At 45.3% G+C, this 206,714-nt stretch overlaps 7 protein-coding genes, 1 long non-coding RNA gene and 4 other non-coding genes across 21 annotated transcripts; 6 read left to right on the forward strand and 6 right to left on the reverse strand.

The window, feature by feature from the left end:
- The first annotated feature begins 3,655 nt into the window (after positions 1-3,655).
- Positions 3,656-3,729, forward strand: TRNAE-UUC (transfer RNA glutamic acid (anticodon UUC)). The gene has a single exon. It is a non-coding gene; the product is annotated as a tRNA-Glu (tRNA).
- Positions 3,730-14,848: 11,119 nt separating this feature from the next.
- Positions 14,849-52,691, reverse strand: LOC129653189 (protein DDI1 homolog 2). Of its 6 annotated transcripts, XM_055582619.1 has the most exons (10): positions 52,386-52,691; positions 43,972-44,101; positions 41,105-41,341; positions 39,209-39,335; positions 35,485-35,612; positions 31,844-31,972; positions 24,165-24,268; positions 21,680-21,869; positions 19,501-19,563; positions 16,913-17,050 (listed from the first exon to the last, which is right to left on the reverse strand). In XM_055582619.1, the coding sequence occupies exons 1-9, from the start codon at positions 52,521-52,523 to the stop codon at positions 19,547-19,549; spliced, it is 1,200 nt and encodes a 399-aa protein (XP_055438594.1). In that variant the 5' UTR covers positions 52,524-52,691; the 3' UTR covers positions 16,913-17,050; positions 19,501-19,546. The 6 variants fall into 6 exon arrangements, with proteins under 6 accessions (XP_055438588.1, XP_055438589.1, XP_055438590.1 ...); XM_055582613.1 differs by lacking the exon at positions 19,501-19,563 and having other exon boundaries at positions 14,849-17,050; XM_055582618.1 differs by lacking the exons at positions 16,913-17,050; positions 19,501-19,563 and adding an exon at positions 19,582-21,344.
- LOC129654347 (U6 spliceosomal RNA) lies at positions 22,696-22,799 on the forward strand. The gene has a single exon (XR_008715434.1). It is a non-coding gene; the product is annotated as a U6 spliceosomal RNA (small nuclear RNA).
- A 29,677-nt stretch (positions 52,692-82,368) lies between the features above and the next one.
- AGMAT (agmatinase) lies at positions 82,369-92,255 on the forward strand. The gene is made up of 7 exons (XM_055582622.1): positions 82,369-82,682; positions 84,230-84,432; positions 87,404-87,452; positions 88,520-88,715; positions 89,156-89,335; positions 90,437-90,521; positions 91,195-92,255. Exons 1-7 carry the CDS (start codon positions 82,384-82,386, stop codon positions 91,266-91,268), a joined length of 1,086 nt encoding a protein of 361 aa, XP_055438597.1. The 5' UTR covers positions 82,369-82,383; the 3' UTR covers positions 91,269-92,255.
- On the reverse strand, positions 92,046-131,293 carry DNAJC16 (DnaJ heat shock protein family (Hsp40) member C16). 2 transcript variants are annotated; one of them, XM_055582620.1, is made up of 15 exons: positions 130,389-131,293; positions 128,492-128,676; positions 123,997-124,063; positions 122,082-122,421; positions 112,067-112,251; positions 109,805-109,909; positions 108,481-108,639; positions 102,110-102,240; positions 99,957-100,140; positions 98,393-98,575; positions 98,181-98,257; positions 97,092-97,172; positions 96,899-96,997; positions 95,966-96,136; positions 92,046-95,446 (listed from the first exon to the last, which is right to left on the reverse strand). In XM_055582620.1, the coding sequence occupies exons 1-15, from the start codon at positions 130,404-130,406 to the stop codon at positions 95,047-95,049; spliced, it is 2,385 nt and encodes a 794-aa protein (XP_055438595.1). In that variant the 5' UTR covers positions 130,407-131,293; the 3' UTR covers positions 92,046-95,046. The 2 variants fall into 2 exon arrangements, with proteins under 2 accessions (XP_055438595.1, XP_055438596.1); XM_055582621.1 differs by having other exon boundaries at positions 130,820-131,291.
- TRNAG-UCC (transfer RNA glycine (anticodon UCC)) lies at positions 99,685-99,757 on the forward strand. Its single transcript has one exon. It is a non-coding gene; the product is annotated as a tRNA-Gly (tRNA).
- On the reverse strand, positions 116,952-117,023 carry TRNAE-UUC (transfer RNA glutamic acid (anticodon UUC)). Its single transcript has one exon. It is a non-coding gene; the product is annotated as a tRNA-Glu (tRNA).
- A 1,723-nt stretch (positions 131,294-133,016) lies between the features above and the next one.
- Positions 133,017-155,383, forward strand: CASP9 (caspase 9). Of its 3 annotated transcripts, none has more exons than XR_008714970.1 (9): positions 133,017-133,187; positions 138,253-138,649; positions 143,249-143,283; positions 144,172-144,348; positions 144,982-145,071; positions 146,230-146,377; positions 150,366-150,634; positions 151,173-151,282; positions 153,239-153,257. XR_008714970.1 is itself a non-coding variant. In XM_055582623.1 (9 exons), the coding sequence occupies exons 1-9, from the start codon at positions 133,056-133,058 to the stop codon at positions 153,329-153,331; spliced, it is 1,362 nt and encodes a 453-aa protein (XP_055438598.1). In that variant the 5' UTR covers positions 133,017-133,055; the 3' UTR covers positions 153,332-155,383. The 3 variants fall into 3 exon arrangements, 2 of the variants coding, with proteins under 2 accessions (XP_055438598.1, XP_055438599.1); XM_055582623.1 differs by having other exon boundaries at positions 150,366-150,545; positions 153,239-155,383; XM_055582624.1 differs by lacking the exon at positions 153,239-153,257 and adding an exon at positions 153,482-155,383 and having other exon boundaries at positions 150,366-150,545.
- Positions 154,386-170,677, reverse strand: LOC129653193 (chymotrypsin-like elastase family member 2A). The gene is made up of 8 exons (XM_055582626.1): positions 170,638-170,677; positions 170,298-170,386; positions 165,467-165,564; positions 163,568-163,696; positions 161,189-161,325; positions 159,584-159,729; positions 158,269-158,421; positions 154,386-154,484 (listed from the first exon to the last, which is right to left on the reverse strand). The coding sequence occupies exons 1-8, from the start codon at positions 170,675-170,677 to the stop codon at positions 154,467-154,469; spliced, it is 810 nt and encodes a 269-aa protein (XP_055438601.1). The 3' UTR covers positions 154,386-154,466.
- On the forward strand, positions 159,947-168,444 carry LOC129653194 (uncharacterized). Of its 2 annotated transcripts, none has more exons than XR_008714971.1 (3): positions 159,947-160,085; positions 163,463-163,680; positions 165,850-168,444. It is a non-coding gene; the product is annotated as an uncharacterized LOC129653194 (long non-coding RNA). The 2 variants fall into 2 exon arrangements; XR_008714972.1 differs by lacking the exon at positions 159,947-160,085 and adding an exon at positions 162,799-162,982.
- Positions 170,678-172,804: 2,127 nt separating the features above from the next.
- On the reverse strand, positions 172,805-183,775 carry CTRC (chymotrypsin C). Its single transcript, XM_055583801.1, has 9 exons — positions 183,736-183,775; positions 182,204-182,295; positions 182,006-182,103; positions 181,012-181,137; positions 180,017-180,153; positions 179,081-179,226; positions 178,068-178,220; positions 174,463-174,522; positions 172,805-172,834 (listed from the first exon to the last, which is right to left on the reverse strand). Exons 1-9 carry the CDS (start codon positions 183,773-183,775, stop codon positions 172,805-172,807), a joined length of 882 nt encoding a protein of 293 aa, XP_055439776.1.
- A 4,531-nt stretch (positions 183,776-188,306) lies between these two features.
- EFHD2 (EF-hand domain family member D2) lies at positions 188,307-206,420 on the reverse strand. Its single transcript, XM_055582627.1, has 4 exons — positions 206,048-206,420; positions 192,878-193,025; positions 191,249-191,383; positions 188,307-190,060 (listed from the first exon to the last, which is right to left on the reverse strand). Exons 1-4 carry the CDS (start codon positions 206,353-206,355, stop codon positions 189,929-189,931), a joined length of 723 nt encoding a protein of 240 aa, XP_055438602.1. The 5' UTR covers positions 206,356-206,420; the 3' UTR covers positions 188,307-189,928.
- Positions 206,421-206,714: the final 294 nt, after the last annotated feature.

Raw genomic sequence — 206,714 nt, forward strand, 5'->3', positions numbered from 1 at the left:
CCAGCGTTTCTCATGATGTACTCTGCATATATGTTAAATAAGCAGGGTGACAATATACAGCCTTGACGTACTCCTTTTCCTATTTGGAACCAGTCTGTTGTTCCATGTCCAGTTCTAACTATTTCTTCCTGATCTGCATACAGGTTTCTCAAGAGGCAGGTCAGGTGGTCTGGTATTCCCATCTCTTTCAGAAATTTCCACAGTTTATTGTGATCCACACAGTCGAGACCCCTCAAAGCTCAGACCCCGGCTCTCAGCCCAGAAACCCAGGCCCCTTGGCTTTGGTCAGTGTGGAGACCCCCTCCCGGACCTGCCCACAGACCCCTGCCAACTGGCCCTCACCAGCCCAGGGTTCCCCACCCTCACAGCCCAGTCTCCAACTTTTAGGCCACTCCGGGTCCTCAGTGCTCCTCCCCACCCCCAAAACACTCTCTCGTTTCAACTTCATCTTCAGTCCCGAAACCCTTGCCTGTTCTCACCCTTATCCCACTTCTTCAGCTGGTCCACATGTCCTGAGGACCTAACACACCCGCCTCCCCAAATTCGTATTTTGAAGCAAGCCACTTACACTTTAGAGTTCTCAGAGCCCTACCTGGCTCACTCATTCATTTGGTCGGCAAATAAGTATATTCCTGATACATTCATTTGTTCCTTTCTATTCTTTTTTTTTTTGGTCAATATATAGTCATTGTATTTTTTTTTCACTTTTTAAAAGTTGAGAAATATGTCATATATTAGTTTCAGGTATATGATGTGATTTGATGTAAGTATATATTGTAAGATGATTGGCACCCTTTTTACTCTCAAGATACCCCAATTCTCAGCTACAGGTGTCTGATTTTCACTCTTCTCTCCTCAGGCTGCCCCTCCCTCAGCCTCTCAGTCACTCCAACACTGATCAGAAACACTGACTGTACAGCCTATCCTAGCTGGACCCCGCCCAATACACATAAAAATGATACCTCTCCATCCCTCAGTTTCCCAGGAGAGACCCAAGATCGTAATAGTTATTTTTTTGGTTTTTATGAGACTGGATAAGGGGGTAAAAAGTATGTGCCAAGGAAAAGGAGGGAGAAACAGATTGCTGTGTTTTATTACCACCACAGGATCAGGATCAAGGACAAGAGTTCTTAATTCCACCAATGATGATGATGAAAAGTGATGAGTACTGACTGCATGCCATGAGCTGAGCTAAGTGCTTTCCATACATTTGTCTCACAAATCCTTGAATAACATTTCTGGTACAGGTGAAGAAATTGAGGGATGAGGGTAATTTGCCTAAAATCATAAAGCAAATGGTAGAGCCCAGAAACCATTTGTACCCTTTTCTGAGCCAAAGATCTCTTTATATTTCTTCCAGTAGTCATGTATGGATGTGAGAGTTGGACCATAAAGAAGGCTGAGCACTGAAGAATTCATGATTTCGAACTGTGGTGCTGGAGAAGACTCTTAAGAGTCCCTTGGACAGCAAGGAGATGAAGTCAGTCAATCCTAAAGGAAATCAACCCTGAATATTCATTGGAAGGACTGATGCTGAAGCTGAAAGTCCAATCCTTTGGCCACCTGATGTGAAGAGCTGACTCATTGGAAAAGACTCTGATGCTAGGAAAGATTGAGGGCAGGAGGAGAAGAGGGCGACAGAGGATGCGATAGATAGTATCACCAACTCAATGCACATGTGTTTGAGCAAGCTTTGGGAAATAGTGAAGAACAGGAAAGCCTGGCATGCTTCAGTCCATGGGCTTGCAGAGTCAGACACAACTGAGCGACTGAACAACAATTCTAGGAGGTAACCCTACAGGGACTTGGTCTAACTCTTTAGAGAAAGAAGCAAAATCCCTAAACCCAGGGTATTTTCTGAGTTCAGGAAAATAGGAAATAACAGCCTCTGTGGAGCATAGAAGAGGGCAGAATGACAGGTGGGGATTGAGGCTGCAGTCACTGGACAGGTGAAGAAAAACCTGGAGGCAGAGGAAGCATTACTTTGAATTTGGAATGGTATGTGGTAAGTAGGAGGAAAGCTGGCTCGAATGACCTGTTGGTCTAATAGCTTTGCTGCACTGCCTTCCCACTCCACCCAGACTGGGTGCCTACAGGCCCCAACTTGTCTGATGCAACTCCAGCTTCTGAGAATCTATTCAGCCCACAGCAAGGAATGAGCTAGCTTTGAGATTCCTCCCTCCTTTTAATAATAACAAGCCACCATCCAGGCAGCATCTTCTTCTGGGTGCCACCTTCCTATGAAGTTTACTCATGGCTTGGGCACATGACAGCTTCAAAAGGTGTTATTATCACTTGTTATTAAAAGGCCTGATGAAGGCGGTGGCATTTCTGGCTTGTTTCTATCTTCATGCATTGGGGAATGGTCAGATTCAATTTTTGACAACATTCAGGAGTAACTTACAGCCTTACTACCTAGCAAATTCCTTAGGCTTGTATAGCTATGTGAATGGATGGGAGAAGTGAGGTAGATTTTAGTCTCTTAAGACTTCTTGCAGGGAAAGGGAGGGAGTCCAGTGTGTGTGTGTCCACATGCAGATATTTGGCCTAGGCCCAGGTGGCCCAGTGGTAAAGAATCCGCATGCCAAAGCAGGAGATGCAGGTTCATCCCTGGGTCGGGAAGATCCCCGGAAGGAGAAAATGGCATCCCATTCCCCTGGAGGAGGGCATGGCAACCCACCCCAGTATTCTTGCCTGGAGAATCCTATGGACAGAGGAGCCTGGTGGGCTACAGTCCATAGAGTTGCAGAGTTGGTAGTGACTGAAGCGATTTAGCATGCACCAGTATTCTTGCTGGGAAAATCCCACGGACAGAGGAACCTGGTGGTTTACGGTCCATGGGGTGGCAAAGAGTTGGACACAACTGAGCAGGCATGCTTGCACTAGAGCTCAAATATGGAATCCATTTTTGCCTGTGAAAAGACAGAGAACAAAGAGAGGGTGCCTGTCCATCCTCTTATTGGGAGTCATTCAAGTTCAAACCTGAAACTTATTCATTTATTACACAAGACTTTACTGATCATGTGGAAAGGGCATGAGACTCTGAGGCATCCAGAGTCAAAAGCCTCAACTGAGTCACTCTAGGGCCCTGGGAAAATCTTAGTTTCCAAACCAGTGACACAGGAAAAATGATCTTTTCTTTTTTTAAATAATATTGTCTGCACCTAAATATACTGCCGAACACTGTCGGATGAGGAAGAAGTTGGGAAGGCAGGCAAGATCATAGAAGTACCACAGACCTGGACTACCAGGTCTCCTCTGCTCTTCTTTCCAGGTGTGTACTGCCTAAGAGAGGAAACAGAAAAAAATTCCAGCAACTATAACCTTAAAAGACAATTGGACAAGACTGTTAAAAAAAAGTGGAAGATGGTTTAAGGGACCAATTCCTCCCTTCCCCCCAACTCAAGGCAAATATATTTATATTCCTAGAGGAGGGAGTAAATATTTCCTTGGCCATTAGGCTTGTGAAGTTGCTCTCTATCTAAGAAGGGAACAGAAGGGACTAATTGTAAAAAACAGCGATGGTCCAGGTTCCCATACCTTAACTCTGGTACCTGCATGTGCAGACAATCTGCAACTCTAGGCCTGGGTAAACTAATACAAGGCAACTTTAAATATAGGGGGTTTTATTTTAAAATGTTGAACACCTGGGAAGTCCCTGGCGGTCCAGTGGTTAGGACTTGGCACTTTCACTACCGTGGACCCAGGTTCAATCCCTGGGGCAGGGAACTAAGGTTGTGCGAGCTGAAAAAAAAAGTTAAACTTTCTGTCCCTTCCTCCTTATTGTCCCGCCAGCAAGATGGGTTGGTGAAAACTGGGATGTCATTCAACCTCCCTGCTTCAGAGCCTCCAACAGCTTCTCATCAGAGCATTTGGAATAACATCCATTCTCTTCTCAGGCCTCCAAAGCCAGAGCTGATCTGATTCAGCCTGTCTTTCTGACTCATCTCCAATCTGTCCGCTGGTGTGTGCCCGCCCCCGCCAACCTTCTGCTTCTTACACAAGCTTGTGTGTTCACATCTCAGGGCCTTTGCTGGGAAAGCTCTTCCCCAGTGTGGCAGAGGCCTCGGGCTGTTCATCCAGAACTGCTTGCTCCACAGTGAGAGCACTGTAGCCAGGCAGAGCTGGTGTATTTCCCAGCCTTCCTCGCGGAAGGCATGACAATATTATCAAGTTCTCCCCCAGGGCATGTGAACAGAAACAAAGTGATCCACTTCCTCCTCCATGTTCTTCTTCCACCAAGTAGGATGAAGCCAAGGGGATGTCAGACTTATGAGAGAAGAGCCTTGTTCCCTGAGCACTGCCTGGATGAGATCTATCAACCAGGAACACCTGTTTGGACTATATAGCACAGGCAAGATTAAAACTTGGTTTGTAATAAATTACTAGAATTTCTGGCCTCTTTGTTCCCTCAGCCTAGCCTGATGCAATACACCCAAGATTCTCACCTGGGGACTTCTCTGGTGGTTCAGTGCTTAGGATTCATGATCCCAGTACAGGGACTGGGTTTGAACCCCTGGTTGGGGAACTAGACCCCATAAGATGCAGCTGAGACCTGGTGCAGCCAAATAAATATTTTAAAAGCCTCACAGGGCAGGAGCCTCCTTGTCAGCCAGGTCTCAGTTTAAATGTTAGCTTCTCAGAAGACTTTTCTCTCTGATGGCTTTACTCTACGTGAAGTAGCCTCTAGTCCCTTATAGCATGCCAACCTCCTAAATTTTCATTTTAGGATGTATTATTACCTGTGTTTACTTGTCCGTGGTCAGGCTTCAAAGACTCTGTTAGAACATAGGCTCTGCAGAATGTGCACTTTTGCTCAGTTCATGCAATGCTGTGTTCACAGCGTCGACTCAGTGTCCGGCACATGACATTCAGTGTTTAGTGACTTAGTATCTTCTGATTAAATTTTAATTCAATAGGGATGCAGAAAATTTTTCAGCTGACCATAGAAGTAAAAGCACATAAAGAGAACTTGCACCAAATAAAAGGCTGCTTCTCTTTACATGTGATCTGGGCCTTTTCTATTCTAGGAAGATAATGGATGAGGAATTATGGCCCAAGTCGGTACAACCATTATGGAGAGGTGCTGTTTGCCACAGTCCCAAATTAGTCTTAGACGTGGGTGTAATAAAAATACTACCTCACAGGGAAGCCTGCAAACTTACTAACCGCATAATGTCATCTTTCCTTCTTTTTTTGGCCACACTGGGAGGCTTGTGGGATCTTAGTTGCCCAATGAGGGACTAACCTGGGCCCACGGCAGTGAAAATGCTCTTAACCACTGCCAGGGAATCTGTCACCCATCTTTTAAAATCCACATTAAACTCAAGGTCTTCAGGTGGTGCTAGTGGCAAAGAACCTGCCTGCCAACGCAGGAGATGTAAGAGATGAGGGTTCGATCCCTGGGTTGGGAAGATCCCCTGGGGAAGGGAATGACAACCCAGTCCAGTATTCTTGCCTGGAGAATCCCATGGACAGAGGAGCCTGGCAGGCTAGTCTATAGCGTTGCAAAGAGTCAGACATGACTGAAGTGACTTAGCACACACAAACCCAAGGTCAACAGTCACCCCAGGCTAGAACCCCTAAACCTGCACACTAACTTCAATGACCTGGCTGGGTTTCAGGTCATTTTTGTCACTCCACTCATGGGGCTTTGAGGCAGCCTAATGGTCGGATTTATTACTTCAACACATATCTGAGGGCCTGCTATGCATAAGGCAAAGTTCTAGGCATTGGGAGACAATAGTGAAAAGGAGACAAACCCCTATTCTCACGAAGCTTACATTTTAATGGGGAAGAAAGATAAGAGATACAAAGGCAAAATGAAGAATGTGCTAGGATGTGTCGGTGTTGAGAAAAATGAAGGAAAGTGACAAAGATAAATTAGCTAAAGAAGGCCTTACTGAGGTGGCATTTGAGTAAACCTAAAGGGAGTGAGAGAAAAAGCCATGGAGGTGTTCAGGGAAAGGACATTCCAGATCAAGGAAAAGTCAGAGGCACATAGGGGCCTTGGACGCATTCTAAGGACTTAGGCTTTTACCCTGAGTGAGATTAGGGCCCACTGAGGGTTTAAGGAAAGGTATGAACTAACAGAATCATGCTGGCTGTTGTGCTAAGAACATTTTGTAGACAAGGGTAGAGGCAGGGAGACTTACTACAGTAACTGAGGTGAGAGGCGATGATGCCGTCTTGACCACGGTTAGAGAACTGATCAGATTTCAATTATACATATAATATGTATTTGGCTGCGCCGGGTCTTAGTTGCATGTGGGATCCAGTTCCTTGACCAGGGGTTGAACCCAGGCCTGCTGCATTGGGAGTACGGTGTTTTAGCCATTGACCCACTAGGAAGTCTTCAACTATCTTTTGAAATGGAGCCAATAGGAACCAGGATGGGTTGAATGTAGGTTGTGAAAGAATGGAGTCTAGGTCTGAGAGAACACCTGGAAGGATGAAGCTGCCACTGATTTCTCAGGGGAAGCCCAAGAGGAGCAGGTTGGGGTGGGTGGTGGAATATTTCTGATTCGGGGAATTCCTATTTCAGATACCTGAAGTTGAACAGGGAAAATGTTTGTTTTTAGTAACTTTCTAGGAGGAACCAAGCCACTCTAGCTCTTTTTAGACAAAAACTCACAAATAAGGACTGGTAAAGCTATGGTCTTCCAGCAGTCTTGTATGGATGTGAGAGTTGGACTATAAAGAAAGCTGAGCACCGAAGAATTGATGCTTTTGACCTGTGGTGTTGGAGAAGACTCTTTCGAGTCCCTTGGACTGCAAGCAGATCCAACCAGTTAATCCTAAAGGAAATCAGTCCTGAATATTCATTGGAAGGACTGATGCTGAAGCTGAAACTCCAATCCTTTGGCCACCTGATGCGAAGAACTGACTCACTGGAAAAGACCCTGATGCTGGGAAAGGTTGAAGGCGGGAGAAAGGGACGACAGAGGCTGAGGTGGTTGGATGGCATCACTGACTCGATGGACATGAGTTTGAATAAGCTCCAGTTGGTGATGGACAGCATGCCAGGTGTGCTGCAGTCCATGGGGTCGCAAGGAGTCAGACATGACTGTGCAACTGAACTGGATAGTTTGAACTGGGAAGCAGTATCTGCTGACAATTTAGCCCTATAAGATGGAAGTATGTTCTGCTTAATCTGCATTTTGAAATTTAGAACTATGTTCTTGAACTTTTCCCCCCATTCCTCTGTATTTCTATTTTTAAATGTATATCCTTTTATTCTATTTTCCTCCTGCAAGCTATAGATTCCTGCTGTAAATCCAATTCATTTCCGTGATGCTTGCAAATCTGCCCCCACCTTAAAATATAGACGCAGTTAATTTCCCTTTCTCTGTACCAAAGATCTAGAATTCTTTCCACCAATAACTAATGTATCACAATTTCCTCCACTCGTATCAAGTACTAGAAACCTCATTTCAAATGAGCTTATTATCAAAACATTGAGATCTGAACAATGGAAAAATAATTAGTACTTCTTCCTCCAACTAGAAGTAGCTTTGGCTCTCAGCATTCTGATAGTCAAGGAAAGGTAACAGAACAAGGGGGGTTGTGTCTAGACTACTCCCTGTGTATATCAGCAGATCCATGTACATTAGCTACTGCTTAGTCTTTCAGTCATGTCAAACTCTTTGTGACCCTTTGGACTGTAGCCTACCGGGCTCCTCTGTCCACGGGATTTTCCGGGCAAGAATACTGGAGCGGGTTGCCATTTCCTCCTCCAGGGGATCTTCCTGACCCAGGGGGATTGACCCAAGTCTCCTAAGTCATCCCACATCTTTTACCCGCTGAGCCATCAGGGAAGCCTATGTACACTGGAAATCCTCTCAGTAAGGGTCCCACAGCACACACTCATGCAAAAAGCGGTAACTCCACATTAGTTAACACCCAAGGGTGTTTCTAACTTACTCATGAACCCCTATGACAACCCCAATAGTCCCCATTTTATAGATGAGGAAACTAAGGCATAGAAAGGTTAGGGAAGTTACCCAGTCACACAGCTAGTAAGTGGCAAAGTTAGAATTCACACCTGAACATCCTAGCTCGAGACTAGTCTGAGCCACAAAAGCCTGTCACCGACGTTGTCTCTATTGCCGTGCATCACTGCCGGAGCAGTCACCATTTCACATCAGCCGATGGCCACCCACCTGCATTTATCTGGAAGTGGCCCACTTCTGGTGTTTAGGATCATGGCCACAAGTCACAGTGCCTAGGCATAAACTATTTAAATGGCTGGGAGACAGAGACAAGGACAAAAGTAACCAACCATATCAATTTAAAAGAAAACTAATCAAACAAAAGAGTCTTACGATAAAAACTTTATTGTCTTAAATATCAAATGTTTTACACATCACTTTTTCTTCAGAAAGTTCCTAATAAAAAAAGAAAAATAAAATAAAAGTGTTTTGATTACTTAGGGCTGACTTACATTTCAGTATGTGACAACAACTCAAACCCAAATGCATCTGGCTCACTCAGTGGCAGACAGGTCCTGTGTCCAGCCCCTAAGCCAATGGCACAATGCAACCAACTGTGGGATTCCTGAGTTTGGTTCCCTTAAATTCTCAGAGTTTTCCCAACTCTCAAAACCAAAGCCTTATGGGAGTGAAAGAGCTATTGGCAAGCCTATTTTGCCAATCAGCCTAGTTCTTGTAAGATGCAGTAGTCTCAAAGCTTAAAGAAAAATCAGGAAAGCAATAAAAGAACAATTCCAAGAACAAATAAGAGGGAAAAAAGGGGTTTCTACTTGCTAAAATTTGCCAAATATGGCTACAAAACTGGTAAACAAACCTTATTTGAGTGCAAAGGCCATTAGCCCAACTTAACATGGAAAGGAAATTTTGAATATAAATGAGCATTCAACGTTCATTGTAGGTGCACAGTTTAAAAAAAGCAAACAGTATGCTGAATTGATCTGAATATATAGGAAACTAGAGAGGTCTACCTTCCTTTAAGCCACTGATGCATCCTTCAAGGCTGAATGTGAAACAAACTCCTGGTAAACAAAATAATTTGTTATGTATCTTCCCAGGAAAAAAATCTACCAGCACACCTCTTTCCCAAGTTAGCTAATGAAGACCTCTCTATGGTACATATGAAGAGAAATATAATTCTGTAAAAATTATTCTAATTTCATATTCCACATCCCCACCCCAAGTCTCCTTATTTTAGAGAAACTTCCCATCTTCCACACCCTTGCACCAACTTTCTCTGTAGATTTCATTCCGTAAGACTGTGCTCTAAAACTGCTATACCCGCTCTCATTTTAGTCCCCAGAAGGTCTAGATTACCAGTATGTAGCTGACAAACCTGCGTGGATATTCTAATTGTAAGCTTCAGAAGTCACTGTAGTCAAGGTTCAGAAATTCTACCTGTATCCTCAGGATTACCACATACATGGTGATGGGCTCAAGAATGTCCTTTTGATGGAGCTGTCCTGCAGAAGAGGTTTGGCAGAGGCCTGAATTTTCTTGTAAATAAATTCTGCCCCTCATCTAGTCCCAGAACCATTGCTTGCTACATTCTCTGCTCTTGAGTTCTATTTTCATATTTTGCACTCAACTGCTTTAAAACAGCAAATCTTCCAGAATTCTCTGCTAAGTCTTGTTGGCCCAGATGGTTAGTATTTCGGAGCAGCTGGCTCCAAGACGGCAGAAAGGATGCCACAGCAGTCCATACTTCCACCCTGCATGGAAGGAGCTGTGATGGGAGGAAACGCTGACTGTCCCTGGTGCACGTTAGGTCATCTTCCACTTACTTGCACTTTTATCCTGCCTGTTCCCCCTCCACCAACAGTGTAAACTGAACTGTCCTTAATCTCTTCAAGTATTTCTACCAAATGCTAGAACATTTTTTGTTGGTTTCTCCAATCTCATTTTTTCAAAAACATTTTTAAGAGCAGTTTTAGGTTCTCAGATTCTAATTCCATTTTGAGCCTGCTTTTCCGTTTTCTCTGAATTTGAACCCAATCATCCTAGTACGACTTTTAAAATAAATGATGCTAATAGGCAAAAATAGATCTTGCACTTGAAGCTAAGATTTATTTCATGTCTCTTGACGAGACTGATAGCTTTACAGGGCAGTTTCGTTTGTTTCAGTACTGCTGTTATCCTCAACGCTCACCAGTCACTTAATGTTTCATGAGTGAATAACAAATTCTTATTCAAAGATTCAAACTGCAGTCTGAGACAGTTTAACAGTTCATTGTTCAAATAGATTTTCTTGAACTTCTTCTGCTTTCACCACTGTAATACTGATAGCACAACAAAGAACATAATAAACACATAGAAACCATTTTTGCTTTTTTTGTATGCCTGATGCAAAGAAGCCATGTCACAATACTTCTATGGAAATCTAATCCTTCTGGGGAAATCAAATGATTTGGTGCAGGATAAATCAATCAACAATAAAGGTGAGCCCTTAGGACACTCCATACATGCCTATCTCCAGGAGGGCCATTTTCAGACATTCTCCACCCTTCCCCACCCCAATGATACTTCGACTTTTAGCACCGACTCGAACTTGATGCCTCTGCTATTTGGAGAAACTAAGGCACAAGAGAAAATCAAGCACATCAAAGGTTCCTCCCTTAAGTTCTATGATTTATATGATTAACTCCCAAGTAACATCCATCGAGGGAACACTACTGGGGAACCTGAGCCATGATTTGACATTTCTGGTTCTCAAGGACATGCTTTGAGTTTACCTTGTTGTAAATCGGCATGTTTAAATCTTTCAGAAAGAAAGCAGATCTTTTAATTTATGTATCTCCTAATGTGAAAGGTAACCTTCATCTTCTCAGAAGGGGAACTCTTTGAGAACTGTGTTTGTTTCTAGTTCAGCCACAGACTACACTAAGTCACCAAATTCAAAGGAGAAATTTGAAGTCACTCGGTTGTGTTCAATTCTTTGCAATCCCATGGACTGTAGACTACCAGGTTCCTCCGTCCGTGGAATTTTCCAGGCAAGAGTACTGGAGTGGGTTGCCATTTCCTTCTCCAGGGGATCTTCCCAACCCAGGGATCGAACCCAGGTCTCCTGCATTGCAGGCAGATGCTTTACCATCTGAGCCACCAGGTAACAATAACCCTGAATACGAGACAGCAAAAGAGACACTGATGTATAGAACAGTCTTATGGACTCTGTGGGAGAGGGAGAGGGTGGGAAGATTTGGGAGAATGGCATTGAAACATGTAAAATATCATGTATGAAATGAGTTGCCAGTCCAGGTTCGATGCACGATACTGGATGCTTGGGGCTGGTGCACTGGGACGACCCAGAGGGATGGAATGGGGAGGGAGGAGGGAGGAGGGTTCAGGATGGGGAACACATGTAAACCTGTGGCGGATTCATTTTGATATTTGGCAAATCTAATACAGTTATGTAAAGTTTAAAAATAAAATAAAATTAAAAAAAAATAAATAAATAAAATAAAAAAAAAAAAAAAAGAAAAAAAAAAAAAAAAAAAAAGAGTTACATGAAATCAACTTGAAAAAAAAAAAAAAAAAAAAAAAAAAAAAAAAAAAAAAAAAAGGAGAAATTTGCCTTTTTGGTATTTGTGCTAAAGAATGCATAATCTAGTTAGCTTCTCTTATGATATGCTACCAGTGATAACAAGTTGGAAACATGTAGCAGTTCACGTGCCCTGCTTACGCTCTGCAGGTGACAGACCGAAAGGAAAAGGAAATCAGAATGTACTGCCACTCTTCTGGCCAGTGACTTGCGAGGCTGTTTTTTATAAACATGGTGGGATCAAAGTCTTCGCCATAACCGAAGACTGTTATCTGAAGATTAACAAACGTTTGCTTTTTAATCTTTGCAAAATTAACTGCAGGATATCTATCACACATGTATATATACACGAGTTAATGGTTTTAAACCAACCCAAAGTTTTATGGCTTTTGCTAGAGATAGAAAAGCTGTGCTAAGGGAAAAACAGGCAGATTCCACTTCAACTGGTTATCATAAAATCGGTAACACAAAGTCTCATATATCTTTTCATATAACTCTCTTATTGTAGAAACCCTTTGGGAAAAAATACATGGTGTGTGTCTCCCTTCAGTATGCATTGAGACAAGGAGCTCTGGAAAGTTTTGTAGGCTGCAAGGCAGAACAGTTTCCTCACACACTTACCATCTATCTAGTTCCCTTTGCTAAGCAACTGATAATCTTTATGATAATGGATAAAGCCCAAACAGTGGGATGAAGGCTTAGATGAAGGATTAGACGATGTCTGGATGCCTAAAGAGGTACAAGTGGAAATAATTCTTACCAGTGACAATGGCAAAATCTAGAGCCTATAGCTGTCTGGTTACCAAACACATTCTTACACACAGGAACCAACTTGGAAGGAAATCTTCTCCTCTCTTTGGTGAATAAACAGACACCACTCTTGGAGGTAAGCACTGTTCACAAGGCTGTCCGTTACTGATTATGACAAAAGAGCTATCCAACAAAGCAGCCCATACTGGTAATGGCTGGCCTCACCAGTTCTGCTGGCAATCAGAGGAGTTCACAATGATTTTACCTTATTCTCGGAGAAGTTAATCTCTAATTTCTGCACTTTGCATAAAAATCGACAATGAAGGTTCACTAATGTCATGTTCCTTAATTCCTTGTGTTTTAGAACTGCTAAATTTAAAAATTATTCAAAATTCTGACAATGTCAACAATTTTTACTTTCACACAAACAGTGGACAGAAGATTTAAAAAAAATCAAAAGCAACTATAAATTGAAAAATAAATGATGAAAAAGGACAGGGATATTTGGCAAATGGGTTAAGCTCATCCAAAGTATTCCTAATAAGAATACGGGTACAACTATAGGCCTACCTATTGAATTTTCTCCTAGAAATAAATATACATATACATACAATAAAAGCTATTGTAATGAAACCTTTTCTGGATTGATATTCTATAGCCCACCTGGGACTGACCCCCAAATCTCCACACTGTGAAAATTCAGTGGTTATGTCTCTGAGCACTGTTCAGAGGAACTGCTTGTACAGAAAACTAAGAGGCCATTCTTTATAAAGAAGGCCTTTTGGAGGAGTCTATTGTCATCAATAAGTCCTCCCACCCTACACTCACCCCACTTTGTAACCCTAAAGATTGATAAGCTCAGAATAAATTCCCAGTCATTCCCATAAAGCAAATCAGGGGCCCATCGCATGGCTACTAAATTTTGTTTCAATCCTAGCACCACTACTTAATTGCAGTCACAGCTCTAAGAGCTGGTTGACAGAAATCCTATTAGCAGGTTCCTAGTGCATCTTATATCTTTGGCGTAGGGCAGGCAAAAGGGTCTACAGCACAGGATTGTCTAAAAGAACGCTTTAAAGACAATCTGGCTAACTTGTCTAGAGCGCCACCCTGAACACAGTAAGCAACAGCTCTTTCTGTCAACCATTCCCTAACTTCAGAGAATCACGAGGAATCTATGGGACTTTCCATCATATCACTCACAGCTCCTAATACACATACAAACATCACAGCAGAAAGAAAGAAGATGGAATAGGGTAGAAGAAGGGCAATGTCTAAGTGCCCCCAAATTAAGATTTAAAAAACTCCTGAGATATGAGCCTCCATTTTGATTGTGCTCAATGACGTAAATTTTGACGGAAAGAATAACTCTCAAAGAGAGTAAGACTTTAGACAAAAATCACTTAACATTAAAAGTTCACAAATCACCCTTCTGAAGCTTCTGTTTCAGACACATTGCAAATCATCACCTGGAATCAGGAATTATCATTCTCAAAATTCTCTTCAATAAAAACAGGACTCCATATTCCTGCTAGGTATGCTAGGTATATAAGTTTATCTTTCAGGAAAAAAAAAAAAAATCTAAAATCTACCCAGTAGAATTATTGCACAGTGGGGCCCACAGGACAATGATTTCCAAGGGCTAGTCCTCATATAAAAAAAGGCCACAATAAATACATCTATATACTATGCCCCACTCTATCTTGACATGGTAAACACAAATATGACAAATCTTGCTTTAAAAAAGAAACTCCTGAGGAAAGAAAGGGATGGAAAACTCTACCAAGGCCACTTAAGTCAGAAACTCCAATTATTATTTCCACTGCCAATGAAGACACTCACCAAATAGACTGACCATTCCAAGCACCAAGATGAACCAGTGACAAGGTTATTACACTTGAATATTTCACTCAGAACACAGCTCAAACTGAGCTTTAGAAGAACTTCCCAGAAGATGAGCTTGGAAAGGAAATAAACTCCTGGCAACCAACCCATCAGCTGAACATAAGTTCACCATGAGTCATTAAGGGTTGAGATGTGATCGGTGAGATGCTACCAAACCCAATCACTAGTAAATTCCAGTGTTTAGAGCATTATTTCACTCACAACAGTTGTTGAAACATCATCAACATTGGCAAATTCGATTACAGTTTTTCCTTTCTTTTTTTAATCTGGGTAGCACCATGTTGCACTCTGATGTTAATTCCCTCACAAAATCCCACCCAAGGTATCTGGCAATCCATGCAGTAGCCTGTGATGTACGAAGCAGCCCAAGTTTTAAGTCCTCCCAACTCGTCGCATTAAAATGTCAAATCCTAACCACACCAATGAAAACATGCTACTCCAGGAAATATTCTTCAACTATTCTTCAATTTCCTGTTACAACCGATGAATCATAATGCATTCCAAACATCAAACCATGTGATCAAGTTTGTAAACCAAAAGATGAGTCAATAAGCCATACCTTGCCTACAGCACAGACACAGCCACATCACGCTTTCAGCTGCATGGGTGGTGGGATTTTCTCATGGCTTCTGCTTTTTAAAGCACTCACTCTCAATCTAAAAGGGTATGCTATACACAAAACCATCAATTTTATTCCAGAATACATCATCTTAATGATAATAAAAAGCTTCTGTGTGCACATACTGCCAAGACATTTAAAAAGGCCCAAATTTTAACAAATAGGATAGACAAATTCATCAGACAAGAGATCATAAATTACTTTGGCCGAAAAAAAATCTTAAAAAAAAAAAAAAAAAAAAAAATCTGGCTCAACATTCTGCTTGCAGGGTTCTACATATACTGTATATGTGGTGAGTGTGTGTATGTGTGTGTGTAGATATACAGCTTTTTTTTTTTAAAGGGAGTAGAGTATGGTCTAGCCCACTTTTCCATGGTTACGTAGGAACTACAATGTTCTTTGCTAGCAAGACAAGAAGTGCAAGGTCTGCATTTCCACCAACTCGATGCAAAGCCCCAAGAGCTTCCTGCAAAGTAAAGCCGGCACGGAGAATCCGGTCAATGTCTGCAGCAGGAAAAATTAATGGTGCAAGAAAGGAGGGACTTGGTGACGGATGGCTGGTAGATGGTTCAAATCCTAGAAGTGGCCCTGCAGCTTCAGGACAGACATGTTCCCTGGCCTCAGGCCTGTCTGTCACTGGATTCTGTGTGCCCTGACCCAAATCTTTAACCAGGATGCAAGTGGGTGATGAGGACTCAGTTTGCTCAGAAGTCTGATTGAGTGTATCCTCCTCATCTGCTAACAGTCTGGGTGAAATCTCTACACCTAAGGTGCAATGTAGTTGATTAGACGCTTCTGCTGAGGCTACAGTAACAGAGCTACTCTTGTTTACTGACTCCTTGGACTTGAGGACACCTTCCTTATCAGTTAACAGGCCATCACCTGGACCCCTCAAGTTAACAGTTTCTCCATCTTCCACTCCAGTGTCAGCTGAAGTGTCTGTTAATTCTTCTGTCTTCGCTGATATAGATATGGCCTGATGAAAGGAGACCTGTGAACACTGTTCACTCTGGGTTGCTGTAAGATGCTCATTTTGGGTCCATCTTTCAAAAAGGTCCTTAATACCTGTTTGGCCCTCAATTACTGTCTCTGATTGACAGATACCTTCTTCAGATGTGTTTTCTGAAGCTGGTTTACTACTAATGACCAAAAGTTCATGAAGTTCCTTCAAGGCTGCCGTTAAGGATGAGCAAGATTCCTCTGATGACTCTACAGAGGGCTGACAACTGCCACACAGACTTATTAAAGAGGAAGGGCGATCCCCGCATTCTTTACTCATTTCAGACATTTCAACATTACTTTCTAGAAGCTGTAAATCCTGAGTAGAAATGGAATTACTCGAAATTTCAGAGGAAGGGTTACATTTTGATGTTTCTACTTCCATCAAGGGATTATCTAAGATGAGATCAGATGCACCAATGTTCTTGACATTGGTATTCTGACCTCCTGAATTCGGCACAGCAACTAGGGACTGTTCAACAATATCTACTTCCATAAGTGTTTCTGAATTTGAGCAGCCAAGGCATCCTGAAGGTAGAATATCTTTCCCTGTACCCGGAAGGTCCACGTTCTGCTGCAGCCTGTCTCCTTTCATTGCAGCTTCCAAACCAGCACTGCTTTGTTGCCTTTCTCCAAGAAGTTCAAGGTCCCCTGCGTGACAAGGATGGTCTTGGTCATGTGAAGCACTCTGTTCATGCTCATTCCTTGGTTCTTCATGCTGCTGAAGGCCACTCACCTGACTTGGGTCCTGATATTCTGGGTGCCAAACTTTCTCCCCCGTAAGCCTCTGCGGTTCTTGCATCCCAGTAGCTGTGACAGATAAACTAGCTTCCTGTCTTGTGCAGAGATGAGATTTGAGGCCCTGGATGCTTCTTTCAGCAGATTTCTCTAGATGATCTGCAACAATGGCTTCTTCGAGTGAATTCTGCAAAGGCATATCTGGACTCTGGTTTGTTGGAGCACTGTCTGCTGAAGGAGCACAATCAGAAAGATCCTGTGGAGGAAGATGTTCTTTTTGCTCAGAGGTTATCTGGAATTCAGCTGAAGCCTTCAAAGCCTTCACAGCTTTAGGTTCAATGCTGTCTGGGTCACTGGGCTGGATAGGGCTGACTGAAGCAGAGACAGAGTGAGCAAGACTTGGAGGATTACCAATCTCAGGACTCAGTCCTGGAGGATGGGCTTGATGGTTAAATCCATCTGAAGTTGGTAATGATGACATTCCCAGTGAGGTAGTTTCTTTACCGCTTTTCTCTACAGAGAACGACAGTGAAAGGAAAAAAGATTAATCAGCAGGTTACAAAGGCCACTAAATTATCAGAAGATATAAATTTAAACAAGATAAAATCAGGTCCTTAAACTTGGATCTCTCTTATATTCAGACTTTATACATGAACCATTCTCATTGTGGCAAACAACATCAGAATAAGAGGTAAGCATGTTCTTGATAAACTGTGTGTATTGGAATTCAGTAATTTTTATTTAGGTACCACAGAATGGCTGAGTTAGTCCTCAAGACTGAAGGACATTTATGTAACTTTACTCTCAGTGGGTTTAGAACTCCAAAATACTTTCTCCAAGTGTGTTCTCTCTACCACTTGCCCTCAAACCACCTGGAAGCTTGTTAAGCATGCAGACTGTAGGACACTATCCTGAGGAATAAACCCAGGAGTCTCTTTATTCAGTTAAGTTACACAGGTGATTCTTAAAAGCACAATATAATCTTGAGGATTTTGGTACTAGGAAGATTCTCCTGCCAATTCACTTCAGTGTGTCAAATGTGAACCCTGAGCAGTCTAAAGCTAGGTATATCTGGGATTTATGTCTGAGAAATAATAATGTGATACTACTCAGGGACATCCAGAAGACAGAGAAGCAAACATTCTATTTCTATCCAAACATTTCAAAAACTGTGTGAGTTTGACTCAGAACAAAAATAAAGCTAAAGATCAAACAGACTAAATCTCAATTATTATCTTACCAAACAACACAACTTTAAAAAGGAGTATCAGTTTATTGCATTAACACAGTATAAGAACATTTATAAGAACATTTCCTACTTTAAGGGCAGGGAAATGGGAGGAGAGGAGGGCAGTGGAGGGATATAGTTCATAAATTTTCCAATAGGCAATAACAATTTAGATTCACTGCAACTTACTGACCATTCATAAAAGATGGAAGGATTAATTACCACACCTCTAAACAAACATCATGATGTCATTAAACATCAGTTCCAACTATCCTTCTGCTACTAATCCATCCAACTAAAAATTGACCTCCATGCAATAATTATACAATCTTTAATTAAAAGTCAAAGGCTGGTAACAAAAATGACATCACAATACAAATTGTTAGGACAGGTGTGACTCAAATGCTTCATGTTAACTGTGCCTTAGAAGTCATGAAGCAATGCAGTTATGATTCAAGTGGCTCTAAATCGTTCTAGTTCAACCTAGGTTAACAACATGAAAGGATAAAACACTCTGTGAGGAAGTTACTGACTCCTTGTGAAACAATCTTTCTTATAGTTTAGGGATAAAGAGAAGAAGAGCATATATCCCAGTGCAAACTATGTTCATTAGCGTCTGGAAACACTGTAAATAATTTTATTTATCGATCTGGACAGCTGACTCTGAAAGAGGTTCAATTTTCAGTTAATGGGAACAGAAAGATGCACTGTAGTGAAATGTCCATGTTAGCAGTGGGGAGGTGGGCGAAGGTAATAATAGCCTTTGGCAATGGTATGTCAGTTATAATAACTGGGTGAGCCAAAGGTGAACCAACCTCAATGAATTCCGTACTCACTATGAAGGCAGCATATAGTCCTCCTGTAGCTGAGATGGTAAGTTTCACTGGCCTAAGTTCTAAATGTAGGGGAGAACAAGGTCAGTACTACAGGATAGCAGAAGAGGATGAGGACAATGGACATTAATAATAATGCCTGTTTTAACCCATCCTTATGAGGAAAATGAAAGAAAGAAGCAATTAAATGCTATGTATCTAATTACAACCAGCCTATAAATTCCTAGGTTGACAGTCTAAAAAGACTGCCTTTCTTGTTTTAATAAATCAGTCAGTATACTCAGGCTGACATTTATTATATTTATGCTACAGGGAAATGGAAGCAGAGTGCCTCCTGTGGAAAAACCGTCAGGCTAGGGAGAGAAGGAAAAGTCAAGTTTCTTGTTAGAAGATTAAACTTTAGTCCTGTCTGTGTTACTGACTCTGTGACCCTGGCCAAGTCACCTGGTCTAAGTTTCCATTTCTTCTTCAACAGGATGAAAACTGCTGCCCCTATTTAATGCTGGGACTTGTGTGTAGTAATGTGAAAAATACACCTCCAGTTTTTCAAAAGAAAGGGACTTATGAAATTCCTAACAGTGTGGTTATCTTCAACAAGAATGTGCTATGATGCTGATATTCACAATGGTCATCTGTTTTCACTGGGATTTTTCCCCCTGTGGACTTTCTAATAACTGACAAAATTTTAAATAGTAAATTGTGCTTAGATACGTATGTATGCCAACATACAAATATATATATATATATATATATATACATATACACACAGGCTAGTTGTAACCAGATTAAACAAGGTGAACTGGTGAATGACAGAAGCTACATTTTAGATCTGCTGCGGATACAAAGACTTTCAGACCACAGACGATGACTGGGTGGAGGCTTAACGTGGTGTCTATAAATACCTGGTCTGGGGCCCACTCCAGCTGCAGCACACACACACTACATGCATCATGGCTTCTGACGCTCTGTTTGAATTAGGAAACAGACAAGCAAACTTGGGTTAACAATGCAAACCACACAGCATGCAGGGTTACAGTTTCCATTCCTCTGCCATTTTTAAGATCAGGAACTGCTGATGCAAGGTGGGGCAATGTTCTTGTAGCTTGAACCGCAAAAAGATTTGCTAGTTGCTCTAATTCTCTCACCATACATAAAGCAATATGTCAACTTCAACAGATTTTCAACAGAACTTGGGAAGAAATTAATTTTCCACACCTACACAGAGAATTCATGGGCAAACAAACGCGTGAAAGAGATGAAAAAAGTAGATCCATAGATGGAATTACATGATATGGAAATCTTATGGAGTAAAAGTGAGTGAATACATTTGACAGTAACTTTCAACATTTCTTTCTCAGTTGAGATTTCTTTTTAGAAGAAAAATAATCCAAACCTGATTACCTATCCTGGCTTAACTTCTTTATTTTTTCAAATACTCTGAATTAGTATTTTTAAATTATGTTTTAATCAATAGAAAAGATAAAGATATTCTGTATAGAGTATCCACACCAAAGAGACAGTTTTTAGGGGAAAATACATTTATCTACTATATTCACACTTAGGTGATTCTGATTAATAGTAGGATGCTGATGTTCTAAACAAATACAATATGATATTGAAGAATTATCTCACTATTTTAACATTACAAAAATTAGCACAAGCTATATCCTGTCAGTAACAAAAGGTCATCCACAGGGGAAGACAGCCATTTCCTTTTAATCTTTTAAAACTGGTATACACACCTCACAATGGCTGAAAACATCTGTGGTTTGTATTTTAATCTCCTAAACTTTTTATTAAAAGAAAATAATTACTCAAAGAGGGTAACGGTTATATTAAAGTTAGGGCTGCTCAGTCACAGACACAATGTTATCCTCCAAAGTAAATGGGCCTGAGGTTAGTGGGTTATAAGGCACTAAGCTACTGTCAGCTGGTGTTTCTCAAATGAAAGCACTGAAACTGTGGGGGGAAAGAATAGAGGTTTCACAAAATGATATACACGCTCATTTTATTAATAAATAGCATTATAACTAAGATGACAAGTTACAACACCTTCTAAGTAAGTATGTCAAACCCATTCAAGCTTGCCTTGTAGGTAAGGTTAAAACTATTATCTGTCAGATTGTTCAAAATTCTGCCCTGCATACAAAATACTAAATCACCACCCAAGTTGTATTTTATATGTAAACTGAGTCAAAAGGTGGTGGTGGAGAAGATTCTGAACAAAGCCAGCTTGGAAGGCTCCATTTGCAACTCACACTTACTCTAAAGAGTCTCAACGTTGAGATCACTGAATGTTCTCCAGTGACATGCACTGGCAAAATCTGGCTGCTTTTTGTTAAAACTCTTATCTTTTTTTTTTTTTGGTCTTTAGGAGAAAGCTATTCCCTTAACTTACAGTGCTAATATATTTTACTGTATCAGCAAATGCCACGTGTGATGTTAGTCACTAATGAACAATTACAGCTCAAGACATTAAAATAACTCAAACTTCTCTTCAGCTTCTAGAAAATATATCCCAGAGTCACTGATATGTAACAGAAAAAAACTTATCCACAGACATGAGATTTCAACGTAACTGCATCCCTCCACTTTTACCCCAGAAAACTTGGCTTGTTCTTTAAAGAAGCTACAACTGAGACTCGGGTGGCGGAGGAGGAAACCTTAAGTGGAAGCACTTTCAGTAGATATTAAAGTTGGGGCTGCTCAGTCACAGACACAATGTCATCCTCCAATATAAATGGGCCTAAGAAATGAAAAAGAAAATTTCCAGGAAATGTTCACTCAAAAGGAAATGTCTGCTTACTATTATGAGTCCCACCAAAATGTACCAAAGCAAAGAACTCCCCAATGTATCCTGCACACACCAATGGACAGCTGTTTCTGGAGCTACTGAAACACGGGAGCTTTTCTATATTGTATGTGGAGATGTGAGGAGGCGGTAAGAAGACAAGAACACACCCACAACAGGACGAAGAGATGGATTATGAATTGGTCCTTATTCCCCTTTGAAGCCTGAACTTCACTGGCTTACCCACCAATAACTACAGTATTACTCGCAAGCTCGGCCATTCCAAATACCTGCATCCTCTACAGATTTTTGAAGGGCTTCTGCCAGTTCTTGGTCTGCAATCTCCTCTGGCCGTACTTCATCTCGCCCGGCCCCATATGCCAACCGGGCACACTCTGGTAACTCCCCCTCAGGAAGGAAGGTGGTCTTCGAGCCTGTGGTGCCGATCACGAGTACGTTCTTCTTGAGGTCAATGGAACACTTAGAAAGAAGAAACCAAAGACAGATGATAGCAGGAAAAAACATGACACAGGAAAATTATGACCCTGAGCGTCATAACTCCATTTATAAAGAACAACATTGACAGAGATGACTCAAAACAAAATTGATTTTACCTAAATTTAATCCACGTGACACTGTTAATTTAGAATTTTTTAAAATACTTAAATTGTATAGCAGAATAATCTCTATGAGATATACTTTACACTTATTTGTCAAATACAGAAATGGTTCACATCTGAATTTAAATGTAACACCTGTAACACCTGTTCACTGCAAAAATTTGGAAAACTAACGGGCATAATCCGCAGCCACACCTTTTAGAAACATATAAATGACTTTTAAAAAATTATATACAACTATATAAATGGTATGTCTCAGTTTTATAGCTGCACATTTTTGCTTTTTGCTTAAGTGTAAAAAGTACAGCTTATATTTAAAGTCTATACCAACGGTCTCAAAAGTCATACATGGACAAGAAAAGCACTATAAAAAAATATTCTTAGTTTCTGCTAGCCTCCTTTTCAGTATATTTTTACAATTACTTAATATAGGACAATTACACACATATGTTAAAGCTGGAGACTGCTAGTCTATACCATGACTTAAAAATAGGGGAAGTTAAAAAAATAATAAAATAAAAATAAAGAAAAAGGGAAAGATTAGCAATGTTAATAAATTAGATTTAATTGGATTGTATTTATATTCACTCATTCCTTCAACTTAAAATTCTGCACCTTGATTAGAGTATTGATGCAATATATTTTAGTGGGAATTTAATATTAAACATTTAGAAAAGAAAATTAGTGTGCTGCTTTAGCAGCACATATGCTAACACTGGAATGATACAGAGAAAATGAGCATTGCCTGAGCAAGGATAACATGCAAATTTGTGAAGCATTCCATATTTTTATATTACTCAGTCATAAAAAAGAATGAAACAACGCCATTTGCAGCAACATGGATGGACCTAGGAACCATCATATTGAGTGAAGTAAATCAGACAAAGACAAATATATGATATTCTGTATACGTGGAATCTAAAAATATGGTACAAATGAATCTATTTATAAAATAGAAACTTAGTCACAGATATAGAAAACAAACTTATGGTTACCAAGGAAGAGGGGGAGGGATAAATTGGGAGACTGGAATTGACATATACACACTACAATATATACAACAAATAACTAATAAGAACCTACTGTACAGCACAGGGAACTATAGTCAATACTCTGTATTAACCTATATAGGAACCTATATAATAACCTATATTAAAAAAATGGATATATATATATAACTGACTCACTTTGCTGTATAGCAGAAACTAACAAAACAATGTAAATCAACTATACTGCAATAAAAAAATTTAAAAAAATATTAGTGACATAAAAATATTAACAAGATATGAAACCTTATGGGAATTTTTACTGTCCAAGAGCACATTAATTCCTTCTTCAATGAGTTTATTTCAACACATTATTAGGCTTCAGAGTAGAAATATAAAAACCACTACAAATGAACACATTTATAAATTATTCTTCCTGTACTAAACAAACATTTCCATTTCCAACATCTTATGTAACCTTTTCCCTTAATCTCGATACTCTTCTTCCCAAGTACTATTTGATCAACTACTAAGGATGTACTAAACTTATACTCGCAGTAAAATCATCATTGTGTATTATGTACATAGCCCTACAAATCCATCAAAAAAATATTTGAGTTCTACTCAGAAGCTTTTTGCCTTTTCATACTGTTCATGGGGTTCCTGTGGCAAGAAACTTGTGGTGGTTTGCCATTTCCTCCTCCAGTGATGCTGGGGAAGATTGAAGGCAAAAGGAGAAACGGGTGACTGAGGATGAGATGATTAGATAGCATTACTGACTCAACGGACATGAATTTGAGCAACCTCTGGGAGTAGTGGAGGACAGAGGAGCCTGGAGTGTTGAGTCCATGTGGTCGCAAAGAGCTGGACATGACTTAGCAACTTTGAACAACCCAGAAATTAAAAATTACACAAGAGAACCAAACTGTCCACTATAGTCTCAAAACAGATGGCAGGATTCAATAGATTCAGAAAGATTTCACAAAAAGATTCTATTTCTACTGATATGTAATTTCAAACTGTGTATGACAATATCATCAATTAAGGACCTTTCCAGGTTTGAAGTCATGCTTCTTAGTTTTTCAGTATACACAACCAAGGGAATGTGCAGTAATAACGACGTAAGTCACAAAAAGCCAATGTGAAAAGAAAATGAAACTCTTAATTACCTGATGCCGTTTCAGCATATCCAGTCCCAGAAGCATGTCCATGGGCTGTTCCTCAAGTATAGAGAAGGAACATGCCAGGAAATCACCTTCAATTTGAACCTGAGCTAAAGCACATGAAGACACGAAGAGGTTATCATTTTTTCAAGGGAAAGTTTAGAAATGTATCTATCATTCTGTGCAGTCAGTCAAAGCCAAGCCAAAACATTCAAGCAAGTGAGTAAAGTATGAAAATTCAGTAAGACAAATAATCCAGTTAAAAATCAATGACGGCATCAGCTCATAAAATGGACTGGGTACAAATAATACTCACAAGACCTGGCTTGATATGTGATACCTTTAGGATACATGCTCACCTGGTGAGGAAAGCTGGCATTAAGAATTTGAAAAAAGATGGATAAAGAAGATGTAGTACATATATAAAATGGAATATTACTCAGTCATTAAAAAGAATGAAATAATGCCATTTGCAGCAACATGGATGGACCTAGAGAGTCTACTGAGTGAAGTCAGACAGAGAAGCAGAAACATTGTATGACATTTCTTACATGTGGAATCTAAAAAGAAATGATACAAACAAACTTACAAACAGAAAGGGACTCACAGACTTAGAAAACAAACTCATGGATGCCAGAAAGGATAGTTAGGGAGTTTGGGAAGGTCATGTACACACTGCTATATTCAAAATGGATAACCAACAAGGATCTATTGTACAGCACATGGAACTCCACTCAAATGTTATGTGCCAACCTGGATGGGAGGCAGGTTTGGGGGAGAGTGGATACATGTATATGTATGGCTAAGTTTCTTCACTGTTCATCTGAAACTACTACAACATTGTTAACTGGCTATCAGTTCAGTTCAGTCGCTCAGTCGTGTCTGACTCTGCGACCCCATGAATCGCAGCACGTCAGGCCTCCCTGTCTATCACCAACTCCCGGAGTTCACTCAGACTCATGTCCATTGAGTCGGTGATGCCATCCAGCCATCTCATCCTCTGTCGTCCCCTTCTCCTCCTGCCCCCAATCCCTCCCAGCATCAGAGTCTTTTCCAATGAGTCAACTCTCAACTCTTCGCATAAGGTGGCCAAAGTATTGGAGTTTTAGCCTCAGCATCAGTCCTTCCAATGAACACCCAGGACTGGTCTCCTTAAGGATGGACTGGTTGGATCTCCTTGCAGTCCAAGGGACTTGCAAGAGTCTTCTCCAACACCACAGTTCAAAAGCATCAATTCTTCGGCGCTCAGCTTTCTTCACAGTCCAATTCTCACATCCATACATGACCACAGGAAAAACCACAGCCTTGACTAGACGGACCTTTGTTCGCAAAGTAATGTCTCTGCTTTTCAATAGGCTATCTAGGTTGGTCATAACTTTTCTTCCAAGGAGTAAGCGTCTTTTACTTTCATGGCTGCAGTCACCATCTGCAGTGATTTTGGAGCCCAGAAAAATAAAGTCTGACACTGTTTCCCCATCTCTTTCCCATGAAGTGATGGGACCAGATGCCATGATCTTCATTTTCTGAATGTTGAGCTTTAAGCCAACTTTTTCACTTTCCTCTTTCACTTTCATCAAGAGGCTTTTTAGTTCCTCTTCACTTTCTGCCATAAGGGTGGTGTCATCTGCATATCTGAGGTTATTGATATTTCTCCCGGCAATCTTGATTCCAGCTTGTGCTTCTTCCAGCCCAGTGTTTCTCATGATGTACGTTGCATATAATTTAAATAAGCAGGGTGACAATATACAGCCTTGACGTACTCCTTTTCCTATCTGGAACCAGTCTGTTGTTCCATGTCCAGTTCTAACTGGCTATATCTCAAAACAAAATAAGAAGTTTAAAGTTAGAAAAAAAATTTTTTTAAAGAAAGAAAGAGCTGTAACTACTGAAGCCTGCGTGCCTGGAGCCTGTGCTCCACAATAAGAGAAACCACTGCCATGAGAAGCCTGTGCATTACAGCTAGAGAGTAGCCCCCACTCACTGCAGCTAGAAAGTCTGCAAACAGCAATGAAGACCTAGAGCAGCCATAAATCAATCAATAAATCTATCTTTAAAAAGAAAAAAGATCAAGACAAATTCCTCCAATTTTACTACTGCTTGTTATAATCAAGTTTCTTTGCTTGACGTCTCCTGCATTGCCTCCCTTCCTCAATTACTCCTCATATTTTATATATAGGATCTTTTAAGAAAATTACTTTGCTATTAACTGTATCTTGGGAAACCCAGGTGGCTCAGTAGTAAAAAATCACCCTGTCAATGCAAGAGATGTGGGTTCCATCCCTGGGTGGGGAAGATCCCCTGGAGGAGGAAATGGCAACCCCCACCCCACTCCAGTACTCTTGCCTGGAAAATCCCATGGATGGAGGAGCCTGGTAGGCTGCAGTCCATAGGGTCACTAAGAGTCGGACACGACTAAGCGACTTCACTTTCACTTTCCAGTATTCTTGCCTAGAAAATTCCATAGACAGAAGAGCTTGAAGGGATACAGTCCAGGAAGTCACAGAGAGTTGAACACAACTGAGCAACTAAGATATGTGTACACATTTAAGACATGTGTACACATTTAAGATACGTGTACATATACCTTATGAACAGAAAAGTATGTGAGATACATATATATATAGTATAAAGCATAATAAAACAAATACCCATGCATCTATTTCCCAGGCTGAGAAACAGAAAACTAAGAAGTTCACAGCTAATTCTTTTCCTCCTCCAACCCTTCCACCTATCCTGGTTTTTATGCTAAACATTCCCTGCTTTTTTTTTTTTAATGGTTCTTACTATTTTGTATGATGCCTAAGCAACATTTTGGTTAGTTTTGTGGTTTTAAACTATGACTCGCGTCTTCTCAAAAGATATTTTGAGATATTTTATTCCTGTGGATGCATGTGACTATATTTCTTTCACTTACCCCACCTCGAAGAGTAAGTAAGAGTAAGTAAGAGTAAGCAAGAGTAAGCACTGTAATGTCTCAGACACCACCACTGATTTATCCATTTTGGTGCTATGGAACTTCCAGGCTGCTTCCAGTTTCTCCTGCTATAAGCAATGCTAACATTAAGTATTCTTGCGCTTGTCTCCTGGCATGCCATGAGTGTCTCAATGGTATACTTTAAAAACATACAGGGTTTTAGGGGATATATTAGGCTCAGCTCTACTTGATACTGAATTATTTTACAAAATGTTTCCAGTGGTTTTGGAAAGGTGCCACTGTTCCACCTTCTCCCAACACTCAATATTATTTGATCTAAAATATGGCAAGTAATTCTCTATTTCCCTGATTAATGAGATAAAGCAATTTTTACACACTTACTAACCATTTGAGTTTCCTCTTAAAGTGCTTATTCAAATGTTTCTGTAATTTTTTATATACCACTCTGAGTTGGAGGATATATAAACACACAGAATATGCATAATTCTAAATATGAATCTTTTATTAGTTATGTATGTTACTAAGTTCTTTCCTAGTTTATTTGTTCATTTTCTTTGATGAAAAGTTCTTAATCTTAATTGGCTATATTTATCAAATAACTTCCTTATCTTTTAAAGGAACCCTTCCCTACATAAAACATTCCCCTATATTTTCCTCTAAAAGCTTCAATGTAAAATAAATAAATAAATAAAAGCTTCAATGTTGCCTCACACATCCAGGCCTTTCGTCAACCTTGAGTTGACTTTTCTATGTTATGTGAGACAGGGTCCAATTGTCAATTGTCCCTTTTTCCACACAGATCCCTAATTCTCTGAGCACATTTCCTGACACCTCCCCACTGCTCCATAAGATTTCCTGTCATTTATCAAGGTTCACATAAGCATAGGTCTGTTCCTGTTCTAGTCTTTTGGTCTTGGTATCTAGCTGTTCAGTCACTCAGTCATGTCTGACTCTTTGCGACCCCATGACTGCAACATGCCAGGCTTCCCTGTCCTTTACTATCTCCTGGAGCTTACTCAAACTCACGTCTATCATGTTGGTGATGCCATCCAACCATCTCATCCTCTGTCATCCCCTTCTCCTCCTGCCTTCAATCTTTCCCAGCATGAGTCAGCTCTTCACATCAGGTGGCCAGAGTACTGGAGCTTCAGCTTCAGCATCAGTCCTTCCAATGAATATTCAGGACTGATTTCCTGTAGGGTTGACTGGTTGGATCTCCTTACAGTCCAAGGGACTCTTGAGAGTCTTCTCCAATACCACAATTCAAAAGCAACAATTCTTCAGTGCTCAGCCTTCTTTATGGTCCAACTCTCACATCCATACATGACTACTGGAAAAACCATAGCTTTGACTAGATGGACCTTTGTCGGCTAAGTAATTGGTCTGCTTTTTAATATGCTGTCTAGGTTAGTCACAGTTTTTCTTTCAAGGAGCAAGAGTCTTTTAATTTCATGGCTGCAGTCACCATCTGCAGTGATTTTGGAGCCCCAAAAAATAAAGTCTGTCATTGTCTCCCCACCTATTTGCCATGAAGTGATGGGATTGGATGCCATGATCTTCATTTTTTGAATGTTGAGTTTTAAGCCAGGCTTTTCACTCTTCTCTTTCACTTTCATCAAGAGGCTCTTTAGTTCCACTTCACTTTCTAACATTAGGGTCGTGTCATTTACATATGACTAAAGTTATTGGCATTTCTCCTGGGAATCTGGATTCCAGCTTGTGCTTCATCCAGCCAGCATATGATACACTCAACATATAAGTTAAATAATAATACCAGATATAATAATGATATCTAGCAGGAGAAGTTATTCCAGTGTATCCTGACTACTCCTGCCACAAAGGGCCTACATAAAATTTAAAATTAACGCATCAAGTCTCACATACACACACAATAACAATTTATTGGAGTTTTGAATGTATTACAATGTTTCTGTTGACAAATGTGGGAGAAGTACCACCTTCAACACATTGAACCTTCCTGTCCATGTTGTATCTTTCCTTTATTTAGACTTCTCTTATTGTTATAAGGTTTTCTTGACACCTATCATAGTCAAAGTTGCAAAACGGTACAAGTTCTCCAACCAAAAGGACATAAGGGACTGGTACTTATTTTGTCCCCTATTATCTTCTCACTAAAAACCTTAAAAACAATAAGAATTCAGACTCTGAAGCAACTGGTTTGTGGTATTCTTCCCCAATTTCAGTCCTACTGTGTGTAAGAAAGTATAGAAGAATAAGGTATTAAACTATCCTTATTCTACAGAAATCAATAATAGAAAACATGGAGACTAATAGACAAATGTATTAAAATAGGAAAAATCAAAGAGAAATATGAAAAGGAAAAAGGGCAGAAAAACTATCACTTGCAATGAAAGAAAAGTAACTTACAGTTAAAATAAAAAACCACTTGTTTATCTACAAAAACTAGTAACACTTGATTCTATAAGGATATTAAGATGAATATTCAATCAGTGCTGGAGAAATCAGATTGATAACAGTCAACAACATCAAGAGCCTTAAAAGGTATTCACAATCTTGAATTTAGTAGTTTCACTGAGGGGAAATCTTAACTAAGGGGGTGGGGGGATCAAAACTAAACAAAAATGCATGCCCATGCTATGATGACAAAATATTAGGGGGAAAACATACTCCAAAGATTGACCACTAAACCCATACAACAGAATGCTATGCATTTATTTAAATGATGCTTATGAAATTTATACTGGCATTTGGGAAATGCTACTTTTTCTAAAAAGGAAGTATAAAATTCAACGTATTACATGATCACCGTTTACAAGAAAAAGATGCCAGAAAGAGTTATGTCTGGATGCTCCTACTGAGTCTCACTTAAAAGAATTATTTTTCACTTCTTTTCACATCTATGCTTTGAAATTCTCTATGAGCATTTACATGGATAACGAAAAGAAATAAACAACAAAAAAAGAACAATTCTGATTAAAGACAAAGGACTGGACACAACTTACTTAACTCAATTTACTCCTAAAAAAAGCCACAATAAAAAGTCATTTTTTCTTTTTAAAGGCACAAATCACTTAAGCCAAACACAATGGGAGAGACAAATGAAACACAATTCTGGAACTAGAAAGCAGATTACAGTAAGAAACTAAGAAGCAGCCCTTTCTAACATCACAGAACTCTCAAGAAGCTGATGAGCTGGTTGAAATAAATACCTCTGCCAACAAGGGTGGAGTGAGCCCCAAGCAGGGGCACCGGCTGCAAGTCTATGGCAGTACAGATGGACCTTGGGGCTCCCCTCCCACACTCTGCTCAGCCAGGTGACTACTCACCTCCCCTCCATAGCGGACTAGAGGTTTATTTTCTTAAGAGGGTGAACCAGAGGCTCTTGTAATAGAGGTGGGCACAGAGGAAGACAGAGATACAACAAAAAGCACCAAACTGAAAACTGAGGTGGGTGGGGAGGGGGCGGGTTAAGTAGGAGCTTACTGAGACTAGCCTTTTTCTCCATCCCAATGTACAGATTACCCACAATCACCAGGGCTGCCCACCCAACTTATCTTCCCAACAGCCTTCTGGTGTCTCATTCTTCAACATGAGCAGATGCCAAGGATCACCAGAGATTTAAGAAAACCATCTAACATGAAAGAAAACCATACCAAACATAAAGGTTAGAAGGCAAAGTTGAAGAAATCTTGTTTTCTTTCCCCGAACACAATGAAAGAAAATAAAACTAGAGGCGAAGTCCATGATAGTAGATTATTCTACTTGAATATCAGACTTCCCAGAGGGGAGGAAATCATTATCAGAACCATTTGTCCAGACTGAAAGGTTATCTAGCACAGCAGATGAAAAGAGATCTACACCCAAGTACATCATTGTGAAATTTTAAAACACTGAGGTCAAAGAGAAGATCTATAAGCTTCAGAAATGGAAGAGAAATCTCACATGTAGATGATCAAGAGTTAGAATAGCAGCCAGCTTCTCCAAAGCAACACCGATAAAAATCATGAAGGAAAGTGATTTCCAACTTAGCCTGATAGAATGTAGAGAAAGATAATGCTCTGATATTTAAGGACCCACTTTATTCCTGTGACCTTTTTCTCAGGAAGTTATTGGAAGATGTACTTTAATAAACTGAGGTGTGCCACCAAAAAAAAAAAAAAAAGTATGGGATCCATATTTATTATCCAGGGTTAAGACTGAAGCAAAAGGCACCCTTCAGGACCCAGATTCCGAAACAGCAGCTATGAAACAGCCCTGAACCACCAGGCTAGGCTGAAAGAAACCTCTTCAACAGGGTGACATGTATAAAGGAGATTTACACACTAGTAAGTGTTTAGGGATGAGTAACATAAAAAAACCAATGACACACTTTCACAGGCAGGACAACTACTAATTCTGAGAAAATACACTAGACATGAAAGGAAAAACAATCTTTTTCAACTAAATGGCTTAGCTCTCAATGGTACTTACATAGTCATGTCAGTATAGCACTGAAATCATGTTATTTAGAAAAATGGAGGTAACCCCAAAAGAAATCAGCTAAAACAGTGGAAAGGGATTATCTCTGAAGAACAGGAAATAAAAGAAGTACATAGGGGACTAGTGGTTTCTTTTTCGTAACCAGCTGAATTGATGTTACATGTATAATTCCGATAACATACAGGATCTAAAATTTCTAAGGATTAGGCGTGCTGGATCAGATGCCCCTGTCCAAAAGGAATTTTTAGAGTCTTCTACACTACAAAGACCCCCAGCGCCCTTCACTCACCTAGATGTACCCTTCCAATGATCTTCTGAGTGCCCACTCCTTTGGCGATTCCTGCCCACCGACGGTCTACCAGCCTCATTATATTACACCTTTCTGCACAAGCTTGGCTCATAATAGTCATCTGGGCACCTGGAGGAGGGGGAAAACATCAGATAAGAAAGACCAAATCCTCATGTGTGGGAAGAGGGGAAAATGCAGCACTAAGAAGAGGGCAGAAAGCAGGTCTACTCCCAGGCTTCTGTCAGTATGAAATCCTTCCTATCTAGCAGGCTTCGTGCCACACTTAGCTCAACTTTCAGTTTCACACTGTCATCTGAACCATGGTGTGGAAACTTGCTGTTGAGGGAAATAGTATTGTTTAAATATAATAATTATATGACATTTTTAAACTTTAAAGATAGAAACCAAATATACTTGGAAAGGATTTCCAAAAAGTCAGACTATGTCTACAGATGGAAACACTCAAGCACTGGCTGCACTCTTGGATCAGTTTTCACTGAGTATCTCTAAACATCTTACCAAGTTATTTTTATTTCAAACTCTGGGACACTCTAATTGACCAGTTAAAAAATAAATCATGTAGTCTCTCATGAACTCTCCATTCTCTGCTCCAATAATTAGACCCTCTTTCCCATGAGGAAGAAGGCATTGAGGCCTTTTCTCTTCTCTCCTGGCTATACACTCATCCACACAGCTGGAGGCTGGAGTGAGCCTGAGCAGAACACGGACACTTCTCTCATCCTTCTCTAGGGTCCTAATCTCTCCCAGAGAACCTGGTTCTGCCTCCCTGTGTGGTGGACCTGGCTTTCACAAAACCACTAGGTATAATCCTCTTTCTCCCCAAATAATTCTCTCTCTGATTTCTCTCCTTGCCAATGGAATTCTTTTTCTTACAACCATAAAATGCAGGCACTGTTCACTTTCAACCCCTCTTCTTACAGTCTTCTCCCCACTCTAAAACTGAGCTCCAGCCCTGTTAATAAGTTCTGGGCAATTTCTGACCTTTCTTCTTCTAACCATAGCCATCACCCTAGCTCACACTCTAGCCCTCTAGCTAGTGGACAATTTCTCTGGTTTCCAAATCACTCTGTAAGGGTATAATTTAAAGCAAGGAAATAGTTCTGATCCTGAGGGGTATAGACTACTCCAGAACTGTCACTTCCTTCAATCTTCTTAAAATACTACCTCCTTCAGATCACATATTAATCTGCTCAAAGATCAAAGATCTTTAAAACATCAGCTTTAAACCACATCACCACAGCCTTAGATTCCACCTTACCCTGGTCCAATTATTTCAAGCTGCTACAGATTGAATGCCTTCTTCCAAAACTCATGTTAAAACCTAATTCCCAATGTGACCATATTAGCAAGTGGGGCTTTGGGAGGTGATTAGGTCATGAGTGTGGAGTCCTCATGAATGGGATTCAGTGCCTTTATAAAGGAGCCCCCAGAGAGCTCCCTCATCCCCTTCTCCACCATGTGAGGACACAGGGAGAAAACGGTCATCTATGAACTAGTAATCAGGCATGATATCTGCCAGCCAAACCTCTCAGCCTCCAGAACTGAGATATAAAACAGTGTTGTTTACAAGCCACCCTGTCTACAGTATCTGTTACAGCAGCCTGGACAGATTCAGACACCAGCCTTACAGCCTGACTCCTAAACCTTCCACGCTACCAGGAGGAATGTCTCCTCTGCCTTACTCACTCTGACCCTCCTGTGCAGTGCCCTCTCCTCTCACTTCCTCTGAATTCCACTGATGCTTTAAGGCCCAGCTCAAGACCCACCTGCCCAGCTGACTGTCCTGTCCCAGTGATCTCTCCTCTCACTCAATTCCAACACTTTCTGTTCATACTGTGTGAAGTCACTCAGTCATGTCCAACTCTTTGTGACCCCACAGACTGTAGCCTACCAGGCTCCTCAGTCCGTGGAATTTTCTGTTCATATTACTCAAGATAACTTACACTTTATGGGCACTTAAAAGTTCTTTGGCATTCGAGGAATGTTAGCATCAAGAAGGTCCAGAAATAATGAAGGAAAAGGGATTTTAGGAAGGCAATTCTTTTTTTTTCCTCCTTCCTCACTCCACAAAAGCTAGTTACTGATGTAAAGTCTGCAAACTCAAAATGACAAGGGTCCCTTTCACCGCTCTCCTGCCTTTTCTCAAGGCTCAGGTCAAAGCCCCAATCCTCTCTCTACCCATGGAAACAGCTCAGTTCAAAGGGTCTCTCTTTGGAGAAGCAACACCTGAGCACCTCAGTCAGGGTGCGAATGTGGTCTTTATGCTCATCCAAGATGCATTCAATATTTGCACAGTGGTTAAAGAGTTCTGGCTTCAGGTAGATCTGGGGCTTTACCCAAAGCCTATTACTCATGAACCGTGTACACCTGGAAGACTGGCTTCACCTGTCTATGTCTACAAGTTTCCTTATCTATAAAACAGGGGTAACAGAACACAGTTCATAGGCGTAATGAGGATTAAACACAATGGAAGATGATATATGTTAAGCACCCAGCATGGTGCTTGGCACATCATAGGGGCTCAATAAATGCCAAGTGTTATCTCAGGGCTCCTTAGTAATTTGTCTCTCACTCATAGGAGCCCTATGAAACTCCAGTCTTACCCCCAAGCACTTAGCACTTCATAAACATTTTAAAAACTGAATAATCAGCAGATTCAAAGGTATGCATCTGAAGCCTAGCACGTGTTCAGATATTTTGTGGATGAACAAGTGGAGGAAAACCTACTTGAGCAGGATTTTTACTATGCTAGGAACACAGCCTATCTCGCAGAATGAGGGCAGAAGACCACGTGACACACACGTGGTACTGCTCCATGTGGTCTGACTAAAAAGCAATGAGTTGTTGCTAAGAGAAAAGGTGCCCCTTAGTTCAGGCAGTACCTGAATCCTCAAGTGGGGAACTCTCTGCTCCTGACCTGGCTATCAAGACCTTTAAGGGAAAGAGCCATGCCCCATACACCCTCACATTCCTCACCACTCACAGTAAAGTGCTGGCACACAGACTAAGCTCAAATATCTGTGTGACCTCTGCACACCTCCTTATGCTGCTGCTAAGTCGCTTCAGTCGTGTCCGACTCTGTGCAACCCCAGAGACGGCAGCCCACCAGGCTCGGCTGTCCCTGGGATTCTCCAGGCAAGAACACTGGAGTGGGTTGCCATTTCCTTCTCCAATGCATGAAAGTGAAAAGTGAAAGTGAAGTCGCTCAGTCGTGCCCGACTCTTAGCGACCACATGGACCGCAGCCCACCAGGCTCCTCCGTCCATGGGATTTTCCTGGCAAGAGTACTGGAGTGGGGGTGCCATTGCCTTCTCTGATACCTCCTTATAGTTCCTTATTTTAAACCCAGTTACTCCCCAGTTTTTTACAGAGGCATCCTACAAATTAGGATGCCAAGTACGGGAAGGTAGGAAGATAAAGAAGACACTGCAAAATACAAAACTGGTTAAGAAATAATTAAAGAGAAACCTACTACAAAGGAAAAATTGGCAAGTGAAACAAAAGCCCTTGGGCTTGTTAGTTAGGTATCCAAAGGAATACAGACACCAGTCTCCCCTTCTCCCTGTGTTTAGTCAGAATGCTGGATGTAGAGACAAAGAAACAAAAGACAGAGATGGCACCTGAGTCAACAAAGGCTTTCACAGGATGTCCATTCACTTTGCAGTTAATATAAAGCATCACTACTTGGCCAAAACTTTCTGGAGCCTCTTCCATGGCTATTGTCATGTTTTCCTCAATGTTCTGTTGCCTGTAACAAATCAAAACCAGGTATACTAATTGCATTGTTTCCATAAAGACAAATCTGTTTCAAAGTCACAGTATTAAAAACATTTGTACATATCATATGCTCCAACTATAGAGGCTGAGTCATGGAAATGACAATTGGTGCTTTACCCTGAAATATGTGATCTAGTAGGAGGAAGTGAGATACATCATTGGCAGAAAATCTAAAGGCATACAAATTACCTTCAGGTAAAAACAATTTTGTTCCCTTTAAAAGTTTCAGAAACAGGAAAATAAACTGGAAAGCAAGGGTCACAACCTGCTTCATCCTGTAGGTTAGAATTTTACCAATGTTCCAATTTAAACTGAGGGTTTACTGGGTGTCTGCGTACGTTTCCTACATCCACTGCATTAAAACAGTTTACAAATATAATATACAGGTTTTTCAACTGCTTGAATCGCATCTGTTGCTTAATTTCCAAGTCCGGGTTTCTAATCTGTGAAATGAGGACAATGCTTTCTATTGTAGGACTGCTGAGAGCTATAAAGCATCTAGCATACAATGCTAAGAGCAGATGCTCAAAAATATTTACCTACTTGGGTACCTGTTAGAAAACTATACACACCTATATAAATCATATTTCACCTAGTCCATCAAAACATTTCTTCAAAAATGGAATGCATTCTAACATGAGAAAAGCACATAAGAAGGAGTTCCAGCTTACTCTAACATCTAAGGTGTTCATTCCCAGCTCTTTTTTTTTTTTTAAGTTTTTTGATGTGGATCATTTTTAAAGTTTTTTGTATTGAATTTGCTACAACACTGTCTCTGTTTTATGTTTCATTTTTTTGACCCTGAGGCATGTGGGATCTTAGCTTCCTAATCAGGGACTGAATCTGCACCCCCTGCATGGGAAGGTGAAGTCTTCACCACTGGACCACCAGGGAAGTCCCCAGCCTGCTGTCTTTGTGGGACCACAATCACACTATTTATTTACATACTGTCCTATTATACACAGCTCCTTTCATACTGCACTGGCAGAACTGCGTGCTCCTGACACAGACTGCATGGGCTGCAAAACCTAAAATACTTACTATCTGGCTCCTCATGGAAAAAGTCTGCTGACCTCTATTCTTGACTGTGCTTCCCAGGGGGCTCAGTGGTAAAGAAAACACCAGCCAGTGCATAAGCCACCGAAGACAGGGGTTCGATCCTTGGGTTGGAACATTCCCTGGAGGAGGAAACAGCAACTCACTCCAGTATTTTTGCCTGGGAAATGCTGGACAGAGGAACTTGGCCGGCTATAGTCCGTGTGGTCACACAAGTCAGACTTGACTAAGTGACTGAGCATGCATGAACATTCTAGACTGCAGTGCTTGTCCCTTTTGAAATAATACTCTAGCTTACTTGCATTGACGGTTTTACCAGACAGTCTGTAATAAAATATTAAACTTCTCAGAAAGTCAAAGTAAACTTGTTTAGTCAGGCAAATAGGAAAGCTACTCTATACCTCAATGGACACGTACCCTGTGTAACCACTGGTGTAGCACCAAATTAAACTGCCACAGGCATTTAATACAGTTACACAGCTTTTCTCCTAGGTCACATAACTAAATTTATTATCATATTAATACATATATGTGAAATTCAGAAAAATGGTACAGATGAACCTATTTGCAGGGCAAGTATAGAGACACAGATATAGAGAATGAACATGTGGACACAGCAGAGGAAGGGGAGGGTGGGAGGACCTGGGACACTGGGATTGACATCTGTGTACTACCATGTGTAAAACATACAGCTAGTGGGAACCTGCTGGAAACCTGCCGTATAGCGCAGGGAGCTCAGCTCAGTGCTCTGTGGTGACCTAGAGGGGAGGGAAGGGTAGGAGGGAGGGAGGTCCAAGAGGGAAGGGATATATGTATACATACAGCTGATTTGCCTCATTGTACACTGGAAACTAACACAACATTGTAAAGTAATTATACCCCGATTAAAAAAAAACAACCAAACAAATAACCCCCTAAAATTGGTTGGGCACTCCTAACTTTACATTGACTCTAACCAAGGTAAGTTTCAACACAAAAACTGCCTGAAATAATACTCGTTACTTTGGCGACCCTAGGGTGTGTGTCATTTCATGGACACAAGGTTTTCTCCTTTAAAAGAATACATGCTTGGTCCCAGTTCCTCTACCTCCCCCTGGGAAGAAACATGAGCCATGTGAATGTGCCTCATTTCACTTCTCTTCCAACAGTTCCATGTCATGGTTTGGCTATGATGCTCCTCGCTCTCTGCCCTCACCCCCACTTTCCCGGCTTGAATGCAACTTGTCCCCGAGAAGAGTTATGTCAGGTTCCCTCACAGCTGCAATGTGGTCTAGTTCAGAAAACACAACTATCTCGCCATTTCTCTGCACAGATTTAATTCGTGAAATAGTTGATAGTATCTGATACAATTAATGGGAAGGCTTATACAAACAAGAACAGAAGGGAATGGCTTAGGGCTGTTAACTGATTCTGGCATATTTACATTTCTTTGATTTCAAAGGTACTCAGAGAAATAAGAAAACCTTTATTTGACTTCCAAGCTGACAATGACCAAGTCAGGCTTCTTTTAAGTAACCAAAGATGATGATCAGGCCCCTAACAGTAGTCCTATTACAGTTACACTGTTCTTAGTCATACTATGGCCTTCAATTAGCAATAAAAACTGAATCTGGGATCGGAGAAAGAAGCTATTCTTTTATTCTAAGGGACTGACTGAACTGTATCTTGCCTGAGACCAGGAAGGGGACCAAGGTGGGCGATAGCATCCTTGGTCCTGTTTATGTCCCACACTTAAGACGCTGATTCATCAGATTGGGGAGTAAAGCCCAAGCACCTGCATTTTTAAGAACTTCTCTATGACTTTAATGTTGCCCCAGATTAGAACCACAGCATCAGAGAATCTGGAGCTGGAACGAGTCCTGCCATCATTTTACCTGCTGAGGCTGGCACAAGAGCTGTGGACAGAAAGAAGACTTAGGACAGTAAGGTTCCTCTTTGCACAGTTCCCTCTAATCCAATCACGTCCAAGTCCTGGATTTAATCAGAGCTTGAGAGTTATGTTTGAGGAGCGCCCAATGAGCTTGAGTAGCCAGCCCACTAGTTTCACCAAACTGGGGACTTCTGCTCAGCCCTGGGAGCATCAGCCTGGAGTTGCCTTAATAACATGCTGTGGGTTAGACGGGCAGTCTTTTTTATGCTTTCAGTGCTGCGTGCAGCATGCAAGATCTTAGTTCCTCGACCAGGGAGTAAACCTGTGCCTCCTGTGGTGGAAGTGCTGGGTCTTAACCACGGGACCGCTAGGAAAGTCTCCAAGTCAGGGAATCTTTATTAAAATTTTAGAAGAGAAAGTCATTAAGTTAGGTAGCTGTACCTCTGTAATACTGAATCAAAATGTGAGGAAAACGGAAGAGAGAATAAACCAGAAGACTGAACCTACTCTTTCAGTAGGTTTTACATAAATGCAAAATAAGGAATCCACCTCAAAGCAGATGCCCAAAGAATATAAGATCACCTGCAGTTTGGGAAATCTGGATTCTCTAAATCTTGCTCTTTGGGCGAAGGAGTTATTACCTTATATCTTCTTCTATCTTTGCCTGAGCTTCAAGATCAAAAGGGTCCGCAGAAAAGAGACGAATCCTTTCTTGCTCTCTCCGGGCTCGGTCCTGTTGCTGCTCCACCAGGACCCTAGAAAATCTCTCTGCAAGAATGGGGTGGGGGTGGTGGTGGTGATCTTAAGAATCATTATATTTTCTTTATTAGTACTTTTCCACATCAAACAATTTCTCAAGATACAACTGTAAAGGATGCAGAAAGGATGGCTAAAAATCATTTAAGATGAGCAATTAACGTTTACTTTCTATTCTTGGAGGCAAAGATTACTTATTTACCTAAATTTAGTGTAAGGAAATAAAGTATTTGCAAACACCATCTCAGAGATGATTACTTTTCAATTTAAATCAGTGGAGAATGACCCTCAGTGTGGCAGATAAATGACTCTCCCCTCCCCTCTCCCCACCTTTATTATCCTATTACCTAGAAATAAAATAGAGCATTACCATCCCTCTTTTCCTCTTCTAGATTTTTCTCCTTTACAATACTCTCTGCTTTAAAGCAGATAAATTATAAGCAAACTACTGTTAGTCTATCTGTATTACCTGATGGATTCTAAGCAGAAAAATCAGTAAAGAGAAAACACTGCTTGCGGTAAGATGTATGTTACAAGAACCACCTTTATTTGATATTTCTTAGATATGAGTATATTCAAATGCATAAATGTAAAAGTGCCATCATCATGGTCTTTGGCAATTATATATGCTGCAAAAGAAATTAAAGAAACCAAGATAATGGTCATATGAACTAATACACACAGCATGGATGAATCTAAAAAACACCAAGTTGAGTGAAAGAAACTTGACACAAGGAAGGACATAAGATATGATTCCATTTATATCAAAATAAAAATTAGGCAAAAACTGACCCATGATAAGTATCAGAATAGAGGGAGCTGATAAGGGGTGGAAACTGACTTAGAAGAAAACATAATGGAGCTTTCAGGAGTGACAGAAATGTTCTATATTTTGACTAGGGTGCTGGTTACATTAATTCGTCAAAACTCAATCAACTGAATGCTTAAAATCTAAGTATTTCTTTATAGGGAAATATTACCTAAACTTTATGGTTACTGAGGAATGAGTCATTAAGTGTCTGTTTGTTCTAAAATTTAATCAGTGGGGTTTCACAAACCTAGAAGTAAAACTGGAACAATCTACAGAGAAAACTGTCATAAAGATGACTAAAAATGAATGTTCTGTTAAATACAAGAATGGCTCAAATACAGCTCCAAATAAACTTTTGGACAGTTGGTGACAGCCCCACTATCATTAAATTTAGGGTGAATGGGAATAAAGGGGTTGCATTCTGCCATACAGGCTGATGCCACCGGACCTGGAACTAAAATCATTTCATCTGGCATCAGCTGGTTAACTGGACCTTCTTTAACTGAGGGTCTAATGAAACAGACTGAAATACCAGTACCTGGCTATAACAAATAGTATCTGCAAAAAAAAACACAAAAAACCCCACACAAAAACAAACTAAAATCTCTTGAATCACTATGCTGTACACCTGAAACTAAAGCAATATTGTAAATAACTTATTCTTCAATTAAAAAAGATCTGTACCTGGGTTATATGCTGCTGAAATAATTAGGGGGAAAAAAAAAGAGGAATGAAGGGGACTGGTTGAGTGGGGTTTCAGAATTCTTGATATCCCTAAAGTTCTGTCACTATTGCCAACTAACCAGTCTTTGACATCAGCACTAATTTACCTCTCACAGACCAACTGATATGTTCAAGAAGTCATGTGACTCAGTGGGCTGAACAGACCAGTTGCCTGAATTTCTCCCCATTTGCTGTGAAACTATTTGCCTCAGGTCAGCTTGACGGCCTTCCAATTTTATAAGCTTACCAAGATCTCCACTGAGCAGAGCGTCTGCCAAGGGTGGATTGCGTTCCTTCAGCAAGGACAGCTCATGGGGGTTGGCCAGCAACATGTCTCGGAGCAAGGCTGGATTGTCCAAGCCCTGAGGAGATGAAGCTATTTCTCCAGGGGCTGAGTGGGACTGCTGCACTCCTGGTGGCTGGCGCTGCCGGGTGTTTGACGTGCCAGGCACAGCTATGCTACGGAAGTCTATTCGGGGTAAGTCTGTTGGGGAGAATTGATTCAAAGTTTACTTCAAATGACTCCATAAGAACAAGTATTTGAAGGATGCAGCCAATTTGCACATACGTGGTATGTATTAGTAGTAGATGGTAACCATAGACATTCTGAATGCCCTTTCCCTGGTTCTTTCTCACGCTGACTTTGAATATAAAGACTGCAGTCCAAGAGTGAACAGGTAGGAAAGAACAGAAAGAGAAAAACAGGGGTTTGGGAGGTGGTAGGGATAAGGAGACAATGGTAATGATCTCAAATTTGGGGTTCATAAAATATCCCAGGATAGTAAGTTTTTAATTACTCATGTCTTAAAAAAAAAAGAAAAAAAAAAATCAAAGTCAGTCTCAAATATAACCACATAAATCTGAATGCAGGTCTTAAGAAAAATCCTAGTCTGCTTTGACATATGCTTCAAAAAGCCCTGACATCCTGGGTAAAGAATACTATATATATCAAATGAATGTTAGATGTTAACTTCTACAAGTATGTGCTACACATATTAGTGCTTTGAATTTATGCTTTTATCTGTGCATCACTGCTAACTCTTCTCACACCCTGGGGAGCCAGTGGGTATAATCATTTCACCGAAGAGAAAAAAAGAAGAAAAGGAACTGCAAAGCTTCTCAGTGCTGAGCACACCAAAAGATTTCACAGGTTCACAGCCCACATCCCAGGTTCCATACTCCAGGGTGAGCTGACCTTATTAAAATGAAAGAAAAATAAAAGGGAGCTTTACCCAAAGGACCCACATATAGTATGATTCCATTTGTGAAATGTCCAGAATAGGAAAATACGGAGACAGAAAGTAGATTGATGGTTGCTGAGGGCCAGGAGGTGTGAGGGTAGATGGGGAATGACTGCTAATGGGTACACAGTTTTTTGTAAAGATGATGAAAATGTGCTAAAACTGATCATAGTGATGGATGCACAATTCTCAATATACTAAAAATCATGAATTGCACCCTTTAAACGCGTGAACTGTGTGGTAGTGAATGATATCTCAATAAAGCTGCTATTGGAAAAAAAAAAAAGAGCCATATTAAATAGGGAAAAGAAAACAAACACAGAACCCAAGTATGTAGCCAGAATGATGGGCTAAGACTGAGTGAACCCACATTTCTTCAACCCTAAAATGTATTTGATGACTGTACCTGTTCCAAGTCTGGGGCTGTCCTGAAGACTTTAGGACTTCAACTAGAAAAAGGGAACGTTTACACCCATGCGTAAAGTTTCAGCCTCTTAGCATGGGTTCAACTAGGCACTTTTTGTCAAACAGACCTCAGTGGCAGTGTGTGTGTGTGTATGTATACATGCACATGAACTCTGAGCCAATGAAAAAAGTGAAGTGAATAAGATAATCTTTGTGCAGTAGCTAATCTAGGTCAACCAGCAAAACATATATGGTTGGGTGGGTCCTCCTTATGGGTTGAGAAATTTTCATTTCAACTGTTATCTTGAGAGTCCACTCACTTCAGAATAATTTTGAAAAAACCTGTCTACATTATAGACCAGACTGCCTCCCCTCCCTCATCTAGTGGCTTCTCTTGATCCTGTGGCACAGTCAGGGGTAAAAAAAAAAACAGTGAATCTCCGGAACTAACAATTTCACCAAATTGACCAGAATAAGATTTGGGTTTGACTGACGGGCGTATCTCAATCACTTCTCTTTCTAAAGTTTAACAGTAATCCCCAGGGAATAACATAATTCAGAAATGAAAGGAACAGGACTTGATGGTCTCCCATAGCTCCAGTTTCAGGCTGAATGGAAGCACTGTGTTCTAAACTGGAGTCTTTCATCACCCAGACACCTAAACTTCTTTGAGAATCTGAAGCAAGCTATGGACCATCTCCTCATCAAATGCACAGATACACACACAACTCTGCACACTATTTCAAGGACATGGAAACTTCCTAATTCTCAATGCACAGATTCTAGATGTAGTGTCTAAAACAAATAACAGTTTCTTTTTCATGATTAACAAAGCTGGTGGGAAAAAAACAGAACTTGGTGGTCCAACTGCTTAATGTTCATAAGGCTCAGAGTAATGGGGAAAACACCAAGTTTTAAATCCTGTGCTGTCACTTACTAGCTATGCAACTTTGGAAATGATTATTTAAAAATCAGCGCTTCATCTGCTAATGGTTAAGAAATGTCAAGAGGTATCTTTTCTCCTATTACAGTTATGGGATGAAACGCGGGCACAAGTGCCTGGCTGACTGTAAAACGCTCAGCAAAGGCCTATCACTGACGGCCCGACACAAAGCAGCAGAAGTCCGCCACGAAGCACAGGCACCCGTGGCCTGGCAAGTCCTTCCCGGGACAAAATGAGGGCTGCTAACAACAGAGCCTAACGTTTACTGAGAAGGCTTGCTCTGTGCTGAAGGTTCATATGCATTATTCTCCCATCAACTCTAGAAGTTGTGGTTTATTACAGCACCTGTCTTACAGGTGAGGAAATGGACTCAGAGAAGTTAACTTGTCCACAGTTACCCAGCAAGCAAGCAGCACAGTCAGGATTTGTATCCTTGTAGTCTGAATCCAAGGCGAATCCAAGACCCGGAACTATGCTATCTACTAACGCTTGCCAGGGCTGTGAAATCATTACAAGCTGCCTTACTTGGGAACTGCACCGAAGGTCGAGGGTCTGCATTCTCCTTCTGTCGTAAAATCACAACGTCGCCATCTTTTAAGCCGTAAGACGCCAGTGATCTGTGGTTGTCTGTGAGAGGCCTTTCAGCGTAGACAATCTACAACCAGAAAAGATTTGAACAGTATAAAGCGCTGAGAAGTAACACAGCACAGAACAGAAAGACCACAGTTTTCCTCTTCATTGGAGAATGCCACTCCCTGCTCAAACCCTCCAGCCATTTCCCATCACATCCAGAATAAAAGCCAAAATCCTTCCCGTAAAGGCCCAAACAAACAGTTTGGTCCCTGGCTCCCCACAACCTCATCTCATACCATGACTGTTGTTCCTCAAATAACACCAGCAAGTTCCCCCTCAAGGTTGTTTCACTTGTTGTTCTCTTTACCTGAGGAATGTTCTTTCCCAGGTTGGTTTTTTTTTTTTTAAGGTTTCTGATCAAACCTTACTCCTTCAGAGTCCTTCCCTAATGACCCTAGTTAAGACACGCCCTCACTTCCCATATTATATACTTATTTCTTTATGGTCTCTCTGCCCCATGAAAAAGTAAGATACTCTGAGGACAAGAACTTTGCTTTTTTCACCATATCCAAATTGCCTAGAACAGGGGCCTGGAAGAGGAATAATGCCCAAGTATTAGCTGAATTAAAGGACAAATGGATCTAAGGGAGGCAGACAATTTTATATTTAATATTCAGCAGAGAGGGAAATGGGAATGATTTGTTCTGGGGATGATAACTACAATACTATTAAATAATATGTTGACTCCCCATCCACAAGTTTTAGTGAGATATAATTGACATACAATACTGTATTAGTTCTGGTTGTACACCATGATAATTTGATATACGTATGTAATGTAAAATGATCACCATATATTTCGTTAACGTCTGTTACTTCACAGAGTTATAAAAATTTTCTTCTTGTGATGAGAACTTTTAAGATCTACCCTTAGCAACTTTCAAAAATATGATACAGTGTTAATTTCAGTCACCCTGCAAGACAAGACATCCCCATGTGTCCCTTTCTTTCTTTTTTATTTGGTTGTGCTGGGTCTTAGTTGCAGCACCAATGGGATCTAGTTCCCTGACCAAGGACTGAAGTCGGGCCTCCTGCTCTGGGAGTCTTAGCCACTGGCCCACCAGTGAAGTACCCCTCATGTGTCCACCTTTAAATCCTCTCCACTTTGGCAAGTCTGAGAGGTTGCAAATACTAAGTTCTTCCTTCTCTTCAACCATCCTCAAACTTTTCTCACTCTTCTGTTTATGAGCAGAAGAGAAAAGTGGAAGAAATTCAGAAAGCACAATTAAACACAGATGGAAAAAAGGATCAGGGATGTACAATAATAAAAATATTTGTATGATGTGCAATCAAACACTGAAGAAAGCCTGAGAGCACAAAAACAGATGAAACAACGGGCTGTGAAAAGAACAAGAGATACACGATGGACACACTGATTTTACCATGAAGGAATGTAAAAGCCTACCCTGCATTATGACCTACTCCGTAGAGAGGTATTCAGAATAAACAGAGGCTCTGAATGGTTTTCTCGCTAATGATTCACTTTCCAGGAGGCCACTGGTAAACTGAGGAACCTGCGTTCTGTCCTGACTCTGACGAGGCCCCCATCACTCAACTGGTCTGGGCTTCCCATTTTCCATTTGTCAAGCATGTAGCTGGGGCTAGATAATCACACCTACACACAGCTGTCCCTTCCCCATGTTTCTGCTATACTACCATTTTACAAGGTTTCCTCACATGTCCTCATAGCTCTCACAGCAAAACTGCCTGACACAGAACCTGAAAAACAGAGGATTTAAACTGGGGGAAAAAAAAATCTGCCATATCTGCTCTCAGAATCTGCACTTACATAAGAAATAGAAAAAGAAACTGAATTTAGTTGCTTCCAAAATCAAATACTTCCGGGGTTGAGCCCAAAAAAAGGATTTGCAGAGTTTGTAGCTTGAATTCTATTTTATAAGTTCTGTACAGGACTAGAAAAAGTATTGTTAGTTCTAACCCTCACCTGCAAAGTTAAAACATGTTACAACAGATCGCAACTGTTATTCTGTCAACCTATTCACACCCCCCTACTTAATCAGCACCTTGTGTACTGTGCTCAGTTGCTCAGTGGTGTCCACAGCCCCCAGGCTTCTCTATCCAGGCAAGAATACTGGAGTAGGATGCCATCTCCTACTCCAGGGGATCTTCTCGACCCAGGGATCGAACCCACGTCTTTCATCTCCTGCACTGGCAGGTGGATTCTTTACTACTGAGCCACCTGGGAAGCCCACTTAAGCATGTATCTCATAGTAAAAGTACACCAGAATCAACACAGATGGTTTGTAATACAATCTGAGAGTCATATTATGACTTCTGGGACTGCTTTAAAAACCACCACAAATCTGAAGTGACAAGTGTCCTGGGTTGAGGTGTGCAGCAAGAAGCGTACCAAGAGAAACGTTACGCAGCCAGCTCCAACAGAGGGGCTTCAACTTTGTGAAGCAACCATAATGGAGGTACTAGTGGCCTAAGGCCTATCGGGTAAGAAATTCAATTTTCCAGGGTCAGAAACTCAACTACCAGTATATTTAGAGACACGTGATCAGTCAACAGGTTCTAACTGTACTTTTTAGAAAAGAACATTTACTTATCTACTCAAAGAAATCAAACTCAGGAGAATCTGAATGCTCCATTCCACAAGATTACTGAATTTTCTTCAGGCTGTAAATACTCCATGGAAAGCCATATTAAAACAGCAGACAGCTAACACTGGGTGAGCTCCTACCAGAGCCAGCGTCTCACTAGGTTCTCACAGTTTCTCGCCTAACCCTCATATTCTCTTGTCTAAGTCTCACAACCATCTTATGAAATAGACATTAACTGTCCCATTTGATATACAGTTAAGTGACCTGAGGCTCCAAGGCTATTAAGAGAACTGGGACTGGGACCACATCTGCCTGACTTTACAGCCACACTCTCTCCTAGAACCACACACAACTTTCCCAAACAGAAGTCCAACATGGCCTGGTGAATTAGCTGGGTGACCTTTCCAAGGACTATTAAGCCCCCCATCACCACTAAAGGTGGCTCAGTGGTAAACAATCTGCCTGCCAACACAGAGATAAAGGAGATGTGGGTTTGATCCCTTGGTTGGGAAGATCCCCTGAAGGAGGAAATGGCAGCTACTCCAGAATTCTTGCCTGGGAAATCCCATGGACAGAGGAACATGGCGGGCTACAGTCCATGGGGTTGCAAAGAGTCGGACATGACTGAGCGCATACACACGCACCACTAAAGGCCTCTACTCACCAGGGGATCAAAACACATCCATTGTCCAATGCACCCCTTGCCCTGAACAGGAAGAAAGGAGCACTGGCAACTCCTCACTCTTTGGATTCCCATTTTACAGATGCCGTACATCAATCCATCCTGTTTAGTTAAACAGTCTTCCCTCAGTGGACAACATAATTTAAGAAGCAGGTGGCCTAATCTAACAATAAAAATGTAAGAACCAGGTAGTCACTACCCTCAAATGTGTACATGAAATATGGAAGACTGCTATCTGCTCCAATTTCCTATACTAGACTGGAAATGTGACTGGAGAATTTCACTAGACTGGAGAATGTGGGTAAGGAGCAAACATTCTCCATACTGACGAAGCAGCAGATGTATACCATTCTAGTCCAAGGGCACAGATGAGATAGCAGCTCAGTTGAAATTATAACTGCCACAAAGAACTTTTGTTGTTGTTATTGTTGTTGTTAAAACAGGCTTAAGAATCTAAGAAACAATTATTCTGCAACCAACGTCCCAGAATAAGTCTGAATGATTTTTCAACTTAATATGAGACCAGGAGATAAATGGTTTCAAATTTCTACCAGTCAAAACAAGTTTTGATAATGGCACTGGTGATGCTTTCTACCATTCATAATATGCAGCTCAAAGATTATAAGGCTCAAAATTCAAGTTTTGCCATTTATAAGAACATACAACAGGAAAATTTATACAACTACAAGCCTTAATCTCCAAAACTGGCACAACTCTTAGTACTTGCTCCAGCGTAGACACCCCAGAGATTGAATTCTCATCTTAGCCAACATTCAGTGATAGACTAATTAATATGACTCCAGAACCTCTCAGTAGGATGTCAACAGTTTCCAGGTCTCTGAGCAACTTCAATCAATCAACAGGTATCGTAACAATACATTTTTAGCATTAAGGATCATAAAACAACCACAAAACCCTTAGAATCAAATTTGAACAGCTTCATAATAGTATCTACCATTGACTGAAAATGCACTATATACCAAGTGATCTACACATACTATCCAATGTTAACAGTCAGTTTGACTTTTACAACAGTTCTGGAAGATAATTTGGCAACAGTTACTAAGAGCCTCTCAAAAATCTGGCAATTTCATATCTAAGAATTTATCCTAAGAAAACAATCCAAAATGGGGACAAAGCCTTAAATATAAAGGTATCCATGGAAATGTTATTCAAAACTAGTTCCAAATGCCCCCAATTAAAATGCCCAGCAATGCTGCTACTGCTGCTAAGTCACTTCAGTCGTGTCCGACTCTGTGTGACCCTATAGACGGCAGCCCACCAGGCTCCCCCGTCCCTGGGATTCTCCATGCAAGAACACTGGAGTGGGTTGCCATTTCCTTCTCCAATGCATGAAAGTGAAAAGTGAAAGTGAAGTCGCTCAGTCGTGTCCGACCCTCAGTGACCCCATGGACTGCAGCCCACCAGGCTCCTCCATCCATGGGATTTTCCAGGCAAGAGTACTGGAGTGGGGTGCCATTGCCTTCTCCGGCCCAGCAACAGGGAAACTATTAAATAAATTGTAATACATCTATATGATGATAAATTATGTGGCCATTAAAATGATAAATTGTGAAGATTTGAATGTTAATGGGAAGGACTTCCCTGGCATTCTAGTGGTTAAGACCCTGAGCTTCCACTGCAGGGGGCACAGATTCAATTCCTGGTTGTGGAACCAAGACTTCTACATGCTGTGCAGCGCAGTCAAAAAAAAATGAAAGAAAAAAAATTGAACTGTTACGGGAAAATGTTGACAATGTACTTTGACTAAACAAAGTAAGGGATGAAACTGTTTACTATAGTTCAGGCCACATGTTTAAAAGATATATTTTAACTATATTTAAGAAGAAAAAAGCTTAGGAAAAAAATTTACTAAGATGTAAACTGCAGCTATCTGAGTTAGGTAATAAATAATAGTGTTCTTCTTTCTCCTTTGGTGTATGTTACAAGTAATGAACATGTAGTATTTAACAGAAAAGAAATATATGAAAACTACCTGTGAAAACAAGCATGCCAAAATCAGCTACAAAAGCAATTTTCAGTTTCTATTGGTTTAAAATAGTGTTTTACAAACCACAGAACATTCTGTGTGCAGCTTCATTTCCAGGATCATACAGTTACTGCTATTATTTCGTATTTAAATATGCTTTTCATTTGAGAGTACTTACACACCTTGCACACTTTTTTTTTTTGTTAACCACATGCCACCTACAGGGGTAAATTATAACAATGTTTCAAAACTGCAAAGATATTAATTGTAAGTGAAGTTAAGTTCCTATAACTGTTTGCAATTTCTCCAGCCTAGTCTGCATCAAAGCATCAAACAGGGCCATGCCTGGCTTCCAAGCCCACACTTGTGTTAAGAGATGGAACATGCCCAGCTTTAATCACATGTACAAGTAGAGATTGTGTCTATTCTAAATTTGTTATCACTGCATTATAACTATTACAACAACTAGAGCTGTTAAAAGTTAACACCCTTTCCCATTGTAGCCTCATGCACAATCCATGCCAGTCTTGAAAAACTGAAATTAAACCAGTGATCTTTAATGTGGGTCAGACATTCAAGATAGTTCTTCAAGGATGCAGGAAGAAAATAGAAAATATTAGAATTTTCATTTCCATTTTAAGGAAGTTTATCCTTCCTTAAATTCTATCCTGGGCCTGTTTATACTGTATCTAAGGTATTACTTCATGTATATAACTGATGTTTACAGCTATTATATATCCATACATGTAATATACATGCATTTATATTATGCATACACCACTAGTTCATATATATTAATGATATGTATCACAAAAATGAATATTTCAAAACATTTTACTTAGAAGGATAAGTAAGCAAAAAAGTTTGCATACCAGTGGTCTGAAAACACAGTGACAGGAAGAAATAGTCAGGAACAAGAAAAAAAAAAATCCCTTTAGAAACGGCATCAGAAATGGAGGTGAAGGAATGAGAACAGAGAAGGAAAATAAGGACAGTAAAGGTAAAGAGACCAGGAGAACTCTGAGAGGGAGTGGGGGGAGGTGAGAAGCAGGGGAGAACCCTGGGAGGTAAAGCAGTGGAAGGGAATACGCCAAGGAAGTGAAAATGATATATATGTGTATAAAAACTACAATGATGTTTACTATTATGATTTGGTGAAAGGAAATGACTCAAATGTCTAGGGTGGATCCTGTTCCTGCCTGATGGGCAAGCAACTGAAAGACAACCGACCACCAGACATCCTAAAATAGACACTGTGTTAGGTTACAATGGAGCCAACAGAAGAAACTTGAAAAACAGGAGTTGTTTACTGGCTACTTAAGACAGGCTTAACACTAGTAGGAGCCCAGGTTTCCATATGCTAATTTGGCTTGGGAAGGAAGTAAATGCCAAAACACTGACGATGAATAAGAAAGAATCTGGAGTTAGCCTAAACGTTCAATTAGCAAGGTATTCCGAACCTGCCACGCTGGCAGGACAGTGCGTGCCTTGACCATACAATTAATCGTCTTTCACTCTAACACTCTCTTTATTTACATTTTTGGCTACAGCGATTTCAAAAAGTGCAGGAATACAGAAATCACAATCTTTGTCTTCTCTCAAGCCCAACAACAAAATCAATTTACAGTTTTTTAGTCCACTTACCAACTGGTGATTGTAAGCAGGGTAAAAAGAACAGCCAGAGGGAAGAGAACAACTGAAAAAGCCACCTTCAAAAATCTGAGTTGATTTTCCCTCCCCACTTAAACTGTTGTTTTGTAGCTCTGTACCTGAGGGATTCACAGACAGGAACTGGATCCTGAGTTTTTCTGGATGCCTTTATAGAAGTTCCAAGAAATCCCTTTTACCAATATCTTTGTATATTTTGCCAGAATGTCAATTTGAGTGACATCCTGTGACCCAAAATAAAGTCTTTCCTGATACTCAGCTTATGCCAACTTCTAAAGTTCAAAGTGTAAAGGAATCATACTTACTTTTGAACAAAATATTGACACATTTGTTTACCATAACACAGGGCAGAACAAGCTGTAATGAGGCAATAGTTTTTGGAACTATTTCATAACTGCAGTAGGAAATCAAGATTTACCTTCTGGGGCCTTGGACAACTTCTATAATTTTACTAATGTTTAGACTATGTCCTTCAAGGTCCACTTATCAAGTCAGGATTTAGATGTTTTAGTGTGATGGCCACGGAGTTATAGTCATCAATTCTGTTTGGTGGCAGACCCCACACATTTTCTGAGAAGAAATTACTTTGCTTACTTAAAATGTAGGAGCAGTCAAATTTCTTTCCAGCAGGGTAAGGGAAATGAAACAACCCAGTCACACTGAGGCCCATTTTAAAGCTAATAGCCTCAAAATGTACTGAGCTTTGAACTCACCCAGACTCTGAACTGGGATCTAAAAGAAAGGGATCTTGACGCACTACGGGGGAAGAGACCAGAGAAATAGTTCAGGTGAACTAATAATTAATTTAAAAATATTAATTTAACCAGAAACGCATGTGACAGGGAAAAAGAGCATTTCCAAAGGCTTCAAAACAAGACGGTGCAAGTCTCAAACTTTTCCTTTCACTTAGAGCGTAAATTTTTATATTTAAAGGTAAATTAAGTTTACTTAGGCAGGAGCCCTCTCCAAAAAAGCAGGTGAACATTTACCACAGAGACCTAAACTGGTATTTCTGGTTGGGGAAGCAGGATGTATAAACTCTCGCAAACCTACGGCTTCTTCTTAGGTCTGCGATGACACCTCGAACTCAGGAAATTAGAGAAGGGGCCAAAGAGCCAAAAGGTGATACGCGCCCCACAGTCCACGCGCCTCTCAGGCTGCAGTGGGTGCGTATGCGGTCAGGTTCTCCGCTCCCTCCCCCAGCACCCCACCCCAATCTCGGGGTGTGTGGGGGCAGCTCCCCATTCCAGCTCTCTCCCGGATGCGGGGGTGGGCTGGGAATGGCCATCCTGCTTCCCCTACACGCCCCCAATTCCTCACCAGCAGCAAAGGGAGGGCGTGAGGCCCCAAGGCGGGAGGGCTAGCTCCGCAGGGAGGCCCCGATCGCTGCCCAGCGTACCTGGCTCTCAGCCGCGGGAATGCCGGACTCGAGCTCACACAGAGCGCGGAAGTTGTGCAGCTCAAAGTCGGCGTCGACCTGGAGGGAAAAGGTCACCTCGGAGAGGTCCCTCCGCACACAGTACACGGTGAGCAGCATGGCCCGGGCCCGACCCAGCTCGGCTCGGCCCGGCCTCGGCGAGGAGGGACGGGGCGGCGGCGGGGCCTGGCTGGTGCAGCAGGCTGACGGCGCGGGTTGCTCGCTCGCCCGCCCGCTCGCTCGCTCCTTCCCTCCCTCACACACGCTCAGTGACTCACTCCCTCCCGCCCTCACCAGCAAGCACGGCCGCCACCACCCGCCTGCGACTCCGTCTGCCTGCCTGCCGGCCTGCCTCCCACCGCTGCCGCCAAGCGCGCCGGCCGCCCGGCGCCCCGCCCCGCCGCAACGCGGATGCCGTAAAGCCCTCCTGGCCCGCTCCGCCTTCGCGGCGCAGCGAAGGGGCGGGGCTGGGAAGGGGAGGCGGGAAGCAGGAAAAGGTTGGAGGGGGTCGTGGGAGGAGAGATGGAGAAGGATGAGGGCACGGAAAGGGATGAGAAAGGAAAAACTATTTATCGCTTGACCTAATAAGTAACGTCTGTGGAGGACTCCAAAAATTTCATTTATTTATCCAACAGGCCTTTATTGAGTGCCAGTTGGCAAATATCCACGTGGGTACAGAAATGAGTAAAAAGAAAAGCCTTTGCCCTTAAGGAACTCTGAAGCTGATAATGGAGACTGACAACCAAGCAGATAGTTCTAAAACATATTTTCCAACGTAGAAATTGAGGCTCAGGGAGCTTGCTTTTCTTCTTCTGATGATGATTAGGGTTAAAACCAAAATTATTACCCTATCTAGTGTATAGGACCCCAGCTCACTGGCCCCTGCCTTCCTCTGCAGCCCTGCCTCCTGAGCCCCTTCTGCACTTTCCCCTCCTGCCACACTGACTTTCAGTTCCTCCTAGGCTCCGTCTCCCTGCCTCGTGAATGGTTTTCCTTCTATTCACCAGGACTGTCTCTTTCGCTGACAAATCCCAGCACCACTGCAGTAACTTTGTTGGGCACAGCTTAGAATCCACCGGATAAAATATGTGCTACTTTAATGGCCTATTTAAGGCCACGTAACTGATGAGAAGTAGAAGCCCAAAACATGAGGATGAGTCAGAATACCGAAACAGAAAGAGGAAGACACAATGTATGTAAGATTGGCATCTCCCCATTTACCCCATCACTCCCCATGGAGTAGGAACACGCTCTTCTATTATAAAGAAAGGGAAGAGGGATCAAGATAGCTATGGATGCTGGTAAGTGTGGATAGATTGGGGGGTAAGAAAGTAAGCGAAAGACCAGCTATAGATGGTTCTCTGTAAAGGAGGAGGACGGTTATCTGTGGAAAATAAAAACAGAAGGTGGAAGAAGTGGGTGGGGTGAAGAAGAGTGGTCTGTATCAGCTACTGCTGTTTCCATCGTTTCCCCATCTATTTGCCATGAAGTGATGGAACCAGATACCATGATCTTAGTTTTCTGAATGTTGAGTTTTAAGCCAACTTTTTCAGCTTCATCAAGAGGCTCTTTAGTTCTTCTTCACTTTCTGCCATAAGGGTGGTGAAAGTGAAAATAAAGTCGCTCAGTCGTGTCTGACTCTTTGTGACCCCATGGACTATAACCTACCAGGCTCCTCCGTCCTTGGGATTCTTCAGGCAAGAATACTGGAGTGGGTTGCCATTTCCTTCTCCAGGGGATCTTCCCCACCCAGGGATTGAACCCTGGTCTCCCACCTTGCAGGCAGACGCTTTCACCTCTGAGCCATATCATCTGCATATTGTTATTTCTCCTGGCCATCTTGATTCCAGCTTGTGCTTCATCCAGCCCAGCATTTCTCATGATGTACTCTGCATATAAGTTAAATAAGCAGGGTGACAATATAAAGCCTTGACATATCCTTTCCCGTTTGGAACCAGTCTGTTGTTCCATGTCCAGTTCTACCTGTTGCTTCCTGACCTGCATACAGATTTCTCCAGAGACAGGTCAAGTGGTCTGGCATTCCCATCTCTTGAAGAATTTTCCACAGTTTGTTGTGATCCACACAGTCAAAGGCTTTGGCATAGTCAATAAAGCAGAAATAGATGTTTTTCTTGAACTCGCTTGCTTTTTTGATGATCCAACGGATGTTGGCAATTTAATCTCTGGTTCCTCTGCCTTTTCTAAACCCAGCTTGAACATCTGGAAGTTCATGGTTCATGAACTGTTGAAGCCTGGCTTGGAGAATTTTGAACATTACTTTGCTAGGGTGTGAGATGAATGCAATTGTGTGGTAGTTTGAGCATTCTTTAGCATTGCCTTCCTTTGGAATTGAAATGAAAACTGACCTTTTCCAGAAAGTCCTGTGGCCACTGCTGAGTTTTCCAAATTTGCTGGCATATTGAGTGCAGCACTTTCACAGCATCATCTTTTAGGATTTGAAATAGCTCCACTGGAATTCCATAACCTCCACTAGCTTTGTTCATAGTGATGCTTCCTAAGGCCCACTTGACTCCACATTCCAGGATGTCTGGCTCTAGGTGAGTGATCACACCATCGTGATTATCTGAGCCATGAAGATCTTTTTTGTATAATTCTTCTGTGTATTCTTACCACCTCTTCTTAATATCTTCTGATTCTGTTAGGTCTATACCATTTTTGTCCTTTATTGTGCCCATCTTTACATGAAATGTTCCCTTGATATCTCTAATTTTCTTGAAGAAATCTCTAGTCTTTCCCATTCTATTGTTTTCCTCTATTTCTTTGCATTGATCGCTGAGGAAGTCTTTCCTATCTCTCCTTGCTTTTCTTTGGAACTCTGCATTCAAATGGGTATATCTTTCCTTTTCTCCTCTGCCTTTTGCTTCTCTTCTTTTCACAGCTATTTGTAAGGCCTCCTCAGACAACCAATTTGCCTTTTTGCATTTCCTTTTCTTGGGGATGGTCTTGATCCCTGCCTCCTGTACAATGTCATGAACCTCTGTCCATAGTTCTTCAGGCACTCTATCAGATCTAATCCCTTGAATCTATTTTTCACTTCCACTGTTTAATCATAGGAGATTTATTCTGGTTATACCCGAATGGTCTAGTGGTTTTCCTTACTTTCTTCAATTTAAATCTGAATTTGGCAATAAGGAGTTCATGACCTGAGTCACAGTCAGCTCCCGGTCTTGTTTTTGCTGACTGTATAGAGCTTCTCCATCTTTGGCTGCAAAGAATATAATCAATCTGATTTCGGTGTTGACCATCTGGTGATGTCCATGTGTAGAGTCTTCTCTTGTGTTGTTGGAAGAGGGTGTTTGCTATGACCAGTGCGTTCCCTTGGCAGAACTCTATTAGCTTTTGCCCTGCTTCACTCTGTACTCCAAGGCCAAATTTGCCTGTCACTCCAGGTATTTCTTGACTTCCTACTTTTGCATTCCAGTCCCCTATAATGAAAAGGACATCTTTTTTGGGTGTTAATCCTAGAAGGTCTGGTAGGTCTTCATAGACCCGTTCAGCTTCAGCTTCTTCAGCATTACTGGTAGGGGCATAGATTTGGATTACTCTGATATTGAATGGTTTGCCTTGGAAACGAACAGAAATCATTCTGTCATTTTTGAGATTGCATCCAAGTACTGCATTTCAGACTCTTGTTGACTATGATGGCTACTCCATTTCTTCTAAGGGATTCTTGTCCATAGTAGTATATACAATGGTTTTCTGAGTTAAATTCACCCATTCCAGTCAATTTTAGTTTGCTGATTCCTAAAATGTCAATGTTCACTCTTGCCATCTCCTGTTTGACCACTTCCAATTTGCCTTGATTCATGGACCTAGGATTCCAGCTTTCTATGCAATATTGCTCTTTACAGCATTGGACTTGACTTCCATCACCAGTCACACCCATAACTGGCTCCATTCTTTTTGGAGTTATTTCTCCACTGATCTCCAGTAGCATATTGGGCACTTACCAACCTGGGGAGTACAAGGGCCAGTATTTCTGCAGATTTTTTGCCTTTCCCTGAGGGTCATGTTATGGCTCACTGCCTCCACTCCGTGCATTTTTTTCTTGTTCAAGCAAGGGCTTGTCCAGAAATACCCCCTGCAGGTTTTTGCTTACATCTGGTTGGAACTGTGTCACACAGATGCAGGAAAAGGCCAGGAAAATTGAGTGTCTCTAGCCAATCGCTCTGACTCAGGGTCCTTCCTTATGGTGCTCTCTCTGCTCAGCCAAGATAGATTCCAGCAAGGAGGATTTTGGGAGTTTGATAGGACATGTGGTGTCTCCTTTTGACCTTTCTCGAGTTCTTCCAGTTGGTGGTGCCTTGTTAGTTCTGTGTTCCTTACCTCATGGACTGTAGCTTGCCAAGCACCTCTGTTCATGGGGATTCTCCAGGTAGGAATACTAGAATGGGTTGCCATGCCCTCCTCCAGGGGATCTTCCCAACTCAGGGATCAAACCCAGGTCTCCCACACTGAAGGCAGTTTCTTTACCTTTTGAGCCACCAGGGAAGGCTCCTTACTAGGACCTTCTTTTATAAAACAACTCATGCAAATTATTACTATGGTGCCTGGCCGGGGTGGGCAGTTTCAGTCCAGTGTTCCCTGTAACATCTCTACCGGCTCCAAGTGTAACCAGTATCCTGATTTTTAACAACATAGTTTTAGTTTGCTTGTTGTTCTACCACAAGTAAGTGGACTCACACAGCATGTAGTCTTGGGTGTGCCTTTCACGCAGCATTAAGTGGGTTTTGTCCACATCATTGCATATAATTATAGCTTGTACATTCTCATTGCTGTATAACATTTTGTTTGGGGACTGTACCACAATTTATCCATTCTGTGACTGATGGGCATTTGAGTGGATACATTTATCCCTGAACCATTTTGTTCTTCAAAATTTGCAACCAAAAGAATCCTAACCAATATAAGCCCACAGCTTTTCACCAATTAGCTCCTTTCCCTCTTGGGCCTCACCCCTTTTGGACTCTGCTCAGTTGTCCCCTGGAATCTGACTCCTCCCACTTCTCTCACTCTGCTCTTTGAGATGGACTTTGCACCTCTGCTACTTGTGACTGAAAATAGCTTCATACATCTCTGGTTCTGAATTCTGAGGTAGGATGGAGTAGTGTGGACAAGGCCTAGACAAGCAGGGCTACCAAGAAGTCCCATGATCATTGCTGTGAGTCAGTTCAGTTCAATTCAGTCGCTCAGTCGTGTCCGACTCTTTGCGACCCCATGAATCGCAGCACGCCAGGTCTCCCTGTCCATCACCAGCTCCCGGAGTTCACCCAGACTCATGTCCATCGAGTCAGTGATGCCATCTAGCCATCTCATCCTCTGTCGTCCCCTTTTCCTCCTGCCCCCAATCCCTCCCAGCATCAGAGTCTTTTCCAATGAGTCAACTCTTCGCATGAGGTGGCCAAAGTACTGGAGTTTCAGCTTTAGCATCATTCCTTCCAAAGAAATCCCAGGGCTGATCTTCTTCAGAATGGACTGGTTGGATGTCCTTGCAGTCCAAGGGACTCTCAAGAGTCTTCTCCAACACATAGTTCAAAAGCATCAATTCTTCGGCGCTCAGCTTTCTTCACAGTCCAACTCTCACATCCATACATGACCACAGGAAAAACCATAGCCTTGACTAGATGAACCTTTAGACCCTTGCAAATGATTGACATTTACCAAATGCTTATTTTGTGCCAGACACTCGTCTAAGTGTGCTATGTGGGTTGAGTCATTTAATCCTCACAAAAATCCTTTGAGGTATTACCTCCATTTTACAAATGAAGAAACTGAGGCAGAGAGAGGACAGTCACTTGCCCAAGTACGCACATATAGTAAATGGCTGCTCCAAAGCCAGGCAATCTGATTTGGGTAATCAGTGTTTTTTTGAACTGAACTGATGGAGACCATTTTTAAGGTCTTTATTAAATTTGTTACAATATTGCTTCTGTTTTATGTTTTGGTTTTCTGGCTGTGAGGCATGTGGGATCTGAGCTCCCTCATCAGGGATCAAACCCATACTCTCTGCATTGGAAGGCCAAGTCTTAATCACTGGATCACCAGGGAAGGCTGCAGTCCACAGTCTTAACCATTATTTTTTACACTGCTGCTTGTGAGACCTCTTTTTATCATTCTAAAAGCCCTCAGAGAGGACTTCCCTGGTGGTCCAGTGATTCAGTTCAGTTCAGTCACTCAGTCGTGTCCAACTCTTGGGGACACCATGGACTGCAGCACGCCAGGCTTCCCTGTCCATCACGAACTCCCGGAGTTCACTCAAACTCATGTCCATTGAGTCGGTGATGCCATCCAACCATCTCAGCCTCTGTCATCCCCTTCTCCTCCTGTCTTCACTCTTTCCCAGCATCAGGGTCCAGTGATTAAGACTCCTCATTCCCAATGCAGGGGACCCAGGTTAGATCTCTGGTCAGGGAACTAGATCCCATATGCCACAACTAAGACCCTGCAGAGACAAAAAATAAATATTATTTTTTAAAAAAGCCCTCAGAGAAAGGAACAATTAGTGTTCATTCTCACTTCGTGGATAAGGAAGAAACAGGTATGGGAATTTTAAATAACTTACCCAAGTTCTCTCAGCTAGTGAGTGGCAGATTCTCCAAACTGGAAGAAACTTGAAGAATGAAAACAACTTGAATAGAACACAAACGCTGTACCTGTACTTTAAAGGTGGGGACACCTTGCTGTCCTCCAAAACCCTGACTTTCCTCACTGTTTTGTCACTGCCAGAAAGTTGCTGTTTATGACTATTGAATAGATTCTTGCCTAATTCTTCTCTCCTAGAAATAACAAATCAGTAAAGGTATCTACCTTAGTTGATTTTTGAAATTCCACACAATAGGGATTAAATCTCCCAAGTACTGTAAGTACTGGAGAAGGCGATGGCACCCCACTCCAATACTCTTGACTGGAAAATCCCATGGATGGAGGAGCCTGGTAGGCTACAGTCCACGGGGTCGCAAAGAGTCGGACACGACTAAGAGACTTCACTTTCACTTTTCACCTTCATGCATTGGAGAAGGAAATGGCAACCCACTCCAGTGTTCTTGCCTGGAGAATCCCAGGGACAGGGGAGCCTGGTGGGCTGCCGTCTATGGCATGCCGTCTATGGGGTCAGAGTCGGACACGACTGAAGCGACGTAGCAGCAGCAGCAACTGTAAGTACTTTTTCAATAGTTGTGGGTGCTTTTTTTTTTTTTTTTGGCTTAAACATTGGAAAAGACCCTGAAAAGACCCAATACTTTGGCTACTTGATGCGAAGAGCTGACTGATTGGAAAAGACCCTGATGCTGGGAAAGATTGAAGGCAAGAGGAGAAGCAGGGGACAGAGGATGAGATGGTTGGATGGTATCACTGACTTGATGGACATGAGTTTGAGCAATCTCTAGGAGTTGGTGATGGACAGGGAAGCCTGGCATGCTGCAGTCCATGGGGTTACAAAGAGTTGGACATGACTGTGCAACTGAACTGAACATTTAATTCTCATAGCTCTGGAGGTTGGGAAGACCAAGATCAAGGTGCTGACAAACTTGGTGTCTGGTGAGGGTGGTTGCATTTAAAAAAAATAAATAAAGCTCTTTAAAACTTACCCTCCTGGGACTTCCCTGATAGTCCAGTCACTAAGACTCTTGCTCCCAAAGAAGGGGGCCCAGGTTCAACTAGAGCTAAATCCCACATGCTGCATCTAAGACTCAGAGCAGCCAAATAGATAAATAATGAATTAATTTAAAAACAAACCCCAAAATAACCTTACTGTCCTTATCAGCTCCTGGCTGCTCAAAGAGGCCTGTCTTATCTTATTTTTCCTGGCATGTTAACTGATAGCAGATGGTGGTGCTCCATTTTACTCATTTTACCTTAGCACAAAACCTGTTTCGGTTTCCTGTTTCTTAGGCTGGGATCATGTGCATATGTATAATGCAATGCCTCCTTCCTTTCCCACTTATCTTTCCTAAAATCTGATAGCGTTTCCAGTCCCACTACATTCTAGGTCAACTCTTCCTCCTTTCTGATGCACCTTGTACTCACTGGGCTGTCAAAACATTTCAGGTAATTATGGCTGTAATTTCAAGCACCATAATTTGCCTACTCAGAGGTTTGGATCTAGAGATCGATATGTACTTTGATTACCAGATTCAGCCCTGGGCAAAGCCACAAAATAGGCCAAAGTTTGTCCTTGGCAAGCTCAGCTTTATACTCCTTCCTTGGCTCCTGAATGTTCTCCCCAATTGTTCCTCTTACTTCTCACGTGTTCCTGCTTTCTTCACTTGCCTTTTCAAAACTTGCTCTTAAGAAAGGATTTAGGATTTAGACCAATTCACACTAAGGTAGTAGTGACAGCAGAAACTCAAAATAATCTCTCTTAGGCTATTTGCATTTTAACCAGGGGTAAGTTGTTAGCTGCAGATTTCTTAGCTTCAGAAAACTTGTTGGGGAAGGTCAATTTTCCCAAGAGCCTTCTGGATTGATACAAATCTACTTTACATACTCTGTTGACAGATGAGCTGGGCCTTGCTCATCTATCCTTGATATATCTAGTTCAGTACTCACTTTGGCAGTTAAACTACTCTTTTCTATTTTTCCTTCCTCTTCAAGAAACTCTAGGTTTTACAGGAAAAACTTGAGTATCTTTCTTCTTAGGACACCACATTAAAATTGTGGAGGAATCCTAGGTGTCATGGCTAAGAGTGTAGAGCCAACTGTCAGATACGAAGTTGATACAAAGCATTCTGAGGGTGGGCACTGCCAATGTCAGAATAGTTGCAACACTGTGGATATGTTCCAAAGTCCTTTAGCCATCAAAGCAACCTTGGTCCACTCAGCATAATCAGTAGTAGAACCTTACTGGACATAAACTGTTTATTCATTTCTGCAGCAAAGGATTATTAACACTTACTGCATGCCAGACATTGTTCTAGGAACTAGTGGTGGTACAGCAGGGAACAAGATGAAGTGCATATTCACATGTAGCTTACATTCAGTAGAGGGTGGCAGACAACATATAGAATGTGTAAAGTGGTGATAAGTACTACAAACAACAAAAAAAGCTAGCAGTGAATAGGGAGAATTGGGGAGGGAATGGGGAATTGGGGCACACTTTGCTACGTTACACAGGCTTTCTGGTCACAGAAAGTCGGTCTTATAAGGTGACATCTGAGCAGATGAATTAAGTGAAAGCATACATCATGTGGACACCTGTGTCATTCAGCTAAGGTAATAGGAAGTGTAAAGACCTAAACACAGAGGCATACTTGCCCTGTTCAAGAAACAACATGAGGAATAGCACTTTTGGAGGTGCCTTCCCAAGAAGGGATCCAAGAAGTGGATAGGAGCACAAGGGACCAGATCATGTGATAGGTAATTGAAAGGACCTTGGCTTTTGTTTTTTAAATTTTTCATTTATTTTTATTTACTTGGCTGTTTTGCTGAAAGTTTTGCTTTAGTTTTAAGTTTGAAGGATTTATCATTACACACAATAAAAAATTTCAGTCTTTATAATAGAGGATTACTTGGCTTAATTTCAATATAGTCATTAAAAGAAGAGAAATAGGAACAATAGAAACAAGTAACAGCACATATATCACCAAATTGAGCTGACCAACATCCATACTTGAACAGCACTAGGAAGTCCCTCCTTAATGGCAATCTGGAGTCCCAGGCAGGACATGTTGTGACATATCCACTCCATGGGTGAGACCTCAAATTGCAGTTTGGAGGGGCTCCTTCTTATAATCCCAGGCCACAAAATGATATCATCATCAGTTTGTGCACAAAAATGCAACTCTGGTTTTACTTTAACTCTTTCACAATGCTGTTTGTTTCACCTTGTGAGTCACTAGATTTTCCAGACCCCTGGTGGCTGGCCAGTCCTCCAGGGGCTCAAGAAAATTCCAAGACCCATTCCTTTTTTAAAAATCTAAAGCCACCTTACTTGCTGTGCTTACAGGAAGACATGGAATCTGGTCAGTATCCAGGCAGGCCAAAGACCTGCTCTCCTGCTTCTGAAGCCTGAAAGACACTTCATTTTAATTTCCCTAACAGGGTCTTAGTTGCAGCATGTGGAATCTTTTGTTGCGGCATTTAAACGTTCCATTGAGGCATGTGGGATCTAGTTTCCTGACAGGGATTGAACTCAGGCCCCTGCATTGGGAGTTTGGAGTCTTCCTCACTAGACCACCAAGGAAAGCCCAAAAAGGACCTTGGCTTTTTACTGACTGAAACATGAAGCCACTGGAGCTTGTTTGGCAAAGAAGTGACATGTTGTGACATGCACGTTAAAAAAAATGACTGTGGCTGACGTGTGAAGGAATGCAAGAGTAGACAAGTTAGAAAGCTATTGCAATAACTCAAGAGAAACATCATAGGGGATCTGACCAGGGTGGTAGCTGTGAAGGTAGGGAAAAGTGGAGATAATCAGATTCTAAATTCATTTTGAAGGTAAAGCCAACAGGACTTGTTGATGCATTGGATAGGGGGTATGAAAGAAGACTCAAAAGACTCAAAAGACTACAGTACGTAAAGTATGTAAAGTACTTTAAAGCCCTCTGCTTGCTAGAGGCAAATTTATTACAATGAAAGGATAGCCAACAACCTCCTGGGCAGTTTTTAAAAAGACCTGGGTCATCCCTGTTATTTTCTCGAGTCCCTTTCATAATCAATGTTTTTGTTTTGTTTTGCCAGGCCTCGCTGGCCTTTGGAAGGGGTGGAGAAGGTGGAGTGGGGGGTTGGGGGCTGGGAAAAGGCTGTCCACACATCCTGATCTGCATGCTGGGGACTTAAGACTTCATGAACTGACGTGTGGATAACTAGGTTCAATCTCCTCACTCACGAAAAGCTGATTTAGTTCTCTAAACTCACAAGGTAATTTCTACCTTTTCAATAACTACTTCGGCAAGACAGTCTCCCCAACCCCGCCGCCCCCTTCCAAAAAAAACTCTCCTTGCCCCAGATGCAGTATCTCTTTCAACCAGAATTGAATATGCTTTCCAGTTCAATATCCTTTATGTCCCTAATTTTCACCCCTTATTTATCAAGAAACTTCTTGCCATCCTAACATTTGCTGGTCTTAAACCAGTTGGTCAGAACTTTGTGTTTCAGAAGGCAGATTTCAGCCATCTAACGAGCCTTAGAGGAAATGCTCCTGCACGACCAAACTAGCCTAATGCAGGTAATTTAGAACCGTTTCATTGCTCTACTACAGAAAAGGCTCAACTGGTGGTTGCGTATCTCTTCGGTCAGGGCAGTCAAAGCCAGGATGTCGTGCAAGGCCAGGGCTGAAACCCCAAGAGACGCCCCTCCTGCCACATCTCCACGCCCGCCGTCCCAGAGCCCAGCAGAAAGGCGCCGGCGCCGCATCACGTGTCTGCAGCGTAATCTCCCAGTGGCCAGTGGCGCCTCATTACATGACTCGCTCGACCAATGCTTGGCGTCCGCCCTCCAGGCTCCTCGTTGCTAGGTGACCTCAGCCAAGGCTGGTTTGCAGTGCTTGGATGGTAGCGGTGGAAACTTCAGACCCGGCTCAGTCTCATCGCCGCGCCAGTGCCTGCGAGGGTCTTTTGCGACGGATGCTTTCTCTCCGGCGGGAGCCTAAATGGCGCCCCAACCCCGCCACCTCCTTCCGCTTTCGAGGCTTGAACCCAGGCATCAGAATATCCGCGATCAAGCGGGCTCCGGCTCCTTAGGGCTCGGGGCCGCCTCGGCTAAGAGAACCGGCGCAGACTCTAGTTCCAGCAAGGGTGTGACTGAGGCAGTGACTAGCTGAGAGACTAGTGCCTGGTCGTTGTCTAAGGCGTGGCTTCCTGCAACTTTCTTTGCGGCTTATGTGAAGATTTAGGCTTGTTGCTTTGGCCAGAAAAGGGAAATTGGAACTTTGTGTGCTCTGCTTCCCTGAAACGATTGTACTTGTGGAGTGAAGGATAACAGATTTCGATTTTTTAAAAAATGTGTTTGTGTGTGTGTGTGTGTGTGTGTGTGTGTGTGTGTGTATATGAAAGTGAAAGTTACTCAGTCGTGTCTGACTCTTTGCGAACTCATGGACTGTATAGTCCGTGGAATTCTCCAGGCCAGAATACTGGAGTGTGTAGTCTTTCCTTTCTCCAGGGTATCTTGCCAACCAGGTGATCGAACCCAGGTCTTCCGCTTTGCGGGCAGATGCTTTACCAGCTGAGCCACAGGGGAAGCTCCAAAATACTGGATGGGTAGCCTATTATCCCTTTTCTAGCGGATCATCGCGACCCAGGAATCCAACCGGGGTCCCCTGCGTTGCAGGCAGATTCTTTACCAACTGAGGTATCAGGGAAGCCCATATATATATTTTTTTGACTTTTGACTTGAATATGTCAAAAATTTCAAGTTTATATGTCTAACTTTTTATTTTTAAAAAAGAATCTCTTGCCTTTGAGATTTCTGATAACACCGGCAGTCTTTTTGCTGTTCAGCATTTTAATCCAGAAATACTGTGGTGTGCTTGGAATTTGTATATACCTCACTGCACAACTGAGCGACTTCACTTCACTGCTTATTAGAAAGTTTGATGTTTCGTGCGCTCAGTCACTCAGTTGTATCTGATTCTTTGTGACATGGACTGTTGCTCGGCAGGCTTCTCTGTGCATGGAATTCTCCAGGCTAGAATGCTGGAGTGGGTTGCCATTTCCTCCTCCAGGGGATCTTCCTGACCCAGGAATTGAACCCATGTCTCCTGTGTGACATGGGTCCAATCAAGTGAACCCCTGTCTCCTACATCTCCTGCACTGAAGGCGGATTCTTCACCGCTGAGCCATTGGGGAAGATTTTTTTGATATTTCATATTAGGTACAGATGATATGTATGATATGATATCTCATATATACCTAATATGAATGAAATAACTAAAATTCGGTCCATATATAAATTAGGTTGATATTTCATATGTACCTAGTTTATATGTACCTAATTTATATTTGGACTTGGCTTCACTTATTTCATTCTAATCATCCACTTGTGGAATAAGATGGGGAGATTTCTCTAACCTTTTTTTTTCTTTTTTGTCATGCCTAAGGAACATGACCAGAAAAACTATTTGTCAGACATCAGTCCTTCTCTAGGTTGAATGTATATAGAAACCATTTTGGGGATCTTGTTAAAATGCATAGGGTGAAGCTTCAGGTCTGCAGCAGGGCCTGAGAGTTTTTGCATGTCCTGAAAGCTCCCAAGTGCAGAGGATGCTGTTGGCCTGATGCACAGTTCGAATAGTAATGGTCTTGCTACTGCTACTGCTAAGTCACTTCAGTCATGTCCGACTCTGTGCGACCCCATAGACGGCAGCCCACCAGGCTCCCCCGTCCCTGGGATTCTCCAGGCAAGAACACTGGAGTGGGTTGCCATTTCCTTCTCCAATGCATGAAAGTGAAAAGTGAAAGTGAAGTTGCTCAGTCGTGTCCAACTCTTAGCGACCCCATGGACTGCAGCCTACCAGGCTCCCCGTCCATGGAATTTTCCAGGCAAGAGTACTGGAGTGGGGTGCCATTGCCTTCTCCGAGTAATGGTCTTAGGTAATTGCTATTTCTAGTTACTGGCACAACTGCCTCCTTTCTGTATCTGATTTTATGCCAAAGCAATAATTTCATAACATTTGTGAGCTTTCAGTTACATATGAAGAGAAAATCATAGGATGGAAATGACCAATAGCAGACAGTCTACATAGAATCTCCATTCAGTACTCATTTCAGGTATTTTCTTAGTTTGACCTTCCAAGGATTTAAAAACTTTTCGTTGTTAAAAAGACTTTTAAATAGAGAAGGTGAAATTTCTTCTGGCATGGAAGGACGTCCCATTGACTCACCAAGCATTCCCAGTCCTTTGTTTCTGTTAAAAGCTTCATCAAATTAGAGCACATCTGCAGTTCTGAACAGAGACACTAAGCAGTGAAGACTAGCCAATCTATGCTTCAGTTAAAAGTGAAGAAATTTTAAATGGTATAGGAACAATTAGATATCCAGGAACGCAGCACAATGGTTTATAGAACTGATGGGGCTTCATATGTGTGAAAATTAATGAAAATCATCATATTGTCACTAATGAAAGATTTGAATGTCCCAAGTAGGTTCTTTGACTCAGGTTTTGGTGCTGTGGTTTCCGTAACGTTTTCTGTGCTTGGGGTTTATTGAGCTGGAAAATTTTTGACCAGTTTTTCTTCATATACTTCTCTGACCATGTGTCTCCTTTGAGGTCTCCCAAGTACACATGTATTAATTAGGCTACTGCAATTTGTCCTATAGCTTAATGATGTTCTGTCCTTTTTAAAAATTTTTTTCTTTATTTCATCAAACTTGTTTTCAAGTTTACTAATTTTTTGGGGGGGAGGGGGGCAATGTTTAATCACCATTAATCCTACTCAGTGAGATCTTAATCTCAGAATCGTAGTTTTCCCAAAGCATGATGACTAAAGTACCTTGTTTACCCAGAGGAGATCTCTCCAGATTGTGCTAAAGTACTCTGCCTCCTTGAACAGTTTTATTGGCAACTTGGATGAAGTCAAGGAGAGCAAGCTTATTAAATGTTTAGCTGACACAGAATGAGGAGATTGCAGAGTCAGCTGATAGGAACAAGTTTCACAGAGATCGAGACAGGTTAGAATGATGAATTGAAATGAACAAGATGAAATATAGACTCCATCATTAAGTTTCAAAGACTTCGATGCACCAAATAAGGGAGGTCTGAGTTCATGGATGAAAAATGATCAGATCAGATCAGTTGCTCAGTCGTGTCCGACTCTTTGCGACCCCATGAATCACAGCACGCCAGGCCTCCCTGTCTAGCACCAACTCCCGGAGTTCACTGAGACTCACGTCCATCGAGTCAGTGATGCCATCCAGCCATCTCATCCTCTGTCGTCCCCTTCTCCTCCTGCCCCCAATCCCTCCCAGCATCAGAGTCTTTTCCAATGAGTCAACTCTTCACATGAGGTGGCCAAAGTACTGGAATTTCAGCTTTAGCATCATTCCTTCCAAAGAAATCCCAGGGCTCTTCTCTTTCAGAATGGACTGGTTGGATCTCCTTGCAGTCCAAGGGACTCTCAAGAGTCTTCTCCAACACCACAGTTCAAAAGCATCAGTTCTTCAGTGCTCAGCCTTCTTCACAGTCCAACTCTCACATCCATACATGACCACAGGAAAAACCATAGCCTTGACTAGACAAACCTTTGTTGGCAAAGTAACGTCTCTGCTTTTGAATATGCTATCTAGGTTGGTCATAACTTTCCTTCCAAGGAGTAAGTGTCTTTTAATTTCATGGCTGCAGTCACCATCTGTAGTGATTTTGGAGCCCAGAAAAATGAAGTCTGACACTGTTTCCACTGTTTCCCCATCTATTTCCCATGAAGTGGTGGGACCGGATGCCATGATCTTCGTTTTCTGAATGTTGAGCTTTAAGCCAACTTTTTCACTCTCCACTTTCACTTTCATCAAGAGGCTTTTTAGTTCCTCTTCACTTTCTTCCATAAGAGTGGTGTCATCTGCATATCTGAGGTTATTGATATTTCTCCCGGCAATCTTGATTTCAGCTTGTGGTTCTTCCAGTCCAGCGTTTCTCATGATGTACTCTGCATATAAGTTAAATAAACAGGGTTACAAAATACAGCCTTGACGTACTCCGTTTCCTATTTGGAACCAGTCTGTTGTTCCATGTCCAGTTCTAACTGTTGCTTCCTGACCTGCATACAGATTTCTCAAGAGGCAGGTCAGGTGGTCTGGTATTCCCATCTCTTTCAGAATTTTCCACCGTTTATTGTGATCCACACAGTCAAAGGCTTTGGCTTAGTCAGTAAAGCAGAAATAGATGTTTTTCTGGAACTCTCTTGCTTTTTCCATGATCCAGTGGATGTTGGCAATTTGATCTCTGGTTTCTCTGCCTTTTCTAAAACCAGCTTGAACATCAGGAAGTTCATGGTTCACATATTGCTGAAGCCTGGCTTGGAGAATTTTGAGCATTACTTTACTAGCGTGTGAGATGAGTGCAATTGTGCGGTGGTTTGAGCATTCTTTGGCATTGCCTTTCTTTGGGATTGGAATGGAAACTGACCTTTTCCAGTCCTGTGGCCACTGCTGAGTTTTCCAATTTTGCTGGCATATTGAGTGCAGCACTTTCACAACATCATCTTTCAGGATTTGGAATAGCTCAACTGGAATTCCATCACCTCCACTAGCTTTGTTCGTAGTGATGCTTTCTAAGGCCCACTTGACTTCACATTCCAGGATGTCTGGCTCTAGGTCAGTGATCATACCATCGTGATTATCTGGGTCGTGAAGATCTTTTTTGTACAGTTCTTCTGTGTATTCTTGCCATCTCTTCTTAATATCTTCTGCTTCTGTTAGGACCATACCATTTATGTCCTTTATCGAGCTCATCTTTGCATGAAATGTTCCTTTGGTATCTCTGATTTTCTTGAAGAGATCCCTAGTCTTTCCCATTCTGTTGTTTTCCTCTATTTCTTTGCATTGATCGCTGAAGAAGGCTTTCTTATCTCTTCTTGCTATTCTTTGGAACTCTGCATTCAGATGTTTATATCTTTCCTTTTCTCCTTTGCTTTTCGCTTCTCTTCTTTTCACAGCTATTTGTAAGGCCTCCCCAGACAGCCATTTTGCTTTTTTGCATTTCTTTTCTATGGGAATGGTCTTGATTCCTGTCTCCTGTACAATGTCACGAACCTCGTTCCATAGTTCATCAGGTAATTTTTTGGTTGATTGCACACTCAATATAGATCACTACCATGACATATTTGTTAGAAAAGGGAGACAGAAAAGTTTTTGCATTTTATATTGTATATATAAATCATCCAAAATAAAGGAGATAATTATTCCTCCCCTGTAAATTTTTCATCTCTAAAAGTTCAATTATAATCTTTTTATAGCTCTCATGACTCTACTCATACTTACCATTTTGAACATATGAAATACAGCTCTAATAACAATTTTAATGTCTTTGCTGCTAATTCTAACATCTGTGTCATCTCTGAGTCAGTTTTTACTGATTGTCTCCTCATTATAGATCACATTCTCCTGTCCCTGCATACTTGATACTTGTTGGGATGCTAGATATTGTACGTTTTACCTAGTTCAGTGCTAGATACATTGAGTTGGCCAGAAAGTTCGTTTCGTAAGATCTTATGGGAAAAAACCTGAACCGATCTTAGTTCCCCAGCCAAGGATCCAACCCACGCCCCCTGCAGCGCAAGTGCAGTGTCCTAACCACTGGACTGCCAGCCAGGGAATTCCCAGTGCTGGATATTTTTGTATTCCTATACAACGTGAACTTTGTTCTGGGGTGTAGTTATTTTAGAAATAGTTTCTTTTGGGTTTTGCTTTTAAGATTTGTTAGACAGGCACAGAGCAGTGTTAACTCTGGGACTGATTATTCCCCTGAGGCAAGACCTCCAGTGATCTATAAATTATGATTCTTTTTTCTTTTAGTTTTCTGGCAGTGCCATGCAACTTGTAGGATCTTAGCTCCCCAACCAGGGATCAAACCCAGGATCCGGCAGAGAAGGCCCCAAGTCCTAACCACTGGGCCACCAGGGAATTTCCATAATTATGATTTTTTCTAATCTAGTTAGTCAGAATGGGCACTATTCCCAGCTGGCTGTAAGAGTCAGGCACCTTTCCCTCCAATCCTTTCAAGTGGTTCTTTTCCCAGCCTTAGGTAATTTTCTTAACGCACAGGTACTAAGCAGTATCTGGGTGAACACTGGAAGAAATCTCTGGGGTTCTCTCTCTCTCTGAACTGCTCCCCCTTCTCTGTTACTCTGTCCCACGCAATCCCTAGACTCATGTCTGTATGCCTGACTCAGGACTTCTCTGAGCTCTGCCTCAGTTTTTCTTTGCTGTTCTGTAGCCTGGAAACTCAGGCAGTGCTGGGGCAGTACCAGGGCTCACCTCATTTATTCCTTCTTTGGGGAGTACTGTCCTTTGTGGTCTGATGTCCAGTGTATTAAAAAAAAGCCATTGCTTCATAGTTTATTTCTCTTTTGGTTGTTGTAGCTGGGACTCTAAGTCTGGTCCCTGTTTCTCCGTCCTGATTTCTGGACATTTAAGTCCAAATATCACACTAATTTTATCACTTTTATCACTCAAACCCATTAAATACTGAAATTCTTAACTTGCATAATGTTGAACTCACATCCAGTTGATTCCAGGAGAGGACAACTATTCTCTTGTTTTTATATTCCTACAGACTTAACCAATAGCCTGGCACTTGGCTGACACTCAGTAAAAGCTGGAGTGGATGAATAAACTATTTTGAGCAAACAGCTGTCCATCAGCTTGTGGTGTATTCTTCCAACATTTGTTGATGGGCTTTTGCAATTTTCTTCTTGCCTGCCAGTAGCAAATGAAAGCTAGGCAAAATGGAAATTTCTGGGACTTGTTATTTATGATTGTAATTATCTGCAAAAATGTGCCCTTTAAAAAGCTTATTAACAGGCATGAGGGAAGTTTTGGGGGAGATGAAAGTGTTCTAGATCTGGGTTGTAGTGGTATGGTTTGCACAAGTTTATAGAATAAATCATTGATTTATACACTTAAAGATAGATGAATTTTTTGGCACATAAATTACACCTAAAAAAAAAAAACAAAACTTATCTTGAAGATTTCCAAGACATTTTAAAGTTAAGAAAGGAAGTTGCCAACTACTTTATATAAGCTAAATCGTTTTGATAGTTTCAAAAGCTTAATATGCACTGAAAGATAACCTTGATTGGGTAGGGGTAGACTATAGTGGACTTTTATTTTGTACCATACACATTACTTTTGTATTAAGAAAAAAAGATTTTAAAAGGAAGATTGCATTTTTTCATTAGAAAATCAAGTAAAGGGCAAAAGAAAAAACATTTGACTCATCCACAAGGCAGTGGAGGCTGTAAGATTAGAAATCAGAAAGCCTGATTCTAATTCTTGTTCTATTTTTTGAACTCCAAGCTAGGACAATTTTGGGGGGTGGGGGGAGGGGAGAGATGCTACACGCAAGGCTTGTGGGATCTTAGTTCCCCAACCAGGGATCAAACCCAGGACAGCAGTGAAAGCACCAAGTCTTAACCACTGGACCACCAGAGAATTCCCTAGGACAGATTATTAGCCACTGGCTATTGTTCCGGAAGAGAGGAGTAATTGGCATTAAATTTTTTTCTATTGTTTGAAAGGAGGATAGAGACACTTTTTATTTTTTTTAATTTTTATTGGAGTATAGTTGCTTTACAAGTGTTGTGTTAGTTTCTACTGTACAGAAAGTGAAACAGCTGTATGTATCTGTAAGCATGTGTGTTAGTTGCAACCCATTCCAGTATCCTTGCCTGAAAGATCCCATGGACAGAGGAGTGTGGCAGGCTACAGTCCAGTGGGTCACAAAGAGTCAGACACGACTGAACGACTAACACACACATTGTTCCAGAAACCAAGTTTAAGTAATGAAGTGAATATTTGGAGTCTGGATCTTAAGTGTCAAAAGTGGAGCTCTGAAACAAGCCCCATTCCAAGCTATGGAAATAATGTCAATACAGGGGAATCCTTTTATCCTCTGAGCTATCCAATAAATGATGAAACACTCTCCCTCCCAGCTACTCTGACTGAAACCTTTGACATGTAAGATCATCTCTAATTTGGGATCCTAGGGAGGAAGTTGCTTTGTAATAAACAGTGACATCACTGGCTTACCACCCCACTTTCCTTATCAAATATAAAGTAATATATCTTATTTATTTTATAGAATAATTGGAAGTACAAGTGAGATAAAATACAGCACATGTTGAATTCAGAAGGAAGTTAAGATGTAAAAGCAAGTCATCATGAAACAGAATACTTTATCATAACACTGATTTTGTATCATACATACTTTATTTGTAGGAGATCTCATCTGAACTTCAAGCATTGATCTTTATCCTCCAAACACATATATGAGGATGTTCTCCTGGGATGAGTTACCTGGCATGAGTTGGTTCATACATTTGTCTAAACAGCATTTTCCCATGTGTCCTAGAGCTCTGTGTCACTTTAGAACCTCAATTTTAAGCTATAGTCCCTTTGGTTGTTGTTCAGCCCCTAAGTCATGTCCAACTCTTTGTGACACCATGGAATACAGCACACCGGGTTTCCCTTGTCCTTCACTATCTCCCAGAGTTTGCTGAAACTCTTATCCATTGAGTCCGTGATGCCATCCAACCGTCTCGACCTCTGTTGCCCACTTCTCCTCCTGCCCTCAGTCTTCCCAGCATCAGGGTCTTTTCCAATGAGTTGGCTCTTCGCATCAGGTGGCCAAAGGATTGGAGGTTCAGGTTCAGCATCAGTCCTTCCAATGAATATTCAGGGTTGATTTCCTTTAGGATTGACTGGTTTGATCTCCTTGCAGTCCAAGGGACTCTCAAGAGTCTTCTCCAGCACCACAGTTCAAAAGCATCAGTTAAAAAAAAGAGCATCAGTTCTTTGGCTCTTAGCCTTCTTTATGGTCCAACTCTCATATCCATACATGACTACTGGAAAAACCATAGCTTTTTTCGGCAAAGTGATGTCTCTGCTTTTTAATACACTGTCTAGGTTTGTCACAGCTTTCCTTCCAAGGAGCAAGCATCTTTTAATTTCATGGCTGCAGTCACCATCCACAGTGATTTTGGAGCCCAAGAAAATAAAATCTGTCACTGTTTCCACTTTTTTCCCTTCTATTTGCCATGAGCTTCCTGGGTAGCTCAACTGGTAAAGCATCTGCCTGCAATGCACGATAACTCAGTTCGATTCCCAGGTCTGGAAGTTCCCCTGGAGAAGGGATAGGCTACCCACTCCAGTATTCTTGAGCTTCTCTGGTTGCTCAGGTAGTAAAGAATCTGCCTGCAATGTGGGAGACCTGGGTTTGATCCCTGGGTTGGGAAGATCCCCTGGAGAAGGGAACAGTCACCCATTCCAGTATTCTTGCCTGGAGAATCCCATGAACAGGGGAGCCTGGCAGGCTACAGTCCATGGAGTCACAAAGAGGGACACGACTGAGCGACTTTCACTCACTTCACTCACTTGCATTAAGTGATGGGACTGGGTGCCATGGTCTTTGTTTTTTGAATGTTGAGTTTTAAGCCAGCTTTTTCACTCTCCTCTTTCACCCTCATCAAGAGGCTCTTTAGTTCCTCTTTGCTTTCTGCCATAAGGGTGGTGTCATCTACATATCTGAGGTTTTTGATATTTCTCCAGGCAATCTTGATTCCAGTTTGTGAGTCATCCAGCCAAGACATTTTGCATGAAGTACTCTGCATGGAAGTTAAATAAGCAGGGTGATGATATACAGTCTTGTCCTACTCCTTTCCTAGTTCTGAACCACTCAGTTGTTCCATGACTGGTTCTAAGTGTTGCTTCTTGACATGCATACAGGTTTCTCAGGAGGCAGGTTAAGTGGTCTGGTATTCCCATCTCTTTAAATATTTTCCAGTTTGTTGTACTCCATGCAGTCAAAGGCTTTAGAGTAGTCAATGAAGCAGAAGTAGATGTTTTTCTGGAATTCCCTTCAGCCGTGAATTATTGAGTGTTTAGCCTCACTAATAACTTGAGTCAGATCTATATACCCAGAGTATATAGTTTATAATTAATAATCAGCCCCTGCATTTATTTAGTGCCTTTCTCTCTAAGAACCAGGTTGATGATATACTTTTAGATCTACATCATCATCAGGAAGCCTGAAAAGGTTAGTTAGCTTTTACAGTCCCCACCCTGCAGATGAAGAGGAGCTATTCAGAGTCAGCTGACTTCCTTAGGCAAAGAAGAATGCCATCTAAAAATGCACTGGAGACTAGCTGGGGCTTTGAAAAAATCTAAACATTTTCTTTAAGACAGAAATCAAATGGTGCATTGGGAGAGTAGCTTTGACATATATACACTACCGTGTGTAAAATAGATAGCTAGCGAGAAGTGGCTGAATGAACTTCCCAAGTGGCTCAGTGGTAAAGAATACACCTGCCAATGCAAGAGACATGGTTCGATCCCTGGGTCAGGAAGAACCCCTAGAGGAGGAAATGGCAACCCACTCCAGTATTCTTGCCTGGAAAATCCCACACACAGAGGAGCCTGGTGGGCTACAGTCCATGTGGATGCAAAGAGTCAGACATGACTGAACAGCTGAGCATGCAAGCTCAGGAAGCTGACTCTACAGCACAGGGAGCTCAGCTCAGTGATCTCTGATGACCTAGAAGGGTGGGATGGGGGCTGGGGGTGGGAGGGAAGCTCAAGAGGGAGAGGGGATATATATATATATATATAGTCAGTAATATTATATGATTCATTTTGTTGTACAGCAGAAACTAACAGAATATTGTAAAACAGTTATCCTCCAATAGTAAATCAAACGGTCTGAAGAGTATATTAAGATAGCCTGTTGTATTATCAAATTGTTGAGGTGTCTGGAGGAAACCTGCTTGACTAAATGACTTAAGCCATGTGTTACCTGATTGAGTGATTGAATGAGAGCTCTGTCCATTTCCTGAATTCTCCTGTTAAATGATTAAGCGGAAGTTTTCTGCGCCCTCTCCTGGCTTGACTTTGAAACCGCACAACAGATATATATTGCTTTGTCTCCCCTTCTCTTGCCTTAGGAGCCTCATTTTGGACTAGAAAGACAGAGAGGGGCCACTTTACTTGACATCTGGATAAAAGTGGTCAGATTAATCAAGCTTCCATTCAAGAAGCTGAATAGAGAGACAGAACAACCAATCTCGTGTTCAAATAGTAGATATTCTTTTCTGTATTCCAACAATGGAGGTAACTCCATTGTGAGTTTGTAAAGTATTCCATGAAGCATTGTTGTATGTAACAATATAGGTAAAATAAAGGGAAGAGTGGAGATTTGGACAAATTTTATTAAAAGCATTCTGAACATTTTCAAAATTATCTGTGATTTTCTTTAGAGGCAGAGGACAAGGAAGGTCAAGATGAACGCTGATGACGTAACAAGGTGAGTGGAGTGTCCCAGAAAGCTCCAGCCAGGTGTCTCCGGGAAGCTGGAGTTGCTGCAGGGTCATTGGTGAGCCTCCACAAGCACAGACAAGTTCAATGTGGACATCTGTGTAACCCTTGCATCATTTGCTAGGCCAAAGGAAATCCACGCAGGCAGCTCAAACGTACATGGTGTTTTCCTTACACGCTTTGGCTGCTGTGATTGTTTTTTGACTGAAATATTAATCACCCCAGAGCTGCTTTCTATGGCTTCCAGAAGATCTGTTCAGTCATTCAGTCAGTCACTCAGCAAACCAAACATACATTATATTACTGGGTTTTTACAAAGCACTGCCCTTGGAGGCCAGCCAAAAGGAAGAAGGAGACATCAGAACTTATAATTTACTAGAACAGTGCTTTGGAATCTTTTCCCTGTCATGGCATACATAGAAAATTATACAATTTTAACAACCAAAATGGGAAAAGCATTTGAAAAAGGATACATGTATATGTATAACTGTATCACTTTGCTGTACACTTGAAACTAATACAACATTGTTCATCAAATATACTCCAAAATAAAAAAAAAAAAAGAAAATTATACAATTTGTATGTTCCACTGAAGTAAAGGGGAGGTAAGTGGAGGAGGGATTCAGGGGTATCTATATGGGATTTGGTAAAAAAAAAATTATATCTTTTGGAGATCAAACCAGTCATTCCTAGAAGAAAACAATTCTGACTATTCATTGGAAGGACTGAAGCTGAAGCTCCAATACTTTGGCCACCTGCTGTGAAGAGCCAACTCATTGGAAAAGACCGATGCTGGGAAAGATTGAGGGCAGGAGGAGAAGAGAGTGACAGAGGATGAGATGGTTGGATGGCATCACCGATTCAATGGACATGAGTTTGAGCAAGCTCCAGGAGGCAGTGAAGGACTGGGAAGCCTGGTGTGGTGCAGTTCATGGGGTTGCAAAGAGTCAGACATAACTTACAGACTGAACAACAACAACAGCACATACTGTATAATTATGATTTGAAAAATAAAATTATTAAGGACAGCATTAAACGTTGAGCTGATATAAAGTTTCCAAATAAAATACATTCCAAATTTTCACTTTCTTCTGTGAATGTAACTATTTTTTCTCTTATTTTATTTAAAAATTTTCTTTTGGATGTAACTATTTTTATTATTTTTGAAATTTATTTTTAATTGGAAGATAACTGCTTTACAATATTGTGTTGGTTTCTGCTGTACAGCAATGTGAGTCAGCTATCAGTTCAGTTCAGTTCAGTTCAGTTGCTCAGTCGTGTCCGACTCTTTGAGACCCCATGAATCACAGCATGCCAGGCCTCCCTGTCCATCACCAATCCTGGAGTTCACTCAAACTCATGTCCATTGAGTCGGTGATGCCATCCAGCCATCTCATCTTCTGTTGTCCCCTTCTCCTCCTGCCCCCAATCCCTCCCAGCATCAGAGTCTTTTCCAATGAGTCAGCTCTTCGCATGAGGTGGCCAAAGTATTGGAGTTTCAGCTTTAGCATCAGTTCTTCCAATGAACACCCAGGACTGATCTCCTTTAGAATGGACTGGTTGGATCTCCTTGCAGTCCAAGGGACTCTCAAGAGTCTTCTCCAACACCACAGTTCAAAAGCATTAATTCTTTGGTGCTCAGCTTTCTTCACAGTCCAACTCTCACATCCATACATGACTGGAAAAACCATAGCCTTGACTAGATGGATCTTTGTTGGCAAAGTAATGTCTCTGCTTTTTAATATGCTATTTAGGTTGGTTATGACTTTCCTTCCAAGGAGTAAGCATCTTTTAATTTCATGGCTGCAATCACTATCTGCAGTGATTTTGGAGCCCCCAAAAATAAAGTCTGACACTGTTTCCACTGTTTCCCCATCTATTTCCCATGAAGTGATGGGACCGGATGCCATGATCTTAGTTTTCTGAATGTTGAGCTTAAAGCCAACTTTTTCACTCTCCTCTTTCACTTTCATCAAGAGGCTTTTTATATGTATACATATATCCCCTCTCTCTTGAGCCTCCTTCCCACCCCCCACCCATGAATGTAACTTTTCAGTATCAGGTTTTAAGCTTAAAATAGCTACTTGCAATAATGACCAGAACTTTTCCAGAAGGATGTCTTTAAGTTCTTGACAGCCATGAATAATTACTCAAATAGATAATAAAATTTAAAATGAAATTTCAACATTAAAAAATGTATAAAAGTTAAAACAGTTAAAGAAATGTCTTATTTTCTTTCGTTAAAATTGTCAATTGAAATTTCTTGTGATTCCATTAGTGTATCTTGAATCCAGTCAAACTGTTTCATGTCAAACATTTACAAATAATGACACCTGGGATTTCCCTTGTGTTTCGGTGGGGGCTGGTTACAGGGAGCCCAGTTTGATCCTTGGTCAGAGAATTAGATCCCATGTACAGGAACTAAAGATCCAGCCTGCCGCATCTACAGCCTGGCTCAGCCAAATAAATAAATATTAAAAATAATGGCACAGCTCTGTTTTAAAGCACATTCCTTCAGGGCTGATACCCACCTAGTATGTACTAGTATTCACTGTTAATGGTTAGCTGGCACCTGTTCTGATTGGCAATGTCTGCGCCATCTCAGATGTTAAGTATTTTTCACGTTAACCCTGCCTATGTGTGCTTAGTCACTCAGTTGTGTTCAACTCTTTGCGACCCCATGGACTGTAGCCCACCAGGCTCCTCTGTCCATGGGATTTTCCAGCCAAGAATACTGAAGAGGGTTGCCATTCCCTTCTCCAGGGGATCTTCCTAACCCATGGATCGAACTCAGGTCTCCTGCACTGCAGGCAGATTCTTTACTGTCTGAGCCACCAGCCTTTGCCTATAAGCATTGTTAAAGCAGCCACCCTGAAGTTAGCTTGGACACTGCTTGCACACCAGCCCCAAATGGACAGAAATATCTGATACCATGTGAAGACAGATTTGGGTCAGCCCTCTCGAGCTGCTCTGGCCGGAGTCCTCCAAGTCTCCTTGCCCCTCCATCCCTGACCACCGTGGGTTGGAGCTCCTCCTACTTGGCCCCTGGAACTCACTTCCTCTAGCAGGGCCCTGGACCCTTGTCTGTAATGTGCAGCAAGGCACTGTGCTGCTCTGGCCTCTGAAGTTGATGTCCAAGTGGTAACACATGGCAAGCAGCAAATACTGCTGACCTTCTGCCTACTTGTGGTGATTGCTAGGCAGGATGTCACACTCTGCTTTGCTTGGATTATCCCAAGGGGAGCTCTCCCCATGGGTTGCATGTACCAAGAGGCTGTTCTAGCTGGCAGGCCCAAGAGCCATGGGATCTTTATGTTGTATTTCACCTGTAACCCAATTGCAATACACCCGTGTGCAATGACCATGGTTGGGAAACTCTGCAGCAGAGGAAACAGAACAGACAATGATGACACTACCTGTTATTTATCGATGCATGGCTTACAGTGCTTTCACAGTGGACCTCATTTATCCCTCATAAGAACATCCACTAAAAATTATCTTCCCATTTTACAGAGTAGGAAATAGATTTAGAAGAGTAAGTTGCTCAGGTTGACTTATGTTAAGTCCACCCTTTCCTGACTGGGGTGCCTCAAGGAGGTATACACTGGTGGGCTGGGTTAAATGATGAATTACTGGAGTGACAGCTTTACTTGAAAGTTTTGGGGGAAATTTTTTTGTTTTCTTGTTTTTTGGCTGCCCCTCAAGACTTGCAGGATCTCAGTTCCTGAATCAGGGATTGAACCCAAGCCCTGGGGTGAAAGCCCAGAATCCTAACCATGAGTCCACCAGAGAACTCCCTGGGGAAAATTTAACTGGTAAATAATATAAAGTATTTGGGAATTCCCTGGTGGTCCAGTGTTTAGGACTCTGTGCTTTCACTGCTGAGGGTGTGAGTTCAATCCCTGACTGGGGAACTGAGATCCTACAAGCTTTGTGGCCAAGAAAAATAAATAAAATATTTTTATGTTAAAATAAACATGCGTTATCAAACGGAATGAAAACCTTGCACAAATCTGCAAGATCAAACATGAAACACCAAAGAAATATTGTGCTTCATGGAAGGCTACTTTGAGGAAGGCCCCCAGACCTACAGGGGATGGGGATGAGTTTTGTCTTCTGCCAACGTTGGTAAAAAATCTACCTGCAATGTAGGAGGCCCTGGTTTGATTCCTGGGTCGGGAAGATCCTCTGGAGAAGGGATAGGCTACTCACTTCAGTATTGTTGGGCTTCCCTTGTGGCTCAACTGGTAAAGAATCTGCCTGCAATGGGGGAGACCTGGGTTCAATCCCTGGTTTGGGAAGATCCCCTGCAGAAGGGAAAGGCTACCTACTCCAGTACTCCAGTATTCTGGCCTAGAGAATTCCATGGACTGTATAGTCACATAGAGTCAGAGACTACTGAGAGACTTTCACTTTCAACGATGATTGAGGATACACTACTAGTGGACCCAGGATTTTTTTTTTAACTAGGAGTTCGAATGCTGCAACTAAAGTTCCTGCAGGCCACAACTAAGACCAGGTACAGCCAAATAAAACAAACAAACAAACAAACAAAAAATCCATCCCCCAAACATCCAGGGAGTTAGCAAATGGGTACCTGGAGCCCAGGGCTAGGATCTGGGTTGTGAATTATCTGCCCCTAGGTTCTGACTCTTTGCAACCCCAAGGACTGTAGCCCTCCAGGCCTCTGTCCATGGAATTTTCCAGGCAAGAATAGTGGAGTGGGTTGCCATTTCTTCCTCCAGGGGATCTTCCCCACCCAGGGATCAAACCTATGTCTCTTGCCTCTTCTGAAATGGCAGGCAGATTCTTTACCATTGCACCACGTGGGAAGCCTTAGGTGAAAGTGAAAAAAAGTAAAAGTGAAGTCGGTTAGTCATGTCCAACTCTGTGCAACCCCATGGACTGTAGCCCACCAGGCTCCTCCATCCATGAGATTCTCCAGGCAAGGGTACTGGAGTGGGTTGCCATTTCCTTCTCCAGGGGATCTTCCCGACCCAGGGATCAAACCCAGGACTGCCAGATTGTTGGCAGATGCTTTACCGTCTGAGCCGCCAGGGAAATCCGGGTGAAAATGTTTATCTTAATATTGGAAGAGATTGCCATCAGAGAAGGAGCCATCAGAGAGCAGGCGAGCGAGCAGGGGCACACCTATCAGAGAGACCCCTGCAGAAAGTTTAAAGGACAGGCGTGTTCAGCAGTAGCGAATGATGGAGAGGTTGGAGTCGTTGTCGCATAGTGCTTAGCAAATAATAGGCATGCAAATATTTGTGAGGAGAATGAAAAAAAAAAAGGTAAAATGATATGTTCAGGACAAGCCATGTGAAAGAAATAGTGGTAGAATCTGGGCAAAAATGTGTTAAACTAAGAAGAACCTATACTGTGTAGCACAGGCTTCCCCTGTGGCTCAGTGGTAAAGACTCTGCCTGCGGTGCAGGAGACGCAGGAGATGTGAATTTGATCCCTAGGTTGGGAGTATCCCTTGGAGGAAATGGCAATCCATTCTAGTATTCTTGCCTGGAGAATCCCACGGGGTCGAAAAGAGTTAGACACGACTAAAGCAACTGAGCACGCACACACTATATAGCACAGGGAACTCTACTTAATACTCTGAGCGCCGAAGAATTGATGCTTTTGAACTGTGGTGTTGGAGAAGACTCTTGAGAGTCCCTTGGACTGCAAGGAGATCCAACCAGTCCATTCTAAAGGAGATTGGTCCTGGGTATTATTTAGGACTGATGCTAAAGCTGGAACTCCAGTACTTTGGCAACTCATGCGAAGAGTTGACTCATTGGAAAAGACTCTGATGCTGGGAGGGATTGAGGGCAGGAGGAAAAGGGGATGACAGAGGATGAGATGGCTAGATGGCATCACCGACTTGATGGATATGAGTTTGAGTGAACTCCGGGAGTTGGTGATGGACAGGGAGGCCTGGCGTGCTGTGATTCATGGGGTCGCAAAGAGTTGGACATGACTGAGCGACTGAACTGAACTGAACTGAACTGAATGACCTATATTCGAAAAGAATCTAAAAGAGTATATGTATATGTATATGTATATGTATATGTATATGTATATGTAGGGGCTTCCCTTAGGGCACCGTGGTAAAGAACCCGCCTACCAATGCAGGAGACATAGGTTCGATCCCTGGATCAGGAAGATCCCCTGGAAAAGGAAATGGCTGGGTCCTCAGTATGGATTTTGCAGAGTCTTAACCACTGGACTGCCAGGGAATCCCTAATGTGTGATTTTATTTAAAGGGGCCAATTTAATGCAAATTCCAGTCTTTCCCATTTAATCTCAACTTCTAGAGATTAAAAATATATAATACCATCCAATGGCGCCATAACTTCATTACAAATCTAACTTTTTTTTAACCAGTGGGCTCACCTCTCAGGGGCTTCCCAGGTGGTGTAATGGTAAAGAATCCGCTTGGCAATGCAGAAAATACAGAGACTAAAGTTCAATCCCTGTGTGGGGAAGATCCCCTGGAGTAAGAAATGGCAACCCACTCCAGTATTCTCGCCTGGAAAATTCCATGGACAGAGGAGCCTGGCTGACACGACTGGGCACGCACTGGCCTCTAAGTCCTTTTTAGAAAAGGTTATTTAAGAAAGACTTTCTGCTTCCTGAGACTCCCATCCAGACATTTCTTGGTACTTAAAAAAGCTCCAATTTCTCTGGCTTAGAGAAAGGTCTTTCTCCTTCATGTCTTTCAGGTTTTAAAAGTATTACCCTGGGAGAGGAAACTGCCAAGGGCCGGATTCTGGGGGGCGCATACCCACTAGGGGCAATGCACTGGACGTCAGCGGGGAACCGCGGGACTAGTTCTATTTACCGAAAGAGCTAGCGGCCAAAGTTCAGAAAAGGGTGAAGGGAAGCGAGCGGCCGGGTCCCTGGAGCCCCTCCCCTGCCCATGATCCCAGGGCGCCCCTGCACTTTGAGCCCGAGGCGGCTGGGGCTCTGGCTGCTGCGGGGACCAGCGGGGAGGGCAAGCAGGCGGGATGCTGCGGCTGCTGGCGTCCACCTGCGCCAGGGGCCTGGGGGGTCGCGGGGGCTCGCGGAGGCTGGTTCCCGGGGGCCGAGCGCGTCCGGTTGCAGGACTCTGCGACCCCAGCCGCCGCTTGAGCCGCCAGGCTTCCGACGCCCCCCGGAACCAACCCCCTAGTTCCGAGTTCGTGGCCCGGTCTGTGGGCATCTGCTCCATGATGAGGCTGCCGGTGCAGGCCACTCCAGAGGGGCTGGACGCCGCCTTCGTCGGGGTACCGCTGGACATTGGGACCTCCAACCGGCCTGGGGCGAGGTAAGGCCACAGGATTCGGGGACATGTGTCGGGCAGCCTGGCAGCCACCGTGCATACAAAACTCATGGAGAGGCGCTTTCGCTCACCCAGAGTGGAGTTGGAAGTCAGAGTTTGGCCCCAAAGTATCCTTTGGGAGCAGGGAAGCAGGTCGGGTTGCCTCAAGTAATCCCAAGGGCTCAGCACGTGTGTCACCCATTTAAAGAAAGAGGGAGTTTAGAGACCGAGCCTTCTCCATTCCCTGGCCTAGCTGGGATGGTGGCAGGAGTACTTCCGGTTTACAAAAGCAGGGGACGTTAAATTGAGAACAGAAGCTGGCTGCCCTTTCCCAAAACCTCTAGATATCACCTGACTCCAAAATTTGCTCAAAAAAAGGCAGGTTTTTTTGGCCGCGCCAAGGTGGCATGCTGGATCTTATTTCCCTGCCCAGGGATGGAACGGGTGCCCCCTGCAGTGAAAGCACAGAGTCTTAACCACTGGCCCGCCAGTGAAGCCCACCTACTAAGGCAGTTTTTTAAAGATTAAGTTCTGAAGTCCTGTCAGACTCTTTTGCTACCCCATGGACTGTAGCCTGTCAGGCTCCGCTGTCCGTGGGATTCTCCAGGCAAGAATACTGGCGTGGATTGCCATTCCCTTCTCAAGGGGATCTTCCCAATCCAGCGATCCAGCCCGAGTCTCCTGCTTTGGCAGGTGGATTCTTTACCATCTGAAGCCAATCTTACCGAAAGCACTAAGATTAAGTTAGAGGCAGTAAAACCGATTTTCCCAATTGTTGAACATGAGCCATTTCTGACTCAGCTCAGCAATATTCCAGCTGACTACTGATCTATTAGTGCCACCTGTTATTAAATGCCTACTGAGTGCAATTTACTTATACCAGCAGAGTAAGGTAAATGTCATTATTACTGTACAGATTAGGAAACTGAAGCTCAGAGAGATTAAGAAATTTAATGCCATTAAAGTAAATTAGTGGCTTTATTCTGATGCCATTTAGTAAATTGGTGATGCGTGGGCTTCTAAGTCTGTGCCTTTAATCTCTTCACTATATAGGTCAGATCAGTGGTTCCCAGGGACTTTCCTGGTGGCTCAGATGGTAAAGAGTCTTCCTGCAGTGCAGGAGACCCTGGTTCGATCCCTGGGTCAGGAAGATGCCCTGGATGAAGGGAATGGCAACCCACTCCAGTATTCTTGCCTGGAAAATCCCATGGACAGAGGAGCCTGATGAGCTACAGTCCATGGGGTCACAAAGAGTCAGACATGACTGAGCTTTGAACTTTTGAGTGGTTCTCTGCGGGAGGATAGGGGTATGTCTCTCCCCACAACGGCCACATTTGGCAGAGTCTGTAGGCATTTTTGGTTATGGCAACATGTGGGAAGAGGTGCTACTGGTATCTAGTGGGCAAGGACCAGGGTTGCTACAATGTATAGGATGAACCCCAGCCCTGCAACAAAGATTCATTCAGCCCCAGCACAGAGCCTGGGAAGCTCTGGCCCAGGGAGAGCTTCTAAACCTTTAGGGATGGCTCATAGAGTGATTCTTCCTCTTCCAGGTTTGGACCTCGACGGATCCGAGAAGAATCGGTGCTGCTTAGGACCACCAATCCTAGCACAGGAGCTGTTCCCTTCCAGTTCCTCAGGGTTGCAGACCTAGGCGATGTGAATGTCAATCTTTACAACCTTCAGGACAGCTGCCGCCTGATTCGAGCGGACTATCAGAAAATCGTAGCAGCCGGCTGTGTTCCTCTGACCTTGGGTAATGGCAGCTGCAAGGCCAGTGTAGTTCTCTGAGCTTAGGGTTTATTTATCGTGAGCTGGAGTACAGTTACTTCTCCAGGGCAAACCACTGTGAATATGGGGACAGAAGGAAAGGGAACATTTTTAGTTCATTTATTTTAGCCCCTGGGGAGAGGATATTTACATTTTCTGGACTAGTATGATGACAGAGATGGGCGAGGGGGAAGCCAGTGAGGCATTTACCTTAGTGCAAAATTTAAGGGGTTCCTAAAAAGCCAACAATATGCACAACTGATTTTCCCTTTTTGCCTCATGCTCCAGTATGGCTCAGAATAGCACAATTACTGATCCTATCTTTTAAAAATGTTATCATGGATTCTTTTTCTTGCACTGATTTTGATTTTTTTAAATATTACATTAAAATAGTATTTATCTTGATGACTGAGTAGTTCTCTCTCTTTTTTCTTATGGCCTTGCAGCTTGCAGGGTCTTAGTTCCCCAACCTGGGATTGAATCTGGTTCCCTGCAAGTGTGGAGTCCTAACCACTGGACCACCAGGGAATTTCCCAATTACTGTTTGTTTGTTTTTTTTTTTAGTGTTCCTTCAATTATGCATCCTTCAATTTATTCCTTCAATTTTGGCAAGTGCCTTTACCCACCTCACCTTCTCCCAACCCTTGATCTTGTGCCTGAGGAAAGCTGCTTGCAGGGGCTTAGTTGTGACTTTTTAACTATTTAATTATTGTGGAGCTAGCAGGATAATCTCAGACGGTAAAGCGTCTGCCTGCAGTGCGGGAGACCCAGGTTCAATCCCTGGGTTGGGAAGATCCCCTGGAGAAGGAAATGGCAACCCACTCCAGTACTCTTGCCTGGAAAATTCCATGGACTGAGGAGCCTGATAGGCTACAGTCCATGGGGTCTCAACGAGTCAGACACGACTAAGCGACTTCACTTTCACTTTTCACTTTCTTTCTTTTAACTATTTCAAGGATGTTGTTTAATGACTTAATTTGCGAGACCTGCAAGGGGGCCTTTTTTTCTCTCATCAGCGTCTCTGTTAATCTATAGGACAACTTTCCTCTGATCCTCCCCCTCCATCATGTTCCCCTATCACTGCAGAGTTTCTCCTTCGGTTCACAAATAGTCAAAATTGTACCTTTTTCTAAATATCCAGTTGGAATTAAAAAATAATTTTATGTCTTTATTGGCTGTGCTGAGTCTTCGTTGCTGTATGGGCTTTTTTGTAACAGCAGTGAGCAGGGACTACTCTTAGTTGTGGTACACAGGCTTCTCACTGCAGTGGCTTCTCTTGTCGCTTCTCTCGTTTCGGAGCACGGGCTCTAGGGAGCATGGGCTTCAGTAGGTGCAGCACGTGGGCTCAGTAGTTGTGAGTCCTGGGCTCTGGAGCATAGACTCAATAGTTGTGGCACAAGGGCTTAGTTGCTCCATGGCATATGGGATCTTCCCAGACCAGGGATTGAACCCATGTCTCCTGTGTTGGCAGGCAGATTCTTTACTACTGAGCCAACAGGGAAGCCCTGTTTATTTTACTGGGTGCACCATTTGGCATGTGGATCTTTGTTCCCCAACCAAGGATCACACCTGTGTCCCCTGCAGTAGAAGCTCGGAGTTTTAACCACTGGACCACCAGGGAAGTCCCTCCAAATTTATTTTTGTCAAATAAGAGGGCCTAGCCTGCAAAGCACAGTGGTAAGGAGTGGAGTTTCTGGCTGTCATGGTTTGAAATCTCAGCTCTACCTTTCACTAACTATTCATGCTTCATTCCCTTATCTGTAAAATGGGAACAGTACCACCACCACCTACCTTCTTATATTGTGTCAGAGGCATATAACTAAGGTGCATATAAAGTGCCCAGGTTTGTGACTGGCAGGTTTTAAGCTTCAATTATAATAGCTTTTGTTATTATTAATAATTATCAATGGTAATACTTTTCTAGGCCTGTGCTGTCTAGTGTGGTAGCCCCTAGCCATAGGTGGCTGTTTGAATTGCAATAAAATAATCATTCAGTTCCTCAGTTGCATGAACCACATTTCCATAGCCAATGGCTAGGGCCCACCATGTTGGTCAATGCAGATACAGAGCATGTATGTCACTGCAGAAAGTTTACCTGGGCAGAGCTGGTTCTGACCATTTTCCCCATAAGTCTTAATTTTGTTGTTGTTCAGTCGCTCAGTTGTATCCAAATCTTGCAACCCCATGGACTGCTGCTTGCTCAAATTCACTCCATTGAGTCAGCGATGCCATCCAACCATCTCATCCTCTGTCATCCCCTTCTCCTTCTGCCTTCTAACTTCCCAGCATCAAGGTCTTTTCCAATGAGTTGGCTCTTTGCATCAGGTGGCCAAAGGATTGGAGCTTCAGCTTCAGCATCAGTCCTTCCAACAAATATTCAGGGTTGATTTCCTTTAGGATTGACTGGTTTGATCTCCTTGGTGTCCAAGGGACTTTCAAGAGTCTTCTCCAGCACCATAGTTTTAAAGCATATATTCTTTGGCACTCAGCCTTCTTTATGGTCCAACTCTCATATCCACACATGACTACTGGAAAAACCATAGCTTTGACTATATTAAGGCTTAATTTATAAGCCTTAATTTTCTCTTATTTTTTAAATTTTATTTTTTTTTACTCTTTGTCCACACCATGTAGTATGTGGGATCTTAGTTACCCAACCAGGGATTGAACCCAAGACCCCTGGCATTGGAAGCACGGAGTCTTAACCACTGGACCCCAGGGAAGTCCCTTAATTTTCTCTTTTAAATGACAATGTAATGTCAGACATTTAGTGGCCGTTTTTTAATCACTGAATAGCAGCAAGATCTTATTTTAGCTATGGTTATAGTTCTTCCAGTCTAATTGAAAAGGTGGCAGAATTGGGCAAACTGAAGATGGTTCTAGGTGATACATGGTCCTCAAACCTTATTCCAAATCCATATTACAAGTTTTCTTCTTTTTTTTTTTTCTCTTTGAAGGTGGAGATCATACAATCACCTATCCTATATTGCAAGCGATAGCAGAAAAGTAAGTCCCAAAAGGCGGAGCCCAAGCGAGGTTTCAAAATTCAGGAGCTGGAGAATGAGTTGTTTGCTGCTAGAGGGCGTCAGGTGACTTCTGCTGGCTCAGGTTACTGGGGGTGATAGGAAATTCCCCACTGAGTTGCTTCTATGGATCAAAATTAATGTCGAGCTCCAGGTGTGTCTGTCAGTCACCAGCTGGGAGCCAAGACAATTTATTATTAACGCCTTGGCCACCCTCACTTGCCCTAGATCTGCTCTGTTATGCAGGCTCAGCATTTGCCTCTGTTTTTGGAAGATGAGCCTTTACTGAAATACACAACCCCAGTTAACTTTAGTTTCTGTTTTGCTTCAAAGGCCCAATACAAATACTGACAAGCACTGTGGTGTTTCTTGCTGAGGGGAGGCCCTGTTTTTTCCTGAAAGGCCCCCTTTCCCAGAAGTTGAGGAGATGGATTTTTCCAGTAGTGAAAGTCTACCAGGCGTTGACTAATTTTGGTTACTTTGAGAAAGAGACAGATGGGCGGAGGTGATGCTGCTCCAGAATTGAGGAGAGATGTGTGGGTAGCCTTCTGGCCGGGGGTGGGTAGGCCCAAGTCTTTTCTTGAAGATATGTTAGCCTGGCATGGATTTGGATTGTCTGTTTATTTTGGGTGCCTGGAAGGGTTGATGGAAATTATAGAGAGCTGGGAGTGGGGGAGCTGCTTCTTGGTACTGCGGTTGAAGAAAGGGTGGTGTTGATTTGCTGAGCTTTCACACAAGCTCACCTGAACCACCACCCTATCTTCTCATCCTACCAGCACTCTCTGTCTTTAAGTAAAGAAAATTCTGGGTGAGAGGTAGAGAGGGTCAGCTAAAGCACATGACTATTTTCTGCCTGATTCCTCTGAGCTTATTTTTCTTCCGAGATGCTCAGGGATTTGAAGTCAGAAGCCAGTTGCAAGGCTGGTAATTGATGCCAGATTTCCCTCCCTCTATGGCTGTGAGTTGTCACTAGGTTTTGGTGGCCTGGAGGGTTGCTGTGTTCAGGCCCCACCGGGAGGCCTGGCCTCTGAGCTGCCCTGTTGTCAACAGGCATGGTCCTGTGGGGCTGGTGCACGTGGACGCTCACATGGACACGGCTGACAAGGCCCTCGGGGAGAAGCTCTATCACGGGACCCCCTTCCGCCGGTGCGTGGATGAGGGACTCCTGGACTGCAAGCGTGTGGTGCAGATCGGCATCCGGGGCTCTTCCACAACCTTGGATACCTACAGATACAGCCGGAGTCAGGTGACAGACCGAAAGCCCCCCCTGCTGTCCCCAGCCCCTCACACTGCCTTCCTCTCCATCAGCTAATCGATGGCAGCTATGGATTCAATGGGGTTTTGCTGATCAAGTTCACAAAGTGGGGATGGAAGCTGAGTTTGCATCATGTGGAGCAGAGAGGAGCAAGGGTGCTAGTTGATGAGGCAGATGAGGCCTTATCGCTGGGGAAGGGAGACAAGCAGAAACAAACCAAGCCCTTAGATGTTGCTGGCTTGGAAAAGAGCCAAGGAGGTCCAGACACAAGTCAATGGGTCTGATCTTGGGATGACAGTTCCCTCCTCATGGAGACTGAGGATCAAATGTGAGGTGCACGTAAGCTGAGAATACAGTGGGCCCATAGACAATGCCTTGTAAATACTCCAGGTCCAAGTGTCAACCTTCTGCCCCAATTTCTACCTTTCCAGGGCTTCCGGGTGGTCCTGGCTGAAGACTGCTGGCTGAAGTCACTGGTTCCTTTGATGGGGGAAGTGAGGCAGCAGATGGGAGGCAGACCCATTTATATCAGCTTTGATATTGATGGCTTGGACCCTGCTTACGCGCCAGGCACAGGGACACCTGAAATTGCTGGTCTTACTCCTAGTCAGGTGAGGAACTCCACCAGTGACACAGCTTTGGGGTGAGGACACTGAGTCTCCCACTTTCCTGGAACTTGAATTGAGCCTTCAGGAATCAGATGGGATTTTAAAATCAGAGCACTTGGGCCTTTATTGTTCTCGGGGCTGATCACAGGTTTGGATTTCCCCTTACTGATGAGCAACTGATCTTGGCAAGGGCCCTCCTTTCTTTTCTGGGATATAATAACAGTCTGTTATTTGGTCTTTCTGCCTCTGGTCACCTGTCCATGGGGACAGTATTGTAGTACCCCCTGTTAAGACTCCAAACTTTATTTTTGGGGGGGTTCAATTTAAAAAATATGCAGTGGGATGAACCACCTCCCAAGGTAGTTCAAGAATTTTGGAAATCCTCAAATAAAGCTCTCATAGGTGTGCTCAGCATACACACAGGGAGGCAGAATTGGGGTGTGGTTATAACCGGAAGGAAAGCTCCAGGGGGTGGACCTTTGTTCTCTTCACTCTTCTTGGAACTGAGGATCATGTCTGACATATAAGTAGGAGGTACTCACAGATATTGGAGTAAATGAATGAAGACTGCTTGAACCGAACTGATTATCTTCTATCCTCTCAGAAAGGAGGATGGTCATACCTGCCTCTCTCAAAGCCTTTCCTGGTTCCTGCCAGTTTTCTAGAACACACTCCATCCCTCTGCTTTGCATCCTTTCAGCTTTTCACCTGCAAAATGGAGGCAAAGTGATGCTCTTCCAACCACCCCCTCACTTATCCTGTCTTCTAACTACAGTACTTCTTCCATCATGGCGCCTCTGCACACATCTTTCCCTCTGCCTGGGCCACCCTCCCCCTGCTCCTCTGCTCAGTCAGGTCTTTGAGCTAAGTGTGTCCACCTTAGAGGGGCCTTTCACCACCTCTGAGGTTGTCTTCCATGAAACTGTCCCTGGTGCCAAAAATGAGGACTGCTGCCTGGATGGGAGTGAATGTTAATTGAGGGAGAGCGACAGTTTCAAGTCGAAGGGGGGGTCTGGGTTGGGAGACATCCACGGAGGCCTCTACGGGTGGCTTTCCGTTGTCAGTGGTTACCATTGTGGACAACTCAAACTTGATCTTGGACAGGCTCTGGAGATCATCCGGGGTTGTCAAGGCCTGAATGTGGTGGGCTGTGACCTCGTGGAAGTTTCACCACCCTACGATCCTTCTGGTGAGTAAGGGAGATAAGTGTGACCTGTAGGCAGCTGCTAGTTCAAACTGTCTTCCTCTAATTAGTAAGTAGATGGATGGGTCCTTTTAGACAACTTGGGAACCTACTGAGTACATCCTACAGTGAAGAAAATAAACCTGTTAACACACACTGTACAGATGTGAGCTAATGAACTCTAACAGAACCCCTGGGAGGTGGCTAAGGATTACTAGCTGGCCCCACCCATCAGCAGAAGAGAAACCAGCCTGCAGTTCAGTGATGGGGTGGCACAGTGCCATTCACCTTCGATATTTCATTGAAAAGTGAATTCTCAAGGCACAAATGATATTTATAAATATTAATACACTGGGAGAGTCAGCTGGTTTAGGAGAGAAATTCAAAGCAGATGCCATCCCAATAATTTTAATGTAGCAGTTTACAGACTTGGACCTATTAGATTCAGAGGGTAGATAATAAATACAATACACACCATGATGATAGGTTTTCCTTTGGGGAAATCTGTTCTCAGAGTAAACAGAGCCTTCTGAATTTTAAAATACTATTTCTGAATGGTGCTGGATGGAGAGAATGCTGGGCAAAGCATGTCCAGGGGGTGGTCAGGTAGCACAGGCAGGACGCTGACCTAAGGCAGTGGTCTGCGCACTGCTCATGCTTGGCTTTCACCTCTTTGCAGGAAACACAGCCCTGGTGGCAGCTAACCTGCTGTTTGAGATGCTGTGTGTTCTCCCCAAAGTGACAGTCGCCTGAACCTTGTCCTGTGATTCTTCAAGATGAAACAACAGCTTGCACAGATGATAACTCTCCAGAAGCACTTGTGTGCAAGCAAAATCTGAGAACTGAAGAGCTGATGCCAATAAAACATTCTGCTAAAAACGTCATTGGTGGCTGTACCATCAGGGCATTCGGTGAAACTCGAATCCAAACAGCCAATATTCCTCAGGAGTTTGAATTAACTTAAAAAAAAAGATGCACTTGTGCTGTTTTTTCCTTTGAAGAATGGTGATGGAGGATAAAGGGCAAAGGGATGGAGAATGAAGTTTATTTACAATTTGGAGGGATGAAATGAAAAAATCCTATGAAATTATACTGTAGAAACATTCCAGATTTCTATAGTATCTTCCTTTCAAATATAGCCCCTACTCTGAGGAGCCTAGGACTGCACCTTGGTTTTAGGGCTTCTGTGAACATCAAACAAAGTGTGAAAGGAAAAGAATGTGCAGATCCTTAACAAAGAGACTTCCCACTCAAAACCCCAGGAAGATGCAGGAATGCCTTCTAAACCAGGTGACATGAGCTGGCCTCGGAAGGGCTGTTTATACTCTTCCTTAACTTACTCCCTCTAAGCCTGTGCTACATTATCTTCTCTTCAAGCTGACCCACCCTCTAGGACAGCAGTACCCAAAATCTGCAGTGAAGGCGTGATGATCTTAAGCATGTATTGAGTAACATGCAGATTTGATTCTGCTGATCATGTGTCCACGGTCAAATCATCACCTCGTGACATAAGAGCTACCCGTAATCATCACACATTAAAATAGTTTATTTCTGTTTCCAGTCTGTAAGATTCTTAAAACAAAATAACATCAGCTTCAGTGCCTGTTTCACAATACAAAACAAAAACAACATAAAAAAGACACCATTTGCCGAATAAGTTATTTGTTCCTAAGAGTATCAAAAAGTGCAAAATATTCACCTTCTTTTCAGGTCTGTCTTGCAAGTATAATCATCTTCCTTGACACACTGAACAGAGAGATTCAGCAGCTGCCAGGCTGCGTTTCTTTTCCAGGGACAAGGTCAGGTATTTGGATGTGAGCAGCATTGCATCTGTCAAGTTGTTCTGCATCAGCTTTTCAGTAATTTCACTTAGGAAAAAATGTTTGCGTGTTTGCTCCTAATCCTTTGCCCCAAATAACACAAACCACTTAAAACACAGTCAGATCCCATTTCTTTTTATATCAGGAAAAATGTATGTACTGAATGAGGAGGAAATCAACCCATTATTTCAAAACCACAGCCAAATTTTTATGGTTAGTCAGTGATGGCAGCAAGACTGTGGTGCCTCATGGGAGTTAGGGCAGGCTTGCTTACTGACACGTTGCTTGGTTGGAGCTGATGAACTCTACGTTAGACAGACTGTGCCACCGACACCTGGGCCTAATGAGAAAATATTTTTTAAATGAGTGCATGTGTCTACAAAGGCTTGTTTTAGGCCAGTGACTGTCACATCTGGTAAACATGAGGCATAAACTGTACCAACCAGAAAAACCTGCCTCTAACAACATCAGTGTTGTCAGTTCCAAGATACCCGAAGACCAAGAAGTTAACTTAAAGCCAAAATTGGGTCTGTTTGATTTACGTATGTGACAGAGAAACAGTAGCATCGGCTGAGCAAGATGGTGGCTCATACATTTGACATGGAAGTAAACAAACTTGTGGAAACAACATTCAGGAGGAAAGGCTTACGTAGTCAAGAGTCAAGGTCAGTTTAAAATAAAAGCTTCTCAGTGTCCTCTTGGGGGACATTATCTACCAGTCCCCAAACAGATCTCTAGATGATGTTTTTTGGACTGAAATATTTCCTGGGAATGTTTTCGTTATTATTGCTTTCCTTTCTTTGTGCAAATGAAAGGTGCAGCAGTCTGAACATGCTTTTTAATAAAATTTTTGAAAATGAACAGATCTGGGGTGTTTCGGTTTTCAGAAATTAAGGTCAGGAATCCCATTAGTATCAGAAACTAAAAAAAGAAAAACTTACCATTGAACCAAACCACTCCTCATATAAGCAACTTGGCCAGAGGAGATGCAGAAAATAATTTTGCATCACAGAGCCAAAAATGAATTCCTTGATGAGTCCCACCTGGGCCAGGTGCCGTGCGATAGGGCAATCAAAACAAACACCCATTTTCAGAGGATCATGCAGAAAAAATAAAGCCTGGCAGTGATTTCATTTTTTTTTTTTAAATAAAGCTATAGATTCCATGAAAACTACAAGAATTTCTGGACTCAATTTATTACTTGCCACTGTCACTCAATCCAAATGGCTTAGTTTAAAGCAATTATGATTAAAGAAAATAGCAGTTATTAACCTATTTCGTCCCATCACTGATTTTGAGCCTTCACTTTACAAAAGGACAATTTGCTTTGACATTTGAACTCTTTGAGGTTGTCCAAACTCCAGGCAGTTTGCTCTAAAAAGAAAAGGAAAGCTCTCTAACTGGCTGGTAGAATCCCGCCTGGAGTCCATGGTTCACCGGAACCCAGGAAGCTGGGGTGCTGAGACAGGTTTGATCCTGTTACTGGTGAAGCAGTTGTTGAGAGTGAAAACAATTAAGATGAGACACTGAAATATAGGCCAGAAGCTCAAAGTGAGCAAAACAGGAGTCTAGAACGTGTCTTGGCTCACTTGTTATGAAAGAGGACTTGAAGATACAGCACTATCGGGGTAATAGGGTTCAAATACAACTGCTGAGAAATTTTAAGTACCTTGATACAAAGACATGTCTGATAACCAGACATGTCTGGTATTCTAATGAGGAGACACCACTGGAGGGAAGAGGTTCCTTGAGCCTGACTCACAGCGGGAGTGACGTTTCTTCAGTTGAACATCTACTGGCTTATGGCAGCTTATCTCTACGTTCTGAGAACATGATTACAAGTTATGGCTCCTAATACCCATACCCTAGAACTGACAGAGGCAGAAAGGCATCTGAAAACATACAGGTAAATGGCTCAAGGTCATTACAGTACTTCTTGCCGTGTGGATCCGTCCGAGGACACTTTAGTGCTTGGGAGGCAGCCGATGGGGTGCTCAGAGAGGTGCTGCCTCAGGCCCTGCCCAGCCTGCCCCTCTTTTGTCTTGGGAAGAAAACTGAACTGAAAGGCAGAGCCCCCACTCATCCCTAACCTTTAAAACTGTGGCTGACAAGTTTAGGGGGATGCCCGTTGTAGGGGGATGCCCCCCAAATATAGTTTTAGCTATTCACTACCAGAGAAATCATTAATGTAGGATTGCTTGGAACTAGGCCTCTTTCGAGACGCAGACACAGGGCCCAGGAGCTGAGGTGGGCTGTGCCAATGGAAGACCAAGCGCTGGGGCAGAAGCACAGCCCAGGCCGGGTGGGGGAGGCAGGTGACCTCCCAAGCACAACTGGCTTGAGAGGCCCCCCCCACCTCTGCTGCAGGGCCCAGCACAGAGATACAGAGATGGGACAGGGAAGGGTGGGGCGAGCACATGGCAGAGACGACAAAGGAAGAGGGAAGGAACAGTCTGTTTTAAATAGTGTGGCATTCAAATGAGGAAAAAAAGACCCAAAGGAAAATATTCTGATCCGGGGAAGTCAACGTGTGGTGTTTTTCACTCCTAGGTTAGGACAGCACAAAGGAAAGATTCTTCTAGCCATTGTTCTGGAAGAATAATCTAAAATCTATACTCTGTCCATTGTGATGGTATGAGTCCTGAAAAATACCTGTTCACAGGGGCCTGTTAAAAAGTCTGAAGAGTTCGAGTCTCTTTTTTGAAACCCTGTCAGTCTAGGTCAGGCCATGACGGGATATAAAACCTCTGTAAGGAGCCTTCCAGTAGCCGTTCCATCCATAAGGACAGCTTGCTCAATTTTCCTTTGATGGGCCTGGGTCCGAGGCCAGAGGAAGACTTCCCTCGACACTCACCCAGATGGAGGGAGGAGTCAAAGTCACCGCACGGCCCCATGGCTTCCTCCTCTTCCACCGCTTTTTGGGGCTTGAAGAGGCAGAAGTATTTCTTGTGGCCATTCAGAGCCAGCACGTAGCCTGTGTAGTCACGCTCCATGAAATGCTTGTCGTACTGGTTTGGGATTGGGGCCGCGTCTTGAGCAAATTCTAATAAGTATTCGAGCCATTCTCTGTGTTTATCTAGACTCAGGAAGGAAAAGTGTAGGCAGCTGCTCCTGGAGGAAGGACAGAATGAGGATTTAGGGTACTTCTGGGCACATTTAATCACAGGGAACTTAAGATTCTCAGTCAGATTTCAAACAATAGGAAAAGGCTTTGTGTTAGGTAGGGTCTGAAGAAATGAAGGAGTTCTGCGGGGCCTGGAGGGTTTCTACAAGGTGGCAGCAGCCCCTCACCCATTTCCAGTTCCCTGCTGGGTGTCACTCTCAGGGTCGGGCTTCAGGAAAACACAGGAACCAGAGAACAGTTTCCTGAAAGGGCTCAGGGGAGACTAAGTTCAAGCTCTTCTGTTCAGAACTGACAGTCAGGGGGAAGAAAGGTCCCTGCATGATGGCTTGGATGGATCCTGGGGCTGGACAGGTAACAACCAACGCCATGCTGCCTGGATAGAGCCTCTCCAGCCACACCCGCCCCCCTGCCCCGCCCCCGGCCTGGCTCACCCAGGTGTGCCTGCTCGCCCCTCCTCCTCCCACACATTCCATCCTGCCCCCTCTCCAGAGCACAGGGGAACTCACGCAGTGAATGAGTAGACCTCCAGAGCGAATTTCTGCAGCAGGCTGGTCTTGGTGGAATTGGACAGGATGAGAACCACGTTCATGTGGCCTGGCCTCAGGCGTACCAAGTTACTGGTGTATGTTATATCTGTGAGTTCTGTTACCTCCACAAAGCCTTTTTTAGGAATCTTGCTGTGGAGAAATATTGAGGAATTAAGATCTTAGAGGACAGGGGGATGCCATTATTTTTAAAAGGAATAAGTGGAAGAAATTGCTATGTTCTAGCCAGACTAGGTACATTATTAACTATCCTTGAGCCTATATACTGGGGCAGGGCGGGACTGACCCCGATCTGGCTATCCCAGCCTACAAATAGCCTTGCAGGTATTACCACACACCTGTGGCTTTAGTACAGGATGAATGCTGTCAACACAGCGATTTCTCTCTGCTCCTGGCTCATCTAGCATCTACCTGACATGCTTCTCTGCTTCCTGCCTTCATTATTAAACCTGAGATTGAGAAACTGAGGGTACCCAGGAGAAGATAACTAGACGTGTGTCTAGATGCCTCCACGGTCTTAGTCAACGCTCATCAGCGGTGTGTGTGCTAGTCGTGTCTGACTCTTTGTGACCCTAAGGACTGTAGCCCGCCAGGCTCCTCTGTCCATGAGATTTCCCAGGCAAGCATACTGGAGTGGGCTGCCATTTCCTCCTACAGAAGATCTTCCTGACCCAGGGATTAAGTCTGAGTCTCCTGCACTGGCAGGTGGATTCTTTACCACTGAGCCACCTAGGAAGCCGTCATTAGCAGTGATTCTTCCCTAAATCCACATCTCACACAAGGAGCGGAGCCAGAGTTCTTAGCTGTGCTAGACACTCGGATTCTGCTTTATCAGCCTCTGCGGTCTGTGGGGCTGCTGCTGAAGGGGAGGGGCTGGCATCTGGTGAGAACAACCTGCTGGGCTCCTTGGTGAAGCTTGGCTCCGTCTTCCCTGTCTTCTCACGGGCTTCCTCTTTATCTGGAGGGCTGGACTCTCGCTCCTCATTTGAGTCACTGAAGAAAAAGAGATTTTACAGAAAAACAGCTGAGGACGTGTAGGCCTCACCCTTCAGACGCAGCACTGAGGAGCCAGGGGCGGGGGTCTTACCTGAAAGCTTGAACAATGACAGTGCCAAAGAGGATGAAGAGGGCAGAGAAAACCAGGGACAGAAGGGGCATCATTTCCCGCCTGAAATGAAGTTCACAAGCTCTGGTCAGTGCTACGCGGGCCGCTGTGACGTGCCAGTTAATGGTTTCAGGTTTCTTCTCTCTGGCTCAAAAAACCTCTACATAACCCCAAACCAAAAAGCTTTCACATCAATAAACATTTTCTAATTTCATACAAATAGAGGATTTTTTTGCAGTAGTGGTAAAAGTAGAGATTATTTTCCTCAGTGTTCTAATTCACAGATCACCTATTTAAAAAGTTTGACTTTGTGCCTCAGACTGTGCTGAATGGATTCTGCAGAAGGAAACGACAAGAGGGGTAACAAAGGATTTAAGCTGTGAACATGGAGGAATATTCTGACATCAAGGGTAATATGACTTGACTAGAAAGTCTGTGGAATTACTTCTTTTATTTTGATCTTTTTTTTTTTTTTGGTCAGACTAATTCAGATGTGGCCCAGAGGGGTACAGTAGGGAGAAGAAAGTTGACTTCTCTAAGAGCTCCTCTAGGTGTTCTGAAATTTTATTCACCTGCAGACACCCATCAAAGGCCTGCTGTTTTTCGGGAGCTGGGCTGGTGGCCAGGAAGCACAGACGTGGGTGGAACGTGGTCTGGCCTCAGGAGCTCGTGGTCTCATTGGGGAGGGGGTGGTGGGAGTGCCCTTGCCCTCTCTGATTAATTCACTGGTTCGTTTGTGTCTCGATTCACTGGACTACATGTGCGTCAGCCCTGTGCTGGGCACCAAGGTGCTCTGGTGAGGAGCGCGGTCCCAGGCTCTGTTATCTGGAAGGGAAGCTGGGGTGATCCTTTCTTTCCCAACCTATGGGAAAGGGTCAAAACAGCAAATATTACAAAAGGGAAGTTATTGAAAGACAGAGAAAGGGGAATATTCTTTGAAAATATGGAAACACTCTTCCACCTGCCCAGATGGAGTCTACACTGAAATCAAAGAGTGGACCTTTTTTCAAATGAAAAACAGCAGTCCTGGTAAGTAACAGCAAGAGAAATTCAATCTGGCAATATTCCTACCAGTTGTTGTGAAATATGCTGTCCCAGCAGTCTGAGATGTAGTCAGAAGCAGAGTAGAGCCACCGAAGAAGAAAAATCTGTGGAAGGAGAAAAGGGGTCAGGACTGGACCCTGAGCCCTGGAGGGAGAAGCCCCCCATCCCCGACAGGGCACTGCAGCTCTGAGAGCTCGGGAGCCCTGCACAGCGCCCACTCGCCTGGGCCGCATGCTTACAGGGGCAAGTTCATCGGTCAAGTCAGGGAGCACAGCTTCCGACGACAGAAGAGCTGGGTCTTTCCGCAGTTGGTCCAGATAACCCAAAAGGATGAATTTGTCACTCTCACTCCCAGTCCAGGGATCCTCCAGGGTTTTATACACCACCCGCCCTGCCGTGTTGCGCCTTTCTAAGATAGACACCTGGGAGAAAAAGAGGTGAAAAACCATTAGAATTCTCAAGAGAATGGGAAATTACTGTTGGTTTTTTTCCCCCAGAGATGATGGAAAAAAGGGTCTAGTGAAGCTCAAGCACAGATATGAATGAGTATACCATATCTGCAAGAGATTTCCACTTTTCTGACAAAAGAAATTAGTTTTATGGTGACTTTTCAAAGTTAACTTTGTTAAAAGTTAAAGCTCTTTCTTCTCAATAGATTTTGTTCTGTAACTTCTAATTTTTTTTAACATTTATTTATTTATTTATTTGGCTCTGCTGGGTCTTAGTTGCAGCATGCAAACCCTAGTTGTGGCTTGTGGGATCCAGTTCCCTGACCAAGGATCAAACTTGGGCTCACTGCACTGGGAGCACAGAGTCTTAGTCACTGGACCACTAGTGAAGTCCCTGACTTAATGTTATAATAAAGCAAACCTTTGTTTTTTTTTCAGAGATTTTCCTATGAAAATCAGTTTAGTAGGTAAAGAATCTGCCTGCAATGCAGGAGACCTTGATTTGATTCCTGGTTTGGGAAGACCCACTGGAGAAGGGATAGGCTACCCACTCTAGTATTCTTGGGCTTCCCTTGTTGCTCAGCTGGTAAAGAATCTGCCTGCAATGGGGGAGACCTGGGTTCAATCCCTGGTTTGGGAAGATCCCCTGGAGAAGGGAAAGGTTACCCACTCCAGAATCCCACGGACTGTATAGCCTATGGGGTCACAAAAAGTTGGACATGACTGAGCAAATTGCACTTCCCATGATTACCAAGATGATGAAAATGACAAAGAATTTCATGCTTCTGTGCAGAGTGATGACAAGGGAGGAAAGGAAGGGTAAGGTCAATTAGGATGAAATAAAAGAAGCAGAAGTACATGAGGGAGACACTGAAAAGCATATTAATGGTTGCCTAAGGGAGATTCTACAAACTAGATACCGTAAGACTTGACCTGCACAGGGGAAAGACAGGTGAAAGGGACTGGGGATGCTCTTTAATCTTTACCAGAGGAAAGATGCCTTTTGTGAAGGTCCAAGGTTGAAAAGTTAGGAGGTGAAATCAGCAGGATAAGAGACTAGTTTAAGAGTGCTTTCAGGGACTTCCCTGGTGGTCTAGTGGCTAAGACTCTGCACTTCCAATGCAGTGGGCACAGGTTTGATCCCTGGTTGGGGAACTAAGATCCCACATGCCACAGGACAGGGCCAAAAAACAGGTCAAATGGTTTCCAAGCACTCAGAAAAAAAACAAAACAGGCTTCAGAGATTTCTGGATTTCCTGGACTCTATATTCAAAACTCTTAAGGAAGGCGAACATGGAATTAAGTGCCACATGCTTGTGAAGAGCTTGGGACCAGGAGAGAACCCACGACTCACCGCTGATTTCCCTTGAAACGTGTCACTGTCTGGCAGTAAGGTGCTGGCAAATTCCTGCTGCCGATTGCTGTAGACGTGCACGAACCTCACGGTGTCCTGTGTGTTTGCCAGGGCAAAGGACAGGAACGCCTCGAAGGGTTTGCTCAACTTAGTAGCCTCAGCGGTCAGTAAAACCACACAGTACCTGCACGTCAACAAAAGAAAAGACTATGTAACTAATCCCCGAGGCCATGGCTAGAACCTGAATGGCAAGTGAAGGTGAAGGAGAGGAGAAGTCATTCACAGAGAAAACCAGCACATTTTAGAAACCAAAGCTGCATGAGGGTCGCCAATGAGATAAGATGTTCAAGGCATTAAGGACCTGCTTCTTTCTAAACTAAACTAAAGTTTAGTTAGTAAACTAAAGTCTAAACATGGACTGCGATTCCATGGATGCTCTCCCCACATCAAACTTTACAACATTTGGAAATGCCCTTGAAGGCAACAGTCACTGAACCGCTGATGCAGAAGGGCCTTGCAGAAGGCACCTGTTCTAGTTCTTCCACTTCAGGCAGGGCTGGTTAACCCTATCTCAGGCCAGGGCCACTGGGCCTCATTCTGAAGGGCTTCCTATGCTATGGTTCCAATGGCAAATTCATCTAATCATTCAAATCAGGCATTCTTTCTCCAAGATACTACTTAGCACTTACTAGATGATGCCAGATAAGACAATGTTCTTGCCCTTATGCTCAGTCACTCAGTTGTGTCCGACTCTTTGCGATTCCATGGACTGTAGCCCACCAGGCTCCTCTGTCCACGGGATTCCCCAGGCAAGATTACTGGAGTGGGTTACCATTTCTTCCTCCAGGGGATCTTTCTGAATGAGGGATCAAACCGTGTCTCCTGCTTTGGCAGGCGAATTCTTCACTACTGAGCCACCTGGGAAGCCCTGTTCTTGCCCTTGTGGAACTTATATTCCAGTGGGGAGGGCAGACAAAAAAACAGATAGATAGGCAGGAAGATCATGACAAGTAGTGCTAAGTGTTAGGGGAAAAAAAAGTGAAGGGGAAAAAAAGTGAAGGGGAAAGCATGCAGGGTGGGTTGGGAGTCATGCTCCATCAGACAGGCTGCTCAGGGAAATGTCATCTGGGAAGGTGACGCTGGAGCAGAGACGTGAATGAGGTGCCACAAGAGGAAGTGAGGTCAGAGCGCTCCAGGCCAAGAGCATTGCAAGTGCAAAGACCCAGAGACGGAGGGGGACTCACTCCAATTCACAGTGTGGGGAGGACGATCACTGGCTGCCGTGGAGAACTGACCGAGGGTGTGAGAGTGGAGTGGAGGCAGAGGAGGGTAGGAGGCAACACGGTGGCCTCGGCGAGAGGTGACACTGGCCTGGCTAGGGTGGGGGTGGAAACAAAGGGGAGGAGTGTGTGGACTGGGATATTTTTTGAAGGCTGTATAAATAATAATCCTCAAAGTCCAGGATCATCTTCCTTATATTTAATTAAATCTTAGTCTATACAGGAATCTGAAAAGTCTGGAAACATAGGGGATGGTTCCTATTTTAAAAAGTATTTTAGTTGTATTTTCAAATAATGTGATCAAAATGGTTTCCTTTCATATTCAGATACCTTTCACAGATGAAATAGCCCTAAATTTAAAGGCACTGGCTCCTTAATCTGAAAGAGCTATAAGAAGTGTTTTCCCTGTCTTTCCCAACTTTTCAGATGCTGTGTATGCATGAGGATGCCTCAGCCATGCCATGCCCAGCTAATTATTTTACCATTTCCTCAGCACCCTCACTGCCCTACTGTTCAGTCATTTACCTGGCTCCTCTCCCAGATCTGCAGGGGTCTGCCCTGTGTGGGGCACTCTGGTAGCAACAGCAGCATTCTCCCTCTTCACACTGCTTCACCGAGCTTCACAGGCTGTCCCTGACACCTGGCAGAACCTACTCACTCTTCAGGGCTCAGCTCTCAGGGGGATCTTCTCTGGCACAATCATTTGGTCCTAAAGTGCCCTGGACTGACATACCCCTCTATTATCATAGCTGTTCATCTATGTTCATCTGTTTGCAACGTGAAGCATAGATTCTGACTGTCCCAGGGTCAATGTTTAACTGCCTTTCAGTAACATGTGACATGATGAGCAGGGGCAAGGCCTTCAGTCCTTACTTCCTTTGTCGGTGAGATCGTTTCACAGGGCAGAGTTCATGGAACAACTTCTGGCTGGTGAGCCTGGCTGCCAAGAGATACTTGTTTTGGGTGATAAAGTCATCAATGACCTGTCTCTTCATATCTCGGGCCTGGAGAAAAACCAAGAGACAGTTGATTCTTACTCAGTTTTCTCACTGAGAATGGGCTTGACTTACAGTTTAATAAAAATATGGCTGAGCCTGGCTAAAGCAATAAAACCAAGAAAGTTAGACCTGTCTGAACAAATAAACATGTGGTATTTTCCCAACAATGTGGGGCTGAAAGCAATGATGCAACTATTTCAGGTCAAAGGAAAAATCAAGTGCTCAGGGAACTTCTGTAGACTGTTTTATGCTGGCAGATTGAAAAAGTCAATAATTTTGAATTTTTAGGCAAATTTACTTCCATTCGAGATTTATAGTAAACTGAGTAATTAAAAATAAACTTCAAAGTAGCAATGTTATTGAGTATAAAAGATGGACTACAAAACTGTATGATGACCACTTTCTTATTATTAATTTTCATATATTTCAAAGAACTGAAATTATGTATACCAGGTTCTCTGACCACAATTAATCAAGACATCAACACAAGATATGAACTAGAAAATTGCTTTGTGCTTAGAAATTAAGAAACTCTGAGCAACTTCTTGATCTGAGAAGAGAGCATATCAGACATAAGAAAATATTTTTAATTTGGAGTGATCAGTGAAAATATTATTTATCAAAACTTTGGGATGCAGATAAAGTAGTATTTGGAGTGTGTATGTGCTCAGTTGCTCACTCCTGTCCAGTTCTTTGCAGCTCCATGGACTGTAGTAGCCCATCTGGCTCCCCTGTCCAGTGGAATTTTCCAGGCAAGAATAGTGGAGTGGGTTGCCATTTCCTACTCCAGGGAACAACAGGGGACCCCCCTCGTGTTCCAGTAGTTAAGAACCTGCCTCCCAATGCAGGGGACGTGGGTTCGATCCCTGGTCGGGGCACCAAGATCGCACATGCTGTGGAGCAACTAAGCCCTTGGGGCCCATCAACTGAGCCGACGTGCTGCAAACTACAGAGCCAATGTGCTCTGGAGTCTGGGCGCCGCAGTGAAAAATCCCACCTGCTGCAATGAAGACCAAAGAATAAAACAAATAAGTATTAAAAAATGAATGTAATAGAAAAGAAATTGATGAACTAGATATCCCTATCACGAAGTTACAGAAAAACACAAAAGTAGAAAGAAGGAAATAATAAAGAGAAAAATAGAAATCAATAAAGCAAAATAAAAATGTAAGAACAAACCAACATTCATTCTTTGGAGCTAATAAAATTGACACACGTCTGGTAAAACCAATCATGAAAATAAAGAGAGAAAGCACAGGTTAACCATTACCAAGGATGATGCGGAGGAATCACAACCTATGTTGCCGAAACTAAAAAAAAAGTGTACACATATATATGTATATTATATATATATTTAAATTTGAAAATTTAGGTGAAACAGAAAAATCTCTAGGAAAAATAAAACAATACTTGAAAAAAAGAAAAAATAGTACTATAACCATTAAAGAAAATGAGTCAGTAGTCAAAAATATTTCCTTAAACACAAATTCAGGCTGAGATGGCTTTGTAGGTGGTTTTGACCAGACCTTAAAGGAAGACAATCTAATCTTCTGTAAAGTCTTTCTGAGACGGGAAGAAGGGAGGACATGTCCCATCTCATTTCACGATGCAAATGTTCACACATCCATCGACAGAAGCATGAATAAACCCATTCTCATGTTGCCATACATGATACAGGAAACAGAAACAAATTACCTCGAGCCAAGAGAAACCACCAGTGCTACCAGTGTTACACTAAGCCTCTCGTCATTGCAAGGACTCAGTTTATGTTAAGAATGCGTTTTTATATTCATAAAGAGAAAACTGGGGACTTTCCAGTGGTCTGGTGGTTAGGAATCCACCTGCCAATGCAGGGGACATGGGTTCAATTCCTGATTTGGGAAGATTCCACATGCCGTGGGTATTTGGGTCCCCACACCATAAGCACTGAAGCCTGTGTGCTCTAGAACCTGTGCTCTGCAACAAGAGAAGCCACCATAGTGACGATGCAGTGCAGCAGCCAAAAATGCATAAATGAAAATAAATACGATTATTGAAAATAAAAGAGCAAATTGGTAAAGCATCCATTGTTCTGGTAATTTTATTAATGTATTTGATTTATAATTTTCCCCAGGGAATAAGCAGATAACAATTCTCAAGGGTACATGTATTACTAGAAAGCAATTTAGGAAATCTTATAGATTAATCTTGGATTGAGATGACCTTCCTCTCTTCTACAACTGGTGTTTGCTTGCTTCCTGACTCGCTCTCTTGGCTCCTGCTTAGCTGCCGTCAGGCACCCCCTCATTTTTATTTGCTGGTTGTTGTTCAGAGTTTCATCGTTGGCTCCCTCCTCTCCTTACATAACATACGATGCCTGGGAGATCACCTTCTGCCTTTCCTCAGATCTAGATCCCTGCCTCCTTAGGAAATCTAAGGAGGCACACCTCCCCTTAGATTTCCTAAAGGCAGTTTCTTTCTTTCTTTCCTTTTTAAAAATATTTATCTATTTATTTGGCCGCACAGGGTCTTAGTTGTGGCACATGGGATCTTCTATCTTTGTTGTGGCATGTGGGATCTTTACTTTTGGCATGTGGGAACTAGTTCCCAGATCAGGGATTGAACCTAGGTGCCCTGCATTGGGAGTGCAAGGTCTTAGCCACTGGACTGCCAAGGAGCTCCTAAGCATTTTTAATTCTTTTTTTTTTTTTTTTAGTTTTAATTCTTATGTCCACAACTGAACTCATTGTCTTCTTTTTAAACCTGCTCTTCTTCCCTTACTATCCACTCTCCCTGTCTGGCTCCTTACCTTAGTCTCACAGTCTGAGGTTACCTTCCTCCTTCCCATGGCACCCAGAGTGCACCTGCATCTAAGGGAGACACCTACTACAGTGGATGAAAACTGCCTTTAGGTCTTTCTCCTCCCCCGACTCTGAGCCTGATAAAGACTCAGGACAAAGACTAACTCTGGATGTCAGAGCTGTTCTGTATTTAGTGCTCAGCAAGCAGGCAATGAATGCATTGAATGAATGAAATAAAGGATTTTTATAGAATATCTCTTTCTCTTCACTCTAGCCTCTTAGAAGAGAAACTATCAAAGGGCTCTTGTTGATTTTTTAAAAGTAACATTAAAAAATATGTGTTCATTATAGGGATTTTTAGAAACCCAAACACTGAAATAATATTCACTTTACAAAGTTGAGAACAGTGTATTATAAACAGCATATACAATTTTGCATCCTGCTTGTTAATATTATGTTATGAAAATTATCCCCATCATTAATTATTCTCAAATTGCCATTTTATTTTTTATTTAACTTTTATTTAAAAAATTTTTATTTTTTCAGGTTTCGTTAATTTCTCCCCTCAAATGCACGTCAGTGTATTCTCAATAAGCTCTATTCCCAGCAATCAATAAAATGGACACATGTAAAAACTAAAAAAAAAAAAAAAAAATTTTATTTATTCATTTATTTCGGCTGCATCAGATCTTGGTTGCCTCACACAGGATTTTTTCTTGGGGTGCACAGACTCTAGTTGTGTCTCATGGGCTCCAGAGTATATAGGTTTAGTTGCTCTGCGGCATGTGGGATCTTAAGTTCCCTGACCAGGGATCGAACTTGTAACCTTTGCATTGCAAGATGAATTCTTAACCACTGGACTACCAAAGAAGTCCAAGCAAACTGCCATTTTAAATGGCTATATAATAGTTCCTATTCGGGATGTGGGGCTTCCCAGGTGGCTTAGTGGTAAAGAACCTGCTTGCCAATGCAGGAGTAGCAGGAGACTGGGGTTCAATACTTGGGTTGAGAAGATCCCTGGAGAAGGAAATGGCAACCCACTACAGTATTTTTGCCTGGAAAATTCTACAGGCAGAGAAGGCTGGCAGACTACAGCCCATGGGGTTGCAGAATTGGACACAACTGAATGACTGAGCACGCACATCTGGGAGGTATCAATAATTACCCTACTGTTGGATGTTTATATTTCCCCCTCATTTTTGGTATTATGAATGATATTTAACATCTCTGTATGTAATTCTTTGCCTGAGTTCCTATTCCTTTAGGATAGAGTCCTAAAAGGTAATCTTGTCTCCCTCAATTCTTTACTCAAGTGTCACCATTTTAATGAGGCCCTTCTTGGCTGGTCCACCTTAAAAATGTGAGCCCTTTCCCCTAATGCCCTGCATTCCTCTCCCCTGTTTTATTTTTTTCTTTAGCACACATCACTATATAATATACCCTGACAGAGTGTGTCATAATGATTGTTATCCCCACTAGAACCCAGGACAGGGAATTCTGCTGATTTTGTTCAGGGCTGTACCCTCAGTACACAGAGCAGTGTTTGGCACACAGCAGGTACTCAGGAGTGCTGTTTTGCTAGGCAGTTGATATTTTATCACCCAATCACTTTTCTGAAAACTTTTTTTTTCCTGAAAATTTTTGAAGCTTCTTCCAGCAAGACAAGGCAGAGAAGTGCCAGTTTCTCTGTACCTTCAACTCTACTGCGTATTTTTACTTTAAAAATCGTTAACAATTTGATGAGAGAAAGAAATGTAAATTGCTTTTCTCTGATTATTAGTGAGATTTACTTTTTTAAAGTGTTTATTGAGATCTCCTTGGTGATCTAGTGGCTGAGATTCTGCGTTCTGAAGGCAGGGGCCCTGGGTTTGATTCCTGGTCAGGGAATCTAGATCCCACACTAAAGTTGCAACTAAAGATCCTGCATGCTGCAATGAAGACCCAGCACAGCCGAATAAATAAATAAATACTTAAAAAAAAAAGCCAAGTGTTTATTAGTAACTTGAATCTTTTCTCAAGATTTTATTCATCTGCTTCACCCATTTTGGGGGGAAAATTTAACCTAGGATAAGAGTAACATAACATGAAATTAACCATTTTAGTGTGTAACTCAGTGGCATTTTAGTGCATTCACAGTGTTGTGTAACCCTTACCTCGATTATCTAGTTACAGACATTTTCATCATCCCAAAAGAAAACTCTGTACTCATTAAGTGGTTATTCTCAAGAAGTTTGGGGTTGATTTCTTTGATTAGAAGAAGCTCATTAGAAATGAGAGATAATAATTCCTTTTATATTGGTTGAAATATTTCCCTTATTGTTTGGTCAAAAAATTTAAGTCTTTCTATAAAAATGTAAAGCTTATAATTAAGTTATTAAGATTTTCCCAGTAAGATTTTTCCCAACACTTTTAGCCCTTTCCTATCTTAAGATCAGATGAATAGTCACTGTATGTTCTTTGAGTTAGTGTATACATTTTTTTTCTCATTGATTTTAATGTATATATTTTGGAGCAAGATCAAATAACTTTTACTCACCTGCAAGATCTCAGTACAATGAAAGTCTTTTTAAAAGCTCTCCTCACAATTCAACACCTACCCACTTTTGAATATTAAATTATAAAACTAAAACCTTCCAAGGGATTAATGGTATGAAATGAAAGAGTATTTTTTTCTTATTCCTTTTAATTACTGTTCTATACTGAAGCCTTAAAATGATTTTTATAACTTGTTTTAGAATAAGATTGTTGATTTTTTCAAATAGGAGCTTTTTAGCGGTCAAAGATGACTATTATTTATTGTTCTGTTTTTGTGGTTACAGAGTACATAAAATTACCATTTTAACCATTTTCAAGCGTATGAGTCTGTGGCATTAACCATTCACGCTGCTCTGCAACCATCATCCGCCATCCATCTTCAGAACTTTTTCGCCTTCCCAAAGTGAAATTGTGCCCCTTACACACTAACTCCCTATTTCTTCTTCCTCTAACTTCTGGCCACCACCATTCTACTTTCTGTCAAAAGATTATCTTTGTAAGCAGAATAGTACCAAATCATATTTTTTAAACAACTCATTTTTAAACTCTATGACTTTAAGAATTTCCTTCATAGAAGGAAACAGTCACCCATTAGATTGAGAGCTGCTTGAGAAGTATCCTCAGTACTTAGCATACCGTCTGACATAAAACAGACAGGGCTGAGATTTTTGAAAGCTTTATTTTATTTATTCATTTAGGCTGCACCACAAGGCATAAGGGATCTTAGTTCCCTGACTAGGGGTCAGACCTGTGCCCCCTGCAGCGGAAGCTCAGAGTCTTACCCACTGGACTGCCAGGGAAGTCCCTAAAGGCAGAGATTAAAACTAGTTTCTTCTCCTCCCCTACTCTGCTCTACTTTGCTATTTATTTGTGTATGACACCTTGAGAGAAAACGGGAGGGCCATGTTGAAACAAGGCGACACCCACGTACCTGGATGACGTCTGCAGGCCTGTGGATGTTTTCTTTAAAGATCAGGATGGTGGGGGTATAGACATTGACGTTGTATTGCCTTGTCATCTCTTCTGCCCCTCTCAAACCGACGTACACATATCCAAATGACAAGTAATCTTTGTACGCGAAAGCAGTCAACTGTTAGGGGGTAACAGAGAAGAAGAAATGAAATTGGTAGCACAGCATCTAAATTAAGTGTGACTCATTCTAATCAGTGGGTGGATGAATGCTAGCTTCTATGGGCCCACTCAGGCTGCAACACCCTTGTACTCCTGTAGGAATTCTATGGTCCTTTAGGTGTGAAAACTATACCAACAAAGCTGAATAACAATTAACTCTGTTTTTCAGACAGAGCAAGATATTCATCTTACTGAGATCTGTACTGGGGGTGAGAGGTTTGGGGAATTACCTGTACCCCAACCACTATTTATTTTTTTAAACTGGAGTTTAACTGTTTTATAATGTTGTGAGCTGTACAACAAGGTGAATCAGCTATGCGTATACATATATCCCCTCCCTCTTTGATGTCCCTCCGCCTCCCCAACCCCTAATCCCACTCCTCTAGGTCATCACAGAGCATCAAGCTGAGTTCCCTGTGCTGTACAGCAAGTTCCCACAAGCTACCTATTTTACACATGGTAGTGTATTTATCTCAAACCTAATCTCCCAATTCATCTCACTCTCCCCTTCCCCCGCTACGTCCACCCATCCATTCTCTATGTCTGCATCTCTATTCCTGCCCTGGAACTAGGTTCATCTGTACTATTTTTCTAGAATCCACATATATGCGTTGCTATATATTTGTTTTTCTCTTTCTGACTTACTTCACTCTGTATGACAGACTCTAGGTCCATCCACGTCTCTACAACCTGAACCCCAAGGACGTAAGATGGCCGTGACCATGCCAACGGCACTTTCCTCTCATCTCCTGTCACAGTGATAACCAGAGGCATGCAAGCGCAGTACAGTATCATTCAGAGGGCAGGTTTGGAATCAGGCTTCAGAGGAGTCAGTGTTCAACCCACTGCAGGGAGACCTTGGGTGGGTTATACAACCATATAAACTTCAGTATTTTGGTTTATAAAATAGGGATCATAATCTGTACTGTTGGGTTCTTCTGAAGATTAACTGCTACTGTGTGTGTGGAAAGTGCTAGCCTAGTAACAGCATCAGTAGGTCCTCAGCGTTCAGTGCTTTAAGGCAAATTGCTGGTCTTCAAACATTTCTCATGGGGGTGAGCTATTACTTATAAAAAGGAAAATCACCAAAATAAGAGGAAACATTACCCGGACACCTAAAGTACCTTGTAGAGCAGTGGTACGGTGGGCATTTGGTCAAACAGGAGGACACGTGGTTTATTCTCTTGCTGCCAGCCAGAGAGGAACCTGACATAATTTTTATTTGTAACCTTGAATTGAAAAGAGGATGTCAGTTGCAACATTTAATTCTTAACAGTTATAATCCAGTTAGGAGATAAACAGAATCAAATAAGGGTAAAAGACTGTTTTGTAAAAAATAAAAAATGCAGGCAACTAATCTTTTTGCCTTCATTTAACTAAAATTAATTAAAAGAACAGAAATATTGATTTCATATTTTCATGTGATCCAACTCATACAGACTGAAATTATAATCTTTCTGAAATTATTACTGACCATATCATAAAAAAATTGAGCTTTTGAAGCTGGTTTGCTTAGTTATAGGTGATTTTTTAGTTTATTAGAAGACAATGAAATAACTGCTCTTTCAAAATGACTTAAATAAAAATAAGTGGGCCCACCCCACCTATATATCACATAATTTCATTCATTGCCATCTGAACTGCTACTTTAAAAAAAACTTTTACAGTATAACTTCTTTCCAATGTTGTTAGTCTGAATTGATACTTATGTGCTTCCCTGTTTATGCCTTAAAATAATCCTGAGAAAACAAAAACATGAGTAAATTACTTTCTAGAAAATTTTTATCATAGGTCAAAATTTATCTTTCAACTGTGCTCCCAGAATGATCTATATAGAACTTCAATCTGATCATTTCACTCCACTGCTCAGCCTCTTTCAATGGCTCCATCACCTGCAGGCCAAGCCTCTTTAAGGAGACTCTCACGGTGAGATTCCCCAGTTCCTTCCCCATTAACTGCTTTAGCCTGTCCTCTCCCACTCACTAATGACTACTTCATACAAAGCAGGCTATCTCATGTTCCAGACCTCTGCCTGCCTGGAACTCATTCCTTACTTCACTTTCCTCACCCAGCAAACTCAGTACAGGGGTCACTTCTGCCAGGAAGCCTTTCTCAAGCCTCTAGGATGGACACTCTGCATATAGGATGGAAATGGTCACCCATTCGATTGGGAGCTTCTTGAGAAGTATCCCCAGTACTTAGCATAGTGCCCGACATACAACAGGTATTTGGAAAGGTCTGAGGACCTACCAAGACAGCCTGTCATGGTTTTAGGAGGCTACAGTGCACTCTGACAATTTCAAGCTAACTCCAATAAATGTTTCTTTTGTGGGTAATGATCCTGGTGGGATAGACTGTGTAGAAATAGGATGGAAACAGCTGGGTGTTTAACTCTTCTTGGTACTATTAAATCAAAAATCGTTTTCTTTTAAAAAATTTATTTTTTAATTGAAGGATAATTGCTATATAAAATTTTGTTGTTTTCTGCCAAATATCAACATGAATCAGCCACAGGTATACATATGAATCATTTTCAAGTTAAGCAAAATAAGAATCCTGTTCTAACTTAAGAAACTGAGGGAAAAATGCTTCTTAAATATATAAAAATCATAGTTTAGCTTGTATGAACTCCTTGTGCCTAGTTTCTCTAGCTCAGTCTTTTGTTTGTGAAATTTATTCATACTGTTGCATCATATGTGCTCTGAAAGTTCCAAAAATAACATCTGGTTTCATGGAATCTAGTGCTTTCAATATCTAGGATCCTTAAATATATAACCAAATAGAACTTAATTTGAATACTCTCTTAAGAAAAGTATCTTCAAATGAACAAATGCATGAAGCTGGAAAGAAACTCTTCATCCTATGCTGTGATCTAACTTTTTGTTGAGAAAATAAGACGCACTCTCACTTTAGGCTCAGATTCCTATGACAGGAAGGGAAAGGGAAGCTTTCCTGGTGGCTCAGACGGTAGAGTCTGCCTGCAATGCGGGAGACCTGGGTTCTATCCCCGGGCCAGGAAGATCCCAAGGAGAAGGAAATGCCAATCCACTCCAGTATTCTTGCCTGGGAAATCCCAAGGACGGAGGAGCCAGGCAGACTATAGTCCATGGGTTCGCAAAGAGTAGGACACAACTGAGCGACTTCCTATGAAAGCATCAGTCTTCCCAGTGGTTGTAACAGGGATAATCCTTTCAGTCTCTCTACTTCACCTATTTCAGTTTTCAGCCTCTAGAAGACTTCATTTAAATGATTTAGTCTGAGCAATTAATTAATATGTGTCTTGTCCTGCTCAAAATGAAACTCAGGTCTGAGGATGACCATGGGTCAAGTTCAGAGCAGCCAGCACTCCTAGGTGCTCTTAAACTACTTCTAAGCCACATACTTACTTTCTCCACCAAGTTCCCTGGAAGCAGACTCTCTACAAACTGCCACAGGTTCTCACGGACAACTGCATTGTGGAAGAAGGAGATCTTCCCATTTATGATTCCTAGGATTGAGGGTGTGCTGTGTGCTCCCAGGTGATGGGCCAGGCGTCGCTCGTACCCAGCGTGGACCACGCCAATTCCTACGCCTGAAAAATACAAAAGACCTTCATGAAGGCCTTTTATGCCCCCGTGGCAGGTGAAAAAGTGTTGCTAAGTAATTTTCTGGTGTGAAACTAAAATCCTGACTTAGTAGGAGGGTATATCTTTCCCGACAGACTGTCTAGCATCCCTTCACTGTTGAAATTCTAAATTGGTTCAATTTTTCTGCAAAGCCATCTGGCAATGTTTAAGAAGAGCTACAAGTCTTTTTATCTTTTAGTCTGTTGTTTCTATTTTTGGGAGTAGATCAAGAAGAAATACTTCAAAAGAAAAGAACAACCTGTCCACAATGGTCCTATCCATAAAGGACACCATCTGTAAACAATTCAAGGGTTCATCGACTTGGCAATGGTTGAAAAAACCCTAGGATTTGTTGATAAGCTAGAATCAGTCTTCTCACTCTTCAGAGCATGTCTCCCTTTTATTTTATAGAGATGTTATACATATTCTCAAAGAGAGAGATTAGGTAAAAATCATTAGGCCATATCCCATATAACTACTGCTAATATTTTGGTATCTGTTTGTATCATTTCTTATACAAATAAGTGTGTATGCGTGTTTGTATACACATAAAATAAAATGGGATCATCTGATACCTATTTCACTTAGTGTTTGAATAACTTTTCTTGTCTTTCATTCAAACAATATATTTGGAGGGCTAGATCCTTTGCTAAACATTGGAAATACATTAAATGTTAATAGCCAGTAAATATTCTTTTTTCCCTGGGATGTCTAACAGACTTCTAAGTTTCAAAAACAAACCCCTCATCTTCTTTCTCAGACCTGTTCCACCCAGGCTTTCACCATTTCCATCGATGGTGGTTCTTTCCTATTACTCAGAACTTTTGTCTTAAGGGTCATCTTCGACTCCTCTCATCTCTCACACCCCACATCCAGTCTGTCAGCAAGACCAGTTGGTTCTGTCTTCAAAATAAAGTAGGAATTCAACTGTTTTTCTCCACTTGCACTGTACCCTCTCAGTCATTTTTCTCTCTCTCCCCCAAGCTGCTGTAATAACCTCCCCAATGGTGTCTTGTTTCTCCTTGTCCCCCCACACTTTCTGTTCTCAGTACGGTGGCCAGACGGTCCCTTCTAAAACATAAACAACAGATCATGTCACTCCTCTGCCAAATTTGGCAGAGACTCCCCATTTCACTCAGAATAAAAGTCAGTCTTCACCAAGGCTGACAAGACCCTCTGTGATTTGGCCATTGGCCCCCTTCCTCTCCCACTCCTCACGGTCACTTACTCCAGCCCCTAGTATCCCTGCTCTTCTTGAAACACACTGGCAGGTTCCTGCCTTTGGCTTCAGCGCTGGCTGGTCCTTCTGCCTGGAGGGCACATCTCTGGACATCTGAGTAGCTGACTCCTTCAACAACTGCAAGTCCTTCTCAATGAGACCAAGCAGCTCCCATGTTGAAAACTGCTCTCCCCACATGCAGGTTCCCCTTCAGCTGACTTGGCATGTCTTGAGCCCTTTCCAAGTTAGGCAGCATGCCTACAGCTTTAAAGATGTTATCACTGTTCACACCAGCAAACCCCGAGTGGTAAGCATTGTCATCTTAATGGATGAGCAAGCTGGCACTTGGAGAGGCTGAGGAAACCTTCCTGGAATCACAGTTAGTGTACAGTAGGACCAAGAGTTGAACCCTGGTTCAAAGCTGACCTGCAGCTGACCGCAAAGCCTAGTTCCTTCCTATCCCCAGTAGGTTCTACCACTAGGTTCTGAATGCTGGAGGGATCAAATTCTTAGAGATGGACCCACCACCAATGACCTTACCAGGGACTGCTATATAGGCCAGAAGCCACCATATTAAACTGATTCTGGAGAATATGCCTTTCCAGTAACTATTCAGAGGGGCTTAGTGTACCAGACTTTGGGACTAGAATCAGTAATCAGAATGGTGGCTGGTGGGCCCAGAATCAGGACAGGAGAAGCAGGCAGTCTTGGGAGAGCAAAGGAAACTGAAGAGATCTTTTGAGATTGCTGTTCACCCCGCTCTCGCCTCCGATATTCTTGAAGCTCATTCTTTCAGCCCCTGCAGGATGCCTGCTCAGTGAGATCTTCCTCTTCTGCTGGATTTTTTTTTTTGGCTGCATCGTGAGGCAAGTGGGATCTTAGTTTCCTAACTAGGAATCAAATCCATGTTCCCTGCAGTGGAAGCAAGGAGTCTTAACCACTGGACCACCAGGGAAGTCTTATTGCTTCCTGATTTAAAACTGAAGACTCTCACCCTGGCATTCCCTAGAGCCCAGCCTTTTTTTTTTTTTTTTTAAATCATACTCTACCAACCAGCTGACAGATTGTGTATTTTGTTTGTTTCTTTGTGTCTCTTCACTAGAATATAAGCTCTATGAACATAGGGGCTTGGGGCATTTTGTTTACTGCTTTATAACCCTTAGTATCTGGAATAGTTCCTGCCACTTAGTCATCATTCAATTTTTTAAAAACAAGTAAATGAAGTAAATACTTTGAATAAAGTATTCAAAGTCAGAACCAGATTCAAACCCCAGCTCTGCTACCCATTAGGTGTGCAATCTCAGGCAAGTCATTTAATGTCTCTGAGCTTCAGTTTCCTTATTTGAATAATGAAGATAAATTGTTGTGAGGATTAAATGACACACTGAGTTGGCCAAACAGTTCACTTTGCTTTTTCTACGAGATGTTATGGGAAACCCAAACAAACTTTTTGGTTAAGGCAATATAAAAAAGAACCTAGCCCAGAGCCTGTAATATTGCAGATGCCTAATTAATTAGAACTATTATCATCAAGTACTATTTCATCTAGACCATGTGAAGTCTGATCTACAGACCGTCTGTCATGTGAGTGAAATTATAACCTCCACAGAACTCTCTTATATGGAGCGGGATAAACCATGCCACACTCTCACTCTTTACGTCATCTTCCCCACAACGTTCCTATACTCCCATCAATATAGCTTTTTCTGGTTAAAACAGAATACAAGTGATCGGCTTCATTTCTCTTACTTAAAATTACCACTGAGTTCTTGGAATTACCTACATCACCTTCACTGTAGCTTTTCTCAGCCTATAAAGGCTATTTCTTTGGATCATTTCTACAAAGCACTTCGATTCTTAATATTATCATCCCATTTCTAAATTCTGGAAGAATGCTATTTCTTTCCTATAGATTAATTATCACATAAATTAGAGTAGAATAAAGAATGATACACATTTGATATTTAAAGTTGTGGCATTTTTCCTCCTGAAAAGATATTTAAGAATATAACAGGAATTCAAAAATTCTCTGAAGTCCAGACCCTAATCCGTCCCTCGCTCCCCATCCAAGCTGGGAAGGAAGAGTCAGAAAAGTTGGCAGCACTGTTTTCTCCCTGAGACTCAGGCTGGGAAATGACTGTGAGGACTGGTGAAGACTTAGTCTCTGAATCACAGTGCACAACCATTTTTATGACTCTTCTTGCCTTCAAACTCTTTACACTCCAACGTTCTGGGTTCATAAAGCAAGCTCAGCTGGGCCAACAGAAGCACAGCTCATCTATTCTTATCTTGAGTCAGCATAACCTGGCTGGATGACAAGGACACACCAGTCTCTAGACAAATTTGAGTTGCACATTTAAAAGAAAGGCAAAGTGTATGTCACTTTTTTTCAGAACCATTTGGTTTTTCTATGGATTGATGTTTCTGGCTAATTTGCAGATCCTGGGGAATTAAAATATAAATACTTTCTCCTCTTTTTGAGTTTGTAAGAGAGTTTTTTCCGTAAAGTACTAAAGATCTCTACTTTGAGGCATCAAATTATATTTGCTTTTATTATGCCATCTTAAATATGTATCCCATCTTTTAGGGAAATTCTCTCATCTCCCTCTCTCTTGCATACAGATATTCATCTTTCAACTTTTCCATATGCCTAAAGGGATGGTACAGAGCCAACTGGAAGAACACGACACTGTCAAATCTGGCTAAAAACAAATCTGTCGATAAACTACTAAGATGCAAAATGATGTGAAGTAACACAAAATGAAGAACATGGAGTTTCAGTAGGAGAAAATAAAACCAAACTTTAACCAGTATCTAAGCAGACCCTTTTTCTACACAAAAGAAGTTGTCATACAATTAGCTATTTTTAGGAATAACTCCTTGAAAGAGAGAAATTATTCTTTTAAAATAAAAAGTCTCATGGTGGATAAATACTGCATGATCATCCAAATTGGGTTTCCCTAAAATGACATCTGATTTCAAGACACCAATCTTCTTGATACCCTGGTAACTGTTGGCACCTCCCAGGGGGCACTGTGTATGCCGCGGTGATTCAGGTCTGTCTCTTACGTGCGCTTCCTGGGTGTGAGGAGTAGGTTTTACTTATTTCTGAGCAGTGCAGCACAGTGGTTAAGAGTGAACTCTGGGGTTAGACTTTTGGGTTCATACCTTAACACTGTGGGTTATGAACAGTGTGACCTCACTTGTTCCTTAACCTTCCTGAGCCTCACTTTCCTCATCTGTAAAACAGGCATAATCATAGTCTCTCTTTCATTGGGTTACTCTGGGAATAAAGACAATCCACAGTATTTAGCACAATGCAAAATAAGTAAAATGCTAAAAAACAAAACAAGCAAACAAAAAGACTTATTAGTGTAATATAGTACTTGGTCCATTAAGAAAACAGTTTTTTTTTTTGGCTGTGCCATGTGGCTTGCAGGATCTTAGTTCCCTGGCCAGGGATTGAACCTGGGCCTTGGCAGTGAAAGTGCCAAGTCCTAACCACTGAACTGCCAGGATATTCCCAAGACAAATGTCTTAAATGAGAACATGGAATGAATTCCTTATCATTTTCTACTTACTCCTATAGTACTGTACTATTCTGTACTTGCACGTGTGAGGCCGCTGTGAATTTCCTGGGTATCTGTTTTCTCTTCCCAGTAAGAGTAAGATCCTCAAGGTCAAGGGCAGAGCTGACTATTTGTGGGCCTTCCTCCACAGCATGGCTGTCTATAAACGTGGTCTGCCTTTGCACACTAGTTATTACCAAATGGCATGACTGTAGATTCCACCTAAATAGCTACAACAGTTCTTCTCTGGGTGGAACTGTTTCATTTCCTTCATTTACTGCAATTCAGGCATTTTATGTGATTTTGAGATAATGTCCAGGCTTTCCTAGATCACAGTTAATCTTTAAGACTGTCTGCTTTTTCTGTCAACTCAGAATAGAAACATTTTCTGCAGTAACTGTCTTAAAGGATAACACTGCCTTGCTCGGAGTGGCCATGGATATTGTCAGGATCTCATCTCAGTATAACCCAACTGTAACCAAGATCTGCAACGAATCTGAATGATCCAAAGAGGAAAACTAAACTGATCTAATACATTTAGTCAAAATCCGCTTTCTAGGGGACTTGGGAGGTGAAGTGCGGGAACAGATTAAATACTCTTAAACATTACTTCTATGAATCCAAATCCATCTTCTTCCATCCTTGTCATTTTGAGTCCTGACTTATTAGGATTATTTGTTGTTCAGTTGTTAAGTCATGTTGGACTCTTTGCAACCCATGGACTATAGCATGCTGTCCTCCACTATCTCCTGAAGTTTGCTCAAATTCATGTCCATTGAGTCAGTGATGCTATCTAACCGTCTTATCCTGTGCCACCCCTTTTTTCTTTTGCCTTCAATCTTTCCCCACATTAGGGTCTTTTCAAATGAGTTGGCTTTTCACATCAGGTGGCCAAAGTATTGGAGCTTCAGTTTTACCATCAAGCCTTCAATGAATATTCAGGGTTGATTTCCTTCAGGACTGACTCATTTGATCTCTAAGCTGTCCAAAGGACTCTCAGGAGTTTTCTGCAGTATCACAATTCAAAAGCATCAATTCTTTGGTGCTCAGCCTTCTTTGTTTCAACTCTCACATCCATACATGACTACTGGAAAAACTATAGCTTTTGACTATACGGGCCTTTGTTGGCAAAGTGATGTCTCTGCTTTTTAATATGCTGTCTAGGTTTGTTGTAGCCTTCCTTCCAAGAATTTTTAATTTCATTGACTTAAAAATTTCTTAATTTAGGATTATAGAGTACAACAATCCCAAAGAATGGCAAGACCTTCAATCATTACAGATTTAAGGATCCTGAAAAGCAGTAGAGCATCATGTTCACCGCGTGGATTACAGAGCCAGTCTCCCTGGGTTTGAATCCCAGCTCTGCCATACACCAACTGTGGGACCTTGGAAGAGGTACCAAAATGAGCCAAATCTCTATAAAAGAGAGATGACAACAGCACTCTCCTCAAAGAGTTGTTTATGAGTTGACACTTACATTAGTGCTTGACATTCAGTAATAACACAAGCTACTGAAACAGTCATTTCCTAGGCAGGTTGATAAGAAGTCTAGGGGTCCCCAAGGAGAGAGGGATCTGGAATTCTCAAGGAGGAAGAAAGGACAAACTTTTTTGTCCCTCTACATTCCTTAGGATTATATAACAATAATGTATCCTGCCTGAGGACAGTCTCTGGAAAAAACTTTCTTGCTAATCCTATTATCTTAAAATGTAAATTATGGGAGTAGGTTTAGTGAGGTCCTTAGAACCTCCAGACATTCTTTTGATTCACTGTAATAACTAATTAGAGAGTATATAATTCCATTGCTAACACTAGCAAGGGGGTACTCTTTCTGCCCGCTTCTGATGCCTATGTCAGAAGCTTTCTCTAAATCCTTTACACTTTAACAAAACTTTATTACACAAAGCTCTGAGCGATCAAGCCCCGTCTCTAGCGCCAGATTGAATTCTTCTCTGGAGGCCAAGAATCCCAGTGTCTTTTTGTGGTTCAGCAACAATATTTCACTGATTATTATGCTTATATTATTAGTGTCATGTCATCACACTTGGTAGTCCAAACCGCAATCATTATTCAGAACAACTTCTCCCAATTCAACTCTTCCCTGTATCCTCTGCCCACCAGTAGCTCAAGTGAGAATGCAGAGTCCATTTTGCCCCCCTCCTCCCACGCCAGGACTCCCTGTCCATCACCAACTCCTGGAGTTTACCCAAACTCATGTCCATTGAGCCGGTGATGCTATCTAACCATCTCATCCTCTGTCATCCCCTTCTCCTCCTGCCTTCAATCTTTCCCAACATCATGGTCTTTTCAAATGAGTCAGCTCTTCGAATCAGGTGGCCAAAATATTGGCGTTTCAGCTTCAACATCAGTCCTTCTAATGAACACTCAGGACTGATTCCCTTAAGGATAGGCTGGTTGGATCTCTTTGCAGTCCAAGGGCCTCTCAAGAGTCTTCTCCAACACCACAGCTCAAAAGCATCAATTCTTCTGCACGCAGCTTTCTTTATAGTCCAACTCTCACATCCATACATGACTACTGGAAAAACCATAGCCTTGACTAGATGGACCTTTAAGTATTCAATATGTATCAGGCACTTAATATATGCTTTTCTCATTTAATATTCATAACAATCCTGTTGGTTTGACATCATAACTCCAATTTAGAGCTGAAGAAACTGAGGCTAAGTAATCTGTCCAAGGACACCAAGTGTTATAAATGACACATCTGTGATCTGGAAACTGGTGCATCTGACTCCAAGGCATGTGGCCATGACAGTGATCACTATGCTATGCTGTCTCACGTCGTGTAAGTTCACCTGTTGGCTCTGATCTGACCTTGGTGTACATGCATTACCATTCTAAATTATGCAATGGTCCAGTGTCTACGTTCTGCTCTGGGATCTTAAGGTCAGCTTCTGGACTGAAGAGGTTAAATGGTTTCCAGCACATCACCCCGCATGGCACAAAGTGTGACTGTGTTGTGTGATGAAGAAGCTGTCCAATCTGACAGCTGACCTGAGTCCCTCATTTATTCATGAGGCACCACAGCAAAAATCTGCTGCTCACCACATGTGAGACCACGTGCTAAACCACATGTTCCTCAACTTCTAAGAACTTCTTGATTCCATTGCAGGAAAGCATTATGGCATATCTGAGCACCTGAGTGCCCCCGAACAGCAGGTTGAAATGTTCTGTTTCAGAATAAATGAACTGGTGACTTTCAGTGGTGCATGTTCTCCAGAGCAACCCGGGCATCTCAGCCCCTCTGGCTGTTAGTCCCTTTCTAGTTACTCAAGAATAGGTCTGCTAGGGCAGGGGTTCCCAATCCCCAGGCTGTGGACCGGTATGAACCAGTACCGATTTGTGGCCTGTTAGGAACCAGGCCGCACAGCAGGAGGTGAGCAGTGGGTGAGCAAGCAAGCAAAGCTTCATCTGTATTTACAATCGCTCCCCACTGCTCTCCCATCACCCCCAGATGGGATCATCCAGTTGCAGGAAAACAAGCTCAAAAGTGCACAATAAATGTAATGCCCTTGAATCATCCTGAAACTATCCTCGCTTCTTCTCTCTCAGTCTATGGGAAAACTGTCTGCCATGAAACCAGTCCCTCTTGCCAAAAAGGCTGGGAACCACTGTGCCAGTGACTTCCCTGGTGGTTAAGAATCTGCCTTCCAATGCAGGGGACGCAGGTCAGGGAACTAAGATCTCAAATGGCGTGGAGCAACTAAGACTGTGCAGGGCAACTACTGAGCTTCCATGCTCTGGAGCCTCTGTGCTGCAACGAAAAGCCCAAGAGCTGCGATTAAGATCCAACACAGCCAAATAAACCCATGTTAAAAAGAAAAAAAAGACCTGGGCCTTCCCTGATGGTTCAGTAGTTAAGACTCTTTCCAATACAGGGGTGGTGGGTTCTATCCCTGGTTGGGAAACTAAGATCCCACAAGCCATATTGTGCAGCCAAAAATAAAAAAAATAAATATAAGTAGGCCTGCTAATGCCTATAAAACAGACACACATTTAATTCAGTAATTCCAGCTTTTATGTTATTAAAGTAAATACCCTCCCTGGATAACTAAAATTTTCCTGGAGCTAAGTGATATCTCTGAACAAAAGAAAGGCTAATCTGTGATGGAGAGTGGTAACCTATGACAATTAGAATATTATTTGTTATAGGCAGAGCTATTTGCCCCCAAAATGCACAGGTTGACCCTCTAATCCCCAGTACTTCTGAATGTGATTATATTTGGAGATGGGGCCTTTAAAGGGGTAACCGAGTTAAAACGGGGCTTGAGGGAGACCTGAGCTCCATCCCTGGGTTGGGAAGATCCTCTGGTGGAGGGCATGGTAACCCACTCCAGTATTCTTGCCTGGAGAATCCCATGAACAGAGGAGCCTGATGGGCTATAGTCCATGAGGTTGCAAAGAGTTGGACATGACGAGTGACTAACCACAGGGTCAGAGAAAGAGAGTATGAGATACCAGACCCAAACACACAGACACAGACCAAGCTGGCTCCTGCAAGCCAATAAGACAGGCTTCACAAGACAGCAAACCTGTTGACACCTTGATCTTGAACTTTTAACCTTGAGCACTATGGGAAAATAAATTTCTGCTGTTTCAGCTACCCTGTCTATGGTATTTTGTTATGGGTCCCCTAGCAAATTAATATACAGAGTGAACTCACAAATACCATAAGGATAACCTACCAGCACGAAGACTGGTACTTGAGGGCTGCTCTGTTCAACCAATAATTTTCAAGTTTCTCCTCTATATTAGGCCCTCAACTAGATATCAGGAGACTATACAGACTTCAAGTTAGTAATGCAGAATGGAAGTGGCTTACCCATTTCCCCTCTGAAAATGTGTCTCCGGAAAACCCCAGTCACCACGAATTTCTGAAGAGAAATCTCACTAACTGTTCCTTCTCTCCAATATCCCAAAAAATTCAAGAGACATAAAAGTCACCTTCTCTTATATAAACGTCTTCTGAGGAATAAAATGCTCTTACCCAAACCTTCAAGTTCTTGAACTGCTTCTTTCCAGACAGGCTCAATGTGGATACAGCTGAAGCACCAGTCTGAGGTGATCTTAATGAGGTAGGGTTTCTTGAAGCTGTCTGGAACCACTTCATTCACATAGTGTGAAAAGTGCAATAAATACTTCTCATCAATTGAGTCCCGCCGTTCGGAATTAAAAGGGAAGTGAAAAAAAGATTCATCGAAATAAAAATTCTCGTGGAAGTGGCGGAAGCGATACTCTCGCTGCTGCTGTTGCTTCTGGTAGCCCTGGCTCTCCCCAGCATCTCCATAGTGGTCATAATGTGATCTCTTTTCTTCATTGGAAAGAATCTACAAAGAAAGGGGAAGAAAATAAGAAATCCAGAAAACAAAACAGCAAAAAAAGGGCCACATAAAGAACTTTCCTGTAAACACCTCTGAAGGAAGAAAATAAATGTAAAGATACAACACAATTTGATATTTTAAATGCAGTCACTCAACATACTGTGACACTCTTCTCTTAATAGAAAATTAAGTATTTCAAGACCAAAATACTTCAACTGTGTAGCTAGCTACTCAGGCTCATCTTGGCTTTAAAGATTCTGAACTATCGTAATACTAAACACATCAATAAATCAGAAAACTTTTTTTTTTTGCTGTGCTGTGGGGCTGGATCTTAGTTCTCTGACTAGAGACTGAACTCAGGCACTTGGTACTGAGAGTGTGAAATCCTAACCACTGGATAGACAGGGAAATCTTAAATTTAACATAACTTGGACTATTAGGGCTCAGCCATGAGAATGTTGACTTATATATCATCTAAGTTGGAATAATTCATTCAAACGAATGTATGAAAAGTTGTGAGCAGCAAAAAGTAGCCATAGGATTGAATTCTGTGATTGTATGTTAGCTGACTTTTACTGAGAAATAACTTGGAAGTCTAATTCAAGAACCTATTTTAGGATGAAGCATCATTCCATGAGCTAAGCACTTTCTGTTGAAGAATATTACCTTAACACAAATCAGGAAGCCATGGACTTATCTTTCTTACATATTCCACACCAACTTACTTAAGCTGATATGTTGCTGCTACTGCTGCTAAGTCACTTCAGTTGTGTCCGACTCTGTGCGACCCCATAGACGGCAGCCCACCAGGCTCCCCCGTCCCTGGGATTCTCCAAGGAAGAACACTGGAGTGGGTTGCCATTTCCTTCTCCAATGCATGAAAGTGAAAAGTGAAAGTGAAGTCGCTCAGTCATGTCCGACTTTTAGCGACCCCATGGACTGCAGCCTACCAGGCTCCTCCATCCATGGGATTTTCCAGGCAAGAGTACTGGAGTGGGGTGCCATTGCCTTCTCCAAGCTGATATGTTGGAAAACTGTTAAAAACCTCATGTTTAAATGTATTTGGAACCTTGAGTCACTTTAATAAATACAGGCAAACTGGTCTATGTTTCTTTAATATAAGTTTCTAGTATGCATATGTGCTTAGTCACTAAGTCATGTCTGACTCTTTGCAACCCCATGGACTGTAGGCCACCAGGCTCCTTGTGTCCATGGGATTCTCCAGGCAAGAATACTGGAGTGGGTTGCTGTTTCCTCTTCCAGGGGAATCTTCTCGACCCAGGGATCAAACCCGAATCTCCTGTGCTGCCAAATTGAGCATGTAACATAAGGAAGTAGACATTCAGGGTTACTCTAAAATTCCAATTAAAGCCTTAAAAATAGGGCAGTTTCTCCAAGAGTAGAGTGTGTAGGCACTGGTTTCAACAAATTGGATGTGGTCAAAAATGCTGTCTCTACCACTACTTAGACTGGGTCAAGGGCATGGGAAACATACCCTTTCCAAGAGGACTTTACAAAACTGATCATCTAAGATAAATTTTACAAAAGCCAATACAAGCATCACAAAGTTTGACACAATACCTCGTAAGCCTTGCTAATTTGAATGAACTTGTCTTCTGCTCCAGGATCTTTGTTTTTGTCAGGATGCCTGAAACACAAATGGGCAGGTGGTGACGGTGGATTTAATGTTTTACATGTGGTTAATTAACATCCTTGTACACAGAGTTCACTACATTAGAGGCAAATGGAAGGGCATTTTGCTAGAACAATTCCTTAAAAATAAGTGGGAGAAGCAATTAGTTGCTTCACATGACTACAGTAAATAAAACTGTGAAACAGGCAATTTCTTCCCACAGTGCTTTAACCAGACACATTTTCAAAGCACCAGATAGTGTTCCAGGCTTTCACTGAGGAAGGGTGGAATGTGTATCTGTCTTTACACTGCTCCTGAACACTGCTGGAGCCCAAGGCTGAGGTCACTTATTAGTAAGAACCAACTTCGTTTCCCAGGATGGCAGCATTTCATCCCAATGTTAGAATGATATCAATGTAGGTGTTTCTTCTGACAACTCAGGTGGACAAAGCAGTTTTTAGGATACTCCATGAATCTGTTTAGTAATAACCATGTTCCAAACAGTATCTTGTTGCTGATGCTCAAATTAGAACGTTTTAATTTTCAATATTATCCTGGTTATTCCATTCTGCCTCATTGCCTTTTATTTACAAATGGATAATGATTTCAAGGTCACATGTTTTAAAAACGTGAGGAAAGTCTACAGTTTATGCAAAGTGTTTTCAACTAATATTGGAACTAACATTTGCTATTATACACAGCTGGCAATTAACTGTATCTATCTTGCTGTCATATATTATTCTGTAATATTCTTACATTTACCAATTTCAGCTTTGGCGATTTTAAAGTCTTAGAAAGTAGGGGCCGGGTTTTACTTCCTTAGAACTCTTTAACATCTAAATTAATGTTTTATACCAACTGATTTTTCAATATTCATTTTATTAAGAGATTCTATTACAGAGATTATTTTTTTAATAATCACTACTGCTAACTTCTAGTAAATTTCTTCTAGCAAAGGTTCTGGAAAGAGAAACAATCCACTGGGAAGCAAATGACTACTAAAAACAGTACCAAGTACATTTGAATAAAAAAATTTACAACTTGACTAACTTATTCTAGCAGGAACATATTTGAATTATAATATTCTGACTTCTCTAAAAATAAAGGAACTTCAAATTGTTGGCTGGTGAATTTAAACATTGTTCCTCCCTTGAGTATTTAATCTTGTTATGAATATTAGTGCGAAAAAAACTCAGCTAAATGTGATGAAAATAATGATTTAAGGAAACAAGATGGTGGTTTCAAAATATGTTTCCGGATGACCAAAGGAAAAAAGAAAAGCGCTTTCAATATTCAAACATAGGCCAAAGGCTAAGAGGATAAAAATCATGCAATTGCATAAATGTAGATTTAACATACAGAACTCGGTAGGCGGGGGAAGAGACGGGAAGAAGGGGCTTTTAAGGAGATTGAACCGAAGAGAGAGTATGGGGACTGGATTAAAACCACAGATTCTGAAACAGAGAAAGCCAAGGCCCAAGGACAGGCAGGAAACCACAAGACAGTTTCAGCTTATAAGGAATATTTTCCTGATTATGGGAAAATACCGCAAAGTTGAAAACATTTAGAAAAGGATAAATTCACCTCTAGGAAAGCACCATCCAATGCTATGTTCAGTGTATAAGCAACATTTCAGACTACAATATAATGAAAGTGAAAGTGTTAGTCACTCAGTCATGTCTGACTCTTTGTGACCCCATGGACTGTAGCCCGCCAGGTTCCTCTGTCCATAGAATTCTCCAGACAAGAATACTGGAGTGAAAAAAAAAAAAAAAAGAATACTGGAGTGGGTTGCCATTCCCTTGTCCAGGGGATCTTCCTGACCCAGGGATTGAACCTCAGTCTCCTGCATTGCAGGCACATTCTTTACTGTCTGAGCCACCAGGAAAGCCCACAATACAACATGCAACTTTTAAATTTCAAAGTAAAGAAAATTTTGTATTTGGTATCCATTGGACATCTACCAATAGGGAATAAAAACGAAGGTGCTACCTTTAAGGGAATAAAAATGAAGATAGAAAAAAATAATAAAGTATCAGACAAATCGATTTACTGTTTAGGGGACTGACCATGTTGTACCCATTTGCTTCAAATCAAATTTTATGATGCCTTTTTCTTGGGGTTGGAGGAGTTATTTTGTCGATGTAGGTGACACAAGAAAAGTACTTATAAAACAATTATTGGGAGAGAAATGTCATTTTTCTGAGATTAAAAAGGAATTTAAAATGGTTTCACCAAGCAAAGAGAAAGCTCTTGAACAGGGTAAGCATTAATCGCTCGGTTGTGTTTGACTCTTTGCAGCACCATAGATTGTAGCCCACCAGGCTCCTCTGTCTAAGCGATTCTCCAGGCAAGAAAACTGGAGTAGGTAGCCCCCCTACTCCAGGGGATCTTCCCAACCCAGGGATAGAACCTGCATCTCCTGTACTGCAGGAAGATTCTTTACCACTGAGCCACCAGGGAAGCCCTGAGCAGGGTAAGAAATACTATTAAGTGATAAAACAGCAGAGGAAAGCTACAAATCGAATTCAGTAATTAACCATTCCCCATGGAGTAGCTCATTCTGAAAAGTCAAACAAGGAAACTGCTATTTTTCAGTGTACAAGTGACCCTTGAACAACATGGGGGCTCAGATGAACTGCACAGTTCAAACCTATGTTGTTTGAGGGCCAACTGGATATGAAACCACTATGAAATGAAACAAACAGTTTCAATGATAAAATATTACCAGAGCCTAAAAAGCAGAAAATAATAGTACAGTGAAAATATAAGGGTAAAGTAAAATTGTAGACTTTCACTAGATGATAGTTCGTTTATATGTATGGTGACATAATACTCCTAAAGAGAATCTAATTAAGGAAGTGAAGCATATGATTCATTTAATTAATATTGTAACAACTTTTTCAGCTCTGGAAGACAGAAAAGTCAAAGCTATACATTTTAATAGGATCCATAAAACCAAGCTATAATTTTTGCTTTTAAAATTTTGTCAAAGGCTATACCCTGTCAAAAAGAATGTTGCTACCTTATGAATTAATCGTAGATTTATGTATTTTGCTTTAAATACAAAGAGGCAGGAGACTGAAATGATGTAGTAAAGAAAGTGACTTTGCTGTAGAGTCCCTGGAGAGGCCATGCACAATCAGAGACTTCATTTTTAGTATTCAGTTCTGGGTATCTCATGATATGAACATGGTCTAAAATGGTTAGGTATTCAAAACATTCAAAAGTATATTTTAAACTACATTTCACCTTTATCACCACCAACTGGATACTAAGATGCACTTCTCACTGAAGAATAATGGTATCAGGCAGAGTCAGGCACAGCCTGCGCTGTCATCTGCACGTGGCAGCTCTGCTGCTGTGTTAACTTCCTACCCACCCAGACTAACCCACTCACTCTCACTTCTGCCCAGATGGGCAAGTGATTAAAGAACAAAACAGCAATAAACCTGCTGGTGCAGAAGGTCAACCTATGGAACCCAGAGGTAATACAGACTTCCCAACTCTGAGCCTAGTTGCTCACCCAAAAAACAGGGACAGCAATATCTGCCCTCATGGGGGTAATCATAAGGCTTAAACGAGATAAAACAGTATAGAACCTGGAGCCTAGCACGCAGTTGGTGCGTGGTGATGGCTCCCATCCCTAACTTTCTTTCCTTACTTGGTTGGTTCACCCAGCTTTTGTCACCTGTGTCTTCACTGTCCCTTCCTTCCCCTGTGGCTCCCCTCCAGCTATATAATCCATCATTTCTACTCTGTCATGTCCACGGCACTGATAATGTTTGTCCAAAATAAGCTTTAAATTCATTGTTTTCCTGCTAAATCACAAACACTGGCATATTCCCTAGCATATACAACATCTACAGGTAAAAATTAAGACTTTTCTATATGATAATTTTTTTTAAGTAATGTACTCAGTTCCTGAATATTCTCTTTAAATTGAGAGCAAAAAGCTCTTACTATAAATATTTTTTTTTAAGCTTAGAAATTAATCTAGAGAATAGGACTGGGAAGTGTTCCCTTTAGCAATGACACTCATGAAGAGTTACTTTATGAATAATGTATCATGGGAAGGGCAGCTTATCTATTGTTGATTATATATATGTATATATAATTTATATAATATATATTAAAATGTACTTATTAATTAAAGTTCCCTCCTACTTACTGTAATATTAAATAAGCAAATAGTATCAAGGCAATTCTTTAAGCCAAAGAATTCCTAAAAGGGGTTTCATAGTAACTGGGCTTTGGATTCTAAAAAATTATAGAATAACATGAATATACGTTCTCCCATATAAAATATGTTAGACAAACATATATTATATATTTAATGAACACAGAAACAGAGACAAATAAAAGCTAACCATAATTTAGGCTTCATTCTCCTGCTAAAACTGCTTAGCTTATTTTAAACTTCTATTTCTTTGTTTCACCTACCATTCCCGGGCGAGCTTCTTATAAGCCTTTTTAATATCAGCCTGACTGGCTGTTCGGCTGACCCCTAGGACTCTGTATGGGTCAAAATCCAACGCAGACAGAATTTGCAGGATCAGAACCAGAACTATCAAGAATTGCCAGGAAATGCTCAACTTTTTCACTTCCATTTCTCTTCCTTTCCAGAGCTGAAATGATTGAAGAGGCAGTAAGTTTCAGTGGTAGAAATCTGGACAGTCTGACTTTTTATGTAAAGGTATAAGATGTATAGATGAAAAACAAAACAAAACATATTTTGCAGGAAAAGTACCAAGCTGTCTGACCCCATCTTCTTAAATGAACACCCTTGCTACTATTTTTGAATATCACAAATAAGAACTATTACAGACGAAGAGACGAGCAATAAGATAGCAACTCTCCAAAATCCTTGGATTAGAATGAAAACAAATGAGATGAAGAAATAGTAAGCAAACGCAAGCAAACATACATAGGGAAATCTAGGCAACTACATCTCTAACACACTATTTCACATATTATGACAGTAACAGTTTAATCTTTATTTATTTACAAAATTTCTTTGGCCACATCACACAGTATGTAGGATCTTAGCTCCCTAACCAGGGATGGAACCTGCACCCCATGCAAAGGAAGCATAGAGCCTTAACCACTGGACCAACGGGGAAGTTGTCTGACAGTAATAGTTTAAACCTAAAATATGTGGTTAGAGAATCCCTTACTGAGCACTTGCTAAATAAATTCATGAAATCCTAAGATTTACTATATGCAAAACTACAAAATAAGATAGTTGCGATGTTCTTGGGAGTTAAATAAATACAAGGATGAAAGTGAAATACTCTAAAATAAAACTGGAGTTACAACTTCACATGCCCCAATTCTACTGTCACCATGCCCATTCAAACAGGAAAACAGGAAGCTGTCTTTAATCACTAGCAATACTGTAATTATAAGTGGAGACCTCAGATGAAAAAAAGTGGTGAGAAGAGTTTTAGTTTGCCATCAAAGGGGCATTAATGGCAAAGATTGTAGACCAGGTATGGTCTTCAAATGTTAAAGCTCCATCTCTGCTGAAGGTAGTGACTGAATTCACTGTGGATTTTGGAAGTAATCCTGTCAAGTTAACAAGGTAGTGCTCCATTGCACGGACATATTTTCACTCCAGGATCATGATCTTTGTGATATCACACAATGATTTTTCCAAGGTCATATTTATCTTGTGTGTGAAAGTTGCTCAGTCCTGTCCAACTCTGCGACCCCATGGACTATACAGTCCACGGAATTCTCCAGGGGATCTTCTCAACCAAGTGATGGAACCCAGGTCTCCCGCATTGCAGGCAGATTCTTCAACATCTGGGCCATCAGGGAAGCCCCATATTTATCTTGGTTTCTCACAAATCACTAACATCTTAAGGATCAAGCATCTAATGTGATATCTTACTTAAGGGAGGCAAAGCTCTAACAGTGTGGATTCTGACAAGTGGGAGTCTAAATGCTACCTCGGAGTCTTCACTAGACTAATCTGATGGCCACAGTTTAGGACTGAAAGCATGCCGAATAAAACCCTAAAACAAAAAGAAGCTTCTTATTTGTTAAGGCAACCTATAACCTAGTCTGTCGTACAAAATACACATAAAAAAACTAAAAACTGAGAAGGCGATGTAGCTATTAGTTAAGCACATAGACTCTGAAATCAGACTAACATTGGGATCTGTCCTCCATCGCTTTATGACCTTGGACAAATTACTTAAAACTTGCTAAGCCTCAGTGTCCTCCTTCATAAAATGGGTGAAAATAATACCACCTTGAAAGGCTCGACATGGGAGTTAAACGGTAAAGGATTTACTGAGCACGGGGTCAGCAGCCAATAAGCGGTATTTATTACCATTATTTTTTCTACCATGCAGGGCAACCAGTGCCTTATTCAACTGTGTCAGTCGCCTCCACTTAGAGAGCCCAAGTGCCGCGGCGCTGTGTTCTTTTGCTGACAGCTCGACCGTGCCAGCCTCAGAAGAGGAAACAACCTGCCCAACAGGCAGGTATCGCCCTCGGGCAGTATCCCCAGGACCAGGCAGACGCTCCCAGAGACATGCTTAGGTCTGAGCCCCGCCTCGAGCTCCCGCCGAACGTCGCAACCCTCCAGGAGACAGCCGCATCCCTCGCCGCCCCCGAGAGCCCTGGGTCTGGCCCTATAGGCTCCGGGTTCTCCCCGGGCCCAGCGGGGACCCGGAACGAGGAAGAACTGACTGGAGATCCCTGAGCCTGCCCGGCCCCGCCGCGTCCGCGGCTCCGCGCGTCACGCCGGGAAGGAGTTACCGGGAAAGGGCACCGGCCTAACCGGCTGCAGCGTCCGTGCTCCAGTTAGTCCGCCGGGCCGGGAGCCTCCGGTCCACACCAGCGCTCGCCGGGGCCTGGGGAGGGGAAAGAGAAGGGACGAGCCGGAGGGTAGTCACGTGATACTTAAAGGCCCGGTGCACCAAAGGCGAGGACAGAGCAAGTCGAGGTCTTCTACTCTGTGAATCTGTTTTGACCCTTGCCACCCGCCGTCTGCGCGTGGACCTGGCACGGTTGCCATAGGAACGAGGAGCGCTCTCCGGCGGGATCCAAAGGGAAGATGGTGATCAAGGAGGCCTAAACGTGCCTCCTAGAGAGGCAAAGTTGCGATGCATGATGGGATGCCAAAAGACCTCCCCGATTCAGGGAGGAATTTCCACCTCTACCAGGAGATGGCCCTTGTCTAGCAGCAGTTGCTAGGGTGGGGAAGCTATCGCTGTTCCCCAGTCTCTTTAACCCTATTCTTAGACTCCGAGAGCGTCAGAGTTGGAAGGGACCTTAGGGATCGTTTCTAGTTCAACTCCTCCGTATCCTGATGGAGGAGACTGAGGCCCAGAGAGGGGTAGAGACTCGCCCAAGGCTTAGAATCCAGGTCACTTAATCCTATTTTCCAAAAAAGCGATTTCCACTTTAGATAATGTGCTAGATCCTGTCCTAACCACGGGAAAAGGATATGTGTGTGGTGATGCTGGGTGGGGAGGGCGATGGGGGAGAAGCATAAGTAAATGTGATAAGCTTTCCGTGAGCCAATGACATAGATTCCTTGGGGATATAAAGAAAGATTTTATATTCTCCTGCCTTGCTTATTTACGCTTTATTTCCTTTGCATTCATCACTATCTAACATACTATATCTTTCATTTATTTATGCTGTTTATCACCTGTCTTCTCCTACTGGAATATAAGCACCTAAAAGCAGGACTTTTAAAGTCTCTTTTGTTCACCTCTATATTCTTGGTGCCTCTAACAGACCTTGGCATAGATAGGATCTCAGTAAATATTCTTGGAATAAATGAGTAAATGGGGTTGAAGTTTAGCTGCTCAAGAGAATATATTCTAAAGTAGATTCCCAGTTTCGAGTGGACTTTGAGTTGGGTTGAGATTTAAACCTCTACCACTACTACCTCTGTGATCTTGAATGGTGACTTCACTTCCTAGAGCCCCAGCGTCCATGTCTGAAAAACAGGGGAAAAGAATCTCATCTCCCTGTAGGATTGTAGTCAGGGAGAAATTAGATAATACAGTGTAAAATGGCTTGCACAATGCTGGGACTTAGCAATTGCTCAACAAACAGCGATTTTTTTTCATATTTTTATGTTGTTTGTGAGAAGGTTTTTTAAAATATTGAAATATAGTTGACGTATGAGCAGTTTTTAAAATGAGGAAATGAGCCATACAAACTGGTAATTCAGAGGACAAGATTTCTGCTCTTTTTTTTTTCCTTGTGGGAGGTGCTGTGGGAGGTGCTAGGGAAGAAGGGAATGGAGGACTGTACGTTGGGCTTGGTTGGATCGGACAAGTTTGGAACAGTAAACAGTAAACAAGGAGATCCCGGCAGCTAAAGGATACTCAGTTTCACTGCGGACAGGGGACAGAGCTAGCGGGGTACGTTGCCCTGGAGCGGGTTGAACTGGGCGGGACAGACCATGGCTCCAGGCACAACATTCTTAGTAGAAATATGACCCCCCCCCCACACCCCGCCCCTAGAGTTTATGAATGGTGCGTGCCTCTTTATCTCTTTGCGACCCCATGGGCTGTAGCCCACCAGACTCCTCTGTCCATGGAATTTTTCAGGCAAGAATGCTGGAGTGTGTTGCCGTTTCCTTCTCCAGGGGATCTTCCCAGTCTAGGAATGGAACCTGGGACTCTTGCATTGGCAGGCGGTTTCTTTACCACTGCGTCGCCAGAAAGCGAAGTGCTAGAGAATCCTGGCTACGAGCCCCTGACAACGGCGCGGGGGTGTATCCTGGGGAGGTTCGGGCTCTAGAGGTGTGGTGGGGCGCCGGGGACGAAGCTGAATAGCCTGGATGTAGCGGGGTGGCGGGGCCTGGGAGCGGTGCAGTGACGCGGAGGTGGGTCTTGGGGGCGGTTGGACCCGGGGGGCGTGGGCGAATGGGGGCGGGGCGCATCGCGGAGGCAGGTCCTGGGGAGAGGCGGGGCGCGGCGACCGAAGCCCGGAAGCGGACAGAGGCTACAGGGGTCCCTGCCGTCTCTCCGCCATGGACGAGGCTGACCGGCTGCTCCTGCGGCGGTACCGGGTGCGGCTGGTCAGTGAGCTGCAGGTTGCCTCGCTTTGGGACGCTCTGCTGAGCCGCGAGCTCTTCACTCCCGACATGATCGAGGACATTCAGGTACGGTCCCCAGCTTCCCGCGCAGCGCAGACTTCAGGTCACAGTTGGGGACTGCGAGGCCTCGCGGAGAGGGTTGCTGAAGCCACATCGTGACTTAATGGCCCGGCTCCCGCCCTCGCCTCCTCCCGTTGCGTCTCCCCCGGTCTGTGTCACACAGTACCCCTTCCCTTTGGGGAACCATCGTGAGGGAACCCCGTTTTCCCCTAGGGCGTCGAGCCTGCTAAATTTCCCAGAGGAACCAAACAACCCCCGAACACCTTTCTGAGGGTTTGCTAAAGCGATTACACGCCTTGCACGAGCAGAGTACACCTGTGAGCTGCTGCAGTGCTGGATGCCTGTCTAGAGGCATACCTGTTTTTTCCTCCTCTGGGGTGGAGGTTCTGGCTTCTTAGGTGGCTCAGTGGTAAAGAATCCACCTCCAAGGCAGGAGACATGGATTTGATCCCTGGGTGGGGAAGAGCCCCTAGAGAAGGAACCCACTCCAGTTTTCTTGCCTGGGAAATCACGTGGACAGAGGAGCCTGGTGGGCTGCAGTCCATGGGGTTCCCAAGGAGTTAGACATGACTGAGCTTCTGAGCATGCACGGAGGTGGAGGTTCAGAGCACCCACTAGGGAGGTCTGACTGCCTGGCATTGTACCCTCTTTGAGCCTCAGTTTCCCATGCTGTGAAATGGGAAAAACGTCATACTGCCGTGAGGGCTAAAAGAGAGAAGGGTTGTGAAACAGAAAAGCTTCAGGCACAGAATGAGGACACATCAGATGGTACCTGTCTTTGCCCTGTCCTCCTTGGCCAGCCCCTCATGTTTTATGTGTCTTTTAAGGGGTTTGGAGATGAGGGGCCTACTGCAGATAATGAAGAGAATAATAAAATCAAACATTTGAGGTTCTCTTTAAAAGCATTTATTTTTGGCTGTGCTGGGTCTTTGTTACTATGCACAGGCTCTCTCTAGTTGTGGCAAGTGGGCCTACTCTCTAGTTGCAGTGGCTTCTCATTTCAGTGGCTTCTCTTGTTGCAGCTCAAGGGCTCTAGACTGCTGGCTCCGTAGTTGCAGAGCATGGGTCCAGTTGCCCTGCAGCATGTGGGATCCTCCTGGACCAGGAATCAAACCCATGTCCCCAGCATTGGCAGGTGGATCCCCAACCACTGGACCACCAGGGAAGTCCCTGAGGTTCTCATTAAAAGCACTGTCATGTCTTTGTCACATTGGACCCTCATCACAGGCCTGTGAGGTCAGGAGGGAACAGGATGTATTTCTTACCAGGAGATACAGTGGGAATGTGTGGCTTCCTAGAGGCTCTTGCATAGTGCCCTGTAGGCTGCTTGCAGGCCAGTTTCTGCATCATCCAGGAACTTGGCCTGACCACTGAGGAAGTCTTTAATAGGACAAATATCATATGGGAAGTCACCAATGTATAATATTAAGAGAACTTTTATGAGCATCTGCTGTGTACTAAGGAGTGGAAATAATTTGAGGCCTTATGCTTGCTACCAGGAACATTCACAGGAGTGATAAACTTGAATGTCCTTGGAGGCACAATAGGTGGGCACTAGAATGGGTAGCCTCTGCCCTGCCCTCCGACTCCAGCTGAGTATGATCATATACAAGAATTCTGGCCCAGTGTTGCCAGATCTTTTATATTGAGAAAAGTGAAAGTGTTAGTCCCTCAGTCATGTCTGTCCCTTTGGAACCCCATGGACTGTAGCCCAGACTCCTCTGTCAATGGGATTCTCCAGGCAAGAATACTGGAGTGGGTTGCCATTTCAAGTGGGAAATTATTTTGTTTTTTTTGGCCACGCCCTGAGGCTTGCAGGATCTTAGTTCCCTGACCAGGGGTTGAACCCAGGCCCTTTCAGTGAAAGTGAGGAATGTTAACCACTGGATCACCAGGGAATTCCTGTTTCCTGATTTAACATGTTAGCAAATATAGCACAGGGAATTCTGCTCAATAATCTGTGATAACCCAAAGGGAAAACCAATTTGAAAAAGAATTGTTGTTCAGTTGCTAAGTTGTGTCTGACTCTTTGTGACCGCATGGACTACAGCACCCCAGGCTTCCCTGTCCTTCACTATATCCTGGAGTTTGTTCAAACTCATGTCCATTGAGTTAGTGATGCTATCCAACCTCTCATCCTCTGTCACTCCCTTCTCCTCCTGCCTTCAATCTTTCCCAGCATCAGGATCTTTTCCAATGAGCTGGCTCTTTGCATCAGGTGGTCACAGTATCGGAGTTTCAGCTTCAGCATCAGTCCTTCCAATGAATATTCATGGTTGATTTCCTTTAGGATTGACTGGTTTGATCTTACAGTCCAAGGGACTCTCAAGAGTCTTCTCCACCAACACAGTTTGAAAGCATCAATTCTTGGGCACTCAGCCTTCTTTGCGGTCCAATTCTCACATCCATACATGACTACTGGAAAAACCATAGCTTTGACTTTATAGACCTCTGCTTTTTAATGTGCTATCTAGATTTGTCATATTTTTTTTTTTCCCAAGGAGCAAGCATCTTTTAATCTCATGGCTGCAGTCACTGTCCATAGTGATTTTGGAGTCCAAGAAAATAAAATCTGCCATTGTTTCTATTTTTTCCCCATCTATTTGCCATGAAGTGATGGGACTGGATGCAATAATCTTAGTTTTTTGAATGTTGAGTTTTAAGCCAGCTTTTTCACTCTCCTCTTTCACCTTCATCAAGAGGCTCTTTAGTCCTCTTCACTTTCTGCCATTAGAGTGGTATTATCTACATATTTGAGTTTGTTGAAATTTCTCATGGCACTCTTGATTCCAGCTTGTGCTTTCCAGCCTGGCATTTCACATGATGTACTCTGCACACAATTTAAATAAGCAGGGTGGCCGTATAAATCTTGATGTATTCCTTTCCCAATTTTGAACCAGTTCCGTTGTATGTCTGGTTCTAACTGTTGCCTACAGGTTTCTCAGGAGGCAGGTAAGGTGGTCTGGTACATGAAAAAGGATAGATACTTGTATAACTGAATCACTTTGTTGTATACCTGAAACTAAGACATTATTATCAAATGTACTCCAATATAAAATTAAAAATAAATGTTAGTAACAAATTCAGAATTTTTAAAGAATGTGTTATGAACAATGAGCCACCATTTTACCACTCCTAGTATGGCAGAACCACGTGGATCTGGGCTGTCATCCTGGCTCTGTGACATATTACATATTAGCAAGTTGCAGCAACTTTCTTAAACTCAGTTTCCTTCATACTTAAGGTGGGGGTAATTGTAATTTAACCTCTTTACAAGGTTGTTGAGGAGGACTAAATGAAATGATGCATTTAACACGTGTCTGTGAGTGTTTGTAAACATTGAGAGAAATCAAAACCCCATAACTTACTTGTAGAAAAGTAGTCATGTAGCTAACTTTTGCTAATGAAAATTAATCATCTCAGTGATAGTACAAATATGTGCTATTCAAGGAGCTTCCCAGGTGGTGCCAGTGGTAAAGAAATGACCTGCCAGTGCAGGAGACATAAGAGACACAGGTTCAATCCCTGGGTCAAGAAGACCCCCTAGAGAAGGAAATGGCAACCCACTCCAGTATTCTTGCCTGAAAAATCTCATGGCAGGCTACAGTCCATAGGGTTGCAAAGAGCTGGACTTGACTGAGGCACGTGCTACTCAGTGGAGTGTCCATTAGTCACATGTGGCTATTTAAATGTAAATATAAGTAATTAAAATTGAACCCAGAAAAGGCAGTTTCTTAGTCACATGACCCAAGTGCTCAGTAGCTACATGTGGCTAATGGCTGCCATTTTGGACAGCTCAGATAAAGATTTCCATTGTCATGAAAAATTCTCTTGGATCACACTGCTGTAGGATATTTGCGAACAGGGTGGTATCTTATCCCTGTGGAACTTGCCCAGAGTTGGGCCTCAAAGGAGAACCAGCACCAGCATCTTCCTCCTGCTCCCTGTCTCCTTCTCTGATCTCACCATCCCGACACTTGTCAACCTCGACCACTCCTGTAACTTCACAGTCCACCCAATCTATGCCCAAGTCTTGTGGATTTCCCCTCCTTATTTCTTTTGTCTGTCCTCTGACTTTTCTCCATTCCAGCTGTAAGTCTTTGCCACCACCTAACTTGGCTGTGGCCACTCCCTGCCACTGTCCACTTTGCCCCCAGGATGAGTTTTTTAAAAGGCAGATCAGACACTGTAACTTCTTTCTTAAAGCTCTTACGTAGCTCTCACAGCTTTCTTGGCATGGCTGTGCAAAGATCTCTCTCCTGCCCAACTTAATCTCCCATTTCTCTGAATTCACTATTCCTTTCTTAGTATTCTGGGGGCTCAGGCAAGCTAGCCCCTCCTGGAGGCTTCCCTGATTTCTCAAGTCTGGGCTGAGTGCACCTGTACCCTTCCAGCCCCATGTGATTTTCCTTCTGGCATTTCTGTCTTTGCTGTGTCATTGTCTTGTCTTTTTTTTGCTTTCCCCATTATTTATCAGTTTTTGTTTTTGGCTGTACTGGGTCTCACAGGCTGAGACCTCTCCCTGCAGTTCACGGGCTTCTTGTTATGCATGGACTTTTTCTAGTTGTGGCAAGTGAGGGCTACTCTCCAGTTGCACTGCATGGGCTTCTCATTGCAGTGGCTTCTCTTGTGGTGGAGCACAGGCTCTAGGGCATGTGGGCTTCAGTAACTGTGGCATGCAAACTCAGTTGCCCCGTGGCATGTGGGATCTTAGTTCCTGGACCAGGGATTGAACCTGTGTCCCCTGCATTGGCAGGCAGACTCCTAACCACTGGACAACCAGGGAAACTCCTGTTTACATCCTCCACTAGAAGTCACTCCATGAAGACAGACTGTTCTCTCCTGCATTTTCAGCACTTGGCCCATTCTGGGCACACAGTAGACATCCCCGACATAGAGATTGAATAGATAAATGAAGACTGGCAGGTGGCCTGTGCTCAGAGTAACCTCAGGCTCAATTTTTGCCCATGTGCCTGATTGTTTAGACTTAGGTAGATGGGAATTGGGGGGTCAGAGTGAGAATCAAAGCAAAGTGTGTGGATAATAGTGACATGTCTTTCTTTCCAAACAGAGGGCAGGTTCAGGATCTCGGCGCGATCAGGCCAGGCAGCTGATCCTAGATCTAGAGACTCGAGGGAGTCAGGCCCTTCCTTTGTTCATCTCCTGCTTGGAGGACACAGGCCAGGACACTCTGGCTTCATTATTGAAGACCAGCAGACAAGCAGCAAAACAGGATGTGGAGGCCATCAGACCCCTGGATCTCAAGCCGGTGGTGCTCGGACCAGAGGGCCTCAAACCAGAGGAGCTGAGAGTGATGAAGCAGGACCCATCAAAGCCGAGCCGAGGAAAACTCGCTCCAGTGGTGCTGGGGCCGGAGGCGCTCTGGCCAGCCAAGCTCAGGCCTGAGGTTCTTAGACCAGAGGTACCCAGGCCAGTGGACACTGGTTCTAGAGGATTCACTGATGTCTGTGAGTACCAAGAGAGGGTGGTGGGTGGGTGTACCAAGTGGTCATTGACAAGTGACCAGTGGTACAGCTGGGTAGTGTGAGCTTCAAAACTTAATTTTGATGTTGTCTTTCTGAGTACTCATGGGGGATGGGTGGAATATTCCGGTAGGGGTTCAGGAGAGCCCCTCCTCTGAAAAGCATGTGTTGAAGTCTGGTTTTCATGTCATGGGCTTTGATCAGTGTTTCCAGATCGATCTAGTGTTTGTGATTTGCCTTTGGGTCCAGGTGAGTTGAGTGGAATAGCACAGGCTTGGGGGCAGGAAGGAGGCGTCTATTAGAGTCTGTCTCAAGTAGGTGCTGTACATACCCTTACCTCTTCTCCTCACAACAACCCTGCGAGGCGGAGCATCATTAGACCCATTCTTGTTGATGAGGAACCCAAGACCCAGGGAGGTGAAGTAATTGCCTATGGTCACAAAGCTACATCCAGTAAAATACATAAATCCAAAGGCTGCAGCTGGATGGTTTTTACCAATTGGGCTTCCCTGGTGGCTCAGCCGTAAAAAATCCGCCTGCCACTGCAGGAGGCGTGGATTTGATCCCTGGGCAACCCACTCCAGTGTTCTTGCCTGGGAGACACCATGGATGGAGAAGCCTGGCGGGTTGCAGTCCATGAGACTGCAAAAAGCTGGACATGACTTGGCGACCAAACAGCAACACACAGATAACCACGCTCCAGATTATTACCATATAGAGCATTCTGGTGTCCTTTAAGACTCTCTTGTACTTCTTTCCAGTCTATTCCCATTCTTCCCCCTTCCAAAGGAATCACTATTTTGATCTCTATTGCCACAGATCCCTTTTGCTTGTCCTTGAACTTCAGTGCAAATGAAATCCTATGTACTCTTTGAGTCTGGCTTCTCTTGCAATCATTATATTTGTGAAATTCACTCATGCTGTTGTGTGTATCAGAAGTTAATTCTGTTTCATTGCGAGGTAGTTCTTATTCTGAATTGTCCACGGTTTATTTACCCATTCTCTTGTTGATGCACATGTGATTTTTTTCTTAGGGCTTTGTTTCCATGGCAGCATGTGGAGACCTAGCACTTTCTGTTTCATGGTTGCCCAGTTAGCCATTGCCATGGTATGGATGCTGATAATAATATTACTAGTAATGGTTAACTTTACTGAGTGTGGCATGTGGGATCTTTAGTTGCATCACGTGGGATCAAGTTCCCCAACCAGGGATCGAACCTAGGCCCCTTGCTTTGGGAGCTTGGAGTCTCAGCCACTGGATGACCGGGGAAGTGCTCTGTGTGTGATTTGTGTTGCCTAGGCCCAGCACTAGGACATCTACCCTTCCTTCCCTTGGGCAGCAGAGGGGGTGTGTTTCCCGCCTTCTGTCTCTGCTGGAGCCCTGGGCATGTGCTCAGTGATGCTCAGGCTATGACTGAGTCTTTTGCAGACACACTTGCCCATATGTGCTTCTTGTCCCCTTGGAAGCTGTCATTTTGGGAGAAATGGGTTTCATGCATGTTATATCTGACTACTCTATCCTCCGTGTGGGACTAGAACCCCTCCCTGCCTTTGTTAGTGCAGTGACTGCTGCCTACAGCCTTCCTTACCTCTTTTCTTTCTTTTTTAAAAAATTACTTATTTGGCTGTGCTGGGTCTTGCTGCACTCGGGCTTTCTCTAGTTGCAGCAAGTGAGGCCTGCTCTTCTCATTGCAGTGACTTCTCTTGTTGCGGAGCATGGGCCCTAGGGTTTGAGGTTCAGTAGTTTTGGCACATGGGCTTAGTTGCCCCGAGGCATGTGGGATCTTCCTGGAATGAACTCATGTCAACCACTGGACCACTAGGGAACTCCCTCCCCACCTCTTTCTTTTGGTACCTTTCTCAGTTTACTCCCTCTACATGTCGCTGTGGCCTATGGACCTCTCAAGAGCAACCATTTTGCTTTGTAGATTTTTTTTTTTAGGTAAAAATTGCAAAACATTTTTCCATCTTCATTGAGATATAATTGATGTATAGCACATTGTGTAAGTTTAAGGTGATGATTCGTACTTGGATGTATTATGGAAAAATGACCACACTAAGGCTAGTTAGCACATCTATCAGCTCACATAACTAACACTTTTTTTTTGTATATGTGGTGAGAACATTTACGATTTACTTGCTCAGCAGCTTTCAGGTGTGAAAGTGAAAGTCGCTGAGTCGTGTCCAACTCTTTGTGACCCCATTGACCATATAGTCCATGGAATTTTCCAGGCCAGAATACCAGAGTGGGTAGCCATTCCCTTCTTCAGGGATATTCCCAACCCAGGGACTGAACCCAGGTCTCCTGCATTGTAGGTGGATTCTTTACCATCTGAGCCACCTGGGAAGCCCTAATACTTGAAAAAAAAAATAGTAATACTATATGATCCAGCAGTTCCACTTCTGGGTATATATATTGTCTTTCTATGTTTTCTTATAGCTCACTTAGCTTCCTTAACAACAATTTTGAATTCTTTATTGGGCAAATCATAGATTCCATTGTGTGTTTTTGGTGGTACTTGTTTCCTTAGTTTTTCATATTCCTCAAAGTCTTGTGTTGCTGTCTTTGAAGAAGGAGCAATTTCCTCTAGTCTTTATTCTTCAATGTGTCCTATGTAATTAGAATTTTGCACCATCGGCATACTACAACTTCTCTGCTAGACTCTTGGACTTCCACAAAGGCATTCTTATTTGTGGGTAATTGTCAAAAATCAGTGTTCTATTGGAGAATGAAGGTGGTAGAAAACTCTTATTCTGCCGTTTTGATGGTGTTACTCTCTCACTTTGTGGATCATTACTGCCAGTTCAGGAAATAAACACATTCTTCAGCATTGGTTGCTGCTGTTGTTCAGTCACTAAGTCGTGTCCGACTCTTTGTGACCCCATGGACTGCAGCGCACCAGGCTCCCCTGTCCTTCACTATCTCCCCAAGTTTGCTCAGGTTCATATCCACTGAGTCAGTATCTAATTTCATCCTCTTCTGCCTCCTCTCCTTTTGCCCTCAATCTTTCCCAGCATCAGGGTCTTTTCCAATGAGTCGGCTCTTTGCATCAGGTGGCCAGAGTATTGGAGCTTCTGCTTCAACATCAGTCCTTCCAATGAATATTCAGAGTTGATTTCCTTTAGGATTGACTGGTTTGATCTCCTTGCAGTCCAAGGGACTCTCAAGAGTCTTCTCCAACACCACAATTCAAAAGCATCAGTTCTTCAGTCCTCAGCCTGCTTTATGGTCCAATTCTCATGTCTGGATACGTAGTAGATAATGGTATTTTTGGGAGTGCAGTGGAATTTTGGAAATGAGCAGTTGTTTAAGAATTAAATCTGTGGTCTAATAGGAGTCTTCAGGATAGGTAAAACCGTTTTTAATTTAAAAGATGGAATGTGAATGCATTTATGGCATGATTTTTAAACTGGCAAAAGAATAGCTCCTAACAAGGTCCAGGCCCTCTCTGAGTGATGAATGGCACTATGGTTGGATCATGAGTATAGTCTCTGGCATGACTGGGTTATGGTCAATGTCTATTTATTTAAAAAAGAAAAAGTCCCATAACCTTGTAGGCTGGTGGTCAGTTGACTTCTTGCTAATTGAAATGAAAACTCTTTTGATACAGAAAGAAAAATCACACCTTTATCATTTATTCGTTCTTCAGGTACTTGGTGTGTGCTGGAATTCCATGGACTGTATAGACCATGGGGCTGCAAAAAGTTGGACACGACCGAGCGACTTTCACTTTACTGTGTGCTGGGCTCCATGGATCCCACAGAGAGGGAACAGACCTGGAGCTTCCCTATGTCTCTCTGCTCTAGAATTTCACATAAATGGAACCACACCATATGCACTCTGCTGGCTGTTTAAAAACTCGGAATGGTGTTTTGCAGTTATCTGTGGTGTTGCACGTATCTCCTTCCTTTTTAAGCTCTGTCGTGTCCCTTTGTATAGTTGTCTCACAATTGGCTTACGCATCCACTTGCTGCTGGATGTTTGGGTTGTTTCTAGTTCAGGGAGTGTGAATAAGGCTTTAATGATCATTCATGGCCAAGTTGTTTGGTGCCCACTGTGCTCGTTTCTCTTGGCTCTGTACTTGGGAGTAGAGTTGCTGGTCAGACAGTAGGTGTGTGTTCAACCTTATTGGAAACTTCTTTTTTTTTTTTAATGTCTTTAAAAAAATTATTTATTTATTTTTGGCTGTGCTGGGTCTTCGTTGCTGTGCGTGGCCTTTCTCTAGTTGAGGCGAGCAGGCGCTACTCTTCCTTGCAGTGCATGGGCTTCTCATTGCAGTGGCTTCTCTTGTTGCGGAGCACAGGCTCTAATTGCACGGTCTTCAGTCATTGTGGTGCATCCCAGGGATCAAACCTGTGTCCCCTGCATTGGCAGGTGGATTCTTATCCACTGTACCACCAGGGAAACCCTTGGAAACTTCTAAATAGTTCCCCAAGGTGGCTGTGCCACTTGACTTCACCAGCAGCCCCCGGGAGTTCCTGAGCTCCTGCTCCTCTGCGTTTCTGTGGGAGGTGTCCTCACAGGGTCCCTGTCCCTTCTCTGTTGGATCCTGACATTCACGTCTTCCCTCTTTCTCTCTCCAGGTCCTCAGCACAGAGCCAAGGGAAATGCCGATCTGGTGAGTCTTCATGTCATTTGGGGCCGATTGTGTTGGCTTTCGGCTCTTCTGCTCTCTGCTTCCCAGGTCCTTCCTGCAGCTGTGTCAGGAGCCCCAGGAGCTCAGCCCAGCTCAGTCCTGGGTCCCCTACAGCGCCCTGCCCCTGGTACAGCTCTCCTGAAGCAGACTGTCTAACCCTGCTCTTTCCTCACCTGTGAAGTTGGGTTAGCTCTAAGGAGGGGTCAGTATGAGAATCGGCTGTGGCACCTACCCTGGACCAAGCCACTGCCTGTCTCAGTCTCAGTATTTATTGTGTGACTCCCCTGTGTCAGCCTGGACTTCGCACTAGGACACCTGGGAACCAATCACTCAAGTTTCTAGCACTCGTGGAGCCATCAGCCTAGCGGAGACTAGTCACACAAAGAAATATATAAGTGTAAATATTGTAGAGTGCCATAAACAACAGCAGCAAAAAAACCCAGGCTGTTGTGAGAGAGAATTACTAGAGAAACACTGAACCTTGAGAGGAAGTGGCCTCAGACTCTCCAAGGGTGCCTTGGGCAGGAGTCTGCCAGCAGAGCTGATCACGCGATTGTCAGTACTCTCCAGGCCTGGGCGACCTGTTGGTCCTTTGGGGGCCAGTGTCTAGGGGAGCTGGATTTCTCAGCTAGCGGTTCCATCCTGAGTACTCTGAGGGGAGCTAATCTTCTGTCCCAGGTTTAGCTGATCGTCCGTCACACAGCTATGTGTGTGGTGTGGATGCCAGACACCCGCTTCAGAGTGAGGCAGACTGCGGGCTCTGTCCCGTCTCTCCAGACTGTCCTCCCATGGGTGAGACGCAGGGGGTTGCCTTCTCTCCCGAGGAGTGCAGCGAGACCCTGGTTTACGCTGCTCCCTCTGCTTGGGCAGGCCTACGTCCTGAATGCAGACCCCTGCGGCCACTGCCTAATCATCAACAACGTGAACTTCTGCCTCGAGTCGGGGCTCAGGGCCCGCACGGGCTCCAACATCGACTGTGAGAGGATGCAGCGACGCTTCCACCGGCTGCAGTTTGCGGTGGAGGTGAAATGTGACCTGACTGCCAAGGTATGGGCCCTGTGCACGGACAGAAACGGGGGCTCATGGGGTAGTGTCCTAAAGAGGGCCCCTGAAAGCCAGCGCCTCCCCAAGACGAGCCCTTCAGTCTGGAGGACCGCAAGAGGCAGTATGGCTCAGTGGTTATCAGCGAGAGCTCCAGACTCAGAGACTCGGGTTGAGGACTGACTCCCCCGCTCCCCGTGTGACTCCTGAGCCTGAGCTTCTCTGTCTATAAAGTGAGAACTGTGCTCACCTCCTAGGGTTGCGTTAGGTAAGTGTTAGTCGCTCAGTCATGTCTGACTCTTTGTGACTCCATGGACTGTAGCCCACCAGGCTCCTCTGCTCATGGAATTCTCCAGGCAAGAATACTGAAGTGGGTTGCCATTTCCTCCTGCAGAGTCTTCTCGACCCAGAGATTGAATCCAGGTGTCCTGTATTGCAGGGAGATTGTTTACCATCTGAGCCACCAGGGACATTGTAGGAGTAGATAAAGAGTGTCTAGCCCAGCATCTCTTCCCCTATCTTCTCTTGTGATCACTGTGACTGTCCTAACTTCACTGCTGGCCCTGGGAGCAGGGGACTGGCCCAGGATGAGGGCCTGATCTGTCAGTGGTCAGGCTCACCCACGGCCCTCTCTTGTAGCAAATGGTCCAGGCTTTGATGCAGCTGGCGCGGCGGGACCACAGCGCTCTGGACTGCTGCGTGGTGGTCATCCTGTCTCACGGCTGTCAGGTAGGTGGCCTCACCTTCTCTAGCAGGTGCCAGGAAGGCTGCCCTGAGAGGCCCTGCAGGAGCCTCGTCCCTTCCTATATCCAAGACACCCTGGCCTTTGTGGGAAGAGCCACAGGGCCCTGTCCACCCCCTGCTGTTTTCTCAGAAGCCATTTGGCCCTCTGAGGAGTTGGGTGCTCCTCCTGCCTGGGTGGGAGGGCTGTGACCCTGGGAAAAACCATCTGGGAGAGGCAGGAAGAGGTAAGCTGGATTTTGTTCCGAGCAGGGCACAGCTTACGAGAGCTCCCAGCTCCTGTCTTGGTCCTGCTGGATGTTGTTCCGGGCCCTTTGCTGCTGGCTGTGAGTTGGGACGCTGGGACCCACTCTGGCCTTGACCGCTAATGTGCTGGGTCATGGTGGCCAAGGCTCTCCCCCTTTCTGGGCCTCAGTTTCCTCATCTTTTGAGTTGAGGGGCTGGACAGAGCAGAGGTAACAACCCCAGTGGATTGTACAGTGTTTTCAAAACTGGCAACTGTAGCACGGAAGTCACGATTTTCAGCTTGTCCTGAAAAACCACAAGGGTCTGACCCATCAGGCCCTTATCCTCAAAGAGCAAAATGCTGGGCTGGGGCCACCGCTTTGGTCCTTTCATTCACAGCGTGGCCCCTGGACGGCAGCATGGGCATCGCCTGGCAGCTCAGGAGAATTTAGGTTCTCATTCAGAGCCTGTGCCTTGACAAGACTCCTGTAAACACAAAGTTTAAGAGGAATTGCTTTAGAGTAGTCATTCTTAATGTAGCTTAACAGAGGTACCCGAAGGGCCAGATTTCTGGTCCCCACTACCCAGGTTTGATTTGGGAAATCTGGGTGGGAATTTGCATGTCTTGTAAGTTTCCAGGTGATGCTGATGCTGCTGGTCCAGGGACCACACTTTGAGAACAACCAATCTAGAGGAAGCTGGCCAGTGTTCTTGAGTTAGGCTATCTGGTGCTTATAGGCATGTGAGCTTGAGACCCTTGGAATTGAGGCTGCCCAGGACCAACCTGCTGTGTTTCACTCAGCCTTGCGCCCCCGGTGGAACCTTCTAAATGCTTGGTCCCCACAAAGCCTCTGCACAAACAGGCCATTGGATTCCTACCGTAACTTCTTGGGTTTGTCACCAGAGTTCTTGGTCTTCTAGGCCAGCCACCTGCAGTTCCCAGGGGCTGTTTATGGCACAGATGGATGTCCTGTGTCCGTCGAGAGAATTGTGAACACTTTCAATGGTACTGGCTGCCCCAGCTTGGGAGGGAAGCCCAAGCTCTTCTTCATCCAGGCCTGTGGTGGAGGTAAGCAGTCCTCAGTGTCGCTGCCAATGAGGCTAGTGGGAAAGTAGAGGTCGATCCAGGCATCCAGGGGGTCCCAAACATGCTCACTGCTGTCCGAAAGTGGCACCTCCATCTAGCTGGAGTAGCCTGAACTCTGTCTAACTTTTAGAGGTTTGCATCTCATGATGCTGTAGCATCAGGGGATCATTCAACTGTGGCCACTTGAACCTCAGACTTGGCGAAAACAACGCAGAGGAAAGAGGAAACTTCTTTCATTTTCCTTGCCTCCTGTCATTCTCCTGACCTCCATTAACCCGCCTCCCTGCCACTGTTACAGAGAAAGGGAGGCCACTGCCGGATTAACTGTTGGAATTCTTAAAGGCTTAGGTATTAGGGAGTCAGTAATTTTTAAGGATTATTTAGATTGTTTGTAGCTTTGCTATATGTCCTGATTTTAAACCTGAGCCCCACTTCACTGTTACCTGGTTTTCTTGTAAAATAAAAGGGAAGAGAGAAGAACATTGTGTGTCCTGGATTATGGGACATGAGGGTATCTCCAGGTGAACTGGCCCTGACCTCTTTGCCTCCCCCGCCTGGCATGCTGTGCCCACCCCAGCACTGCTCAAGCTTCCTAGGATGTCAGGCTCTGGCTTACTCCTCAGCCTTCCTATGTGCCACCCCTCTGCCTTATCTCCTGGCCAACTCTTAATCATCCATCCTTCTGGTTACAATTTATTGTCACTGCTTTCAGGAAGTCTTCCCTGAATATCCCCTTCCTTGCACAGAGTCAGGGTTCACTGGCCCTTGTTCTCCTGTAGCCCCTCTTCTTCCCTTGCCTTAGCACTTTCTCCTAGTATTGAGACGGCCTCATCCCTTGGTCAGCCCTCTGAGGGCAGGGTAGTCCCACCTGCCCTACAGCTGGGCCCCTGCCTGACACAACGCCCGTAGTATGCGTGCATCTTTTGTGCATTCTAATTGTTTGACTTTGAAATAAAACCATATAAAAATATCTGTGAGCAAAATTTGAAGTAATGTAGACTTCCACCAATAAAAACTAAACCAAACAATTAACTGAGAACAGGAGAACTCCTGAGCTGGAAAGCAGTAATTAAGGTGCCACCTTTGAAATTCGGAGAAGGCGATGGCACCCCACTCCAGTACTCTTGCCTGGAAGATCCCATGGATGGAGGAGCCTGGTAGGCTGCAGTCCATGGGGTCGCGAAGAGTCGGACACGACTGAGCAACTTCACTTTCACTTTTCACTTTCATGCATTGGAGAAGGAAATGGCAACCCACTCCAGTGTTCTTGCCTGGAGAATCCCAGGGACGGGGGAGCCTGGTGGGCTGCCATCTATGGGGTCGCACAGAGTCGGACACGACTGAAGCGACTTACCACGCATGGCATTTGAAATTCCGGTCCCTGCTTCGCCCCCTTGTGTTTTAATGCCGTGGGATCATGTGTTTAACGCTGTGGCCACGTGAGGGCGCCACCATCAGCTGAGACCAGAAATACCCAAAGGCTGCGGATCTCTGCCAGCCTCTGGTGAGGTGTCCTGTTGTTACATGTCTCTGAACTGGTCTGCCCTGGCTTTTGGTGACTCGTGCTGCTATTTTAAGATTCACTGTTGTTGCAATTTAAAACAATTTAAAAATCTTCTAAATGTCATCTGCCCCTTCATTAAGAGAGAGCGTGGGCACCAAGGTGGAAGAACGCACCTCAGAGTCAGTAGCTCTGGTGTGAAATGTCAGTGAGTGAGCCGTGTGGTGACCTTGGCCAGAGCAGAGGGGCCTGAGGTTTGGGCATGACCCCCCCAGAACTTTGGAGGTCACGCTGAGAGGCCAGAAAGGAGGAATCATGGACGACAGTGGTTGTGGATTTTATGTCCTGAGGGAATGGCTCCTCGTCCCACTGTGTTTATGCTCATGGGAAGTCAGGCTTCCTTGCAGGGGTTTTGAGTCAGTGAGGCTCCTTAAGAAGAAAGCAGTGCCTTACCTGCATGACCCGTAGGTGAGGTCTTCCCCTCACATTTGTAGGGGGATGACGCGTGAGTCGAGGCACAGCTGATATCCCCTGTCTGGCCCCCTTCTTCCTCTGTCCCCCATCCTCCCCTCCCAGAGCCCATCGTCTCTGCTCCATTTTCAGAGGCAGCCCCTCTGCCCGCCCTGTTGCCTTCAGCCCTTCCTGTGGCATCCCCCTCACTGAAGTGCCCCTCCCCCACTGCACCCTGCTGCCCCGAGCGGACCCACAGCCCCACGCTCCCGTCCCAGGTGCCCTTCCCTGTTCCATTTCAAGTCATTCCTGGAACCCAGGCTGGATTCCAGAATCTTGGTCAAGAAGACAACTGGAAGCAGTGACCTGGGATTGCAGTCCAGTTTTCACAGATCTAAGAAACCCCCCGTGCAGGCTTGGGGGGCCCCCATGGGAAGCAGCAGGGTAGCTGAGAGCCAGAAGAATGTAGGCTGGAGTCCTGGTCCCCTGCATATTAGCCGTGAGATCACAGATTACCACGTTTCTGAGCTTCAGGTGAGAGGTCAGTCGACATGGGGGTTATTATTGTGGGGTTTCCAGAGCCATCTGGCCTATCTCTGTCCCATGAACCATGACCTCCCTCGTTCCTTGCTATTACCCACCATGGATCCAGCCACACAAACCCTCCCACTCTCCTGCCCTGGGACTTGCCTGATAGGTGCCGTTTCTCCCCGCAGGACTGTTCTCCCTTCTTGCAAGGGAGACTGGGTCACAGCCGCCTGCTCCAGAAGCCTCTGGGCCCCTCCACCCTCTGCCTGTCTTTACTGAAGCTCTTTTTAGGTGCCTTCTTTCTCTCGTTTTGGTGGTGTAGCTTGTGGGATCTTAGTTCCTCCATCAGGGATCGAACCCTTGCCCCTGCAATACAAGTGTGGTAACTCAACCACTGGACCTCCAGGGAACTCCCTGATGTGACTTGAGTTTTTATTTTTTCATTTTTGCCTGTACTGGGTCTTTGTAGCTGCACACAGGCTTTCTCCAGTTGCAGTGAGTGGGGGACCACTCCCTAGTTGTGGTGCATGGGCTTCTGATTGAGGTGGCCTCTCTTGTTGCACAGCTGGGCTCTAGGGTGTCTGGACTTCAGTAGTTAAGTTATCCCGGATTCCAGAGCACAGGCTCGATAGTTGTGGTGCACGGGCTCAGTTGCATGTGGGATCTTCCCAGACTGGGGATTGAACCTGTGTCTCCTGCATTGGCAAACTGATTCTTTACCACTGAGCCAGCAGGGAAGCCTGTGACTTGATCTTTAATGACATAAAATAAAATTTGCCATTTTAACTGTTTAAAATTGTTCAATTCAGTGGTTGTCAGTACAGTCATGATGTTGTGGGAATACCATCACCATCTAATTCTAGAACATTTCATTTTCCTCCCAGAGAAACTGCATACCCGATAGCAGTCACTCCATTCCCCCTCCTAACAACAACTAATCTGCTTTCTTCTCTCTGGATTTGCCTCTTCTGGATACTTCATATAAACAGGATATCATGTGGCCTTTGATATTTGGCGAAAGTTTACTCTGGAGGCCCATCCACATTGTATTATGATGCAGTATTTCATCCCTTTTTAAGCTTGAGTAATATTCTATTGGATGTTTATACCTCCATTCATCTGTCCCTGGACACATGAGTGGTTTCTACCTTTTGCATGCTGTGAATAATATGATGAACGTTGCTACATAAGTTCTTGTTTGAACACCTGTTTCCAGTTCTTTGACGTGTATGCCTTCTAACTGGTTTCTTTTGCTGTTTTTAAAATGTCTGCATTCTTGCTCCCCCCCGCCCCCACTTTATTGAATGAACATGTAAAAATTTTGTTTTAGTAAAAGTGGAGCTCCTGTTGAGGCTTCCTGCTCATGTTGGCCCTGCACTAGGCCCTTGGCTCCAGAGGGGATCAGGCCTCTCAGGGCTGGTGGCTCGGAGAAGTGGGAGCCCTGGTCTGGGTGTCTCACTGACAACTTGTGTCTGTTTCCGCTTCCTGCAGAGCAGAAAGACCACGGGTTTGAGGTGGAGTCCACTTCCCCTGAAGATAAGACCCCCAGTAGCAACCCTGAGACGGATGCTACCCCATTCCAGGAAGGCCCACGTTCAATTGACGAGCCAGATGCCGTGTCTAGTTTGCCCACGCCCAGCGACATCTTGGTGTCCTACTCCACCTTCCCAGGTGAGCGGATCCGGAGACCTCGTCCTTCTAGCTGGCAAGTCCCCTCATCTGCCCTGGAAGCAGCAGCGCTGTGAAGGAAAGACCTGGGTGTGAGTCTTGGTTCTGCCGCTTTGTTGCCTCTGTGACCCTGAGTAAGTTACTTCGCCTCTCTGAGCTTCAGCTCAGGGCGAGGCAGTCAAGGTGTCTAGAACGCACAATGGAAGGAGGCAAGCACCCTTGTTTCGGTGTGCCTTAGTCTCCTCACCCTTGTCCTGGCCCTGCCTCAGTCTTCTCATCTTTAAAATGGGAATATTAACTGTACCTTGGGATCATCATGGTGATTTTAACAAGGTGGCTGGCCCACTGCTGAGCCCAGTGTCTGGCACACAGCAGGTGTGACAAATGTTTGTTTCCTTCTTTCTTATCCCTTGGAAGACTCATTTGACCTCTCCAAGACTGGATTGCCTTGTTGGGAAAACAAGAACCCTAACCAAAGTCACAGGGTGGTGGCGAGGATGAAATAAGATCACGCAGAGCCCAGAGATGCAGGCTCTGGGGGGCTATGGACATTAGTGAAGGTCTGGGGGTGGGCCCACCTGCGTGGGGAGGGTGGCTCCCCAGCGAAGCTCAGCCTTTCTCTTTCTGCAGGCTTTGTCTCCTGGAGGGATACCAAGAGCGGCTCCTGGTACATCGAGACCCTGGACAGCATTTTTGAGCAGTGGGCTCACTGTGAGGACCTTCAGACCCTCCTCCTCAGGGTGAGGCTGCTGGAGGGCCAGTGTGTCCTCCCCAGGGTGGGGGTGAGCAGGGCCCCAAGCCCAAGCCAGAGATTTCTTCTGCAAGCCAAAGGCTTGCCCTGAGGGTTGATGCTTTTGCTTCTGTAAATGCACGACGTTACTGCCTGTAGTGGGGCTTCCCTGGTGGCTCAGTGGTAAAGAATATGCCTGCCAGTAGGAGATGCGGATTTGATCCCTGGATCAGGAACATCTCCTGGAGGAGGGCATGGCACACCACTCCAGTATTCTTGCCTGGAGAATCCCATGGACAGAGAAGCCTGGCAAGCTGCAGTCCATGGGCTTGAGAAGAGTTAGACACGACTAAGTGACTAAAACAACGAACAGCAACGCTGCCTGCAGTGACATTTGCTCATTATGCCAAAGACAGCCTTCTCTGGCCTCTGAGGTGCCAGGCTGACACCTCTCACACTCCCCACTGATGGAGCCAGTCCTCACTGCCAGCATGGGATGGCCCAGTACCCGAGCACAGCCCCTGATGGCAGGTTGCAGGCCTGTACCCGCAGCCCCTCTGTGTAGTCTTTACTCTTGACCCTCAAGAATCAGGAATCCCTTTAGTATCTCCCGACTTGGGATGCCCCAGTGAGAATAGCCAAGCACGGCTGGACAATGCCCCACTCAGAGTGGCTGCTCCTCCAAGGGGCTCAGAACATGTGGGGGGGTCCCCTCGTGCTCTGCTCAGGTTTTTTGTGCCACGAGAAGGGGCTGTGAGGGCTCCGACTACTCCTTTCTCCTGGGGAGTCTCTGGCTCAGCTTTGCTGAGCAGAGGAGAGGAGAAAAGCAGGTGCAGGGCCATCCCTGGCAGGACTCCAGAGGTGCCATGAGCCATGGCCGTGGAGGAGAAAGTCTCACAGGCAGTTGGGGGCCCATCAGGGTTAAGTAATGTGCTCAACTCCTGGGCCTGGTCTCTTCTCTCAACTTTTCTTCATGTAGACCTTTTAATCTGACTTGAATTTTGTGAATTTTGAATTTTCTTTTTAGAAAACTTTTATTGGAGTATAGTTGTGTACAATGTTGTGTTATTCATAATTTTAGGTGAACAGCAAAGTGAATCAGTTACACATACATTTATCCACTCTTTTTAGATTCTTTTCCCACATAGGCCATCACAGACTATTAAGTAGAGTCCCCTGTGCTATACAGTAGGCTCTTATTGGTTATTATTTTATAGTAGTGCATATATGGGCTTCCCTGGTGGCTCAGACGGTAAAGCATCTGCCTGCAATGCGGGAGACCCAGGTTCAGTCCCTGGATCAGGAAGATCCTCTGGAGAACGAAATGGCAACCCACTCCAGTACTCTTGCCTGGAAAATTTCCATGGACTGAGGAGCCTTGTAGGCTACTGTCCACAGGGTCACAAAGAGTCGGGCACGACTGAGCAACTTCACTTCACTTATGGTATTTGTCTTTGTTTGACTTCACTCAGTATGACTATCTCTAAGTCTATCCATATTGCTGCAAATGGCATTATTTTGTTATTTTTATGGTGAATTTTGACTTCTCTAAACTTATAGTTGAGATGCTTGTTCCCTTATCTCCACCCCCTGCCCAGCACACGCATACACATACACACACTCAAGAAGGCTGCAGCCAGAGTTATTTTTTGTTTTATTTTATTTTTTTAAAGACTTTTTTGATGTGGACCATATTTAAAGTATTTATTGAATTTGTTACAACATTGCTTCTGTTTTCTGCTTTGGTTTTTTGGCCACAAGCCATGTGGGATCCTAGCTCCCTGACCAGGGATCGAACCTGCATCCCCTGCAGTGGAAGGCGAAGTCTTAACTCCTGGACCACCAGGGAAGTCCCTAGAGTTGTTTTTAAAGTTCTGACTTGGTGCGCATTCCCCACAGCCCCGCTTTGGAATTCTTCCTTCAGTGGAGAGAGCTCACAGGCCTCCCTGTGGTTGTGTTTTCACAGGTCGCTAATGCTGTTTCAGTGAAAGGAATTTACAAACAGATCCCGGGCTGTTTTAATTTCCTCCGGAAAAAACTTTTCTTTAAAACATACTGAGATCAGGACCTCTCACCCTGCCTTACCGTTCACCCTGAAACCTTCCTGCTCCAGCTCTGGCTGTGGCTAAGGCCTGGACTTTCCTACAACTGTGGCCGATATCCATCGGAGGATTCTGTAGCCTGTAGAGGGTCTGCTCTTTCCCCACAGGTGGCAGACAGTCCTAGTAGCTTCCAAGTTGGAGCCAGATGACCAGCGATGGAGGAGGAGGAGCAGAATGCCGTGGACATCGTGGGGCTTTTTGCCCGTGACCCATTCATGGCTAGTGGCTGGGGCCTGTGACCCCTGTGTTTTCTCTACATCAGGGCTTCTCAGCTTCGGCACAGCTGACACTGGGGCCAGAGAATCCTTTGTTGTGGGGCCATCCTGTGCACTGTGGGATGTTGAGCAGCCTGGCCTCCACCCACCTCTCTTGAGTCTTGACAACCAAACGTGTCTTCAGACATTGCCAAATCTTCCTCATAGACCCCTACTGGAGAACCACTGATCTTTAGGAAATTTTGGCTACAAACAAACCAGCATCTCTCTTAGATCAGTTTAGGGCTACCAGAATCTGAAGAGCTAGAATCTATAAATCCTAAATGAAATTTTAAAAATTATCAAGTTTTTTTATATTGCAGTGTTCTTTAAAAAAATAAAAAGGTGAATATGGACTCTCTTTCACCCATTTCCCCCTTATTTTGCTCTAACTTTTTATTGTTTCTTATATAAAGGAGACTGTGGCTTTTTGGGAAATATTTGGGAAATATTTCCCTAGCTCTTATTTCTTTTGAACCCCCTACCCCATCCCAAGAAGTGACTGGGGTGGGAGCCGTGTGTTAGGGGAAGTTAAGTCACTTGTCCACGGAACACAATTAACCAGTGGAGAGACACGGCCAGACTTGGGCCTTCTTGAGTCCAGCCTGTGTCTTCCTGGCTTCAGGACCCTTGTACCCCCCGATCCCCCACCCACTTGCTGAGCCTGTAAATTCAGCTTAAAGACCCCGAGCCTGTTTCTTGCTTTCAGGGCCCTAGACATGAGTAGGGTTTGCTAATAAGACTCTCACCAAGATGTGATTCAAGTAGTTGTCACTTTATTGTTACTTTTCTCCTGTGAGCTTTCCAAGTCTGAAACAGTCCCAGGGACTTCTGGTGGTTAGTTATTTTCAATCACCTGCAGGACACACAAGAAAATAATCAGATTAACTCAACAGAGCAGAGCCTTGTGTGCAGACTCTCAGCTTTCTCCCTCCCCACTCTGCACTGCCTGTGTGAATCAGGCAGCCGGAGTTGAAGCAGCTCTCCCCAGGAGCTCTAATGGTGCTTGGGAGAAAAGATGTCATCACAGCTTTAAATGGATTTCCTGTAAAAAAGGAATCTTAGCCAGCAGTTCAGTTTGGGCTTCAGGGCGGAGGTGGAGTAGGGCTGGGAACTCATGGGCATGTTTGTAGATGTGATTTGTTTCTCAAAAGATTTGAGAGACCCGAAATTGTTAACAATTGCTGCTGTTTGCCAGGCACTGTTAGGCAGTATGGAAGGGGCTGTAACCCGTTTTCAGAAGCTATTTGGCATGTATTAAACATTCTAATGTGCCAGCTCCATGATCCTTTGATGCTGCAGGATCTGTGTAGCGTAGAGACTGACCAGTGCAAGGATGTATGTCCAAGGATGTTCATTGCAGCCATGTGAGAGGGGAAAATAGGAAAAGAGATGAAAGCTTCATTCATTATATTCATACTATGGAATCTTACTTAGAATGAATAGATATATATGGGCTCACATGTATAGTGCGATACTGTGTTAAGTGAAAAAACCAAGTTGCAGAACAGTATGAGAAGTAAAATCCTATTTTTGGTTAGAAGACAGCATGTTTATATGTACATATATAAATGTTTTATAGATGAACCTAAGTAAATCAAGAAGACCACACACCAAATGTTGTGTGGATGGGGGGATTGCAGGTGTCATATAAGTGAGGGTGTCTACTTTTTGACTTGATACACTCCTATATTCTTTTCATATTTTTTACCAAGAGTATGTATTACCTTCTGAAATAAAAATAAAGCTGGTGAATACTGATGATTCATTTGGTATCTGTTGAAAGGATGAACGCCCCCGGCCACCTGTCTCCTGTCAACTTTGCAGCTCCTGACCTTGTTTGTCACCTGTCTGGATTTGGAACTCCGGGCTGCATACGGTGTGCCCCCCGGGCTGGGACCACCGCAAGGTCCCACTGGCCCCTCTGCAGTTGCCGGGGTGGCCTCCCCCAGAGGACAGCTGGCAGCTTGGCTCTGCTGCTCCTGGAATCTGTCATGGGCACAAGTGCCTACCCTGACTGCTGTCCCGGGAACGCAGGACCCCTGCCCAGCTGCCTCGCAAGCCTTGTTGATCCCCTCTGACATCAGGCTTTCAGCTGAGGCCTGCTCTGTTATGCGTGTGTCTGTGGCTGGGAACAGCTGATATTGGGACCAGAAGACAGGACAATTGCTCCCAGTAAGGTGCTGCCAGGGCCAGCTGCCTGGTGACTCACACAGCAGCTGGGGCTGGAGAGCATCCTCAGATTTGGCTGGAAAACACCCTACTTATCCTCCCATCTAATCCATCGTGGGCCAGGCTCCTTTGAAATGCTGGTGGCGCCTCCAAAGTCGGACTCGGGTTTTCCTCTGCCAGGACGAGATCATAGCTTTTCCCCAGTTGACTGAAAAAAATCTTGTAAATTAATGGCCACTCTCGTCTTGATTTTACATTTTCTCTAACAAACTTTTGAGGAACCTCTGGTGCCTATAACCACTTGTTGGCAAAAGATACGCCAACAGACAGACAAATGAGCAAGGAGCAGCAAGTATTAATGGGAAACCTCGGAGACGGCCACCTGCTTGTTTTGACACTGCCCATTGGACAGTGCTGTCCTCCTCCTGGGACCGCATGCTCACGGCTGTGGTGTCATATTTGATTTTATAATGGAGTGTTGGTTTGGTTTAATTAAACAGCTCTCTGTAAATTCAACTTAAAATAATGAAATCAGATGCCAACTTTCCCGTCTTTGAGAGCTCTGACCCTACAACTCCCACTTGTTCTGGCTCCTAAAAGAGTGAGTGAGTCTTGATCTAGAAGTCCCATTTTACAGAAGAGCAAACTGAGGTGGTGGCAATGCTGTGCCCCCCGCCAATGCAAGGGGACATGGGTTCGATCCCTGGTCCAGGAAGATTCACATGCCGAGAGGCAACTACACCCATGTGCCGCATCTACGGAAGCCCATGCTCTGCAACAAGAGAACCACTGCAATGAGAAACCCTCACATCACAACGGGAGAGTAGCCCCAGCTCACTGAAACTAGAGGAAGCCTGCGCACAGCAAGGAAGACCAGCGCAAACAAGAAAGGAAAAAAGTAAAAGTGCCCCCAATCAGCACCCCAATCAGCACAGTGTCCTCCTCTTCCCCGCCTCTCCCAAACATCCATCATCAGGCACGACACCTTAATCCCTCCCCCAGGTACCCCCCAGGCCTGCCCTTCTTGTGACATCTCTCCATGCTTTGGCTGTTTCCACCTACCATTGATTATATCCATGGCTGCTCCCAAGATTGGTGCTTGTTTTTTTTTTTTAATACAATTTTTTTCTGGTTTCCATTATAAATGAATGTTTATCCATTGTTTTTAAAAAAAAAATAGGAATTTAGCTGGTTTGGAAGTTTGTGAGGAACTGATTTTGAGCTCACAGGACACAGTCGCAGTTGTAGTGGGACCAACTCAGCTCCATTTACCTGGACTGTCTTGGTCTGAAACACAAAGTCCTGCATCCCAGGAAACCTCCCAGTCCAGGGCAAACTGAGATGACTGGTCACCCTACAGAACATCTGGGGGACCCTTTGCTTTATTTTTATTACTTTTTAAACTTGTTTGATTTTAATGAAAAATTCTACCACTATAAACAAGCATTGATTACATTTAGAAAAATTTTATCTACCCGCTAATAAAATAACATATATTAGTCTTGTTACTTTGGGCTATAAAATAACCTATAATAGATCTTTCCCCATTAACACAGATATGGCTTTTTGAATATATAACCAAGGCTTCCCTGGTGGCTCAGATGGTAAAGAATCCGCCTGCAATGCAGGAGACCTGTGTTCGATCCCTGGGTTGGGAAGATCCCCTGGAGGAGGGCATGGAAACCCACTCCAGTATTCTTGCCTGGGGAATACCCATGGACAGAGGAGCCTGGTGGGCTACAGTCCATGGGGTCGCAGAGAGTCAGACACGACTGAGCGACTAAGCACAGCACAGCACAGCACACATGTAACCCCAGAACGTGTGATTCAGCTGTTTTAAAAAACGGTTTGGTTCTCTTTTCCTGAATTCAAGAAGAAGTCTTTTTGCCTCTGAAAATCTCTTACCTCTCCTGTAATTATCTAAGAAAGTTGCAATGATATTTTACATCAGAGGTTCTACATAAAATTAAATGTACAGTTACGGTGGAGGTAACTAATGCTTATGTGTCACTTAATCGGGGTCATTAAGGTTTAACACTGCTCTTTAACTGCTAAAAATATAGGGGAACCCCTTTAGAAGGACTAGTTTCCAACAATTAAGGCTGTGGGGGACTCAAATGATTGGGTTTGGGGCTTTGCAGATAAATATAGCATTGGGCAGTAGGGTCTGGGCTTACACATAGATAAAGAAAAGTAAAATACTCCATGAATCCTAGGAAAACTACTCTTAGTGCTGGAGGAGTAACCTTTATTTTCAACCTCTTTGGACAAAGTTATCCTCTATGTGCCTTGCACTCAACTTACACAGAAAGTGTGAAGGCCCATGGGGAGCCCTGTGGAGGCTGCCCAAGCCTGCACTTTCTAGCTCTCAGGAGGAGGGAGGGGATTCTTGGAACATAGGTGGGCATGGCCCTCATTGGGCCGGGGCTGGGCAGGGCCCTGGGGCTCACGGCTTGTCCTGTTCTTACCGAACTGATCCAGTCATTGTAGTTGGAGACCCGGGTGAAGACGGAGGGCTTGCGGTAGTAGTTGCAGCCGAGGGAGGACCCGAAGCTGACTATGCCATGCACCTGCCACTGGCCATTATCTGCCTGGCAGTTCAGTGGCCCGCCGGAGTCCCCCTGGGGAAGAGCAGAGTTGTGTCAGGAGCGGCCTAGGGGCTTGGGCAGGGGGGTGGGCGGGGCAGGGGCTGCTCTTCAGAGCCTTTGTTTTACACACTGGCAGTGTATTTATATTGTTCCATGTGGGTCGCCAAGTTCCCCGAGGCCAGCCCTTGCAGTCACAGCTCAAGATGGCACCATAACTAGCCCTTGCTCTTTCTGGGTGCCTGGAATGGTGCTGAGCACTTTATAGGCCTTATTCCATTTCATCTTCACAAAAATCTACAAGGTAAGTATTGCTACCTGGTGGCTCAGATGGTAAAGAATCTGCCTGCAATGGAGGACACCTGGGTTCAATCCCTGGGTCAGGAAGATCCCCTGGAGAAGGGAATGGCAACCTATCCCAGTACTCTTGCCTGGAGAATCCCATGGACAGAGGAGCCTGGAGGGCTATAGTCCACTTGGTCACAGAGAGTTGGACACAACTGAGCAACTAACACACACACCATTTCACCGAAGAGAAAAGCAAAAACCCCTCAGTCTGAGGTTGTTCAGGCAGTAAGTGAAGGAGCTGAGATGTGTCCCTGAGTTAGAAATTCATGCGCTCCACCACCATTGGGAGTTTCCTCCCACTGAGGGAGTTTCCTGGGAGCCGGTCTGCATGGGCAGAAAGTAGAGGTCTCCAGTGTGATCTGAAGGACACATGAGGCTCCTTCCTGCTTTGTGCTCATGTTGCAGAGTCCACCACATAGCAAGTCTGTTGGTTAAGATGGTGTGTCTAGAAAGGCTGTGTGGTAGCTACCCTGAAGCAACCATCATGAATGGGGTTAATTCAACAGATAAACTTAAAATCATCTCAGAAAGGTCTTGACTCAGCAAATAGGTCCCCTTGTCTCTCTTTCTACACAGAGGAAAGAATAAGAGTGGTGACAGTAATGAGAGCCCTCAATGGGACTCAAGGCAGGACTTTCCAGCAGTGAAAGGGTAGACACTATTACAAGGAGAATCTCAAAACATCTTTTCTGGAGACTGCAAGGACAAAGATCAGGGTCTCAAACATGTGAAGCTGCTTCCTAGCACTTTTGCCAGCAGGTGTGAGGATAGAGTCTAGGACCCCGAAAGACTCTCCCCACCTTCAGCTCCATTTTGTTGGGGTGGGGGGGGGGTGACTTCCTGGACTCACATTGCAGCTGGAGGTCACGCCGTCTCCCCCAGCACAGATCATATTGGTCTTCACAGTGCTGCCCCACCAACTAGGTTGGGAGCATGTGGCATAGTCCACAACGAGCAGCTCGCCCTGCTGCAGGATGTCAGGAAGAGCTCCGTTGGCTGCATGAGACAAGAGAGAAGGTGTTACAGGGACAAAGGGAAAAAGCAAGTAGGGGATGCCTACTGAAATTTCTGCCCAGCCCCTTTTTCTCTGGTCCCTCTTCCTTCCTTCCAGCCATAAGGTTGCCATGGAAGCAGCCAATTTGCCTACAGTTGATTGGCCACTGCTGATTGGTGCAGGGGTGAACACCTGACTCCAGCTAAGCCAATGAGCTGAGGTTACACAGCTAGTGGCCAACATAGCTGGGAATAAAGTCAAGCACTTGGACCCTTCCCTGGCTCTTGCTGCGTTCAGTGAAATACAGTCTGCCTGGGTGTTTTCTGATAAATGAACCGGTGGCTGAATTTGTATCTCAGTAAGTAAGAGATACATCTCCACTTCTCACTTCTGCTAAGTGTCCGTGGGTCCTATTTTTGCAGATAAGCCAGGCAAGAGAGTGATATCAATTTGAGTGTATGTGTGTCGATGTACCTCTGTAAAAAAATATCACTTACAGGTTTGTCATTATGAGAAAAAATAGTCACTTATTTGCATGGGCCTTCCTGGAATTTTCCAAACCTCTGGTGATTTCCCAAGGGGAGGGCAGGTCCTCTGCTCCTTCTTGGTGACTCACTGTCATTGGATTTCTGACCCTTAGGGCTTATGTCAGAGGGAGACCCACACGTAGTCATGAGTGGCACGGTAAGGCGGCACATGACGAGTGGGGTTTGAGATGGGAAGGGGAGACTCTGATGAGGACCCCAGGGACCTTTGTGGAGCTGTAGAATCCTGAGGTCATGGAGTGAATGCTATTTTAGGCCCTGGCTTTGGGCCATAGGAGGGACGTCTATGCCAGATGTCATGTAGTCATGGCGACAGTGACAACAGCTAACACAGAGCACCATGTGCCAGGCACTGGGCTAAGTGCTTCCCATGGATTATCCGCAACCTTGTGATACAGAGCCTGTTATTATCCCCATTTTACAGATGAGGAAACTTCAGCGTGGAAAGGCTAAGCAATCTGCTGGTGGCCACACAGCAAATAAGTGGAGGAACTGGGATTTGAACCCAGGCATTCTGAATTCTTGTCTGTCTATGTGCATGCATGTGTGCGGGCTCAGTCGCTTTAGTTGTGTCCAACTCTATGCGACCCTATGGCCTGTAGCCCACCAGGCTTCTCTCTCCATAGGACTCTCCAGCAAAAGTATTGGAGTGGGTTGCCATGCCCTCCTCCAGGGCATCTTCCCGACCCTGGAGATGAACACTTGTCTCCTGCGTCTCGTCTCCTGCATTGCAGGTGGATTCTTGACCCACTGAGCCACCTGGGAAGGCATTATCTGTCTACTCTATCCTTCTTCTCCAAGGCAGCAGGCACTTCTTCCAGACTCCTTGGATAATGAGCGGAGAGAAAACCCCTGACTCAACCGGGGTGACATCGCCCCTCCCTTGGGAGCCATGGGGCTCCCAGCACCCCCTTACTCTGCAGTCTTCCCCAGCCTGTGACATAGCAGACGTAGTTGTTGGGCAGGATGGTGCCGGCAGGCGGCAGGCAGCCCAGCTGGATCTTGTCAGTCAGGGGGACAGAGCTGGCCAGTTTGAGCAGGGCAATGTCGTTCCTGGGTTGGAAAAGAAGCAGAGCATAACCAGAGGGTTGACTGGTTCTGTCCCAGTTATATTTCTGATTCTAGCTCCAGCTGGGATCACTGAACCCCATCCCTGGCTGGATTGATGATGAATCTTCCTGCTGTTGGGGTTATGAGGGATCAGGAGCAGCTATGGTTAAACCCCAAGATTGCATTTAAAAAGAAAATTCTGGCCACATTCAGCAGCGTGTGGAATCTTAGTTCCCCTGCCAGGGATTGAACCCATACCCACTGCAGTGAAAGGCAGAGTCTTCACCACTGGGCCACTGGAGAAGTCCCCCCAGGACTGTATTTTGTCCCTGGTGGAGCTTGAAGCCCTAAATTCCTAAAGGCCTTTCAGGGGACTATTTAAAACAGAGAGGGCAAGTAGGTCTGTCTTGCAAAGTCCACTCTGATGGATTTGTTGTGGCTGCCCGGCAGGCTGTGTTGACAAGGACTCTGAGGTTCTTTCCAGGATCAGCAAGGGAATAAATCCATGATTGCTTGGTGATGTCCATGCTGGCCTTGTACTTCCTGTGTTTGGTTTAGAAAACAGCAGATGTTCAGACCGAAATGACTTTTTGCCTTTATTCTTCACTCTCTCTTCCACCTTGAGGTCTGCTGTCAGATTTATCCCTGAATTTCATGTCCTTGTCTAGGAAACCTTTAGTGATTGGCCAATCACATTTTCCATGATGGCTGCAATGAGATCTCCCACCTATTGGTGCTTGTTGCAATGTGATGTTGACACTTTGTCCATTGAGAGTTGGGGGTCTCAGTTTCTTCCCCCTGGTTGGGGATGGGGGGCCTGTGATGTTTAGGAAGTGACACCATGTGACTTCTGAGACTAAGTCATGACATGAGATGAAGCTTCTGTATGATCTTTCAAGATTTCTTTTCTTAGATCCTAACCTCTGTGCTATGAAGAAGCCAAGGCCACATGGAGAGGCCATATGTAGCTAAAAATCTCTCTTTCCACTCTCTGCCCAGCCATCTCCTTCCCATGTCTTAAAGCTTCTCTGGACACATTCCGTGTCGTTTTATGGCTTTCCAATGCCTTGTCTGTGTGTTTCATCTAGTTGACTAGTCCCTTTGGGGGCAGAGACTGACTTATGACTCACAGACTCCTTGCATCCTTTGTGAGCCGTCAACAGTGCTGGACCACAGCAGGCTGCCCAGATGAAAGAGCGCAGGGAGTTCCAGCCACAGGGCATCCTTTGCTCTCTCCTGGGCTGTAATGCAGAGTCATTGGAAGATTTGGTGAGTGAGCTTTCTGGGCAGCCATTCAAGAGTGGCATCTTGGGCTGCAGAAGAGGCCTTGTGTGTGGTTAAATTACACAAATTTGAAGAGATGGCTGGGGTACTTCTTTCTAAAGGCCCTTCTGGAACTGCAGACGTGCTCTTGGGGGATGGGAGAGGAAGATGGATACTTCTAGGTTCCAGGATGGTGATGGGGAAGCAGGAAAATGGAAGATGACTTTGTGTCCCTGGTAAGGAGATGCCAACAATGCCACATGGTCGTTATTCATATCTAAGCCAGCAGGCTCCTTAACCACCCCCCGCACAGCCTCGCAGCCACACTTCTGGCCATGGGCTCCCTGAGAGCTGCTGCGGTGACCTGTGCATCTCTGTGCGTCAAGCACCCTGTGTGGTATGTGGAACATGGGTGGGGGGATGGTCACCAAAGGCTCAGGGTGAGCATGGGGTGGCATGTGTTCGTCTAAGGAGTTGGGGAGTAGAGTCTCCCTGCTGGTCGGGGAACCATCACTAGGGTTTTGCAGAGCTCTGGACCCTTGGCTAGCTTCCTGTGTCTGTTACCAAGGCTGCTTTGCAGGGTATCAGGGAGTCTTTGTTTTTAAAAGATCTTGCTAGGAGGAGGTACAGGGTGGAGGAAGGCAGGAAGGACCATATCCCACTCTGTTCATGGACTCCACTCCCAGTTGTGGGGCCTGTAGACCCATCTCTGTGTCCTCAGGGTTTGGCACAGAATAAACCCATGGTCAGTGAGTGCGTGGGGTGGACCGGAACTCTGTAGACTTAACTGGCAGGAGATCTAGGTTCCCCCCGCCACCCCAGTCACATGCCAGCACAGGCGTCTTTGGGGCTGAGAACCTCTCCCCCCTCCCTACAGAAGGAGCAAAGGATGGGACAGCACCCACTGCTTTCTGTGAGATAGCCCGCCCCCAGTCTGTGTCCCTGCCAACCCACCCCCAAAGTGCACCCAGACAGAACGCACCCTTGGGCGAGCTGGTTGGAGTTCCACTTCTCGTGTATCACGGACTTGGAGACTGCGACGGTCAGTGAGCCAGACTCAACGGTGGAGAGACTCTGCCGGCCCACCACCACACGGTAGGTTCTGGAGGAGCTGGGGGAGAGGGGGCCAGGCAGGGAAGGTGAGCTCTGGGCTGTCCTTTCCTCTCTCTGAGCCCTATGGGCTGGGACACCCCAATGAATGTACCAGTTAGACACCAAGCTCTGGACAGTGCTGGGGGACCCGAGCCAGCTCCTGCTCCAAGAGCCACTAGTTGGCACTGGGAATTTTTCTTTCCTTGGGACAATCAGTTAGTTACAACATAACATAATAACTACAACAAAACAGTAATTACAACTACATTATACCAACTGTAAACTATAATATAAAATAAAAGTTATAATAATATAAGCTCTATATTACTATAGGGGAAGTGAGATGGATACAGATAACCTCAGTCATTTAACTTAAAGGGCATTTTTTATTTTAATTTTTAAATTTTATTATCTTTTTTTGGCCACAACTATATGGCATGCAGAACTTCCCTAACCAGGGATAGAACCTGTGCCCCCTGCAGTGAAACACAGGGTCTTAACTACTGGACCACTAGAGAAGTTCCCAAGGCCATTTTTTTTAGTTTAACTCATTTCCTGTTTTTAAATGGGGAACCTGAGGCTTGCATGCATGTGTGCGTGCTCAGTTGCTCAGTTGTGTCTGACTCTTTGTGACCCCATGGACTGTAGCCTGCCAGGCTCCTCTGTCCACAGGATTCTCCAGGCAAAAATACTGCAGTAGGTTGCCATTTCCTTCCCCAGGAGAGATCTTCTTGACTCAAGAGTCAAACCTGCATCTCCTGCGTCTCCTGCCTTGGCAGGCGGATTCCTTACCCTTGAATCACCTAGGAAGCCAGTCTGAGGCTTAGGAAGGACTAACTGGTCCAAAGTCTTACTCTCCAGCTCATTAGTGTCAACTCAGAGCTAGAAGCAGGACTCCTGAATCCCAGACCTCTGTGATTTCCCCCACCACCTCATAGAACTTGTAAATTAGGTAGAGAGAAGGGACCACCCCTGACAATGAGAGTGTCGCACTGGCCCAGTGGAAACTCCAGTGAGCGCCAGCCTGGGTAAGCTAAGCAGAGGCTGGAGGGAAGGAAGAGGACAGGTGAGCAATGGATGTCACAGAGCCTTTCCTTTCCCCGTGGGCCTTTATAATGGTGCTAGTTTCACTTTTATTGAGCACTTACTCTATGCTGGCCCGTTTAATGCATTATCTCATTGAATCCACACTGAATACCCATGGATGCTTCCCCGGTGGCTTAGTGGTAAAGAATCTGCCTGCCAATGCAGGAGACACGGATTCGATTCCTGATCGGGAAGGTCCCCTGGAGAAGGACATGGTAACCCACTCCAGTATTCGTGCCTAGAAAATCCCATGGAAAGAGAAGCCTGGCAGGCTACCGTCCATGGAGTTGCAGAGAATCAGACACGACTGAGCGTCCCAACTACAACTTCTGCAAGCGTGTTACCTGCTTTTTTGCGGGTGATGGTATTGAGATGAAGAAGTCATTCAAGTAGCTCAAGTGAACCCAGTTCCAGATCCAGAGGCCATATCTAGTTTGCCCCAAAAGGGCAGAAAATGGGCCCCTCCCTCCCCATAGTCCCCCTCAGTGCCCTGCACAGGACGGTCAATCCATATATATATATAGGTCTATCACCTGACCAACAGACTGAACTGTAGATCGAAGAGAGCATATTTCTTGGCCAAGGAAATGGTTATGTGCGATGCTCCTTTATATGGGGTGGTTTGGGCCATCTGGGCTCTAACTGAGAGACGAGTGCTGGCTAGTAGGGTGAGCGGGCGGGGAGACAGGGGAATAGCAATTACCTGATGCAGTGGGCTGCTGTCAGGACCCAATTTTGTTCTATCAGAGACCCTCCGCAGGTGTGACGCCACTGGCCACTGGAGCTGTACTGCAGGGAGACCTGGGAAGAAGCACAGGTGATCCCATAGCTGAAAGGGCTGGACCCACTGCTCGCAGCATCCCAGCCCCGGGAGTGGGGGCAGGGGAAGTTGAGCAAGCAAGACACTCGCCTCAGGTGCAAAATCTAAGGGGGCACGAAGAAACGCTAATCCAGCTACATAACATTGTAATAATCTTTAGAAAACTAACACAAAAAATCTATGATGAACAAAATGTCAAAAATGTAAATAAAAACTCTATTAAGAAGCAATTAATTAAAAAAATTTTTTTTTTGTCTGTGCTGCAGGGCATGTACGATCTTCGTTCCCCAACCAGAGATGGAAGCCACGCCCCTTGCATTTGAAGCGGGGAGTCTTAATCACTGGACTGCCAGGGAATTCCAAGAATTGTTTTGAACATCTTTCTGTAGCACGAGTTGTTGGGATTTTTCCTTTCTTGGGAGCTATTTCTTCAGGACATATTTCTCCAATTTAATATGTGTAAAGCAAAATTTTGATCCCTTCTGCTCACTCCCTGAATCTGTGCTTTCCTTAAATTTTCTTGTCTTGGTAAATGGCAAACCAGCTGTACCTGCTGTTCAGGCCAAAACTCTTGGCAGTGAGTTTGATGCTTCTCTTTCTCTCATGTGCCTCATTCGAACCCACCAGCAAATCCCACCAGCGCTACTTCCAGAATATGTGGACAGAACGCCTCCCTCCTACCACCTCAACTGCTGGTCCCCATCATCTTCACATCTCACCTGGATTATTATTGTAGCTTCCTATGTATTGTACCTGATCCTGGTCTGGCCCCTTCCTCACCCCATTTCTCAACACAGTGGGCAGAATGATCTTTTAAAATGTGAGCTTAATTACGTTTCTCCTCTGCTCTGACCTGCCAGTGGCTTCCACTCTCATACGATGTAAACCCCAAAGTGTACAATGCCCTACAAGGTTCTACATGACCACCCTCACCTTACAGGCTCTCACTCCCCTTTCTGCTCCAGCAACACTGACCTCCACGAGGTTCTGGAAACACAACAAGCCCATTTCTGTCTCAGAGCCTTTACATTTGCTATTCCTTCTGCCTGAACTATTCTTCTCTAAAGTATTAGCATAGCTTTCTCCTTCACTTCCTGCAGGTCTGTGTTCAAGGTTACCTTCCCTGTGAGGTTCTCTGTGACCACACAAGTGTACACGCATATCCTTACACACCCATGCACACATATGGACACACACAGCTCTTTCCTCTTGTCCTGTTTTATTCTTCATCATAGTGTCTATCATCACCTGATGTTATGAATTTGCACATTCAATGGCTGATAGTCTCATTCTCCCACTTTAATATAAGCTCTGTGAATTTTCTTTCCACTGCTGTATTCCAGGTGCCTAGAACAGTTCCTGTCTCATAGTGGGTCCTTAATGAATTGAACAAGTGAGTTAATCAGAAAATGAGTGAATGAATGAAAATGGACTCAGCAGGGCAAGTGTCTGGTCTCTCTTGCTGAACTTGTCGCCTATTGCTCTTCAGTTTTTCCTTGAAGACTAAATCCACTCATAGGAATATGAAAATACTTAAGTGTACTTTACCCCTGACGACTCTAAACCTTTTTTTTTTTTAAGGAAAAACTTGTTTCCACTTAGATTTGATAGTTTAATAGGTGTGGGTTGGAGCTTGAAGGTAGTTGCATTTGGCACCATTTGGGTCTCTGTGGCAGCTGTCCCACCTCCTTCCCCTTGAAGTCCCTGCCAAGGCCAAGTAGAAAGGAGCGAGGTGGCAGCAGAGCGTGGCCTGCTCTGACCACGGTTCCTGTGGAGGGAAAGCAGGACTGATGCTGCTTTCTCCAAACATCATTTCTGATTATCCCCATGACATCTTGTTTGCCTCACATTAAGGGGACTTAGATTAACTGACTTTTTAAAAACAGTGCTTAAAATTAGACAAAATTACAAAGATACCTAAAAGGATGCCCCACCCCAAAAATCTCCAAATAGGCTGAAATCATCCTACAGATGTGAAAATTTGAAGTAATGTGTAAACATATAATTTGTGGGCAGCAAAGTGTGGCCACAAGAGCAAAGGTTAAACCAAATTTGACGCTGCACTTTCCCCCAGGCTAACTGGGTCACTTAGGGCAATTATATAACTTTTCTGAGCCCCAGTTACCTTGTCTAGGAAATGGGGATTATAATGCTTGTCTGGGGCTCTTGGGATGATTAATAATCATAATAGCTAACACTTTAAATGTCTAATAATTTGAACACTTACCATATACCAGGCACTGTTCTGAGCTCAGAGTGTCAGTAAGCTCACATCACAGTCACAGTGATCTCATGAAGCGCTATTATTATCCCCACTTTACAGATGAATAAACTAAGGCAGTGAATAGAAAGTTGTACAACATGGTCCACATCATGAGCGGTGCCATATATTTTTCATATTACTCACTGAGAAAGGTAAATTGAGTTGCTTCACTTGTACAGCTAGTATGTGGCATAGCATGAATAGTCTGGCTCCAGAATCTATGTGGAAACTTTACACATCCTACTTTATTATTATCTTTTTCTTTTTTTTTTGGCTATGCCCTGCAGCATGTGGGATCTTCATTCTCCGACCGGAGATAGAATCCACACCCCCTACAGTGGAGATGAGGAGTTTTAAACACTGGGCCACCAGTGAAGTCCTACACACCCTACTTTAATTTTAAATCATCTAGCGCTTTATTTTCCTGTGTCTAGTGGATTGTGACCTAGAATCATAATCTTGAGATGAGTGTGGAACAGAAGAGACCTCTCAGCCAATGCAGAGCAAATTATATTTGTTTAAAATTTTGATATTTTGTTCATTATGATAAAGTTTGATTTTTAAAAAACATTGCATTAAAAAATCATTTTGGTTACTGAGTTTTGTGGTGCTTCCTTAACTTTTGCCCCCAAAGTGAGTGCCTCGTTTGCCTCACCCTGGTCCCCACCCATCCTGATTAAAAAAATCTCCTAGGGAAGCAGAAGCAGGAAGTCTAGTGAGACCCTTCTAAGACTAGCATCAATTGGTTCCCAAGGCAAGGATACGTTTGTATCAGCAAGTGGTACAGAGGTGGAGCAAATGGTCCAGAGGGTGAGGAGATACTTTGGTAGGCAGCATTGACTGATTCTCAGCACAGGGGTGACCTCTACTTAGGGGGGAGGTATAGGGCCTCTCTTCCAACTTCCCAGAAAAAATATATTGTGGGAGTGTGAGAAAAGTAGAAGAACTGGCAAAAGTACACAGAGCTAAGTATTGGGTTGGATAAAAAATTCGTTTGGGTTTTCTTTTGGTAACATCTTATAGAAAAATCTGAATGAATTTTGTGGCCAATCCAATACATAAATTATGAATTGTCTGTCACTATCTATGACTGAAGCTCTCCTAATTGAAGGGAAGATGAATGAATGTTTCATTCCCTCCATGAAACCTACTGATGGCTGCATGGGGCACTCTGAGCACTCACTTACATTGTAAACTCACCCCACTCAACCCTTCTGCTCCCAAACCTGCGTATGCCAGTTGCACTCATATTGTAATTATGTGTATTAATTAAATATGTAGCCAATGAAATATGAGTTCTAAAAGATGGTTGTGGTTTACGTGGAAACTAAGGTAAGTGCTTGGAAGAGACCAGATAACCATGCCTTTTAAAACATTGCTGTGAATTAGGCATAGATGAAAAAACTGAAAAATTGAGGAAAAAAGGTCATCACAATCTGGAAGGACTGTCAGATTGCTTCTTGAGTATCTCATAGTCAGTTACTCTACTTTAAAGAAATGGAATTACAGATGATATATTGTGGGGATGATTTATATAAGATAGATTGGTGACTAAATGTGTATTTACAAGTTTTCAATTAAAGTAAATGTTTAAAGGATATGTGTGATTTCTAATAATTTATCTATAACCAATCTTTTGATTCATTGTTTAGTTGCTAAGTCATGTCTGACTCTTTGCAACCCCATGGACTGTAGCCCCATCAGGCTCCTCTGTCCATGGGATTTCCCAGGCAAGAATACTGGAGTGGGTTGCCATTTCCTTCTCTGGGGCATCTTCTTGACCCAGGGATTGAACCCAGGTCTCCTGCATTGGCGGGCGTGTTCTTTACCTATTATTCAATCCCAATCATGTCAGATAAGAGAGATTTTACTATATTTATTTATGTCAGTATAAGCCTCACATATTTCTTTCATGAGTCCTACCACTAACAGGTCCTAGTAATTTGTGCCTGTGCCCCACCCAGCATTTTTAGTCACCTTATTGTTAGAATTATTTCAAGGTAAGAAGGCATTTACTTTATTGGTAATACTGATTTGCCTGTAGTCAAGAATTAATTTGCATAAAATAGCACTGATTGGTTCCTGAAAGCAAGGAATATTTGCATAGAGAGTGATGAATGGATCATCAGATAACAGTATATTTGTAAGCAAGCATCTGATTGGTTAACAGAAAGAATGTATTTGTGAATTTGTGTGGATGGGTGTGGGCTAGGGCAGCTCTTTATCCGAGTTAGAGACGGCCCCTCTCCTTCCACCCCCAAGGCTGACCAAGGGCACAGAAATGTATTTTTTATTGTTGAATTCCCCCATCTGCCCTTTGAGTCTCCACCAATCCTCATTTTTGCCAGTGCAATAGACCCTGTGGTGATGTTATGTATCTAACATCATAACATGTTATGATGTTACCTATGTAAGGACAGGGAGGCAAGAAGTAGAGTATGGGGGACTCACCTGCCAGGGCCAGCTGTTGGGCCTTGCATCTTCACCTCCAATCACTCTGGACAGTTGTGGTGGGTAAGTGGGGACCCCACAGCTGAGAGCTGTAGAAAGAGAAAGGAGGCAGTGACCCAAACAATTTACCCCACACTTCCTGAATTCCCAACCCCCACATAGAGAATCCCTGTTCTGGAAGAATCCTTACAGGCTGTAGAGTCCTACCCTTTGTTGTACTTTTCTGAAATTTCACTCCAGCTTTCTTACAACCACAGGACTGAGCCCAGTGGGTGCAGGGAGGTCCCATCCCCAGTTCCACCAGGAGGCTGGAAAAGTGCCTCTGGGCGACAGGGCTTACCTCCAGCCACCAACGTAGACAGCAGTAAGGCCCTGATCATGGTGTGTCCGTAAGGAGTCCGATATGTGTGGCCCTGGCTAAGGCCCTGGTTTTATGAGTGGGCTTATCGGACAGAGATATACTAAGAAAATTCAAGATGGGGATTTTCTCAAAGCCCAATGGAAAAATGGCATGTGTCCAATATTCTTTTTCCATTTTCCCTAATTGACACCCTGGAAATACTTGGAAAAAGATGCCAAATGTGAATGTTGAAATATGGGCTCTATCCGCTTTCAACAGATTAAGTTATATGTTATGAGAAGAAGAAAAACTTTGGCCCTTGGAGTTGTGTTTTCATAGAAAACATTAGGTTGCATGCTAAACAAACAGTTCTAGGCCAGTGATTCTCAATGGTGCTGGTATTATCCACCAACGGGACATTTGGTAATGTCCAGAGACATTTTTGGTTGTCACGGTTTGGGGTAGGGTACTGTTGGCATCTAGTGGGTAGAGTCTAGAGATGTTGCTAAATATCCCACAAAGGCACAGGACAGCCTGTTACAACGAGGAACGATTCCCCCTCAATTGTCAGTGGCACCGAGGTTGAAGAAGCCTGTTCTAGGCCATACCTTGGCTTGCTGGGTGGCCTAGGATAAGCCACAGAAGTCTCAAGGCCTGGAGCCTGCTCGTCCATGAAACAAGGGGAGAAATGCGTGCCCAGTCTGTTTTGCAATGATGTGGTGAGGATTTGAAAAATGTGCTTACGTGGGAGAAGCACAAACTAGACCTGAACAGCAGGGTTCAGGGTTCATTCTGGGGTTGGGCAGCCCCAGAATGGGCAGCTGTGGAGGGCTTTATTGGGATGGCTCAAGAGTATTTATCATCTCCTCCTAGGACCACAGCAGTTTGTACTTCTCCAGTAACTTCCAAATGAGGTCAAAGCAGGAACTTCTTAGAAAAGGAGGCTGACACTCACCCAACACACATGTCAGATACACTCACATGTCTTACCTAACCTAAGTCTTATGAAATCTAGCAAAAGGTCCCATATTTCAAATGAAGAAGCTGAGGTTCAGAGAGGTAAAGTGAACTTGCTCAAGATCACACAGCTTCTAAAGTGGCACAAGGGGGATTCCAACATAGGCTGGTCTGATTTCCAAGCTCCTTTACTCGAGGATGCTGAAGGCGGCATTTCAGATGTCCTCCTAGTACTGCAATAAGCCCCTTGTGTTTGGTGGGTAGCAGGGTGCATGGGTGGAAAAAAGGAGTGAGGGCTCCTGATGGACGTTCTTGCTCTTCCTTAAAACTTCATTCTCCTCGCTTATGGTCAGAGCACAGTTCCAGGAAGGCCAGGCTCTGGTGAGACAGACCTGCCCTGTGACCATAGGGTCTACCTTTTGCCCAGCCAGAAAAGCAGAGCAGAGAGTGGACTTGACTTGAACTGTTAAGACCTGAGTTCAAGTCCTCATTGAGTCAGAACTGAGTGTTATAGCTTGGACAGACAAGTCATTGGGCCTGAGTTTCCTAAATAACAATCCAGGCCTGGATTACAGGATTGTCATATGGGTGAGAAAAATTTTTAATTGGCCAAGAATCATGAGGAGGGTGAGGGAGCCTGGGGTGTAGAATCCCATTGCACTAGATGTCAGAATACCTGGGTTCTAGTCCCAACTCCATCCCTAACTTCTTTAACAGTTTGGACTCTTGTTTGTAGTCTAGCAGTCACTACAACAACAAACTATTTCTGAAATTTCCTATTTTATCTTGAATTAATGTGAATATGCCATTCTGTTCCATGTATCTGTGTTTATTTTACTATAAAAATAAGATTTTCCTGTAGGAGGTCACTGAACAAATACTGGTTTGGCACATGCCATGGGCTTGCTGTGTGACCTTGGGCAAGTCACACAGGTCCTCTGGCTTGGGGCTATTTAAGAATGAAACACAGAGAAGGACATATGCCCAGCCTATTTCATCACATTTATGGGAGGGTTTGGAAGTGACAAAAATCATCATCTAATAGGCTTAAGCCAAAGAATCATTCACTGGGACACAAGGTGGAAAAGCCCAGGAGCAGGGCTAGTTTCAGGCATGGCTGGATCCAGGGCTCTGGTGATGTCCCCAGCACTCAGGTTATCTCTATCTTTTGTCTCTGCTTTTCACTGTGAGAGTCCACTCTCAGGCTCCATTACATGGCCTGTAGGAGCCCCGGGTTGTCCTATGGGGACAAGCGGGTTACAGAATCTCTGGTCCAGGGTTTCTCAACTATGGCGCTATTGACATTTTGGGTGATGGTTCTTTGTTATGAGACCCAGAATCCTGTGAACTACAATCCTGTGCCTTGAAGGATATTTAGCAGCAGTGCTGGTTCCCACCCACTAGATGCCAGTAGTCTCTTCCCTCCTCCTCCAAGTTGTGACAACCAGAAGTGTCTCTACTCATTGTTGAACGTATTCTAGAGAGCAAAACCATCCCCTCCATTTTGCTGCTGTAGCCTCACATCACTCATCTTCAAACCCATCAGGGAATGAGCGAGAGCTTCCTGGTAGTTCCCACAGAAGTCCTGTAACTCTCTCTGATTGGACCTGCCTCAGGTCACATGACCATCTCTGAACCAATGGTTGTAGTGGGAGAGGGGATGCAAGTGTGGATTGGACAGGTTTAGGACCTGGAGGACAAGTCCTACCCCTGAATCTGGGTACCAGGCTCCAGATGGAGGTAATCCAGGTTCCTGGAGAGGGAATGGAGGCTGGGAGAACAGATGAGTTTTATAGCCCGCTTCCTCCCTCTGGGGCTCAGTCCCCATTTATATGTTGATGGACAACCAGGCAATCTGTGAAGTTCTAAACTGGGCTGTGTCCTTGAGGTCTCAGTGGGGCCATGGAGGTGCAGACGTGAACTCTCATGAGATTTACGACTCCTTTATAAGGGTTCCTCTGAGAAATCCAGTGCCCAGGGGTTAGAAACTTGGGTTTGCAGCCCCGTGCTTCTGGGTAGTGACTCTGGTTTGGATCCTGACTGCTCACAGAGTGGTTTGGACCAGCGTAGCTTAGGATCTGGTTAGAAATGCAGACTCATGTGTCCACACCTACTGATTCAGCGTCTGCAGTTTAACAAGATACTTAGGTGATTCTCCTGTTTGTTAAAATTTGAGAAGACCTGAGCTAGAGCAAGTTTCATCTCTAACTCAGTTTCTTCACCTATCAAATAGAACAATAAAAATCTTATCCAGCTCTTAGGGTTGTTGTTAGAGTTAAACAATAGTTTATTCACTTAGAACACTGAGAATTGTCAATGTGCAATAAAATGTTCACTCTTCAGTCCTGAGACCTGCTGACCTCAGATATCAGAATAGCACAGAATTATTCAAACTTTACCATCAAAGAATCTGAGGAGATCAGGGGTTGGCAACCTGTTTCTACAAATGACCAGACAGCAAATGTTTTAGGCTTATTGGCCATACGGTCTCAGTTACAACTATCCAATTCTGCTGTTATATTGCAAAAAGCAGCCCAACAGGCATAGCTGTTTTCCAGGAAAACTTTATTTACAAAACAGATTTGTTTTTCAGGCTCTGATGTTCAGTAGATTAATGATCTGGGGTCTAGCATGTGGCAGTCACAACAGCAAATGTCTGGGAAGTTTCATTCTTCACCTGGAAAGCTTGATCTGAATTTTGCAGCTTATTTCATCACACAGCTGGGTTTATCTTAACGTGCATTTTTTTCTTCCCACACAATCTTCATAGGAAATCGGTGCCTTGGGAAGATGCTCTGTGCTTATTCTCTGCCATTACATGCCCCCTGGCCTATCACCATGTGAACATTTGCAGATATGTGCTCCTACTTGATGAGTGAGTTTTAGGGGACTGACCACCAGGGCCTGCTGGGAATACAGCTCCCCCTCCTAAGGAATAAAAGGCAGAGGGGAGATGTGCCACTGGGGGTCCAGGTATGAGGTCAGTAGTAGTAATGACGCCGCCTGTCACAAGCTTCTGTTGGCTTCCAAAGGGAGGTGGAAGATGTGCCCATTTTACAGATGGGGAAACTGAGTCTCGGAGAGGTTAGGTGACTCAGCTGCTGTCACTGCTTGTTAGCCAATAAATATCCTCCTTTCTGCTCTGCCATATTTCATGCTATTAATTTGTGTCTTAGATAATGTGAGGGTATGAGAGACTTCCAGGATGGCTCTGATTCTTCACCTCTCACTTTATCCATGCCATTTGCCTTGCTATTTTGCAATGGGCTCCTGGGAGGAGGATGAGAGAGAGCCCTGTGGAGCTGAGCTTCCCCAGTCAAAACCAGACTTGACCCCTAGACATATGAGTGTTTCCAGCCAAAATCGGCAGTTAGCCAAAATAAGCCACCTAACTGACTCCCAGCTGAACACAAGTGTGTAAGCAATAAATACCTGTCTTTGGATGCTACTGAGAGTTTGTGGTTGGTTGTTATCAAGCACTATTAATAATGCTGGAAGTAGCTGATACAGCTGGTGAAGGCCTTTGTGAACATCTGTGAGCAATAACTCTCTCCTCAGGTTTCTATCTGAGTTCAAAATTGCCAGTTTTGCTCAGGATTGTCAGCACACCCACAGCCTCCACCCCTCCCTGGCATGGCCTTTAGAGGAATCTGTGTGAGAGGATCCTTGAGAGTTGGGGATTAATGGCAGAATTACATGGTTGTTAGTCACACAGACTCTGGAGTCAGACCACCTGAGTTTAAGTCCTGGTGCCCCATTACTAGCTGTGTGACCTTCGGTGAGTTTTTAAACCCCCTCTGAGCCTCAGTTACCTCATCTGTAAAGGGGGATAATTATCAAGGTTGTCAAGATTATTGTATAAATGAGGTCGAGTATGTGAAGCTCTTGGATGGTACCAGGACCATTGGTCGCCCTATCCATGTTCCGTGCCTTATGCTCTAGCAGAAACTGCTGCCTCGAGATCCTCCCGAGCAGTCACCATGACTTTGCTCATGGCCTTCCCTTAGCTGGGAAAGTAGTGACCCCTTATGATATCCCCAAGAGTATCAGTTAGGTGTGTTCTGAGCTGCAAGTTATGGAAAACCTGACTGCAGTGTTTAAAACAAATGCAGATTTATTTTTTCCCACAAAACTTGATATTCAGAAAATGGTTGCTGGCATCAGATCTGCAGCTTGATGATGTATGAACTTATATCTCTGTAATTCTCTTGGCCACAAAATGGCTGCTTTAGCTCTAGGTATCACATCCACATTCATGTTCATCACAGGGCAGTAGAGCTTGGTGATCCAGAGCATGGGCTCTGGAGCCAGATTAACAAAGTCTGGATCCCAGCTCCATCACCTTCTGGTTAAATCACCTTGGGAAGTCATGAAACATCTCTAGCCTCAGTTTTTTCATCTGCGAAATGGGGATGATATTAATAGACTATATCTTAGGATTGTTTTGGGGATTAAGTGAGGTAATACATGTAAAGCCTATAGAACAGTGCCTGGCACATAGCAAAATATTCAGTACGTGTTAGTTATTACTTCATTATTATAATCGTAAGGGACTTGGGGACAAATAGTATTAATGTTTAGTGCATCTACCTTCCAATATAGAGACAACTGCAAAAGAAGGAGGTCAAGCAGGACCAGGGGGCCCTTGGGTCAAGCAACCAGCAACATCTTCTGTGCTTGGATACGTTCTGTTCAAATGTGAAGACTCAGCCTGGGGTATCACCACCTCTAGGAAGCTGTCATGGACTCCTCTTACCAACTGACACTGGTTTAAGTGTCCCTTATCTGTGTTCCTGGACTGTATTCCTACCTTCACATTTATACAGTGACCTCAATGATCTGTTTATGGGTCTGTCTCCTGCAGAACAGGGGTCTTGTTTGGACTCTCCCTGGATTCCCAGGGCTGAGTTGGTGCTGGGCTTCTTGTAGCCTCCATTGCTTGTTGAGTAAATACTTTTTGAGAATGAGCTTGGCTTTGTGGGAGGTCATGGTCCCCACCTCCAGGAACCAGTCTGATGGGGAAACTGGGCAACTCAGTGACCAACCAGAGGTATCCTAGTTGAGGGTTTTCCTAGGAAGACTTTAGAGGTAGGGGTGGGGGCACCTCCCTCCTAGATCAGCCCTGGACTAGGAGCCCTGGCGATCCTCAGGAGTGCCCTAAACTAGGGACACTGTGGTCGGGGGTCAGGGGCCCCACTTGGATCCACCTAACTTGACACTGGGTCCCTCACCTTTCTGACCCCATGTGCCCTCCAGGCGGCCTCAAGACAAGAGGAGCCTAAACTGAGCCTCTTTGTGCATTACTGGTCGTTTCTTCCTGTGACTAGGCTCAACTTTTTCCTTTCTGGGCCTCAGTTTCCCTGCCTGTCTAGTGCAGCGCAAGCTTGCCCACCTCTGACCTGCTGTGACTACTGTGGAAGCCATTGCTGTTTGACCAGGGTGTGGTGGTTCACAGCTTATGAGATGTGTGTGTGTGTGTGGTGGCGGGGCTGGGGGGGTTGCAAATCTCTGGTGTGTCCTTAACTCATGTCCCCTCAGGCACCAGGTGGCCTCTTGGGAGAGCCTCCTCCCCCAGCACCTCCAACAGCTCCCCCTCAAGGCCAAACCAGCCTGAATGAGGGGGCCTCTCTTTGCATCCTTGGTGTGGAAGGGGCAGCTCCCAGAGAGCTTCCGAACCCGCAGGGGACACGAGAATCAAGAATGAAGGCAGGGGACTTCCTTGGTGGTCCAGGAGCTAAGAATCCGAGCTTCCAACGCAGGGGGCCCAGGTTCAATCCCTGGTCAGGGAACTAGATCCCACATTCTGCAACTAAGAGTTCGAGTGCTGTAATTAAGACCCAGTGCAGCCAAATAAATAAATTAAAGAAAAAAAGAAAGCAGGCAGCTTGAGGGGGAGAGAGGTTTATTGTGGTTGTTGGGATTTGTGGCCTGGGCTCCTGGGAATGAATCACAGCTGCAGTTTCTGGAGAAGCAGAGAACAGTGAGGGACTCAGGGCGGCATGAGTCTTGCCGGGAGGTAAGGAACAAGAGGGCACAGCAGGTAGTACCAGGCCTTAATGAGCCAGGCTTGCCTCTGCCCCCAGGGTTGGCCCCCTCGGCACTTCCCACCACCATGCAAGTGGGCTCAGGACACTGCCCGCTCCCAAAGTGTCCCTCCTCAAAAGACAGATAGTCATCCATGCCACCCCCTCTCCTGTGTTGGGGCCATATTTCACCTTTGGGAGCCCTGATGGGGAGCCTAGGGTTGGGACAGAAGTGTTTCCTGAAGCAAATGGATCAAAGGGTTGGGGAGTCAATGGCCATTTCCTTTACTGCAGCTGATTCAAGACTGCGTGCAGTAAAAATCAATCAATACTTCTTGAGCAGGTGAATGAATGAATGAGTGAAGGAATGAGTAGAGGAACAACTGAAGGAAGGGCAAGTGAGGGGTGAGGGGTGGGCAGTGAGGAAGGAGGCCTGGGAGGTGCACCCACCTCGTTGATCCAGTCGATGTAGGCAGACACACGGGTGAAGACCGTCGGCTTCTTGAAGGTGTTGCAGCCCAGCCCGGAGCCGAAGCTGACAATGCCTCGCACATCCCAGTTGCCGTTCTCGGCTTGGCAGTTCAGGGGACCGCCCGAGTCCCCCTGCACCAGATGGGGTGGGCGTCAGAGGGAGGCTTGGGCCACAGGGTCGGGTCAGAGTGGGGCATGGAGTTGGCCTCTCTGCCTTGGTACCTCCTGTTTTGGCCTCAGCTTGTCCATAGTGAGGGAGGCAGAGAAGATATGGTTTGGGAGTGACTTGACCTTTATCCTAGGGGAGCCCTAAAGTATCAGATTGAGTCTTGGTTTGCTGTGTGATCTTGGGATGATGAGAACCTTCTCTGTGCCTCAGTGTCCCTTGCCTGAGTCTGAGCTGTCCAGAGAGGTGAAGATGCTGGGAGTTGTGTAGGGGACCCTGGAAAGTGAGGAAAGTGGAAATGGGGAAAGGGTCCTGTGTTTAAAAATGGGACAGTCTCTGATTTCCCTGGGTGCTTCTTGCTTCTGTGTCAGATTCCCTGAATCCTCTGTCTCCCTGGACCAATGGAGTTGACGGTATGTCGGAATGTGTGCCCAGACTTGAATGAAGTCTCTTCTACATGTGTCAGACTCATTTAGTCCTCACAGCAGCCCTGTGCTTGCTGTTGCTCCATTTTATAGTGGGGAAACTGAGGTTCAGAGAGGTTGAACAGCCTGCCCAAGGTTATGCAGCTATGAAGGGGTGGGACTGGAACTTGGATCCAGAGACTGACATTCAGCTTTCATGCTCTGGTGGTAGTGCTGGTGGGGGAGGGGAAGGGGAACAGTGATAAGTTTTTCCTAAGTCTCCTGACCCCAACTGGGACTCAGTCTCCCCCCAGGGAGAGGGTTCCTCATGGGGTCTCCCCACTTCTCACTCCTTTGCTCTCCTCCCTGCCCCTGGCACTTGGCCCTCTGCGTTAGGGCTGAGGCGCAGTCTGGACACTCACGTTGCAGGCTGAGATCACTCCGTCGCCCCCGGCACAGACCATGGTTTCCTTCACCGTGGTGCCCCACCAGTCTCTCTGGGAGCACGTGGCATAATCCACCACGGGCTGCAGGCCCTGCTGCAGCTCGGCGGCAATGGGGCCGTTGTCTGGAGAGAGAATGGGTGGTGACTGGGCAGGCAGCCCAGGAAGCCCTGGCCCCAGGCCTTCAGGGAGCAGAGGGCTAAATGGGGCTGGGCCGGGCCAGGCAAATTCCGGCAAGACTTTAAGGGACATACTCACATGCCTTTTATTGAGAGGCAAGACTCTGAGCCAATGGTCCCAAACTGGGTTAGAGACCCTTCAAAGGGTCGGAAAGGTAAAACCAACCCATAGAAAACCCTCAAGAAATAACTACCATTTATCTTTAATTTATGTTCTGGGGTTTTAATTGCCAATGGTTTCCTTGTAGTTCTCTACCTTTGGAGTCACATGTTAAAAGATTTTTCTCAGCCCCAAATTTTCCAAGTACTGCTCTCCATTTTCCTCTAAATCTTCTGTAGGTTCATTTATTTGCATTTAACCTTTAAATTCAGCTGGAATTTACTTGAGAATTCCATTCACTGGAATATACTTGGTATATAATCTAATCTCCTATGCCAAAATGGTTAGTTTCATTGATTCAATAGTCACTTACATGGCATTTAGTAGATGTCCAGCCCTGCTCTAAGTCCTTGACAAATTTTAGTCCATTTAATCCTTATAGCATCCCTTATATGCACTTGGCGTGTCTGTCACATGGCATGTGCTTAATAAATATTAGCCATCATTACACAGTTTAAGAAGATGCGAAAATGTTAAGGCAGGAAGGAAACTGGTGGGCAGATGTGGGTGGCATGCTTACTGTGGGAGCTGCTTCCTCCAGGAAGGCGCTCGTAATGTGCCAGGGGCTATACTCACTGTAGAGACGGCCCCAGCCAGTGACATAGCAGGGGTAGTCCTGAGGCAGCAAGGAGCCCTCCTCTGGCATGCAGGCCACCTGGATCGTGTCACTCAGTTCCACGGTCTCTGCCAGCTTGATAAGGGCAATGTCATTGCTGGAATCCAAAGTGGAGGTGGTGAATACTAGGAGGGCCTGGTGCACCAAGCAAATGCCAAGAGGCCTGGCCTGGGAGCTGGGAGTCAGGCCAAGGGTGACCAGGGGTCACACAACCCGGACTGCCAGGTTTTACTGGTGGACAGATGCTGGGGAACGAATGATCTGCTTTCTAGTTCCATCGCCTGCCCCTGTACGTGGAGCTTCTTCCCCTACTTGTGTCTTCACATCACGACAGCCTTAACAGAGAAGTGACAAGAGCAGAAGCCTTCTGAGCCACTGTCATTGAACCACTGCATCAGCTGAAATTAAGCTAAAGCAAATTGGGAATTATGACTGTAAAAATACTTGCAGATTCCATTTTTAATGTTTCCGTGTTGCCCGAATGAAAGCGGACAACCCTAGGTAGACTTTGACTTGTGGTTCTGCCACTTAGTGGGCTGTGTGACCTGAGACACATTCCTTAACCTCTCTGATCCTCGCGTTCTTGTCTCGGGCTGTTGTGAGGATTAAATAAGAGATGGCATGTAAAGTGCTTATTGCAATGTGGGCAGGTGCACAGTAAGCATCAATAATGGGGAGTGCTGGCTCATCCTCTGGCTGACAGACTTCAGGTAACATACCATGGGGGCCCCGCGATTCTTATTCCATGTGTACTTTCTGGAGCCCCTTGGTCAATGATGGGAATGGGAGGGGTGTCCGTCTCCTCTTAGCATTTTGCTATTTTGTGTAAAGTCATCATCTGTGGGCCGTTCAGGGTGAGGATGGGGCTCAGGGACAGGCTCTGTCTCCATCTCAGGGACCCCCTCTTCTTCTGAGCTGCCCCTAGGGGCCATGTGATGGCTAGCTGGGTACTCACCGAACTAGGAAGGAGTTCCACTTTTCATGGACAAAGATGGTGTCCACACCCACGTAGAGGGAGCCTGCCTCGTCCTCCACCTCCAGGTTGTTCTTCCCCAGGGCCACACGGTAGGTCAGAGTGTTGCTGGACAGAGCAAGGGGGCCAAGTCAGGGTCCTACACCCACTGGTCGGCAGGGTAGAGAGGGAAGTTGGGGCTCTGGTGATGCAGCTTCGGGATCACTGTGGGACTCATTTGAGGGAAGGCATGGTTCACCCCATTGACCCTTCCTAGGGCACGGGGTAAGGACCCTGGTCTTGGAGTCAAGTCCGTTCTGACTGCTGGGTGGGCAGGCTTGGGCCTCAATTCCTCTCCTGTAAGGTGGAGATAATCTTAAAACTCACCTGCCAGGAATGCTGTGAGGATGAACTAGTCCACACTGCTGCTGGCCTGCATTATCTCACCTGTATTCCTCTCTAGCCACCTCCTCCTCTCCCCTCACACAATCCGCTCCTGCCACACTGGCTTCCACTTTATTTCTCAAACATACCAAATGTACTCCTTCCTCTGGACCTTTGCATCGGCTCTTCTCTCCACCTGTGACACCTTACTTCCAGACCAGAGATCTCTTCCCTTATTTTCTTCAGATCTTGGCTCAAGCATGCCCTTTTCAGAGATCTCTTCCCCGGGTCATGTCATTTAAAATAGAACCCCTCATACTTCTTATCCTCTTCCTGCTTCTTTGTTTTTCTTCACTACCACTTATTTTGCTACATATTTACTTGTTGGATGGCCTGTCACTGTCTTCCACTAGAATGTAATAAGCTCCCTGAGAGCACAAACTGCGTTTTCACTGCCACATTCCCTGGCACATAGTAGGCGCTCACTAAATACTCATTGAATGAATAAATGGACAACTGAGTTACTGGATATGCATAGCCTGCTTGTCCTGGTGTCTGGAGTGTGTGCCCGGGAAGGGCAACGGGCAGGGTGTCTGGGTGACTTCCGGCTCACCTGATGCAGTGGGCAGCTGTGAGCACGTGGTTGGGGGTGATCAGGCTGCCGCCACAGGTGTGCCTCCACGTGTTATCCTTGAGGTACTGGAGGGAGATCTGGGGGGGGGGATGTGGAAGGATGCCGTGTCAGCCCCCAGGGGCCCACTCCCCACGCCCCTCTCCACCCTGCCTCCCACGCCTGCTGCAGTGAGCTTACCTGCCAGGGCCAGCTGTGGGGAATGGCGTCCTCTCCTCCCACCACACGGGCTGATAGGTTGGGCTGGAAGATGGGGGCCCCGCAGCTGGAGGCTGGGGGAGACAGGAGAGGGAGAGCATAGGTCAGTGTGGCTGGTATCTTGTTGAGGAAGGGACAGGTGGAAAGAGCACACATTTAGGGACTAGGCAGACTTGGGTTTGAATTTTCCTGTAAGACTTTGGGGAAGCCATTGAGTTTGCTGGGCCTCAACTTCCCTTTCTGTGAAATGGGTAGAATAGCACTAACCTGATAAGTTTGTCCTAAGAACTAAATGATGCATATGAAGAGTTGAGCAAAAGATCTGGTATAGAGTGAAAGTTAAACCACTGAAGGAAACACCCAGGCAGGCTGGCTTGGTGTGAGTGCCCAGGTACACCTGTGTTCTTCATCCTTACCCTGCTGTCCCTTTTGAAGCCACAGCATGGTGGGGACGTGTGAACATGGAACCCACAGAATTCCAGACTGTCCTAGCTGTGGAACAGTCAAGAGCAAGTGCTGGGCATACTCGGACTCAAATTCTGCCTCCACCACTAACCAGCCATGTATCTTGAAAAAGATACTGAACTTCACTGTGCCTCAGGGTCCTCATCTGTAAAATGGGTCTATATTCATAGACCCTGCCTCTCAAGGTTGATGGAGAATCAAATTGGCTCCTGAATGTCAAGGGCTTAGCAGAGCGCTTGGCACAGAGTAAGCATGCAATACACAGAAGCAGCTATTGTGATTATTACTACTGTTGTTATCAACTGGAGGACTCTTAATGAAGTGCTCTTATTTGCCAAAAGAGCCAGTGAGCTTTAGAGAGGTGATATGGCTTATTTAGGTCCTGCTGAGAGAGAATGACATTCGAGTCAAGTTCCTTAACTCCCAATCTGGGAGAAGGCTGCCAACAGGGGAACCTGCCACCCTCTGTGCCAACACAGAATCCCCAAAGGAGAGATGCTGATCCCAGGAAAGGTAGGCCCCGAAATTGTTTAATTGCTAAATCGTGTCCAACTCTTTTGCAACCCCATGGACTGTAGCCTACCTGGCTTCTCTGTCCATGGGATTTGCCAGGCAGGAACACTGGAATGGGTTGCCATTTCCTTTTCCAGGGGCTCTTGCCAACCCAGGAATCGGACCTGCATCTCCTTCATTGGCAGGCGGGTTCTTTACCACTGAGCCAGCTGGGAAGCCCAGACCCCCCGATGGTCCCTGGGGTACCCGGGGATGAGGCATCTTCTGTTCCCCCAGGTTGATGCTACATCTTTCTGCACCTCATTGCTCATCCTCACCCTGGGGAGGTCAGATCATCAGCCCTGTTTCGCAGATACAGAAGCAGAGTTGCCTAGCAGGCAAGTAGCTCATTTGACACAGCTGATCAGTAGTAACTGGACCCACACTGGACCCCAAAGCTCCTTTCCCAAAGCCCTGGAGAGCAGAGGGCCCCTGCCCCCATCTTTGTCTGAGCTCACAGCCTAATGGCTGCAGCTGGTCACGGAGCCTCAGCTTACCGTAAGCCAGGAGCGTGGTGAAGACCGTGATGCCCAACATGTTGTGAATGCTCAGAATCAGGTAAATGTCGTGGTGGCCAGGGCAGCATTTATAGGCAGGTGGGGGTTGAGCCCACCTCATCAAGGCTGAGCCACCACTTGGAAGAAACCTGTTCTGCCAAGGCCTTTTCCCTGACCTTGGGTGGTTACTGTTTAATTTGGGCAGAGATGGAGCTGGCTTGGAGGCACGGATTTCCCAAATATCCAGACAGCAAACTCTTGCATTTGCAGGTTTGGGGGCCCCATCACACTACTTGGCCTGACTCATTCTTTTTAGTTGTCGTTTACTAGGCACCTACTATGTGCTGGTTGCCATGCTCAGTAACTCTTGCAGTCCCTTAATTCTCCCAACAACACGCAGTAGACACTCTTGTCTGCTGATTAAACGTGACAAAGCTGAGACTCAGAGGGTAAGTGACCATCCAGGGTCACACAGCTGAACAACAACAGGGTCTGAAGTCAGCCTTTCAAATGTCAGCCTACGGCCCAAAACTGCTATGATGCACCACTTCCTTCTCTGTCGCTATAGCTCTTTGTTTGCTTCCTGTCTTTTTCTTTCTCCCTCATTCAGCTAAATCTGTCGGATCTTGGGGTTCTCTCTGCCCTGCAGCACCTTCTCCCACCAGGCTGTGGGTGGAGGCTGAGGCCTTGGCATACCCTGGAAGGTTTTGGTTGGCCAAATTCCTACTTGGAGCCAGCTTAGTTGTCTCCCTGCAAGGCCTTCAGTCTCCCATTCTTTAAAATGGGCATGTAGGATCAGATCAACTCTTGGGCTCTTTTCAGATCTTAGATTCCATGACTTAGATGTAAAGGTTGAGTGCAACTCTGGATGCCCCCAAATTCCACCTGGAGCCTCGGCAGTTTGGGTTCAGCCTTGACCTCGGAGAGTTGGTTTACTTCATTTGCCTCGAGGCCTGACTTCTCTTTGTCTGCTTTGAACTCCTCCATGTGCTGTTTGGAAGTTGTTTTCTGAGCTGGGCCTACTGGTCATGTTGGGCATTATTTAACCATGCTCTTTCACTGGGAGCAACTGGGCAGAGGTGGGAGGTGCCTCTGGTGCACGACTAGTGTGCATGGCTAGTGCCAGCCCCTCCTGACCTGGTCCTGATGCAGGGAAAACCACTGGCCAGAGGACGCCATCACTCCAGGGGCTCAAAATGCCTAAAGTTCTGGTGGTGACACTTGGCTGGCTGACCTGGTCTTCTGACCACCGAGATGAAGAAACAGCCCCAGGAGGGCTGGTGAATATCTGCAGAGAGGTGCCCTGGGGAGTGGATTGCTGCAATTGGAAGGCAGAGGGCTTGGAGTTGGATTAACTTAAAGCTGTGCATCTTGCCTGCCCAGACTGTGAGGCACTGACTTAGTAGGTACACAGAAGCCATTCATTCCTTCATTCCTCCCGTACTAGCTGAGCAGCTCCTGTGTGTAGGCTCTGTGCTAGGGCTGGGGCCACAGAGGATAAGACCCCGTTCAGCTCCGCTGGAGCTCCCCGCTGGGCAAGGTAATAAATGTTTTTTTGAACATTCTGGGCCAAGGTCTGGGAGCCCTGAACGAGAGCGCGTTAATCCTGGGCGGGGGGAGCTTGATGGGCACAGGTGGGAAAGGGTCCCTTTTCTTCAGATTCCATGTCCAAAATGAACTTGAGATTCAAAAAGATGCACACAGCTCTATTTTCCCAGCAGGATTATTCACAGTAGGCAAAACATGGAAGCAGCATAAATGTCCATTGACATATGAAAGGATAAAGAAGACATATATGCAATGGAATACTGCCCAACCATAAAAAAGAATGAAATAATGCTATTGCAGCACCATGGATGCAACTAAAGATGATCACACTAAGTGAAGTAAGTAGAAAGACAAATACCCTATGATATCACTTATATGTGGAATCTAAACTATGGCGCCAACAAACCTATCTATTAAGGAGAAATAGACTCACAGGCATAGAGAACAGACTTATGGTTGCCAAGGGGTGGGAGAGGGAAGGACTGGAACTTTGGGATTAGCAGATGTAAACTTTACATAGAGGATGGATAAACAATAAGGCCCTTCTGTTATAGCGCAGGGGGCTATATTCAGTCTCCTGTGATAAATCGTAATGGAAAAGAAGATATAAAAAAGAATGCCCATATGTGTATAACTGAGTCTCCTTGCTGTACAGCAGAGATTGGTGCAACAGTGTAAATCAACTATACTTTTTTTTCCTTTTTTAAAAAAATTAATTTATTTTTTATTGAAGGATAATTGCTTTACAGAATTTTGTTGTTTTCTGTCAAACCTCAACATGAATCAGCTATAGGTATACATATATCCCCTCCTTTTTGAACCTCCTTCCCATCTGCCTCCCTACTCCACCCCCTAGGTTGATACAGAGCCCCTGTTTGAGTTTCCTGAGCCATACAGCATCAACTATACTTTGATAAAAAATTAAAATTAAAACTAACAACAACAAAAAACCCCAAATGAATTTGAGGACTTGAGGCTATGAGGATGCTGTAATCCCACCCTATCCTGCTGAGCCTCGTGTATTCCAGGGCCTGGAGTGGGGCCTCCCAGGATGAGGGCACTTAATGTCAGCCAGCCACTCAGGGCCAGACTGTGCTGGAAAAATAACCAGGAGTGACTTGGCAGAGGCTGGGCTTGGGAGTGTGGGGAATGTTAGGAGAAGCGATGCCAAGGTTGGGAGTCAATGAGGATGCTGGTGAGAGCCTGAGAAACAGGGCAGGTGCCAGGATGGGGGCCCATTATTTTTAGTTGCTGGGACAGGACTCTCGGGTGGCAGCTGTTACATCCTGGGTGGGGCCCACTGAGCAGGCAGGCCTGGGGCTGACAGCATTTCTCCTCAAAACCAGGTGCAAGTAGGGAGTTGGGGGGCTGAATGAGGGATTCGGTGTTTGGTGCTTGGGGCTGGGACTTGGTGGTGGGGAGGCTTACTGAGAGGCCAGGACATGGCTGGGGTTTGAGGAGCCATCTCCCTTCCCCACTCTTGGTCCCTTAATCCCTTCAGGACTCCTTATTCCTCTCATGCCCCCTGCCCAGGCTGGGAGAGAGGGTTCTCATGGTGGCTGAGGCTAGGGCCCCTCCCAGCTGCATCTGATGGTGGAGGGCCTGGCGTGGGACCAGCAGCCCATGTATCTCACATTCTGTGGGCTCGAGGCCCGTGTCCATCACCGGGCCACCTGGGCCAGGGCTCTGGGGCTTGAATGCCCTTGCTTGTCTGTATCCTCTCAGCTCTGAGACCATTTTGCTAGGATGTCAGGGCTTCTGATATTCTTCCCTCGGGAAGGCAATTGAGGACAATGCTTCACCCAACATGCAGTGTTAATGGCATCTGGGGCCACAGGTGGCACGTGGGGGTGGCCTTTCTCAGGAAATAACACTTCAAGGACGAAGCCTTCTCCAAGCAGAAAGCCAGAGGCGTAGGGCATTAGGCTGCTGTAGTACCACCTATGCCCACCTGGGGGCAGCGATGTACAACATCGTCTCAAAATCCTGCCCGCCCCGCCCCTCCACCCCCCCCCCCCCTCGACCCACCAGATTGTACCTGGGAAAGGGGACACCCTACCTCAAAACCAAAGGGAAGACCTTGAGACCTTAGCCCATCCTCACGTTGACCAGATGGGGAGACTGAGACCCAGGGGGAGCCTAATCTGTTTAAAGTCCTCTTATAGGGGGCACTCCAGCTTGTTCTTGGAGAAGGCAATGGCACCCCACTCCAGTACTCTTGCCTGGAGAATCCCAGGGACGGGGGAGCCTGGTGGGCTGCAGTCTATGGGGTCGCAGAGTTGGACACGACTGAAGTGACTTAGCAGCAGCAGCAGCTTGTTCCTCATCACCCCACCATCCCAGTCTGTAATGGAGGAGGCTCCCTCTCTGAGTGTGAGGGAGTCCTGGTGGGGCTCCCGGGTGCATTAGTGCAGAATCCCTGTGGCCTTGGTGCCACTCCTGGGGCATATCCTCGAATGAACTTGGCAGGCAGGGTGGTTAGATGGGTAGGGACATGGGCTGTGGACTGAATGAGCTGGAGCTGCCCCATTTGCCTGTGTCTCTTGAAAACTTTCTGGGTCTGTTCTTATCTGAGAAAGACCGCCCCACTCCCATGGGCTGACTGTGAGGATTAAATGAGTTGATACACTGACTTCTCTGGTGGTCTGGTGGCTAAGACCCCATGCATCCAATGCAGGAGTCTTGGGTTTGATCCCTGGTCAGGGAAATAAATCCCACATGATGAACTAAGCGCTCGCATGCCACAAGTAAAGATTCCGAGTGTGGCAACTAAGACCTAGCGCAGCCAAATAAATAAGCAGATTTTCCTTTTAAAAAAGAGCTTAGACGAGTCCCTGGTGACAGCACGTGAGCGTCGAACTCAACTTCTCCCCTTAGGAAGAAGTCCTGAGTCCCCTCGTCTCCCTGGCTTCTGACATGGGAGCCACCTGAGCAAATGCTGCCCCCATACCCAGGTGACCTCGCCCTGTCCACTCCTTTCCCAGCCCCTCCCGTCTCCCACCCCAACAAGAACCACACACACATAAGAATATAGAATTTTATCTTATTTAGTTAAAAAAAATAATCGTACCACCGAATGAAGAAGTAGCTTTTTTTTTTTTTTTTTTTTGGTGAGATGCGAGGAGAGAAAAAAAAAGCAATAAGCCCAAAGAAAGAGAACTTTTTATATTCATCTGTATAAACATATCCGCTAAGGCAAACGCAATCCAGGGCCAAGGCTGCTGCACGGGGGTCAGTACCTCCTAATTCCTGCAGATTCTAAGGCCAAAAAAATAAAACCTCTGCAAGTCCAACAGAAGTTGTGTGGACTCTTGGGGCATCTTACTAAAATAAAGAATTATCAAGTTTAAAAAGCAGTGACGCTGTCACAATACACACGAAAAGTTGCATAACTGTGGCCTCGGCGGCCATTCACTTGTTTGGACTGGGGGACGGGCACAGCTTCACGACACAGCAACGGACACAGACACGCACACACACGGACACACACACGTGTGAGCGCGCACATGGGGAGCCGTGTAGGGCCTGGCTGGTGGCACAGGCTTGGCCACGGCCCATCTGGGGAGGGGCACGGGGCGGGGGGGCTGGGGTCCCCGTGCACCCTCAGGGGGTGGGTGTGATGGGACAGGTTCCCGTCGCTGGTGCCAAGGCGGTGAACGTCATTCGGGGAAGGATGGCGTGAAAGAGCCCAGCCAGGCCCCCTGCTCCCAACCACCTGGTCCGTGCAAACCATTTAAAGCACTTCTTGGACACCTCCTAGAGAATGGAGGTGTGCTGGTTTCCTTCCCCATGAAGGGGCCAAGCCCTCCTCCCTGCCCCCTCTTCTCCCGGGACCCTCTGGCTGCTGTGGGCCGGTGTGGGGTGAGGGGGCGACCAGGGAGTGGTGTTTCTGCCCCCAGAGCCTTCCCGGCCCATGATCCATGGCATGGCCGGCAGAGTGTGGGCCCGTGAGGTAGATTGGCAGAGATGCCCCCTCACCCTGCCTGGCTGGGGCCCAGAGGGCTGGGGTTTCCATGTCAGCTGGGGGACAGGGGGGTGGGCGGGTGGGCCAGGGCCTTGGGTCCCTTGGCCAGGACAGAAGTGCCCCCCTTGATTCCAGCAGAGAGAGGAGGCAGGGCTGCAGGAACAGGTGCTGGGCGTGGGGAGCCGGGTGCCACTGATCAGCACTATGGGGCTGCGATTCTTGCCATCTGTCGCTCGCCCAGTCTAGGGAGGGGCCCCAGGGCCGTGGGGGCGGTGCAGCCTGTAGGTGAAGGGCAGCTGGCCTCTGGGGTGGGGACGATGTGGATGGGGGAGGTGCAGGGAGGAGACGAGTGTGTGTGGAGGGCAGCCTCCCAGCAGGGTGCGCCCTAGAGCCCGGAGCAGGCGCGGCTGGGGCAGGCAGCGGGCAGCCAGGAGGCGAAGGAGCAGGACTGGCCGGGCAGCTGGTGTCGCGGCCTCAGGAACAGCAGAGGGAGCGGGGAGAGGCCAGGCCGCTCTGGGAGACCCCGTCGACCGGCTTGTTCACAGACATCTGTAGCTTTTTAGCATGGTCCCTTCGGGCAGAGCCGAGGATCAAGCTGGGCCTCCGGTCTGCCCACCCTTGCCACCCTCATGGGCCAGACCGGGCGCCAGGGCCGGGGCCACATGGTGGGGCGTAGCCTCGCTACTTGAAGGTGGACTGCAGCTCCTTGAAGGCCGCTTTCCGCTGCTTCATCTCCTCTGCCTGCTTCTTCCTCTCCTCCTGCTCTGCCTTGATCTCCTCCTCGAATCGGCTGGACACGTTCATGGCCTGGACCTGGGATGGGGTCGGGTGGGAGTCGGGTGGTCAGGACTGGAGGCGGTCTCTCTGGGGTCTCTTCTAGTTCTGCTGTGCCCTCCATCCCACCCCAACCAATGCTCTGTCTCCCACCATCCAGACCCTCGGCTTGACACCTCAGTCACCTCTCTGAGCCTCAGTTCTTCCATTTAGAGCCTGGTAGTGATTTAGTCGCCAAGTTGTGTCTGACTCGTGACTCCATAGGCTGTAGCCTGCCAGGCTTCTCTGTCCATGGCATTTCTCAGGCAAGAATACTGGAGTGAGTTGCCATTTTCTCCTCCAGGGAATCTTCCCCATCCAGGGGTTGAACCTGGGTCTCCTGCACTGCAGGCAGACTCTTTACCAACTGAGCTACCAGGGGAGCCCATATGTAGAGCCTGGTGATTAATAACTCTGATCTCATAGGTACATGGAGAGGATTAAAAGAGATAAGATACATTCAGTGGCTGTTGCAGAGTGTGGGTCCTGTAACTGAGAGCTTCTGATGTAGCTATTCTTATCCTTTTCCTGTCCTGGGAAGCCCAACTGAACCCGGAAACATCCCATCAATTCTAGAAGCCCAGAAGGAGGTGGGAGGAGGCCTTTAGAAAAAATGTTCTTAGCTAACATGAAGATGGGGAGAAGCAAGAACAGGCAGGAGCCCCAGGGCCCTGGCAAGACAGGATCCAGGAACCATACTTGTCCCCTCCACCTGAACCTGTGCCATGCCTGGAGTTGGCCTCTGGGGCCATCACACTCCATCCAGGCTGGGGCTGGCAGGGCTAGTGTCTCAGAGAGGCCCTGGGGACCAGTGCTATGTTTCTGGGCCTGCTCTGCTGTTTCTTGGTCCCACCTTTTAAAGCCCAGTCCTTTGTGTAGTGGCTCTGTGTGCCAGGGCAGGGGCATCTCAAAGTGCCCCTTGTTCCCTCTTCAAGAATACATACTTCTCACCCATCCCTGGAGGAGAGAAGGGGTAAACTGGAAAGGATCACAAGGTGGATGGGAGGGGACAGAAGCCAGGAACGACATGGGCCCTGATAGGCGTCAGCTCCCCACCTCTTGTCTGTGGCCTCAGCAGGTACAGGAAGGGGACATGCTGATCCTTCTGCTAACTCAGGGTCCTGGTGGATCCCAGCCACCCCTATCCTCAAGTGGGGTCAGGGCACCCCACAGCCCCCCATTCCTTACCTTGGCCTCAAAGAAGCTCTTGGCCCCCTTGACACCCTCGGTGGACACGTCGATCTCAGAGAGGCGGGCCAGCACGTGCAGCCCGCTGTCCTCCTGCAGCTCCCCGGCTGCTGCCTTGCGGAAAATCAGGAGGAACTGTGGCAGGGAGAACAGAACACTGACGTCATCAGGAAGAGAGTGGGAGGGGCCACAGCCTGCCCACCCCCGGGCCTGCTACAGGCCTCCCTGGGAAGAGAGGTGCTCGCGGGCCTGGGAGCCAGAGGCCTGGGCTCTCCACTCTCCATGCTCTGTGTTTCTGAACAGGCTGCTGGGCCCCTCCTCTCTGGGCCTCAGTTGCCCATCTGTAAAATGGGAGGCTAGGTGACCTATCTCCTGTCCACCTCAGGATTGGGGCTCCTGCAGGCTGCTCTGCCCATGCTCAGCTCCCAGCAAAAGCCTCAACTTACCTCTTACCTTTGTCTCCACTGTTCTCCAAACCAGTCCACCTTAAATCCCACTTACGGAGCCCTGAAGGTATATGATTGTGCCCATTTTACAGAAAGAGTGAGGCTCAGCACCGGAAAGTCACGGAGGAGGACTTGAACCCAGGTCCTGAGTCCATACCATCGTCGTGTACTGCCTGCACCGTCCTCCTTGGGCCTCGGCTCCCCCAGGTGCCTGGGCCACCTTTCTCTTGCTTGCCTCCTCTATGCTTCCTGCTAGCTCTCCAGGGCCCACCTGAGAGCTGACCCTCCAGAGGCCACAGCTGGCATTTAACCCCTGTGCTGCCTAGGAGGCCAGTGCCATTGCTGTCTGGCTTGGAGCCTCGGTTTCCTCCTCCAGCAAACAGGTTCGCTCATGGCTCCCATCTCAGAGTGAGGCTGAGGGCTGGACTGTGAAGTCACCTGGCCCAGGGCCTGCTCCTCTTGGACCTGCAGGGCAAGTCCCTCCTCCATCTGCCCCCTCTTCTCCTCAGTCACAGCATCCTATCGTTTCACTCTCTGTGCATCTCCCCCTCTGCCCGCCAGGACCCCTGGAGCACAGGGTCTTTCTCTGTACTCCCAGAGCCCACCTGGGGTCAGGCATACGGGACTTCCCTGATAGTACAGTGGATGGGGAGTCTGCCTGCCAAAGCGGGGGACATGGGCTTGATCCCTGGTCCAGGCGGTGGGGCAAACTAAGCCTGTGGGCCACAACTCCTGAGTATGCACTCTAGAGCCCATGAGCCGCAACCACTGAGTCTGTGCTACAACTACCGAGGCTCGTGCACCTAGAGCCCACGCTCTGCAACAGGAGAAGCCACCGCAATGAAACGCCTGAGCACTGCAACCAGAGAGTAGCTCTCTGCAAGTAGAGAAAAGCTCGCGCAGCAGTGAAGACCCAACACAGACATAAATAAAAATCAATCAATCAATAAATAAAATAAGTGCTCACTACATGAAGGGATGGATGGACCTTCTTTTCACTTAGGCATCTCAGAATCTCCCTGGGGACCTGCTCTACGATCTGCTGAAACCTCATTCAGCCAACAATCAGCCATTCAACAGTGGCTGTTCAAGGACAAGCAACTCAGCGACAAGGCCGGGGTGAGTCTCTCCGCACCACCAAACCCCCAACAGTGTTGCCCCCCACGGGGAGGAGGAAGCTCACCTCCCGGAAGCTGAGCTTGCTGTCAAAGTCTTCATCCACCTCCTTGATCATATTTTTCAGGCCCAGGTGGGTCTGGGGAGCTCCAAGTTTCTCCATCATGAGCTTTAGCTCCATCAGGTCAATGAATCCATCCCGGCCGGCATCGTACCTGTGGGTGCAAAGAGAGGCTTTAGGACATCCTGACACTTGTTCCTCACCAGCCAGAGTGGTGATAAGCCAGAGCGCAAGGAGCCTAGGAGCTCAAAAGTCACCTCCTAGCGAGGAACTCAGCCAAGGCTGATTTGTGGCCCAGTGACTGCTTGGTTACCTCTGATGATGGGGAGCTCACCACGTGGCCCGGCAGCCTCTTACATGTTGAGCAGTGCCAACTTTTGGCCAAACCTGCTACACAGGGAAGCTGAAACCACAGCCCCTATCTACTGAATGAGACATGACAAGCATGTAGGAAGAATTCACAATATCATATGGGGTACGGACTGGGAGGGTGGGCCCTGATGTAAGAACTCACTGACCATCCTTAGGCACCTCCACAGGCCCTCGAGGGACATCTTGGCTCCATATCTCCCCCTCTCCCTGTCCCCACCCAGGAGGGAGGCAGAAGGAACCACACGTCTAAGGGTAGGGGCCAGGGCTCACAGGAGGGAGGGGAGTTTTCTGGAATGTGGCCTGGGGTGTGTTCAGGGAACAACTTGCACAGGGTGCCTGCAGAGGGGTACAGCGGTGGCTGGAAAGGCCTGGAACAATGATGAGGTGATGACTGTGTCTCTGCCCTGCACGTTCCGGGTCTCTTTTTTCTACCACTCATGGCCTGGCAGAGAGACAGACAGGGTGAGGCGCAGAGTCTAAACAGCTTGCTTGACCGGCTTCCTTGTGGTAAGAGAGGGTCAGAGCTGCCCTCCGGCCCGTCCCCCGGTGGGGGAGGTGCTTGCTGCTGGTGCTGGGAGCACACAGCCTGGCGGATGTGGGCGCTGTTCCCACAGCCCAGCCAGGCCCTCTTATCAGGCCAACTAAGCAACTGCTCTGATTGCCTCCTGGTAGGTGGGGGAGGGTCATCTCAGTGTTGGCCAAGTGGGCCTCCTGAGCCTAAAGACCCTTGTGCAGCTCCTCAAGGCCTCAAGATGGCTGGGTGACGGTGCTGGTGACATTACTATGACACAGAGGGGCTGAGTCCCAGAAACTTTCTGCAGACTTGGATTTCCTACATAAACACTCATCTCGTTTCTGTCCCCTCTTCAAGGGCTCCCCAGTTCCCTTCCCCTATCTCCAGGTATACTTCATACAACTATGGGAATCTGATAGCAACCAGCTTTTGAAATCTTATCTTTGTGCTGGGAAATTTACCTACTTCATTTTACTTAATCCCCTTCATTTAAAACGAAGGCTCAGAGAGGTGAAGTGAGCTGCCCAAGGTCACACAGCAGTAGAGGAAGGAGCTGGGCTTCTATCCCACGTCTGGAGGGCTCACAGACTTGCCAATTGGCTGGGCCCAGCCCCCCTCCACACGTCCTGGGGCTGCCAGCAGAACAGAGGAGCGCTGAGCGGAGCAGTTGTGCGAGGGGTATAAATAGTTCACGAGCAAGTGAGTCAGTGGTTGGAAGTGACGCAGCACAGGGAAGACAGGTCTCTGGGAACCCTGCAGGGAACACAGGGTCCTGAGGCCTCTTCCCCCACCATGGAGAGAGGAGGCTGGAGTTCGGGCAGTGGCCACAGCCAAGGTGGAAGCAGATAACAGAGAGGATGCAGTGGAGGATTGTGGGACTTGAGAAGGTCAGGAAGACCAACGATCCTGTGGTCCAGACTCCACTTAGAGCTGGAGGGACCCTGTGGGGGGCACAGTGGAGCCCCTCATCTTCCATCTTTGGAGTCTGTTTGCCAGTTGGTAACAGGCGGGGTGGCTGCTCCTTGAGCCTTACTGACCGGTACTGGAGCGGCCCTGGAGCAACCCAGGAGGAGAGCAGCCCAACGACAGAGGAGTCAGTCTTTCCAGGGTCAGTCATACGGATGCCCCTCCTCAGTGTCCCTGAGGAAAACAAAGGCCCGACCTCTTTCTGAACTTGGGCTCCAGTGACGTTTGGCGATGACATGTCAGGGCTGGAGCAGATGGCCTGGGTTCTAGGAGACTGTGCCAGAGAACCTCCCACCGAGGCCAAGAACCCCTGGTATGATGGTGACCCTTTCGTAGGGTCACTGTGGGGACTGAAGGGGTTCATACGTGAGAAGCACTTAGCACAGCTCTGGCTCCAGAAACGGCAGCTACCAGCACTATCATGGACTTAGTTACTTTTATGAAGCTCCTACTATGTGCCAGGCAGTTTGTCTCCACACCTCTATGCTCAGCAATCCTGGGGGGTCAGTTATGGCCCCACGTGACTGATTAGAGAACAGGGACTATAAAGGTCTGGGCACTGGCCAGGGGTCCAGCCCCCCATCCCCGCGCTTCCCACACTTGACCCTCTCCATTGCCCCACTAGCCTCTCCTGAGTCTCAGCTTTATTTACTGCTCAAGGGTTTCTCTTGCAGCCAGGGGTGGCTCAGTTTCAGAGGAAGTGCAGATAAAGTGTCCACACTTGGACAGAAACGAGGGCTCTGGATCTCGGTCTCTGGCAGCTCCCAGGTCTGTCTGGGCTGCAGCTCAAACCACGGCCTGAACCGCTGTCTGCGTCAATCAAGCATCTATCAATTACCAGGTCTGGGCTCCCGCCCCCAGGGGGACAGTGCTGGCCGTAGTGCCGGAGGATCAGCCACCAAGGGGAGGTGACAGAGAGCAGGGAGAAGCAGGTGCTGGAGTGGGAGGTGGGGCCCCAGAGGTGGCAACACTGGACTCCCTCCCCCCTCGGGGGAGTGGACCTCCACCATGTGCCCTGGGCTCTGATGTGGGCGGGCTCTGGGTCATTGGATCAGCTAGATTCTTCCTAGGTAAACCCTGGAGGTTTGTGCTCACAGCATCTCTGCTGAGACTGACCCGAGTCCAAACCCCAGCTCTGCCATCTGCGGGCTAGGTGACCCTGTTCAAATCACACGACCCCAGGTGCCTCAATTTCCCCATTCACACCATGGAGATCAGACCCATCTCAGGCTCAAGGCAAGGGTTAAGAGAGGATCCACAAAGATTCTGAGCAGAGGCTGGCCCACAATAAGTACTTAATTAATACACACTAATTACAGTACCACTGCTGAATTATTATTATTGTTAACATCTATCATTAGGGTTTGAGAGTAAAGGAGATTATGGATATATAAAATGGGCTTTCCAGGTGTTGCAGTTAGTAAGGAACTTGCCTGCCAATGCAAGAGACATGGGTTCAATCCCTGGGTCAGGAAAATCCCCTGGAACAGGAAATGGCAACCCACTCCAGTATTCTTATCTGGAAAATCCCATGGACAGAGGAGCCTGCCGGGCGACTGTCCATGGTGTCACAAAGAGTTGGACATGACTAAGCCCATACTGAAGCTGAAGCTCCAATACTTTGGCCACCTGATGTGAAGAGCCGATTCATTAGAAAAGACCCTGACGCTGGGAAAGATTGAAGGCAGGAGGAGAAGGGGATGACAGAGGACGAGATGGCTGGATGGCATCACCGACTCAATGGACATGAGTTTGAGCAAGCTCTGGGAGATGGTAAGGGGCAGGGAAGCCTGGCGTGCTGCTGTCCATGGGGCCGCGAAGAGTTGAACACAACTGAGCGACTGAACAACAACAAAGCCCGCACACGTACGCACACAAGGATATAAAACACCTAATACGTAATATGTGCCTAAAACCTGCTAACTTGATTATAATAGCTCTATTGAGAACTTTTAATGTGCCAGATACTAGTTAAGTACTTTGTACATATAATATAAAAATCGTGATAATAATAATAGTGGTAAAAAATACAATTTCTTCCCCAGTCCTGATTGTGTATGGCTGGGAGGAAATGCTTGCTGTAGACTGGCCTGGAGGTAGGGGGTGGACAAGATGAATGAGGGGTCCCACGAGCACCTCCTCTGAAGGTCCAACTACTTCCATTCCCAGCCCCCATTAGGCTGGATTCAGAGACCCTGCCACTTGGGGAGGTGGAGAGATATAATCTTTTGCTCTCTCACTGGGCAGAGAGAGAGAGAAGCCCCAGTCCTGGGTAACCCTCCAGTTCCTCCTCTGACAGAGAGGGAAGTGAGAAAGGGGAAGACGGTCACTGCCACCAGCAGGAGGATGCCTGGCAACCCAGGAGAGAATGCTGTTAGTAGGATGCTGGGAAACAGGTGTATCCCTGGCTGGGGAGACCCTCTCTTCCAACAGCCCTTGCCCTGAGCTGGAGCTGAGGCTACAGGTAGCTCAGAGGATCCAGGCAAAGAATGTACACAAGATCCGTCTGGATGCCTGGTCTACCCGCTTCATGTCATGTAGGGAAATTGGGGCCCAGAGTGGGTAGCAAGCAGCCCAGAGTCACACAGCTAGAGATCAGCAAGATTCCAAAAGCTGTAAACTTTGCTCCCTCCCTACCTGCCTGCTTCCCTCTTCTTCGTGGTCCCGTGAGAGGTCCTGAATTCTCAAGCCTGCAGGGCTGGGGGAGGCTGGGCTGAGAGCAGAGGCTTGGGACCTGCCTGGGAGGACCAATTCCATCCGGCGGGACTGACAACAAAGCTCCTGGGCTGGGAGCTCAGCACGTTTCTCCAGCACTGGACGGAGGCTGCTGCATCTGGCACTGTGCCCACATTCCTACCCCCCCCCCCCCCCCCCACCAACAGTTCTCAACAGGGAGGGCTCAGCTGCTGCCGGCCCCGGATGCTGGTGACAAAATCCCCTCCCATCTGTCCTTGAAAGTGGAGCAGCGGCCACCACCCGGGCAGACTTTGCCCCTTTGGGCTGCAGGGCCCTCTTGGCGATTGCTCCTCCTCCCTTGGTTCTGATAACCCGGAGTTCTGGGGCTGAGCAGCGGCCAGCTCTGATAGTGTGCAGGGCCTGCCCCTATTTCATAACAATATTATCATTAGTGGCTCCTCTTGGCTGAGCACGTACTACGTGGCAGGCACTACCCCACGTGCTTTGTGTCAGATCCTCTCAAGAACTTAGTGCTGCTGCTGCTAAGTCACTTCAGTCGTGTCCGACTCTGTGTGACCCCATAGACGGCAGCCCACCAGGCTCCGCCATCCCTGGGATTCTCCACTGGAGTGGGTTGCCATTTCCTTCTCCAAAGAACTTGGTGAAGCAGGCATAAACATCCCCATACTACAGACGAGCAGACTGAGGCTCAGGGAGGAAGTGACTTGGCCAAGATCATAGCTAACAAGGACATACCTGACTATCAGAACCCTAGCCTGAGGAAAAACATGTGCTTTTAACTACTATGCTGTGTTCTGATGCCTACAGACCCTGTAACAAAGAAACTCAGGTTGGGAGGGATACTGGAGGCTACCTCATTGAGCATTCGTTAGGGTCAGATCCCCTAATGCAGCTTTCCTGCTTGAATACCTCTGAGGACGGGAAGCTCACTGCTCCACTAAAACAGCCCATTTTGGCTTTGGAACTCTCTATTAGAAAGTTGCTCTTTCTAATATGACCCTCCCCATTGGCCAGCTGTGCTATACAGTCTGATGGCAGAGTGAGGAGCCATCAGAGTCACTGCACAGGGGGAGGGGGGCAATGGTTTGGGAGCATAGGGGACCCCAATTCTCTCCCCTTTGGTTCCCATCCCATCCCAGGCCTTTGCTGGTGGTCTCTCTGCCCATGGGGGTTGCCAGGAGGACAGACAGCTGGAGAGAGAGGTGTTTATGGACCACTGAGCCCCCAGGCCCACCTGACTTTGGCCCCAGTATTCACAGACCTGGTCTTCCCCCATCCTGTCTGGGGAGGCCTCAGTGGCTTCAAGGCCTCTACTCTTTGTCCTGAAATGGGAAGGTAGGAAAGTTCTAGACACCAGGGAAATTCTGGCCTTGCTGCTTGTTACAGCTGGGTTGGCCTGGTCCTCCTCCTGGTACAGGTAGACACCCACAGGCTCGGTGATGACAGTTCGGTAGTGCCCATCCGTTCCTACACTCCCCCACCCCCAGACTGCCTGACTCGGCCAGGGAAAGCCCAGTCACTCACCACTTCCTCCAGCCCTATCTTTAGAGTCTGACACTCGATCTGTTGCCCTGTGTCAGCGAAGGAGAGGGTGTGTGAGCGTGTATGGGTGAATGTGTGGCCAGGGTGGGGCTGATGCTACCCCTATGGCTTCCCAGGGAGTCCAAGGATCAAGTGGGTGCCCCCCTCTGGCTGATGACAACCTGCTGGGGGCTGTCAGGGCTCAGGACACCCTAAACTCAGGTTTAAGCATCTCTCACTGAGCCCCACCCTGGGAGGGCAGCTCCCTCCACTGGTAGCAATAGCAGTGGGTCTCTCCGCAGCCTGCTCTTAATAATAATTATTATTATAACAGTGATTGCAAAGGACATATACCGAATGTCTAATATAACCCAGTGTTTATTACTTAACTTAATCTTCCCTTTTGTTATTGCCTCACTCCCTAGACTCAGCAACGGGGCAGGGAGAAGGCTATGGGGTGGCCCAGTGCTTCTTAAACCTTAAAGTGCATACCTGGTGAGTCTTACTAAAATGCAGACTCTGATCCAGTAGGCCTAGGGTGGAGCCCGAGCATCTGGATTTCTAACAAGCTGATGAGGAGATAGATGCTCCTAATAGGGTCCCATAGGAGCAAAAGACTTGGAGTCAGAAGGATCAAGTTTAAATCCTGTCTGCTCCTCAGTCATAGAAACCTGAGACTCAGTCTTCTTATCTGTGAAATGGGTGATGACCATCTTACAGGATGTTAAGAAAGAATTAAACAAGAGGTAAAGTTCCTGGAATGGAACAGCCCCAGAGGTCCTCTCTCTCTACACAGCTCAGGAGTCCCCAGGCCTGGCTCTGTCTGGCTGCACCTCTCTGGCCTAGAACCCTTCTCTAGAGTCCTAAAAAAGTGGAAATCAGCCAAGGAGAAGACTGCTGGGCAGACAGAGGGACCTCAGCTGCTGGAGGGTGTGGGGTTGGCTTTGCAAGGCCTGGTCTCCTAGAGCTGAAGCTAGGCCCTGAACCCAGAGGCACAGACAGAAAGCAGGAAGGCGCAAACCAAAAGGGAACCAAAAGTCCCCGGGGGTTGGGAGAGGAGAGGTGACTCAGAATCACAAGGGAAGTAGGAGAGCAGAGGACAGGCCTGAGGCCAGAAAATCCTCCCTCCCCAGAAAACCAGGCTTCTGGCTGCTGTAGGCACAGGACCCAACCTCTGAACCCCCAGAGGGTTCTCCCCCACCACCCGCCCCCCCTCCCCGGTCCCCCAGCCACAAACACCGCCCTCACTTGGCTTTGGGAGCTCCCTGTAGGCAGACCTGCTTCTAATCCCGCCCTGGCCACTTATTATAACCTTGGGCCTTGCTTTTCTCATCTGGCAAATGGGGAGAATGACAGCACCCACCTCACTGGGCTGGTCTGAGGATTCAATTCAGTTCCTGAAATAATACACCGGGCCTCATGGGCCTGGTGGTTCCATTTAACAAGGAGAGGGCGTGGAGGCAGGGGGCTGGCTATGGAGGGCTGACATCATGGCATCCTTCAAGAGAACTTTCAGTACTCCTCGTAGAAATAAAGAAACGGAACCCGACGTTTCCAGCCCTGGGGGTCCAGCCTCTCTCACTCCCAAAGACCCCTCTATGTCATTGCTTTTCATGAGACTGTAAGCTTCTTGAGGGCAGAAATTTTATTTTTCCCTTAATTCTCTGGAACTTGCATACAGAAACTTAACAAAATATGATCAAAAGAGTGAACCCTACATTTTAAAAAAATGTCACCTATGTTTTTAATAGCCCACCAGCCAGACACGATGGTGGACTCTTTACAAAGGCTCAGTAGTTTTTTTCTTTGGCCACACTATGCAGCTTCCAGGATCTTGGTTCCTGGGCCAGGGACTACTCAGGCCCTTGGCAGTGAAAGTGCAGAGTCCTAACCACTGGACCACCAGGGAGTTCCCCAGGACTTTCTCATCTTAATCCTCAGGACTTTCCCAGGAAGGTTCTTTAGCCCCAGGGGAAATAGACTCTGAGAAATGGAGTACCCACCCGCTGGGCAATGGCACACGGGAGCCAACTAGAGCCCTAGTTTTGTGTCATCCCCGGGCTGCTGGGTGCTCTTCCCTTTTTTCTGCCACCTGCCTTCCACGTAATTAAGCGACAATGAATTCGATTCCCCATTTTTGTTATTTCCCAAAGCCATATGTAGCTGTCAATCAAAGCTTCTGTTCCGCAGGAGGGAAAGAAGGTTCTCATGCTGAGGCCCGTCACTCGGGCCCAAAGCAAGAGGGCTGTTGCCAGCCTGGCAGGCTGGGCAGCTCCGTGGGGGGTAAGTGGAGGCAGCCAGTGGCTTTTTGGAGCCATCTCTGCCTCAGCCACCACTGCCAGGGCTGGGACGGTAGTGACAGGAACTTGGTGAGGACTTATTCTATGCCAAGCCCTGGATTAAACACTTCATAACAACTCTGGGAGGTGAGGGCTATTGTTCTCCCTGTTCTAGCTGAGGAAGTGAGGCTCAGAAGGGTTTACTGTGTCTTGCCCAGGGCTCACAGCTGGGATTCCAACCCAGGGTAAGTAAGTAAGTAAGTAAGTGAAATCACTCAGTGTCTGACTCTTGCGACCCCTATCCCCTGGTAGGACTGTAGCCTACCAGGCTCCTCTGTCCATGAGATTCTCCAGGCAAGAGTACTGGAGTGGGTTGCCATTTCCTTCTCCAGGGGATTTTCCTGACTCAGGGATCGAACCCGGGTCGCCCACATTGCAGGCAGATGCTTTATCCTCTGAGGCAGGGTAGCACACTCCAAAGGCCCAGCCATTAACCACTGCACCAGACAGTCTCCCAGAAAGGACAAGGGGCTATGCTGGGGGGCAGGGGGGCGGTGCTGTGAGCTGCAAAAGCCTGAGGTGGAGCAGGTGGAGGGGAGGGAAGGGTGGGAAGAAGAGAGGGGCACTGGCTGTTGTGACGCAAGGGGTCATGAGACGGAATGGCTGGGGACGAGGCTGGGCCGGGCAGGGGACTAGGGCATCGTCCTCGGATTCCACAGCAGGTTCAGAATTACATGGCTGCCTCCCTGTCTGGCAGGTCTCAGCTTACAAAACCCCACAGAGCCCTAGGCAACAGCCCCAGGCTGTTGCCAGCCCAGAAGTGGCTGCCTTGAGGCCCTCTGGGGCCACACCCCTGCCCCTTGCCTGGAGGTCTCCAGCATTAGTCACTCAGTCTGACTCTTTGCTACCCTAGACCCTATGGACTGTAGCCCTCCTCTGTCCATGGAATTCTTCAGGCAAGAATACTGGAGTGGGTTGCCCTTTCCTTCTCCAGGGAGGCCTTCTTCCCGACCCAGGCAGGACCCTAAATGAATGAGCAGACAGAGGAGGGGAGAGGGTGGAGTTAGAGGTGATGGGAGGAGCCTGAGGCAGCAAGGGGAGGACGGACTGAGAGTCAGGTGCCTCCAGGTGCCTGGCACTGTGCCAGAGCTCGTGTGCATCACCTGCCTGCAGCCCCCCCCTCCCCAGAAGCAGGGACCACTGTCCCCAAATGTATAGATAAGGATGCTCTGGTTCAGTCATTGAAAATCTCCCCATGAAAGTCACTACACCTTCCCGGGCCTCAGTTTTCTCTTCTGTAAAATGGGGAGAAGGGTTGATCACAACCCCCCAAGGTCTCTCCTAGATGGAAACTACCAGGAGTGTAAGGTCAGTGATAGTAGAGAGCCTGGCCATCTTCCCTCTGCCCCCTTTCTTCTCCCTCCATCTCCATCCTGAGGAAGAATCTGCTGATGACCACTGAATGGAATGAACCGGAGGACCCCAGAAGGCAGTTCTGTCATCCAGACAGCTCAGGATTGCTCTGACATAAGGAGGTCACTGCTGAATCATCTTTGAGAATCATCTGTCATTGTGCTCCTTTTACAGATGGGAAGACTGAGGCCAGGGGAAGGGCGGGCATACTAGGTAATTCCATAGCAAAGCCCTGCTTCCTATCTCCTGACCTCCAAGGCAAGTCCAGCTCCCAATTCCTTCTGCCCTCTCCCGTCTCTTGCACTCTGATCTGGGGGACGGTTTCCCAGGAGGCCTGGGCTCCCCTCCCCTCTGCCATGGGGGCTGCAGATTAGGGTGGAAGTCTCTCGGCAAAGCCCTGGCTGTGATCCTCCAGCCCTGCTTGGACCCAGGAGGCTGCAGCCCCTCTTGGATGGCAGAAGCAGAACGGGGGTTTTGTCTTCTATGAGAGCCTGTCTGTTGGCTGTTCACAGCCGGGACTCGGCTGGGCTGGGCTCCGCTGGCACAGTGAAGCCTTGTTTCCTTGAATACAAAATCTGCCGCCTTCCCTCCTCGCCAGGGCCCCCCGGCGGGCGGTACTTCCTTCCCTAGAAGTCCAGCTCCCTGGCCCCTTCCTGCCCCCCTACCCCATCCCTGCCAAGCAGCACCCCATCAAGCAGCAGTGGTGCCAAGATGGGGCTCCAGGGGTTCAGCTCCACTCAATTTTCACCAAAGTATCCCTCATCAAACTCATACCAAAAACAGCCTCCATAAAAGTGAGCTTGCTCTGCAAATGCAGGTTCACGATCACTCCCCAAGACACGTGCTCCTTCTAAACAAGCTGCAGCTTCCCATTTAGTGAAGGTGTTAGTCACTCAGTCATGTCCGACTCTTTGTGACCCCACTGACTGTAGCCCACCAGGCTCCTCTGTTTATGGGATTCTCCAGGCAAGAATATTGGAGGGGGTTGCTGGGCCCTTCTCCAGGGGATCTTCCCAACCCAGGGATCAAACCCAAGTCTCCTGCATTGCAGGCAGATTCTTTACTGTCTGAGCCACCAGGGAAGCAATCCCAAGTCCCTGCTCATTTGGCGTGTCCGGGTTCTCCAAACTGTTCCTTCTTTTTATTTTTCTTGGGGGTAGAAGGGATGTCATGGAAGCCCAAGAGTAGGAGGTGGTGGGTCCATGTGGGGGAAAATCAGCCATGAATATGGAAGGGGGTGCTGGGTGATCGTCCCCTTGTGGAGGCAGACATCTGTGATGGGAAACCCAGGAGGGAAGAACATGAATTCTGGAGTCATAGACCTGGGTTTAGAGCCTGACTCCATCATTTTCTAGCTGTGTGTTCTTGGCAAGTTACTTCACTTCTCTGCGCCCAGACTGCCCAACTGCGCCACAGTGGTGATGACAGTTCTATGTCATGGGGCGCTGGGAGGAGTGGCGGAGCTCCTTAGTCCTTGGGCACTGTGAATACAGGGGTCAAGCAGCTGAATAATCTCTCCTATACTTCCCTGTGGGGGGTGGGAGGGGTTCAGCAGAGTCTACAAGGAAGTTGCCCTCTATTGGGTCTGGAATCCTGGAACTCCTGCGCTTCTGATAAGGCCAGTTTTGATCAGGAAAAAACTTGAGAAGAACTCCTAAACCAAGACCCTGGAGGCAAAGGAGCAGGCTCCTCAGGGACCAGGGGTGTCCGTGCAGAGGCCTGGGGTGGGGTTAAGGACTCAGTTCTGCCCCAGGCTGACCCTCGGAAAAAATTATGGGGTTCCCAGCCATCCAGGTCTGAGAACCAAAAAACCTCTTCCCTACAATAAGGGTCAAATGCAGAAGCAGCAGCCGCAGTAAGCAGTAAGAAGTGGGAAAGAGCCTTTCTCAAGCTGGGGGGTTGCAAAACACCCTGGGCTTCCTGCTTGCCGCTGGGTCACACTGCCCCAGCCTGCCCCCACCTCCTGCCCCAGCCAAGGTGGCTGCCAGACCTCCTGACTTCCTCACCTGAGACTTGACCTCAGGACGGGTCTACCTTTTTGGATCCATTTCCAGACCTATTCCAGATCACACCCCCGGGGCTGTTTTGCCTGCCAGAGGCAGGGGCCATGGGCAACAGGAGGTGGGTGGGGAAGAGTATCAAAGGGAGGGGGGTTGAGCACCTTCACGGCCCCCACTCCCACTAGCCCCCTCACTGCTGGGGGGCAGTGCATTTGATTATCTCAGTCCCAAGAGGGTGAACCCAGGGGTGGATCCGAATGGCATCAGGAAGTTTTTCTCTCCAGTCACTTAAGAGATTTAAAGTTTTTTTGTTGGGGGAAGGGTAAGTCCATAGGCCTGAAAGTACCTGTCCAACCTGCTGAGGCCATGGGGTGTGGAAAAAGGGATGGAGGAAGGGCTGAGGTGAGAGCCACCAGCCAAGTTAGATAGGAGGTGACCCTCTGCAGGGAGGGCAGGGGGCACGCAGTGAGGGAAGAGGGGAAAGGAGAGATGGGGCCTTCTGACAGAAAGCCAGTGACTGCAAAGCTTCAGGGCGTAGTGGGCGGTGAGGGCAAGAGGAGGGAGCTGCTGTCTGGAGAGGGAGGAGGGGGACAGTCCTGACCGGACTATTGGTGGTGGGGTTTGTACAGACCTGCGGAGTAGAGGGCAGGGAGGAAGGGGTCCCTCCCTAGGGAGATCACCTGAGGGTCAAGGGTTGGGGTCCTGGCTAAAGGAGTGGATGGGGGTAGAGCTGAGAGGGACTGAAGGGTCTCTGACACAGTTTGCTGGTAGATGCTGAATAAGTGCAGGGAAAGTGGGGGAGGGGTCTCGGCCCAGAACCCACGTTGAGGGAGATGTGAGATGAGCGGAAGAAATGAAAAAACCCCAGCCAGGGAAAGAAACGGTCACCTTTGTTGAGGCGCTAGAGGGTGGGGTGGGTGTTTCTGACCCGCGTTTGGGGGTGGGGGGGTTGGTTGGGAATTCAAGTAGCTGAGGAGGAGGAGGCGGCAGAGACCACGGGGCCCCCAGTCTCGTGGAGCGCGGGTGTGGAGAAGCATCGCTAACAAGACAGGGGTCCTAGGCCAGAGATCCGAGCTCTCCAGACCCACGCGAATGGTAGCAGTGGAGGCTCGCGCTTCTCTAGAAAGAGCCGCGGGGTCCCCCACTCCGTATGCGGGCGGATAGGGTACCGGGGGCAGCGTCACCGTGAGAAGGGATCGCGTGCCAGGGGCCGCGGGTCCCCAGACCCATAAGCGTGGTGGGGAGGAGGTCCCGAAGCCTCGTGACTATCTGGAAGGGATCTGGGGTCCTCGCCCCTGATGTGTCGGGGATCGGGGAGATCGGCTGGCCGCATGGGTCCCGGGACCGCGCGGGGTCTCAGGAGCCGAGGCCAGCTCGCGGGGTGGGTGGGGAACAGGGTCGAGCGGGCACTCACTCCTTGAACATCTTCTCCATGTCCTTGATCTGCTTCCTGGAGAACTCCTTGAACTCAGTGTAGGGGTTGAAGACGCGGCGGCTGGGTGACTGGGGCTCGCCGATGCCTTGGTTGAGGTCGGCACGCCGCAGTAGCTTGGCGCTCAGCTCTTCGTCCGCGCTGCCCAGCGCCTCGGCCGTCTCGTCGGGCGCTCCCGCCGCCGCCGCCGCCGCCCCGTTCAGCCCGGGCTGCTCCGGGGCCTCGCCGCCGCCCTCGCCCTCCATCTGCAGCCGCCGGCTCAGCTTGCTGGCCAGCTCGTCCGTGGCCATGGTGGCCCGCGCGCAGCTCGCCTCGGCCAGGCGTCTGCTCGTCGCGCGCCCGCACCGCCTCTGGCCGCGCTCTTCCTCTTCCTGACACTCCCCACCGCCAGGCACCGCCCCCGAAGGTGGGACTTACGCCCCTCGCGGGGCCCGCCCGCTCCCGCCCCTGATCCCGGCCCAGCGCAGCCCGCGCCTGCTCCGGCTCGGTCGCAGCGGCTCAAATGTGCCGGGAGCGCAGGGCCCGCCACCGTACCCCGCCCCCCCGCGTCAGGTTGGGGGACGCCGTGGAAACCCATCCCCCGCTCTCCGTCCTCTGTGTCAACTGAGCGGGAGAGGTCAGGCGATCGAGGCGGGAAGGAAGGCGGGGG

Source organism: Bubalus kerabau, chromosome 5 (assembly GCF_029407905.1).
Source record: "Bubalus kerabau isolate K-KA32 ecotype Philippines breed swamp buffalo chromosome 5, PCC_UOA_SB_1v2, whole genome shotgun sequence".
NCBI lineage: Eukaryota > Metazoa > Chordata > Mammalia > Artiodactyla > Bovidae > Bubalus > Bubalus kerabau.

Coding starts and splice junctions, on each gene's coding strand:
- LOC129653189 (XM_055582613.1), bottom strand. CDS start 52,523: ATGCTGCTCACCGTGTACTGTGTGCGGAGGGACCTCTCCGAGGTGACC. Junction 31,973..35,484: donor GAAAGCCTTTGTTGACTCAG/GTGCCATCTCTG, acceptor CCCCTCCTCCAG/GTGCCCAGATGACTATTATG. Junction 17,051..21,679: donor AAAATCTGTAGAGGATGCAG/GTATTTGGAATG, acceptor CGTTCTCTGTAG/AGAAAAGCGGTAAAGAAACT.
- AGMAT (XM_055582622.1), top strand. CDS start 82,384: ATGCTGCGGCTGCTGGCGTCCACCTGCGCCAGGGGCCTGGGGGGTCGC. Junction 84,433..87,403: donor CTGTGTTCCTCTGACCTTGG/GTAATGGCAGCT, acceptor TTCTCTTTGAAG/GTGGAGATCATACAATCACC. Junction 89,336..90,436: donor CTGGTCTTACTCCTAGTCAG/GTGAGGAACTCC, acceptor GATCTTGGACAG/GCTCTGGAGATCATCCGGGG.
- DNAJC16 (XM_055582620.1), bottom strand. Junction 96,998..97,091: donor GTCATTGTTCAAGCTTTCAG/GTAAGACCCCCG, acceptor CTTTTTCTTCAG/TGACTCAAATGAGGAGCGAG. Junction 96,137..96,898: donor TTCACCAAGGAGCCCAGCAG/GTTGTTCTCACC, acceptor ATTTCTCCACAG/CAAGATTCCTAAAAAAGGCT.
- CASP9 (XM_055582623.1), top strand. CDS start 133,056: ATGGACGAGGCTGACCGGCTGCTCCTGCGGCGGTACCGGGTGCGGCTG. Junction 145,072..146,229: donor TCCTGTCTCACGGCTGTCAG/GTAGGTGGCCTC, acceptor TTGGTCTTCTAG/GCCAGCCACCTGCAGTTCCC. Junction 150,546..151,172: donor GTCCTACTCCACCTTCCCAG/GTGAGCGGATCC, acceptor CTCTTTCTGCAG/GCTTTGTCTCCTGGAGGGAT.
- LOC129653193 (XM_055582626.1), bottom strand. CDS start 170,677: ATGATCAGGGCCTTACTGCTGTCTACGTTGGTGGCTGGAG. Junction 170,387..170,637: donor GTCTACGTTGGTGGCTGGAG/GTAAGCCCTGTC, acceptor CTCTTTCTACAG/CTCTCAGCTGTGGGGTCCCC. Junction 158,422..159,583: donor GCGTGACCTCCAGCTGCAAT/GTGAGTCCAGGA, acceptor GCTCTTCCCCAG/GGGGACTCCGGCGGGCCACT.
- CTRC (XM_055583801.1), bottom strand. CDS start 183,775: ATGTTGGGCATCACGGTCTTCACCACGCTCCTGGCTTACG. Junction 182,296..183,735: donor CACCACGCTCCTGGCTTACG/GTAAGCTGAGGC, acceptor TGTCTCCCCCAG/CCTCCAGCTGCGGGGCCCCC. Junction 182,104..182,203: donor CCCACAGCTGGCCCTGGCAG/GTAAGCTCACTG, acceptor CCCCCCCCCCAG/ATCTCCCTCCAGTACCTCAA.
- EFHD2 (XM_055582627.1), bottom strand. CDS start 206,355: ATGGCCACGGACGAGCTGGCCAGCAAGCTGAGCCGGCGGCTGCAGATG. Junction 193,026..206,047: donor ATGGAGAAGATGTTCAAGGA/GTGAGTGCCCGC, acceptor TTGCACCCACAG/GTACGATGCCGGCCGGGATG. Junction 190,061..191,248: donor AGAGCTTCTTTGAGGCCAAG/GTAAGGAATGGG, acceptor ACCCCATCCCAG/GTCCAGGCCATGAACGTGTC.